The sequence below is a fragment of the Bos mutus genome, chromosome 3 (assembly GCF_027580195.1).
Source record: "Bos mutus isolate GX-2022 chromosome 3, NWIPB_WYAK_1.1, whole genome shotgun sequence".
NCBI classification, from domain to species: Eukaryota; Metazoa; Chordata; class Mammalia; order Artiodactyla; family Bovidae; genus Bos; species Bos mutus.
This window is the reverse complement of record NC_091619.1, coordinates 4,071,141-4,359,498: the sequence shown is the minus strand read 5'-3', so window position 1 is coordinate 4,359,498 and position 288,358 is coordinate 4,071,141. Positions and strand designations below refer to the sequence as shown.

Here is a 288,358-nt window from a genome sequence, read left to right as displayed (position 1 = left end):
GTGAAGATAGAATCCTGTGCTGCTGCCGCTGTTGACCTTCAACACTCCCTGAGGGAGTTCAGGGTGGAGAATAAGAGGCACTTTGCGCTCCAGGGAAACTGGTGGAACAGGTCTTTAGATAGACGTTTTCAGGAAATGATTTCATGATCTCAGTCCTTGCATCTCATTTCTAGAAAAGCACTAAATCCCTTCATGATGACATCAGCTCCTTGTGACTAGTAGAAAACCTTTTGTAAGATAAGTGCTTGATTGCTTTGAATGCCCCCTTCCCCTAAATCATATATATATTGACTTTCCTTCACTATCTCTTTGGAGCCGGTTCTCAGCTATCCGAAGTGCTGTCTCCTGAGTTGCAGTCCTTATTTTATCCCAAATCAAAATCAACTTGTAACTCATGTTGTGCATGTTTTTTTAGTTGACATTGTCAGTATCATAATAAAACTATATATACATTTAAAATATGACCTGGCCAACATGTTACCAAACAAAACTTGTCTGCTCACCTGCCATGCAGCAAAGCCAGTCTACTGATAACACAGTGTGGAGAAGGAAAGGACAGCATTTATTGATGTTTCAGGAATCTTTTTTGGGGGGCCATATCAAGTGGCTTGCAGGATTCTAATTCCCCAACCAAGGAATCTAACTTGTGCCCTGTGCAGTGGAAGTGCAGAGCCCTAACCGCTGAACCGCTAGAAAATTCCTGACGTTTCAGGAATCTTAATCATCAGCCTTCCGGTTCCAACCAGTCTGGGGTCTATGGACTTGTGGTCAGCATGAAGTCATAGCTCTCCACCTGGGTAGGGGTCTTAGTTTCTGCAAAACAACTCAAATATATGCATCAGATTATTTATTACCTGTGTTCCACGAGGAGAAACTAGAACTCTGTTTTATGGCTGAAATACTGTTAAGCCATCATTACTTTCCTTGCTTGACTGCTTTTCCTGTTTTTGTGCATGCCCTCAGTTCCCTAATTAGTAACTGCTTGAGTCTGCTCTTTGGAACTCAGAGAAGGCTTAGGAGACTAAAACTTTTTTCTCCAAATAAGAAGCACGGGACATGGAGCAGCTTTTGTACCAGGGAAGTCCTTGCAGGTTCCTGCTCATTTTTAATCCCTCTCCCCTTTTCTTTGATAGTTCTCAATTCTGACAGAACAAAGATGGGACAAGAAAGTGAAGGTGACAGGGGTGACAGTTGGACCCCTGGTAGAGGAAGTAAGATCATGCTTGCTGCTCATCACAACCAAAAAGTCTGGGGAAAAAAAGGTTCAATAAGCTATGGTATATTCACACAATGAAACGCTATGCAAATGTCAACTGAAAAACACACAATGTAGAAGTTGTGAGTTGGGCTTTCCTGGTGGTACAGTAGCTGGGAATCTGCCTGCCGATTGCAGGGGACACGGGTTGGATCCCTGCTCCAGGAAGGTTCCACATGCTTTGGGGCAGCTAAGTCCCTGCGCCACAGTTGCTGGAGCCCACGTGCTCTAGAACCCTCGAGCCCGAGTGCTGCAACTACACAAACCTGTGTGCCCAGAGTCTGGGCTCTGCAACTAGAGAAACCACTGCAGTAAGAAGCCTGCACACCGCAACGAAGAGAAAGCTCGCATGGAGCAATGAAAATCTGGTGCAGAAAATAAATGCATACATAAATAAGTAATTAAAAAAAGAAATTGGGAGTTAAGTTTTATTTGGGAACCTTTTATAGCACAAGAGAACATCTCAGATAGCGCTGAAGAACTTCTCTAAAGAGGTAAGGGAGGAACTGGGATACATTTGAACTTTTTCTAGGAAGAACATGTAGTCAAACATCAAAATATTACTGCTAATCGCAAAGAACAGACATCTCAAGTTAAAGGTTTTAGTGCTTTTGTGTTGATGAGAAGATGCAAGAATCTGGAGTCCTTTGAAAATTTTCCTTTGATATGGGTCCTAGCTATCTAGTGCCAAAGTGCAGACCGTTTCCTGCTTTTTTTCCACCCTTAATATCTGAACATCCTTTCAGTGGAAGACGGCAGTGGCTAATGGCTTGATCCTTGTGGAACTGGAATGGCAGGCAACATTTTTTTCTTTACACAATCATTAAAAAAAGAGAAAGATTTCTATAAATCAGTTTGAATACATAGTTTTATATATTTAACATATATGATATATCTAAAATATCTATACATTTTAATAAAATTCTTCAAAGACTGAATTTTTAAAAATTTGAAAGTTGTTATTTTTTTACTTTGGCCACACTAGGACTTTGCTGTGGTGTGTAGGCTCTCCAGTTGGGGTTCACAGGCCCAGTTGCCCCATGACTTGTGGGTTCTTAGTTCCCTGCCCAAAGACTGAATCCATGTCCCCTGCATTGGATGGAGAAGGCGATGGCACCGCACTCCAGTACTCTTGCCTGGAAAATCCCATGAACGGAGGAGCCTGGAAGGCTGCAGTCCATGGGGTCGCTAAGAGTCGGACACGACTGAGTGACTTCCCTTTCACTTTTCACTTTCATGCATTGGAGAAGGAAATGGCAACCCACTCCAGTGTTCTTGCCTGGAGAATCCCAGGGACGGGGGAGCCTGTTGGGCTGCCCTCTGTGGGGTCGCACAGAGTCGGACACGACTGAAGCGACTTAGCAGCAGCAGCAGCCCCTGCATTGGAAGGTGCATTCTTAACCCCTGAACCACCAGGGAAGTCCCCGGGATATGTTTTTTAAATGAAGAAAAAGCAAAATTCCTATTTGGTAAAAAGTGATGAGAAATAAGACAGCATATTATATTTATTTTTGCAGAAACAAACACAGAAAGAAAAATAGTTAATGAAATTGTTTATCATTAAAACAATTGGTGGATAAGATAAAGGTGAAAGAGAAAGATGATGGAGTGTGGCTCTGAGCATACCACTTTCTATTGTTTTGAATTTTGAAATTATAATTATGTTTTGCATATTTAAAAAAAGTCAACAAGAAAAAAGCTTGAATTTCATGGGAGAACTTGCCGAAGAGACTGCCATAACACTACAAAGGAATTGGGAGTTGATTATGCTTGAGCTATAACAGTATTGAAAGTGCTAAACAGACACATAGAAAAGACAGCATGTCAGGGTTGGAGAAGATGCTTACATGGCCTGTCGAATGTGCTGGGTGAGAAGCAAACTTAAAAACCACTAGGTGCATGATTCCATGATGTCTGGCTCTAGGTGAGTGATCGTGGTTATCTGGGTCATGAAGGTCTTTTTTGTACAGTTCTTCTGTGTATTCTTGCCACCCCTTCTTAATATCTTCTGCTTCTGTTAGGTCCATACCATTTCTGTCCTTTATCGAGCCCATCTATGCATGACATGTTCCCTTGGTATCTCTAATTTTCTTGAAGAGATCTCTAGTCTTTCCCATTCTATTGTTTTCCTCTATTTCTTTGCATTGATCACTGAGGAAGGCTTTCTTATCTCTTCTTGCTATTCTTTGGAACTCTGCATTCAGATGCTTATATCTTTCCTTTTCTCCTTTCCCTTTTGCTTCTCTTCTTTTCTCAGCTTTTGTAAGGCCTTCTCAGTCAACCATTTTGCCTTTTTGCATTTCTTTTTCTTGGGGATGGTCTTGATCACCGCTTCCTATACAATGTCATGAACCTCCATCCATAGTTCTTCAGGCACTCTGTCTATCAGATCTAATCCCTTGAATCTGTTTGTCACTTCTACTGTATAATCATAAGGGATTTGATTTAGGTCACACCTGAATGGTCTAGTGGTTTTCCCTACTTTCTTCAATTTAAGTCTGAATTTTGCAATAACAAGCTCATGATCTGAGCCACAGTCAGCTCCCAGCCTTGTTTTTGCTGACTGTAAAGAGCTTCTCCATCTTTGGTTGCAAAGAATATAATCAGTCTGATTTTAGTATTGGCCATCTGCTGATGTCCATGTGTAGAGTCTTCTCTTGTGTTGTTGGAAGAAGGTGTTTGCTACCACCAGCGTGTTCTCTTGGCAAAACTCTGTTAGCCTTTGTCCTGTTTCATTTTGTACTCCAAGGCCAAATTTGTCTGTTACTCCAGGTGTTTCTTGACTTCCTACTTTTGCATTCCAGTCCCCTATAATGAAAAGGACATCTTTTTTGGGTGTTAGTTCTAGAAGGTCTTGTAGGTCTTCATAGAACCATTCAACTTCAGCTTCTTCAGGTGGGCCTTAGGAAGCATCACTATGAACAAAGCTAGTGGATGTGGTGGAATTCCAGTCGAGCTATTTCAAATCCTGAAAGATGATTCTGTGAAACTGCTGCACTCAGTATGCCAGCAAATTTGGAAAACTCAGCAGTGGCCACAGGACTGGAAAGGGTCAGTTTTCATCCCAATCGCAAAGAAGGGCAATGCCAAAGAATGTTCAAACTACCGCACAACTGCACTCATCTCACACGCTAGTAAAGTAATCCTCAAAATTCTCCAAGTCAGGCTTCAACAGTACGTGAACTGAGAAATTCCAGATGTTCAAGCTGGATTTAGAAAAGGCAGAGGAACCAGAGATCAAATTGCCAACATCTGCTGGATCATGGAAAAAGCAAGAGAGTTCCAGAAAATCATCTACTTTTGCTTTATCAACTATGCCAAAGCCTTTGACTGTGTGGATCAACAAACTGTGGAAAATTCTTCAAGAGATGGGAATACCAGACCACCTGACCTGCCTCCTGAGAAGTCTGTATGCAGGTCAAGAGGCAGCAGTTAAAACTGGGCAAGGAACAACAGACTGGTTCCAAATCGTGAAAGGAGAACGTCAAGGCTGTATACTGTCACCCTGCTTATTTAACTTATATGCAGAGTACATCATGAGAAATGCCGGGCTGGATGAAGCACAAGCTGAAATCAAGATTACTGGGAGAAATATCAATTATCTCAGATATGCAGATGACACCACCCTTATGACAGCAAAGAAGAACTAAAGAGCCTCTTGATGAAAGTAAAAGAGGAGAGTGAAAAAGTTGGCTTAAAACTCAACATTCAGAAAACTGAGATCATGGCATCTGGTCCCATCATCTCATGGCAAATAAATGGGGAAACAAAGGAAACAGTGAGAGACTTTAATTTTTTGGGCTCCAAAATCACCACAGATGATGACTGCAGCCATGAAATTAAAAGACGCTCTCTTCTTGGAAGAAAAGTTATGACCAACTTAGACAGCGTATTAAAAAGCAGAGACATTACTTTGCCAACAAAGGTCCATCTAATCAAAGCTATGGTCTTTCCAGTAGTCATGTATGGATGTGAGAGTTGGACTATAAGGAAAGCTGAGCACGGAAGAATTGATGCTTTTGAACTGTGGTGTTGAAGACTCTTGAGAGTCCCTTGGACTGCAAGGAGATCCAACCAGTCCATCCTAAAGGAAATCAGTCCTGAATATTCATTGGAAGGACTGATGCTGAAGCTGAAACTCCAATACTTTGGCCACCTGATGTGAAGAACTGACTCATTGGAAAAGACCCTGATGCTGGGAAAGATTGAAGGCATGAGGAGAAGGGGACGACAGAGGATGAGATGGTTGGATGGCATCACCGACTTGATGGACAGGAGTTTGAGTAAGGTCTGAGGGTTGGTGATGGACAGGGAAGCCTGATGTGCTGCAGTCCATGGGGTTGCAAAGAGTTGGACATGACTGAGTGACTGAACTGAACTGAGGTGATTGACTAAAAGAAAAAGCCTTACCAAGACTGTGCTCCAGAATCATATCCCTGCCTCTCCTGCCAATGGAGACCAATTACTCTTGTCTAAGTTTCAGGAGGAAGCTTCAAAGAGTAAAAAGCAAAGACTGTTTCGAGCCAACTAGGCCCAAAATGGCAGAAGATTTGACTTCATAGATCTTGAGCTTCATCATATGCTCACTGTAATACATTAGTCTTTGCTAAAAGACACACCCACCAGTGCCATGATAGTTGACAGTTTGCAATGACAACAACTGAGCAAGACCAGACAAGAACAAAAAGGAGAGCTGCATCAATTCCCGTTCCAAACCACACTCCTGTTCTTGGATGACTCGTGAATATTTCTCTCACTTTTTCCAATTGCCTCCCTTTTAGCTAGACCCTCTCTTAAATATGAGGTCTCTGCTCTAACAGGGTTGAGAAGTTGATTTATGAGCTAAGTTCCTGCTTTTCCATTCTTTGGCCATTGAATACAGACTGTGCAGTTCCGGTCTCAGCATGGGTTTTTGTTCCCTTATTGGCTTAGAGAATCCAAGCAGGAGCAAGGACCTCTCTAGCTGAGACAATAGGTTTTGGCAAGGGGTCTCAATTTGGTAATATCTGAACACAGAGAACTAGAAAGTAAGGAATATCAACCGAAAAAACAGTACAATATCATAATAAATTTGCTGTGCTTTATTCAAGGGAAACTGATTCATGGATAGGGGGAGTACAGTGCTTCACACTAGGCTCTGGCCAAGGAGAGAGTCTTTGTCACCTGGCACTTCCGGGCAGTGCTGTCTCAATCTTCTAGAACAAGTATGTGGTGGGTGGACAGTGATAGTGACTCATGGTCCCAATTCATAACTTGCATCAGCAATCAGCCAAAATCAAACACTGTTCTAGATACCTTGGGGGAAATTTCCACAAATTGTCAGTCACCTTGATGCAGGGTGACAGGCTTAGGGGGAGGCTCAAGGAAACAACACTCTTACGAGGAAACAAACAGCATGTTTGTTACAAACAACACCTTAATGCTGCCTGGATCCCTGCTGCTAATTAAGGAGAAATTGTGAAAGACTTTGAAATGGACAAACACAGAGCCTCCCTTCAGTGGAGTACCAAGATTTGTCTAAACCAGAGGACCCTCCTTGGGATTTTCTGGTTCTATAGGGGTTTGCACCCTTTATCATCTTTGACTATTTTGCAACTATGGAGGGAAAAGTTGGGCTTCCCTGGTGACTGAGATGGTAAAGAATATCCACCTGCAATGTGGGAGACCTGGGTTTGATCCCTGGGTTGGGAAGATCTCCTGGAGGAGGGCATGGCAACCCACTCCAGTATTCTTGCCTGGAGAATCCCCATGCAGAGGAGCCTGACAGGCTACAGTCCATGCGGTCACAAAGAGTCAGACACAACTGAGTGACTAAGCACACCGGGAAAAGTTAATTCATGGAAGCCTGATGGTGATGCAAATAATCCCTGTTCAGAGAAATGCAAATGGATTTTGTTTGGTAGGGACTGATTTCCACTCTAGAAAGTAAGCAGATGATTCCAGAAATTGCATTTTTTGCTTCACAGAATTAATTAATGAGCTAATTAATTGTTAACATGTGTTCATTTTGAATTTCCTATGGGAGCTATGACTTTACCTTAATAAAATTTCAACCGCTTAATGGGAGCTGGCAGTTTATGGTAGTGGATATAAGTTTGGTGGGACTGAAGTTTATGCAATCTGGAGGTCTCTTTAAGAAAATAATACATTGGAAGAAGACCTGAAGCTCAGATTTCTTTATTTCTTTAACATTACAGTGAATATACCTCTAACCGTTGTTAAAAGATAATTTTTGCAAGGAGGTAAAACCATGAATCTCATACAGATATAATAATGCTGTTAGGTAAAAGATTTATTTTACTCATATGGTAGAATTAGGCAAATATTATAACCAATTCAAACGAGAATAGAAAAAACACAAATGCTGAAATAAACTGCAAGTGGAGACAAAGTTGATTTTTTGGGAGAGGAAGGAAAATTATAAAATTCACATAAATTACAGAATTTACACTTCCACTTGTTAGGTAGCTAGTCAGACATGAGTGGGTCCCACCTCATTCTAGAAGGGTCATATTTCTCTCCCCTATGTGGACCCTGGTAATCAGAGCACACTCAGAGATCCTTGCTCTAAGTTTCAAACAAGATAAAACTCCAGCACAGGTTGGCATAGGGGCACCAAGACCTAAAAGGTGACTCACAGTGACCTTGGGTTCATTATGCCATATTTGCAATAAATTAGGATTTTGGTTCCCCCTTTCCATGGGTTTCACTCGGGGGCTCATGGGTAAGTGCCTGTGCACTAGGACAAAAGTTATATAACCTAAGGCTGTCAATCAGCTTGTCAGGCAAATTGAAACAGGAGGAAGGGGGACAGGGCACAACCTTTGCAAGAATGGCATAACCTGAGGACACAACATAAACGGATTAGAATCAATGGGTCCAAGATGGCAGACACGTCAGCTTGACCTTGATGCTCAGTATATATTCATTATAACACATCAGCACGCTAAATGACACACTCAGAGGCACCATGACAGTTCCAAGACCCACCGTCAAAGATCAAAAAGTGGGTGGTGGCCCAGTTCCTGGAAATCTCCACCCCTTTCCCAAAATAGTTGAAAAAACCCTCCCATTCATTAGCCTATACAATTACTGAGTTCATAAAAGCTAAGAGTGAAAGTCGCTCAGTTGCGTCCGACTCTTTGTGACCCCATGCACTATACAGTCCATGGAATTCTCCAGGCCAGAATACTGGAGTGGGTAGCCTTTGCCTTCTCCAGGGAATCTTCCCAACCCAGGGATCGAACCCAGGTCTCCCACATTGCAGGCGGACTCTTTCCCAGCTGAGCCAAGCCATAAAAGGTAACCACACCACATTTTGAGGCTGCCCTCACCCTCTAGAACAGCCCATACTCTTGTCTGTGGAGTGTGCTTCTCCCTAAATAAATCCACTTCTTACCTATCACTTTGTCTCTCAGTAAATTCTTTCTGCGGTGAGACATCAAGAACCTGAGCCTCGTTAGGTCCTGAAACTAGGTGTGTGACCTCAGTTGAAAGACCATGGGTTTTGGCTGTGTTCAAATACCGATCTGGGTATTGGCTGAGTCCAGCACATGGGTTCAAGTCCCAGTCTGAGGTGAATGGTTTCAGTTAGTGACTACAAAGGGACAGTGATAAGGCAGAAAGGTTTAAAATTAAGTCTTGGTCCTTAAGAGGCATGTAGGATTCCACAACCCCACAGAGGGACGAAGCTCTGCTGATGTCATTGGTGGGTTCAAGTCTGTACGCTTATGTGCATCCAACAGTGGGTCCGGGACAGAATCGTTAATCTCTATAGTCTTTGACTGAGGTTTTTCTCCTATATTCTTGCATTCTTGTTCATTCCCTCTTTCTTTCTTTCTTCTGATAACCCTAGAAGACTTATGTGACCACCAAATTGTACTTTTTATTGCTTTTACTATACCTCTCTCTGACTCTTACAAGTGCTGATCCTTTATTCCCAATTTATAGCTAGACCAACTCCAGCTCATCAATACCACTGGGATGTCTGCTGTGTTACTTCTCCGCAACAACTTTTTGGGCACTTACACAGTGGTCATGTATGGATGTGAGAGTTGGACTGTGAAGAAAGCTGAGCGCCAAAGAATTGATGCTTTTGAACTGTGGTGTTGGAGAAGACTCTTGAGAGTCCCTTGGACTGCAAGGAGATCCAACCAGTCCATTCTGAAGGAGATCAGCCCTGGGATTTCTTTGGAAGGAATGATGCTAAAGCTGAAACTTCAGTGCTTTGGCCACCTCATGCGAAGAGTTGACTCATTGGGAAAGACTCTGATGTTGGGAGGGATTGGGGGCAGGAGGAGAAGGGGACGACAGAGAATGAGATGGCTGGATGGCATCACTGACTTGATGGACATGAGTCTGAGTGAACTCCGGGAGTTGGTGATGGACAGGGAGGCCTGGCGTGCTGCGATTCATGGGGTCGCAAAGAGTTGGACACGACTGAGCGACTGAACTGAACTGAAAACCTGGTTGGGAGACTATTTCGGAAAAGATAGCATTTAATATCATAAGTGCAAATCTTGACCAAATTGCACAGTGGATATTGATTTAATTGGATAGAATGGGAGTTAGAGACATCATCTCAGGTTTGGGTCTGAAATGGGTCAAGTTGCATCAGTCTCAACCAATACCCTTCTGGGCCATATCCTCAGGGATTGGGAAAGATTAAGACTACAGGGATTAAAAAGAAAAAAAAAATTATTAGGTTATGTAATCATGTTTGGCCATGATACAAATTGGGAAGCCAAGGAAAGTGGCTACTAAAGGAGGAAGCCCCTTCCCCCCCCAAAAAAAGTGGCCACATATGTTTCCCTTAGTTATGATACTATATTGCAGTTAAATTTATATTGTAGAGAGAAATTTGAATGGAGTGAGCTTCCACACTTCAAATTTTCATGGCCTTGTATTTAAATTTAAATGAGACCCCAAAGGGATTTAAGGTGTATGTAGCTCAGAGGGATACCCACAGGCAGGAGCTCCTTCTCTGGCTATTGCCTGAGGGGAAACACAGCTAGGGATGAAGAAAAAGGCCCACCCATATTCAGGAACCTCTTTGTACCCTGGGTTACCCAAGGGGCCCATCCTTAGCCCATCTAGCCCTCGCAGTTGGTGTAAGTTACCAACAAACTGCCCTTACAGTTTTGCCTGGATGAAAATCAAAGGACAATAACAGTCCATGTACCTTTTTCAATGCCTGATCTAAGTATGGCAGAGGACAAGTTGGGAAGTTTTTCTGAGGATCCTGCTTTTTTACAAAGGGATTTACCCAACTAGTGAGATCTTTTAATCTCATCTGAGGGGACTTACAGATCTTATTGATTACTATCCCACTGCTGCACCCCTGAAGAAAAGCAGTGTATAATACTGGCGGCCAGAGCCCATGTGGACTAACTGGCAGCCCAAGCCCAACAGGACTATGCCGTGCTCTGAGTGGGGAATGATGTCCTTGAGGCAAACCTGCAGTGGAATTACCAGCTTAATTCAATTGATGGAGACAGATGAGACCTTATGATTAACTGTTTAATAGAGGGTATGAAGAAACTTACAGTAAAATCTGTTAATTATGATAAGGTGAAAGAGGTTGAACAGGAACAGGATGAAAATCCTATAGTGTTCTAAAAGAGATTAGTGGAGGCTTTTAGGAAATATACAAACAGAGATCCCTTCTGCCCTGAGGGACAGCTCAGTCTGCCCCAGATATCAGGCACAAAATTCAGAAAGCAACTACTGGTCCTCAGATTCCAATGAGCAATTTGCTCCAACTGACTTATTTGGTTTTCAATAATAGGGATATGGCCAAAAAGGCTGAATGTACCCTGAGAAATATGCAAAAGGCCCAAATGATTGCAATGGCTTTGTCTGCTTAGAGACCGCTAACTGAGAGTCTGGTTTTTCTGGGGCAATCTGACTCTGGCAGACCACAAGGTCCGTGGGTATCCATACAACCTCAGTGTACCTTGTGTGGACAAAAGGGGCACTGGGGGAAGGATTACAGTTGATGTGGCCTTTGCAAATAGCCAGGGCATTGGCATAAGGAATGCTCCAGATGCCAGAGAGCAATGGAGGTCCCTCAGCCACTGATGGTTTTGCAATCAGAAGACCTATGAAGCCTGAGACTGAAAGTGACTACCCAGAGATACCATCTATATAACTAATGCTGAGCCTTGGGTGGTCATTTGATGCAGTGGGCCACTTGATAGAATTTCTTATAGACACTGATGCAAACTTCTCCGTCGAAACCCAAAGAATTGGAGACCTTAGCAATCATGAGGGATATGTAATGGGGTTGTCAGGGAAGAAACAGGGGCACAGTTTCTTGGAGACCCTTTCGTGCAACATCAATGGTCAGCTGTTTTTACACTCCTTTCTGTTTGTGCCTGGTTGTCTTATCCCTTTAACAGGGAGTGATTTATTAACTAAAGTTAGGGGTTTCTCTGTTTCTTGAGGGACAAAGGAACCACGCTTATTGCCAAATGGTTCTAACAGAAAGTAGGAAGGAACAGATTGAAGCTGAGATAGAAGCCTTTATAGACTCTGGTGTGTAGAATATAGAGGGTCCAGGCTTGGCCAAAGATATCCAAACAGTGGTTATTAAGTAAAGACCTGGGTGGGAATTTCTCTGCAAAAAGCAGAACCCTCTAAAATCAGAGGCACAGAGAGGAATCTCTCCCTCAGTGAAAAAATACCTTTTGCATGGTTTATTGGTACCTCAGTCTCTGCACAATATGCTGATATTACCCATTCTTACACCCACTGGAGGATATCGATTTACATAAGATCTAAAGGCTATTAATGAAGCAGGGAAACCATCTAGCCTATTGTGCCTAAGCCTTATACTATTCTGACTCAGATCCCAGAGGAAGCCAACTGGCTTACTGTATCAGACTCAAAGGATACCTTTTTCTACATTCCATGGGCCAAAGAATCTCAGTTTCTTATGCCCTCTAGTGGACAGATTCAGATACAAAAGAAACTGGACAATATAGTTAGACTTGACTTTCCCAAGGATTTAGGGATAGCCCACATATTTGGGGGACTGCCTTGGCATAAGAACTGGGAATTCTTGTCCCATGACTGAGGATTAAAGGGAAGAAATGGAGTTATTCTGCAATATGTAGATGATATTTTAATAGGAAGTTTTCCCTAAGAAGGCATCAGATGAGAATACTGTTAAGATCCTAACTCATTTATGAAAAAAGGGTAATAGGGTGTCCAAAGTTAAGGTGCAAATTTCTAAACAAGTTTTGTTATCTAGGATGCATGCTTACCCCAGGGAAGAGGTCTATATCTGCTGATAGAATAGTGTTAATTCAAAGATTAAAGTCTCCAAAAACAGTAAAACAGTTTAGGACCTTCTTGGGAGTAATTGAATATTGCTGGGTTGGATTCCTGGTTATGGGCTAGATGCAAAACCATTATATGAGCTCCTAAAACAAAATGCAGAAACTGGACCATTAAATTGGGGGGATACAGAACAGGTCTCCCAAATTCTAAAAAGAAAATTATTAGACCCCCTTGCTCTGAGGTCACCTAATTTAGAAAAAACATTTTTTCTCTTTGGTACTGAAGGAGGAGGTATGACCCTTGGTGTGTTAACTCAATGTTTAGGACCTACATACCAGCCTGTTGCACATCTATTTAAGAATTTGGACCTCTAATGGGGAAAGCTATCCTACAAAATAGAATGGCCTTGGACATTATCACAGCTTCATGGCGGGGTGGGGGAGCGGGGCAGGTAATCTGTGCTATCATTAAGACAGAATATTATGTTTTTATTCCAGATAATTCTGTTGGTGTATCTCAATTACTGAGTCACATGCACAAACAGATAGAAGCTCTAAATGACCCTCTCCTAGGTTTGGAAAGTATTTTGGGAAAATGGTTTGGGTCTAAGATGATGGCTGAAATTTTGGACAGGCTTCTGTGTGTCCAAATGTGTGTTCATGTGTGTCTATAAGTGTTATAGATGATGGTATTGCCAAAAATTACTTCATAAAAAAGCCATATTTAACTGACTTAAAGGAAATTAAGCACTTACATGATACTCAGAAATACAAAATAATCTGGCCAGAATGAATTTCAGGTTCATGTTAGCTGGAAAATATTGAGAAGAAAACTAATATCTGGTATTGAAGGTGGCTTAAGCTTGTTGGTTTGATTAATATAGACATTCTAAAGATTATATAAAGTTTCTAAAATTGGAATATGTCCTGGTATAATGTGATAGTTCTAGTTATCTTAAAATATTGTGTGTCACAATGTTGCAGGGAGGGGGACCCCTTTCAGGGCCCGAAACTGGGCTCTTGTCTAACACTCAGAAATGAGATCCTTATCAGGATCTCCTGTTATAAAACAACTCAGGCAAATGGTTACTATGGTGCCTGGCCAGGGTGGGCGGTTTCAATCAGTGTGCTTCCCCTAACAACAACAGCAATGAGGATTGTTTATCAATTATACTTTAATCAGATGTTTAACTCTGTGTTTTAAGTCTTTTGTCATTTATAGTTATTCTTATACTCTGGTGCTTAGAAAAAGTGCTTCATTATCAAGGAGATTCATAAAGAAAGCTGTGAAGCATTTACAACAGTTCCCTATCAAGATGATGGTTATGGGGAGTGTTCCAGCTCATACTGACTTAAAACAACAAGCTGTCTTGTCCCTGAGGCTGTGAGATCAGGCATCCAGAAATATTTACTACCTGACAGGCAGGGTCAATGCCCCTACTCAGCCTCGAAGCAGTTACAGAAGATGGACCACTGCCTTTTACCTTCCCATAAGAATATGGGACAAAAATCTGAGCAAGAAATGATGCAAGGAGGGAGGGACACAGGTACTACATTTGAAAGAATGGCTTCACCTGAAGACACAACATAAATGGATAAATCTTCCCGACCCAGGGATCAAACCCCTGTCTCCTACATCTCCTGCATTGGGAGACACATTCTTTACTATTGAACCACCTGAGAAGCCTTCATTATAACATGTCAGCAAGCTAAATGACACACCCAGAGGAACCATGATAGTTCCAAGGTCAACTATCACAGACCAAAGAGTGGGTGGTGACCCAATTCCTGGAGATTGCACCCTGTCCCCAAAATAGTTGAAATAATCCTCCCACTCATTAGCCTGTGGAATTTTTGTTGCTGTTCAGTCACTAAGCTGTGTCTGACTCCTTGTTACCCCATGGACTGTAGCACACAGGTTCCTCTGTTCTCCACCATCCCCCAGAGTTTGCCCAGATTCATGTCCAGTGAGATGGTGTTGCTATCTAACCATCTCATTCTCTGCCTCCCCCTTTTCCTTTTGCCGTCAATCTTTCCCAACATTAAGGTCTTTTCCAATGAGCTGGCTCTTCACATTGAAACCATTCACCTCAGATTGAGACTTGAATCCATGTGTCAGGACTTGAACCCAGGCAAAAACCTGCTTGGGACTTGAACCTATGTGGTTGGGCCTCAAACCTGGCTCAAATCCATAATCTTCCAACTGAGATCACACACCTGGTTTTAGGACCTAGTGTGACTCAGGTTCTTGATGTCTCATTGCAGAAAGAATTGAGTGAGAAACAAAGTGATAGGTAAGAAGTGTTTTGTTTCTATCTTTTTTTTTTTTTTTTAAGAGAGAAACACACTCTACAGAGTGTGGGCCATCTCAGAAGGCAAGGGCAGCCTTGGTAGATACACACTCCATAGACAAGTGTGTGAGCCATCACAGAAGGTGAGTGCAGCCTCAAAATGTGTGGTTAGCTTTTATAGGCTGGGTAATTTCATTCATTGAAAGGACTCTTGCTGAAGCTAAAGCTCCGACACTTTGGCCACATGATGCTGAAACAGGAGAGAAGGGGGCGGGACACAATCTTAGAAAGAATGACATAGCCTGAGGATACAACATAAACTGGTTAGAATCAAATGGGTCCAAGATGGCAGAGAAGTCAACTTCAACTAGACCTTGATCCTCAGTGTATGTTCATTGTAACACATCAACAAGCTAAATGACACATCCAGAGGCACCATGACAGTTCCAAGGTCCACCATCAAAGACCAGACAGTGGGTGGTGGCCCAGTTCCTAAAAATCTCCACCCCTTTTCCAAAATGGTTGAAATAATCGTTCCACTCATTAGCCTATGAAATTACCCAGCCCATAAATTTAACCACTCCACATTTTGAGGCCACATTCACTCTCTGGGACAGCCCACATTCTTGTCTGTGGAGCGTGTTTCTAAGTAAATTAACTTCTTACCTATCACTTTGTCTCTCACTGAATTCTTCCTGCAATGAGACATCAAGAACAAGAGCTTCTTTAGGTCCTAAAACCAGGTTTGTGGTCTCATTTGGAAGAGAGTGGGTTTCGGCTGGGATCGAGTCCTGGCCATGTGGGTTTGAGTCCAAGCCCAATTTTGGCCAGGTTTGAGTCCTGGACATGTTGGTTTGAGTCCCAGCCATGTTAGTTTGAGTCCCAACCTGGGTTTTGGCTGAGTCCTGGCACATGGGTTCAAGTCTCAATCTGGGTGAATGGTTTCAAAATGATGCAGGACACAGGGAACAGCAACAACTCTAAAAAACCTAACACTACCTCCTTGCAGGGCTGCTACTGGCTTCCTTATAGCCCACTCTCATCCTTTCTTGGGAGTGTATTTTTGCTGTGTTTGGTAAAACTCTTGCTACTTAAAACTTCTCTATGATGCTCCACTAAATTCTTTCCCTTGAGAGGGCAAGAATCAAGGAAATCACCATTCTGCCAGAATCAAGGAAATCACCATATTAATTGGGCTTCCCTGGTGGTTCAGCTGGTTAAAGAATCCACCTGCAATGTGGGAGACCTGGGTTTGATCCCTGGCTTGGGAAGATCCCCTGGAGAAAGGAAAGGCTACTCATTCCAGTATTCTGGCCTAGAGAATTCCATGAACTATAACAGTGTCAAAGAGTCAGACACGACTGAACATATTAATTACCTCCAGCTTAAAATTCCTTTAAGGTACCCTCTGTACCTTAAAAAGTGTACAGAGGGTACCATTACTGAACACAAGTTCATGTGTCTGATGCACAGTGAGATCAAACAAACCAAAAGGTTGGAGTTAGCAGCAGAGGAAGGTTCATTGTGGGGCCATGCAAGGAGAATGGTGGCTCGTGCTCAAAAACCCCAAACTCCTTTAGGATTTCCAGGGAAAAGTTTTTATAGGCAAAATTTGGGGTGAGAGCTGCAGGGTGTGTGGCTTTCTTCTGATTGGTTGGTGGTGGGGTAACAAGGTGGTACTCCAGGAATCTTGTGCTTCAGCAATGAGATTACCATCCTCTACTTGAGTGGGGCCCTTACTTTCTGCAGAAGAACTTAAAGACATTGCTCTGCTTGTCCCCTGAGGAGGACCTGGAACTTTGCCCCAGGGCTACATGATTATTCCTTGACTGTTCCTGAAACCCAGTCCTATGGGGCTCCCAAGGATGGAGACTTTCTATCCCCCATTTCTTGTAGGCAAGACTCCAGCCTCTGTGACCTTCCCTGAGTTCCAAATGGTGGCTTGGAATGGTTTCTAATCAAGGGAGGATCAGCAAAGAAACCACTTGAGGCAAAGATGAAAGTGTTAGGGGAAGCACACTGATTGAGACCGCCCACCCTGCCCAGGCACCATAGTAACCATTTGCATGAGTTGTTTTATGACAGGAGATCCTGATAAGGAATATGGAACTAATAAGCCACCACCAACTGGAAGAGTTCGGGAAAGGTCGAAAGGAGACACCGTGTGTCCGTTCACTTCCCGGAATCCCTCTCGCTAGCATCCATCTTGGCCGAGCGATGCGTGTGCCATCAGGAAAGACTCTGAGTTAGAATGATTGGCCAAAGACCACCCGGAAACTAATCCCATCACCATAAAACCCGACATTGTGAGCCAGAACAGTTCTCCTGGATTCCCTTACCCTACTGCTCTCCACCCGGGTGCCCTTCCAATAAAATCTCTTGCTTGGTCAGCACGTGTCTCCTCAGACAATTCTTTTCTGAGTGTTAGACAAGAGCCCGCTCTTGGGGCCCTGTAAGGGTCCCCCCCCCCCAACCCTGCCCTTCCTACAACAAAAGGAACCAGAGAAGCTCACCACCTGACCACCTGAGACTAAAGGATTAAAGGAGGGCAAACCCTGCACCCACCCTAATCTTGACGGAGCCTACCTTTGACCCTGCCTGGTGTACAAACACTCAAGTTCTCTGGAGTTGAGACACATAGGTTTTCAAGGCAGAAGCCTGGTGTGTCTCCCTTTGCCTGGCAAAGCAAGAAAGCTGTTCATTTCTACTTCTGTCTCAGGATATGATTCAGCACTGGAGTATAGAGAAGTCGAGTTTTGGTAACATTCCTTTTTGTTTCTGTATTCTCTCTCTTTCCTGATTACCAACCATTTGAATCAGCCCTTTGGGACTCAGGGAAGGTCTAGGAGGCTGAATGAAGCCTGATTCCTACAAACATGAAATGGGAGACACAGAAAGGATATGTACTCAGAAGAGCCCCCTGGGATTCTGTTCCCTTCACTAGGATCTGATAACCTGGAAAGATGCAGACAACACAAAGTCTTTTAGTTTGATGCCCACTCCCTGCTACGGGAACCTGGGAGTGATGCAGGCCTAAGTTGATCCCCCAAAGATAAGTATCTGCATGTGGAGTCCCTGAGGGTGGATTCAGGGAATTCTTCAGACTCCTCCAGGGCCACCTCTTGTGGAGCCAGTCGAGGGCTCACAACTTGTCCCTTAACTTGTGTCAGCTTAAAAAAATGCACAACTTGAGCACTGTGAGTTAAGTTTTATTTGGGGCAAAACGAGGACTGCAGCCCAGGAGTCAGCACTTCACTTCAGATAGCTCTGAGAAACTGGTTCAAAGAAGCAGGGGGGAAGGTCATTATATATGTAATTTTGGTGAAGGGGGAATACATGCAATCAAGCACACCTTCTCCAGAAGGTTTCTGCTGGTCTCCTGAAGCGTTCGCTAGTCATGAGGAACAGTCATCACCATAAAGAACTTTAGTGATTTTCTAGATATGAGGAGATACAAGAATTGGGCACATAAAACCAGATCCTAAAAATATCTAGATATATGAAGACCTCTCCTGCCAGTTCCCCCACTCCCCCCCTCCCCCCAGCAAAAAGGGCTCATTTCTGCTCTCTGCCTTAAACTCCTTTCAGTGGCCACTGAAAGTCAGCAGCTGCAGCAGCACATGATTTAATCCTTGTAGAGGGAGATGGCAGGTGCCGATTTGTAGTTAACACTTGCTTCCAAAGAGGAAGCCAGTCACCTAATCCCCAGGTGGAGACAAATGAATGTCAAACTTTGGGAGGTAGTTGAGCCCTGCATTGCTGTCGATAAGGCAGAGGGGGCCATCTAGTGGCTGCCTATCCCTTTGTTTTGTTATTCTTGGGGTGCCAATGACAGTCATCTTGGAGGAAACTATTGAGCAGGTCGTGTGGATCCTAGGTAAGTTCCTGACTTTGAGGGAATAGAGAAATCTGGCCCCCAGGTGTTTTCAAATGAGGACAGGACCTGTGCACTGGCTGTAGGAAGGGGCTGCAGGGGCAGTGGGCCACACACTGGGGCATCCAGCATCTCTATGGGGCTCCCAGAAAAGATACAGGTGGGGGCTGAGTGCAAGCGCATGACTGTTACTCACTCCACCAGTAACCTCCAAGGAGTTGCAAAAGAGTGGGACAGGACTTAGAGACTAAACAACAAAACCAGTCATCTAGCTTTCCAACAAGATGTAACTTGATTTCCTCCAGTATTTGACACTTGACCCCACCCTCAGCCCCACTTCCCATTTGTGGAGAGCAAATCCCAGTCAGACTGGTTTTGAACTTTTGTGATGGGGTTGAGCTGGAATGTCAGGGAGAGGCAAGGATAAGGCTTTAACGGCAGAGTTTACTAAATTTGCATTACAAAGAGTCAGGGTCCCTAAGCAGACCTGGGAACTATGGGTGCAAAGCAGTATTCTGTCGGTTGTGAGTGGAATGGGAGAAAGGGAATTGCGAAAAGAGTTGTTGTTGTTCAGTTGCTCAGTCATGTCCAACTCTTTGCAACCCCATGGGCTGCTGCACGCCAGGCTTCCTTGTCCTTCACAATCTCCCAGAGCTTGCTCAAACTCATGTCCATTGAGTTGATGATGCCATCTAACGGTCTTGTCCTCTGTTGTCCCCTTCTCTTCTTGCTTTCTACCTTTCCCAGCATCAGGTCTTTTCCAGGGTCTTTTCTGTGAAAAGTTACTAAGTGAGATCAAGGATTTAGCCCTTTTCAGTGTCTTTTGAGGGGCCATGTAAATTATTTTGTATTGAAGGGGAACAGAATTTCTCACCTCAAAATATGCCTCTTCGGCCTGAGGGTTATTTCAAGGTAAAGGTAATCAAATCTAACAGGAAAGCTCTTTACCTCTCCCTTAACTGCTTAAATTTACATTGGAAAGGGGGCCTGTACCAGGAAGAGAGCTATTACCTGAGACACCTAAAGAAATTTATTCACCTTTTGTTTTCCAAACACCTCTGCCTTCCTGTGCATAGTTTTCTTCCCCTTTGTCTACTTAAAGAAAAACCACACGAGGTGAAATTGCGAATTTAAATTTTGTTTGTTGCTGAATGCAAATTTGTGAGCCCAATGCACAGTGAGGTTGACCTTGGGTGGCCTCAGCCTGCTATGGCTTGGAGCTTGGGTTCCCAGCCAGAAACTGAGGCTGTGCTGCAGTAGCGTGAGCACCAAATCCTAACCACTAGACCACTGGTCAGTGACAAGGGCCTGGCTCTTTGGGTTTGCAGAAAAGAATTCCCACAAAGATAGAAAATAGGGAGACAAATAAAATATTCATTCAGAGGAAAAAAAGAGTACAACGTGTGTGGATAGACAAATGGGCGAACTCAGAGACAGTGTCTGAATTGCTGAGTTGCAGCCTTCTGTAGTTTGAATTACTTTTATGGGGCATTTCTTCTGAGTTTCCTTTGGCCAATCATTTTGATTTGCCTGGTTCACTATTCATATTTGGTATATCTCAGGATCTCTCATGTGTGCATACACATCTCTTAGCCAAATTGGATTTTAGCCAAGATGAATAGGTGTATGGGTAGAGAATATCCTTTGACATAACTCCCTCTTTGACCTCAAAGGAGTCTTTTCTGCACATGTGTGGTTGGGGAGGTCCCTTGACTTCAAGAACGAGAAATATATGTCCTGGATAGGGCCCAGCCTCCTCCCTTAATTGTCCTGCTGCTTTTGTTTTGGAGTTTCAGTCCATAGGGAATGAATCTCCAATTGCTCTACTGTGTTGGGGGTGCATCTACCTCCTGCATCACACCCTCTGAGAAACATAAACCCCCAAAAATCTTTATTGGGCAGATGACAGGCAAAGGTCTGTTTTCTGTAGCTTTTTCAGGCTGACAGAGCCTCATAGACCCTACCTAGTTGGAGTCATGGAGCTCTCACCGTGTCTCATTAAAGAGGTCCCATGGTGACTTCAGTTGCTTTTGCAGGATCTGCTGTGGGGAGTGGCTGGAGTCCCTGCATCACCATTGTCTTGAAGACCAGTGGTCAGTGACAAGGTCCTAGCCTTTTGGCTTTGCAGACGGGAATTCCCAAGGAGGTGGTGTTTATTAGGAGGATAAAGAGTATAGTGCCTGTGGATGGATACACGGGCAGGCTCAGAGTTTGAATCACTTTTAGTTTGAATCGCTTTTATGGGGCATTTCTTTCCAGTTTACTTTGACCAATCATCTTGCTTTGTCTGGTAAAGAGGCCATATTTGGCTTAGCTCAGGGTCATCCCGTGTGTGTGCACATCTTTTCACCCAGATGCATTCTAGTAAAGAGGCTTATGGGTAGTTGACATCACTTTCTTTGAGGTTATCCCCCCTCCCTTTACAACCTCCAAGGAGCCTTTCGGCGCATGTGTAGTCGGGGACGTCTCCTTAACTTTAGAATGAGGAATATGTGGTCTTTCATCTCTTATCTGTACAGGGCCCAGCCTCCTCCATCATCCTGTTTTTATAGAGTTTCTGCTATTATGAAATTTCTGTCCACAGGGGAGAAACTGTTGAGCCTGGCCCCATGTATCTCCTACCTCTACGGCAAATAAACAAAAATGAGTTTAGAGCACGGAAAGGTTTATTGGAGGTGTCAGCTTAAGAAAAAGCACAATATGAGAGTCGTGAGTCAAGTTTTATTTGGGGCAGCCTGGGAGATGGCATCTCAGATACTGTTGTAGCCACGCGTTCTGGGAAACAAACTCACTCAGAAGGACAATGCAGATAGTGGAGTGCAGTTTATTACACCGGCGGGCCCAAGGCAGAGTTTCCTCTTAGCCAAGGACCCTGACCAGCATTTGTGAAAACCTTTTATACCCTATGTGTACGTGTCTGAACCCACCACTCCCAATTCCTTGAGACTTACATAAACCAAGGAAAATACAATCCCAATAACCCCATCATTCACATGCTGTGTGCTCATGGGCTCAAACAGTCAAACAGTTAGCCAATAATCAATAAATCCGAGGTTACACTCCGATAGATAAAGAAAAATTTATGGCCTGTCTGGAGGAAGGGGGTGATTAGTGTATGTTTCTCTGAGGCGATGAGTAACCTAGATATGATCTTCAAGGTTCCCCTGTCTGAAGGGGGTCTTATCCTTCTGTTGTTGTTTTCATAGGCACTAAACAGAGAGTTCAGAGTCCATTGGAAAGGTGGCCGAGCATGATCAGCATGAACAGGCTTAAGATGGAGTCTAGGCCCTATGAATTCCTTCTTCAATATCTCTGAGAAACTACTCCCAAGATGTAGGAGGGAAAAATAGTATATATGTAATTTTGGTAAAGGGGAAATCAATCAAGCACATATTTCCCAGAAGGTTTCTGCTTGTCTTGTGAAGCTTTTGCTAGTCATCAGGAAGAGTTGTCAGCATGGACTTTAATACTTTTCCAGAGAGGAGACACAAGAATTAGGCTCAAAAAAATGGACTCCTGGGGCTTCCCTGGTGGCTCAGTGGTAGAGTCCACCCGCCAGTGCAGGAGACATGGGTTTGATCCCTCGTCTGGGAAGATCCTGCATACCTCGGAGCAACTAAGTCTGTGCACCGTAACCACTGAGCCTGTGCTCTGGAGTCTGGGACCTGCAGCTACTGAAGCCCAAGAGCCCTGGAGTCCGTGCTCTGCAACAAGAGAGGCCGCTACCGAGAGAAGCTATCACACCACAGCTAGAGTGTAGCCCACTCGCTGCAACTAGAGAAAAACCTGTGTATCAACCAGCACAACAACAACAACAACAAAATTGGCTCCTGAAAATATCTAACTATCTGAAGCCCTGTCTTATTAGTTCTCACCCCTCCTCCCCCCGAGCACAGAGGGCCTCACTTTGTTACCGAATCCAAGCTCACTCTGCTCGCCACATGACAGACCACTTAGCTGAGAGATGAGATGTTGAGGCAAGAAATACGACTTTCTTCACAAAGCCAGCTGACTGGGAAGATGACAGACTAATGTCTAGAAATAACCATCTTATCATGGTCTGGATGCCATTTTCTTTTATAAAACGAGAGAGAGATGGGATGAGGAAGTAAAATAAAAAGGGCCATCAGTCTTGCAAATCATCTCTGGGAATGGCCAGTATTGGGGAAGGGATGTGTTAATACCTTCTTTCTTGCAGCCATTAACAGGTGGGCAGAGTCAGGTTATATTTCTGTGTGCTGAGCAAAGGTACTTTAGTTTAACAGTCCAGCAGAGGGGTGGGGTCCTTTTAGGAAGGCCGTTATGTATGATTATAATAACAAAAACAAAATAAAACAAAAAAATAAAGGTTAAAGTCAAAGAAAGAGATCCAGCATGGAGTCAAGGCTCTTACCTGCGACAATTTCTGCTGTCTACCCTGAACTCCTTTCAGAGGATGTTGAAAATCAACAGGTGTAGCAGCACATGATTTAATCCTTGTAGAGGTAGATGGCAAGCACCCAATCAACTGCCAGTTTGTAGTTGACAGAGGGCTGAGCAAGAACAAGGGGCTTGTGTTCAAAAACTCCACACTCCCTGAAGGGTTTCAGCAAAGCATTTTTAAAGGCAAGGGAAGGAAGAGGTGTCCAAGGGTGTGTGATCAGCTCCTGCACAATTCTCTGATTGGTTGATGGTGATCAATCCTTGGGCACTAGAAGCAAGCTACTGTTCATGATCATCAAGTATTAATAGCTAATTTCATCCATTTGGTGGCAGTTTTGTCAGTTGAAGAATTGATGCTTTTGAACTGTGGTGTTGGAGAAGACTCTTGAGAGTCCCTTGGACTGCAAGGAGATCCAACCAGTCCATTCTGAAGGAGATCAGCCCTGAGATTTCTTTGGAAGGAATGATGCTAAAGCTGAAACTCCAGTACTTTGGCCAACTCATGCGAAGAGTTGACTCACTGGAAAAGACTGATGCTGGGAGGGATTGGGGGCAGGAGGAGAAGGGGATGACAGAGGATGAGATGGCTGGATGGCATCACTGACTGGATGGATGTGAGTCTGAGTGAACTCTGGGAATTGGTGATAGACAGGGAGGCCTGGTGTGCTGCGATTCATGGGGTCGAAAAGAGTCAGACACGGCTGAGCGACTGATCTGAACTGAACTTGTCAGTTGAAAAACTTGGGAAAGATGCATTAGACACCACTATCTAGGTAGTTCAGAGAGGAGAAAAAACAGAATTATGGGGGAACTGAGAAGGTCTCATATGGTCCGGCTTGGTTACATAATCAGGAGCTTACTTAGGACTTTTGAAACTGTACAACTCAGATTAAGACTTCAACCCACTGTCTTTTAATTGAGACCACACACCTGGTCTCAGGATTCATAGAGCTCAGGTCCTTTATGTCTTGTTGCAGAAAAAAGTCTAATGAGAGATAAAGTGATAGGTAAAGAGTGGATTTATTTAGAGAGATACATGTTCCATAGATAGGATGAGGTATATCTCAAAAAGTAAGAACAACTTTGGTAGAAACACACTTCACTGACATACTGTGGGCTATCTCAGAAGGTAAGTTCGGTTCAGTCGCTCAGTCGTGTCCGACTCTTTGCAACCCCATGAATCGCAGCACGGCAGGCCTCCCTGTCCATCACCATCTCCCGGAGTTCACTCAGACTCACGTCCATCCAGTCAGTGATGCCATCCAGCCATCTCATCCTCTGTCGTCCCCTTCTCCTCCTGCCCCCAATCCCTCCCAGCATCAGAGTTTTTCCAATGAGTCAACTCTTCGCATGAGGTGGCCAAAGTACTGGAGTTTCAGCTTTAGCATCATTCCTTCCAAAGAAATTCCAGGGCTGATCTCCTTCAGAATGGACTGGTTGGATCTCCTTGCAGTCCAAGGGACTCTCAAGAGTCTTCTCCAACACCACAGTTCAAAAGCATCAATTCTTTGGCGCTCAGCTTTCTTCACAGTCCAACTCTCACATCCATACATGACTACAGGAAAAACCATAGCCTTGACTAGATGGTAAGAGGCCCCCAGATATGGAAAGGTTAGTTTTTATAGGTCGGGTAATTTCATAGACGAATGAATGGGAGGATTATTTCAACTATTTTAGAGAATGGTGGAGATTTCTAGGAATTAGGCCACTGCTCACTGTTTGATTTCTGATGGTTGGCCTTGAAACTGTCATGGTACTGGTGGGTGTATCACTTAGTTTGCTGATGTGTTAAGATGAGCATACTCTGAGGCTGAAGGTCTAGTGGAAGTTGATGCATCTTCCACCTTGACCTATTTTGTTCTAATCAGTTTACGTCTTGTCCTTGGGCTATGTCATTCTTTTAAAGACTCTACCCTGACCCCTTTCCTCCTGTTTCAGAAAGGTAATTTGGATAGAGGATTGATAGACTGAGTATTGGTAAAGGAGGAGACAGGCAAGTAGTAGCTAAATTGTACAACTCATTTTGGGACTTGAACACACAGTCTTTTGTTGAGATCATACACCTCATCTCAGGACTTAATGAAGCTCAGAACTTAGAAGTGGTAGAGGAGGAACCAGTATACATACAAATTTTTTTTTTTTTTGGTCTAGGGAATACATGCAGTCAACCATGCATACATCTTTCATCTGTTGGTGTTTTTATTTCTATAAAGAGCATAAACATATTATTATGTGTATTCCTTGAGGCGGAACCTGCCCCTGACCCAAGGCTAAACTGTTGACTCTTGGCTGTTCCTCCCTTGTCTCTACATTCTCTCCTTCCCAGATTAACAACTGTTTGAGTCTGTCCTTTGGAACTCAGGGAAGCTCATTGAGGCTGGAGTCTGTTCCTCACAAAGAATAGGGGACACGGAAAGGCTTCCAAGGCCAGGAGCCCTACAGGGTCTTGCTCAGTTTCACAAAGAGCTGTTAGGACAAAGCACAGAGAGCCTCACTCTGTTCTTCACCTGTTGGTGAGCAGCTGTAGAGGGTTATGACAATGCAGAACTGGGTGGTGAACAATGCTTTTTTTGTCCTTCCTCATTCACACTTTTGTAACTCTAGATCTCCACCCCTTTTTTTTAGCTCAGGATATTATATACGCTTCAGTTACCTGGCTGCCTTTGATTCTTTATATTTCCACATGCTCCTGGAGGTATGTAATTTTGTTTGTTTTTCCTCTGTTAATCTGTTTCATATAGTTTAATTATTAGACCAGTCAAAGAACATAGAACTGAGATCGGAAGGGGGCAGGGCACAACCCTTAAAAGAATGACATAGCCTGAGAACACACACGACTTCAACTGATTAGAACCAACTAGGTGTAAGATGGCAGATGAGTCATCTACTAGATCTTGAGTCTCAGAATACGCTTATTGTAGCACATCAACATGCTAAATGACACGTCCACAGGTGCCATGAAGGTCAAAGAGTGGGCGGCGGCTCAATTCCTGAAAATCCCCACCCCTACCCAAAAGCGTTGGAATACTCTTCCCGCTCATTAGCCTGTGAAATTACCCACCCTTATAAAAACTGGCAATCCCATATTCAGGACTATTGAAACCATACAACTCATATTAGGACTTGAACTCAGGTTAGGATTAGGTTCGGAGAAGGCAATGGCACCCCACTCCAGTACTCTTGCCTGGAAAATCTCATGGACAGAGGAGCCTGGTAGGCTGTAGTCGATGGGGTCGCGAAGAGGCAGATATGACTAAGCGACTTCACTTTCACTTTTCACTTTCATGCATTGGAGAAGGAAATGGCAACCCACTCCATTGTTCTTGCCTGGAGAATCCAAGGGACGGGGGAGCCTGATGGGCTGCCGTCTATGGGGTCGCACAGAATCGGATACGACTGAAGCGACTTAGCAGCTGCAGCAGCAGCAGCAGTAGGATAGGTTAGCATACCCTGGTGCCTTTTCTGCCTCTCTTGCCTTCTGAGATGGCCCACACTCTGTCAACGAAGTGTTTCCTCCCTAAGTAAACCTTTGTCACTTTACTATTTCTCACTCTTGAATTCTTTGTTTCATGAAACCAAGAACACACACTTGGTGGCTGTCGCAGGAACTGGGATGTGACCATCCTCCTGTGCCCTACTCTCCTGCAATAGACGGGAGGCTGGGAAATTTTTTCTGCCCTTACATTGCTTATTTGAATTGTGATTTTTTTTTTTTTTTAAGCACCATTCTTCTAGGGGCTTTAACTTTAAGTTTTGAAACTTTTATTTCTGCAAATTGTAACAAATATTGCTAACACTACCATTATAGGCAGAACTGTGTTTGCCTGCTCTTACCTGCCCATCCAATTTATAAACTGAAGTTCTAACCCAGTTTAGAACTTGACATCTAAGTTGTCAATCAAACATAAACATGGTTTATGTTTATATTTGCACATAAGGCCTTTAAAGAAGTGATTACAAAGCTGAGCAGGACCCCATTGGAACCTCCCCTGGTACAAATCTTTTCCGTGTCCCCAGTTTCTTGTATGTAGGAAAGAAGCTTCAGCCTCCTAGACCTTCCCTGATTTATCAAAGGGTAAATTCAAACAGTTCTTAATCAAAATAGTGAGGCAATGGGGAATGAAAAGAGGAACTGATCTTTGGTAGCCTCAACCTGAAGCAGCTTGAAGTGGGCCTTTGGTTTCCTGGCCAGAGACTGAGGTGGGTTATAGCAGTGAAAACACGAAATCCTACCCACTAGACCAGTGGTCAGTGACAAAGCCCTGGCTCTTTGGCTTTGCAGAAAAGAATTCCCATAAAGGCAGAAAGTAGTGAAGCAAGTAAAGTATTTACTAGGTGGAAAAAGAGTTCATGTGTGTGGATAGACACAAAGGTGAGCTCAGAGAGAAAGTCCCCGAGTCTTGCCCTTGTAGTAGTTTAAATAACTTTTGTGGAGCATCACTCTGGTTTTTCTTAGGCCTATCATTTTGATTTGCCTGGGTCAGAGTCCATATTTGGTATATCTCAGGATTCTCCCATATGTGTACATGCGTCTCTTAGCCAAGATGGATTCTACTGCCAGAGGCCTATGGGTAGCCTTGCATCAGTTGTCATCACTTCCCTTTTGACCTCCAAGGACATGCATGGTCATGGAGATCTCCTGACTTTGAGAATGAGAAATATGTGGTCTGGGCAAGGCCTAGCCTCTTCTCTGAAATGCCCTGCTATTCTCATCTTGGAGTTTCAGTCCATAGAGAATGAATCTCCTATCACCTTACCCAGGGATGGACCTATCTATCTCCTGCCTCAGAATGGTCAAGGAACTATAGTGCAGTGATAAAACAGGGACCTGGTTTCCACTCAGGTGATATATACAACAATATCTTCGAGTTCTTCTGCAGGAACTAAAGTCCCCACCCAGGTGGAAGATGATAACTTCAGACTGAGTACAAGATTCCTGGAACACTGCCTTGCTACCTTCCTACCAACCAATCAGGAGAAAGTCTGCACACAGTGGAAGATAGCAAAGACTCTGACCCCCCTTTCCAAATGATTAACTGAGATAAGCTTCCCCTCTCTTCCTTTAAAAACTTTCCTGATTGAACAGAATCTCTGAGTTGGTTCTTGGATAGGAGTCCACCTTCTCCCTAGGTTGCTGACCTCCTGAATAAAGCAAACTTTCCTTTCTAACCAGCACTTGTCTCTCAAATATTGGCTTTCAAGTGGTGAGCCATTGAACCTGAGTTCAGTAACAATTATGATTAAATGAAGTCACTAGTTCAGTTCAGTTCAGCTCATTTCAATTGCTCAGTAGTGTCTGACTCTTTGTGACCCCATGGACTGCAGCACACCAAGCTTCCCTGTCCATCACCAATTCCCTGAGCTTACTCAAACTCATGTCCATCAAGTTGGTGATGCCATTTAACCATCTCATCCTCTGTCATCCCCTTCTCCTCCTTCCTTCAATCTTTCCCAGCATCAAGGTCTTTTCCAATGATTCCGCTCTTTGCATCAGGTGGCCAAAATATTGGAGCTTCAGCTTCAGCATCAGTCCTTCCAACGAATATTCAGGACTGATTTCCTTTAGGATTGACTGGTTGAATCTCCTTGCAGTCCAAGGGACTCTCAAGTCCTCTCCAGCACCGCAGTTCAAAAGCATCAGTTCTTTGGCACTCAGCTTTCTTGATAGGCCAACTCTCACATCCATACATGACTACTGGAAAAACCATAGCTTGACTAGACGGACCTTTTTTGGCAAAGTAATATCTCTGCTTTTTCATATGCTGTCTAGGTTGATCATAGATTTTTTCCAGGAACAAGTGTCTTTTAATCTCATGGCTGCAGTCACATCTGCAGTGATTTTGGAGCCCCAGAAAATAAAGTCTGCCACTGTTTCCATTGTTTCCCCATCTATTTGCCATGAAGTGATGGGACAGGATGCCATGGTCTTTGTTTTTTGAATGTTGAGTTTTAAGCCAGCTTTTTCACTCTCCTCTTTCACTTTCATCAAAAGGCTCTTTCTGCCATAAAGGTGGTGTCATCTTCATATCTGAGGTTACTGATATTTCTTCCAGCAATCTTCTTTTTTTTTTGGCTATCATCATCATCATCATTTTCACCCTCAAGTTCATCCAGGATAACTCCTGTTCATCCTTCAAAACCCCATTTGATTTCACCATCTGTCTTGCCCAGAATGAACTCTCAATGATTTTTGTGACCATTTGACAAGTTCCTAGACTGAGGCCCAGAGCAGCCAGGTCACTCCTGAGGTTTTTCAGCATCCAGCTCCTTCTTTCTCTGTCTGCCCAGTTCCAGGGCATGGGTCTCAGGCCTGGCCAGTCCGGCTTAGAAGCATGTAGACACAGGCGGTATCAATTCAAATCTATCACCAGCCGGCCCTGGGCATCAGTGGTTGATGCCCACATGTAGGACTGCTTGGCCTTACACTCAGACACCAGTGCCTCCGGCCCACATTCCAGCAGCCTCCTTCACCCTCACCAGGGCCATCTTCCTCAGTACTGGCAGCCTTGCAGTGGGTTTCAAAGAAGTACCGGCGCAGGGGACTGCCGCCAGCCGCAGGCACCTCCTCCAGCATCTCTACCTCACACCCACGCAGGCGCACAGCAGTCCGGGGGTTTGTCCCCAGCCGCGGATGGCATCACACAGGCCAGCTCTCCACAGCAACCACAGTGCTGTCTTGCTCACCCCTCGCAGATTGCGGTCAGCTGGGCTCCGGGTGGGCTCCCCAAAGGCCTCGCCTCGGACTCCAGCACAAAGAGCAGAGGGAGCCCCATGAGGGTACCCCTGGACAGGGATATGCGGCGGGGACAAGAAGTCGCACTCAGGTGCTGGAAGTGGGGTCAAGGGTGGGGGTGGGGTGTGGGGCCCACTGGGACACTGGGGAGGAGGAAAAATAGGAGGATGGGAAGGGAGCCTGAGGGGTGGGGGAACATCTCGCTGAGCACCTGTCAGCACCTCCTTACCTCTGAGCTCCAGGGCTTGGGACCCCCGGTTCCAGGGGGCCCCTGTTGGGGACACGGGTGGCCCCCTCCTTCCTGACATCTCAGGAGAGGGAGGGGGCAACCATGTAGGGAGACCTCCTCAGCTCCCCCCGGCTGTCTCTGGCATGTCGGCTCCTCCTCCTGCTTGCTGGCAGCACGGTTGGGGGCTCTTTGGGCAATCTTGATTCCAGCTTGCCCTTCATCCAGCCTGGCATTTTGCATGATGTACTCTGCATATAAGCTAAATAAGCAAGGTGACAATATACAGCTTTGATGTACTCCTTTCCAATTTTGGAACCAGTCCATTGATCCATGTCAGGTTCTAACTGTTGCTTCTTAACCTGCATACAGATTTCTCAGGAGGCAGGTCAGGTGGTCTGGTATTCCCATCTCCTGAAGAATTTTCCACAGTTTGTTGTGATCCACAGAGTCAAAGGCTTTGGTGTAGTCAATAAAGCAGAAGTGGATGTTTTTCTGGAACTCTCTTGCTTTTTTGATCATCCAATGGATGTTGGCAATTTGATCTCTGCTTTCTCTGGCTTTTCTTAATCCAGCTTGAACATCTGGAAGTTTGAGGTTCATGTACTGTTGAAGCCTGGCTTGCAGAATTTTGAGCATTACTTTGCTAGCATGTGAAATGAATGCAGTTGTGTGGTAGTTTGAACACACTTTGGCATTGCCTTTCTTTTGTATTGGAATGAAAACTGACCCTTTCCAATCCTGTGGCTACTGATGAGTTTTCCAAATTTGCTGGCATATTGAATGCAGCACTTTCACAGTATCATCTTTTATGATTTGCAATAGCTCTGCTAGAATTCCATCACATCCACTAGCTTTGTTCATAGTGATGCTTCCCAAGGTCCAGTTGACTTCTCACTCCAGGATATCTGGCTCTAGGTGAGTGATAAAACCATCATGTTATCTGGGTCATTAAGATTTTTTTGTACAGTTTTTCTGTGTATTCTTGCCACCTCTTCTTAATATCTTCTGTTTCTGTTAGGTCCATACTGTTTCTGTCCTTTATTGTGCCCATCTTTGCGTGAAATGTTCCCTTGGTATCTCTAATTTTCTTGAAGATATCTCTAGTCTCTCCCATTCTATTGTTTTACTCTATTTCTTTGCACTGATCATTAAGATGGCTTTCTTATCTCTCCTTGCTGTTCTTTGGAACTCTGTATTCAAATGGGTATATCTTTCTTTTTCTACTTTGCCTTTAGCTTGTTCAGTTCATACAGAGATAATCTGATGGTGCCCACCTGTGAATGGATGGGAAAAAGAAGAGATTAACACACTCCTTCCAAAGGCTGGCCCTTCCCAGAGATGTTTTGCAAGACTGAAGACCCTTTCTACTTTACTGCTTCATTGCCTCTCCCTCTCTATTCTGCCTTTCAATTTTTCAATATTTATTTATTTGGCTGCACCAGGTCTTAGTTGTGGCATACATACAAACTCTTATTTGCAGCATGTGGGATCCAGTTCCCTGACCAGGGACCAAACCTAGGCCCCTGGCATTGGGAGCAGAGAGTTTTAGCCACTAGACCACCAGGGAAGTCCCTATTCTGCCTTTTGACATTAGTTCCTCATTGCTTCTCTCCCTCTGGCTCTATAAAAGAACCTGGCATCCAGACCCTGAGAAGATGGTTGCTATGCTATGCTAAGTCACTTCAGTCGTGTCCGACTCTGTGCGACCCCACAGATGGCAGCTCAACAGGCTCCCCCGTCCCTGGGATTCTCCAGGCAAGAACACTGGAGTGGGTTGCCATTTCCTTCTCCAATGCATGAAAGTGAAAAGTGAAAGTGAGGTCGCTCAGTCGTGTCTGACCCTCAGCGACCCCATTGACTGCAGCCCTCCAGGCTCCTCTGTCAATGGGATTTTCCAGGCAAGAGTACTGGAGTGGGGTGCCATTGCCTTCTCCGAGAAGATGGTTACTTTGAAACCATTAGTCTACCATCTTCTTGCAGTCAGCCAGCTTTCTGAATAAAGTTGTATTCCTTGCCCCAACACCTCATCTCTTGTATTCACTGGCCTGTCATGGGTCGAGCAGAGTGTGGTTACACTTGGTAACACATTCAGCTGGCTTCACACAGCTGAGGGCTATGTGGTAGGTATCCTTTAAGAATCATTCTCAGGTTAGGTGTCCCCAGAATGCCAGTTTTCCTTTTGATCAAAAAAGAAAGAAAACAGGAAATTATGAGAAGCATTTAAATTGAGGACTTGTTTTGCATCTATCAAGTCATAGTAAAAACAAAATAAACAAGAAACCTCAAAATACATTCTTTCACCAAGACTGGGAACTTTTGGAAAACTAAAAAGTTAATGGACTGTTGATGGTGGTAGAAATGGTTACAGAGTTTTCTGGATGCATTACAGCAGCATATTTCAGTGGCTATAAAATTGTTCACACCCTGAAGTTCAATAATCCCTTTCATGGGAATCTGCCCTAAGGAAGCAATTAAACAGAAGCAAAAGCCTGTATAAATATATATACATATATGTGAAAGATATCCATTGTAAGCATGATTTATAAGAGTAAAAACCTGGAAAGAAACCAAATTCTCAACAATAAACAAATTGTTGAGTTAAAACACAAAGGCCAATGAAATAGTATGCAGCTATTAAAAATGATAATTACAAAGCACATGTATAAACATGAAAATGGTTATGATTTTTGCATATACACATAACTGAAAATACAAGATAGCATCCATCATAATTACATCTATGTGGAAAAATGTCATATAGGCCACGCTGGTAGATGATTTGGATGAATCAAAATAATTTTCTTAAGTAGCAAGGTTGTAAAGTGTTTTTCCTTTTAGAAATTTTATTTGAATGATATAGTAGATTATAGTTTTTTCTATTAAAGAAGTGATGTGTCATGTAGAGCCTTGCCAGTGGGCTCTGCCAAAGTGTAATTTAAAAAAAGTTCAAAATGTGATTCATATGACTGTAAAGTGAACATGTGTCAGATGTTTATTTAACTCATTAATGAGGAATCTAGTGGATAGTAAAGCTGATTCAAAGAGAATTTGTGGAATAGAGATTTATATAGTAGTCAGGAGGAGCCTTCTGGAATAAGTCAACCAAGAAACAAACTAGACAACAAACCTTTGGGGTAGTCTTCAATCATTTATGCTTTTATCAGGCAAAAATTGACAAATTAATATGTAGCTTCAGTTTAAGCCCTAATTAATTTTAAATAGTAAATTAAAGATATAGACCTTAGAGCAGCACTGTCCAACAGAAGCATAATGCAAGTTGCATATGCAATTTAAATTTTTCTATTAACTCTGTAAAAAAGTAAGAAGAGAAAGTGAAATTAATTTTAACATGTGTGTAGCCAAAATATTATCATTTCAATATGTAATCAATGTAAAAAATTTATTCTCTTGCTTAGTCTTCAAAATCTACTGTGTATCTAATACTCACATAAAGCTCCACTCAATTTGTATGCTACATATTCATTAGAATTGTTGATGTTGCATTTAGGTTTCATAAAATTTACAGTCAAAAGAGTTGTTCCAAGTCTAGTTAAAAACGTACTGGGAATTCCCTGGTGACCCAATGGTTAGGACTTGACATTTTCACTGTTTGAGGAACTAAGATCCTGCAAGGCTAGGACTTGCCTGGTGGTCCAGTGGTTTATACTCCTTGCTTCCAAAGCAGCGGGAGTGGATTCAGTCTCTAGTCGGGGAACTAAGTTTCCACATGCTGCACAGCAAGGCCAAATAGTAAAAAGTAAGTAAAAAATAACAAATGGAAACACAGATGTCGAGAATGGACTTACGGACACAGTGGGGAAAGGAGAGAGTGGAAAGAATGGAGAAAGTGGCATTGACGTATACACACTAGTATGTGTGAAACAGACAGTTGGTGAGATGACGATGCTGATGTTCAGTTGTTCAGTCGTGTCTGACTGTTTGTGAGCCCATGGACTGTAGCAGGCCAGGCTACTCTGTCCTTCATCATCTCCCAGAGCTTGCTCAAACTCATGTCCATTGAATCGGTGATGCCATCCAACCCTCTCGTCCTCTGCCGTCCCCTTCTCCTCCTGCCCTCAATCTTTTCCAGCATCAGGGTCTTTTGCTGGGAGTCGTCTTTCCATCAGGTGGCCAAAATAATGGAGCTTCAGCTTCAGCCCCAATCCTTCCAGTGAATATTCATGGTTGATTTCCTTTAGGATTGACTAGTTTGATCTCCTTGCAGTCCAAGGGACTCTCAAGAGTCTTCTCCAACACCACAGTTCAAAAGCGTCAATTCTTCAGTGTTCAGCCTTCTTTATGGTCCAACTCTCAAATCCATTCATGACTTCTGGAAAAACCATAGCTTTGACTACACGGACCTTTGTTGGCAAAGTGATGTCTCTGCTTTTTAATACACTGTCTAGGTTTGTCATAGATTTTCTTCCAAGGACAAGCATCTTTTAATTTCATGGCTGCAGTCACCATCTGCAGTGATTTTGGAGCCCCAAAAAGTAAAGTTTCTCACTGTTTCCACTGTTTCCCCATCTATTTGCATGAAGTGATGGGACCTGATGCCATGATCTTAATTTTTTGAATGTTGAGTTTTAAGCCAGTTTTTTCACTCTCCTCTTTCACCTTCATCAAGACGCTCTTTGATTCCTCTTCACTTTCTGCTACAAGGGTGGTGTCATTTGCTTATCTGAGGTTATTGATATTTCTCTGGCAATCTTGATTCTAGCTTATCATTCATCCAGCCTAGCATTTCTCATGACATACTCTGCATTTAAGTTAAATTAGCAGGGTGACAATATATAGTCTTGATATACTCCTTTCCCAATTTGGAACCAGTCCATTGTTCCTTGTCCGCTTCTAACTGTTGCTTCTTGACCTGCTTATGGGTTTCGCAGGAGGCAGATAAGTTGGTCTGATATTCCCATCTCTTGAAGAATTTCCCAGTTTGTTGTATTCCTCGAAGTCAAAGGCTTTAGCATAGTCAATGAAGCGGAAGTAGATGTTTTTCTGGAATTCTCTTGTTTTTTCTATGATCCAAAGAATGTTGGCAATTTGATCTCTGGTTCCTCTGCCTTTTCTAAACTCAGCTTGAACATTTGGGAGTTCTCGGTTCACGTTCTGTTGAAGCCTTGCTTGAAGAATTTTGAGTATACTTTGCTAGCATGTGAAATGAGTGCAATTGTATGGTAGTTGGAGCATTGTTTGGCATATATAGCTGGTGAGAAGTTGCTATATTAACACGAGGAACACAGCCTGGCACTCTGTGATGACATAGAAGGGTATGGTGGTGGTGGTGGGGAGGGCAGGGAAGCTCAAGAAAGAGAGAATATATGTATAATTATAGTTGATTCACGTTGTTGTATGGCAGAAACCAACACATTATCAAGCAATTTTTCTCCAATTAAAAGATAAAAAAAAATAACAATAAGATGCTACAAGGTGTGTGGCTCAGCCAAAACCAAACAACTTCCCCAAACCTTACCTATGATACAAATAAAGACAAAGACCTCTGTTATAAAAAAAGTATATATATATATTATATGTATTTAAAAGTTTCCCAATAACTCTAGCTTTAACATTTAAATTAATTAAAATTAAACATTGGGTTGTGCTTGCTACATATTAGGTAGTCAGCAGACACCTGTGGCTGTGGTTGGAGTATTGGACAGCCTAGAAAGAAGGGTGAGATAATTCTTGGGGAGGCCTCTTGGGCCATGCTTGTATATGACCTTGAAACCACAAGCAGTCTTCCTTTTACCTTATTTGTGAGTTTTGGACAATTTTTATCAAGAGTTCTGAGGGTATATAAATTATCTTGATTTTTAAAAGCAGCTTTCTTGAAATATAATCCACATACCATAAATGTATAGTTAAATATACAGTTTAACCATACATAAATGTATAGTTGAATGTTTTTTTTAGTATATTCACAGAATTGTGTCATCATCATCACAATCAAATTTAGGACATTTTTATCACCCCCAAAGAAACCCCATACCTGTTGCAGACACACCCCATTTCCCCAAACCCCCTCAGCCCTACGTAGCCACTAATTCTTTCTATGGATTTGACTATTCTTAATATTTCATATAAATGGTATAATATGTGTGTAATTGATGAGTAGGGAATGTATGTGGGTTACATCTTTGGATTCTAGCTACCACTCCTGCATTTATCAGTCATTTTAAAATTAGGTGGGGCCATCTGACTTGTGGACAATGGGCTGTTGGCAAAAATGACATATTTCATTTCCAGGCTAAAGCAAAGAAAAACCTGCAAGATACTTCAGATGTATTATTTCTTCTGCAACTAAGAAGGCCTCATGGTGTAATTACTGTGACTTGCTCCACAGATGATAATTATTTTGCATTTCCCCAGACCTGCAACTGACTTTGCATTAGCAAGCAATAAACCTGTGTTGTGATAAGCCACTTAATTTGGAGGCTGTTTGCTAGGGAAACATAATGGACCTCATTCTGATGAAAACCTATTACTTATGTCCTTACTTCACCTCTAAACCCAATACTGCTGCTGTTGCTGCAGCTTTGACTTCTCGTTGCCTGCCTCATCTACTGAGCCTACCTTCATGCTGTTGCTTATGACTTCTATGGATAAACTTGTTTAATATAGCTTGGCTCTGGGATCTCCCATCCTTAGTGGCTGGTGTACCTGGCTTATTGGTCTTGGACTTCCCTTTTAGACCTGTTGTAGGGTCAGGTCATAGAGAACAGAGGGATCTGCCTCAGAGTTAAAAATTGAAGGTCCTCATGGCCTCAGTGAGGCTTAACTGCAAAAAACTGTAGGCAAAGGGCAGCTGACTAGAAATTTTTAATTTGAGGAGTGATTTGGGGAAAGAGACTAGAAGAATGATTTGATCATAAGAGCAGGGTATATGGCTCTGATTTTGTGATTGATAATAAAAAAAAAATACATATATTTGGTCTTCATCTCCATTTCTGGCACAGAGCTCTAAGACCTTAGGAGTTTCTTGAGTGATGAGAAGGATAAGGTATCTTCTGTTATGCAAATGAGGTGAAATTTGAGCCCCACCTAGGGATGGGGCCTGGTTGCCGGCAGAACCAACCATGTGATTAGGGGGTTGGAACTTTCACTCCCACCTCTCTTGACACTTAGGGAGGGGAGAGGGATTGGAGGTTGAATCAACCAGTGATCAATGATTTAGTCAATAAAGCCTGTGTAATGAAGCCTCCAAAACCCCCCAAAGGACAGGGTCCAGAGCTTCTGGGTTGGTGAATATGTGGAGATTTGAGACTAGCATTCTCAGAGAGGGTGTAGAAGTTCTGAGCCTTTCCCCCATACGTTGCTCTGTGTATTTCTTCTATGTGGCTCTTCTTGAGTTATATCCTTTCATAATAAACTGATCATCTAGTAAGTAAAATGTTTCTCTGGGTTCTGTAAGCTGTTCTAGCAAATTAATTGAACCCAAGGAAGGAGTCAGTGGAACCTCTCATCTATAGCCGGTAGGTCAGAAGCACAGATGACACTCTGGACTTGCAACTGATGTCTGAAGTGGGCAGAGGGGGAAGTCTTTTGAGACCGAGTCCTTAACCTTTTGCTAGATAGCATCAGAATTGTGTTTAATTGTAGGACACCCAGCTAGTGGTGCTTGGCAGTGTGGGGAAACCCTCTTCCCCTACTAGAATAGGGTGCAGAATTCTTTTTTTTTTTGGTGCAGAATTCTTAATGGCAGAGGAGTGAGGCTGAAGAAAGGGAGATCAGTTAGGGAAATAGTAGTGTAACTGTTACTGCCAAAGTCGGTAACTAAATTTACATTATATAATGTTTTATAGCTGAACTTAGATCATGTATTATTAATCATCATAATTCTATAAAATAGTCATTGTTCTCTTTTTAGCTGGAATACCAAGGTTTAGGCATGCTGGTGATTTGCAGTTACTAATAGACAAAGCCAGTACATTCATCAGTTCATTCATACAATCTTATTTAATTCAAATCCCTTTTCAGAATCCTTCTAGGTGGGTCAGTGCTCCCAAAACTACATCCTGGCACACACAACAAGGATGATATTTTACATGGCATTACTGAGGGAGGTGTTCCTTAGTATTGCCAATAGAGGACATTCTAGTGGTGGGCATTATACCTAAAGTCTTTTGCTAAGATAATAACTGAAAATAGGAAAACCATATAAATAATATTCAAATATAATTTTAATTTAAGTGAACATTTAAGTGGTTGTGAAATATGGTTTTGGCTTTTGTATCACCATAAAAAATTTACAGCCATCAAGATCTCTTGGGACACCTGTAACCTGTTTACACTCTACAAAGGCACTAAGTTACAGGAGCTGGGAAACTCTGGGCAATGCACCACCCTGTAAGCTGAGAACACAGGGAGGAAGGAGACAGAATGATTACCCACAAGAATTATGTCTAATAGGCAGAACCCAACAAAACGACTTTACGATGTAGTTTAATAAATCTGATGACAGAAGTGTATCTAGGGTGCAACCTAACTCAGGCTAAGGGAGTGCAGGTATACTAACCATTTCTTTTCTTTCATTTTGTTTTTCTTTTTTCACAGAAGGAGGTGTTGGGACTCAGGGCAGGCTGCCCCCAGATATGCCAAAATGGTATATTGATTATTTTGAATGGGAGATACTTAAGGAAAGGCCAATGCAAGAGGAATGCCCTGGCCTTCCTCTCTGTCTCCTTGAAAGTGAAAGGTTGTTGTTGAATCACGCAAATATACCGGGATTCTTGGCCCCCGGAGGAGAAGAATTCAATCCGGGGCCAGAGACGAGGCTTGATCGCTCAGAGCTTTTGTGGAATAAAGGTTTATTAAAGTATAAAGGAGATAGAGAAAGCTTCTGACATAGGCATCAGAAGGGGGCAGAAAGAGTACCCCCTGCTAGTCTTCAGCTGGATGTTATATAGTCACTAGCAGTCTGTTAATGAAAGAAAGGAATGTCTTAAAATTCAGAATGGCACCAGGCCCCTCACCCATAAGATGCATTTTGGGATAATCTTGGCACCAAATGGTTTATCCTGGGCCATAAAATGATTAACTTGAATCTTGAAGAAGGGCAGATCACCATACAAATAGTTTCATTTACATAGATTAGGGGAACAATATCTGAGTATAACATACTGGTTTGTCAAGTAGGTTCTGGGCCAAGAGGCGGAACCGACTTGGAGACAGAGTTTGGGGTAAAGACATAGTACATTAGCATAGCTTAAGACAAACATTTCCATAAGAAAAAGGCATTGGTTATCTCTAGGCTCAAGAATAGCTAACTTCAGGTGAAACCAGGTGTCATTATGGCAACACAGTATTTTAAGTGAAACCTCCCTTTAAATTTGTATAGAGAAGGAAAAAATATTGCTAGTTTGTTTCCTCCTGCCGCTTAAGAGAGATAAAAATGTCTGACACTTGCAGGCTATTTCCTCCATTTGGAGACCCCTGGCCTTCCTGCCTGTTACCCTCTCATTTTCATCGACTCCAGTCCCCAGGTCCTGGTCTACAAAGACTGTGAAAAGTTTGTCCTTTCTTCCTCCTTGAGAATTCCAGACCCCTCTCTCCTTGGGGACCCCTAGATTTCCTATCAACCTGCCTAGGAAATGACTCTCTCAAAAGTAGAAAATAAATTTCCTATGTGAAAGGTACCCTCTCTGCACCTGGAGATATAAGGATACCCTTATCAACAGGGTTAGTGATATTGGGGCCAAGATGTGTATATAAACAAACTTTGCTACTTGAGTAAATTCTGTAGATTCTTCATTAGCTAAGCACCCAAAGCCTATGTTTGTCTTATCAATTCCTCACAAATTTATTGTTTGTCTAAAAAGTCTAAAAAACTGCTTCATTCCTGGGATCTCTGCGCACACAAATTTGTTTTTTTCCCCTCTTGTTGATTTGTCTTGTGTGAATTTAATTACTAGACCAGCCAGAATAACTTGAGAAGGGTGAGGGAAAGTTTCTCCCTCCCCAACAGTAGCATTTATTTGAGGCTTAACATGAAATTTTACAAATAAAATTTGTATAAACACAAATCCACATTCAGTCATAAGGCAGATAACAAATGACAAGTAAAAACAAAGAAAATCAATTGGTGACTATGAAACTGTGTAACTGAAATTGGGACTTGAACCAACGAGGCTGGGACTCAAATCCAGCCAAAACTCACAGTCTTCCTACTGAGATCATATACCTAGCTTCAGCATTTAATTAAGCCCAGTTCTTTAATATCTCATTACAGAAAGAATTCAGTGAGAAACAAAGTGACAGGCAAGAAGTAGTTTTATTTAGATAGAAACATACTCAACAGAGTTGTGCTATCTCAGAAGGTAGAGAGGCCTCGAAATATGGCATGGTTAGTTTTATGGGCTGAGTAGTTTCATAAGCTAATGAGTGGGAGAGTTATTTCAACTCTTTTGAGGAAGGGGTAGGGATTTCCAGGAACTGGGCCACCACCCACCTTTTGACCTTTGATGGTTGACCTCAGTATGGTCATGGCACTGGTCAGTCAGTTCAATTGCTCAGTCATGCCTGACCCTTTGGAACCCCATGGACTGCAGTACACCAGGCTTCCCTGCCCATCACCAACTCACATAGCTTGCTCAAACTCACATTGATAGAGTGGGTGATGCCATCCAACCATCTCACTCTCTGTCGTCCCCTTCTCCTCATGCCTTCAATCTTTCCCAGCATCAGGATCTTTTCCAATGAGTCAATTCTTCACATCAGGTGGCCAAAGTATTGGAGCTTCAGCTTCAGCATCAGTCCTTCCAATGAATATTCAGGACTGATTTCCTTTAGGATTGACTGGTTTGATCTCCTTGCAGTCCAAGGGACTCTCAAGTCTTCTCCAGCACCACAGTTCAAAAGCATCAGTTCTTTGGCACTCAGCTTTCACCAACTCTCACATCCATACATGACTACTGGAAAAACCATAGCTTTGACTAGACAGACCTTTGTCAGCAAAGTAATATCTCTGCTTTTTAATATGCTGTCTAGGTTGGTCATAGCTTTTCTTCCAAAGAGCAAGCAGCTTTTAATTTTATGGCTACAGTCACCATCTGCATTGATTTTGGAGTTCCCCCAAATCAAACCTCTCACTGTTTCTTTTGTTTCCCCATCTATATACCATGAAGTGATGGGACCAGATGCCATGATCTTCATTTTTTGAATGTTGAGTTTTAAGCCAACTTTTTCACTCTCCTCTTTCACTTTTATCAAGAGACTCTTTAGTTTCTCTTCACTTTCTGACATAATGGTGGTATCATCTGTATATCTGCAGTTATTGATATTTCTCCCGGCCATCTTGATTCCAGCTTGTGCTTCATCCAGCCTGGCATTTTGGGTGATGTACTCTGAATATAAGTTAAATAAGTGGGGTGACAATATACAGCCTTGATGTACTCCTTATCCAATCTGGAACTAGACTGTTGTTCCATGCCCAGTTCTAACTGTTGCTTCCTGATATGCATACAGATTTCTCAAGAGGCAGGTCAGGTGGTCTGGTATTCGCATCTCTTGAAGAATTTTCCACAGTTTGTTGTGATCCACACAAAGGCCTTTGTGTAGTCAGTAAAGCAGATGTTTTTCTGGAACTTTCTTGCTTTTTTGATCATCCAATGGATGTTGGCAATTTGATCTCTGGTTCCTCTGCCTTTTCTAAATCCAGCTTGTACATCTGGAAGTTCACGGTTCATGTACTGTTGAAGCCTGGCTTGCAGAATTTTGAGCATTACTTTGCTAGCATATGAGGTGAGTGCAATTGTGCGGTAGTTTGAACATATTTTGGCATTGCCTTTCTTTTGTATTGGAATGAAAACTGACCTTTTCCAGGCCTGTGGCCACTGCTGACTTTTCCAAATTTGCTGGCACATTGAGTGCAGCACTTTCACAGCATTATCTTTTAGGATTTGAAATAGCTCAGCTAGAATTCCATCACCTCCACTAACTTTGTGATGCTTCCCAAGGTCCATTTGACTTCTCAATCCAGGCATGTTTGGCTGTCTGTGAATGATCAAACCATCATGGTTATCTGGGTCATTAAGATCTTTTTTGTACAGTTCTTTTGTGTATTCTTGCTACCTCTTCTTAATATCTTCTGCTTCTGTTAGGTCCATATTGTTTCTGTCCTTTATTGTGTCCATCTTTGCATGAAATGTTCCCTTGGTATCTCTAATTTTCTTGAAGAGATCTCTAGTCTTTCCCATTCTATTGTTTTCCTCTATTTCTTTGCATTGATCACTGAAGAAGGCTTTTTTATCTCTTCTTGCTATTCTTTGGAACTCTGCATTCAGATGGGTATATCTTTCCTTTTGTCCTTTGCTTTTGATTTCTCTTCTTTTTCAACTGTTTGTAAGGCCTCCTCAGACAAACATTTTGCCTTCTTGCATTTCTTTTTCTTGGGGATGGTTTTGATCACCGCCTCGTGTAAAGTGCTATGAACCTCCATCCATAGTTCTTCAGGCACTCTATCAGATCTATTCCCTTGAATCTATTTGCCACTTCCACTGTATAATTATAAGGGATTTGATTTAGGTCATACCTGAATGGTCTAGTGGTTTTCCCTGGTAGGTATGTCATTTAGCTTGCTGATCTGTTACAATGAACATATACTGAAGGCTCAAGGCCTAGTGGAAGTCAGTTTGTCTTCCATCTTGGACCTGTTTGGTTCTAATCACCTTATGTCATGTCCTCAGGCTATGTCACTCTTTTAAAGAATGTGCTTTGCCCCCTTCCCTCCTGTTTCAATTATAAACAGTGGGACATAGTTTTGTCTTGTAGGGTAGAAAATCTTTTACAAAATAATCATTTTAAATCAATAGAAGGCCAATCATTAATAGCTTAGCACTACTCTTGTTTTTTCTGATGCCCCCACTAGTATGGCTGGAAATCATTTTGGTGATTGTCTCCTGCTTGAGATGCATTGCCATACGCGCTCTGTTTGCCAATATCTGCGTATTCTAGTCCATATCCAGATTTCCCATAGTTCTACGCAGTATCTTCATGCCACCCATAGCCACTATAGTTTTGATCACCACTGTAGGCACTAAGCAAGGTTCTGAGACTCATTCCTGTGTGTGTGTGTCTAGGCTTCCCCATACCAACAAGCAATATTTGGATGCCACAGAGTGTCTGAGCATTTGACTCAATTTTGACACTACCTGCCCGGAGATAGAATCAGATTCCACAGGTAAAGTGCTCAGTCCCACAAGCTGTAGTTGTTTGGTCTCTAAGTCTTATCTGACTCTGTGACCCCATGGACTGCAGCAAGCCAGGCTTCCCTGTCCTTCACTATTTCCCAGAGTTTGCTAAGATTCATGTCCTTTGAGTAGGTGATGCTATCTAACCATCTTACCCTCTGCCGCCCTCTTCTCCTTTTGCATTCAGTCTTTCCCAGCATCAGGGTGGGGGGCCATAAAGGGCAGAAACCAGGGTCAATCAGGAGGCAGAGACATTGAGGGAAAATCGTATGCAAGAGCTCTTATTGTGGTTTCCACAGGAAGAGGTAAAGCAGGATAAGCAGATTTCAGGTTGGCTAGTTTGAATAATTTCAGCGGGCTCTGGGGCACAGGGGCTATCTCTAGTTGTCTGGTTCCTGATCCTTGGTGACTGGGGCAGGTTGATAGTGTCCTGGAATGTGAGACCCTAACAGACAGAAGGCTGAGGGTACAAGCTCTGTATTGGTTGGTTTGCACATGACAGGAAAGTTCACAGGTGAGTTGTTTGCTACCCTTAGAAATTAGCTAACCCTGGCAGGGATAGTTCCTCCAGGGGAAGTAAGGCCCCAAGAAGTCAGAATATTAAAAAATTCAAGGAATGGGCCCTTCTGCCATCATTTTAAATTCAGGTCGATAAAATGCACCATCATCACCGCTACCTGGACTCAGGCTGAGCTGGTGCTGCACCCCCACCATGCAGCATGTAAGCAAGTATGATGACCCAGAAGCATTTGCAGAGGGCTACAAGATCAACATCAGTAAGGATCAGCAGGATGATAGTATAATGTTTATTGGAGCCTTGAGTTGGTATATAAGCAAGAAAGACCTGACTGAATACTTATCTCACTTGATAAGCTGTAGACTGCATAATCAAAACAGAGCCAATTACTCGAAGATCAAGAGGACCTGGATTTGTGCTTTTCAAAGATGCTGCTAGTGTTAATAAGACTTTGGAAGACAAAGAACACTAACTAGATGGCAAATTGATAGACCCACCAAAAGTTAATACTTTAAGAGTATTAACTTAAGAGGCAAAAAATCTCCTAAAAAGATTTTTGTGGGTAGGTTGAGCCCAGATACTTCTGAAGAACAAATTAAAGAATACTTTGGAGATTTAGGAGGGGTTGAAATATTGAACTCCTCATGGATTCAAAAATAAATGAAAAAATGAGGATTTGTTTTATCACATATACAGATGAAGAGCCAGTAAAGAAATTGTTAGAAAGCACATATCATCAAATTGGTTCTGTGACACGTAAATTAAAATAAAAAAGCACAACCCAAAGAGATGTACAAGCATCAATAGCAATGGGAGGAAGGGGAGCTGCAGCTGGTGGACCAGGTGGAACTAGGATCATGGTGGACATCAGGGTCAAACCCCAAACCAAATATTAAGATGAAAGATATGGAAGTTACAAGAGTGCCTATGATATTGTGGTTTATTAAAAAATATATCTGATCATTCAGGTGATAATCAGAATATATGAGAAATATATATTTGGTCTTCATCCATAGTTCCTGTCTTACAGTTTCCTAAACCCTTGGAGTTCATTGAGTGATAAGAGCACTGAGATAACGTTTGGTCTCTTGTCCTCAGTTCCTGAAAATGCTTCAGGGAAAGCCAAAACAATCTTGAGGAAGGAAAAACAGAGCTAGAGGAATCAGGCTCCCTGATTTCAGACTATCCTACAAAGCTATAGTCATCAAAACAGTGTGGTACTATCACAAAAATAGAAATATAGATCAATGGAACAAGATCAAGAGCCCAGAAATAAACCCATGCACCCATGGTCAATTAATCTATGATGAAGGAGGCATGACTATGCAATTTTGAAAAGACAGTCTCTTCAACAAATGGTGGTGGGAAAACTGGACTGAAACATGGGAAAAAAATCAAATTAGATCATTCTTTATACCATACAAAAAATAAGCTCACAATGGATTAAAGACCTAAAGTTGAGACTGAACACTAAAACTCTTAGAGGAAAACATAGGCAGAGCACTCCTAACATAGATGGCAGCAGTATCCTTTTTGATCTACTTTCTAGAATAATGGAAACAAGAAACAAGAATAAATAAGTGGGACTTAATTAAGCCTAAAAGCTTTGGCACAGTAAAGAAAACCAGAAACAAAACAAAAGACAACCCACAGACTTGGAGTAAATATTTTCAAATGATGTGATTGATGAGGGGTTAGTCTCCAAAATCTACTAACAGCCCATGAAGCTTAATATCATCAAAACAAACAATCCAATCAAAAAATGGGCAGAAACCCAAAATAGACATTTCTCCAAAGAATACATACAGACGGCCAAGAGACACACGAAAAGAGGTTCAACATTGCTAGTTATTCAGTTCAGTCATTCAGTTGTGTCCGACTCTTTGCGACTCCACGAATTGCAGCACACCAGGCCTCCCTGTCCATCACCAACTCCTGGAGTTGACTCAAACTCACGTCCATCGAGTCGGTGATGCCATCCAGCCATCTCATCCTCTGTCATCCCCTTCTCCTCCTGCCCCAATCCCTCCCAGCATGAGAGTCTTTTCCAATGAGTCAACTCTTCACATGAGGTGGCCAAAGTACTGGAGTTTCAACTTATCATCATTCTTTCCAAAGAACACCCAGGGCTGATCTCCTTCAGAATGGACTGGTTGGATCTCCTTGCAGTCCAAGGGACTCTCAAGAGTCTTCTCCAACACCACAGTTCAAAAGCATCAATTCTTCGGTGCTCAGCTTTCTTCACAATCCAACTCTCACATCCATACATGACCATTGGAAAAACCATAGCCTTGACTAGATGGACTTTAGTTGGCAAAGTAATGCCTCTGCTTTTGAATATGCTATCTAGGTTGGCCATAACTTTCCTTCCAAGGAGTAAGTGTCTTTTAATTTCCTGGCTGCAATCACCATCTGCAGTGATTTTGGAGCCCCCCAAAAATAACGTCTGACACTGTTTCCACTGTTTCCCCATCTATTTCCCATGAAGTAATGGGACTGGATGCCATGATCTTAGTTTTCTGAATGTTGAGCTTTAAGCCAACTTTTTCACTCTCCTCTTTCATTTTCATCAAGAGGCTTTTTACTTCCTCTTCACTTTCTGCTAGTTATTAGAGAAATGCAAATCAAAACTACAATGAGATATCAACTCACACCAGTAAAATGGCTATCATCAAAAAATTCACAAACATTAAGTGCTGAAGAGGGTGTGGAGAGAAGAGAACCCTCCTGCACTGTTGGTGGGAATGTAAATTGGTATAGCTACTATGGAGAATAGTATGGAGGTTCCTTAAAAAAGCTAAAAAAGCTAGAGTTACCACATGACTCTGCAACCCCACTCCTGGGTATACATCTGGAGGAAAACATGGTCTGGAAGGATACATGCACCCCAGTGTTTATTGCAATATGTTTACAGTAGCCAAGGCATGGAAGAAACCTAAATTCCCATTGATAAAGGAATGGATAAGGAAGAAGTGGTACATGTATACAGTGGAATATTACCCAGCCATTAAAAAGAATGAAGTAATGCCATTTGCAACAACATGGATGTACCTAGAGATTGTGATATTGAGTGACAGAGAAGTAAGTCAGACAGAGAAAAAAAAGTATGATATCCCATATCCCTTATACGTAGAATCTAAAAAGAAATGATACAAATACACTTATATACAAAAATAGAAATAGACTCACAGACTTAAAGAACAAATTTATGGTTACCAGGGGGGAAGGGTGGAGGGAAGGGATAGTTAGGGAGGTTTGGAGATCAGTATGTATAACAATGACCCAGCTGGCTGTTTACATTAAAATGAAGTCAGTCTCCATCTTCAGCTTCAACATGTTGTACTTTGTTAATAGCAGTCAGATTGGTTATGCTCTATACAAGAGCATTTACTGTATATATTCTATGAACCAGAAGATACAAACCCACATCTTCTGTGTCTCCTACATTGGCAGGTGGATTCTTTACCACTGAGCCACCATGAAAGCTCTTATTCATTTTATATCCTGGCATCTATTAGGACAACTGGTTCATAGAATATATACAGTAAATGCTCTTGTATAGAGCATGGCCTAGAGGGAGAGATATAAATTCCTGGGTTAGAAAAAACATCTAATCAGGCCACTTTGCTTGCAAAAACTCAGCCTAGACAGGAGATGGTGCAGCAAAGAAGAGGTAGGCTTCCCTGTATAAGACAACATTGGGAAGTTAGTGATTGATGTCGGAGGTTAGCGAGAGGCCGTTATAGCTCTGGGAGCCAGAGGCAGGGTCACTCTTCTGAGGGGGAAATTCAGCAGTAGGAGGTTCCTTGTTTCAGGGATGCTGAGGAACATGAGAACAGAGATGTCTAATATCTCATTTTTATTTATTTTTGGGGCTGGCAGTAGTAATTCCTCTCTATTATCCAAAAACCTTCGGTAGCAATCTCAACAACTGCCTTGGATTGGTGATGTTTTGCAGATAAAAGGGGAGGCTTCATACTTGGTCCTATATATAGTGTAAGGATGAGAACTGTGTGGGAGGAGAGACGTGAGAGAATTCAGCAAGAACAAGAAGTCAGAGCCAGAGGTAGCCTTGAGGGGCCCCTGGGAATCCCTTGAACTCTCAGAGAGGGCATGGGGTTTTTCCAGAGTATGTAGTGCAGGAAATTGAGTCAGCAGATTTTTTTTTTTTTTTTTGGTCCAATGAAAGTTGGAAGATTTGGACTTGGGGACATTCTGGCTAAAATGTGTTACATATTCATTTGTTAAAGCATACATTTAATAGTTTTTATTGAACACTTACTGCATGGCACACACAGAGAATAGAATAGTGAGTAAAAACAGGTGTGGTCCCAGGTACCTTAGTGTGTTCTTCAACTGATGACTATATAGAGATGTCAAAGGGATCTATCCAATGAGACTGTCTGAAATATCACCCTTGAGAGAAAACCATGGTTTGAGATTATTTATAGACAATGAGTCATTAAGGATGTGTTTGTAAACTGACCTAAGCCAAATTGATTGTTCACAGTTGTCGAGTTCTTTTTGGTAGGTGTAAGTGATCTTGATGATTTGATGTAGTGAAGGCTATGGGTCTCCTTTTCCACAGCCTCCCCTGCTGAACTGATATATTACAAGGAAAGCAAATCTCAAACTGAAATTTACCATACTATGCATTATGGAAGAGGTGCAAAGCAAACACAACTTGTTCTTTGGAGTTCAGTGAAGTAACAGCACTCTGCATTTAGGCACTTCAGGTTCACTAGAGCCAGATGTGACAATATTCTCTTGCAGGACTAAGCGTTCCTTTTAACTGGATGAGGATCGGACTCCTCTTTTAAACGGCAGAATGTGAGAGTCTCAGGCTGAAGGCATGCTGCCAATCACTGGGCCTGTAGGTTGTACACAGGCCTGTACAGCATTTCTAGCCCTTCCTCTAAGAGGAACATCACTCACGACCATTTCTTTTTTTCTTTTTCCCAAACTTTAAACTTTGTATTTTATATTGGGGTATAGCTGATTAACCGTGTTGTGATAGTTCCAGGTGAACAGTGAAGGGACTCAGCCATACATATACATGTATCTGTTCTTCCCCAAACCCCTCTCCCATCCAGGCTGGCAGAGAAGCTTGAGTAGAGTTGCATGTGCTACACAATAGGTTCTTATTGGTTATCCATTTTGAATATAGCAATGTGTACGTGTCCTTCCCAAACTCCCTGACTATCTCTTTAGCTGTCAGCAACCATAAGTTCGTTTCCTAAGTCTGATTCATCACCATTTCTTTGGTTAGGAACATCACCAAAGAAAAAAATGTTTATCATCTCTTATGGTTGTCACCCTGCTTATTTAACTTATATGCAGAGTACATCATGAGAAACACTGGGCTGGAAGAAGCACAAGCTGGAATCAAGATTGCAGGGAGAAATATCAATAACCTCAGATATGCAGATGACACCATCCTTATGGCAGAAAGTGAAGAGGAACTAAAGAGCTTCTTGGTGAAAGTGAAAGAGGAGAGTGAAAAAGTTGGCTTAAAGCTCAACATTCAGAAAACTAAGGTCATGGCATCGAGTCCCATCACTTCATGGCAAATAGATGGGGAAACAGTGCAAACAGTGTCAGACTTTATTTTTTTGTGCTCCAAAATCACTGCAGATGGTGACTGCAGCCATGAAATTAAAAGACGCTTACTCCTTGGAAGAAAAGTTATGACCAACTTAGATAGCATATTGAAAAGCAGAGACATTACTTTGCCAACAAAGGTCCGTCTAGTCAAGGCTATGGTTTTTCCAGTGGTCATGTATGGATGTGAGAGTTGGACTGTGAAGAAAGCTGAGTGCCAAAGAATTGATGCTTTTGAACTGTAGTGTTGGAGAAGACTCTTGAGAATCCCTTAGACTGCAAGGAGATCCAACCAGTCCATCCTAAAGGAGATCAGTCCTGGGTGTTCATTGAAAGGACTGATGTTGAAGCTGAAACTCCAATACTTTGGCCACCTCATGCGAAGGGTTGACTCATTGGAAAAGACCCTGATGCTGGGAGGGATTGGGGGCAGGAGGAGAAGGGGACAACAGAGGATGAGATGGCTGGATGTCATTACCGACTCGATGGACATGAGTTTGGGTAAACTCCAGGAGTTGGTGATGGACAGGGAGGCCTGGTGTGCTGCGATTCATGGGGTCGCAAAGAGTTGAACACGACTGAGTGACTGAACTGAACTGAGGGTTAGTTCTCTGATAGTCTAGGGTCTTGGAGTCAGTACTCCCACTCCAAAGTCTCAGGGCTGGATCTTGGTCAGGAATGATGTTCTGCAAGTGGTTTGTTATGGCATTAAGTGAGATTAAAACAAATATCCAAAAACGAGAAACCAAAGGTGAACCCCAGACAAATGGCAGTTACAAAATCAGACAAGTAATAATTAAAATAATGGAATATACACATATACATATACGCCCATGAGCAACGTCAAAACAGTCCAACAAAAAAAGAAGTACAGTAGATTGACCTGGCAAACAAAGGAAATCAAAAATCATATTTACCAGTTAGGAAGAAAAACTAACTGAAGCACAACCTGGAAAATAAAATTAAAGCAAGGTGCCACGTGGGGAAAAAAACAATGAAGACAAAATCAACAAATATGTTGAGAGGAAAGGAAAGAAAGGAAATAAAGAAAGAATAGATATGCAAAGTTAAATAGAGGCAGATGAAGATTTATATACATTAAAGATTAACTGCAAGGGGAAAAGAACTGTAGGAAAGGAAAACAAAGAATAAATGTAGAAAAAGTTTAATAGGTTTAAAAATTATAAATTAAAATGATAAAAAACGAAATAAAAAAAGGAAGAAGAAAGAAAAAGGAAAAAAAAAAAAGGAAAACTTCACAGAAGTGCAAAAGCCCAACGTAGAGGCAGAAGTTTATAACAACAATAAAAAGTGTGACTGAATACACATATATACATATACAGCCATAAGCAAAATCAAAACAGTCCAACAAAAGTACAATAGATTGACCTGGATAACAAAGGAAACCAAAAAATATATCTATCAGAAAAAAACTAACTAAAGCACAAACTGGAAAATCAAACTAAAGCAAGATGTCAATTGGGGAGTAAAGCAATGAAAATAAAACTGACAAATATGTTGAGAAGAAAGGAAAGAAAGAAAGAATGGATATACAATGTCAAATAGAAGTAGATAAAGAAGATTTATATACATTAAAGATTAACTGCAAGGGGAAAAGAACAGGAGGAAAAGTAAACAAAGGAATAACTGTAGAAAAAATAATAGGTTTGAAAACTTAAAATTAAAAAAAAGAGAGAAAAAAAGGGAAACTCCACAGAACTGCAAAAGCCCAATGTAGAGGCAGAGGTTTATAACAATGATAAAAAATGTGACTGAGGAAAAAAAAAAAGCTCAAATCTTAATTAGATTTCATAATGCCAATAAAACCAACAACTACAACAGAGGGGGAAAAAGCAGGGGGAAAAAATCCAAAAGAATCTACAAAACAAGTCAAAACATAAGAATAATAAATGCTTTTCTTGAGTCACTGCTGTCAGAGCCGTTTCCCTCTCTGGGAGTCACAGTCCACTTCACCTCCCTAGGATGCCTTCCAACACTGTGCGGATCTCTGGACCTGCCGTGAGGGCAGCTCATATTGTAATCTGGTTCTACTCCTGTATTCTTGCCTCCAATGTCCATAGCTATCAGAACTAGCGCTATCAGAACTTCTTTTGTGGGAGCTTTCAATGACCTTTTATATATTCCATAGACACAGAGTCTGCCTAGTTGATCGTGTGGATTTAATCTGCAGCTTGTACAGCTGGTGGGAAGGTTTTGGGTCTTCTTCCTTAGCCACACTACTCCTGAGTTTCAATTGTGGTTTTACTTCTACCTCTACATGTGGGTCGTCCACTGGAGTTTCCTCCTGAGGCTGCCCTGGAGGGCTTGGGTTTGCTCCTGTGAGGGCCAAGTGAGGAGGTGGTGCAGCTGCTTGGGTCACAGGGGTTCTCGCATCACCAGGTACTTTGGGGGGTTGGTGGCTAGGGCAGCAGGGAATACAGTGCTCTGGAAGGGTATGGCAACCAGTAATGGCCAATACCCTCCAGTAATCTTGCCTGGAGAACACCCCTCCCTGAAAGAGAAGCCTGGCGGGCCACAGTCCACAGGGTCACAGAGCTGGACATGACCCAAGCAACCCTGTGTGCATAGAAGCAAGACGTTTTTTTGCCTGTGGCAGCTCTGCCCTAGTGAGAGTTGAGCATGAAGGTGGTGCAGCTGCTTGGCTTGCGGGGACCCTGGCGGCGCCAAGTGTGCAGGGACATGGACTGCCTCTGCCGCAGGAGTTATGGCCCTATCATGGTCTTTTTTCGAGCCTTTTGTAGCTGGCGATCAGAAGGCCTCTTTGGCCAGTCTTTCTCCATAGCTCTGCCTGTTCAGGCACTCAGAGGGCTCCCTTGCCTGGGGTCCCTCTCTGTTGTTTGGTGCATCAGGCACATAAAGGGCCCCCCGCCGTCTGGGGTCCTACTCTGTAGATCGGCACATCAGTCACTTAAAGGAGCACCCTGGGTGGTGTCCTACTCTGTGGTTCAGTGCATCAGGCATTTGATGGGCCAGCCTCTCTACTGTTCAGCTGCTGATGGCGGATGTGGGGAGATAGAGGCTATGGTGATGGCCCCATCCCCTATGCATGACTCAGCAGTATTTTTTCAGGAAGGCAGACCCCTTCCAAGGCCCGAAACTGGGCTCTTGTCTAACACTCAGAAATGAATTGTCCGAGGAGACACATGTGCTGACAAAGCAAGAGATTTTATTGGGAAAGGGCACCCGGGTGGAAAGCAGTAGGGTAAAGGAACCCAGGAGAACTGCTCTGCCGTGTGGCTCGAAGTCTCAGGTTTTATGGTGATGAGATTAGTTTCTGGGTGGTCTTTGGCCAATCATTCTAATTCAGGGTCTTTCCTGGTGACACACGCATCAGCCAAGATGGATGCTAGTGAGAGGGATTCTGGGAGGTGGACGGACACGTGGTGTCTCCTTTCGACCTTTCCGGAACTCTCCCAGTTGGTGGTGGCTTATTAGTTCCGTATTCCTTATCAGGATCTCCTGTCATAAAACAACTCATGCAAATGGTTACTGTGGTGCCTGGGCAGGGTGGGCGGTCTCAATCAGTGTGCTTCCCCTAACAACTCCCCTCTGAGAGACTTCATACTCAAGATACTTCTTGGGAACTGGGGCGGAGGTCACTTTCTTCTGTAACTTCTTCCTGCTGTGCATGGGCATAGGCCTGCCTAGCAGAGCAGAAGTCTCTCTCCCTATATCCAACACTTGAGTTTTCGGAGTCATGTCAGGCTTGGATGCCACCATTCTCAAAACAATGTCTGCTGGAAGCTAGTAACTGGCAACCTGACTTTTTATAAAACTAGGCAACTGGCTACCTGGCTACAAGTCTCCCTGAAGTGCCAGGTCCAGACTGGGTTTCAGGCCTATTCTTCTAAAAAGAAATGAGATTTATTTTGTCTACTAAATTCCAGTTATCACTCCTCCAACTACTTCTAATTGGGTCTGTTACACCAAAACGGCAGACCAAGAGATTGAGATTTTAATCATACAAGACTCAGATCTAGAACTTGGAACTCAGAAACACTTCCAATTCAGTGTCTGCACTCCAAGCTGAGGCAGTCCTATGCCCCATTTTGACAGGAAGTTATCACAGTCATAGTTGCCTAGTTCCCTAAATTAAAACTGAGTAGAACTCTGTGGGGCTCTGGAGTAGAGATCAGTTCTGTGTTCTCCATTGCTTGTCTGTAGGATATAGGCTTCATTCAGCCTCCTTCACCTTCCCTGAGTTCCAAAGGGTAGATTCAAACAATTACTAATCGGGGAAGCGAGGGGATACAGAAACAGGAGAAATAGTCAAAGGTTGGTACGGCCTCCGGAGAGAGTCCTGGTTTCTACTCAAAGAAATATGCATAGCAGTGTCTTTGAGCCCCCACCCAGGTGGAGGATGGTAACTTCAGACTGAGCACAAGATTCCTGGAACACAGCTGTTGCCTCACCACCAACCAATCAAAAAGGGCCACAAACCCTGCAACCCTCACCCCAAATGTTGCCTTCTGTTTCCGGGGACCAGAGATGACCATCCTGTTAGGTCTCTTGTTTGGCCCTTGTCTATTTCATCTCTGAGAGGGGCCAACAGTTTCAAACTAAATTGCTGTTACTTCAAGGGTGGAAGCTGGTTTCAGATGTGGAACACCCTTACTTAGATCAGGTAGAGAGAAACTTCTGCTCTGCTAGGCAGGCCTATGCCCATGCACAGCAGGAAGAAGTTACAGAAGAAAGAGACCTCTGCCCCAATTCCCAAGAAGTTATCTTGAGTCTCTCAGGGGGAAGTTGTTAGGAGAAGCAGATTGATTAAGACCGCCCACCCTGGCCAGGCACCATAGTAACCACTTGCATGAGTTGTTTTATGACAGGAGATCCTGATAAGGAATACGGAACTAATAAGCCACCACCAACTGGGAGAGTTCCGGAAAGGTCGAAAGGAGACACCGCATGTCCGTCCACTTCCCAGAATCCCTCTCACTAGCATCCATCTTGGCTGATGCGTGTGTCACCAGGAAAGACCCTGAATTAGAATGATTGGCCAAAGACCACCCAGAAACTAATCTCATCACCATAAAACCTGAGACTTCGAGCCACGCAGCAGAGCAGTTCTCCTGGGTTCCTTTACCCTACTGCTTTCCACCCGGGTGCTCTTTCCCAATAAAATCTCTTGCTTTGTCAGCACATGTGTCTCCTCGGACAATTCATTTCTGAGTGTTAGACAAGAGCCCAGTTTCGGGCCCTGGAAGGGGTCCCCCTTCCTGCAACAATTTGATAATAATATACTGAGATTTTTACCCAGACCAAGTCATGTGATAAATTCCAGAAGAAGGCAGGTAGATTTGAAAACAGAGGGGAATAACACTAATGCTTTATTCTTGTCAAGATCAGGGGTTTACAAACCATTGCCCATGACCTGTTTTTTATGGCCAGTGAGCTGAGCATGGGTTTACATATTTAAAGGTTGGAAATTCTCTGTGGTCCAGTGGTTAGGACTTCAAGTTTTCACTGTCAAGGGCCCGGGTTGGAGAACTAAGATCCTGCAAGCTATGTGGCATGGCCAGGGAGGCAGAAGTGATTACCATTATTTCTAAATTATTTTCTACGTTTAGTAAAACCAAGATCAATATTCCACAAAATCACCATTGTTGCACTTCATTAATAATCAAAGAAATGTAGATGACAAGTTTGCATTTTTTAAAATATTGAAATTGACAAAAACTGATAAATTGATAAATCTGATAAAATTGATAAATCATAGTTTCTAGTAGTGAACACAGCGCATCATTCCAATCCCAGTTTTCCCCCTTTCTTCTAATGTCAGTACAAAATATTAAAATTCTCAGACTCCTTAGTATCTAGAGTTGCCATTGTACAAGTGCTAGTGAGTAGAAGTCTAAATGTTCTTTGTTCATCTTTTATTTTTCTTTATCCCTGGAAACAGATAGGATGATTGGAGAGACAGTAGCCATTCTGTGATCAGGAGGCTGAAAAAAAATTATGTGCAATAGAAGGTGAAGTAGGAATATCAAAGAAGTCAAGTACCCTCTTAAAGTAGTTGAGTCTCACACTAGTCCTTCGTTGCCTACCCCTAGAATTTTTATTTTGTGATAAATAAATCCACTGAATTATTTAAGCTGCTGTGATAGGTTTTTCTATTATTTGCAGCTAAATATAATCCTTGACAAGAGGTTCCCGAAATGGACTCTTAGGAATGCCCTGGTGGTCTAGTGGTTAGGACATCATGCTTCCACTGCAGGGGGCATGGGTTCTATCCCTGGGGTTCTATCCCTGGTTAAGGAACTAAGATCCCTCAAGCCACACAGTGAGGTAAAAAAGAAAACAAACAAACAAACAACGGACTCTTTTAGGACAGATTGGTAGTTGCCAGAGGAGGAGTGGGGTGGGAGAGTGAAACAGATGAAGGGGTTAAGATGTAAATTTATAACTTTTTACAGTTATAAAAAAATAGGAGTTCCTCAGCCAGGTCTCTCACCACCACCACGAGGACAGCATGGCAGGCACTGAGTTGCGGGTGGTGCTGGAGCAGCGGCTTACCTCGAATAGCCAAAGCCATCTTGAGAAAGAAGAATGGAACTGGAGGAATCAACCTGCCTGACTTCAGGCTCTACTACAAAGCCACAGTCATCAAGACAGTATGGTACTGGCACAAAGACAGAAGTATAGATCAATGGAACAAAATAGAAAGCCCAGAGATAAATCCATGCACCCGTGGACACCTTATCTTTGACAAAGGAGTCAAAAACATACAATGGAGAAAAGACAATCTCTTTAACAAGTGGTGCTGGGAAAACTGGTCAACCACTTGTAAAAGAATGAAACTAGAACACTTTCTAACACCATACACAAAAATAAACTCAAAATGGATTAAATATCTAAACATAAGACCAGAAACTATAAAACTCTTAGAGGAGAACATAGGCAAAACACTCTCCAACATACATCACAGCAGGATCCTCTATGACCCACCTCCCAGAATATTGGAAATAAAAGCAAAAATAAACAAATGGGATCTAATTAAAATTAAAAGCTTCTGCACAACAAAAGAAACTATAAGCAAGGTGAAAAGACAGCCTTCAGAATGGGAGAAAATAATAGCAAATGAAGCAACTGACAAAGAACTAATCTCAAGAATATACAAGCAACTCCTACAGCTCAATTCCAGAAAAATAAATGACCCAATCAAAAAATGGGCCAAAGAACTAAACAGACATTTCTCCAAAGAAGACATACAGATGGCTAACAAACACATGAAAAGATGCTCAACATCACTCATTATTAGAGAAATGCAAATCAAAACCACAATGAGGTACCATCTCATGCCAGTCAGAATGGCTGCGATCCAAAAGTCTACAAGCAATAAATGCTGGAGAGGATGTGGAGAAAAGGGAACCCTCTTACACTGTTGGTGGGAATGCAAACTAGTACAGCCACTATGGAGAACAGTGTGGAGATTCCTTAAAAAACTGGAAATAGAACTGCCATACGACCCAGCAATCCCACTGCTGGGCATACACACTGAGGAAACCAGAATTGAAAGAGACCCATGTACCCCAATGTTCATCGCAGCACTGTTTATAATAACCAGGACATGGAAGCAACCTAGATGTCGATCAGCAGACGAATGGATAAGAAAGCTGTGGTACATATACACAATGGAGTATTACTCAGCCATTAAAAAGAATGCATTTGAATCAGTTCTAATGAGGTGGATGAAACTGGAGCCTATTATACAGAGTGAAGTAAGCCAGAAAGAAAAACACCAATACAGTATACTAACGCATATATATGGAATTTAGAAAGATGGTAACGACAACCCTGTATGCGAGACAGCAAAAGAGACACAGATGTATAGAACAGTATTTTGGACTCTGTGGAGGTGGGGGGATGATTTGGGAGAATGGCATTAAAACATGTATAATATCATATAAGAAACAAATCGCCAGTCCAGGTTCGATACAGGATACAGGAGGCTTGGGGCTTGTGCACTGGGATGACCCGGAGGGATGGTATGGGGAGGGAGGTGGGAGGGGGGTTCAGGATGGGAACATGTGTACACCCGTGGTGGATGCATGTTGGTGTATGGCAAAACAAATATAATATTGTAAAGTAAAAAAAAAAAAAAAAAAAACTAGAGAATTTTCAACACTCTCTACAATAAAAGCAAATACCACATAAAAACCAATGTGGAAGAGAAAAAAAAAAGTAAGTAATGGGAATATAATGTACTTAGTCATTAATTAATGTAGGGTATTAAGAAGACATGGCAAGAATACACAGAGGAACTGTACAAAAAAGATCTTCACAACCCAGATAATCACGATGGTGTGATCACTGACCTAGAGCCAGACATCCTGGAATGTGAAGTCAAGTGGGCCCTAGAAAGCATCACTATGAACAAAGCTAGTGGAGGTGATGGAATGCCAGTGGAGCTATTCCAAATCCTGAAAGATGATGCTGTGAAAGTGCTGCACTCAATATGCCAGCAAATTTGGAAAACTCAGCAGTGGCCACAGGACTGGAAAAGGTCAGTTTTCATTCCAATCCCAAAGAAAGGCAATGCCAAAGAATGCTCAAACTACCGCACAATTTCACTCATCTCACACACTAGTAAAGTAATGCTCAAAATTCTCCAAGCCAGGCTTCAGCAATATGTGAACCGTGAACTTCCTGATGTTCAAGCTGGTTTTGGAAAAGGCAGAGGAACCAGAGATCCAATTGCCAACATCCACTGGCTCATGGAAAAAGCAAGAGAGTTCCAGAAAAGCATCTATTTCTGCTTTATTGACTATGCCAAAGCCTTTGACTGTGTGGATCACAATTAACTGTGGAAAATTCTGAAAGAGATGGGAATACCAGACCACCTGATCTGCCTCTCGAGAAATTTGTATGCAGGTCAGGAAGCAACAGTTAGAACTGGACGTGGAACAACAGACTGGTTCCAAATAGGAAAAGGAGTTCGTCAAGGCTATATACTGTCACCCTGTTTATTTAACTTATATGCAGAGTACATCATGAGAAACACTGGGCTGGAAGAAGCACAAGGTGGAATCAAGACTGCCAGGAGAAATCTCAATAACCTCAGATATGCAGATGACACCATCCTTATGGCAGAAAGTGAAGAGAAACTAAAAAGCCTCTTGATGAAAGTGAAAGTGGAGATTGAAAAAGTTGGCTTAAAGCTCAACATTCAGAAAACGAAGGTCATGGCATCCGGTCCCACCACTTCATGGGAAATAGATGGGGAAACAGTGGAAACAGTGTCAGACTTTATTTTTCTGGGCTCCAAAATCACTGCAGATGGTGACTGCAGCCATGAAATTAAAAGACGCTTACTCCTTGGAAGGAAAGTTATGACCAACCTAGATAGCATATTCAAAAGCAAAGACATTACTTTGCCAACAAAGGTTCGTCTAGTCAAGGCTATGGTTTTTCCTGTGGTCATGTATGGATGTGAGAGTTGGACTGTGAAGAAGGCTGAGCACCGGAAGAATTGATGCTTTTGAAGTGTGGTGTTGGAGAAGACTCTTGAGAGTCCCTTGGACTGCAAGGAGATCCAACCAGTCCATTCTGAAGGAGATCAGCCCTGAGATTTCTTTGGAAGGAATGATGCTAAAGCTGAAACTCCAGTACTTTGGCCACCTCATGGGAAGAGTTGACTCATTGGAAAAGACTCTGATGCTGAGAGGGATTGGGGGCAGGAGGAGAAGGGGACGACAGAGGATGAGATGGCTGGATGGCATCACTGACTCGATGGACGTGAGTTTGAGTGAACTCCGGAAGTTGGTGATGGACAGGGTGGCCTGGCGTGCTGCAATTCATGGGGTCGCAAAGAGTCGGACATGACTGAGCGACTGATCTGATCTGATCTGATTTGTTAACTTTGTAAGGTAACAGATGGTAACTAAACTTACTGTGGTAACTATATTGCAGTTGATATTGCAGACCATAATTGTTGAATTGCTATGTTGTATACCTAAAACTAATATAGCATGTCAATTATGCCTATTAAAAAAAGAGAAATAAATGGATTCTCTACAGGTAGAAACAAAAACTGGCAGAAAGTTCCAGGTGGACAATACATTAAAAAATGTTCATAAGTGTATTTAGTCCAAATCATGGTTCCTGAAATTTACCTGGCCCTTAGAAATTTATTAATATATCAGAGTCTTAGTTTTTTTTAACTGAATACAGATCATACAGACATTAATAAAATACAGATAATAATAGTAAAGTCCTCAGTTGTTGTTTTTTATAAATATTAAATGAAATAGCATTACAGTCCTTAAAAGAGTGCCTGGATTGTGATAACTGCTTGATACTTGTTAACTATTATTATATTTTTAAGAGTTTTGAAGGAAATCAGCCCTGGGATTTCTTTGGAAGGAATGATGCTAAAGCTGAAACTCCAGTACTTTGGCCACCTCATGGGAAGAGTTGACTCATTGGAAAAGACTCTGATGATGGGAGGGACTGGGGGCAGGAAGAGAGAGGGACGACAGAGGATGAGATGGCTGGATGGCATCACTTACTGGATGGACGTGAGTCTGAGTGAACTCTGGGAGTTGGTGATGGACAGGGAGGCCTGGTGTGCTGTGATTCATGGGGTTGCAAAGAGTCAGACACTACTGAGCGACGGAACTGAACTGAACTGAACTGAAGAGTTTTGAAAAATCTACTTCAATTCTGTTTTACTCAATTATTAAAAAGAGATTTTGGGACACTTTTGCTGAATAATCACTATACTATGCTGCTGCTAAGTCACTTCAGTCTTGTCCGACTCTCTGCAACCCCATAGATGGCAGCCCACCAGGCTCCCCCATCCCTGGGGTTCTCCAGGCAAGAACACTGGAGTGGGTTGCCATTTCCTTCTCCAATGAATGAAAGTGAAAAGTGAAAGTGAAATTGCTCAGTCGTGTCTGGCTCTTAGCGACCCCATGGACTGGGGCCTACCAGGCTCCTCCATCCATGGGATTTTCCAGGCAAGAGTACTGGAGTGGGGTGCCGTTGCCTTCTCCCACTATACTGTGAATTGTGGTAAACTCTGAAACAGATGAAAACAATATGTTCATTGAGTTGTAGAGTACAGTGGGATGGAGGGTGAAGTCAAGGGAATGGCAGGGAGAGACATACCTGTAAGTAAATTATCCAAACACTATGAGTACACTTTTTCTACACAATATAAGAGATTAATGCATTAAAAACATTATTAGTTTAAGTTTTAGGACACACCATGTATAAAGATGTAATTTTGTGACATCAGCAACAGAAAGGGTTGGGGGCAGAGCTATAAAGAAAGAGTTGTATAATACTGAAGTTAAGCTGTTAAAAATCAAATATGGCATTATAACTTTAGCAGGTTACATGTGATCCTCATGTTGAGCACAAATTAAATAGTATAGAATATACACAAAAGAAAATGAGAAAAGAATTTAAATGTTTCCCTACAAAAAAATTACCAACTGAACACAAAAAGAAGACAGTAATGCAGGTGATGAGAAAGGAAAAATTTTTTTTTCTTTTTAGTTGGAGGAGATTTGCTTTACAATGTTGTGTTGGTTTCTGCTGTACAACAATGGAGAAATGAAAACCTGTAAGGTATATAGAAAACAGAAAAAAATGAAAGAAATAAATCCCCTCTTGTCAGCAATTACTGTAAATATTAATGAATTAAATTTTCGAGTAAAACGACAGAGATGGCAGAATGAATTAAAAAACCATGATCAGGACTTCCCTGGTGGTCTAGTGGTTAAGAATCTGCCTGCCGATGCAGGGGACATAGATTCGATCCCTGGTACAGGAAGATACCACATTCCATGGAGCAACTAAGCCTGTGTGCCACACCCGCTGAAGCCCACACACCTAGTGCCTGCGCTCCACAAGAGAAGCCACCACAGTGAGAAGCCCGTACCCGACACGTAGAAAGTAGCCCTTGCTCGCCGCAGCTAGAGAAAGCCTGTATGCAGCAGCAAAGACCCAGTACAGCCGAACGTTAAAAAAAAGTCATGATCCAACTCTATGATATCTCCGAGAGACTCATTTTAGATCTGAAGATGCAAATAGATTGAAAGTGAAGAAAAGTGAAAGGCAGGAAAAAGATATTCCATGCAAATATTAATACTAATATCAGACAAAATAGATTTAAAAAAAGTAGCAAGAGACAAAGGACATTATACATTTATAAGGTTCAGTACAGCAAAATGATACAGGAATGATAAACATTTATGCAACTAGTAACATACCATTATAATATATAAAGCAAAGATGGACATAACTGAGAGATAGTTCTACAATAGGCATGCAGCCCCAAAGGGAAAGAGGTGGGAAAATTAATAACAACCAAAACAGCCCCTGAATTCTCCTTCCAAAGAGCAAAGGAACTTTCCTTTATCTCTCCCTATTCCCTGTTAAGCTGGGATCCTTTCCTTGTTTTATAAAGTCCCTGGGGATTGCTGCTGGGTCTTTTAGGAGGAAAACCCAGGGGTGCCTCTGATCACATATTTTGCCCCATGGAGATGAAGACAGGTTTCTCAAGACTAGACCAGGCTCAACACAGAATCATAACTTAGGACTTGTCATAAAGTTTATTTACTTCTATGGGAAACAAGAAAAAGTTGTTACAAAATTTAAAAAAAATTTCCCATTAAAAATTAGAAGCAAAAATAGAATATATGTTATCAGTGTTATTTTACATGAAAGGTATTTCAACAACACCAAAATAGCAAGGCCACAGTCACAGAGTAAATGTAATTTTTTAGCTTGAATATATCTAGTTACATAGAAAACCTATATTTTTGTTCTTATATTTTTTATGTTGTATGCCTAACACTGTCATGACCTGCCCCAATCTTCAGATGGTGATTTGTGAATCTTTGGTTTAGTACAAACGCCTCTCATGATCAAAAAGTGTGACATTATTCAAACTCTGGAGACAGCGAGCTCTTCAAGAACAAATTTTTATCTCCCTTTTCCAGTGACAAACTCAACTACTTCCTTGTATATAATTTCATGATAAGCTTTTATTATGTACTTGATTTCATTGCATTTCAAATATTTATTTATCTTGTATGCAATTCTTAAGAAAAAGTTGGTTGTTTCTCTTGTTTGCTAAGCTAACATTTTCTGTTTTGAGGACGTGAAGGAAATGAATTACTCAACAAGTCCGGGTGAACTAACATAAAAAAAGAGTTCTCAGACGTATAGGAGTAAGAATTAAAAGAGTTGTAAGGATAGACCATAACTAGGCCTAAAACCTGGGTCTGCCACTAGAATGTAGTAACTAAAAAACAAGCTTTCAGTACCCCAGCACACTGTTATATTCCGTAAGACTGAAATGCTAGTGTAGGGTAAAACCAAGATGGGGTTTTAAGTGAGCAATGGGTATGGTGACAGTTTTTTCAAGGAGTGTAGTTTTAATTTGAAATTTTAATGCAAATTGTTCCTTTGGATATATAAATTAAGATGTCAAAAATCAGATTTCATATTCTTGAAAAACACTAAGATATGTTATTATACCCCAAATATTGGTATTTTGGAACTTGAGAGAACAGTAATTCAGAAACATACTCAGTCTAAACGCAATTAAAAAGGTATTGCTTTATTCTCCCAAATTTTACTAGTAAAATTTTAGAAGTTTGATATGTAGTGCAGGAATACTATTTCTCAGCTCCCTCAGTTGCTAGGTTGTGTTTTTGCCACTACTTACTATATTGTGCATGAGATACTAAATAGTATATACTTGTTCTTGACTAAAGCGGACAGAGACAAAGATTTGGGGAGTGGTATGTATCTGTATCCATCTATCTGGGGGAGGAAATGGCAACCAACTCCAGTATTCTTACCTGGAAAATTCCATGGACAGAGGAGCCCCCCAGGCTATAGTCTATGAGTCACAAAGGGTCGGAATCGACTGGTCGGACACACATATAGGGCTTCTATGTGTGTGTGTCCTGATAGAAGATGATTTATCAAGGAAATTTTACCATACCGTTTGCCTGTTGAAGACCCAGAATTAGTTATTCCTTTCACTCCTGCTTGCAAAACGACCACCTTTTCTCCCAGACCCTCCCCTCTGTGATACAGAACCAAGGCAGCTGACACGCAGCGCTGACGTTGTTTCCCTGAGGTCTTCCTTCAACGCCCCGGTGCAGTCTGTACATCTCACGCCTCCTGAGACACCACAGGCACCACATGTAGCATTTCCCCTAAAACAGAGCACAGAACACCATCCTTCCCAACTCAAAGATTAGTTGCCTCATCAGACATAAACATACCACCAAGCCAGGGCCCCGTATTTGCGTTATTTCCTGAGGCTGGAAAAAGGATGATGTGGACGTGTGCCCTGCCTGGTAAAGGCTTCAGCATGAAAGTGACCCTTTGTGCTTACGTTATTTGGCTAGGACAAGTCCCATGGCCCACTTAACTTCACAGAGAAGTGGCATAGTCTTTCTTGTGCCTCCAGAAAGAAGAGAATTAATCACAGTGAACAACACAAATGACTACCTGAGAAATTGCCTGATTAAGTGGTATTAGTGGTCATTTCCCTATGGCTGTAGCAAACAGCAGAGATGTATGGGAGACAGATCAGTCCTCTCTCCATCTCTCTCTCCAACCCTGTCCTCTCTGAAAATAAATTCAGATGGTTGTGATGTAGTAGAGTGCACGGGTAAGTGTAAGTTATTAATAACATTCCAGGCCTTGGATTAGATAGTGGTTTGTATGTGTGTAAGGCATTTGCCTTCCTCTGCACTGAACAAGCATGATGGCTCCTGTATCTTGGACAGCAAAAAGATATGCTGCTGGAGGCCCAGGAAGGACAGGAAATAATATCCTGAGCACCAGCAACTGATCCCCCAAAGCAGCCCCAGCAGCAGAGGTGGCGGAAATGAGGTATCACAGGGTCAGTGGTCAGCCAGAGTGTGGGCAGTGGACAGTGCTGAGAGGAGTTGGGCTGGCATGGGTGTGCAATGGAGATGTAGAACATTGTAAGCAGGTGTACCCTGGGGATTATGGGCTTCAAATGTGGACAAGAAATCTCCTAATAATGGGAGGAATGAAAGCCAGAGAAATTTCAGTTTACTATGGATGCTAGTTGAGCTGAGTGGAACTCCCAGGCTGGTGGACCCTAGAAAGTTACACTGCTACACTGAAAAGAGTTAATGATAATTGCACTGTGGTTATATATGAGATATCTCTATTAATAAAATACAAACTTATCTATGGGAAAGAGCCTTCATGTATGTAAAATGAAGTAGCTCAGTTGTGTCCGACTTCTTTGCGACCCCATGGACTGTAGCCTACTAGGCTCTTCAGTCCATGGAATTTCCAAGCAAGAGTCCTGGAGTGGGTTGCCATTTCCTTCTCCAGGGGATCTTCCCAACTCTGGGATCGAACCTGGGTCTCCTGCACTGCAGGCAGACGCTTTACCGTCTGAGCTACCACAGGATGGTGGCTTATGTATGTAACTTACCCTCAATTTGCCCAGAAAAAGTGTTGTGTAAGTTTGTGTGTGAATATAGAGAGAGGGTATACATGATAAAGTAAATAGGGTGAAACACAAACAGCAGGTGGATCTAGGTAAAGGCTATATTTGTGTTTATGAACTGTTTTTATTTTTATAATATTCTTTGCATTTTCAATTATTTATAACCCCAAATAAATAAAAGAATGACATGACAGTGTGACATCACATAATTCTGTTCAGTTCAGTTCAGTCGCTCAGTCATGTCTGACTCTTTGCGACCCCTTGAATCGCAGCACGCCAGGCCTCCCTGTCCATCACCAACTCCCGGAGTTCACTCAGACTCACGTCCATCCAGTCAGTGATGCCATCCAGCCATCTCACCCTCTGTCGTCCCCTTCTCCTCCTGCCCCTAATCCCTCCCAGCATCAGAGTCTTTTCCAGTGAGTCAATTCTTCGCATGAGGTGGCCAAAGTACTGGAGTTTTAGCTTTAGCATCATTCCTTCCAAAGAAATCTCAGGGCTGGTCTCCTTCAGAATGGATGGACTGGTCAAGGGACTGGATGGGGACTCCTGTGTAGGTTCAATATATGCAAAATCAATCAATATTGTTTAAAAACAAAACAAAACAACACCACACAGTTCAAAAGCATCAATTCTTCGGTGCTCAGCCTTCTTCACAGTCCAACTCTCACATTCATACATGACCACAGGAAAAACCATAGCCTTGACTAGACAGACCTTAGTTGGCAAAGTAATGTCTCTGCTTTTTAATATGCTATCTAGGTTACTCATAACTTTTCTTCCAAGGAGTAAGCATCTTTTAATTTCCTGGCTGCAGTCACCACCTGCAGTGATTTTGGAGCCCAGAAAAATAACGTCTGACACTGTTTTCACTGTTTCCCCATCTATTTCCCATGAAGTGATGGGACCAGATGCCACGATCCTCATTTTCTGAATGTTGAGCAACTTTTTTTAAGCCAACTTTTTCACTCTCCACTTTCACTTTCATCAAGAAGCTTTTTAGTTCCTCTTCACTTTCTGCCATAAGGGTGATGTCATCTGCATATCTGAGGTTATTGATATTTCTCCTGACAATCTTGATTCCAGCTTGTGTTTCTTCCAGTCCAGCATTTCTCATGATGTACTCTGCATATAAGTTAAATAAGCAGGGTGACAATATACAGCCTTGACGTACTCCTTTTCCTATTTGGAACCAGTCTGTTGTTCATGTCCAGTTCTAACTGTTGCTTCCTGATCTGCATATAGGTTTCTCAAGAGGCAGGTCAGGTGGTCTGGTATTCCCATCTCTTGAAGAATTTTCCATAGTTTATTGTGATCCACACAGTCAAAGTCTTTGGCATAGTCAATAAAGCAGAAATAGATGTTTTTCTGGAACTCTCGTGCTTTTTCCATGATCCAGCGGATGTTGGCAATTTAATCTTTGGTTCCTCTGCCTTTTCTAAAACCAGCTTGGACATCTGGAAGTTCACGGTTCACATATTGCTGAAGCCTGGCTTGGAGAATTTTGAGCATTCCTTTACTAGCATGTGAGATGAGTGCAATTGTGCGGAAGTTTGAGCATTCTTTGGCATTGCCTTTCTTTGGGACTGGAATGAAGACTGACCTTTTCCAGTCCTGTGGCCACTGCTGAGTTTTCCAAATTTGCTGGCGTATTGAGTGCAGCATTTTCACAGCATCATCTTTCAGGATTTGGTATAGCTCAACTGGAATTCCATCACCTCTACTAGCTTTGTTCGTGGTGATGCTTTCTAGGGCCCACTTGACTTCACATTCCAGGATGTCTGGCTCTAGGTGAGTGATCACACCATAGTAATTATCTGGGTTGTGAAGATTTTTTTGTACACTTCTTCTGTGTATTCTTGCCATCTCTTCTTAATATCTTCTGTTTCTGTTAGGTCCATACCATTTCTGTCCTTTATTGAGTCCATCTTTGCATGAAATGTTCCCTTGGTATCTCTAATTTTCTTGAAGAGATCTCTAGTCTTTCCCATTCTGTTGTTTTCCTCTATTTCTTTGCATTGATCACTGAGGAAGGCTTTCTTATTTCTTCTTGCTATTCTTTGGAACTCTGCATTCAGACGCTTTTATCTTTCCTTTTCTCCTTTGCTTTTCGCTTCTCTTCTTTTCACAGCTATTTGTAAGGCCTCCCCAGACAGCCATTTTGCTTTTTTGCATTTCTTTTCCATGGGGATGGTCTTGATCCCTGTCTCCTGTACAATGTCATGAACCTCAGCCTATAATTCATCAGGCACTCTATCTATCAGATCTAATCCCTTAAATCTATTTCTCAATTCTGCTGTATAATCATAAGGGATTTGATTTAGGTCATACCTGAATGGTCTAGTGGTTTTCCTTACTTTCTTCAATTTAAGTCTGAAGTTGGTAATAAGGAGTTCATGATCTGAGCCACAGTCAGCTCCTGGTCTTGTTTTTGTTGACTGTATAGAGCATATCCATCTTTGTCTGCAAAGAATATAATCAATCTGATTTTTGTGTTGACCATCTGGTGATGTCCATGTGTAGAGTTTTCTCTTGTGTTGTTGGAAGAGGGTGTTTGTTATGACCAGTGCATTTTCTTGGCAAAACTCTTTGCCCTGCTTCATTCTGTTGTCCAAGGCCAAATTTGCCTGTTACTGCAGGTGTTTCTTGACTTCCTACTTTTGCATTCCAGTCCCCTATAATGAAAAGGACATCTTTTTTGGGTGTTAGTTCTAAAAAATCTTGTATGTCTTCATAGAACTGTTCAACTTGAGCTTCTTCAGCGTTACTGGTTGGGGCATAGACTTGGATTACTGTGATATTGAATGGTTTGCCTTGGAAACGATCAGAGATCATTCTGTTCTTTCCTGAAGGAAATCAACCCTGAATGTTCATTGGAAGGACTGATGCTGAAGCTGAAGCTCCAATCCTTTGGCCACGTGATGCAAACTGACTCCTTGGAAAAGACCCTGATGCTGGGAAAGATTGATGGTTGGAGGAGAAGGGGACGACAGAGGATGAGATGGTTGGATGGCATCACTGACTTGATGGACATGAGTTTGAGTAAACCTGGGAGTTGGTGATGGACAGGGAGGCATGGCATGCTGCAGTCCATGGGGTCGCAAAGTGTTGGGCATGACTGAGAGACTGAACTGAACTGAACTGATGATGGTAGCTTTAGGTTTGTCATGCTGCTGCTGCTAAGTCGCTTCAGTCGTGTCCGACTCTGTGCAAATGAACTGGCTCCCCTGTCCCTGGATGGCAAGAACATTGGAGTGGATTTGTCATGTCCAACTCTTAGTGACCCCATGGACTGCAGCCTACCAGGCTCCTCCATCCATGGGATTTTCCAGGCAAGCGTGCTGGAGTGGGTGCCAGGTTTGTCATATAAGGCCTTTATTATGTTGAGCTGTGTACCCTCTAGGCCCACTTTCTGGAGTTTTTTTTTTTTTTTTTTTATCATAAATGGGTGCTGAGTTTTGTCGACAGCCTTTTCTGCATCTATTGAGATGATCATGTGGTATTATTCAAATTGTTGATATGGTGTATCACATTGACTGATTTGTGGTTGTTGAAAGTTCCTTGCATCCCTGGGATCAATCCCACTTGATCATGGTGTATGATCTTTTTAATGTATTGTTGGATACAGATTGCTAGTATTTTGTTGAGGATTTTTACATCTATCTTCATCAGTGATATTAGCCTGTAATTTTCTTTTTTTTGTGGTATCTTTGTCTGGTTTTGGTATAAGGGTGATGGTGGCCTCATGAAATGAATTGGGAAGTTTTCCTTTCTCTGCAACTTTTTGGAACAGTTTCAGAGGGATAAAGGTTTGATAACTCTTCCCTAAATGTTTGGTAAAATTCACCCATGAAGCCATCAGGTCCTAGACTTTTGTTTGTTGGGAAGTTTTCAATCATGGTTTCAATTTCAGTGCTTGGTCTGTTCATATATTTTCTGTTTCTTACTGGTTCAGTCTTGGGAGACTGTACCCTTCTAAGAGCTTGTCCATTTCTTCCAGGTTGTCCATTTTATTGGCATACAGTTGTTCACAGTAGTCTGTTATTCTTGGTATTTCTATGGAGTCAGTTGTAACTTAACCATTTTCATTTCTAATTTTACTGATCTGAGTCCTCTCCTTTTTTTCTTGATGAGTCTGGCTAAAGGTTTATCAGTCTGGTTTATCTTTTCAGAGAACCAGCTTTTAGTTTCGTTGATCTTTGCAATTGTTTTCTTTGTCTCTATTTCATTTATTTCTACTCTGATATTTATGATTTCCTTCCTTCTACTAATTTTAGGTTTTGTTTGTTCTTCTTTCTCTAGTTGTTTTAGGTGTGAGGTTAAGTTGTTTATTTCAAATGTTTCTTGAGGTAAGATTGTATTGCTATAAACTTCCTTCTTTGAACTGCTTTTCCTGCATCCCGTAAGTTTTCGACCATTTAGCTTTTGTTTTAATTTGTCTCTAGGCATTTTTTTATTCCTTTAGTGATCCAGTGGTTGTTTAGTAGCATGTTGTTTAGCCACCACAAGTTTGTATTTCTCAGAGTTTTTTTTCTTGTGGTTTATTTCTAATCTCATAGTGCTGTCATCAGAAAAGATGCTTGAGATGATTTTGATTCTTTTAAATTTACCAAGGCTCACCTTGTGGCTCTATAAATATCAATTAAGTTCAACTTAGGAACCAGAGATTAAATAGCTAACATCTGTTGGATCATAGAAAAAGCAAGAGAATTACAGAAAACATGTACTTCTGCTTAATTGACTGTGCTAAAGCCTTTGCTGTGTGGATGAAACAAACTTTGGAAAATTCTTAAAGAGATGGGAATACCAGCCCACCTTACCTGCCTCCTGAGAAATCTGTTTGCAGGTTAAGATGCAACTGTTAGAACCAGACAAGGAACAATGGACTTGTTTAAAATTGGGAAAGGTGTACATCACAGCTGTATATTGTTATCCTGCTTATTTAACTTATATGCAGAGTACATCATGCGAAATGCCGGGCTGGATGAAGTGCAAGCTGGTATCAAGACTGCTGGAAGAAATATCAATAACCTCAGATATACAGATGACATCACTCTTATGGCAGAAAGCAAAGAGAAACTAAAGAGCCTCTTGATGAAAGTAAAAGAGGAGAGTGAAAAAGCTGGCTTTAAGCTCAACATTCTAAAAACAAAGATCATGGCATCCATTCCATCACTTCTTGGCAAATAGATGGGGAAACAAAGGAAACCGTGACAGACTTTATTTTTTCTTGGGCTCCAAAATCATTGCAGATGGTGACTGCAGCCATGAAATTAAAAGATGCTTGCACCTTAGAAAAAAAGCTATAACCAACCTAGACAGCATATTAAAAAGCAGAGACATTACTTTGCAGACAAAGGTCCATCTAGTCAAGGCTATTGTTTTTCCAGTAGTCATGTATGGATGTGAGAGTTGGACCATAAAGAAAGCTGAGTACTTAAGAATTGATGCTTTTGAACTGTAGTGTTGGAGAAGACTCTTGGGAGTCCCTTGGACTGCAAGGGGATCCAACCAGTCCATCCTAAAGGAAATCAATCCTGAATATTCATTGAAAGGACTGATGCTGAAGCTGAAGTTCCTATACTTTGGCCACCTGATGCAAAGAACTGACTCATTGGAAAAGACCCCGATGCTGGGAAAGATTGAAGGCAGGAGGAGAAGGGAAGCGACAGAGGGCAAGATGTTTGCATGTCATCACTGACTCAATGGACATGAGTTTGAGCAATCTCTGGGAAATGGTGAAGGACAGGGAAGCCTGGCTTGCTGCAGTCCATGGGGTCTTGTTGGACAGGACTGAGTGACTGAACAACAACAATGAAAATGACAATAAAAAGAGAGCAGGGATGGTATAGTATTATCAGATAAATTAGACTTAAAAATTTGTAAGAGGCAAAGTACATTATATATTAACAATGGTTCAACATGGCAAGAAGATACAGCAATTATAAACATTTATGCAACTAACAACAGACCTTCAAAATATATAAAGCAAAGATGGACATCACTGAAAGAAGAGATAGTGTATAATAAGCATGTAACCCCAAAGGGAAAGGGGTGGGAGACTTTTCGCAAAACTGTAACAGCCCCTGAATTCTCCTTCTAAGGAGTGAAGGAGCTTTCCCCTATCTTTCTCTCCTTCCATGAGCTTGTTGGAATGAAGTGTTCCCTGCCATGTTGAGAACTTTGGCTTGTTTTGTAAATTCCCTAGGGTTGCTTCTGTGTCTTTTAGGAGGACAGCTTAGTTGTGCTCCTGCCCAAATACTTGCTCAATAGAGATGAAGACTTTGGTTTTCTCAGGGCTAGATTAGGCTCAGCACAACATCATAAACTTACCACTTACATAAAATTCATTGACTTCATGGGAAACAATATAAAGTTACTGAATTTGTCAGTTAAAGACTAAGAAGCTAAAATTGAACATCTATGATCCATATCATTTTACATGAAAGACATTAAAAAATTATATTGGAGTGTAGTTGATCTACACTGTTGTGTTAGTTTAGGTGTACAGCAAAGTGGAAGAATTTTAACACTAACAAAATAAAAAGGCCAAAACCACAGAATAAATATACTTCTTTAGCTTCCATATATCTAGTTCTAGGGAAAAGAATTTTGTATGTTGTATGTCAACCAATTGAAATATCATTACCTGCCACAATCTTTAGATGACATTTTGTGAATATTTGATTCAGTTTAAATTCCCCTTATAATCTAAATATTTGATATTGTTCATACACTGGAGTCAATGATTTCTTTGAGAAAAAAGATTTATCTCCCTTTCCCATGACAGAATCAACCACTTCCTCCAATATATTTTCATAATTTTGAAGCAAGCCTTTATTATATAATTGATAACATTGCAATCAAATATTTATTTTTCTCTTATAGCAATTCCCAGGAAAGGGTTGATGGCTTCCAATGTCTATAAGCTAATATTTTATATTTTGAGAATGTCAAGGAAATGAATTACTCAATAGATCCAGATTAATTACGAAAAGAAAGACTGAGGCATCTGGGAGTAAGAGTATTTAGCAACTGCAAGAATAGACTACATGCAGGTCTAAAACCTGGGTCAGCCACCAGGATGTTGTGACTACAAAACAAGCTTTCACTACCCCATTGTGGCTGTTGTTCAGTCATTAAGTCGTGTCTGACTCTTGCAACCCCGTGGACAACAGCAAGCCATGCTTCCCTGTCCCTCACTGTCTCCCAGAATTTGGTCAAACTCATGTCCATTGGGTTGGGGATGCTATTAAAACATCTCATCCTCTGCTGCCCTCTTCTTCTGCCTGTATCTTTCCCAGCATCAGGGTCTTTTCCAATGAGTCCACTGTTCCCATCAAGTGGCCAAGGTACTGGACCTGCACCTTCAGCATCAGCCCTTCCAATGAACATTCAGGGTTGATTTCCTTCAGGATTGACTGGTGATCTCCGTGCTGTCCTAGGGACTCTCAAAAGTCTTTTCTAGCACCACAATTCAAAAGCGTCAATTCTTTGGCTCTCAGCCTTCTTTACAAAACAAGCTTTCAGTATCCCAGTACACTGTGATATTGTGTAAGGTTGAAATGCTAGTGTACTTACTGGGATAAAATCAGGATGGGCTTTTAAGTGAGAATGGATATGGTGACATTTTTTTAAAGGAGTGTAGAATTATTCAGTTTGAAAAATTAATGCAAAGTGATCCTCAAGATATATACTGTTACATAAATTCAGATTTCATAGTTTTTCTCAAAGACTGTTAATGCATAAATTTCTGTATACATGATTTTGCTGCATGATTTTTCAAGCCTTCTTTAGACCCCAAGTAGCCCATACATGTGATATTCTGGATTCTCCAATGCTAACACTGGAGTACTGGGATAAAATCAATGCATAAAGTGAAAATAGAAAGGGTGACATTTTTTAAATGTATTATTCAGTTTGACCCCAATGGACTGCAGCCTAAGATTATCTGTCCATAAATTTTCAGATTTCAGAGTTTTTAATGTCATCATGCATACATGTACAAACCCCAAATATTAGGATTTTGGATATCAGGCACACTTTATTTCAGAATGTCAGTTACAGACACAACCCTTCCTTCCCTGGCTGAGGTTTTCGGACTTTCTAAGGTGTCATCTAGTAGTTACATATCCTTTTGGTAGAGGTCACTGAATATGCCTTTGGCCACATATTCTCAATTGTCTCATGTTAGAAACAGTATTCAGTGGAGGATGATGCCATGTGTTGATGGCCAAAGAATGAACATCTGGAAGGTGACTCAATCCAAATGTATTGCTTTATTCCCTCAAATTTTACTAGTCAAATTTTAGAAGTTTGATATCATGCAGCAGCAATGTTTCTCAGCTGTTAGGTTGGGTCTGTGTAACTAGTCAGCTTATTTTACTTGGAATATGCTGTGCTTAGTCAGTCAGTCGTGTCTGACTCTTTGTGACACCGTGAACTGTAGGTGTCACAGACTTCTCTGTCCAAGGGGATTCTCCAGGCAAGAATACTGGAGTGGGTTGCCAAACCCTCCTCCAGGGGATCTTTCCAACTCAGGGATCGAACCCAGGTCTCCCACATAGCAGACAGATTCTTTACTGTCTGAGCCACCAGGGAAGCCCTGCACATGGATGCCAAATAGCAAAATCCTTGCTCTTTACTGAGGTGCAGATGGGAAAATGTTTGGGAGCTATTATGTGTGTGCATGTGTGTGTGCCCTTGTTGAAGATGATTTATGAAGGAAAATTTCCACACTGTTTGCCTGCTGAAGACCCAGAATCTGTTATTCCTTTCATTTCTCCGTGCAAAACAGACCAGTTTTTCTCCCAGACCCTCTCCCTTGTGATACAGAACCAAGACAGCTGACACGCAGCGCTGACGTTGTTTCCCTGAGGTCTTCCTTCAACGCCCTGGTGCAGTCTGTACATCTCACGCCTCCTGAGACACCACAGGCAGCACATGTAGCATTTCCCCTAAAACAGAGCACAGAACACCATCCTTCCAACCTCGAAGATTAGTTTCCTCATCAGACATAAACATACCACCAAGCCAGGGCCCCGTATTTTATGGGGTCATTTCCTGAGGCTGGAAAAAGGATGGTGTGGACTTGTGCCCTGCCTGGTAAAGGCTTCAGCCTGAAACTGACCCTTTCTGCTCACATTTCTTGACTAGGACAAGTCCCATGGCCCACTTAACTTCACAGAGGAGAGGGGCAGTCTTTCCTGGGCCTCCAAAAAGAAGCGAGTTAATCACAGTGAACAACCCAAATGACTACCTGAGAAATCGCCTGATTAAGTGGTATTAGTGGTCATTTCCCTATGGCTGTAGCAAACAGCAGAGATGTATGGGAGACAAGTCAATCCTCTCTCCATCTCTCTCTCTGTCCTCTCTGAAAACAAATGCAGATGGTTGTGATGTAGTAGAGTGCACGGGTAAGTGTAAGTTATTAATAACATTCCAGGCCTTGGATTAGATAGTGGTTTGTATGTGTGTAAGGCATTTGCCTTCCTCTGTACTGAACAAGCATGATGGCTCTTGTATCTTGGACAGCAAAGAGATATGCTGCTGGAGGCCCAGGAAGGACAGGAAGTAATGTCCTGAGCACCAGCAACTGATTCCCCAGAGCAGCCCCAGCAGCAGGGGTGGCGGAAATGAGGTATCGCAGGGTCAGTGGTCAGCCAGAGTGTGGGCAGTGGACAGTGCTGAGAGGACTTGGGCTGGCATGGGTGTGCAATGGAGATGTAGAACATTGTAAGCAGGTGTACCCTGGGGATTATGGGCTTCAAATGTGGACAAGAAATCTCCTACTGATGGGAGGAAATATGGTCAAATGTCCATTTCAGTTTACTTTTGGATGCCAGTTGAGCTGAGTGGAACTCCCAGGCTGGTGGACCCCAGCAAGTTACACTGCTACACTGAAAAGAGTTAATGATAATTGCACTGTGGTTATATATGAGATATCTCTATTAATAAAATCAACCTACAAACTTAGCTAATGGGAAAGAGCCTTCAATGTATGTAACATGATACCTGGCAATTTGCTCAAAGAAAAAGTGATTGTGGGAAGTTTGTGTGTGAATATAGAGAGGGGGATACATGATAAAGTATGGCATTTCCGTTTCAAACACAAACAGTTGGTGGATCTAGGTAAAGGCTATATTTGTGTTTATGAACTGTTTTTATTTTTACAATATTCTGTAAATTTTCAATTATTTCTAACCCCAAATAAATACAAGAATGACATGACAGTGTGACATCACATAATTAGGGGTTGGAAAAAAGCCATAGCAGGACAGGAGAGTATCCATCAGCTTCTCCAGGGGGTGGGGGTGTCAGGGAAGGCTTCATGGAAAAGATTCAGGAGAGACTGGAAGGATGATGACTTGACAGAGGTGTGTGAGGCCCTGGGGCATCTGACTGAGGTGGGAGCAGGACAGGTTGCAGGGGAGAACCGTGAGGTCCCGTCCATCCCCAGAGTCTGTTATGGAAGGGAGCCCTGTGTGAGTGTCACCTGTGTGCCCAGGAGTGCTGCCTCCTGCCCCTCCAGCCAGCCACACATAAAACAGAATTGCCTGGGCCTGAGGCTCTGCTGCAAAGCCAAGTAGGCTGGGGTCATGTCCGACTCTGCGACCCTAGAGATGACAGCCCACCAGGCTCCCCGTCCCTGGGACTCTCCAGGCAAGAACACTGGAGTGGGTGTGCCATTTCCTTCTCAATGCATGAAAGTGAAGAGGCTGCAGTGAAGAACGCTGAGTCCCGTGTCCCGAGACTCTGTAGGGAGACCACATGGACTGCAGCCCACCAGGCTCCTCTGTCCATGGGTTTTCCAGGCAAGAGTACTGGAGTGGGGTGCCATCGCCTTCCCCAGGGCCTGAGGTTCAGGAAGCTTCAAAGGAAGAATGCTCGAGGGTGCGGCCTGCAGCCCAAAGTAGGCTGGAATGGGTGGGGCCCGTATGCTCAGCGCTTTAAGTACCTCAGACCTCCCTGCAGAGGCAGTAGCTCTGAGACTCCTCCTGGTTGGGCGCTCTCAGCTCCTGGCATCTGTGAGGAAGGAAGCAGAGAGCTAGCTCCCTGTGCTGAGTCTGAGACAGGATCCCAGTGTGTGGGGAGCCACAATGCCAGCTCAGGTCTGGTCTTGGCCTTAAGGATGGGGAGTTTCAGAGAAAGGACACTGTGGCCCCTTAAGGATTTGTAGGGTTGAATGGGGTGGGGTCTGTTCCAGGAGGTTCAGACTGCCAGAATCCCATCACTTTCCATTTGAGTTTTCCTTACTCAGAGAGTTCAAAGAGAAAGGATGGAAGGGAGAGAAAGGATGAACCAGCCAATGACGGTGTGCATGTCCTTTCTACTTAGGGGACAGGAGTCAGGTTTTACTTCCTGCTGTTCCTCTCTGTGGCCACCAGAGGGCAGAGTGCAGGTAAGTCACTCAGGAGCAGCAGTTTCATCAGCTCAGATGTGCAGTGGAGCAGAGAGAGTAGAACCAGGTTGGATGCTGAAGTCCTGGACTAGAGGGGAGTCATGGAGATGCAGAGAAGCCACACTTTGCAGCCAAATTGAGCTGTGGCCAGAGTGTTGATTGCTGGTGTCTCTGGATGTTTGGTCTGAAGCTAAGGCCTGTCCTGGGGCCCCATCTGTGCCTCTGTGTGGCTGAGGGGCTCAGGGGAGCCATGGTGGTGAAGACTGGGCTTCCTTCTAGCTGCTCCTGCTCCTATGGCCTTGGCCTTGGGGTTCCCAGAGGGTGCTTGGTGGTCAGGGCTGTGTCCAGGGAACATCCTTCCCTAGTCTTCATCCTCACGATTCCATTTATCACAGTAGGCATAATGAGAGTTTTTGTGTTTAATTGGTTGTGGAGAAGAATGCAAGTGTTGAGTATGTACTAGATTGTGGTCAGCTAGTCTTAGCAGAGAGAATCCTGACCTCTGGGGCCTCACAGCCTAGTGATGAGCCTGTGAAGTGGGAAGGGGCTAGGAGCCAATGGCCAGGAAGGCTGGTGTGAGCGGCATGAGACTGAGAATTATCCTCACATCCTCTAGCAGGGACACTTGCTGTTGAGAAGTTTTGGGAGGAGGAAACCTGTGCTCCTTACCTGTCTTTCCTTCCAAGAACCTGCAAGGAAATCAAAGAAAGTTGCCATAAAGCAGCTGGTGAGTAATAAACCAACTCAGCATCCTTTCCTTTTAACCACTTTTTAGCTAAACAGATCTTGGTCATGGAGATCAAGAGGGTGTGTGTCTACCACTCCTGTCTGCTCTGACTCCAGCTTCCAGCCTAGGATATCTCTATTGGGAATTTTGAGGCTTTTGGGTCCAGCCTAGTTGTAGGAGACATGATTTTCTGAACACAGAGAGAATGTGGTGTTTCTGGTGAGTCTTAGTATGATGGCTGTAGCTCCAGTGAGTGTAAGATTTTTCTCTGCTTGTAAAGAAGTTAGTTCTGCCCTAGTATCATAGATTCTGGTAGAAAACATGAGCCTCCAGAGGCAGAGACATAGAGCTTTATTCCTCACAATCACAGAAGTAGCCAGAGCATCAGCCTTTTCCTGTGCTGGTGTTCTGGGTCCCCTCCCATCCAGTGATGTGAAAGGGCCAGGAGATATCTGCCCATGTAGTTTGTTTGCCAAATGGCTCATAAATTGGGTTCGTCAAGCAAATGTAAGCCTTTTCGGATAAGACAGTTTATTTTCTCTGGGGCTGAGTACAAGGAAGAACTGTGCAGTTAGGGAATCTGAATCTCATATAATGGGCAGTGACCATGCCTGCCCTTACCTCTGAGTTGCAGAGGCTACACCCTGATGTAGACTTGAGATGTGGTCAGGTGTGATTTCTGGCCTCTTCTGGCCAGAAGAAGGCTCTATCCCGAGGGAGATACCATCTCTGTCTCCTAGGATGTTCGCTCTACAAAGTCTTTGAAAAGGTAGCGTGGAACAAAGGCAGTCAGTGTCCACAGAGAATTGTCCTCAACAAGCAGATATGTGTGGGAGCCTTCAGGATACATTTCTGACTTCCCAGAGTCTTTCTGGTTGTGAGTCTGAGATGGACCTTGTGCTCTCAGACAGGGGGTCTCTGACTGGTTCCTTCTGTAGATGGCCTGTATCACCTCCGCACTGAGAATGGTGTTGTCTACCAGACCTTCTGTGACATGACCTCTGGGGGTGGCGGCTGGACCCTGGTGGCCAGCGTCCATGAGAACAACATGCGTGGGAAATGCACGGTGGGCGATCGCTGGTCCAGTCAGCAGGGCAACAAGGCTGACTACCCAGAGGGCGACGGCAACTGGGCCAACTACAACACGTTTGGGTCTGCAGAGGCCGCCACCAGCGATGACTACAAGGTACTGAGCACCCAGGTGGGAAAGGGTGGGAGCTGCTTGTGGCTGGAGCAGAGCATGTGGAAGGAGGGTGGGAGATGGGGATGTGGCGGTGGGGCTGGAGAAGAAGAAAGACGGAAGTCCATGTCTTGAATGACAAATTCCTCTCACCAAGGTTGTTTGTGTGGTGGGGTCTCGTCGTCTGCTGGAGGGAGGTGGGGGTCTGGGCACTGCTGGGCACCTGTTCCCTGGAGACCTGAGCTCTCAGCTGCACTGAGGACTGCGTGTATGGGTCTTTGGCTGGTGGCACCTTCCTGACTGGTCAGGCTGAGTGTGTGTCCCTCTGCAGAACCCTGGCTACTATGACATCCAGGCCCAGGACCTGGGCATCTGGCACGTGCCCAACAAGTCCCCCCTGCAGCACTGGAGGAACAGCTCCCTGCTGAGGTACCACACCAACACTGGCTTCTTCCAGAGTGGGGCACAATCTGTTTGGACTCTACCAGGTACCTGGCGCTGCTGGCTGGGGGTCGGGGCACTACTTTTGTTGAGCAGAGAGTCAGGTGTTTGGGATGGGGAGTAAGTCTGCTCTGTCCATATCACTAAGGGCCTCTGCTTGGCTTTCTACTACCTCTGGGTCTCTATGAACTAGTGTGCCGCCTCTTTCAGAGGAACTGTGAGCCAGGCAGGGGAAGAAGCCTGGGGAGAGGATTGGGGCGGGTAGAGAGTGAAATAGATAAGGGTCTTGAGGCTGGTTAGGGTCTGAGCTATGGGTAGGGATGGGGAAAGAATCACCAGTATTATTCATACTGATTCTGAATAATGCCACATGAGGGTATTAAAGCCTTTACTGCCCAGAATGGCAGTATCTCTGTTGTCTTCCACAATCTGTATTTTGGGTCCCTGCAGAAATACCCAGTGAAATATGGAGCAGGGAAGTGCTGGACTGACAATGGCCCAGCCATTCCTGTGGACTATGACTTTGGTGATGCTGAGAAAACTGCATCTTATTACTCACCAAATGGTCAGCGTGAGTATCTGCTTCCAAAGCCCAGCCATCAATCCTTCTCTGCACTCTTGGGGAAAGGGTAAATAAGAACAATTAATGATTGCCAGCATTTATGGAACACATATCAATACAAGACACCAAACTGTTTTCTAGAAACTTGTCATGGTTTTGTGTCATTTAATCATCCTGAGAAATCTATCCTCCTGCCCCCAGTTAGAGCATCAGAATATTTTCCAATGAGTCAACTTCTTAATCAATATACTGTGTGATGTAATAGCATCATTCCTTCCAAAGAACACCCAGAGGATCTTTCAATAGCATTTATTAATGTTTTTCAGGTGAGAACTGGACTTTGTTAGGTAGTGAGAAAAAACTTGTTTTTAACTATGATGGATAGCTTTTATTTGAAATTTATTTTTAAGACATTTGTTTATTTATTTAAAACAGGAGACATGGGTTTGATACCTCAGTAGGGAACATGTCCCTGGAGAAGGAAATGTCCCCTCCTCTTGAACCTCCCACCCCAGTGTTCTTGCTGGGAAAATGTCACAGAGGAACCTGGTTTGGTTTCTGAAGTCTATAAGAATCACAAAGTTAAGAGCTAATTAATGTGCAGAGACTAACACTACTAAAGTTATGAGAAAAATTTGGGAAATGATGGACCATCAGTTTTTACATTTACTATTTCAGGGAGATAAAGCAGGTAACTTGTCTTTGGTGGGAAAATAAGAGTCATTTTACTTTAAAGTCATGGTAATTGGATGAGAAGTGTGCCAGCAGAGACCGATGGCTGCTTCTGATCATTGCTTATTCCTGCTGAACCTCTGGAGGTCTTCTTGCTGATCTGTCAGTGGATCTAATTTTTCCTATGAGCCCTAGGCAGACAAGTGACTCTTGTGAACATGAGCCTTGGTCTTGTTACCCCAGATGGAAGGAGGGTCCCTTCCAGCCAAATTCAGAGCCAGGATGTAGCGGCCGATGTCTACAGAAGTGCTGGGTTTCATCCCCTAAGCTTGGAGTGCTGGCTGTAACCTGACCTGTTGATTTAGGGAATCCCTGGGCTGGTCAAAGGGAAATTGTTTCCAGTTCATCTTTTGAATACTTAGGCTTTTCTCTGCCTCTTCTTTTCCAGGAGAATTTGTTGCAGGATTTGTCCAGTTCAGGGTGTTTAACAATGAGGGGGCAGCCAATGCCCTGTGTGCTGGGATGAGAGTCACTGGCTGTAACACTGAGTTTGTGAGTTTAGGGATGATCCCTGGCGTGTGTGTGTGTGTGTGTGTGTCTATGTGTGTGTGGGAAAACTTGATTGGGATGTTTGAATGTAAATCTCCTTGCCTTGCATTTTATTCCTTTGCAGGTATTTTGTGGACATACTTTTAAAATTGTTACTATTGCTTTTAAATTGAGATTCAATGGACATAAAACATTTTATTAGCTTCAAGTATATAACATAAAGATTCTATATTTTTATGTATTTTGAAATGATCATCACAGTAACTCTAGTCAACACCCACCACCACAAATAGTTTCAAATTCTTTTGTCTTGTGATAAAAATTTTAATATCTACTCTCTTCGTAACTTTTCGGTGTACAAATCAGTATTATTAACTACAGTCACTAGTCTATACTTTACATCCCAGGACTTAGTTTATAACTGAAAGTGTACCTTTGTCCAGTGGATATAATTTCCTGTATTGAAGTCCAATTTATCTGTATTCTCATATATGATTAGTACTTTGAAGCTGTGTTTAAGAAGTATTTTCCTATGTCGAGATCATGATGATATTCTACATTCAATGGAGAAACTTTATTCTTTTATTTTTTCCCAGTATTGAGAAGCGAGCACTGTAGTTGTGGTTAGTGGAGACTGTCTCTGAAGGACATTTATGGCTGGGGGGCAGGAGGAAGAGAGAGTCAGAGCGCTAAGAGCAAGAGTATTCATTCACTACCTTTTCCTTCCACACCTGTCAGTCTGGGAAACGTGACCCTGAAGTCAAGGACATCTTCACTTCCCTGTTCAGTTACCAGCTGTCCATTTCTCAGTCGAGGTGTAATAGCTGTGTCTTCATGGAAGGGTCCCTAGATGATTTGGAGGGTGATGCAGGTGTGGGCTCTGGGAGTAGGGTGGGATGTGTTCCCCCTACACTGGCTTGCAAGGAACCTTATCTTGCTCATTAATGCTCATTTGCATGTACCCTTGCAAGCACTGATTCCTTAAAAATACATGCTAGGGAACCTACAAAGTGCAGCTATTAGAGATGCAGAGCTGACAGAGTCATCTTAAGGAACTCAGACTGAGTGGGAGAGAGATATAAATGCAAGACTGCAATCTCATGTGGTATTGCCTGTGATAGCAACATAAAAAGGGGCTCTGGGAACACAATCCAGAAGCTTCTACCTGTACTATCGGCACACAGTTGATTCTGCAGGAAGGTGACATCTTTGCTGAATGTCGAAAGATGCGTGTAGAGTTCAATAGGCAGCAAGGGGCAGAGTAGTGTCCTTGAGCATGAGTAACTGACATGTTCAAAATCACTGGGATTTAATAGACTATGGTGTGTTGAGGGGGCAGTGAGCTGTTGTGTAAATTGTATCATGGTATGCACATGGTGTAGAATTAAGAGCTGATGCTGGAAATACTTGCAAGAATTAGGGCAAAGAGGGGCTTTTGCATTATGTCCAGGACACAGAGTTTATGTTATAGGTGATGGGACACCTATAATCTGATGTTATGGGACACATCAGAGGAGTTTGACCAGATTAGTGACTTGATCACTTTGGTTTAGCAAGGAGGGGGACATGGATTCAAGAGCAGGGAAATAAGAGTCAATGAGACCATGAGGCAGGTGTAAAGGTACAGATGTGAAATAGTGAGGACCTGAGCCAGGGTGGCCTTGATAAATTTGAAAGAGCAAGCATGGATGCATAAACAGTGAAATCAGCAGTTCTTGAAGATTAAATGGACGTGGGGGATGGGAAGTGAAAGAGGCAACAGACTTCAGGGTTTTGTTTTGGGTGATTGGCTATCAGTTAAGATGGGTGACAAGAAGATAAATAGACTCACGGGCAGCAAGAGAGTGAATTAGTTTTGTTTTGCTTAAGTGGAGTTTTAGATCTAGTGATATGTAGGTGGAGACATTCACAGGGCAGCTGGATAGGGGGTTTCAAGCCCAGAAAATACCTGGCTGGTCATTCAGATTTAGGAGTATATCTTGGCAATATATGATTATGCTGGTTCTAGCAAAAGTCATGGGTGAAGACAGACCATCATTGTGAGAGTGAGGTGTGGACAGAACTGTGAGCAATAAATAGCCTTTGGGGGATCCATTGAGGAAAAAGGGTGGTTGAGGGGTCTGAGAATAAGCATGAAGGAAGGTAGAAAGGAATTCAGGAAAGCATGGTTTCAGAGTCCACTGGAGGGAAAGGTTTTTTCAGGGGAGGGGTCAAGGCAAGTAGGAAGAAGACCAAACTTACAGGGGATTCGGCCATTAAGAGCTCACTGGTGTGTTTACAGCCAACTCCTCACTGTGTTTTCTCCTGCCCCCCAGCACTGCATCGGTGGAGGAGGATTCTTCCCAGAGGGCAATCCAGTGCAGTGTGGGGATTTCTCCTCCTTTGACTGGAACGGATACGGAGCTCACCAGGGTTACAGCTCCAGCCGGGAGATCACTGAGGCAGCTGTGCTCCTGTTCTACCGCTGAGAGCTGTGTGGTGTGAGACACGGAACCCAGCTCCTAAGCCCAGACCCTCAGAGGTGGAAAAATGGAACGCTAACAAGGAGGGGAAGGGAATAAATTACATCACTTTGTGCACTTTGTGACTCTCACTGTCTTTTAATTCCTTTTACAAATTGAAACCTGGAGTGATGTTTTACAATGATGCCTCGTAAGCTGGTGATTTCCACTTTAGACTTCCGGAGTTTGGAACTTCTAGTCTCAGGTATCCCAGACACATATTTGCTTCTCTTTCTAGGGAACCCCTATGGGAGACTGAGGAGCAGGGAAAAATCATTCTTAATTTTACTACCATTCTATTATTGGTTAGCCAAATCAAGCTCTCTGCATGAGTATCTTAAAGAGGAAAAGCTGATTATTATTTAGTTTCAGTAGGAGAAAAAGAAACTGAGGTCACAGCTGTCCATTTCCTTTATTCCTCCAGTTTTGACAGTTGGGACAGTGTCTCTAAAATGATTGGGTACTATTTGCAACATCTCTGTTTTGGGGAGGATTCTCACAATACCAAGGAATTCACTGACAGCTAGTAGGGTGTCCTACAACTCAACTCCATTCTGACCCAGTCTACCAGGAGACAGCGTCAGATCCCCATGTGAAGGGCTCAGTCCTACCAGTCTGCCCCTGAATCCCCTACTCCAGACACCGGTTGCAAGTCCAGATTGTCACCGGTGCTTTGACTGACTGGCTGTAGATGGGAGGTTCCAGTGAATCCCTCCTTGGGTTCAATTAAATGGCTAGAGTGGCTCAGAGAACTCAATGAAAGAGTTTATCTACTAGATGATGAGTTTATTAGAAAAGGGTGTAACTCAGGAACAGCCAGATGGAAGAGACAGCTGGAGCCAGTACAGGTGAAGAGCCCAGAGCTTCCTTGCCCTCTCTGAGTGCAGCATTTTTCCCTAGTCTCCACATATTCACCAACCCTGAAGCTCTCTAAACCATATCCTTTTGGGGTTTTACACAGACAGGTTTGATTAAATCATTGACTAGGGAAATTGATTCAACCTTCCAACCCTCTTCTCTTCAGGAGAGTCAGGGTGAATGGGCTTGAAAGTTTCAACCCTCTCATTTCAAGGCAGATTCTAACTTCACTAACATGACTGAAGATCTCTGAGGCAGAGTCTGAAAGTAGCCCATTCCAACTGAACTAGAATTGTTGGTTTTTGCAGAAACAGAAGCAGTGGGTTCCGAATGATATTATCTGCGAAGTTCAAATAAGTCCAGCTGGTACCTAGTGCCCAAGCAAGATTCACCCAAGTGTCAAGATAAATTTCTTTTGGATAAATTGATCCTCCAAATTCTGTCCACAGAATCACACCAGAGCTTGTAGCTGGATGTCCCCAGTCTGTAATGCATTGTAAAGTTATCCCTTGTCAGCTTGGATTTGGCACTGTCCCAGGTCATGGGCTGGAATCCAAAAGCCAGACCTCACAGTCAAAGACAGTTGAATCATGGATTGCAGGTTCATCAAAATTCTGGTCAACATCACAAACACACTCTCTTGTAAGAAGACTTGATTTTACCATTTTTCTTTACCATGTTAGTGTGAGAAGGTAGTACCAAACTCAGATTCAAGCTTCGACGAATCTGGTTCTCATTTGTAATTGAATTCTGCATTGTTCTGTGATTGATCATACGGTGTGTGTCTTTGGTCTGCAAGCTGCCAGGATCATGACCCATGTATTAGATGATTTGAGTGCTGAGCATGCCTTGTCAGTGCGTCATTTTGCTTTCACATCGTGACAACACCAAACCAAATCCTTCATTGAGAATATCTCTGGCAGATTTGCCAAGGTCAGCGTATGTAGATGAATGCACATTGCTCACACACAGAGTTCTGTGTATAGGTCTGATGGCAAGACTGTGAGAAGAGGTGGTCCGGTGTCTCCTCGGTGAGTTCTGCAGCCACAGCTGAGGCCATGGGGTTTGCTCTGGGTTGAGCAGCAGCTATCCTGGTTGGAAGGTGAAGTGAAAGCCATGTGGTTGTTCTTGGCTAAACCTGATTTGCATAGTAGTTGGTCAACGATGGTTAATGCACAGTTGACCCTAGAACAATGTGTGGGTTGTGGTCACCAATCCTCCAAACAGTCTAAAATCCACATATAACTTATGGCTGATCATTTGTACCCATAGTTTCTTCATATCTGCAGTTCCTCTGGGTCTGTGTTCCACATCTGCAGATTCAACAAGTCATGAATTGTGTGCTGTGCTGTGCTTAGTATCTCAGTCATGTCTGACTCTTTGTGACCCCATGGACTGTAGCCCGTCAGGCACCTCTGTCCATGGGAATTCTCCATGCAAGAATACTGGAGTGGGTAGCCTATCCCTTCTCCAGGGGATCTTCATGAATTGTGTAGTACTATATGATTTAATATTGAAAAAAGCCAACATATAAGTGGACGAGCACAGTTCAAACCAGCTTTGCTCATGGGTCAGCTGTGTTTGCTTTTTTCCAGTATCTTCTCTTTTTCTCATCTCCCTAATAAATCTTTCCCCCTTACTAGCTCATTCCAGATTTCCATCCTTCTCCTTTATCCCTTCTTTCTTACTCCTTTTTGTTACCTCTTGCCTTATTTCTCTCTCTTTATGTCAGATTGCTACAAATCCCAGCTTGAATCTGCTAGATGTGTAAAGCCAATCTACTGATGCAGGATTGTGGTGAAGGAAAGTGCAGCATTTACTGCAGACTCTAAGCAAGGAGTTTGGGTAGCTAATGCTCAAATCCTAGACCATGAACTCCCAACTGGCTTTCAGAAAAAAGTGTTTAAAGGCAAGATAGGTAAGAGGGTTGCTGTATGCAAGATCAACAGGTGGACACTCTTCTGATTGGTTGTTGGTGGGGTAATTGGGACTCAACATCATCAACCTTCTCCAACTGATCTGGAGCCCACCTACTTGTGGTCAGCCCCCAGTTACCTTCTTCCATATGTTGTGGGTTTCATTATCTGCAAATCATCTTGAAGGATATGGCTCAGAAGAGATTTGTCATCTGGAAGGAATATGTTTGGAGTCCTGGCAAACTTCTGTTTCTTTTCTCTTGAAAACTCAACAGTCAGTTTTACGGGTCTCAGGCTAGGAATCCCTGGGTCTTGAGGACCTCTGTGAATTTGTCAGTTTTCTTCTCTATGTTCTTTTCAGTTTGCTTCTGTAGCCTCATGAGCTGCTCCCCCCTCCCTCTCTCCACTAATGGATGTTGCTCTTCTTTCTCTTCTCCTCCAGGGTGGCTGCTACTGCCTCATACTTCCAATCAGCCTCGTGAGCTAGGTGCCCTAGGCAGGAAAACTTGAACATAGGTGTCAGATGCACATGGATGTCAAGATGTCACCTTGAGGATGGCAGGCATCACTGTCCACTTTTTCATGTCATAGGGTGGTGGGATCCCATCAAGTACCTTGAGGTGGTCCAGAGTGGCCTGGCCTTGCCCGGTCTTGGGGGTACCATGTCTCACACTGTCAGCCAGAAGATGCAGTTGAGGGTTTGGATTTGGGAGAGGTTGGTGTTCATCTGCTTGCGGAGGAAGGCCAGGCACTTCAACTTGTTTCTGTAGAAACTGCCAGGAAATATTGATTCCCCAGCAGTGCAGAAATACCACCTTCTGGCCCAGAAGCACCTTCTTGGCCAGGGTGGCTGCCAGGTAGGCCAGGAGATGGCCTCAGCTATCAAACACCAGGACCTGCCCTTCTGCCGTCTTTGGCAGTTGTGTGGGAAAGAAACTTTTGTTACTTAAACAGGATACTGCGTCTATAGCTGTTTACTTTTGTAATTCATTAAACTGTCTATTTATGCTTCCAATCCTTTTCTGTAAGTGTATTAATTTTTTATAATAAAGTATTTTTTTAAACAATAAATCCTAAATAGTTCACAGGGAGAAGCTGGACTGGATGCAAGTTTGGAATGGGGCAGCTTTAAGTCACACTATTCTCTCTCCACACAGACACAGACTGACAATTTTTTTTCCTAAAGTAGATTTTGAATTATGCTGTTGTGGACTGGTGATTGGTGATGAATCTAAATTTACAAAAAACAATACTCTCTCATAATCAAATATTTATTTACTCTTTTACATTGACTGAGGTTCACAACAAACTGTGGACAATTCTTCAAGAGATGGGAATACCAGACCACCTGACCTGCCTCTTGAGAAATCTGTATGCAGGTCAGGAAGCAACAGTTAGAACTGGACATAGAACAACAGACTGGTTCCAAATAGGGAAAGGAGTCCATCAAGGCCGTATATTGTCACCCTGCTTATTTAACTTATATGAAGAATACGCCATGAGAAATGCTGGACTGGATGAAGCACAAGCTAGAATCAAGATTGCCAGGGAAATATCAATAATATGCAGATAACACCACATTTAGGGCAGAAAGCAAAGAAGAACTGAAGAGCCTCTTGATGAAAGTGAAAGAGAGTGAAAAAGTTGGCTTAAAACTCAACATTCAGAAAACCAAAATCATGGCATCTGGTCCCATCACTACATGGCAGATAAATGCAGAAACAATGGAAACAACGAGGGACTTTATTTTTGGGCTCCAAAATCACTGCAGATGGTGACTGCAGCCATGGAATTAAAAGTCGCTTGCTCCTTGGAAGAAAAGTTATGAAAAACCTAGACAGTATATTAAAAAGTAGAGACATTACTTTGCTGACAAAGTCTATCTAGTCATAGCTATGGTTTTTCCAGTAGTCATGTATGGACGTGAGAGTTGGACTATAAAGAAAGCTGAGAGCTGAAGAAGTGATGCTTTTGAAGTGTGGTGTTGGAGAAGACTCTTGAGAGTCCCTTGGACTGCAAGGAGATCCAACCAGTCCATCCTAAAGGAAATCAATCCTGAATATTCATTGGAAGGACTGATGCTGAAGCTGAAACTCCAATACTTTGGCCACCTGGTGCAAAGAACTGACTCATTGGAAAAGACCTTGATGCTGGGAAAGATTGAAGGCGGGAGGAGAAGGGGATGACAGAGGATGAGATGGTTGGATGGCATCACTGACACAATGCACATGAGTTTGAGTGAACTCCAGGAGCTGGTGATGGACATGGAGGCCTGGCGTGCTGCAGTTCATGAGGTCAAAAAGAGTTGGACACGACTGAGCGACTGAACTGAACTGAGCCTTCCTCCACACTGTAAAGATTTCCAGCATGTTCCCCACACAGTCCAGCCACAAACCCTTCCACGTCTCCCCAGCTGAGCCTGTCCTGTACTGGAAGATCTGTTGGCTGCAATCCCCACCTCCTAGCATCTCCCTCGCTTTCCCCAGCTCCTCTTCACGGCCAGTGCTTTAATGTTCCTTGCTGCTTCTACAGTTTCCTTCCTAGCTTCTCTCCCTGATTCCTAACTTCTGGTGCACGGGAAGTTCAGAGATGAGAGAAATTGATCTACAGGGCACAAGGGCACAAAATGGGGAAGAGAAAAGTGGAGAGGGCAAGTGCCAGGCGTTCTCATAATCCCACTGACCAGCGGCAGTGGGTTGCTCTTCCTTTCAGGTATGTGAGAAATGTGATGCTAAAGCCCATCCTGACAGCCTGTTTCCAGCACCACTTCTGATGCTTTTTATCTTAGCCTGTGTCTTCCACACATGGAAACCTGAGGCAAAGATGAAAGTGCCAACACACGAGTTGCTATATGCCAATTCAGAAAGATAAGGACCAGGAAAAAAAGAACGCAATGAAGAAAAGCCTCAGGAACTCTGTGATGTATGATCACTCTGCCTGTCTTTCTCTCTTTCTTTGGCAAATTAGAATTCTTTTTATACATATATGCTAAAATACCCACGTGGTTCTGCTATGTTATTTGCCCTAAAAAGGCGGGGTGAGGCAGAGTGAAGAATCCCAGTGCATCTGAGGGGGGCTTTCCACAAAGTAGAGAATGGTAACCCTGTCCCCAGGCTACTGTCCCTCTTGCTGTTCCCAGTCCCCAATTCCTGCAGCAGGAAACCCCTGTGGTCTGGCCCTGGCACTGGGAGAGTAGAAGGTACCTGAAGGGCCGGGTGAGTGAATGAGGACGTATGACCTTTGAAACAAAAACACTGCAGTGTTGGGAGCGGGCTCTCTGTGGCTCGGGCAGCTGACTGGGCCTCCTGCTCTGTGGCACAGGTTGGTGGGTGTGGGATGGCCACTCCTCCAGGAGCAAGGAAGGCTCTGTCTCAACAGAATAGTTTCTCAAAATTGCTTCTGGTACAAAATGAATGTACCGGAGATGTGAGGTGTGGAGCTGCAGAGGCCAGGCCAGCCACCCTCCCCAGACCTCAGGTCATGGCGGCACAGGTGAGGCGGGTGGGGGTGCTGCTGCTCTGGGAGGACTCGCAGGCGCATCTAGAAGGAAGCACAGTGAGTTTGTGAGTTTGTGTGTGCATTTAGAGAGAGGGAATACATGATAAAGCAAACGGGGTGAAATACGAAAAAATATAATTCACATTCTTACTAACCCTCCTCCACCCTGTAAGCATTTCCTGTGAATATTTATTTTTCAAAACAAAGATGAATTTAGGTAGAAACTATACGGATTTTTTAAAGTAATATTGTTATTTTGGCAATGTTCTGTAAATTTTCAATTATTTCTAACCCAAAAGTAAATAAAAGAAATACATGACAGTGTGGCATGCCACAATTGGGGGTTGGAGAAAGTCCAGTAGTAGGACAGTGAAGCATCCATCAGCCTTGCCTGGGGTGGGGGTGTCAGGGCAGGCTTCATGGAGAAGTTTCGGGAGAGACTGGAAGGATGACGACCTGACAGAGGTGTGTGAGGCCCTGGGGCACCTGACTCAGGTGGGAGCAGGACAGGCTGCAGGGGAGAACCGTGAGGTCCCGTCCATCCTGAGAGTCTGTTAGGAAGGGAGCACTGTGTGTGCTCTGATCCCGCAGGGCTCGCCCTCCTCATGGTGAGTGTCACATTTGTGCCCAGGAGTGCTGCCTCCTGCCCCTCCAGACAGTCACTCATTCCTTCTCATTGCCAGGGCCGAGCCTCAGGAACCTTCAAGGGAAGACAGCTCGACGGTGGGGTCTGTGGCCCGATGTGGGCTGGGATGGGCAGGGCCCACACTTTGCTCTCCCCAAAGGCTCAGCATTTCACCCACCTCAGACTCTCTGCAGAGGCGGTACTCTAAGTCTCCACCTGGCAGGGAACTCTCTGCTCCTGTCATCTGCGAGGATGGAAGGAGGGAGCTCTCTGTGAAGTGACGAATCTGTTCTGAGTCTGAGACAAGATCCGGGTGTGTGAGGAACCACAATTCCAGCTCCCTGGTCTTAGTCTCAGGGATGAAGAGATTCAGAGAAAGAAATGCATGGCCCCTTAAGGCTTCGTAGGGTTGGATGGCGTGGGGACTATTTCAGGAGGTTCCAGAATGCCTAGAAAGCCATCACTTTCTGTTGAGTTTTCCTTACTAGGAAGTTGACGGAACAAGATGAGGGCAAGAGAATGAATGGAATCACCGTTTGCATGTCCTTGAGAGGACACGGCCCAGATTCTGCCTCCTGCTGTTCCTCTCTGTGGCCACCAGAGGTCCCAGTGCAGGTAAGTCACTCAGGAGCTGCTGCTTCTTCAGCTCACGCAGGTGTGCACCCAGGTAGAGCAGAGGGAGCAGAGCTGGGTAGGAGGCTGATGTTCTGGCCCAGAGAGGGAGTCGTGCAGATGCAGAGAAGTCACATTTTGCAGCTGACAGAACTGTGGTCTGCGTGCTGATTGCCTGGCCTCTCTGGATCTGATCTGAAGCTAATGCATGTCTTGGGGCCCCACTCTATGCCTCTGGGTGGCTGAGGGAGCTCAGGGAGCTCAGGGGAGCTATGGAGAAGACAGCGCTTCCTTCCAGTTGCTCCTGCTCCTATTGCCTTGGCCTCGGGGTTCCCAGAAGGAGCTGGTGAGGGTTGTGGCAACAAGCAACCTTGTCTAGTTTTCCATCCTCTCAAGTCCAAAGGTCACAGTAGAAGTAATGATACTTTTTATTTTTAATTAGCTGGGCAGAAGAATGCAAGTGTCAAGCATGTACTAGATCATGGTCAGCTAGTCTTACCCGAGAGCATCCTGACCTTTGTGGCTTCACAGTCCAGTGATGAACTGGTAAAGTGGGCAGGGACTGGGAGGTGATGGCCTGGAAGGCTGGTGTGAGCAGCTTCAGACTGTTAGAGAATTATACTTGCATCCTTTAGCAGCATCCCGTTCTCCTGAGACATTTTGCAAGAGCAGAACCTGTGCCCCTTTCCAATCTTTCCTGCCTCGAAGCAGCAAGGAAACCTAAGAAAGTTGTGGTGAAGCAGGTAGTAAGTAATAAACCAATCCAGGATCCTCTCATTGTACGCACTTTTAAGCTGAACAGATCCCCGTAATGGAGATAAAGAACAGTGCGCCCATCTCTTCTGTTTATCCTGGTGACTCTTGAGCAGTGATGAGTGTAAGATTTTCCCCTTTTTCTAAGCTAAAGAATTAGCCACTCACAGTTTCATAGATGCTGGCAGAAAACAGGAATCTCTTGGCAGTGTGGCAAGGAAATTCATTATTCATAGCAGTCGCCAGAGTATCAGAATTTTCTTGTGCTGGTTTTCTGAGCCTCAATCCCAACAGGAGAATGGCAAGAGGGCCAGGAGGCAGCTGCACAGGAAGTTTGTTTGCCAAGCAGGCTGACAAATTTGGCTTGTCAAGAAACAGCAAGAGTTTTTCCTACCAGAGAATTTATTCTCTGAAGGATTGGGTCCAGGAGAGGAACTCTGCACTTAGAGAATCTGAATCTCATATAATGTGCAGTGACCACGAGAGAGCAGCCAATGCCCTTGTGCTGGAATGAAAGTCACGGGCTGCAACAATGAGCAAGTGAGTTGTTGGACAACACAGACAACAACCTGTCTGTGTGTGTGCATGAGTGGGCACCCACCCCATGGAGTACGATGCTATGCTTCTCTGTGGCTTGTAGTTTTACTCTTTTGCTGATATTTTGTGAACATAATTTTTAAAGTGTTACTATCACTTTTTAATTGAAATTCGATTGACATTTAACATTATATTAATTTCAAGTATATGCCATAATAATTCTATATTTTTATACACTGCATATGATCGGTATAATAAGTCTAGTCCACGCCCACAAGCATATGTAGTTACAATTTTTTTTCTTGTGATGAGAAATTATCTATTCTCTCACAACTTGTCAATGTACAATATAGTGTTAGTTACCATTCTGTACAATACATCCCCAGGACCTATTTCATAATTGAAAGTTTTTCTCTTTTGACCGCTGGACATAATTTCCTGTACTGAAGTCTAATTTGTTTGTATTCTCATGTATGATTAGTACTTTTATATTGTTTAAGAAGTATTTCCATATGTTGAGGTCATGAAGTTATTCTCCAATATTCATATTAACTTGTAGAAGCTTTACATTTTTGTTGTTTTTCTAGTCTTGTAGAAGAGAGCACCATAGTTGTGGTGACTGGACACTGTCTTTGAGGGTCATGTCTTGGCTGAGGGGGAGGAGAAAGAGGGAGTCAGAGCTCTAAGAATAATAAAGTTCACTTAGCACATTTTCCTCCCACACCTGTCACTCTGAGAAACATGACCCTGAAGTCAAGGACATCTTCACTTCCCCCTGCAATTATTAGTTTGTCCACGTATCAGTCAAGAGGCAGCAGCTGCGGCCTTGTGGAAGGGCCTCTCGCTTATATTCAGAGGATAATACAGACGTGGGCTTTGGGAGGTAGGGTGTTTTCCCCCACTCTGGCTTCCATAGAGCCCTATCCCGTGCATCCGTGCCCATTTGCATGTGCTGTGAGCTGCGCGTGTGTGCTCAGTCATGTCCAGCTCTCTGCAACCCCATGGACTGTAGCCAGACAGGCTCCTCTGTCCTTGGAATTTTTCAGGCGGAAGTACCGGGGTGGGTTGCCATTTCCTACTACAGTGGATCTTCCCGACCCAGGGATCCCACTCCTGTCTCTGGCGTCTCCTGCATTGGTAGGCAGATTCTTTACCACTGGGACACCTGAAAGCCCCATTTGCATGTACCCCTGCAAAAACTGATCTTTCAAAATGCATGACAGGTACTTACAAAGCAACAGATACTAGACATGCATAGCTGACAGACTCTTTAAGGAAATCAGATGAAGCGGGACAGAGATATAAATGCATGATGGCAATCTTCATGAGGTACCACCTGTGGCAGCAACACAAACAAGGGGCCCTGGTTTATGAAGATGAGCCATCATCCAGATAGTGAGGTGTGGACAGAGCCCTGAGGAAAAGCATTTATGGGGAAAGGTAGGCTAGCAGCCCTGAGGGTTAATATGAGGGAAGTTGGAAAGGAATTCAGAGAAGTACATGGTTTCAGAGTCTACTGGAGGAGTGGGTTTTATGGACGGGGGAACAAAGCAAAGTAGGAACAGACTAAAGATTCCAGGAACAGACTAAAGATTCTGATTCGAAGATTCAGAGCTTGTTGGTGTCCACAGCCAACCCCTCACTGTGTCTTCTCCCTGCCCCTCAGCACTGCCTCGGTGGAGGAGGATGCTTTTCGGACAGCAGTCCCTTGCAGTGTGGGGATTTCTCCTCCTTTGACTGGAACGGATACGGAGCTCACCAGGGTTACAGCTCCAGCCGGGAGATCACTGAGGCAGCTGTGCTCCTGTTCTACCGCCGAGAGCTGTGTGGTGTGAGACGCGGAACCCAGCTCCTAAGCCCAGATACTCAGAGATGGAAAAATGGAATGCTAACAAGGAAGGGAAGGGAATAAATTACATCACTTTGTGGTTCTGAGTTTCTCTGAATTCATTTTGCAAATTGACTGAGACCTAAACGGAGGTTTTACAATAATGCCTTCTTTGGGTTGATTTCCATTTTAGATGTTCTGAGTTTGGAACTTCAAGTCTTGGGTCCCAGACACAAGTGTGCTCCTCTTTCTTTGGACTCCCTGAGGGAGATAAAGAACAGGGGATGCCATTCCTTAATTTTCCTACTCTACCGTTATTGGTCAGTCAAATTAAGCCCTCAACATAAACATCTTAGAGCAGAAAAGATAACTATTATTTAGATTCTGTAGGAAAAAAAGATTGAGGTCACACCTGCCGTGTCCTTTATTCCTTAGGGCAGTGTCCCTAAAATGATTTTAGCACTAATTGCAACATCTGTGTGTTGGGGTAGGTTCTCACAACATCAAGCAATTCACTGACAACTAGCTGAGTGTCCTCCACCTCGACTCAAATTTGACCTGATCTACCAGGTCTAGTCAAGGCTATGGGTTTTCCAGTGGTCATGTATGGATGCAAGAGTTGGACTATAAAGAAAGCTGAGCACCAAAGAATTGATGCTTTTGAACTGTGGTGTTGAGAAGACTCTTGAGAGTCCCTTGGACGGCAAGGAGATCCAACCAGTCCATCCTAAAGGAGATCAGTTGTGGCTGTTCATTGGAAGGACTGATGTTGAAGCTGAAACTCCAATAGTTTGGCCATCTGATGTGAAGAACTGACTCATTTGAAAAGACCCTGATGCTGGGAAAGATTGAGGGCGGGATGAGAAGGGGACGACAGAGGATGAGGTGGTTGGGTGACATCACTGACTCAATGGACATGGGTTTGGGTGAACTCCGGGAGTTGGTGATGGACAGGGAGGCCTGGTGTGCTGCGGTTCATGGGGTCTCAGAGAGTCGGACACGACTGAACGACTGAACTGAACTGAAGCGAACCAGGAGCAATCCTCAGATCCCCGTGTGAAGGCTGCCTCTCGACGCATCCACTGCAGACGCCAGTTGATATGGGGTGACACGAGCACTACTGGGTGGAGGCCAGCCCCTGCTGTGAAACACCGGACGTAGTACAGGACGCCTTCCCAAATGCAGAGTGATCTAGAACGTCAACAGTGCTGTGGCTGAGCAACCCTGGATAGAGGGTTTTGTCTTTACTTTTTTAAAAACAATTTTCACAAAGGTCAGTTTCATTTTGGTGGTTAGTACATTTAACAGTTAGTACATATTTAACAGTTAAACAGATTTAAAAATGCAAGGTGAATGCATTTAAAAATGTTCCATGAATGCAACATTGATAGCTAGATAGATAACCAATTTTACAAGAGACCAGGTAATATGAAATTGTCTAAACATTTAAAATATGGTTCTTGTGTAGATCATCCTTTGTTTTGATCACTGGCCTTCAGGGGTGTGTGCGTTCATGCTAAGTCGCTTCAGTCGAGTCCAACTCTTTGGTTCCCCATGGACTGTAGTCTGCCAGTCTCCTCTGTCCATGAGATTCTCCAGGCAAGAATGCTAGAGTGGGTAGCCATGCCCTCCTTTAGGGGATCTTCCTGAGCCAGGGATCGCACCTGCATCTCTTATGCCTCCTGCATTGGCAAGTGGGTTCTTTACCGCTAGTACCACCTGGAAGCCCAGGAGGGGTAGTTAATCCTACTGGTCACAGGGCAATTGTGTTAAGACCCAATCTTCTGATATCCCTTTCCGGAGGTTTCTACAGCTGGATGAACTTCCAACCCCAGAGAAATGTCAAGTTCGTGGCCTCCAGGCAGTATGCTCTTCCTGTTTACCAGGACAGTGTTAGGTTCACACCAGGCACAGAGGCTATGTCCTCCTCCAACTAAACTAGAGTTGTTGGTTTTTTTCAGAAACAGAAGCAGTGAGATCCAAGTGATATTTAATTATAATGCCCAAATGAGTGCAGCTGGTACCTAATGTCTGAGCAACATTCACCCAAATGTCAAGATGAATTTCTTTCTGATACACTGATGCTTCAAATTCTGTCCCCAGAATCAGTGACATTGTGTTTAGCTGGAAGTCCCCAGTCCTGTAGTGCCCTGCAAAGTTGTTCTTTGTTAGCTTTGATTTGGCACTGTCCCAGGTCATGGAACCCAGCAAGCCAGCCCTCACAGTCAAAGACAGCTGAAGCATGGATTGCAGGTCCAGCAAAATCCGCAACATCACAACCAAGGTGTATAGACTCCCTCTTGTAAGAAGACTTGATGTTTCCTATTCTTTACCGTGGTAGTGTGAGAAGGCAGCATCGAGTCTCAGACTCAAGCCTTGTCTAATCCGGTCCTCACTGGCAATTCGGTTCTGCCCCCAGAGCTCTGTCAGGTTGTGCTGCTCTGTGACAGGTCACACTGTGTACGTGTCTGCTTTCCAAGTTCCCAGGGGCTTGTGATAGTCGCTCAGTCATGTCTGACTCTTTGAGGCCCCATGGACTATGGACTGCCAGGCACCTCTGCCCCTGGGGTTCTAGGCAAGAGTACTGGAGTGGGTAACCATTCCCTTCTCCAGTCCCGGGAACTTGACTGGTGTCTGTATTAGATAATCCAGATGTCGAAAACTTTGTGTCCGTGCATGACATTGTTTTCTCATCCAGATGACCCGAAACCAGTCCTTCCTTGAAAATATCTCTGGCAGATTTGCCAAGGTCAGCCCGTGAGAGAGGAACACACATTGTTTGCCCACAGCTCAGTGTGTTGGTTTCAGGACTATGAGAAGGGGTAGTCTGGTGTCTCCTGAAGGTACAGAGTGCAGCCACAGCTGAGGCCATGGGCTTGCTATGGCTTGAGAGGAAGATGGCCTGGAGAAGGGTGAACTGAAAACCTCATGGGTGTTCCTGGCTAAACCTGACTTGTGTGGTGGTTGGTAAGCTACTGTTAATGTACAGTTGACCCTTGAACAACATGTGGGTTGTGGGCACCATTCTTCCTCAGAATCTAAAATCCACATGTAAGTTATAGTTGATCATCTGTACCCCTAATTCCTCCACATCTGAGGTTCCTCTGTGTTTGTGGTCCACATGTGCAGATTCAATGTCATGAATTGTGTAGTCTATATTATTTACTATTGGAAAATAAAACCCACGTGTAGGTAGACCAGTACAGTTCAAAGTTGCTTTGCTCCAGGGTTAACTGCGTTTGTTTTGTTTTTCTGGTGTCTTCTATTTTTAACCTCCTTATTAAATCTTTGTTCTTACTCAGTTCAGTTCAGTTGCTCAGTCATGTCCAACTGTTTGTGACCCCATGGACTGTAGCACGCCAGGCTTCCCTGTCCATCACCAACTCCCGGAGCTTCATGTCCATTGTGTTGGTGGTGCCATCCAACCATCTCATCCTCTATTGTCGCCTTCTCCTCCTGCCTTCAATCTTTCCCAGCATCAAGGTCTTTTCCAATAAATTAGTTCTTCACATCAGGTGGCCAAAATTATGGAGCTTCAGCTTCAGCATCAGTCCTTCCAATGAATATTCAGGACGGATTTCCTTTAGGATCAACTGGTTTGATCTCCTTGCAGTCCAAGGGACTCTCAAGAGTCTTTCCAACACCACAGTTCAAAAGCACCAATTCTTCAGCACTCAGCTTTCTTTATGGTTGAACTCTCATCCATACATGACTCTTGGAAAAATCACAGCTTTGACTAGATGGACCTTTGTCGGCAAAGTAATATCTCTGCTTTTTAATATGCTGTCTAGGTTGGTCATAGCTTTTCTTCCAAGAAGCTAGTGTCTTTTAATATCATGGCTGCAGTCAAAATCATCTGCAGTGATTTTGGAGCCCAATAAAAGAAAATAAAAGTAGGGAAAAAAGAAAATTTGTTCCTTACTAGCTCATTCCTGATTTTCCTTCCTGCTAATTTATTTTTTCTTCCTCTGTTTATTTTAGTTACCTCTTGCCTTATTTCTGTCTTCTCATGTCAAGGGGTTACTGGACCAAATTTGAGTCTGCTGGCCTGTGTGCAAAAAAGCCAATCTACTGACACAGGATGATGGTGAAGGAAAGTGCAGCATTTACTTCAGGCGACAGCAAGAAGTTTGGGTAGCTAACGTCACCCTCCTCCCCCGACCCATGGCTCTGATCTCCCACTGGTTTTCAGGGAAAGGGTTTTAAAGACAGGGTGAGGAAGAATGTTGTGTGGTGCAGGATCGGCTAGAGGACGTTCTTCTGATTGGTTGCTATTGAGGTAGTTGAGGGTCAATGTCATCAATCTTCTGATTTCAGTGATCCGGACTCTACCTGCTTGTATCAGCATATGGTTAACTTTTTCTACCGATTGGAGGTTTTTGTACCTGCAAATGATTTTGAAGGATATGTATCAAAAGGGATTTGTCATCTGGAAGGAACAAGTTTGGAGTCCTGACAAAATTTTATTTCTTATGGAGGTTAGTGAATCCGTAGCATTTGCTTTTAAAAACCCGTTAAATGGTATATTTTTGTTTTATATCCTTCTCTGTATGTGTTAATTTTTACAATGAAGTTTTCTTTTTAGCATAAGACATAAAAAGTCACTTGGAGAAGCTGGGCTGGATGTGAGGTGAGGAAGGGGGAAACATTTCATTTTCTCTCTATGCACACACATACTGTCAATTTTCTTTTTTAGCCTAAAGTACATTTTAAGTTCTGTTGACAAGGACTCCTCTTTGGTGATGCATCTGAATTAAAAAAAGCAGTAGTCTCTCAGAATCAATTATTTATTCCTTCTTTTGATTCTTCCAAACCTCCTCCACCATCTAACAATTTCCAACCTGTCATTACACACAATCCAGCCTCAAATTCCACCCTGTCTCCCCATTTTAGGCTGTCCTGTATTGGGATGATCCCTTGGCTGCAGTCACTACCTCCTAATATTTCCCTCACTTTCCCCTGCTTCTCTTCATGGTCAGCACTCTAACAGCTTCTTGCTTATTTTTCTACAGTTTCCTTCTTAACTTTTCTCCCTGTTTCCTATTTTCTGGTGCACAGGGATGTTCAGTGTAAGAGAAATTGATCTACAGGGCACAAAGGCACAAAATGGGGAAGAGAAAGGTGGAGAGGGCAAGCACCCTGTGTTCATACAATCCCACTGGCCAGCAGCTACGGGTCACTCTTCCTTTCAGATATGTGAGCACTTTGATTCTAAAGTCCATCCTCACAGCCTGTCTTCAGAAGCATTTCTTTGGTGTTTATCTTAGCCTGGGTCCTCCACACGTGGAAACCTGAGGCAAAGATGAAAGTGTTAACTCTTGACTATGGACCTGCCAGTGCAGGGAGATGAGGAGTAGGGAAAAATGGGAGCAATGAAACATATTAGAAGCTGTGTGATTTGTGATCATTCTGCCTGTCTCTTTATAGTGATTCTGGAAGAGACACGGATGAGGCAGAGGACGGACCCGAAATCTGTCCCAAGTCCCATGGTGCAGTGTCTAGAATGGGATAGTGAGTGGGTGATGACAGCTAATTCCACATGAAAAGCAAGGACAAGCGTGAGAGAAAGAGGAAGGAGAAAAGGCAGGAGGGGTCAGGGGATTGAAAAAAGCAAAGAGAGAGAGAGAATCTAGGGAGAGTCAGGAAAGAGACGGTAAAATTGAGGTCTTGGGAAGGAAGGTCACTGAGGGAAGAGAGGAGAGAGAAGGTCTTCAAATGTCCCAGCGACACCACATGCAGTAGGAACAAGCCGTCCCCACTGAGCTCTGCTCAAACTACAGACTCATGAGCAACAGAAGTGATTGTTCTTTGTTTCACCAGTGTGTTTGGAGTGGCTTATTTTAACTGATCCAACCTCCATGGTGTGGAGTCTGAGCCTAGTGCTCTAGCTGAAGATGTGGGTATTTTGTTGGGACTGTGGATTTGATTCTGCTTTACAAGACCCTTGCTGGCAGCAGTGTGGGGAAGGTGTTGCAGTGGCCAACACCGGACACAGAAGACTAGGAAAGGGCAGGAGGCCACTTCAGGGATGGAGGCTTCAGCTGGATCTTGACCTATGGTCACCAGCATCATCCCGGAGGATTAATGTGAAGCAATAAAGGTTGTTTCACTCCTGGCCAAAGGCTGATTCAGGAGTGGTCATGTGTCCTGTCTCTGGCCAATGAGAAATGAGGAAAAGTGTACTGGGGCCTCTGGGAAAACCTTCATTTCTTCTCAAAAATAGCCAGAGGAAGAGAATCTCCTTTTCTCTCTGGATGTGTTTTAGTCTTGTAGATTATTATAGGTTGTACTTTATTCTCCCGAAATTCATACCAGAACCCTAACCCTAAGTACCTCAAAACATGACTGCATTTGAGGGTCAGGTCTTTAAAGAGATTATGCACTTAAAATGAGCCCATTAGTGTGGGTCTAATCCACTCCTTTATATCCTTATAAGTGCAAGCACTTCGACAACACACGTCGCTAGGGATGCATGCAGAAAGGAAAGGCCATGTGAGGATTCAGTGAGAAGCTGGCCATTTGCACATCAAGAGGAGGCCCCTGAAGGAACTTGACCTGCCAACACTTGCTCTTGGAATTCTACTTTCCAGAACTGTGAGAGAAAAAAAATCTGTTGCTTAAGTTCCCTCCTCCTTATGAGTCTGTGGTACTGTGTTATGGCAAACCTGGAAAGTGAAATTATTAGTCATGTCCGACTCTGGAGTGTAGCCCACCAGGCTCCTCTGTCCATGGGGATTCTTTGCTGTGTGAGGTGGGTCAGATGGTAAAGAATCCACCTGCAAGGTAGGAGACCCAGATTCAATCCCTGAGTTGGGAAGAGCCCTTAGAGAAGCGCTCAGCAACCCACTCCAGTATTCTTGCCTGGAGAATCCCCACGGACAGAGATGCCTGGCAGGCTAATGTCCATAAGGGCTGCAAAGAACTGGACACAACTGAGCGAGCAAGCACAGACCTAGAAAAGTATTGCACATCAGCAGACATTTTAGCCTCAGCCAGAGGATTAGCCAGGTAGAGAGGCTGAGAGTGCCCAGGTCCTTGAAGACACTGAGCTGGTGCCTAGTCAATCAAGCCTGAAACTGCCTTGCCTCTGAATTTCCTGTTTCATGAGGTCATGTATATGCTTTTTGTTCAAGTCGCTTTGAGATAGGTTTTGTATTAGTTCTAGTTAAAAGCCTTATAACTGACCTGAAAGTGAAAGTTGTTCAGTTCAGTTCAGTCGCTCAGTCTTGTCCGACTCTTTGCGACCCCATGAATCGCAGCACGCCAGGCTTCCCTGTCCATCACCAACTCCCGGAGTTCACTCAGATTCACATCCATCAAGTCAGTGATGCCATCCAGCCATCTCATCCTCTGTTGTCCCCTTCTCCTGCCCCCAATCCCTCCCAGCATCAGAGGCTTTTCCAATGAGTCAACTTTTCACATGAGGTGGCCAAAGTACTGGAGTTTCAGCTTTAGCATCATTCCTTTCAAAGAAATCCCAGGGCTGATCTCCTTCAGAATGGACTGGATGGATCTCCTTGCAGTCCAAGGGACTCTCAAGAGTCTTCTCCAACACCACAGTTCAAAAGCATCAATTCTTCGGCACTCAGCTTTCTTCACAGTCCAACTCTCACATCCATACATGGCCACTGGAAAAACCATAGCCTTGACTAGACAGACCTTTGTTGGCAAAGTAATGTCTCTGCTTTTCAATATGCTATCTAGATTGGTCATAACTTTCCTTCCAAGGAATAAGCGTCTTTTAATTTCATAGCTGCAGTCACCATCTGTAGTGATTCGTGTCCAACTCTCTGCAATCCCATGGACTATACAGTTCATGGAATTCTCCAGGCCAGAATACTGGAGTGGGTAGCCTTTCCCTTCTCCAGGGGATCTTCCCAACCCAGGAATCAAACCCAAGTCTCCTGCATTGCAGGCAGATTCTTTACCAGCTGAGCCACAAGGGAAGCCCTGCAACTGATCTAGACCTGAACTAATCAAATGTCAGGGGCAGTAAGGCTTAAGGGCAGTGGTGTGGGAAACAGATTAAAGAGGAAGTAGGAGGTAGAATGAATGGGACACAGTCACTGGCTGTGACTGGATGAAAGTAGTTAGAAGGTGTGATGTCCCTAACGTTACGTGTACCATTTCCCTAGATGCCGTCAACTGTAGTTTGCTCCTTAACTTCATGCTACATAGGATGAAATGCAGAACTAAATGGAAGATGTCAAAATATGAAAAGTTATGTCTTAGAAGTAATAAAAGAACATACTACAAGCATAAGTTTTCTTTGGAGTTTTCTTCTTGGGCAGTGTTTTCTTTCCTTTATCAATCTGTCTCGTATTTTGTGTAAATCAGTGCTTTGAACCTACAAAGACGGGAAATGTTGGCTTAACAACAACAATAACAAGAGGTTCAGTCTTTTCCCAAGGCTATGTATTAGGTATGTGATATCACTGTGGAGGAATGGATCAATTCTATTATAGCTAAAGGAAGAATCTGAGAACAGAGGAATGCCACTGGAATAGAAATGAAGAGGAAGCTTGAAGCATCAGGGTGGTTTGTACTGACTTACCCTCTGTAGTGTCTGCATTTGTTCATCTGTAGTAAATGTTCACTAGTTTGTGTGAGAAAATGAGAAATTCAAAGGTAATGTAGTGTCACTGTGAAAACAATTTATTTCAACTGAAGATTTTTATGTATTCTGAGATGATCATTTCCAATTTTGTTTTTAAAATGTGTTTTTTTCTAGGAAATGGTAATGATGGTCGATGTTCAATTAAAAACATTTTTGTGTGTGTATTTTTCCAGAAAGAAAGATACAAAGAAAAAGCCAAAACCATCACCACTCTTATTAGCCTTGGACTCATATGTTTTCACTCGGAAAATACAGAGGTCCACGAAATTCTCAGATCTGACACTATGCTGAGGTGACCTTTAACATGTGTCTTTTAGAGCCTGTGGTGTATCAAGAGAGAAAGCTCTCAGTGTCCACCTGGATGTCGGCTCTCAGCTCCTGGCCCCAGGGTGAAGAGAAAAGAGGGCATCTCTGGCTGGAAGCAAGTGCTACTGAGACTCAGACAAAGTGTGTGAGTGCAGGAGCCCGGATTCCAGGTCAGAGATGTGTGGAGGACAAGGGATCCTTAGCCTTTGCGTCTCTGTGGGACTGGACAGGAATTAGGGGGAGAGACTGAGAGGTCATCAGGAAGGCAAACCTCTGTTTTGTTTTTTCTTAGATTACGAGGATCCCACCCAGCTTCTTGCTATTTCTCATATTGGCCACTAGAGGGTGCGGTGCAGGAGACTGTCTCCTAGAACAGCACTTCTCCCCTCTCAAGTGTCAATAACAAAACTGGGCTGGGCGGGTCCAGCATCCTGGTGCCTCTGGGGCAGAGGGGATGTCTTTGAGCTGCTCAGAAGCCACTTTGTGCTCAGACTTGAGATGTCTGTAGGCCGAGTGCTGATTTCTGTTGGCCAGTGGGACCTAACATGGAGACGTAATGTGCTTGGTGAGGAATGCTGTGGGTTCCACCTTTGTGCCTCTGAGTGGCCCTCAGGGGCCTGTGTTAAGAACTGTGTTCCCTCCCAGTCTCTCCCCACTCCAGTGAGCTTGGTCTTGCGATCTCCAGAGGGAGTTGAATGATCTGTTTTGTGCCTGGGACTGCTCCCTTCCCGTTTTCCTCCCCACAACAAAAATAACAATGGCATTTAGAAATATGTGTTCCTCTTCATTTTCATTTATGCTTTTTATAAAAAAGTAAAGTATGTTTCTTAATATCATGTCATCTGATCTTTAGTAAATTCTGATTACTGTTTACTAGCTTCATTTTTGGTATAAGGAAATAGGCTCAGAAATGCTAAATATAATTGTAAGTCCCTTGACTGTTGTGAATAATGTTGCAATGAACACTGGTGTATAAGCATCTGAGTCTTTGTTTCCTTTCTTTCATCTTTTAAAAGTTGACTCACATTTTTATTTTGGTTGCATTGAGGTGGAATCTTATTTTCTATTTCCATGACCAGGGATTTGAACCCATTCCCCCTCAAGTGGAAGCATGGAATCTTAACCACTGGACCATCAGGGAAGCCTGAGACAAGGGTCTTTATCTGTGGCAGGTGACTCTCAAGGTTTATCTCTTCTTCCTCCTCAGCCTTCAGCCTGTCCCTCTCCCAGTCAGGATGAGGCAGCTTCCCTGTCAGGGAGAACCTCAGGTCTGATGGGGGAGTGTGGGGAGCGAGCTCCGCCCGTGGCAAAGGTCATGAGGAAGGAGGCTTGACATACGCAAAGGCGGGATCAGGCCTCAGGAGTCTCCCTGGAAATTCTCGAGCAATCTACCCCCAAAACCAGAGTCTGCCTACTTTCTGCTTTGTGCTTTCACCTACACCTCTGACTTTACGGGGGGCTGTGCCCCACTACCTCTCTCTGAAAAAAGAGTTAGCTTACAGCTCCAGTTAATAATTCCTGGGTGTGACAGTGTTTCAACCTACAAACTCCTTTGGAAGTCCTCTAGCCTGCCTGAATAGGTTTTTTCCGGCAACATGTGATTGTTCAGAGCCTCCCAACTGTGAGAGGCAGGAGATGTTCTAAACTGTCTAAACACAGATTCCTTTGAGTAGTTAAAAGATTGATTAGAAATTGTATTGGTGAAGGGTTTTTCACTTGTTGGGCCAATGTTTGCTGCTAAGTCTCCATATCCCTTACCTACTGTGTCCTTGGCGGTGTATTGATTGATATAATGGGTGTATAGAAATGTAAGCAGTTGCCTCAATGTTTGTAATCTTGGACCCTTGAGTTAATTCTTTTCTTGATTGAGCCCACCTCACCTTTGCCCTATAGGAATGCAACTTTCTCCAATGCTTTTTGGAGGCTGGCGCCTGACTTTAGAATAATCACCTTTAGAGAAAAATGTTTCTTAAAATGTTAACAGGCTTCCTGGCCAGAAGATGATGTAAATCACCTAAACTTTTGCATATGATAAGTTTGAAAGCCTGACTTCGATAAGGATCAGGAACTGCTGTCTTTGCATGCCTCTACCCCTTCCCCCATTATCCTCTATGCACAACTTAAGGTATAAAACTGCTTTGGAAAATAAAGTATGTCCTTTTGTTCACCGGAATTTGGTCTCCCCATGTCATTCTTTCTTTCACCTTCTAGCTGAACTTTTCCTCTGAGGCAGGGAAGCTCGTCAAGCCTACTAATTTTGCCTGGGCTTCTAAGATCTGACCTGGGAGGCCTTAGTGTTTCCTCTCCTTCGGGAGAACGGGAGGACGCCTGCGGCCTTCGTAGGTGACATAAATTCCCTGCTTTGGAATTTTATTCAGCCTCTTTTCTTCACTGAATTTCTTCGCTGAGCTATCCTTATTTCACCACTCTTTATATCCTTAATAAACGTTTAATTAAGCAGTTGTTTCCTGATCCTCGCCAACGCCGTCCCCGCTTTGAATTCCCTGGATCAGCCGGGGCTGGTCCCCGGCAGGGGAGTGATGAGTGTGGGGGCACAAAAGGGACAGTTTTGTGCATTCCTCCTCCTTGTGCCAGTCTGGTCCCCATGGTTGCCTCCAGTCATGATCCAAAGCAGGTGTGAGGTTGTGTACACATGTGCCTGCATGCACCTTAGCAAGTGTGCAGGGGGCAGCTACCCTCTGCTGTTGTGGGAGAGAAAAGCACAAGAATGGCATGTGACTTGCTCAGTGTTTGGCAGGACAGACATCCATACAAACACATAATTATCGTCTGAAGCATATTAATATAACAAAAATATTACTGAGTGGTTACCATGACACTCTAACTCTTCTGGAGTGTAGAGTGGTGATGACTCATGAAAGGTAAATTCTGAGTGTGTCTTGGAAGATGTACAGGAGTCTATGGGAAATCAGGGCAATTTAGGTTGAGTGAATAGTCTATTTAGAATCATGACTATTTTAGAGAGATCATGTTATGGCAGCAACTTGGTTTTCAATTTTGGAGCATGGAATGTTTGTTGGGCAGATGCAGGAGGTGATGCTGGAAATATTAACAGAACCCAGGTGATGGGGGAACTTTTTACATGATGCCAATGATTTTGGGTTCATGCTGTATGTGATGGGAGCATTAAAGAATTTTAAAGGAAAGATTGACCTGGTCATCTTTGTTTTACAAAGATCATGTTGGTATCACAAAGGTGACAGTTCCCAGGGAAAGAGACTAGGAACAAGGAGGTCAGTAATGAATACGTTCAATAAGCCACATGAAGGCTTGAGTAGGACAATGCCCATGGAGAGGAACGGTGGGATTTGATGAAGTCAAAGATTTTTACATTTATGACCAGTGGCACAGGGGGAAGATGGGAAGGGAAGAAGTTTAGAATCACCACTTGGTTGTCATTTGGGTGACTGAGAGTTAGGATGTCTAGACAATGGACTGGTATGAGATCAGTGAGGGATAGAACTGACTGTTTTGGTCACATGTGGAACTAAGCTGCCTTGAAGATATCTAGGTGGAAGTTGAATTTCTAGGTTTAGCCCAAGAAACCTCTGTATCAGAGACAGCAGTTTGGGGGCCATCGGCGAAATTTTTTGAAGCCAGGGGTTCATGCAGTCTATAAAGGAAGGAATATGTGTCATTTCTTGGGGAACAGTACTTGAGGAACTCATGAAGGAAGAGTCTAGCCAAGTAACCTGAGAATAAATGTTCAGAAATGTTGAAAGGATGTCAGGAGAACCCCAGGAACAGTATGAAAAGGCAAAAAGATAGGACACTGAAAGATGAACTCCCCAGATAGGTAGGTGCCCAATATGCTACTGGAAAAGAGCAAACAAATAGCTCCAGAAGGAATGAAAATCCTGAACCAAAGCAGAAACAATGCCCAGTTGTTTGGAGGTGAAAGCAAAGTTTGGAGGTGAAAGCAAAGTCCAATGCTATAAAGAACAATATTGCATAAGAACCTGGAATGTTAGGCCCATGAATCAAAGTAGATTAGAAGTGGTCAAAGAGGAGATGCACGGGTGAACATAGACATTTTAGAAATCAGTGAACTAATATGGATGGAAATGGGTGAATTTAATTCAGATGACCATAATATCTACTACTGTGGACAAGAATCCCTTAGAAGTAAAGGAGTAGCCTTGATTGTCAACAAAAGGGTCGGAAATGCACTGCTGCTGCTGCTAAGTCACTTCAGTTGTGTCTGACTCTTCGCGACCCCATGGACAGTAGCCCACCAGGCCCCTGCGTCCATGGGATTTTCCAGGCAAGAGTACTGGAGTGGGTTGCCATTTCCTCTCCACTGAAATGCACTGCTTGGACACAGTCCCCAAAATTGCAGAATGATCTTGGTTCATTTCCAAGGCAAATCATTCTATAGCAAAGTAATGCAAGTCTATGTCCCAACCACTAATTCCGAAGAAGTTGAAGTTGAATGGTTCTATGAAGGCCTATGAGATCTTCTGAAACTAACACCAGAATGTTGTCCTTTTCCTCATAGGGACTGGAATGCAAAAGTAGGAAGCCAAGAGATATCTGGAATAACAGGCAAGTTTGGCCGTGGAGTACAAAATGAAGCAGGACAAAGGCTAACAGAGTTTTGCCAAGAGAATTCACTGGCCATAGCAAACACCCTCTGCCAACAACACAAGAGAGACCTGTAAACATGGACATCACCAGATGGTCAATACTGATATCAGATTGATTATATTTTTTGCAGTGGAAGATGGAGAAGCTCTATACAGGCAGGAAAAAGAAGACCGGGAGCTGACTGTGGCTCAGATCATGAACTCTTTATTGTAAAATTCAGACTTAAATTGAAAAAGTTAGGGAAAACCATTAGCCATTTAGGTATAACCTAAATCAAATCCCTTATAACTGTTCAGTGCAGGTGATGAATAGATTCAAGGATTCGATCTGATAGAGTGCCTGAAGAATTATGGATGGAAGTTTGTAACATTGTACATAAGGTGGTGATCACAACCATCCCCAAGAAAAAGAAATGCCAAATGGTTTCCTGAGGAGGCCTTACAAATTGCTGAGAAAAGAAAAAAAGTGAAAGGCAAAGAAGAAAAGGAAAGATATACAAGAATAGCAAGGTAAGATAAGAAAGCCTTCTTAAGTGAACAAGGCAAAGAAATAGAGGAAAACAATAGAGTGGGAAAGACTAGAGATCTCTTCAAGAAAATTAGCGATATCAAGGGAACATGTCATGCAAAGATGGGCACAATAAAGGACAGAAATGGTACGGACCTAACAGAAGCAGAAGATATTAAGAAGAGGTGGCAAGAATACACAGAGAACTATACAAAATAGATTTTAATGATGCGGATAACCATGATGGTGTGATTACTCACCTAGAGCCAGATATCCTGGAGTGCAAAGTCAAGTGGGCCTTAGGTAACATCTCTATGAACAAAGCTAGTGGAGTTGATAGAATTACTGCTGAGCTATTTCAAATCCTAAAAGATGATGTTGTGAAAATGCTGCACTCAGTATGCCAGCAAATTTGGAAAACTCAGCAGTGGCCACAGGACTAGAAAAAGTCAGTTTTCATTCCAATCCTAAAGAAAGGCAATGCCAAAGAATGTTTAAACTACCACACAATTGCACTCAATTCACATGCAAGCAAGGTCATGCTCATAATCCTCCAAGCTAGAATTCAACAGTACATGAACCAAGAGCTTCCAGAGGTACAAGCTGGATTTAAAAAAGGCAGAGATCAAATTGCCAACATCCATTGCATCATAGAAAAAAGCAAGAGAGTTCCAGAAAACATCTGCTTCACTGACTTTGCTAAAGTGTTTGACTGTGTGGATCACAACCAATTGTGGAAAATTTTTAAAGAGATGGGAATATCAGACCATGTTACCTGCCTCCTGAGAAACCTGTATGCAGGTTAAAAAGCAACAGTTAAAACTGGACATGGAACAGCAGACTGGTTCAAAATTGGTACAGGAATAAGTCAAGGCTGTATATATCACCCCTGTTTATTTAACTTCTATGCAGAGTACATCATGCAAAATGCTGGGCTGGATGAAGCACAAGCTGGAATCAAGATTGTCAGAGAAATATCAATAACCTCAGATATGCAGATGATACCACCTTTATGGCAGAAAGCACAGAGGAACTAAAGAGCCTCTTGATGAGGGTGAAAGGGGAGAGTGAAAAAGCTGGCTTAAAACTCAACATTCAAAAAACGAAGATCATGGCATCTGGTCCCATCACTTCATGGCAAATAGATGGGGAAATAATGGAAACAGTGACACACTTTATTTTCTCGGACTCCAAATCACTGCAAATGGTAACTGTAGGCGTGAAATTAAAGGATGCTTGCTCCTTGGAAGAAAGCTATGACAAATGTAGACAGTGTATTAAAAAGCAGAGACTTCACTTTGCTGACAAAGGTCCATATAGTCAAAGCTTTTGTTTTTCCAGTAGTCATGTATGGATGTGAGAGTTGGATCATAAAGAAGGCTGAGCACCAAAAAATGGATGCTTTTGAACTGTGGTGTTGGAGAAGACTCTTGAGAGTCCCTTGGACAGCAAGGAGTCAAACCAGTTAGTCTTGAAGGAAATAAATCCTGAATATTCATTGGAAGAACTGGTGCTGAAGCTGAAGCTCCTAAACTTTGGCCACCTTTTTCGAAGAACTGACTTATTGGAAAAGACCCTGATGCTGGAAAAGATGGAAGGCAGGAGGAGATGGAGACAACTGATATTAGATGGTTGGATGGCATCACCAATTCAATGGATCTAGGTTTGAGCAAATTCCAGGAGAGAGTGAAGGAGAGGGAAGCCTGGTGTGCTGCAGTCCATGAGTTCACAAAGAGTTGGACATAACTTAGGGACTGAACAACAAGAAGGTGAAGAACTCACATAAGGAATAATGAGGGCCAAAATGTCCACTCGATTTGGCCACTAAGATGTCATTGGCCACAGCAGCAGATGTCTCATTGTCATATCTTCCTCTCCTTGTTTTTAAGCACTAGATCAGTGCAGGAGTAATCTTCCCAGAGTCTAACCCCTTGCAGAGTGGGGGTTTCTCTGGTTTTGGTTGGCATGGATGTGCAACTCAAACTAATTTCAGCAACACCTTGGGGATAACTGAGGCAGCTATGCTTGTTTCTATTGTTGAGAGCCTTGTGATAAGAGATCCAGAGCTCTCCTCCCGATTATGGGATTCCAGGATGGAGAACAACCCACCTACTAACTAGAATATTATTGGTTGAGGAGACAAGAGTCATGCCATGCATTCAAGGCTTGGTGTTTCTGAGACGGCTTTTCCTTAGAGGCAGGAACACTGTAGGGCATTTCCAAAGAATGTGCATTGTTTGGGTTGATTCTCCTTTAATGACGCTTATGCTTGGATGTTAGGGCCCAGGAATCCTGACTGAGGAATATGCTGCTCCTCCATTCTCCTTTCAGATTGCCTTTAAAATAACCAAAATATTAAGGCTGGAGGAGAAGCATTTTATTCTAACCTTTCCTAACTCACCCACATGAATTGATCAAATTTATGTCCATCACCTGAAGACCCTAACGAAAAGAAAGTGTTTAATTTGAGGGGACACTAATGCAAATGGGGTATATTGTAGCTGTGGTTGCTGGGGCTTTCTCCTTAAGGATAGATGGGGTTGGCGGGCCTGTCATGATGGTTACCCTTCTTGGAAAGTGGGTTGACAGCGTCTTGTGTTCCCTCTTCAGGGACTTATTGAGAAGGAGCCAAGTGGCCAAATCACCCTTAATGTGTTATCAGTACAGACAGGATGCAGACAACTTCAGTCCTGACCCAAGACTAAATCTTAGGCATCTTACGGTGTTTTCTTCTTGGATGCAAATCTCTTGATAACACACCCTCCCAATTTTCTCCCCTTTCAGGTGTCAGTTATTTCTACTGGCTAGAACATGAAGCGCCAAGTCCTTAGGCCTTGGGGAAATTAGGAGATGAGGAGGAAGGAGAGGAAGAGGAAGGACAAAACAGAGAGGAAAGGGGAGGGAAAGAGAGAAGTTTCCTGGGATGTTTATCTCTCTTTAAACTAGATTTATTTGGCCCTGAGTCGGGAAGCGTTGGTATTCCCTCTGCAGGCTGTCTTCCTCTGTTTCTTCGCCTTTCCTCGAGCACTTATTGTCTGTTCCCTGTTCCTTCCTGCCTTGTCTCTTCTCCCCATTCTCTTCACCTTCCTTGCCTCTTCTCGCCATTCTCTATCTCCAAACATAGATGTCTCTGCCCCTCATTGCTCTCAGCTGCCCTTCCTTTGCCTGCAGAGGATGACAGGGAACGTGAATCTGTTTTGCCTGTTGTTGGTGCTTCCCCGTGTGTGACTCACCTCTGTGCCAGGGTGTGCAGAAAGAGGTGGAGAGATAAGGATAGTTTTTCTGTTCCTGCCTTCCCTGAATCCATTCCAGCAATATCTACTGAACATCGTGCTAGTTCTTGGGCTACGTGTGGGGGTGCAGTGGTAGAGAAAACAGATGCGCTCCATTCTAGAAATGTTGTGTTGGAGCCCACAGGCTATTTCTTTGCAAGGTGATAAGTGCTCAGATGAGGACAGGCAAAGGAGCTGTGGGAGAACAGAGCACTCACAAGTCCAGAAAAGAATGCTAGGGAGTACGTCTCTGAGAAGGTGACGTGACTTTGTGATCCCTTCCACCCTAGAGGGACCAGAGAACTCTGAGGTGGGAAAGTTTTCACTTGTCATTGTTTTTATTGTGCCCCATACCTGTCATCTGAATGTTTTAAAGTCCAAGCTCTGGAACTAAATGTATTTAGTCCAAATATTTGCTGTTGTTGTTCTGTCACTGTCATGTCCGACTCTTTGTCACTGGATGGACTGCAGCACGCCAGGCTTCCCTGTCTTCTCAATCTCCCGAAGTTTGCTCAAACTCATGTGCACTGAGTCAGTGATACCATCCAACCATCTCATCCTCTGCTACCCTCTTCTCCTATTACCTTCAGTCTTTCCCAGAATCAGGGTCTTTTCCAGTGAGTCAGCTCTTTGCAACAGGTGCCCAAAGTATTGGAGTTTCAGCATCAGTCCTTCCAATGAATATTCAGGGTTGATTTCCTTTAGGACGGACTGGTTTGATCTTGCAGTCCAAGGAACTCTCAAGAGTCTTCTCCAGCACTGTAGTTCAAAAGTATCAGTACTTCTGTGCTCAGCCTCTTTATGGTCCACCTCTTATTCCATATATGGCTCCTGGAAAAACCATAGCTTTGACAGTATGCACACTTGTTGGTGACAGAGGACAATAGAAGATGAGATGGTTGAATGGCATCCCATACTTAATGGACCTGAGTTTGAGCAAACCCTGGGAGATGGTGAAGGACAGGGAAGACTGGCTTGCTGCAGTCCATGGGATTGCAAAGAGTCAGACAGGACTGAGCAATTGAACAACAACAGCTCTTGTTGGCAAAGTGACATCTCTGCTTTTAAATAAGATGTCAAGGTTTTTCCTAGCTTTCCTTCCAAGGAGCAAGTGTCTTTTAATTTCACACCTGCAGTCACCACTGCAGTGATTTTGGAGCCCAAGAAAATACATTCTCTCACTGTTTCCACTTCTTCATCTTCTAATTCCCATGAAGTAATGGGACAGGATGCCATGATCTTAATTTTTTGAATGCTGAGTTTTAAGCCAGCTTTTTAACTCTCCTCCTTCATCCTCATCAAGAGGCTCTTTAGTTCTTCTTTACTTTTTGCCATTAGAGTGATATCATCTGCATATCTGAGGTTGCTGATATTTCTCTTCTAATTTCGATTCCAGCTTATGTTTCATCCTCTCTGGCATTTACAATGATATATTCTGATTGAAGTTAAAGAAGCAGAGTGATGATATACAGTCTTGTCCTACACCTTTCCTAATTTTCAACCAGTCAGTTTTTCCATGTCTAGTTCTAACTGTTGCTTCTTGATCTGCATGCAGGTTTCTCAGGAGTCAGGTAAGATGGTCAGGTATTCACATCTCTTTAAGAATTTTCCACAGTTTGTTGTGATACACACATTCAAAGGCTTTTGAATAGTCAATGAAGCAGAAATCGATGCTTTTCTGGAACTCTCTTGCTTTTTCTATGATCCACCAGGTGTTCGCAATTTGATCTCTGGCTCCTTTCCCTTTTCTTCCTGATCTTCCAGGTTGTATACCTGGAAGTTCTTGGTTCACGTACTGCTGAATCCTGCTGCTGCTGCTGCTGCTAAGTCGCTTCAGTCGTGTCTGACTCTTTGCAACCCCATAGACGGCAGCCCACCAGGCTCCCCCATCCCTGGGATTCTCCAGGCAAGAACCCTGGAGTGGGTTGCCATTTCCTTCTCCAATGCATGAAAGTGAAAAGTGAAAGTGAAGTCGCTAAGTCGTGCCTGACTCTTAGCGACACCATGGACTGCAGCCTACCAGGCTCCTCTGTCCAGGGAATCCTAGCTTGAAGCATTTACAGCATAACTTTGCTAGCATGTGAAATGGGCACAATTGTATGATGGACTGAACATTCTTTGGCATTGCCCTTTTATACGATGAAGCCTATACTGTCTCCAAACATCTCACTTTAGATCTGAAGATGTAAATAAATTCATCTGAAGATGAATAAAAGTGAGGAGAGGGGAAAAAGATAACCTATGAAAATGACAATAAAAAGAAAGCAGGGAGGTATACTAATATCAACAAAAAGAATGGAAATTTGCAAGAGACAAAGGACACTATATATTAACAATGGTTCAAAATAATAAGAAAGATCCAGCATTTGCAAACATTTGTGCAACTAACAACAGACCATTAAAATATATAAAGCAAGGATGGACATAATTGAAAGAAGAGATGGTTCTACAATAAGCCTGTAACCCCAAAGGGAAAGGAGTGGGAGACTTAGTTGCCAAAATAGAACAGCCCCTGCATTCTCCTTCTAAAGGGTGAAGGAGCTTTCCCTTATCTTTCTCTCCTTCTATGAGCTTCTTGGAATGAAGAGTTCCCTGCCAAGTTGGGATCTTTTCTTGTTTTGTAAATTCTCTAGGGTTGCTTCTGTGTCCTTTAGGAGGAAAGCTTAGTGGTGCCTCTGCCCAAATACTTTGTCCAATAGAGATAAGGACTTTGGTTTTCTCAGGGCTAGATTAGGCTCAGCACAGAGTCATAAACTTACCACTTACATAAAAGTCATTTACTTCCATGGGAAACAATGTAAAGTTACCAAATTTAAAAAATTCCCAGTTAAAGACTAAGAAGCTGAAATCGAACATCTGTTATCCATAAAATTTTACATGAAAGACATTAACATTTTTTTTTATTGGTGTATAGTTGATTTACAATATTGTGTTAGTTTCAGGTATATAGCAAAGTGGAAAGATATATTTTAACAATAACAAAATAGAAAGGCCTTAACCACAGAATAAATATTGTTCTTTAGCATGAATATATCTAGTTCCTGGGAAAAGAATTTTGTATTATGTATGCCAACCACTGGAAGTATCATTACCTGCCACAATCTTTACATGACGATCTGTGAATATTTGATTCAGTACAACCCCCTCCCACTCTTAATCTAAATATTTGATATTATTCATATTATTCATCTCACACGCTAGTAAAGTAATGCTCAAAATTCTCCAAGCCAGGCTTCAGCAATACGTGAACTGTGAACTTCCATATGTTCAAGCTGGTTTTAGAAAAGGCAGAGGAACCAGAGATCAAATTGCCAACATCTGCTGGATCATGGAAAAAACAAGAGAGTTCCAGAAAAACATCTATTTCTGCTTTATTGACTATGCCAAAGCCTTTGACTGTGTGGATTACAATAAACTGGAAAATTCTGAAAGAGATGAGAATACCAGACCACCTGATCTGCCTCTTGAGAAACCTGTATGCAGATCAGGAAGCAACAGTTAGAACTGGACATGCAACAACAGACTGGTTCCAAATAGGAAAAGGAGTACGTCAAGGCTGTATATTGTCACCCTGCTTATTTAACTTATATGCAGAGTACATCAGGGGAAACGCTGGGCTGGAAGAAGCACAAGCTGGAATCAAGATTGCAGGGAGAAATATCAATAACCTCAGATATACAGATGACACCACCCTTATGGCAGAAAGTGAAGAGGAACTAAAAAGCTTCTTGATGAAGGTGAAAGAGGAGAGTGAAAAAGTTGCCTTAAAACTCAACATTCAGAAAACGAAGATCATAGCATCTGGTCCCATCACTTCATGGGAAATAGATGGGGAAACAGTGGAAACAGTGTCAGGCTTTATTTTCTTGGGCTCCAAAATCACTGCAAATGGTGACTGCAGCCATGAAATTAAAAGACGCTTACTCCTTGGAAGAAAAGTTATGACCAACCTAGATAGCATATTGAAAAGCAGAGACATTACTTTGCCAACAAAGATCCGTCTAGTCAAGGCTATGGTTTTTCCAGTGGCCATGTATGGATGTGAGAGTTGGACTGTAAAGAAAGCTGAGCGCTGAAGAATTGATGCTTTTGAACTGTGGTGTTGGAGAAGACTCTTGAGAGTCCCTTGGACTGTGGGGAGATCCAACCAGTCCATTCTGAAGGAGATCAGCCCTGGGATTCCTTTGGAAGGAATGATGCTAAAGCTGAAACTCCAATACTTTGGCCACCTCATGCGAAGAGTTGACTCATTGGAAAAGACTCTGATGCTGGGAGGGATTGGGGGCAGGAGGAGAAAGGGACGACAGAGGATGAGATGGCTGGATGGCATCACTGACTCGATGGACGTGTCTGATTGAACTCCGGGAGTTGGTGATGGACAGGGAGGCCTGGCGTGCTGCGATTCATGGGGTCGCAAAGAGTCGGACACGGCTGAGCAATTGAACTGAACTGAACTGAACTGATACACTGGATTCAATGATTTCTTTCAGAAAAAAGATTTACCTCACTTTCCTAGTGACAGAATCAACCACTTCCTCCAATGTATTTTCATAATTTTGAGGCAAGTCTTTATTATACAATTGATAACATTGCATTCAAATATTTATTTTTCTCTTATAGGATTTCTCAGTAAAAGTTGATAGTTTCCCATGTCTGATAACCTAATATTTTCTATTTTGAGAATGTCAAGGATGAATTACTCAATATATCCAGATTAATTACCTAAGAAAAGACATCCTCTGATGTCTGGAAGTAAGAATATTTAACAACTGCAATAATAGACTACAGGCAGCTCTAAAACCTGAGTCTGCAACCAGGATGTTGTGACTATGAAGCAAATTTTCAGTACCCCATTGTTGTTGTTTTTCAGTTGCTAAGTCGTGTCTGACTCTGTGACCCCATGGACTGCTGCAAGCCAAGCTTCCCTGTCCCTCACTATCTCCTGGAATTTGCTCAAACTCATGTCCATTGGGTTGGTGATGCTATCCAGCCATCTTTTCCTCTGCTGCCCTCTTCTCCTTTTGCCCTCAATCTTTCCCAGCAGCAGAGTCTTTTCCAATGTGTTGACTGTTCTCATCAGGTGGCCAAAATATTGGAGCTTCAGCTTCAGCATCAGTCCTCCCAATGAATATTCCGGGTTGATATTCTTTAGGACTGACTGGTTTGACCTCCTTGCTGTCCAAGCGACTCTCAAGAGTCTTCTATGGCATGACAATTTGAAAGCATCAATTCTTTGGCTCTCAGCCTTCTTTACATACAAACTTTCAGTATTCCAGTACACTGTGATATTCTGTAAATTGAAATGGTAGTGTACTTACTGGGATAAAATCAGGATGGGCTTTTAAATGAGGAACAGATATGGTGACTTTTTAAAAAAGGAATGTAGTTTTATTCACTTTGAAATTTTAATGCAAAGTGTTCCTCGAGATATATATTGATATATAAATTCAGATTTCACATTTTTTAAAGATACGAATACAGGTTATTTTACCCCAAATATTAGCATTTTGGTTATTAAGCACACTTTATTTCAGAACGTCAGCACATGCCCAACCTGTACTGCAGTCAGAACCCCTCCTCCCCAGGCTGAGCTTAACGGGCTGCTGAAGATCTCATCCAGTAGTCATGAACCCTTTTGGTAGAGATCCCTGCATATACATTTGGCCACTTATTCTAAATACTCCCATGTTAGAAACAGTATTCAGCAGAGGATAATACCATGTGTTGATGCCCAAAGATTGAACATCTGGAAGATGACTTATCCAAATGTATTGCTTTATTTTCCCAAATTTTGCTAGTCAAATTGTAGAAGTTTGATGTATCATGTAGGAACAATATATATTCCTCCCAAAATACATCATGCTTGCATGTGTGTGCGTGCGCCTTGATTGAAGATGATTTCTGAAGAAAAATTTCCACACCATTTGCCTATTGAAGACCCAGAATTTGTTATTGCTTTCATTTCTGCTTGCAAAACAGACCAGTTTTTCCCCCAGACCCCCTCCCTTGTGATACAGAACCAAGACAGCCGACACGCAGCGCTGACGTTGTTTCCCTGAGGTCTTCCTTCAACGCCCCAGTGCAGTCTCACCTCCTGAGACACCACAGGCAGCACATGTAGCATTTCCCCTAAAACAGAGTACAGACCACCATCCTTCCAACCTCAAAGATTAGTTTCCTCATCAGACATAAACAGACCACCAAGCCAGGGCCCCGTATTTTATGGGGTCATTTCCTGAGGCTGGAAAAAGGATGGTGTGGACTTGTGCCCTGCCTGGTAAAGGCTTCAGCCTGAAACTGACCCTTTCTGCTCACATTTCTTGGCTAGGACAAGTCTCATGGCCCACTTAACTTCATAGAGGAGAGGGGCAGTCTTTCCTGGGCCTCCAAAAAGAAGGGAGTTAATCACAGTGAACAACCCAAATGACTACCTGAGAAATTGCCTGATTAAGTGGTATTAGTGGTCATTTCCCTATGGCTGTAGCAAACAGCAGAGATGTATGGGAGACAGGTCAGTCCTCTCTCCATCTCTCCCTCCAACCCTGTCCTCTCCAAAAACAAATTCAGATGGTTGTGATGTAGTAGAGTGCATGGGTAAGTGTAAGTTATTAATAACATTCCAGGCCTTGGATTAGATAGTGGTTTATATGTGTGTAAGGCATTTGCCTTCCTCTGCACTGAACAAGCATGATGGCTCCTACACCTTGGACATCAAAGAGATGTGGGGCTGGAGGCCCAGGAGTGAGAGGAAGCGGTTCCCTGAACATCAGCATCTGACCCCGAGAGCAGCCCCAGCAGCAGAGGTGATGGAAATGAGGTGTCACAGGGTCAGTTGTCAGTGCTCTGAATCCTTGACATTGATTCTTTCAAGGAATTGGGCTGGCTTGGGTGTGGAATGGGGAAATTCAGTTGTCAGCCAGTGTAAAACATCCCCTAGGGATTATGGGCTTCAGTGTGGACAGAAATCTCCTAATAATGGGAAGAAATGAAAGCCAGAGAAATTTTAGTCTGATGAATGCCAGCTGAGCTGAGTAGAACTCCCAGGTTAGTGGACCCTAGAAAAACACCTGTTACATAAAAAGAGTTAACGATACATAATTGATAATTTCACTATGATTATATGTGAGAAATCCCTACTAGGAAAACACATATTTATCTAGAGAAAGGGTCTTCATATATGTAACTTACTCTCAATTTGTTTTTACAGAAGCAGCCTGTGTGAGTTTGTGTATGCGCATAGAGAGAAGGCACACGTACTAAGGCAAATTGGGTAAAACACAAACTATAGCTGAATCTAGGTAGAAGCTATCTGTGCCTTTGCACTATTTTTGCAATATTCTGTAAATTTTCAATTATTTTAGCGTCAAAATTACAACAGAATGACATGACAGTGTGGCACATGTCATAATTAGAGTGACAAAGTCCCTATTAGGCCAGGGGAGTATCCATCAGCTTTGCCTGGGGTGGGGGTGTCAGGGCAGGCTTCATGGAGAAGTTTCGGGAGAGACTGGAAGGATGACCACCTGAGGGAGGTGTGTGAGGTCCTCGGGCATCTGACTGATGTGGGAGCAGGACAGGCTGCAGGGGAGAACCGTGAGGTCCCGTGCATCCCGAGTCTGTTACGGAAGGGAGCACTGTGTGTGCTCTGACCCCGCAGGGCTCGCCCTCCTCATGGTGAGTGTCACCTGTGTGCCCAAGAGTGCTGCGTCCTACCCCTCTAGTTACACAATCCTTCTCATTGCCGGGGCCGAGCCTCAGGAACCTTCAAGGGTAGAAAGCTTGAGGGCGGGGCTTGCAGCCCAAAGTGGGCTGGGCCCACATGCTTTATTCTCTCCACAGGCTCAGCACTTCACTCATGTCAGGACTCTCTGCAGAGGCAGTAGCTCTGAGATTCCACCTGGCAGGGAACTCGCGGTTTCTGGGATCTGTGAGGAAGGAAGGAGGAAGCTCTCCGTGCTGTGGGGAAGCTTTCTGTGCTGACTCTGAGATAAGATCCGAGTGTATGGGGCGCCACAATGCCAGCTCAGGTCTGGTCTTGGTCTCAGGAATGGGGAGTTTCAGAGAAAGGAGCCTGTGGTCCCTTAAGGATTTAAGGGTTATTCCAGTAGGTTTGAGAATGCCCAGGAGGCCATCACTTCCCATTTGAGGTTTCCTTACTCATAAAGTTCAGGCAGCAAGGATGGGGAGATGAAAAATGATGGATCGGCCAATGATGTTGTACATCATTTTCTTCTTAGGGGCCAGGGGCCAGATTCTGCCTCCTGCTGTTCCTCTCTCTGGCCGCCAGAGGGCGGGGTGCAGGTAGGTCACTCAGGAGCAGCCGTTTCATCAGCTCACCCAGGTGCACAGTGGAGCAGAGGGAATAGAGCTGGGCTGGATGCTGAGGTCCTGGCCCAGAGCGGGAGTCGTGGAGATGCAGAGAAGCCACACTTTGCAGCCAAATTGAGCTGTGGCCTGAGTGTTGATTGCTGGTCTCTCTGGATGTTTGGTCTGAAGCTAAGGCCTGTCCTGGGGCTCCATCTGTGCCTCTGCATTTGGCTGAGGGGGCTAAGGGGAGCCATGGTGGTGAAGATTGTGGTTCCTTCTAGTGGCTCCTGCTCCTATGGCCTTGGCCTTGGGGTTTCCAGAAGGAGATGGTATTCAGGGCTGTGTCCAGGGAACAACTTAGTCTAGTCTTCATCCTCCCAATTCCCTTCCTTGTAGCAGGCACTATGATAGTTTTCATTTTTAAACAGTTGAGCAAAAGAATGCAAGTGTTAAGCCTGTAGTAGATTGTGGTCAGGTATTCTTAGCTATGAGAATCCTGACCTCTGGGGCCTCACAGTCCAGTGATAAAATGGTAAAGTAAGAAGGGGCTGAGAGTTGATGGCCTGGAAAGCTAGTGTGAGTAGCGTGTGAGTAGCATTTGAATATTAATGAGAATTATTCTCCCATCCTCTAGCAATGATCCCTTCTGTTGAGAAGTTCTGGGAGGATGAAAAATGTGCTCCTTACCTGTCTTTCCTTCCCAGAAGCTGCAAGGAAATCAAAGAAAGTTGTAGTGAGGCAGATGGTGAGTAATAAACCAACCCAGTACCCTCTCCTTTCAGTTACTTTTTAGCTAAGCAGATCCTAGTTATGGAGATCAGGAGGGCTGTGCTCACCACTCCTGTCTGATCTGACTCCAGCGTCCAGCCAAGGAGATTTCCAATGGGAATTTTGAGGGTTTGGATCATGTTACGGGAGACATCTGTACATGTAGTGGGTTTCCAAGGAGGTTGACAGATAGGGTTGGTAAAGAAACTACAAAATTCGTATCAGAGAGTTTATTCTCCTTTAGGGCTAGGTCTAGGAAAGGAACTCTACACTTAAGGAATCTGAATCTCATAAAATTGGCAGTGACCATGCCTCTCCTTTGCTCTGAGTTGCAGAGGCCACATCCTGATGTAGACTTGAGATGTGGTTGGGCACTATTATCAGGCCTTGAGTGGTCAGAAGGAGGCTCTATCCAGAGGGAGATACCATCTCTGTCTTCTTGGATATTTGCTCTACAAAATCTTTGAAAAGGTGCCTTTGAACAAAGGCAGTCAGTGTTTCTGCTCTTAGATGACCCATAGAGAATTGTCCTCTAATAAGCAGGTATGTGTGAGAGCCTTCAGGATACATTTCTGACTTCCCAGAGCCTTTCTGATTGTGAGGCCTAAGATGGACCCTGTGGTCTCAGAAAGGGGGTCTCTAGGCTCGTTCCCTCTGCAGATGGCCTGTATCACTTCCGCACTGAGAATGGTGTCATCTACCAGACCTTCTGTGACATGACCTCTGGGGGTGGCGGCTGGACCCTGGTGGCCAGTGTCCATGAGAACCGCATGCTTGGGAAATGCACGTTGGGCGATCGCTGGTCCAGTCAGCAGAGCAACAGGGCTGACTACCCAGAGGGTGACGGCAACTGGGCCAACTACAACACATTTGGGTCTGCAGAGGCTGCCACCAGCGATGACTACAAGGTGGGTGGCACTGAATTTCCAGGTGGGAAAGGGTGGTAGCGGGGTGTGGCTGGAGCAGAGCATGTGGAAGGGAGGGTGGGAGATGGGGATGTGGAGGTGGGGCTGGAGAAGGAAAAAGACAGAAGTCCATGTCTTGAATCACAGCTTCTTCCCACCAAGGCTGTTTGGGTGGTGGGGCCTCATCATCTTCTGGAAGGGTGGGGGTCTGAGCATGCTGAGCACCTGGCCTCCTGGAGCCCTGAGCTCTCAGCTCAAGTGAGGGCTGTGTGTGTGGGTCTTTGGCTGGTGGCACCTCCTGGGCTGGTCACACTGAGTGTGTGTCCCTCTGCAGAACCCTGGTTACTACGACATCCAGGCCCAGGACCTGGGCATCTGGCATGTGCCCAACAAGTCCCCCCTGCAGCACTGGAGGAACAGCTCCCTGCTGAGGTACCACACTAAGACTGGCTTCCTCTGGAGACTGGGGTACAATCTGTTTGGATTCTACCAGGTACATGGTGCTGCTGGCTGGGGGTGGGGGCACTTCTTTTGGTGAGCTGAGAGCCAGGAGTTTTTGGTGAGAATAAATCTGGTCTGGGTCCCATATCCCTAGCAGGTGCTTGTTCTTGGCTCTTTATTCCAGCTCTGGGTCAAGTGAACTCACGGTCTATCTCTCTTGGGAGTTCTGAGCCAAGCAAGGGAAGAAGCATATGGCGGAAGAGAGAGGGACTCGAGGTTGTTGGACACAGTTATCATGGTGGGCGGGTGGGGAGGAATTAGTATTTTAAGGCTGATCTGAAAATGACACCTGAGGGCATTACATCTCCTGCTTGTCCTCACACAATCTGTATTTTGGTCTCTGTAGAAATACCCAGTGAAATACGGAGCAGAGACGTGCTGGACTGACAATGGCCCAGCCATTCCGTTGACTATGACTTTGGTGATGCTGAGAAAACTGCATCTTATTACTCACCAGATGGTCAGCGTGAGTACTTCTTTCCCAAGCCCAGTCATCAGCTCTTCCCTGCTCTCTTAGGGTAAGTGTAACTAGCAACAGTTAATGATTGCTAGCATGTATTGAACACATACAGTGTACCATGGTGTAATATAGGAACTTAACATGATTTTGTGTTATTTTATCATCATGAGAAAAGAATGAAGTTAGTATTACTCTTCTCCATTGCAGAGGATACAAGCTCAGTCTTCTTAACCAATACCCTTTATGACTCTTATAATAGTTAAGGAAAGAGGTAAGTTAAAGTTCAGAGGCAAAAACAAATAGCAAAGTGGTGTGAAAAATTTGTTTTTGTAATGATGAATAGAATAGAGAAGCTGAAGTTGACCAGTTCCATGAAGACCTACAAGACCTTCTAGAACTAACACCAAAAAAGATGTACTTTTCATCATGGGCATTGGAATGCAACAGTAGGAAGTCAAGAGATAACTGGAGTAACAGGCAAGTTTGGCCTTGGAGTACAGAATGAAGCAGGGAAAAAGCTAACAGAGTTTTGCCAAAAGAACACACTGGTCATAGCAAACACCCTCTTCCAATGACACAGAACACAACTCTGCACATGGGTATCACCAGCTTATCAATACCAAAATCAGATTATGTTCTCTGCAGCCAAAGATGGAGAAGCTCTATACAGTCAGCAAAAAGAAGACCTAGAGCTGACAGTGGGTCAGATCATGATCTCCTTATTGTAAACTTAAGGCTTAAATTGAAGAAAGTAGGGAAAAAACATCAAGACATTCAGGAATGATTTAAATAAAATTCCTTATGATTATACAGTGGAAGTTACAAATAGATTCAAGGGATTAGATCTGGTAGACAGAGTGCCTAAAGAACTATGGACAGATGCTCATAACATTGTACCAAAGGTGGTGACCAAAATCATCTCAAAGAAAAAAAAATGCAAGAAGGCAAAATGGTTGTTTGAGGAGGCCTTTTCTAAATCCTTGTACATCTGGAAGTTCTCGGTTCATGTACTGATGAAGCCTAGCTTGAAGGATGTTAAGCATTACCTTGCTAGCATGTGAAATGAGTACAATTGTGCAGTAATTTGAATATTTTTGTTTAGAAAATAGAGTTTAGAAAATAGCTGAGAAACAAAGAGAAGCGAAAGGCAAAGGAGAAAGGGAACAATATACCCAACTGAATGCAGAGGAACAAAGAATAGTAAGAAGAGATAAGAAAGCCTTCTTAAGGGAACAATGCAAAGAAATAGAAAAAACCAATAGAATGGAAAAGATTAGAGGTCTCTTCAAGGAAACATTTCATGCAAAGATGGGCACAATAAAGGATGGAAACAACAAGGACCTAATAAAAAGAGAAGAGATTAAGAAGGGGTGGCAAGAATACATAGAAAAACTATATTAAAAAGGTCTAAGTGATCTGGAAAACCATGATGGTGTCATCACTCACCTGGAGGCAGAAATCATAGAGTACAAAGTTAAGTAGGTCTTAGGAAGCATTACTATATAGAAAGCTAGTGGAGGTGCTAGAATTCCAGCTGAGCTGTTTGAAATCTTAAAAGATGATGCTGTTAAAGTGCTGCACTCAATATGCCAGCAAATTTGAATATCTCAACATTGGCCATGGGACTGGAAATGGTCAATTTTCATTCCAATCCCAAAGAAAGGCAATGCCAAAAATATTCAAGTTACTGCCCAATTGTGCTCATTTCACACGCTAACAAGGTAATGCTCAAAATCCTTCAAGCTAGGCTTCAATAGTACTTGAACCAAGAACTTCCAGGTATACAAACTAGATTTGGAAAAGGCAGAGGAACCAGAGATCAAACTGCCAACAGCCACTGCATCATAAAAAAAGTAATGCAATTCCAGAAAAACATCTACTTCTGCTTCATCGACTATGCTAAAGCCTTTTTGTGGATCACAGAAACCCGTGGAAAATATTTACAAAGATGGGAACACCAAATCACCTTACCTGTCTTCTGAGAAATCCGTATGTAGATCAAGAGGCGACAGTTAGAACCAGACATGGAACAACAGCCTGGTTCAAAATTGGGAAAGGAGTAGGTCAAGGCTATATATTGTCACCCTGCTTATTTAACTTTTATGTAGGGTGCATCATGTGAAATGCCAAGCTGGATGAATCAACAAGCTGAAATCAAGATTACCTGGAGAATTATCAACAACCTCAGTTATGTCGATGATAGCACTTTAATGGCATAAAGTGAAGAGGAACTAAAGAACCTTTTGATGAAGGTGAAAGAGGAGAGTAAAAAAGCTGGCTTAAAGCTCAGCATTCAAAAAACTAAGATTATGGCATTCTGTCCTATTACTTCATGGGAAATAGAAGGAGAAAAAGTGGAAAGAGTGACAGACTTTATTTTCTTGGGCTCCCGTATCACTGCAGACAGTGACTGCAGCCATGAAATTAAAAGACGCTTGCTCCTTGGAAGAAGGAAAACTATGACAAACCTAGACAGTGTATTAAAAAGCAGAGACATCACTTTTCAGACAAAGATCTGTACAAGCAAAGCTCTAGTTTTCCCAGTAGTCATGTATGGTTGTGAGAGTTGGACCATAAAGAAGACTGAGTGCTAAAGAATTGATGCTTTTGCACTGTGGTGTTGGAGAAGACTCTTGAAAGTCCCTTGGGCAGCAAGGAGATCAAACCAATGAATCCTAAAGGAAATTGGCCCTGAATGTTCATTGGAAAGGCTGATGCTGAAGCTGAAGTTCCAACAATTTGGTCATTTGATGGGAAGAGCTGACTCATTGGAAAAAACTCTGATCTGGGGAAGGATTGAGAGCAAGAAGAGAAGGGGATGACAGAGGATGAGATGGTTGGATGGCACCATCTACTCAATGGATACGAGTTTGAGCAAACTCCGGGAGATGGCGAAGGACAGGGAAGCTTGGTGTGCTGCAGCCTATTGGGTTGCAAAGAGTCCAACGTGATTTAGTGACTGAACAACAAATGATGGATAGCTATTATTTTAAAGAAGCCACAGACTTAAGTTTTTGGTGGGAAAATGAGTCATTTTATGTTAACGTCATGGTAATTGGATGAGAAGTGTGCTAGCAGAAACATATGGCCACTTCTTATAATTGCTTATTCCTGCTGGACCTCTGAAGGTCTTCTTGCTGAACTCTCAGTGGATTATTAATTTCACTTATGAGCTTTAGGCAGACAAGTGACTCTTGTGAACACGAGCCTTGGTCCTGTTACTCCAGATGGAGGGAAGGTCTCTTCCAGTGAAGTTCAGAGCCAGGGTGCACTGGGTTTCATCCCTGTAGCTTGGAGTGCTAGGCTATAACCTGACCTGTTGATTTATGGAATCCTTGGGCTGGTCAAAAGGAAGCTGTTTTCAGTTCATCCTTTGAATCCTTGACCTTTTCTCTGCCTCTTCTTTTCCAGGAGAATTTGTTGCAGGATTTATCCAGTTCAGGGTGTTTAACAATGAGAGAGCAGCCCATGCCCTGTGTACTGGGATGAGAGTTACTGGCTGTAACACTGAGCACGTGAGTTTTGGGAAGAATCATGGCTTGTGTGTGTGCTTGTGTGCACTACCCCTTATGGGGTATATTGGTGTATGTCTCTGTAGCTTGCATTTTTCTTCTTTTGCTGGTATTTTGTGGACATAATTTTAAAATTGTTACTATTATTTCTACTTGAAATGTAATCAATATGTAATATCATGTTAGTTTCAGGTGTGTACCATAATGATTTTATATTTTTATGTATTGTGAAATGATCATCAGAATAAGTCTAGTCAACATCTACTACCACACATAGCTACAAATTCTTTTTTCTTCTGAGGAAAACTTTTAACATCTACCCTTTTATAATTTTTCAATGTACACCATAATATTATGACTATAGGAAGCATACTGTATATTACATCCCCAGGAACTTAATTTATAAGTGATAGTTTGTTCCTTTAACCATTAGACATAATTTACTTCATCAAAGTACAATTTATCTATATTCTCATGTATTATTAGTACTTTTATGCTGTGTTTAAGTAGTATTTTCATATATTGAGATATTATCTAGTATTCTTATTAACTTCGAGAATCTTTATGTTTTTGTTGTATCTTCCGTCTTGTAGAAGTGAGCAGCAGAGGTGTGCCAGCTGGAGAGTGTCTCTGAGGGACGTTTTGTGACTGGAGGGGCAGGAGGAAAAGGGAGTCAGAGCTCTAAGGACGAGCATGCTCACTCACAATGTTTCCTTCCACACCTGTCAGGCTGAGAAATGCGACCCTGAAGTTAAGGACATCTTCACTTCCTGCTGCAATGATCAGTTTGTCCATGTGTCAGTCAAAAAGAGGCAGCTGTACCCTCACGACATGGCCCCTAGATTCTGATCTGGAGGATCATGTGTGTGTCGGTCCTGGGAGTGGTGTTGGGTGTGTCCCCCGCTACTGTGGATTCCGTGAATCCTTATTCTGTTCATAAGTTCCCATTTGCATTTACCCCTGTATGTACTGACTCAAAAATACATGGGAGGGTACCTACAAAGTGCTGGGTATTAGAACTGTAAGCTGACAGAGTCATCTTAAGGAACTCAAGTGGTTAGGATTTGTAAACGCACGATTGCAATCTCATGTGGTATCGCCTGAGATAGCAACATAAACAAAGGGCCCTGGGGACACAATACAGGAGCTTCTACCTCTACTAATGACACATAGTTGATTCTGCAGGAAGGTGACATTTTTGGTGAATATCAGAAGATGTGTGTAGAGTTCAACAGGCAACAAGGGGCAAATAGTGTCCTTTGAGGATGAATGACTGACATGTTCAAAATCACTGGGATTTGATACCATGGTGTGTTGAGGGGGCAGTGAGCTGTTGTGTAAATTGTATCATGGTATGCACATGGTATAGAATCAAGAGCTGAAAATACTTGCAGGAAGTAGGGCAAGGAGGGGCTTTTGCATTATGTTCAGGACATAGAGTTTATGTTATAGGTGACGGGACACATCAGAGGAGTTTGACCAGATTAGTGACCTGATCACTTTGGTTTAGCAAGGAGGGGGAGACATGGATTCAAGAACAGGGAAATAAGAGTCAATGAGTCCATGAGGCAGGTGTAAAGGTGCAGATGTGAGACACCAAGGACTTGAGCTAGGGTGTTGTTGATAAAGCTGAAAGAGTAAGGATGGGTGGATAGATGGTAGAATCAAGAGTTCTTGATGATTAAACGAATATGGGAGATGGCAAGTGATGAAGACCAAACAGACTTCAGGGTTTTGTTTTGGGTGACTGGATGCTATCAGTTAAGATGTGTGATGAGAGAGGAATAGATTCAAGGACAGCAAGAGATAATTATTTTGTTTTGCTCAAGTGGAGTTTTAGATCTAAAGATATGTGGGTGGAGACATCCATGTGACAGTTGGATATGGGGTTTCAAATGCAGAAAATAACTGGCTGCCCTCTGAAATTTAGGAGCATCATGACAATGTATGATTATGCTGGTGTTAGCAAAAGTCAGGGGAGAAGATGAGCCTCATTGGGAGAGTGAGAAGTGGACAGAGCTGTGAGGAATAGCATTGGGGGAATGATTAAGGAAAAGAGGTGAGCTGAGGGGCCTGAGAATAAATGGGAAAGAAGGTAAAAAGGAATTCAGGAGAACTTGATTTCAGAGTCCACTGGAGAGTTAGTTCTGTGCAGGGGAAGAGTCAAGGCCAAGTAGGAGAAGGACCAAAATTACAGGGGATTCGACCATTAAGAGCTCACTGATGTGTCCACAGGCAACCCCTCACTGTGTCTACTCCTGCCCCCAGCACTGCGTCGGTGGAGGAGGATTCTTCCCAGAGAGCAGTCCCTTGCAGTGTGGGGATTTCTCCTCCTTTGACTGGAATGGATATGGAGCTCACTGGGGTTACAGCTCCAGCCGGGAGATCACTGAGGCAGCAGTGCTCCTGTTCTACTGCTGAGAGCTGTGTGGTGTGAGACACAGAAGCCAGCTCCTAAGCCCAGACCCTCAGAGATGGAAAAATAGAATGTTAACAAGGAGGGGAGGGGAATAAATTATATCACTTTGTGCATTTTGTGGTTTTGAATTTCTTTGACTCTATTTACAAATTGGCCGGGACCTGAAGACCTGAAGGGATGTTTTGAAACAATACCTCTCATTCTGGTGAATACCTCTTTGAACATTCTGAGTTTGGAACTTCAAGTCACAACTCCAAGTTCTTGAACACAAGTTTGCCCATTTCTGGAGACCCTAGTATGAGGCTGATGGGCAGAGGAAAATGATTCTTATGAATTTTTTGTAACATACTGTTATTAGCTAATCAAGTAAAGTCCTCAATATAAACATCTTAAAGAATAATAGATTACTTAGATTCAGTAATAAAAGAGAGATTAAGGTCACAGCTATCCATTTCCTTTATTCCTCCAGCTTTGACACTCAGGACAGTGTCCCTACAATGATTCTAGTATGTGTTGCAGTGTTTGTGTGTTGGGGAGGGTTCTCACAATACCAAGACATTCACTGAAAAGTAGCTGGGAGTCCTCCAAGTCAACTCAATTTTGACCCAATCTACTGGGAGACAGTGCCAGATCCCCGTATGAAAGGCTGAGTCCTACAAGTCTGCCCCTTGAATCCTTCTGAGGGGACAACTGCAGCCACAGCTGAGTTTTTGGGGCTTTTTTTGGTTTGGGCAGCAGCTGTCCTGGCTGGAGGGTGAAGTGAAAGCCCTGTGGTTGTTCTTGCCTAAACTTGGCTTGTATGATACTAGGTCATCTACTGTTAATATATAGTTAACCCTTGAACAACCCGTGGGCACCAACCCCCTGCACAGTTGGTTAGCTCATACTTGGCCCTCTGTACCATGGTTCCTCCATATCTGCGGTTTCTGAGTTTGTGGTCAGCAGCTGCAGATTCAGTGAGTCATGGATGGTGTAGTATTGTGTCAAGGAAACCTGCATATAAGTTGACCAACACAAATCAAATCTGTATTGTTCAAGAGTCACCTGTATTTGCTTTTTTTCTAGTATCTTCTTTTGCTTTCACTTCCTTAGTAAATCTTTGTCCCTTACTAGCACATTCCTGACTTCACATTTTGCTCCTTTATTCTTTTTTTTCCTACTCATTTTTTGTCACCTCTTGCCTTTTTTCTCTCTCCTCATGTCAGGGTGTTATAAAACCAAACTTGAGTCTGCTGGCCTACGTGCAGGGAAGCCAATCCGCTGACATGGAGCTGTGGTGAAGGAAAGTACAACATTTACTGCACGTGCTCAGCAAGGAGTTTAGGTAGCTAATGCCCACAAAATGCCCGAGTTCCCCAGTGGCTTTCAGGGAAAAGTTTTTAAAGACAGGGTGAGGAAAGGAGTTGCAGGGTGCAGGATCAGTGGGTGGACTTTCATCTAATTGGTTGATGGTGAAGTTACTGGGAATCAACATCATCCACCTTCTGGTTCCACCTGGTCTGGGGTCAATATGCTTGTGGTTGGCATACAGTTAAATTCTTCCACCTGGTGGAGTTTCAGTATCTGCAAAACAGCTCCAAGGTATGACTTAGAAAGGGTTTGTTATCTGGAAGTACTATTTTTGGAGCTCTGGAAACCTTTTTTTTCTTAAGCAGGATGGTAGTTTCATAAGTCTTTGCTTTTTTTGTAATTCACTAAACTGTATATTTATGCCTTATATCCTTTCCTGTATTTGTGCTAATTTTTACATTCTTTTTGTTATTTTTTTTAACAATAAAGCATAAACAATTCACTTAGAGAAGTTGGGCTGGAAAGGGTGACAGGGGTCAGGGCTTTTATCCCCACTATTCTCTTTGTAAACACATCTGTTTTCTTTTGCCTAAGGTACATTTTGAATTATCTTTCTATGGACTGGTGATTGATGGTGAATTTAAATTCACAAAAAGTAATAATATATCAGAATCAATTTTTATCCTTCTTTTACATTCTTACTAACTCTTCTGTACATTTCAACACTTCCAGCTTGCTGCCAGACACAATCCAGTCTCAAACTTTTCCTTGTCTCCCCAGTTTAGGATGTCCGGTAGTGGAAAGATCAGGGGCTACAATCACCACCTCCTAACACATCCCTCACTTTGTCTATCCCTTCTTCATGGCCAGTGTTCTAATGTTCCCTGCTGGGTCTACGTTTCTCTCTTAACTTCTCTCCCGATTCCTATCTTCTGGTTCACAGGGAAGTTCAGTGTGAGAGAAATTGATCTAAAACTCATAAAATGCACAAAATGAGGAAGAGAAAGGTACAGAGGGCAAGTACCAAACATTCACAGAATCCCAGAGACCAGCAGCAATCGGTCAGTCTTTCTATCAGATCTGTGAGCCACTTGACTCTAAAGCCCATCCTGACAGCCTGTTTCCAGAACCAGTTCTAGTGCTATTTATCTTAGCCTGGGTCCTCCATACAGGAAAGCCTGAGGCAAAAATGAAAGTGCTAACTAAGACTTGAGTTAGGAGCTGCCAATTCAGGAAGATAAAGATTAGGGAAAAAATTGAAGAGATTGAGAGAAAAAACAGACCTAGAAGCTGTGTGATTTGTGATCACTCTACCTGTCTCTTTATAATAATTCTGGAAGAGATATGGAGGAGGCAGAGGCCTGATCTGAAATCTATCCCAGGTCCCATGGTGCACTGTCCAGGGTGGGACGCTGAATGATTGATGACAACTGATTGCTTATGAGAAATGGGGACAAGGGGGGCCAGAGAAAGAGGAAAGGGAAAAGGTAGAAGGGGTCACGAAAGCAAGGAGGAGAAGAGGAAGGGAGAGTAGGAAAAGAGAAGGCACAGTTGAGGTGCTGGGGGAAGAAGGGCACTGAGGGAAGAGAGAAGGAGTGAGAAGGCCTTCAAATGTCCCAGTGACACCATGTGTGGCAGAAACAAGCTGTCCCCACTGAGCTCTGCTCGAACTGTAGACTCAGGAGCAAAAGAAAGGGTCCTCACTGTGTTAAGCCCCTGGGTTTAGAGTGGCTTTTTGTGCCACAGTTGATAACTGATCCAACTCCATGGCGTGGAGGTTGAGCCTGGTGCTCCAGCTGATGCCATGCGTATTCTTAGTAGGACTGTGGAGGAGCTTGTGGTTTACAAGGACCCTTACTGGCAGCAATGTGGGGAAGGGGTTGGAAGGGGCCAACACTGAACACAGTGAGGATTAGGAAGGGGCAGGAGGCCATTTCAGGAATGGAGACCTCAGCAGGACTTTGTTCTACAGTGCCATCCAATGTCCAGATGATTTGTTTGAGGCAGTCAAAGTAGTTCCAGCCTTCTGGCCAGAGACTGGCTCAGGAGCAGGCGTGTGTCCTGTCTCTGCCCAATGAGACCTGATGAAAAGTGTGCTGGGGCCTCTGGGAAAAACTTCATTTCTTCTGCAAAAGAGCCAGAGGAAGTGATCCCTGTTTTTTCTCTGGATATTCCTTAGTCTTATAGTTTATTACGGGTTGTCCGATAGAAAAATGGACAGAAGATCTTAATAGACATTTTTCCAAAGAAGACATGCAGATGGCCAGGTGGTATATGGAGAGATGCTCAATATCACGAATTATTAGAAAAATGCAACTTAAACTACAGTGAGGTACCACCTCACACCAGTCATCATTAAAAAGTCTACAAACAACAAATCCTGGAGACTGTGTGGAGAAAAAGGAACCCTCTTAAACTGTTGATGGAAATATTAGTTCAGCCATGATGGAAAACAGTGTGAAGGTTTCTCAAAAAACTAGAAATAGAATTACCATATGATCCAAGAAGCCCACTCCTGGGTATATCCCTGGACAAAACTACAGTTCAAAAGGATACATGCATCCCTGGGGACTTCTCTGGTGGTCCAGGGGTTAAGAATCCACCTTGCAATGAACTGGATGTGGGCTTGATCCCTGGTCAGGAAGCTAAGATTCTCACATGCTACAGAACAACTAGGCCTGCATGCCACGACTAGAGAGCCCGCATGCCACAACTTCTGACCCTGTGTGCCACAATGAAAGATCCCTCATAATGCAATGAAGATTCTGCTTGCTGCGCCCAAGATCTGAGGAAGCTAAATAATAAGTAAGTAATCAAAAAATGTATCCAAAACTGATTTGAAAAAAAAAATGCACCCTTGTGCTCACAGCAGCACTATTCACAATAGCCAGATCATGGAAGCAGCTTAAATGTCCATGGACAGGTGAATAGATAAAGAAGATGAGGTACATATGCACCATGGAATACTACTCAGCCACAAAAAGAACGAAATGCTGTCATTTGCAGCAACATGGATGCATCTAGAGATGATTATACTAAGTGAAGTAAGTCAGAGAAAGACAAATACTATATGACACCACTTACATATGGAGTCTAAAATATGGCACCAGTTCAGTTCAGTTCAGTCGCTCAGTCATGTCCGACTCTTTGCAACCCCATGAACCGCAGCACGCCAGGCCTTCCTGTCCATCACCAACTCCTGGAGTTCACTCAAACTCATGTCCATCGAGTCGGTGATGCCATCCAGCCATCTCATCCTCTGTCGTCCCCTTCTCCTCCTGCCCCCAATCCTTCACAGCATCAGAGTCTTTTCCAATGAGTCAACACTTCGCATGAGGTGGCCAAAGTATTGGAGTTTCAGCTTTAGCATCAGTCCTTCCAATGAACACCCAGGACTGATCTCCTTTAGAATGGACTGGTTGCATCTCCTTGCAGTCCAAGGGACTCTCAAGAGTCTTCTCCAATACCACAGTTCAAAAGCAAAATATGGCATAAATGAACATATTTACAAAACAGAAACAGACTCACAGACATAGAGAACAGATCTGTGTTTGCCAAAGGGGAGAGGTGTGGGGAGGGAAGGGCTGGGAATTGGGGATTAGCATTTTTAAACTGTTATGTATAGGATGGATAAAAAAAAGGCACTACATAGGAAACTATATTCAATATCCTGTGATAAACCACAATGGAAAAGAGTATTTAAAACATCGCCTCTATGTGTATAACTAAGTCAATTTGCTGCACAACAGAGAGTGGCACATCATTGTAAATCAACTATACTTCAAAAAAAATTATAAAAATAATATAGATTATTATGGGTTGAACTGTGTTCTCCCCAAATTCATGCCAGAGCCCTAACTATGAGTACCTCAGAACATGACTGCATTTGGGGATCAGGCCTTTAAAGAGGTTATGAAGTTAAAGTGAGGATCCAATCCACTCTCATTCATATCCTTGTAAGAGGAAGCATTTTGATGACACACAGATCACTAGGGATTCATGCACAGATGAAAGATCCTGTGAGGACACAGAGAGAAGGTGGCCATCTGCAAGCCAAGAAAGAGGCCTCTGAAGAAATTAGCGCTGTCAACATTTGACCTTGAATTTGTACCTTCTAGAACTGAGAAAATACACTGCTGTTTAGGCTCCCTGTCCCCACCTGTCTGTGGTATTCTGTTATGGTAGACCCATAAAACTATTGCACACGTGCTGCTTAGAACACCAGAGGACATTTTATCCTCAGCCAGAGGATGAGCCAAGTCAGAGAGGCTGAAAGTGCCCAGGTCCTTGAAGACACTGAGCTGGTGCTGAGTCAATCAAGCCAGAAACTGCCTTGCCTCTAAATTTCCTGTTTCATGAGGTGATGTATTTACTCTTTGCTTAAGCCAGTTTGAGGTGGGTTTAGTATTAGTCTCAGTTGAAAGCCTCATAGCTGATCTAGACCTGACCTAATTAAGTGTCAGGGGCAGTAAGACTTGAGGGTAGTGATGTGGGATACAGATTTCAGAGGAAGTAGGAGGTAGGTCACTGGCTGTGACTGGATGAAGGTGGTTAGAAGGGGTGATGTCCCTAAAGTTACTAGTACCATTTCCCCAGATGTTTATGTGCTATCGACTGTAGGTTATTCGTAAATTTCATACCACATATGATGAGATGCACAGTGAAATTAAATATGTTAAAATATGAAAAAATATGTCTTAGAAGAAATAAAAGAATGTATTACAAGAAGCATAACTTTTCTTTGGAGGTTTTCTTCTTGGACAGTGTTTTATTTTCCTTTATCTATCTAGTATTTTGTATTGTACTTTGAACCTACAAAGGCAGAAAATGTTAGCTTAATGACAATGACAACAACAACAAAAAGCTCATTTTCACTTATGGCTTGAGATGTGATCAGCAGTATAATAAAGTTGTTATGTACTAGGTATGTGGTATCACTGTGGAGGAACTGATCAACTCTATTATAGCTGAAGGAAGAATCTGAGAACAGAAGAGTGCCGCTGGGAGAGAAATGATAGAATAAGCTTAAATCATCAGATTGGTTTGTACTGACTTATCCTCACATGTAGCCCTTTTTTTAAAAAGAAAATAAATTTATTTATTTTAATTGGAGGCTAATTACTTTACAATATTGTATTGGTTTTGCCATACATCGACATGAATCCACCACAGGTGTACACGTGTTCCCCATCCTGAACCCCCCTCCCACCTCCCTCCCCATAACATCCCTCTGGGTCATCCCAGTGCACCAGCCCCGAGCATCCTGTATCATGCATTGAACCTGGACTGGCGATTCGTTTCACATATGATATTATACATGTTTCAATGGCACTCTCCCAAATCATCCCACTCTTGCCCTCTCCCACAGAGTTCAAAAGACTGTTCTATACATCTGTGTCTCTTTTGCTTTCTCACATACAGGGTTATCGTTACCATCTTTCTAAATTCCATATATATGCGTTAGTATACTGTATTGATTTTTTTTTTCTGGCTTACTTCACTCCATATAATAGGTTCTGGTTTCATCCACCTCATTAGAACTGATTCAAATGTATTCTTTTTAATGGCTGAGTAATACTCCATTGTGTGTATGTACCACAGCTTTCTTGTCCATTCATCTGCTGATGGACATCCAGGTTGCTTCCATGTCCTGGCTATTATAAACAGTGCTGCGATGAACATTGGGGTACATGTGTCTCTTTCAATTCTGGTTTCCTCGGTGTGTATGCCCAACAATGGGATTGCTGGGTCGTATGGCAGTTCTATTTCCAGTTTTTTAAGGAATCTCCACACTGTTCTCCATAGTGGCTGTACTAGTTTGCATTCCCACCAACAGTGTAAGAGGGTTCCCTTTTCTCCACACCCTCTCCAGCATTGATTGCTTATAGACTTTTGGACTACAGCCATTCTGACTGGCATGAAATGGTACCTCATAGTGGTTTTGATTTGCATTTCTCTGATAATGAGTGATGTTGAGCATCTTTTCATGTGTTTGTTAGCCATCTGTATGTCTTCTTTGGAGAACTGTCTATTTAGTTCTTTGGCCCATTTTTTGATTGGGTCATTTATTTTTCTGGAATTGAGCTGCAGGAGTTGCTTGTATATTTTTGAGATTAGTTGTTTGTCGGTTGCTTCATTTGCTATTATTTTCTCCCATTCTGAAGGCTGTCTTTTCACCTTGCTTATAGTTTCCTTTGTTGTGCAGAAGCTTTTAAGGTTAATTAGGTCCCATTTGTTTATCTTTGCTTTTATTTCCAATATTCTGGGAGGTGGGTCATAGAGGATCCTGCTGTGATGTATGTCAGAGTGTTTTGCCTATGTTCTCCTCTAGGAGTTTTATAGTATCTGGTCTTATATTTAGATCTTTAATCCATTTTGAGTTTATTTTTGTGTATGGTGTTAGAAAGTGCTCTAGTGTCATTCTTTTACAAGTGGTTGACCAGTTTTCCCAGCACCACTTGTTAAAGGGATTGTCTTTAATCCATTGTATATTCTTGCCTCCTTTGTTAAAGATAAGGTGTCCATATGTGCTTGGATTTATCTCTGGGCTTTCTATTTTGTTCCATTGATCTATATTTCTGTCTTTGTGCCAGTACCATACTGTCTTGATGACTGTGGCTTTGTAGTAGAGCCTGAAGTCAGGCAGGTTGATTCTTCCAGTTCCATTCTTCTTTCTCAAGATAGCTTTGGCTATTTGAGGATTTTTGTATTTCCATACAAATTGTGAAATTATTTGTTCTAGCTCTGTGAAAAATACTGTTGGTAGCTTGATAGGGATTGCATTGAATCTATAAATTGCTTTGGGTAGTATACCCATCTTCACTGTATTGATTCTTCCAATCCATGAACATGGTATATTTCTCCATCTATTAGTGTCCTCTTTGATTTCTTTCACCAGTGTTTTATAGTTTTCTATATATAGGTCTTTAGTTTCTTTAGGTAGATATATTCCTAAGTATTTTATTCTTTTTGTTGCAATGGTGAATGGAATTGATTCCTTAATTTCTTTTTCTATTTTCTCATTATTAGTGTATAGGAATGCAAGGGATTTCTGTGTGTTGATTTTATATCCTGCAACTTTACTATATTCATTGATTAATTCTAGTAATTTTCTGGTGGAGTCTTTAGGGTTTTCTATGTAGAGGATCATGTCATCTGCAAACAGTGAGAGTTTTACTTCTTTTCCAGTTTGGATTCCTTTTATTTCTTTTTCTGCTCTGATTGCTGTGGCCAAAACTTCCAAAACTATGTTGAATAGTAATGGTGAAAGTGGGCACCCTTGTCTTGTTCCTGACTTTAGAGGAAATGCTTTCAATTTTTCACCATTGAGGATAATGTTTGCTGTGGGTTTGTCATATATAGCTTTTATTATGTTGAGGTATGTTCCTTCTATTCCTGCTTTCTGGAGAGTTTTTATCATAAATGGGTGTTGAATTTTGTCAAAGGCTTTCTCTGCATCTATTGAGATAATCATATGGTTTTTATTTTTCAATCTGTTAATGTGGTGTATTACATTGATTGATTTGTAGATATTTAAGAATCCTTGAATCCCTGGGATAAAGCCGACTTGGTCATGGTGTATGATCTTTTTAATGTGTTGTTGGATTCTGATTGCTAGAATTTTGTTAAGGATTTTTGCATCTATGTTCATCAGTGATATTGGCCTGTAGTTTTCTTTTTTTGTGGCATCTTTGTCAGGTTTTGGTATTAGGGTGATGGTGGCCTCATAGAATGAGTTTGGAAGTTTACCTTCCTCTGCAATTTTCTGGAAGAGTTTGAGTAGGATAGGTGTCAGCTCTTCTCTAAATTTTTGGTAGAATTCAGCTGTGAAGCCGTCTAAACCTGGGCTTTTGTTTTCCGGAAGATTTCTGATTACAGTTTCAATTTACATGCCTGTGATGGGTCTATTAAGATTTTCTATTTCTTCCTGGTCCAGTTTTGGAAAGTTGTACTTTTCTAAGAATTTGTCCATTTCTTCCACGCTGCCCATTTTATTGCATATAATTGCTGATAGTAGTCTCTTATGATCCTTTGTATTTCTGTGTTGTCTGTTGTGATCTCTCCATTTTCATTTCTAATTTTATTGATTTGATTTTTCTCCCTTTGTTTCTTGATGAGTCTGGCTAATGGTTTGTCAATTTTATTTATCCTTTCAAAGAACCAGCTTTTGGCTTTGTTGATTTTTGCTATGGTCTCTTTTGTTTCTTTTGCATTTATTTCTGCCCTAATTTTTAAGATTTCTTTCCTTCTACTAACCCTGGTGTTCTTAATTTCTTCCTTTTCTAGTTGCTTTAGGTGTAGAGTTAGGTTATTTATTTGACTTTTTTCTTGTTTTTTGAGGTATGCCTGTATTGCTATGAACTTTCCCCTTAGGACTGCTTTTACTGTGTCCCACAGGTTTTGGGTTGTTGTGTTTTCATTTTCATTTGTTTCTATGCAAATTTTTATTTCTTTTTTTATTTCCTCTGTGATTTGTTGGTTATTCAGCAGCGTGTTGTTCAGCCTCCATATGTTGGAATTTTTAATAGTTTTGCTCCTGTAATTGAGATCTAATCTTACTGCATTGTGGTCAGAGAAGATGCTTGGAATGATTTCAATTTTTTTGAATTTACCAAGGTTAGATTTATGGCCCAGGATATGATCTATCCTGGAGAAGGTTCCGTGTGCGCTTGAGAAAAAGGTGAAATTCATTGTTTTGGGATGAAATGTCCTATAGATATCAATTAGGTATAACTGGTATATTGTATCATTTAAAGTTTGTGTTTCCTTGTTAATTTTCTGTTTAGTTGATCTATCCATAGGTGTGAGTGGGGTATTAAAGTATCCCACTATTATTGTGTTATTGTTAATTTCCCCTTTCATACTTGTTAGCATTTGTCTTACATATTGTGGTGCTCCTATGTTGGGTGCATATATATTTATAATTGTTATATCTTCTTCTTGGATTGATCCTTTGATCATTATGTAGTGTCCTTCTTTGTCTCTTTTCACAGCCTTTGTTTTAAAGTCTATTTTACCTGATATGAGTATTGCTACTCCTGTTTTATTTTGGTCTTTATTTGAGTGGTATATCTTTTTCCAGCCCTTCACCTTCAGTCTCTATGTGTCCCTTGTTTTGAGGTGGGTCTCTTGTAGACAACATATATAGGGTCTTGTTTTTGTATCCATTCAGCCAGTCTTTGTGTTTTGGTTGGGGCATTCAACCCATTTACGTTTAAGGTAATTATTGATAACTATGATTCCGTTGCCATTTCCTTTATTGTTTTGGGTTCAAGTTTATACACCCTTTCTGTGTTTCCTGTCTAGAGAAGATTCTTAAGCATTTGTTGGAGAGCTGGTTTGGTAGTGCTGAATTCTCTCAGCTTTTGCTTGTCTGTAAAGCTTTTGATTTCTCCTTCATATTTGAATGAGATCCTTGCTGGGTACAGTAATCTGGGCTGTAGGTTATTTTCTTTCATCACTTTAAGTATGTCTTGCCATTCCCTCCTGGCCTGAAGACTTTCTATTGAAAGATCAGCTGTTATCTTTATGGGAATCCCCTTGTGTGTTATTTGTTGTTTTTCCCTTGCTGCTTTTAATATTTGTTCTTTGTGTTTGATCTTTGTTAATTTGATTGATATGTGTCTTGGGGTGTTTTGCCTTGGGTTTATCCTATTTGGGACTTTCTGGGTTTCTGGGACTTGGGTGATTATTCCTTCCCCATTTTAGGGAAGTTTTCAACTATTATCTCCTCAAGTATTTTCTCATGGTCTTTCTTTTTGTCTTCTTCTTCTGGGACTCCTATGATTCAAATGTTGGGGCATTTAACATTGTCCCAGAGGTCTCTGAAATTGTCCTCATTTCTTTTAATTCATTTTTCTTTTTTCCTCTCTGATTCATTTATTTCTACCATTCTATCTTCTACTTCACTAATCCTATCTTCTGCCTCCATTAATCTACTATTTGTTCCCTCCAGAGTGTTTCTGATATCATTTACTGCTTTATTTATTATATATTGACTCTTTTTTTTTTTATTTCTTCTAGGTCCTCGTTAAACCCAAGAAAGGTTTATTTCTTGCATCTTCTCAATCCTTGTCTCCAGGCTATTTAACTGTGATTCCATTTTTTTTTTTTCAAGATTTTGGATCATTTTCACTATCATTATTTGGAATTCTTTATCAGGTAGATTCCCTATCTCTTCCTCTTTAGTTTGGTTTGGTGGGCATTTATCCCATTCCTTTACCTGCTGGGTATTCTTCTATCTCTTCATCTTGTTTATATTGCTGTCTTTGGAGTGGCCTTTCTGTATTCTGGCAGTCGTGGAGTTCTCTTTATTGTGGCGTTTCCTCACTGTGGTTGGGGTTGGATGGGTGGCTTGTCAAGTTTCCTGGTTAGGGAGGCTTGTGTCGGTGTTCTGCTGGGTGGAGCTGGATTTCTTCTCTCTGGAGTGCAATCAAGTGTCCAGTAATGAGTTATGAGATGTCAGTGGGTTTGGAGTGACTTTGGGCAGCCTGTATATTGAAGCTCAGGGCTATGTTCCTGTGTTGCTGGAGAATTTGCATGGTATGTCTTGCTCTGGAACTTGTTGGCCCTTGGGTGGTGCTTGGTTTCAGTGTAGGTATGGAGGGGTTTGATGAGCTTCTATCGATTAATGTTCCCTGGAGTCAGGAGGTCTCTGGTGTTCTCAGGATTTGGACTTAAGCCTCCTGCTTCTGGTTTTCAATCTTATTTTTACAGTAGCCTCAAGACTTCTCCATCTATACAGCACCATTGATAAAACATCTAGGTTAAAGATGAAAAGTTTCTCCACAGTGAGGGACACCCAGAGTGGTTCACAGAGTTACATGGAGAGGGAGGAAGGGAGAAAGAGGTGACCAGGATGAGATGAGGTGGAATCAAAAGAGGAGAGAGCAAGCTAGCCAGTAATCACTTCCTTATGTGAGCTCCACAGTCTGGACTGCTCAGAGATGTTCATGGAGTTATACAAAGAAGAGAAGAGGGAGGAAGGAGACAGAGGTGGCCAGGAGGATAAAAGGGGGGAATGAAAAGGAGAGAGACAGATCCAGCTAGTAATCAGTTCCCTAAGTGTTCTTCACCATCTGGAACACACAGAAAATCACAGAGTTGGGTAGAGCAGAGAGGGGTTAGGGAGGAGACACAGGCAACCAGGTGGAGAAAAAGGAGAGTCCAAAGGGGGAGAGTGCAGTCAAGCCACTAATCTCGCTCCCAAGTAAAAATGGGTACTGAAGATTGGATTCTTAAAGGTACAAAATTGATAACAAATACCAAAAAGCAAAGATTAAAAATCTACAGTAGAGGTTGGATTTTCAAAAATACTATATTAAAGAAAAAAAAAAGTCACAAAATTATTTTATATATATATATATATATATATATATATATATATATATGAAGTTTGCTTTAAAAAAATAGGGTCTCTCGCTTTTTTTTTTTTTTTTTTTTTTTTGCAAAGTAATAGTAGGTTATAAAGATGAAAATTAAGGGAGTAATAGAGGACTTAAAAATAAAAAAAAATTAAAAATTAAAGAATGATAGTAAAAATAGTAAAAACTATATCTAGGACCTTCTCTGGTGATATTGTGGGTAGTGTGGGTCAGTTCTTTTTTGGATAGTTCCTTGATCCAGCTTATATTTCTCAAGATCTATAGGCCCCTTTCTATGTAGTTGGTACTAACTACAGGGTTTTAATCTATTGCACCTGTCACTTCCAAGGAGGTTCCCTCTGTTTTAGCTTCTTCTGTTTGCTGGTCTCTTCAGTGTCTAATTTTTGCTTCCCTGGTGGCTCAGAGGTTAAAGCGTCTGCCTCCAATGTGGGAGACCCACGTTTGATCCCTGGGTTGGGAAGATCCCCTGGAGAAGGAAATGGTAACCCACTCCAGTATTCTTGCCTGGAGAATCCCATGGACGGAGAAACCTGGTAGGCTACAGTCCATGGGGTCGCAAAGAGTCGGACATGACTGAGTGACTTCACTTTCACTTCCAGTGTCTAATTTCCACCCTGACACAAGGGGGCAGTGGTGGACACTTTTTTTAGGCTGCATTGTTCAGTCGTGCTGTGGGGAGGGAGGGACGCTGCAAAAAAATAACACTGGCATGTGCTCGCAGTGTCTTGGCCACACTGGGTTTGACCCTGCTCACGGGGTGTGTGCTTTCCCTGTCTACACTGCTCAGGCTCTAGGTTCCTCTGCCGGGAACTGTCTGAAGCTGGCCCTGGGTTGTATGCACTTCCCGGGTCTAAGCCGCTCAGGTTCAGGCACTCAGGTACTCCTCAGAGGCACAGAATGGGTTGATATGCCCTTCCCAGGTCCATGCAGCTCAGATGACCAGGTGTTTGGCGAGCACCGTCGCTGCGACTTATCTCCTCTCCTGTCCCTGTAGCTCGGTTTTCTGGGTGTACAACTGGCACACCTTCTCAGGCGGATGTCTACCATCCCGAATCCCAAGAAGTCTTAGCAACAAAGCCTGCTTGCGGTTTGGTAGATAATGCCTCTCTGGGGCCGAGATTGCCCGCTTCCGGGTCTGGCTCCCTGTCACTGGAGGGGGATGGTCTGCAGCTGGCTAGCTGTGTTCAGTCCTTCGTTCTGTGAGCGGGCCTGACGGTGTCTTAGGTTAGGGCTTTGCACGTGGTAGCTATCCCGCAGTCTGGTTTGCTAGCCCAAGTTAGTTTGCTCAGATTGCCCTCAGGCATTCAGGCCCAGTCCTTACTCTAAGCAATGCAGCCCGCTCCTCCCTGCCCAGCCCCCGCTTGCTAGTGGTGGGTGCAGGCGTCTGTGCTGCTTCTCCGCTGGGGGAGTTACCATTGGGCAAGTAATCTGTGGGTTTTAATTATTTATTTATTTTTCCTCCCAGTTATGTTGCCCTCTGTGGTTCCAAGGATCACCACAGACTCGGCAGTGAGAGTGTTTGGAAACTTCTGTCTTTTTTAAGACTCCCTTCCCAGGACAGAGCTCCATCCCTACCTCTTTTGTCTCTCTTTTTGTTTTTTATATTTTTTCCTACCTGCTTTTGAAGACAATGGGCTGCTTTTCTGGGGGCCTGATGTCCTCTGCCGGCATTCAGAAGTTGTTTTGTGGAATTTACTCAGCGTTCAAATGTTATTTTGATGAATTTGTGGGGGAGAAAGTGGTCTCCCCGTCCTATTCCTCTGCCATCTTAGGACCACCCCCCAATGTTTAATTTTAAATAATTTTTTTATGTGTGTGTTTTGCCAGAAAGAGAGACATAAGCAAAAAATCAAAATGTTCACCACTCTTATTAGTCTTGTTCTCATGTATTTTCATTTGGAAGATACACAGGTCCATGAAATCCCCAGATCTGAACACTGTGCTAAGAAGTGACCTTTAACGTGTGTCTTTGAGAGCCTGTGGAGCTTCTACAGAGAAAGCTCCCAGTGTCCACCTGGCAGTACAGTGCTCAGCTCCTGGCCCCAGTGTGGAGAGAAAGAGGGGGTCTCTGTGCTAGAAGCGAGTGCTGCTGAGACTCAGACAAGGTCTGTGAATGCAGGAGTCTGGATTCCAGCTCAGAGACAAGTGGAGAACAAGGGATCCTTAGTCTTTGAGTCTTTATAGGACGGTAGGAATTGGGCATAGAGACTGAGAGAAAAATGATGATCAGGAAGGTAGCTTGCATCTTGTCTTCCTTAGAGTGTGTGTGTGTGTTAGTCATTTAATCGTGTCTGACTCTTTGCGACCCTATGGAGTGTAGCCTGCCGACGCTCCTCTGTCCATGGGATTCTCCAGGCAAATATACTGGAGTGGATTGCCAGTCTCTTCTCCACGTCCCTAGATTACAGGGATCCAGCCCAGCTTCCTGCTATTTATCACATTGGCCACTAGAGGGTGCGGTGCAGGAGATTGTCTCCTGGAGCAACACTTCCTCCCGTCTCCTCTAAGTGTCAATAACGGAACTGGGTGGGGGCTGCGGCGGCGGGGGGCGGGGCGGAGAATCGGAAAGCTGAGGCTAGCCTCGGGGGCGGGCGCTCAGAAGCGGCGGGTTCGGCAGGTCCATTAGCTGCTGTCTGCTCTGCCCGCCCGAAGCGCTGAGGAGCCTAGCGGGCACACCCCGTCCTACTCCTACATGAGGCCTGAGTGAGCGCCGCGTCGAGAGCTTCTTTCCCGAGCGCAGCAGCAGCGGCCCCCGCAGGAGGAGGAGGAGCATGTCGGACGGTTTCGACCCGGCCCCAGGTGCTGGTCTGGGCCGGAGCCGGGGCCTGGGCCGCGGAGGGGGCGGGCCTGAGGGCTCTGGTTTCCTGAAAGGAGCGGGGCCTGCTGAGCTGCCGTGCCACCAGCCGCCGCCGCCGCCTCAACCCAAAGCTCCGGACTTCCTGCAGCCGCCACCGCTGTGCCAGACCAGGACTGCCCCGCCGCCAGGGGCCGAGTGCGAGGTCCCCGCCGGCCCCCAGCGGCCTGCCCGGCCCGGGGCGCTCCCGGAACAAACGAGGCCCCTGAGAGGTCCATCTACTTCGCCGGATAACATCACACAGCAGAATTCGGAGTCAGCAATGGCTAAACCCCAGGTGGTTGTAGCTCCTGTATTAATGTCTAAGCTGTCTGTAAACGCCCCTGAATTCTACCCATCAAGTTATTCTTCTAATTATACAGAGTCCTATGAGGACGGCTTTGAGGATTATCCTACTTTATCAGAATTTGTTCAGGATTTTTTGAATCATCTTACAGAACAGCCTGGCAGTTTTGAAACTGAAATTGGACAGTTTGCAGAGACCCTGAATAGCTGGGTTACAACAGATGATGCTTTGCAACAACTTGTGGAACTCATCTATCAACAGGCCACATCTATCCCCAATTTCTCTTACATGGGAGCGCGCCTCTGTAACTACCTGTGTCATCATCTGACAATTAACCCACAGAGTGGCAACTTCCGCCAACTGCTACTTCAAAGATGTCGGACTGAATATGAAGTTAAAGATCAAGCTGCAAAAGGGGATGAAGTGACTCGAAAACGATTCCATGCATTTGTACTCTTTCTGGGAGAACTCTATCTTAACCTGGAGATTAAAGGGACAAATGGACAGGTTGCAAGGGCAGACATTCTTCAGACCGGTCTTCGGGAGTTGCTGAATGCCCTCTTCTCTAATCCTATGGATGACAACTTAATTTGTGCAGTAAAATTACTGAAGTTGACAGGGTCAGTTTTAGAAGATGGCTGGAAGGAAAAAGGAAAGACTGACATGAAAGAAATTATTCAGAGAATTGAAAATGTTGTCCTAGATGCAAATTGCAGCAGAGATGTAAAACAGATGCTTTTGAAGCTTGTAGAACTCTGGTCAAGTAACTGGGGTAGAGTCCATGCAGCTTCAACATAGAGGGAAGCAACACCTGAAAATGATCCTAATTATTTTATGAATGAGCCAATATTTTATACATCTGATGGTGTTCCTTTCACTGCAGCTGATCCAGATTACCAAGAGAAATATCAAGAGTTACTTGAAAGAGAAGACTTTTTTCCCAGATTATGAAGAAAATGGAACAGATTTATCAGGGGGTGGTGATCCGTCCTTGGATGATATTGATGATGAGATGGACCCAGAGATAGAAGAAGCTTATGAAAAGTTTTGTTTGGAATCAGAGCGTAAGCGAAAACAGTAAAGTTAAATTTTCAGCATATCCGTTTTATAAAGCAGTTCATGTTATGGTGATTTAGCAGAACACAGGAAAGCAAAAAAATGTGTCACACTTATACCAAATTAAGGATGTTGAGTTATGTTACTAATGTTTGCAACTTTAATTTTGTTTAACGTTTTCTGCCAAAATAAACTTTATTCCCTATAACTTAAAAAAAAAAAAAAATAACGAAACTGGGCTGTGCGGCCCCAGGGTCCTCGTGTCTCTGAGGCAGAGGGGATGTCTTTGAGCAGCAGAGAGGCCACTTCATGCTGCAGACTTGAGATGTCGTGAGCTGATGTCTGATTTCTGGTGTCTGGTGGGATCTAACCTGTAGCAGTAGGGTGATGGTTGAGGCATGTCCTGGGTCCCAGCTATGTGCCTCTGTGTGAACCTCAGAGTGGCCTTCAGAGGCCTGTGTTAAGAACCGTGTCCCCTCCCAATCTCTTCCCAGTTCAGTAGGCTTGGTCTTGCAATTTTCAGAGGAAGTTGAATGGTTTGTTTTTGTGCCCAGGACTCCTGTCTTCACAGTCTTCCTCCCCACAACAAGCATAATAATGGCATTAAGAAATTTGTCTTCTTCTTCATTGTCATTTATGCATTTTTAGAAAGAAGCAAAACATGTCCCTAAATATCATCTCATTTGATTTTCACCAAATCACTTTTTACTAGCTTCATTTTAGTTATGAGCAAACAGGCTCAGATATATTAGGTATAATCACAAGGACTCTCAACTCTAAGTGTTGAGCTACTTATAATTGAATGCCTCTGACCTCAAAAGCTTGGAATGATCTTCTCAGGTGACTCAGTGGTAAAGAACTGCCTGTCAATGCAGGAGACATGGGTTCGATCCCTAATCCAGGAAGATCCTGTATGCCTCGGAGCAACTAAGCCTGTGTGCCATAACTACTGAGCCTGTGCTATGGAGTCCAGGAGCTGTGAGTACTGAGCCCATGTGTTGCAATTACTGAAGCCCGTGCACCCTAGAGCCCATACTCCACAACAAGAGAGGCCGCCACAGTGAGAAGCCCGAGCGCTGCAACTAGAGAGTAGCCCCTGCTCACAGCTACTAGAGAAAAGCCTAAGCAGCAATGAAGACCAGCCCTCTCTTTGTCGAAGAGAAAAACAAACAAAAAACTTGGAATGTTTTGTCCTCCCATTCTTTTAGAATTGTCTGCAATTTCTTTAAAATTTAGGCTAGCACAGAAAGTTCTTCATTTAATACCTCTATTAGCCTGTTGGCCTGCTCTCACCACTTCCTACCTTATACCTCCTGTTTCAGCCACATTAAACTACTGACACTTCCTGACAGGTAGCTGAACGCCACAGGGCCTTACATCCCAGGCGGTGAGGCTTTGCTCCAGTGGAGGAATGGGGTTGGGGTGGGAGCAAGGAGAGCCTGGGCTTTGTGTCAAACCAGTAGTAAGAATAAAACTCTGTGTATTATCTAGCTGCGGTCAATGCTTTGGTTATGACATGGAAAGAGAAATGGACCTGTCATTTTTCTCTCCATCTCTACCCAGAAGCTACAAGAAAATGAGAGCGAGGTGCTACAGTGCGTGTGGTGGGTGATAAAGTGTTGACACTGAGCCCAGAAGGACAGTAAGGTCTATGTCCACTGAGAGGTTTTTTTTTTTTTTTTTAATTTTGCTTATTTATTTATTTTTGGGTCTTTGTTGCTGAGTGAGGGCTTTCTCTAGTTGCAGTGAGTAGGGGCTCCTCTCTAGTTGTGGAGCACCAGTTTCCCATTGCAGTGGCTCCTCTTGTTGTGAAGCGTGAGCTCTAGGGCATGGGGGCTTCAGTAGTTGTGGCACATGAGCTTAGTTGCCCCGTGGCATGTAAAATCTTCCTGAACCAGGGACTGAACCCGTGTCCCCTGCATTGGTAGGTGGATTCTTAACCACTGGGCCACCAGGGGAGTCCCACTAGGAGATTTTTAAAAATTGTGATAAAGTTTAGATAGCTTAACAATTGCTATTTTATCACTTTAAATATACAGTTAAGTAGCATCGTCTACACAGTGTTGTGCAGCTATCATCATGATTTCCCATACTCTTTCATCACCTCAGACAGAAACTCTGTACTCATCCACAATAACTTCATATTCCTCTCCTCCCCCAGTCCTTGGTAAATTCTATTCTACTTTATGTCTCGATGACTCTTCTAAGTATCTCATATATATGGAATAATGCAATATTTGGAGAAGGAAATGGCAACCCACTCCAGTATTCTTGCCTGGAGAATTCCATGGACAGAAGAACCTGGCAGGCTATGTAGTCCATGGGGTCACAAAGAATTGGACATGACTGAATGATTAATACTTGCTTTTAATGTCTCAGTTTACTTGATGTTTTCAAGGCTTATCCATGTAGCAGTGTCAGAACCTCATTCCTTTTTAAAAATAATTTATTTATTTACTTTTGATTGCACTAGGGTCTCTGTTGCTGCACAGGTTTTCTCTAGTTGTGGCAAGTGGGCCTACTCTTCACTGCAGTGGCTTCTTTTGTTGTGGAGCACAGGCTCTGGGTGTATGGGCTTCAGTAGTTGTGGTGCATGGGCCTAGTTGCTCTGTGGTATGTGGAATCTTGATGCTTTTGAACTGTGGGGTTGGAGAAGACTCTTGAGAGTCCCTTGGACAGCAAGAAGATCCAACCAGTCAATCCCAAAGAAAATCAACCCTGACTATTCATTGGAAAGACTTATACTGAAGCTGAAGCTCCAATACTTTGGCCACCTGATGCGAAGAGCTGACTCACTGGAAAAGACCCTGATGCTGGGAAAGATTGAGGGCAGGAGAAGAAGCGGGCAACAGAGGATGAGATGGTTAGATGGCATCATCAGCTTAATGGACATGAGTCTGAGCAAACTGTGGGAGATAGTGAAGGACAGGAAAGCCTGGTGTGCTGCAGTCCATGGGATCACAAAGAGTCAGACAAAACTTAGTGACTGAACAACAACAACAACAACATATGGAATCTTCCCAGACCAGGGATTGAACCTGTGTCCCCTATATTGGCAGGTGGATTCTTATCCAAAGTACTACCAGGGAAGTCCTCCTTCTTATCCATTGTATGTATATACCACAGCTTGTTTATCCACTCATCTGTTGGTGGGTTCTTGGGTTGTTACCTTGTTTTAGCTGTTGTGAATAATGCTGCAGTGAACACTGGTGTACAAGCATGTAAGTTTCTATTTTCAATTGCCTTGGGTATATATCTAGGAGTGGAATTGCTGGGTTTCAATGTTTAAATTGTTGAGGAATATCATTGGAAGTTTTGATAGTTCTGTGCTCTGCCTCAGTCATGGGGCATGGTCTTCTGAACTCAGGGAAACTCTTGTGCCAGTAGGGACACTCAGTGATAAGACTCAGTAAAGGAACCCTTTGGCCATGTTTCTGGTTCGCTGGATCATTTTGATTGTGGGCCTGAGATGGACCCTGTGCTCTCAGACAGGGGGTCTCTGACTGGTTCCCTCTGCAGATGGCCTGTATCACCACTGCACTGAGAATGGTGTCGTCTACCAGACTTTCTGTGACATGACCTCTGGGGGTGGTGGCTGCACCCTGGTGGCCAGTATGCATGAGAACCTCATGCTTGGGAAATGCATGTTGGGCAATCGCTGGTCCAGTCAGCAGGGCAACAGGGCTGACTACCCAGAGAGTGATGGCAACTGGGCCAATTACAACACGTTTGGGTCTGCAGAGGTGGCCACTAGCGATGACTACAAGGTGGGTGGCACTGAGCACCCAGGTGGAAAGGATGGGGAGAGGGGTGTGGCTGGAGCAGAGCATGTGGAAGGGAGGGTGGGAAATGGGGATGTGGAGGTGGGGCTGGAGAAGATAGACAGAAGTCCATGTCTTGAACCACAACTTCTTCCCACCAAGGCTGTTTGGGTGGTGGGGTCTCATTATCTACTGGAGGAGGGTGGGTATCTGTGACTGCTGCCACCTGCTTCCCTGGAGCCCTGAGCTCTCAGCTCAAGTGAGGGCTGTGTGTGTGGGTCTTTGGCTGGTGGCACCACCTGGGCTGGTCAGGCTGAATGTGTGTCCCAGAACCCTGGTTACTACAGCATTCAAGCTCAGGACCTGGGCATCTGGCATGTGCCCAACAAGTCTCCCCTGCAACACTGGAGGAACAGCTCCCTGCTGAGGTACCACACCAACACTGGCTTCTTCCAGAGACTAGGGCATAATCTGGACTCTACCAGGCACATGGCGCTGCTGGATGGGGGTGGTTTCCTGAGTGTAGAGACTGAGGAAGTGACTAAGGCTGGGCATGTGGTCCTATGGTCCGTGTTCCCCTGACCTAGATTCTCTGATGGCTCCTGTCCTGCTTCTCTCTGAAGTTCTGAGCCAGGCAAGGGAAGAGACCTATGAGAGAGGAGCATTTAGTGGAGGCTGGGGGTTAGGGAGAGAGAGAGTACTCTGAGGATGAGTAAGAGCATATATGGTGCCCTAGGCTGTTGGGCAATGGCAGCCCACTCCAGTACTCTTGCCTGGAGACTCCCATGGACAGAGAGGCTTAGGCTGCAGTCCATGGGGTCTCAAAGAGTCAGACACGACTGAGCGACTTCACTTTCACTTTTCACTTTCATGCATTGGAGAAGGAAATGGCAGCCCACTCCAGCGTTCTTGCCTGGAGAATCCCAGGGACAGAGGAGCCTAGTAGGCTGCCGTCTATGGGGTCGCACAGAGTCGGACACGACTGAAGTGACTTAGCAGCAGCAATAGCAGCAGGCTGTTGGTAATGCAGAGCTACTGACTGAATCCAGGAAAATGGAAAGATCTTACTTTGACTGGTCTTGAAATGGTATCAGTTACTGAACAAGCACTGTTTCCCCTTTTCCCTCAAAGAATGGCAGAATGTATCGGATAATGAAAGCTAGGGTCCTCATGTAATGACTTACTGGTACCTCGTAAAAACTCCCTGTGAAATGTGGGGGGAAATGTACTGATAACAGCCTGGCAATACCTGTGGTCTGATTTTGTGATGCCCAGAAAGCTGCATCTTTTTACTTACCCCTTGGCTATCGCGAGTCATTTTGCCCTTCTGACATAATGGAAAAGGCATAAAATTCAGTTATGTTAGGTAAACTTTATTTTACTACAGCCTGATTCTCAGCTATGGATATTATGTGTATTGTCTCATTTAATCTACTCTTGACCCCTGAGCTTTTACCAGATCCATTTTATAGATGAGGAAGCTGAAGCACTGTGAGGTTCAGGAACGTGCCCCACATCCCAGGGTATACATGGAGGAGTTGTGGTTTGGAATGAAGAAATTTGGCTCCAGACTCCTTATTCCTCACCTTCAGCCCCTTGGTAACTTGTTAAGACCAGCCTGGAGTCATGAGCACCGAGAATAACCAGCCCAATGGAGAGGCAGGTTTATTTCTATTGTAATGGGTAATAGTTAATTTCAGTGAACCAGAAGGTGGCAGCATAATATCCTTCGTGGGGGCTGAGCCTTTGATATAAAATGCAAAGCAGTCATAATTTATTGTTGAGAATCTGAGGCTTTAAAGGAGAATAAGAAAAGTGTGGACAGGGTCAGAGTGAGTCACGGTGCCTTCGTGGGTGTTTGGGGATATTCTTCCTGTACACGTGAGTTTTTCCTTTCAAGCCTCTGGCAGACCAGGGGCCCTCTTTGAGGACTGGCTCTTGGTCTCAGGGTGGGGAAAAGTCCAAGTCTGAGGCCAGATGCACCACCACTGTCCACAGAGCGAATGGGTTCCAAGTCAGGCTGGAGTACTGGGCACAGAGAATCTCCAAGGTGACCTAAACAGGCTGTTTCTAGCACATTTCTTAATACTGTTTTCTGCCTCTTGTTTTCAGAGGAATTCACTGTGGATTTGTCTAGTGCATGTATTTAATAATGAGAGAGTAGTCAGAGCCTTGTGTGCTGGAGGCAGAGTCACCAGGTGTAATGTGGATCATGTGAATCCTTGCGGGGCTCACTGGGTGCTTAGGGATTGTCTGTCCATGTGTGTGAGTATGGTATGACCATGATGTGAATGTGTGTGGGAATGTGATCTTTCTTTACTCCTTTCTGGGTCTCCGGGGCCAGGGCTAAAGGATCCTCTGTCCAGGCACTGACATCGTGTACCTTTGAGGACTGAACTGGAAGGGTTGGGGCTTCAGAAGCACCACTGTTTTTGCTCAGCCTTGGGATAAGCTGGTCAGTTACCTGAGCTGGGTGAGGCTTGTGTGCAGGAGCATTCTGTGGAAAACTTTTGGAGCCGAGATTGCTTGAGAAACGCAAGATGTTGTCATTTTTGATCTGAGGTTTAGCTTTTCAGAGCAAAACTTGACCTCTTTGCTCCTGACCAGTGTCTGCACAGATTCTCACTGAGTCGGGGGCTTACTGGAAGAATCCTGGACAGCCCTGGGGCCACCCTCCTCCCAACTGTGTACTCTCTCTCTGGTCATCAGTCACAATGTGCCCTAATGTCAAGGGCAGGTGGACTCAGCTCTCACCTGTGGCAGCCTCCGTGTCCGCCCAGGCCAGAGATCATTCAACTCCTGTTTTTCTTAGTCGCTGTGGGATGCCTCATGGCCAGAGGCAGGATAAGCAGGGAGCCCTTGGGCTGCTCAGGGTCTGAGTTGTCAAGAGTAAGCGAGTTTACTTAGGACCCATCCCTTCACAAGTGTACAGTCTGAGACAAGTGTCCTTAGCTGCTGGCATGTGATGCTGAGATCCTGTCTCTTCTTCCTCCTCAGCTTGTCTCTCTCCCAGGCAAGATGATGCAGCTCACCTATCAAGGAGAATCTCAGGTCTGATGGGGCAGTGATGTGTGTGTGGCACCCCCCATGAAGGATATTATGCTGCCAACTTCTGGTTCACTGAAATAAACTATCATCCATTACAATAGAAATAAACCTGTCTCTCCATTGGGCTGGTTATTCTGCTCTGTGCACATGACTCCAGGCTGGTCTTAACAAGTCACCAAGGGGCTGAGGTGGGGAATAAAGAGCCTAGAGCCAAATGCGTGTGCATTCCTCCTCCCTGTGACAGCCTGGTCCCTATGGCTCCTTCCAGCCACGGTCCAAAGCAGATGTGAAGTTGTGTGCACATGTGCCTCCATGCACTTTAACGAGCATGCAGGGAGCCACTACACTCTGCTGGTGTGGGAGACACAAAGATTGCACGTGCTTTGTTCAGTGTCTGGCAGGACAGACATTCACACAAAAACAGAAGGATGAGATGAAGGATCTTAGGTATAACAGAAATATTAGTGAGGGGCTACATGACACCTAATTCTGCTGGAGTATAAGGGCTGGTGACCACAGCACTTCTGAGCTGAGTGCTGAGAGATGTATACTAGTTTATAGGGCAAAAGCTTCACAATGTTGAATTTGGCAATGATTTGTTGGATATAATACTAAAGGAACAGGCAAAAAAAGTAGACAAATTGCACTTCATGAAAATTTACAAAATTATATAAGACTGTTAACAGAGCAAAAAAAGGCAGAATGGGAAAAATATTTGCAAATCTTATATTTGATATGAGATTGATGTCCAATATACATAGAGAACTCCTAAATAACAGCAACAACAATAACAAACTCAATTCAAAGATGGGCATAAGACTTGAATAGACATTTCTCTAAAGAAGATATGAAAATCCGATCAAGCAAAGAAAAGATGTCCTACACAACTAATCACTAGGAAAATGCTAATCAAAACTATAATGAGATAATCACCTCATATCCTTAGGATGATCTTTATTAAAAAAGAAGAAAATAAAAATAAATAAAAAAGAAGAAAATAATAAATGATGAAAAGAATGTGAAGAAATTGAACCCTTGTGCACTGTTGGTGAGGATGTTAAATGGTATGGCCACTATGGAACAAAATATGGCAGTCCCTCAAAAAAATATTGGTAGAATTACCATATGATACAGCAATTCCACTTTTGGGTATATACCCCAAGGAATTGAAAGCAGGGTCTTGAAGACATATGTACATCTTGTCCACAGAAGCATTCTGCATGGTAGCCAAAACAGGAACACAACCAAATGTCCACTGTTAGATAAATGAATAAGCAAGAATGTGGTAAATACAGATAATGGAATTACTCAACCTTTAAACGGAAGGAAATTCTGAAATGCTGTAGCATAGATGAACCTTGGGGACATCATGTGAAGTAATGTAAGCCAGTGATGAAAAGAAAAGATTCTGTACAGTTTTGCTTAGGTACTGAAATGTATTTAAATCATAGAGACAGAAAATAGAATGGCAGTTCCTGGGGACTGGAAGGAGGATGAAAATGGAGAGTTGTTATTTAATACAGATAGAATTTCAGTGTTGCAAGACAAACAGTGCTGACTGTTGAGCTGACTGTTGTACAGCAGTAAGAATGTAATTAATACCACTGAAACACACTCTTAAAATGGTTAAGGTGGTAAATTTTGTTATGTGTATTCCAATAGTTTCAAATTCCCATTTTTCAGAGTCCTTCCACTCTCCAGGAATGTGGAATTTTTCCAGAGCTGTGGTTCTCAAACTGTAGTGCATCAGAATAATCTAGAAGGTGCCTTAGAATACCCCCAGGGTTGCTGATTCAGCAGATATAGAGGAAGACCCAGGAATTTGCTTTTGTAGCAAGTTCCAGGTGATTCTGATGCTGCTGGTCTTGGAACCACACTTTGAGAACAATTTCTTTTCTCTAGTTAGGATTCTGTATCAGATTGTTGGGGCTGCTGTAGAAAAACACCACAAACTGGGGGCTCAGATAGCAGACAGTGGCTGAGATGGTAAAGAATTTGCCTGCAATGCAGGAGACCTGGGTTAGATCCCTGGGTCAGGAAGATCCCCTGGAAAAGGAAATGGCAACCCCCACCAGTATTCTTGCCTGGATAATTTCATGGATGGGAGCCTGGTGGGCTCTTTGGGAGGTTTCAAAGAGTTGAACACGACTGAGGACTAGTGTGTATGTGTTGTTTCGTAGTTCTGGAATCTGAAAGTCTGAGATCAAGATTTCAGAAGAGCTAGTTCCTTCTGAAGGGTGTGAGGGAAAATCTGTCCCATGCCTCTCCCCTAACTTTTGGTTGTTTGCCACCAAACTTTGGCATCCCTTAACTTGTAGATGCATCACTGAGGTTTCACCTTCAACTTCACAAGATGTACCTGTCTCTGTGTCCAAATTTTCCATTGTCATAAGGACATCAGTCATATTGGATTTGGGCTTACCCTAAAGACATATCTTAATGTGATTTTCTCCAAAGACTCTGCTTCTGAATAAGGTCCTATCCTGAGGTACTAGGGATTGGTACTTCAGCATCTTTTGGAGGGGACAAAATTCAACCCATAATAGGTCTCATATATTTTAGTCTCCACATGGCTGAGCATTTCACTCAGCAGCACATTAAGCCTTTTCACAGGCAATTTTGTTCTTTCCTTTTCTGCAATCCTGTCCTGGACTCAGCCATTTTTTAACTGTAAGATGCCTTTGTCTTCCTTCATATGTTAGGCTTGCAACAGAGTTGGGTTTCTGGTTCTGCTTTCTTGGAATCTTAGAGAAAGAATACTCTCTTCTTTGTATATTATTTCTATGCCTTTAGAATCAAGAAAAAACTGCAACCCATCACAGTGGGGCCATGAGACAAAACTGTATGTATGGAAATCAATAACTCTCCCTTTTATTTAAATAACAAGTTAAAAAACATAATGGAAGAAAAGATTCCATTTATGATAACAATAAAAAATAAGATTTGGGGATAAATTTAACTAGCAATATGTGAGATCTAGATGACAAAACTATGAACACTGAGATATTTTAAGGAGAAAAGTGGTTCAGTCTTGGAATAACTGGGTGAAGGTGCCAACAAAGCATACTGACAGATGTTATATGGAGCCAGCCTGTTGTGGCAGTCTCTGCAGTTAAAATAGCCAAGCCTTCTGAAATTGTTTCTATTGATAATCCAGAGAACAAAAGAAGTAAGGAACAGAAAAGAACAACAAAAACAACCCCAAAACAATGAACACAATGACAATGAGTACATCAGTTCAGTTCAGTTTAGTTCAGTCGCTCAGTTGTGTCTGACTCTTTGGGACCCCATGGACTGCAGCACGACAGGCCTCCCTGTCCTTCATGAACTCCCTCAAAGTCATGTCCATTGAGTTGATGATGCCATCCAACCATCTCATCCTCTGCTGTCCCCTTCTCCTCCCACCTTCAATCTTTCCCAGCATCAGGGTCTTTTCCAAGATCAGTTCTTCACATCAGGTGGCCAAAGTATTGGAGTTTCAGCTTCAGCATCAGTCCTTCCAATGAACATTCAGAACTGATTTGTTTAGGATGGACTGGTTTGATCTCCTTGCTGTCCAAGGGGCTCTCAAGAGTCTTCTCCAACACCACAGTTCAAAAGCATCAGTTATTCAGCTTTCTTTATAGTCCAACTCTCACATCCAAACATGACTCCTGGAAAAATCATAGCTTTGACTATATAGACCTTTCTTGGCAAAGTAATGTCCCTGCTTTTTAATAAGCTGTCTAGGTTGGTCATAATGTTTCCTTTGAGGAGCAAGCATCTTTTAATTTCCTGGCTGCAGTCACCATCTGCAGTGATTTAGGAGCCCCCAAAAATAAAGTCTGCCACTGTTTCCCCTGTTTCCCCATCTATTTGCCATCAAGTGATCAGACTGAATGCCATGATCTTAGTTTTCTGAATGTTGAGTTTTAAGCCAACTTTTTCACTCTCCTTTTTTATTTTCATCAAGAGGCTCTTTAGTTCCTCTTCACTTTCTGCCATAAAGGTGGTGTCATCTGCATATCTGAGGTTATTGATATTTCTCCCTGCAATCTTGATTGCAGCTTGTGCTTCTTCCAGCCCAGCGTTTCTCATGATGTACTCTGCATAGAACTTAAATAAGCAGGGTGACAATATATAGCCTTGACATACTCCTTTTCCTATTTGGAACCAGTCTGTTGTTCCATGTCCAGTTCTAACTGTTGCTTCTTGACCTGCATACAGATTTCTCAGGAGGCAGGTCAGGTGGTCTGGTATTCCCATCTCTTGAAGAATTTTCCACAGTTTGTTGTGATCCACACAGTCAAAGACTTTGGTGTAGTTAATAAAGCAGAAGTAGATGTTTTTCTGGAACTCTCTTGCTTTATCAATGATCCAACAGATGTTGACAATTTGATCTCTGGTTCTTCTACCTTTTCTAAATCCAGCTTGAACATCTTGAAGTTCACAGTTCATGTACTATTGAAGCCTGGCTTGGATAATTTTGAGCATTACTTTGCTAGCTTGTGAGATGAGTACAATTGTCCAGTAGTTTGAGCATTCTTTGGCATTGCCTTTCTTTGGGATTGGAATGAAAACTGACCTTTTCCATCCTGTGGCCACTGCTGAGTTTTCAAAATTTGCTGGCATATTGAGTGCGGCACTTTCACAGCATCATCTTTTAGGATTTGAAATAGCTCAACTGCAATTCCAATACCTCCACTAGCTTTGTTTGTAGTGATGCTTCCTAAGGCCCACCAGACTTCACATTCTAGGATGTCTGGCTCTAGGTGAGTGATCACACCATAGTAATTATCTGGGTTGTGAAGATCTTTTTTGTGTATTTCTTCTGTGTATTCTTGCCACCTCTTCTTAATATCTTCTGCTTTTGTTAGGTCCATACCATTTCTGTCATTTATTGTGCCCATCTTCCATGAAATGTTCCCTTGGTACTTCTAGTTTTCTTGAAGAGATCTCTAGCCTTTTCTGTTCTATTGTTTTCCTCTATTTCTTTGCATTATTCACTTAAGAAAGCTTTCTTATCTGTCTTTGCTATTCTTTGGAACTCTGCATTCAAATGGGTATATCTTTCCTCTTCTCCTTTGCCTTTTGCTTCTCTTCTTTTCATTACTGTTTGTAAGGCCTCCTCAGACAACCATTTTGTCTTTTTGCATTTCTTTTTCTTGGGGATGGTCTTGATTGCTGCCTCCTGTATAATTCATGAACCTTTGTCCATAGTTCTTCAGGCACTCTGTCTGTCAGATCTAACCCTTGAATCTATTTGTCACTTCCACTGTATAATCATAAGGGATTTGATTTAGGTCGTACCTGAATGGTCTAGTGTTTTTTCCCTACTTTCTTCAATTTCAGTCTGAATTTGGCAATAAGGAGTTCATGATCTGAGCCACAGTCAGCTCCAGTCTTGTTTTTGCTGACTGTATAGAGCTTCTCCATCTTTGGCTGCAAAGAATATAATCAATCTGATTTTGGTATTGACCATCTGGTGATGTCCATGTATAGAGTCTTCTGTTGTTTTATTGGAAGAGGGTGTTTGCTATGACTGGTGTGTTCTTTTGGCAAAACTCTGTTAGCCTTTGCCCTGCTTCATTCTGTATTCCAAGGCCAAATTTGTCCATTACTCCAAGTGTTTCTTGACTTCCTACTTTTGCATTCCAGTCCCCTATAATGAAAAGGACATCTCTTTCATTTGTTAGTTCTAGAAGGTCTTGTAGGTCTCCATAGAACCATTCAACTTCAGCTTCTTCAGCATTACTGGTTGGGGCATAGATTTGGGTTACTGTGATATTGAATGGTTTGCCTTGGAAACGAACAGGGATCATTCTGTCTTTCTTGAGATTGCATCCAAGTACTGCATTTCAGACTCTTTTGTTGACCATGGTGGCTACTCCATTTCTTCTAAGGGATTCTTGCCCACAGTAGTAGACATAGTGGTCATCTGAGTTAAATTCACCCATTCCAGTCCATTTTAGTTTGCCGATTCCTAAAATGTTGACGTTCACTCTTGCCATCTCTTGTTCGACCACTTCCAATTTGCCTTGACTCATGGACCTAACATTGTAGGTTCCTATGCGATATTGCTCTTTACAGCATCAGACTTTACTTCCATCACCAGTCACATCTATAACTGGGTGTTGTTTTTGCTTTAGCTCCATCTCTTCACTCTTTCCGGAGTTCATTTTCCCTTGATATCCAGTAGCATATTGGGCACCTATCGACCTGGGGAGTTCATCTTTCAGTGTCCTATATTTTTGCCTTTTCATACTGTTCATGGGGTTCTCAAGGCAAGAATACTGAAGTGGTTTGCCATTCTCTTCTCCAGTGGACCACGTTTTGTCAGGACTCTCCATCATGACTTGTCCATCTTGGGTGGCCCTACATACCTATCAATAATTACTTTAAATGTTTAAATGGTCTAAATGGTCCAATTAAAAGACATAGAATGGCTGAAAGGATACAAAAACAAGGCTCATGTGTATGCTGTCTACAAAAGAATCACTTCTGATCTAAAGGCACACCCAGACTGAAAGTGAGTGGATGGGGAAATGTATTCCATGCAAATGGAAATCAAAAGAAAACTGGGGTAGCAATACTTATGTCTAAGTAGATTTTAAAACAAAGACTGTAACCAGAGACAAACCATTACCTAATGATAAAAGGATCAATCCAAGAAGATGTAACACCTGTAAATATATACACACCCAACATAGGAGCACCAAAATACGTAAAACAAATATTAACAGATAAAGGGCGAATTTGACAGTCTTATTTTGTTGAGTAAATTACTCTTAACAATCACACTCACATGCTGACAATCATGACAGTGAAAGCCTCTCAGTCACCTTTCTGAGACCTCGTGGACTATATAGTCCATGGGATTCTCCAGGCCAGGCTACTGAGGTGGGTAGCCTTTCCCTTCCCTAGGGATCTTCCCAACCCAGGGATCGAGCCCTGGTCTCCACATTGCAAGCAGATTCTTTACCAGCTGAGCTGCAAGGGAAGCCCAAGAATACTGGAGTGGGTAGCCTATCCCTTCTGCAGCAGATCTTCCTGACCCAGGAATCAAACTGGGGCCTCCTGCATTGCAGGTGGATTCTTTAGCAAATCATGCCTAAATGACACAGTGTTTAATTTCTGTTTTCAGCCTGTATAAAATCATATCATATGTTGTCTTTTGGGAGCATACTTTTTTCCTAAGTTATATTGCTATGATTCCTCTATGTTGTTGTACAGTTGTTCACTTATTTGTAATGTTATTGATGTTCCATTGTATGGATATGCATATGTGCTTAGTCACTCAGTTGTGTCTGGCTCTTTGTGACCCCATGGACAGTAGCCCACCAGGATCCTCTGTCCCTGGGATTCTCCAGGCAAGAATACTGGTGTGGGTTGCCATTCCCTTCTCCAGGGGATGTTCCCAACTCAGGGATTAAACTTGGGTCTTCTGCATTGCAGGTGAATTCTTTACCATCTGAGCCACCAGGGAAGCCCTTATATGCATATGCCACAATTTATATTTCTACTGTCTCATTATTGAGCATTTGTTTTTCTGATTAAGAACAATGCTGCCAAGAACATTGTTGTATGTGTCTCTGCGTACATATGTGCTAAAGGTCTCTTGAGGATATGACTAGAATTCAAATTTCTGGGTCATCAGAATTTGTGAATATTCAACTTTACAAGATAATAGTCTTCACCCTCCCAAGTGTACCAATTTATATTTCCATCAGCATATATAACAATTTCAATCAGTACATAACTTCTTGAATACTTGGTATTATCAGACTTTATTTTTTATGAATTAAATATTCATAATTTGAATTTTCTCATTCCTAGTGAGGTTGAATAAGTCTTCATGTGTTTATTGGCTATATGTATCTCTTTTTCTGTGAAATCCTTGTTCATATATTTTGCAAAATTCCTATTAGATTGTTTATCCTTTTATTAATTGATTGATTAATAAAATTTCTTTATATAATAGTATTAACTAATACTACTGCAGCCATGAAATTAAAAGACGCTTACTCCTTGGAAGAAAAGTTATGACCAACCTAGATAGCATATTCAAAAGCAGAGACATTACTTTGCCAACAAAGGTCCGTCTAGTCAAGGCTATGGTTTTTCCAGTGGTCATGTATGGATATGAGAGTTGGACTGTGAAGAAAGCTGAGCGCTGAAGAATTGATGCTTTTGAACTGTGGTGTTAGAGAAGACTCTTGAGAGTCCCTTGGACTGCAAGGAGATCCAACCAGTCCATTCTGAAGATCAGCCCTGGGTGTTCTTTGGAAGGAATGATGCTAAAGCTGAAACTCCAGTACTTTGGCCACCTCATGTGAAGAGTTGACTCATTGGCAAAGACTCTGATGCTGGGAGGGATTGGGGGCAAGAGGAGAAGGGGACGACAGAGGATGAGATTGCTGGATGGCATCACTGACTCGATGGACGTGAGTCTGAGTGAACTCCGGGAATTGGTAATGGACAGGGAGGCCTGGCGTGCTGCGATTCATGGGACTGCAAAGAGTCGGACACGACTGAGCGACTGAACTGAACTGAACAGAACCTTTTGTTGGTTATACATGTTGCAAATATGTTCTTTCAATGTGTATCATGTATTTTTACTTTAGTTATAGTATATTTTAAGGAACAGAAGTTTTCAGTGTCAAAGATTTTCAATCCATCCTTTTATGATGAGCATAGAATTAGGAAATAAGAAAGGTGTTATAGTTTGTATTAATTGCTGTTATTTCCTATGCTCAGGATCTTTTGCTGGTCCCATGAAGAATTTAGTATGATCTTTACTATGAAAAATTCTGATTGTCAGAATAGTTCATTCCACATTTCTCAAGATTTTGATGATTCAGAGGAAAAGAGATTGGGTAAATCTGTTGGTAATTGATATACCAAGTTCACTTAAAGAAAGCTTGACGTCTTCTTGGGATCATAGGGAAGGTGAGAAAGAAAATGAAAGGATGAGAGTGTCTCTTTTACATTGTTTTGAAAGTTCAAGGAAGTGATTAACCATAGAATCCTATAGCAAATTCCATAGACAATGGGAAAAAACAACTCATCAAGATTGTACTTCCCTGATTCTCTTACATGACTTCTCTGAGCTACTCCCTCCGGGCAGAACCCCACAGCTTTCATTTTTCGTGAGGTAAATATACAACTAAATTGGAAAGCTACTAATGGTTGAAATGGTAGAAAAAGAGGAAATTTTATTGTCTTTCTTTAAGCATTACCTGTAGATAATGTTATTTCATTGGTAATATCTAAAGATTCAGACTGGTGGAATTCTAACTTGTTTTTCCCACAAGTGGGGTGGAAGTTTTAATTAATCAAAATGGGCTAGATGTGAAAAATAAAATGGTATTTTTTCAGACTTGAGGAAGTGAATAGGAGTAAAATTTATGGGGTCTAAGACCCAAAAGTTATCCTTTGATATAGGCTGGAAAGAACTACTAAAATTAAGACACAGGACAGCAAAAGTCTCCACTTAAAGGTTTGTAAATCTGAAATGATACTTTATTTTTTTAAATCTATGTAAAGTTTTTAATCTAAAAAAAAAAAAAAGATTTCTGAACCAATACAACATTGTAAAGCAACAGTTCTCTAATTAAAAACAAATTTAAAAAATGGCGTTCTGGAGAGATACTTTAAAACCATCAGTTGGAATGAGACTGATGTGCTTTTAGACACTTAATGATGTGTCTAACTGCCTGAGCTTGTGCGGGATTGCCCTGACTGGGGTAGGAGATGGAAACAAAGTACTAGATAAGAGATTGGGGCAAGGGGAGGCCCCAGCACATAATCCCCAAGACTCTATCCTCACAAGAAGAAAGCACATAGGCGTGCTAAGGAATACCAGCAGAGACAGCTAGAACAGTCTGCCAGAAAGACTGAGAGAACTCGTGAGAGTTATGTAGGGAGGTGGTATTGGGGGGGAAGGTAGAGAAAAGGGGAACTCCCAGGGATCGGGAAATCCCATCTAGGTGCTTCATTTTTTGTGGTCTAGTGAGTGGGTCTGTGGGCACGTGAAACCCATGTGGTAGATACAACTGCACAAAGAATCAGGGAATCTGTCAACATTGATATGGATTATACATGACAGACAAACAACAACGTGAAGAAAAGAAAATATTCCAGAACAGGGTTTATCAAATCAAGAAAATTTCATTTATGGTTAATTGGTTAATGAATGCTCATGTCATTAAAATGACAAGATAACTTGGCTATAAGCTTCGAACTGCAAGTTGAAAATTTGATCACATGCATTTGTTTTCAGAAGTGACAGTATGGCGATCCATTCAGCGTCACAGAAATCCAAGTCTGTACCCCAACTACTAATGCTGAAGAAGGTGAAGATCTTCTAAAAGATGTACCAAACCTTCTAGAACTAACACCAAAAAAAGATATCCTTTTCATCCTAGGGGACTGGAATGCAAAAGTAGGAGTCAAGAGATACTGGAGTAATAGGCAAATTTGACCTTGGAGTACAAAATGAAGCCAGTCAAAGGCTAACACAGTTTTGCCAAGAGAACACGCTGGTTGTAGCAAACACCCTCTTCCAACAACACAAGGGATGACACTACACATGGACATCACCAGATGCTCAACACTGAAATCAGATTGATTATATTCTTTGCAGCCGAAGATAGAGAAGCTCTATACAGTCAGCAAAAACAAGACTGGAAGCTGACTGTGACTCAGATCATGAACTCCTTATTTCAAAATTCAGGCTTAAATTGAAGAAAGTAGGGAAAAAACACTAGACCATTCAAGTATGACCTAAATCAAATCCTTTATAATTATACAGTGGAAGTGACAAATAGATTCAAGGATTAGATCTGATAGACAGAATGCCTGAAGAACTATGGATGGAGGTTTATAACATTGTACAGAAGGTGGTGACCAAAACCATCCCCCCTGCCAAAAGAAATGCAACAGTGCAAAATAGTTGTCTGAAGAGGCTTTCAAATAGCTGAGAAAAGAAGAGAAGTGAAAGGCAAAGGAGAAAAGGGGACATATAGCCATCTGAATGTAGAGTTACAAAGAATAGTAAGGAGACATAAGAAAGCCTTCTTAAGTGAACATGCAAAGAAATAGAGGAAAACAATAGTATGGGAAAGACTAGAGATCTCTTCAAGAAAAGTAGAGATACCATGGGAATATTTCATGCAAAGATGGGCTCAATAAAGGACAGAAATGGTATGGACCTACCAGAAGCAGAAGATACTAAGAAGAAGTGGCATGAATACAAAGAAGAATTGTACAAAAAGATCTTAATAACTCAGATAACCACAATGGTGTGATCACTCACTTGGAGCCAGACATCCTGGAGTGTGAAGTCAAGTGGGCCTTAGGAAGCATCACTACAAACAAAGCTAGTGGAGGTATTGGAATTGCAGTTGAGCTATTTCAAATCCTAAAAGATGATGCTGTGAAAGTACTGCACTCAATATGCCAGCAATTTTGGACAAGTCAGCAGTAGCCACAGGACTGAAAAAGAAGCTTTCATTCCAATCCCAAAGAAAGGCAATGCCAAAGGATTGTAGTTCAAACTACTGCACAATTGGGCTTAATTCACTTGCTAGTAAGGTAATGTTCAAAATCCTTCAAGCTAGACTTCAACAGTACATAAACAGAGAACTTCAAGATGTACAAGCTGGATTTAGAAAAGGCAGAGGAACCAGAGTTCAAATTGCCAATGTTCGCTGGATCATCAAAAAAGCAAGAGAGTTTCAGAAAAACATCTACTTCTGTTCACTGACTACATGAAAGCCTTTGACTGTGTGGATCACAACAAACTGTGAAAAATTCTTCAAGAGATGGAAATACAGACCACCTTACCTGCCTCCTGAGAAACTTGTATGCAGGTTAAGAAGCAACAGTTAGAATTGGACATGGAAGAATGGACTGGTTCAAACCGAGAAAGGAGTAGATCAGTGGTGTATAATGTCACACTTTTAAATTCTATGCAGAGTACATCATGCAAATTTCTGGGCTGCAGAAATCACAGGCTGAAATCAAGATTTCCAGCTGAAGTATCAACAACCTCAGATATGCAGACAACACTGTTTCACAGAAAGATGACACTGCTTCACAGAAAGCAAAGAGCAACTAAAGAGCCTCTTGATGAAGGTGAAAGGGGAGAGTGAAAAAGCTGACTTAAAACTCAACATCAAAAAACTAAGATCACAGCATGCAGTCCCATCACTTCATGGCAAGATGGGGGAACGATGGAAACAGTGACAGACTTTATTTTCTTGGACTCCAAAATCACTGCAGATTGTGACTGCAGCCATGACATTAGTAGATGCTTGCTCCTTAAAAGAAAAGCTATGACAAACCTAGACAGAGTGTTAAAAAGCAGAGCCATCACTTTGCTGACAAAGGTCTGTGTAGTGAAAGCTATGGTTTTTCTAGTAGTTGTACGAATGTGAGAGTGGAATCATAAATAATGCTGAGAACTGAGGAATTCATGCTTTCAAACTATGGTGCTAGGAATGACTCTTGAGTCTCTAGACAGTAAGAAGTTCAAATCAGTCAATCCTAAAGGAAATCAACCCTGGATATTCATTGGAAGTACTGATGCTGAAGTTGAAACACCAATAATTTGGCCACCTAATGTGAAGAGTTGATTCATTGGAAAAAACCCTGATGCTGGGAGAATGAAGGCAAATGGAGAAGGGGACAACGGAGGATGAGATGATTGTATGGCATCACCGACTCAGTGCACATGAATCTGAGCAAACTCTGGGAGATAGTGAAGGACGGGAGGCCTGGTGTGCTGCAGTCCATGGGGTCACAAAGAGTCGGACATGACTGAGTGACTGAACAACAAGTGAGCACAGTTTTAATAAGTAAAAGGGAACACTGGCTTGCACAAATTGCCTTACATTCAATTTTGATCTTCTAAATTTATAATTCACAAAATAGATGTAATTCACAAACTGGTGGCAGGGGACCTAGAGTCATATTTTCTTTCCATTTTTGTAAAACACTCTGATATATTATTGTCAAATGTAACAATTTAAGTATATAATTTATGCTAAATCAGATTTTGCTTTCTATACAGATGATCCTTGAAAAATGAACAATGTTGGGGTGAATGGTGCTGATTCTGCCCCCATCAGTCTAAAATCTGAGTGTAACTTTATAGTTGGCTCTCCATTCAGGCGGTTCTACATTCGTAGATTCAACCAGACACAGATCATGTGGTACCGCAGTACCTTTTTAATGGGGCAGGGGCGGGGGGAAGGTTTACTCTCCCCCGAGTAAAAGAAAATTATCCTGCCTAAGGACCTTCACACTGAGTCATTAGCTCGGCAGATTTTGGATTTGTCAGTCTCCGTACCTGGTTGAATCAGTTCTCTTTATCTCTTTCCATCTCTATCTGCCTATGTCTATATATCTTGTCTTGGTTCTGCTTCTCTGGAAAGTTCCATAAATACATTGATCTTATGTAATGTAGGTGAAAATCTAGAAACCTGGGGAACTGATATATTATACACATATTTTTCACATTCTTTTTTGTTTTGACCACAACTCAAGGCATGTGGTATCTTAGTTCCCCCACCAGCCATGGAGCTCTTGTGGAGTCTAAACCACTAGAGCACCCAGGGCAGTCTGAGAGCTGATATTTTAAATCATTGCACATGTAATATAGTCATTGTAAAAAGTTCTGAACAGGAAGCATATGTGGAATAAAAAGTAAAACTCACTCTCTTACTTACATCTACTCAAAATTCTATTTCTTTATCTAAAGGTTATCATCATGAATATTTTTTTCCCCAGGCATGTTTCCCTACATTTACAACCATTCAGAGCACATAAATATACACACATTCGTTTTGTCCACCTAAACAGAATTATATTATGCAGAAGGTTTTGTGAATGCCTTAGAGCTCTTTTCATATGAGTATGCAGACATTTATTTTACTCTTTCATTTTTTTTGTTTTTAATTGAAGGATAATTGCTTTACAGTATTGTGTTCGTTTCTGCCAAACATCAACACGAATCAGCCATAGGCATATATATGTCCCTTCCCCCTTGAACCTCCCTGCCACCTCCTTCCACACCCTACCTCTTTAGGTTGTTACAGAGTTTACTCTTTTAAAAGGCTTCTTAATATACTATAATATAGAATGAGTATACCATATTTATAAAATTGTTCCCTATGATTAACATATAGATTATTTCTGATTTTTTACTTAACAATGCTATAAGGAAGAACCTTTGAGCCATGTGAAAATACTTTCATGCATTAATGGCAGTATTTCTGTGGATAAACTCAGAGTGGGTATTGCTAGTTGAAAGGGCCTGTTTTTCTTTTTTGGCTGTGTTTGTTGCAGTGCACAAGCTTTTCATTGCTGTGCACAGATTTTCTCTAGTCTTGGTGAGCAGGGGCTATGCTCTAGTTGCAGTGCATGGGCTTCTCGTTGAGTTTGGGTCTCTTCTCATGGAGCACAGGCTCTAGGGCTTCAGCAGTTGTAGCATGCAGGCTCTAGAATATGGGCTCAATACTTGTGGTGCCCTGGCTTAATTGCCCCATGGCATGTGAGATCTTAGAGACTGAATCTGTGTCCCCTGCATTGGCAGGCAGACTCCCAACTACTGAACCACCAGGGAAGTCCCAGAGCATATATATTTAACACAGTAATGATTTCTATTAAATTGTCTTCTAGTAAATTACCAAAATTGAAGGTAGTCCTAGGGATCCCAAATTTACAATTAGTCTCAGAACTGGGACTATTCTATCTTTCATGGGAGGAAATTTATCCTTCCTACTGTATCATGCCTTGAGCACCATCTCAAGGTCAGGGGCACGGCCAGATCAACACTGAGGAAACTTCCCGGGGCTAAAGGGCTGCCTCTTGGGAGGGGAAAAAAGAAAGAAGAGATGATAACCATTAGATCAACGGGAAAAATCTGTGTAGGGTCTGCATTTAAAAAAATAAACAAAATTTTATTGTTCATATTTTTTAATATTAATACTCTCAGGTACAGTTTTTAATTTGATTCTTTTTTAAAAATACATTTGTTTGTGTAATATGCATATACATATTAAAATAACTTGTTAACCTGCTTGTTTTTCTTTACTTCAATTAATGGAGATTATACATCTAATTTGATTCTGAAAACTACCTTATGAGGGATGGGAGCCAAGTGTTGTTGGCCCCACAGGCTCAGAAAATAATTTGGTCAGGATCGCACAGGCTGTGAGTTGCTGAACTGGAGCTCAAGTCTACATGCGTGTGTGTGCCAAGTCGCTTCAGTCGTGTCCAACTCTGTGTGACCCTATGGACTGTAGCCTGCCAGGCTCCTCTGTCCATGGGATTCTCCAGGGAAGAATATTGACCTCCTCCAGGGGATCTTCCCTACCCATGGATCAAACTTGTGTCTCTTAGGTCTCCTGCATTGGCAGGTGGAATCTTTACCACTAGTGCCACCTGGGAAACCTACATTCTTGACTGCAAATCCAGTGTTCGACCCAGAAAATCATTGCTGCCTTTTTTTTTTGGCAGGCAAGTCTTGCATTCTGCCTCCCCTCAGTCCAACTTCAGACACAGTGACTGGAAATGGATCAACAGATGAAAAAGGAGAAGGGCTGAACTGAAGGGAACTGAAAGTATTTTCTGCTGAGGGGAAAGCAGAAGAAAAAGGGCATAGAACTCTGGGTGCGGCCTCAAAGCCATTGAGTTCTGGGGAAAGTGGGATGCCTCCACCCCTCCATGGCGGTGTGAAGAGTCAAATGCCGTCTGGCCTTTCTGGAGGGTGGGATCAAAGTGTGTGTTGGGGGGCAGCAAAAATGGGTCTACATGCTGTCTGGGTGAGAGAAGGTGAGAAGAAAGAACTATTATGGGAAAGTAGAAAAAGAGTAAGGGAAGGAATTTAAAAGTACAGATCAGAAACTAGGCAAAAGGATATTATTATGGAAACATTTTAATTTGGATGTGCTTAAGGTTGAAACTTTGGTATCAACCTTCAGAAAATCCCCAGGCCTGCCTGATTTTTCTAGTGCCTTTACTTGTCTCCTTCAACATTTCACCTATTTGTCTAGCGATCCACTTTTCAATCTACACCCTTCCCAAACCCTCTCTCTTTCGCCTTCACAATGTCTGCTGGGATTGGACAGGCTTACATAATGGCTGTTTGGTCCCCATATACTTTTCTCTATATTGCCAGTAGGGTGCAGAAGATTGAAAACTTTCTTGGGCATCTGTCCTTTAAATAAAGCAGCTGGGCTGGGGCAGAGCTCAGGACAAGATTAATAAGTTGGTTTTGTGAGTCACAGTGTATGCTGAGCATCCGCCCACTTGAGGCGAACTTCGCAAGTTTAGCTTGTGGGAACTATCAGACCAGGTCCAGGGACTGGGGCTTCCTCAACAACCCTGCTAGCGTTCAGCTGATGAGAACATCCTCAAGCTGAGGAAACTGTGGCTGAAGCCCGACAGAGTTCTGCTCCCTGTCACCCTTCTGCTGATGGGTGGCTGCTGAGCTTGTGCAAGGCAGAGTATCTGGTGGGAGAGGAGCTGGCTTGACCCCTCTGTCAGCGTCTCACATCTGTTCTGTGGGCATGCTGGGGCAAGTGCTTGCCCTCACACTCCTCCTGCTCATCAAGGGACATCAGGGCCAAGGTAAGGAGGCCCAGCCTGGTAGGGGTGGGCTGGCATGGACCAGGAGCTGTGGCCTTCAGGGAAATCAGGATGTGAGCCTCTGGATTGTGCTGCTTACATGGTCACCTGGACCTGTGACTCGGAGCAGCTCCCTGCAGCTCTGGGCAGGCTGGGTCAGACAGCACAGGCTGGCAGTGGGTTGGGAGGTCCTTGAGAAGTGTGCATCTGGCCATGCCATCAGCAATCCAGGCCACCTTGGCAAGGTGAGTCCTTCCCACCGGCTTCAGTTTTCCTTTCTGTCTAGGGGGGAGAAAGTGTCCTCCCTGCTGTCTGTAAGAATGAAATATCCTCTCGTTTGGTGCAGTTGCCAAAAGAGACAAGAAGCGGCCATGAACTTGGGTTTCTCAAAGGAAGTCGGGTGGTTCTGGAGCTCAGAGACCGACAGATTATTCGCTGAGGCAGGAAAGTTGAGCCCTGGCAAGCAATAGGCGGTGTGGAGTGGGGGGAGGGGGATAGGAGGCGTGAGACAAAGGCCCGAACAGAGGCTTTACTTGCAAGGGCTGGTCCCTCCATCAACTCTGTCAGCAGCCCAGAGGCCAAGGGAGCCTGAGAATTATTAGGGAAATGTTGGCTGGGGGCTTCCCTAGTGGCTCAGTTGGTAAAGAATCTGTCCACAATGAGGGAGACTGGGGTTTGATTTCTGGGTTGGGAAGATCCTCAAGAGAAGAGAATGGCTACCTGCTCCAGTATTCTTGCCTGCAGAGTTTTATGCACAGAGGAGCCTGGCAGGTAGAAGTCCATGGGATCACCAAGAGTTGAACACGACTGAGTGACCTACACTTTCACTTTGGCTGGGGGCAGGGGGCGGAGAAGGGAAGAGAAGGAGACATACTAGGAAGTTCCATAGCAAACTGAAAACTCTCAGCTGGGCCCTGAGCCAACAAATGAGGGGGCAGGGAATCTCAGTGAGGGGTGCTCCCCCTTTCTCTCCAACCTTGTCTAGGATGCTCTGAAACTTGGAGCCTGCATTTTAAATCAGTAACTCTTTGCGGGGCATGGTGAATGGAGGTGGAATGAGAGGAAGGCACACTTGGTTGCAAAGGGAGGAAATTGAGGTACAGGGAAATGTTTGTTTAGGGCCTGCTACAGGCTGTCCCTGGGTACCCAGTTCAATCACTGAGCCCCTGGCACTCAGATATCCTTCAAGAAGATACATTCTAGGCTCTGGCATTTGTATGAGTACAGGTGGAGTAGGGCAGGGTGTGATGAGGAACAGGGAGCAGAGAGAGAAGTCTGGAGCCTGGGGCTCATGTGTGTGGGCTAGGGGCATCCAAAGATACAGGATCCCAGGTAAGAAAGCTAGATTAGAAACTTGAAAGCCAAGGTAGGGCCCACAGGGTTTGATGCCTGGCTTTGGGGGTGCAGGAACAGAAGGTCGGGGCTGACTCTGAGATCATGAGCCTATGTGTTGCTCCCTCCATCCTTGTGGCACTGTCTCTGGGCATGGCCATGCTAAATCCATTGCAGGGGGAAGCCAGGTAGAGATTCTTTGAGCACTGGAAGGGATGGACTTCGGCCTTACGGAACTTTTCTCTCATCTTGCTATACACTGTGTCTGTGGGGCTGGCCTTGTGTAAGTTGACTGAAACTGCTATAATTATTTGTTTCAATTTTTAAACTTCTTAGTTTAAAATAATTTTGACATTTCAGGGAAGTTGCAAGAATAGTACAAAGAATTCTTGTATTTCCTTCATCTAGATTCACCAGTTGTTAACATTTTATCACATTTGCTTTATTTCTCTTTCTCTCCAAATATATGCATGTGTGAATAGCTGTATAATAATAATTATTTTTGTGGAATATTCAAGGGTAAATTGCAGACATCACCCCTTTTTACTCTTAACTATTTTAGCACACATCTTCGAAAAACAAGAATGTCCCCATATCATGATATCAGCACAGTTATAAAATGTAGTACATTTAACATCAATGCAATCAAATATATAATACATATTTAAATATTACCAAATGTTCCCCCAGTGCTGTGTGCGTGCTTGCTAAGTCACTTAAGTCGTGTCCTACTCTGTGTGACATAGACCATTGGGCTCTTCTGTCCATGAGATTCTCCAGGCAAGAATACTGGGGTGGGTTGCCATGCCCTCCTTCAGGGGATCTTCCCAACCTAGGGATCGAACCCACGTTTCCTAGTCTCCTGTGTTGGCAGGCGGGTTCTTTACTATTAGAACCACCTGGGAAGCCCCAGGTGTGCTATATAACATCTCTTTTCCCATCCAGAATCCAACCAGGATCATGTATTGCCTTCAGTTATTATATCTGTTTTTTAAGTTATTTATTTATTTGGCTGTATTGGGTCTTACTTGTGGTGCAAAGATCTTCTTCGCTTCATGTGGATCTTTCATTGCAGTGCATGAACTAAACTTTCTACTAGCAATTGCGTCTCTCGGGCTTCAGCACCTGAGACATGCAGGCTTAGTTGCTCCAAGGTACGTGGTAAATTAGTTCCTCAACCAAGGATCACATCTGCATCACCTGCATTGCAAGGCAGATTCTTAACCACTGGACCAGGGAAGTTCCAGTTGCTGTGTCTTTTTGGTCATCTTTAATCTACAGTCATTCCCTAAACTTTCTGCATATTTTATAACATCAACATTTTTGGAGTACAAGTCAGTTGTTTTCTAGAGAGTTCTACAATCTGAGTTTGTCTGATGTTTGGTCATAAGATTCAGGTCATGCCTTTTTGGCAGGAATACCACAAAAGTGACAGCATGTCTTCTTCAGTGCATCCAATCTGGAGACACAATGAGAGTGGAACCTTTTTTTCTAAAACTTGGTTTACTGAAGAATTCAGTATGCCTCACATATGTGTAAGAAGTTCCTACTATGCTTTGCAAAAGTCTTCCAAAGCTCTCTCACTTCTCAGAGAGTAAAAGCCATACATTTCACAATGGTGCGTGGGATCCAGCCTCCCTGACCATTGCCTCTTCTTCTCTGCCCCTCTCACTGCATTTCAGTCTTGCTGACCTGATGACCCCCACACTTGTTTCACTGGGGCTTTGCACTGTTTTCTATGTGGAATGCTGCTTCCTCCTCATTTTCTGTGAGGTTTGAGTCCTTATTCTGCTCAGGCACTACCTCCGCAATGATATCTTTTCCACTAAAAACAGCCCCTCCATCTTGCAACTCCTTGTCTCCCTGTTGGCTTATTTTTCTCTGTATGCTCGTCTCCATTTTACATACTATATGTTTATTTTTGTTGTATTTTCTGTCTCCCAGTTTCCACTTCACCTTATTAGAGTGTAAGATCCATGAAGGCAGGGCTTTTGTTTTGTTCACTCCTGTATCTCCAGCATCTTGAGCCGTATCTGGCACAAGTATATCCTCAATAAATATTTATTGAATGAGTGAATACTTTATTTATTTATTTTTGAATGAGTGAATACTTTAAATAATCCATAGAATAAAGTGAGTTTATTGGCCTACCAGAGTTTCATTGGGAAAACTGTTTTAAATTTTATTTTTTAATTTATTTTTAAAATTTAATTTATTTTTTTAACTTTACAATATTGTATTGGTTTGGTAAATTTTATTTATTTATTTTTAATTATTTATTTATTTTTTCTTAATTAAGACCAAATAGTTTATTTAGTATTCAAACTTTCATTATTCTCTCATAGTTTAAAAAATGTGTTATTTTATGATATTTTTTCTTTCTTTCTTTTTTTTTTTTATTTTAAAGCATGTATCATCTCTGTGGCCTTGAGGAAGTTAACCAACCTCTTGTTTCTCAATTTTTCATTCAAAACATGAAATTAACACTGGTGCCTGCTTCTGAGGAGATGTGTGAGGATTAGATGAGAGATAGTATATAAAGTGCTTAGAGAAATGTTGAGTTATTACAAGAACTCCAAACTGCAAGTTTATGTTATTCAGCTCTTTGGAAGCAGGGCATGTATTTCACTTAGTTTTGTAGTCAGAGTGAAGAAGAGAGAGATTATTTGGTAATCCTTTGTTGAACTCTCATTAATGGAATAGAAAGTGAGTTAGAGCATGCCAAGATAAGATGATAAAGTTTTAAGTGTGACCCTTTTCTCAGGGTTTCTCATTGTCATAACCAAGATCTTAGGGAGACTTCAACATTTTTTCTTTTACTATTGGTATATGAAAATATTTTTGACATAAAGATCTTTGAATGAGATGAATAGATTGATATTGCACAGTCTTAAAAGAACTTTTATGTTTTCTTAAAATAAGACAATATCAAAGTTTTCAGAATGCATTAACTCTTTCTGTCATGAGTGGTTTTTCTGGAGTATATAATACAATTTGATAGCATCTTGGAGCAGAACTTTTTTCAAATTTGAAGTCAATTCTATCAAAGTCAGCTGCTACTGTCTTCTACATGGCTTCTCAGGTTGCACCATCTTTGGTGTCATTTCAATAATCTTCAGAGCATCTTCTTCATGAGTAGATTTAATCTCAATAGATAGCCAGTGGGGATTTTCTGTTGACTCAGGGAATGGGGTAGGAGGTGGGAGGGAGGTTCCAAAGGAAGAGGACATATGTATACCTGTGGCTGATTCACATTAATGTATGGGAGAAACCAACACAATGTTGTAAATCAATTATTCTTCAATGAAAAAAAAAAGAATTTTTTAAAAACTGAAAAAAAAACCCAAGTATTTATTAAAGCTTATTTTGAGTTTTCACTGAAAAAACACACAGATAAGCAGTGCACAGGCATTTGTTATTCAAAAAATGACTAACACATTTATTTCTCATAGAGTCCTGTGTATGTAATTTCATATGCAGGTATGCTCTGTAAATTTGTGTTTTTATTCTCTTAAAGTTTCTGACAATTTATCAAATATGCCTTCTAGATGGCTACCATGTTAAATATTTTTGGAAAATGTTTTAGCAGTTTGTGTCACTTGCTTCTCTTTTTGCTTTTATTTTTTCAATTGGAGGATAGTTTCTTTACAATGTGTTAGTTTCTGCTGTACAACAGCTTGAATCAGTTATAAGTACACATACATAGACGTCAACATTTTTAACTTAAGGCAACATGTATTCAAGACATTGAAGCACGTGATTATACTGTATTGTAAAATAGTCTGTTTTCACAACAGCATCTCCCTCTCTATTCCCATTCCTTCCCTGGATATGCTTTGAGTAGCTCTGCACCAGGTGCTGGGCTAGAAACTGAGGATTCAGATGTGAATAAGCACACAACTCGTTCGTTCATAGAGCCTACACCATTTACACCAATTAACATACAGTTACAGTTGTGGTTAGCGCACAACAAAGTGCCTAACACAGCAAGTGCTCAAACCACGTTAGTTGAGAAAATAAATGAATTATTTTCAGACATCTTAGAGGAAGATTGGGATGATTTTTTGGGTCAGTTGTGTTGGGGAGCAAGGAACTTCAAATCACTGCTCATAAGAGTGGACTTGAGCCCTAAAGTTCACTTTGAATCCTAAATTCAGATTTTGGCTACGCATTCAGAGGAAACTCCAAAGGACACACCAGAGACTGTCAATGCCCAGGAGCTGCAGGGTTTGGGGTGAGATGTGCTGGACAAAAAAATAAATAAATAAGGTCAGGGACAGCATCTTACAGACAGCTCTGAAGGCTGCAGACTGTTCCTGAAGTTTGTGTTGAAACTTTCACTTCTCAGGTGGGAGTCACTGATTGCAAATGCTTTGGCTGGGATCCAGGTAAGTTCTAAGAAGACTGGATTCGTTTTTGTCCATCTTTTCCTCTTTATACTTCCCCTTAAACAAAGCATGAACAGTGAAGTTCCTGTGTATAGGAGAGAGATGAGGACTCAGGAAACTCAGGGCTGCAGCACTACCAGAGGGAACCAGTTCTGTAGAAATATCTCCAGAGGTAGCTGGACCATTGTCTTCATGAGATGTGTGCAGAGATGTGCACAAAACTATAAACATACATGGTAATGAGTTATTGTTAAGTGAATACACCCATGTATCTACCACATGCTCTCTCCCTTTGTTATCTCCTCTGTCTTCCACAAATATAACTACTCTTTTGACTTCTAACGTCATAGTTAGTTTTGCCTGTATATAAATGGAATCATAATTATGTACTCTTGCATTTGGCTTCTTTTGCTCAACAGCTGATGAGATTTATCTCTGTTTTCACTTGTAGCTGGTTGTTTTTATGGCTGTATTCTACAGTATGACTGTACAATAGTTTATGCATGTATTCTACTATTGATGAACCTTTGGGTTGTTCCCAAAGTTTTTCCCTATTATAATCACACTGCTATCAGCCATTTTTCTTTCTTCTTTCTTTGGCTGTGCTGTGTGGAACTCAGGATCTTAGTTCTTGACCAGGGATCAAACTTGCACCTTCTGCAGTGGAAGTACAAAATCTAAACCACTGGACAGCCAGGGAAGTCCCCTATGAGGCTTTTGGTGCACACATGCCTATTGGGTGTATCTCTGGGGGTAGAATCCCTGTATGTATATATACATCTAGCAGATGCTGCCAAACTCTTTTGCCAAGTGGCTGAACCAAGTAGTGTGTGAGAGTTCCAAGTAGCTTCAGGGTCACCAGCTTTGTGTTCTCAGACCTGCAAATGGGAAATGAAAGCACAGGGCTGTGACGCCTGAAAGGTGAAAGTCAAAGCCAGGGGAACCACATATCTGTGGCTTCCCTGGTATTCTGCACGAAATTCCTACAAAGAGTCATTTCTGGGAACTGAATTTAATTAATTATTTAATCAACTGAACATTTCATTAAACCCTTCCTATGTTCCAAGAACTATGTAAGATTTTGTAGAGGAAACAAAGATGAAACATTAAGAATCTTTCAGACAGAGGAAAATAGGCCTGTATAATATCAACTCTAAGGGAGGACAGAAAATGCTACGTGTCACTGACAGGCAGATTAATCTCAAGCACAAAGGGTGCAAAGAAGATGGAAATTCCTTCTAGGTAGGGACACTGGGGAAGTGGCCTTGAAGGATAAGCAAGAGTTCAGGATGAGACTTCTCTGGTGGTCCTGTGGTTAAGAGTTTGCCTTGCAATGCAAGAGACACAAGTTCAATTCCTGGTCCCGGAAGATCCCACATGACACAGAGCAACCAAGGTCCTGTGCCACAACTACTGAAGCCCGAGCACCTAGAGCCCATGATCTGCAATAGGAGCAGCCACTGCAATGAGAAGCCTGGATACCACAACTAGAGAGTGGCCCACACTCAACACAGCTAGAGAAAGCCTGAGCATAGGAACAAAGACCCAGCACAGCCCCAAATAAATAAATAGATAATAATAAGAAGAAGAGTTCAGGAGAGAGGAGTAAGGTAGAAGGACAAGATAAGCAGAGGAAGAGCCAAAACAGAAGAAGGGAAAACACAGATTTGAATAAGGAAACATGAGAAGCAAATACACATTTATCTTGGAGAAAGACAGTATTACAAATGGGATGATTCAGTTAACTGATACAAAGAGTGGGACCTAAGCTAGGTAAATTTGACATGGGGTGGTGGGCGTGGGGGTGGGTTGGGGAGGAGAAGTTGCTTTATCTGAGAGGAGCAGTCAGCAGGAAGCTCCCAAGGGTGGGGCTAGGCTGAGAAGAGAGGTGATAAAGTGGGTTGTGGAACTGGAGGATATTTTATGTACTTCATAATTTTGCCTTGACTAGAGCCAGACCTGCCCCAGCACTTTGGGGAACTCACTGAGCTTTTTCCACTCAGTCCACATCAGGAACCCCTTCTGTTGCCTCACCCCCAGCCTGGTGTCATAACCCAGAACTGAGAAAACCTCAACATCCTTTGCTGGCTAGGGGAAGTTAGACTTTTCTGAAAGTTGTATGTTCTCTCTCCTGCCCCCTCTCCCGGGGCTCAGGCCACACCCTTCCTCCCACCTCCCTTTCCTCCCACCTCCCCTTCCTCAGATCAGTACGTCCACATCAGAGGAAGCTGGGCTGATGTGGACACTGCGTGGTTCTGCAGGCAGCAGCTCTGTCCTCCCTTTGCAGAGTTGTTTTACCCCATTCTTTCTTAACCACCGGAAAAGGGGCCTCGAAATTGCTGAGTGCTAACAGCGGGGGGCGGCAGCAACCCCGGGGGCCTCCTCTGGCCACCGGAACCTGCTGCGGCCTCTCCCCTGCCACTTGTTGCGGCCACCTCTACCTCTCACTAAGCATGTGAGAACTTCTGTTGAGTTACCTTTCCACACTGGCATTTATTGTCTCTCTCTTTGGCACGCATGGCCCTCAGGGACAGGGACCAGGTCTTTCTGCATCAGTTACACGCCCACTCACCTTTTTGCTGTATCCCTCCCACGGCAACCTCACCCTATCTGCCTCCCTGTCCAGCCCTGCCTCACCCTGAAATATCTTCCTTTCGCCCACACTGGGCTGTTGAGGGCTGCAGAAGAATATTCAACAAGAAAGAGCAACTACAGACTGAGAGTCTTCAATTTCAGCTGGGTCCACAGGTGTCCTGGGAATCCTTGTTTCTGATCTACAGCTTTCCCCATTCTCCAAAGGGGTGATTCCAAACCTTCACTGTCTCTTCAAGATCCTTTTCCATCATCACAGCCTCTGTTGGCCTACACTCTCCTTCTCCAAGGAAATGGAGATCCCGGTTAGGAATTCTGCCAACCCCATCAACAATCCCTTAATGTCAGCTGACCTCACCTTATCTCCCTTAAGCAACCACACTCGCCTCTCCTCCTGTCCTTGGTCAGTCCTTGTGCTCTGGACAGCATGGCTTCTTCTAGGAGGCCATCCAGGACATGCCCAGTCCATGATACCTCTGATCTTTCTTCAGCTGTTCCTTTTCTGTTGGTTCTCTGCTCTTAGTTCATTATCCTGCCATTTAAAAATCTATGTTGGAATACCACCCAGCTTTCCTCTGCTGTGTTTTTCTTTCCCAAGTGTCTCTTTTACTACTCATACAGAACACTTTCCTTCTGGTACCTCTGGTCACTGAATGTGTATGTGATTTTTTCCCCACACCAACAAATCTTCTGTGACACCAGCTGGGTGTCCTACAATTTGGCTCGGTTCTGACACCATCTGCCTAGAGACAGAGTTAGAGCTCACAGGTTAAGGGCTCTGTTCCCACAAGATTGCCTCCCCCTGATATTTGAGACACTAGTCTCAAGCCCGGGTTGTAGATCGGAGATTCCAGTGACCTCATCTTCTGGTTCAATTAATTTGCTAGAGCAGTTCATAGAACTCAAGGAAACACATTTCCAAGTTTATTAAATAATATGAAAAAAAGGTACAGATGAACAGCCAGATGAAGAGATACATAGGGAAAGGTCTGAAAGGGAGCTTCTGTTTTCTTGGAGTTGGGGTTCACCAAGCTGGAAGCTCCACTAAACTCATGCTATTGGGATTTTGTGAGGGCTTCTTCACTTAGATGTGATCAGTTATTAACTATTAGCTCCTATTAACTCCATTTCCATTCTCTGTCCCTCCTCTGAAGGATGGGGAATGTGGCTGAAAATTTCAAGCTTTTAATCATGGCTTGGCCTTTTGTTTTTTTTTGCCCAACCCCTCCCACCTGAGTCCACCTTGAGTCACCTTTTAAAATTTTTTTAAAATATTATTTAACTTTTTGGCTGCACTGGGTCTTCACTGCTACCTGCAGGCTTTTCTCTAGTTGTGGAGCGTGGAGGCTGCTCTCCAGTTGCAGTGCGAGGCTTCTCATTGCAGTGCCTTCTCTTGTTGCAGAGCATGGCCTCTAGAGTGTTGGGCCTCGGGAGTTGCTGTGCATGGTCTTAGTTGTCCTGCAGCATGTGAGATCTCACCCGAGTAGGGGTTGATCTGTGTCCCCTGCATTGGCAGGTGGATTCTTAACCACTGGACCACCAGGGAAGTCCCCAGAGTCATTTTAATAAAATAAAGGATGGTCCTGGTGCTCTTCTTACTAAGGAATTTACAAAGGTTTTAGGAGCCCTGTGTCAGGGATGGGGATCAAAGACTAAATACTAAAGCAAAAGATGCCTTTATCACTGGGAAATTACAAGTATCAGAAACTCTGTGCCAGGAACAGGGGGTGGAGAGAGACTTTTATGTATATAAAAATGACATATATATGTGTATATAAATATACATAATGTGCATATGTGTATATTTCCATTACCTCACAAAAACCAAACCAACAAAGCAAAATAACACCTGATGTTCTTCCTCTGGTAGTTTCTTTCCTAGCCCCTTTTTATTTGGAGACAGACCCTTTGTAAGTGTACAAACTGATACAATTCACATGAAAGTAAAAGAAAATAGAACAGTGTAATTTAAAAATGACTACAAAGGCAGCATAGCATCAGAAGTGTAGATCACACATTTGATTCCTTAAGTATTTAGTAGTCTAGTCTATAGCTTAATCACTCCTTGTGTACTTTCTATTCAATTTTGTCACAGTGAAGGAGAACTAGGATGAAGGCTCTAGTTCCTTAATTTATTTTATTTTTTGACTTGCATACACTGTCAAATACATTTATTTTAAATTCATTTTATTTTTTCATTTTTGGCTGCGCTGGGTCTTCTTTGCTGCTTGTGGGCTTTCTCTAGCTGTGCAGGGTGGGGGCTATTCTCTAGTTTCGGTATGCGGGCTTCCCATTGTAGTGGCTTCTCTTGTTGCAGAGCACAGGCTTCAGTAGTTGCAGAACACCGGCTCAGTAGCTGCGACTTGCTGTTCTAGGGCGTGTGGGCTTCAGGAGTTGTGGCACAGGGTCTCAGCTGTGGCTCACGGACCCTAGAGCCTGCAAGCTTCAGTAGCTGTGGTGCACCGGCTTGGTTGCTCCTCATCATGCGGGATCTTCCAGGATCTGGGATCAGACCTGTGTCCCCTGCATTGGCAGGTGAACTCTTATCCCAGTGTGCAACCAGGGAAGTCCTGAAGACTCTATGTTTTGATCTGGTGGTGGTTATATAGGAATTTATAATTATTCATTATATTATGTTTATATCTTAGGTACACTTTAATGTTTGTGCGACCTCTCAATTTTAAAAAAAGGTAAAAGTAAAATAAAACCATCACAACCCTCTAAAATTAAACTCATGTTCTATCATTCCACTCTCCAAACCTGTTGGAGAGAGCTTTCGACCCATCCTTAGCAGACCTGTAAGTCAGAGACATGGGTATCCACACATATGCGGCTGCTCTGTCTCTGATGCCCTATTCCATACACCTTTCGCTATCTCCCTGGCCGGTGTGGGTGCCCCAAGCAACAGCTAGGTCACCTCCTCTGGGAAGCCATTCTTAATGCCCCAGGGAAAAGTAATGCACGCTTTCCTTATTCTTGTGTCACACCTTGGCATACCCTCATAGCACAGCTCACATCAAGTTTTTGGCTCTTTTCCTCTAGACGGTATGCATAGTAAAACAGAGACTGTAACTTTTTTTTATGTCTTTGCCCAGTGCCCTTAACAATCCTATTCTCTAAAATAGGAGTGATATTGCAAATACCTACTTGCAGATATGATATGAGCAGCAGTAATCGTAACAGCTCTGAGCAACCTGGAGAGCTTTCTTTGGTGTATTGGCTGAACTTCTTCCCCGCCTTTGGGCCAGTAAGATGCCTCCGTGCATGCACTAGTAACTGTGGCTCTTCACAGCTTCCACATTATCCTTACATGCTTCTGTTTTGATCCTGTTCTCTTCTTATTATTTGGCTTTCATTCCTTATTTAAAATCATGCCCTGCCCTATAAATTTTGGTTTTGTATTAAGGACTTCTGGCACCCATGCTTGAGAGCCCTTAAACTTGTTTTTTTCTTTTTTGGCTGCATTGGGTCTCAGTTGAGGTATGTGAGATCCTTCTTTGTGGCTCCTGGGCTTCTCTACTTGTGGCCCATGGGCTTAGTTGCCCCACGGTGTGTGCTATCTTAGTTCCCTGACCAGGGATCAAACCCACATTCCCTGCACTGGACGGTGAACTCTTAACCACTGGACCACCAGGAAAGTCCCAAACTTGGCTTTTATTATTGCTCTTGGAGTTACCACCATGGAATACTCAGGAGCCATCTGCAGCCTGAGTTCTTTACTGCCTTGCGTGTGTGCTCAGTTGCTACAGTCATGTCTGACCCTTTGCGACTCTCTGGACTGGAGCCTGCCAGTTTCTTCTGTCCATGGGACTCTCCAGACAAGAATACTGGAGTGGGTTGCCATGCCCTCCTCCAGGGGATCTTCCTCACCCAGGGATCAAACCTGTGTCTCTTCTGTCTCCTGCATTGGCAGATGGATTCTTTACCTCTAGTGCCAGCTGGGAAGCCCTTTACTGCCTTAGGTGGGGTGGAAATTTGGATACCCATTACTTAGCCCAGTGCCTGGCCAATGAAATGTGTCTCCATTGATGTGGTTCCCTCCCCACTGGGTCTTACCCTTTGCCCTTCATTTGACTGATACTGCTATTGTCAGTTAAGCAGTCTTGGGAGTTCTATATCTTCCTTTGTGCGTGTGTCCCTGTGTACTCAGTCATGTCTGATTCTTTGCAACCTCATGGACTGTGGCCTGCCAGGCTCCTCTGTCCATGGGATTTGTTTAGGCAAGAATACTGGAGTGGGTTGCCATTTCCTCCTCCAGAAGATCTTCCTGACCCAGGGATTGAACTCACATCTCCTGCATTGGCAGGAGGATTCTTTACCACTGAGCCACCCGGGAAGCCCTTCCTTTAGCATCTGCTTGTGATATACTGGGGGCATTTCCATCTTTCCCTGTACCATTCTATTCACAATTCTCCCCAACTCTACTTGCCTGGGCTAATCTCTTGGATGTAATTTTTTAAAAAAATTGTGTCCTGTTTCCATAGTCTGTGAACGTGATGTCCTGTTTCTGGAAAATTAAGACTTACGATATATATGTATTTCCATCTCTCTTAATTCTCTCTCTAATATTCTGCCTAAGGGCTGCATCTTCTGCTTGATTCCCTGTCCCCAGAGGGCCCTTGAAGCTGTGGTTCCCCCTACTTGGAATGCTTTTTCTATAGCTCCCCTCCTGATTGAATTCTGCATATCTTTCATTTCTTAGCTCAAACGTCACCTTCTCTGGTCATGAATCTACCAATCACTCTGTTATATTATCTTTTAAAACTACTTTCATGGCACTTATGCTTCTCTGAAAGGATCTTGTTTCATTTTTCTCTTATTTATGGTGTGTAACTGAAGTTTAAACTTCACAAGTGCAGGGATCTTATCTTTCTTGCTCACTTTTCTAGTTCAATGCCCCTGAACAGTGGGTCTCAATTTTGCCCCCCAAGGGACAATTGGAAATGTCTAAAACATTTTTTTTGTTGTTGTTATGACTGGGGCAGGGGTGCTGGCATCTAGTGGGCAGAGGCCAGGGATGATATCACATACCCTTATGAGTCACAGGCCATCTCCCCTGTCCCCTGCAACAGGGAATTAACAGGCCCCAAAGATCAAGTGTTGAGATTAACATATCTTCCCTAGAACAATGTCTGACACATAGAGATTATTCAGTAGATACTTGTTGAGTACAGGAGTGAATAGTCTTCTCATTGTCTCAAAGGAGCTCACTGATTCTTATAGATGTACCATGGGTTTAGGAAATCTTCATCAACCTGTAAATTTACCTAGCCTACTTTCTAGTGGAAATCTTCATCAACCTGTAAATTTACCTAGCCTACTTTCTAGTTGGTTTTACTTGTGAAAGTTTCCAATCCACTGATTTCTGGTTGTCATTTGAGTTAAGTATCAGGAAGACTTTTCTAATAATTAGCTTGCTAGTAATTCCACTCTTGCTCTGGTAGTGTTTCCACAAGTGGCAATACCACACTTTGCTCTTATCAAAGTACATATTACTTAGTTAAATGATCAAAACAGCTCTCTGAAGGGTAGTAATTACTCCTTTTTCATATTTTATCAAAATATAAGATATAGTAATATACAAAAAGTTTACATAAACAGCTTGAACTGAAAAAAATTTATATTACGTTATATTATTTTCTGCTGTGCAGCAAGGTGAATCAGCCATAAGGATATATTTATCCCCCCCTTTTTTAAATTTCCTTCCCATTTGGTCACCACAGAGCACTGAGTAGCGTTCGCTGTGCTATACAGTGGGCTCCCATTAGTTATCTGTTTTATACATAACATCAGCAGTGTCTTTATGTCAACCCTAATCTCCCAATTCATTCCTCTCTCCCTTTCCCTGCTTAGTGTCCATACATTTGTTCTCTATGTCTGTGTCTCTTTATGCTTTGCAAATAGGTTCCTCTGTGTAATTTTCTAGATTTCACATATATGTGGAACGTGTTAGTATGTGTGTTAGTATATGATATTTGTTTTTTTCTTTCTGACTCACTTCACTCTGTATGACAGTCTCTAGGTCCATCCACATCTGTGCCGTCTGTCCAAATGGCACAATTTCATGCCTTTTTATGGCTGAGTAATACGGCATTGTATATACATGCCTCATCCTCTTTATCCATTCCTCTACTGATGGACATTTAGTTTGCTTCCATATCCTGACTATTGGAAATAGTGCTTCAATAAACATTGGGTGCATGTATCTTTTGGAATTATGGTTTACTCAGGTATATGCACAGGAGTGGGATTGCTGGGCCACGTGGCAGCTGTATTAAGAACCTCCATACCATTCTTCATAGTGGCTACGCCAAACCACATTCCCACCAACAGTGTAAGAGGATTCCCTCTTCTCCACATCCTCTCCAGCATTTATTGTTTATAGATATTTTAATGATGGCCATTCTGATCAGTGTGAGGTGGTAACTCATTATAGTTTTGATTTGTGTTTCTCTAATAATTAATGATGTTGAGCATCTTTTCATGTGTTTATTGTCCATCTGTATGTTTTCTTTGGAGAAATGTCTATTTAAATCTTCCAGTCATTATTGATTGTTGATTGGATTTTTTTTAATATTAAACAATGATTTTATGTTTTGGAGATTAATCCCTTGCTTCATTTGCAAATATTTTCTCCCATCCTGAGGATTTTCATTTGTCTTATTTATGGTTTCTTTTGTTGTGCAAAAGCTTTTAAGTTTGGTTGGGTCTCATTTGTTTATTTTTATTTTATGTATTCATTACTTTAGGTGGTGGGTGAAAAAAGATCTTGTGTGATTTATGTCAGAGAGTGTTCTGCCTATATTATCCTCTGAGTTTTATAGTGTCTGGCCTTACATTTAGGTCTTTAATCCATTTTGAGTTTATTCTTATGTATGGTGTTAGGGAGTATTCTAATTTCATTCTTGTACATGTAGATGAACTTTTACATATATATGTACATGTAACCACCACCCATCTCAAGAAGTAAAACATTTCTTTATTAATAACCATGTTGATAAGATCCATCCACATTTTTGCTTGTAGAGTAGTTTATTCTTTTTCATTGATGTTTAATTTTCCATTATATGAATATAACATGATTTATTTACTCAGCTAATGATGACTGGTATTTGGGATTTCCCCGCCTTCTTGAATTATTATGAATAAAGCCATTATGAGCTTTCTTGCATACATTTTCTTGAGTATTCACAAGAAATACTCTTGTGGGCCATAGGGCATATGTAACTTTAGTTTTCAAGCTGGTTTTAGAAAAGGCAGAGGAACCAGAGATCAAATTGCCAACATCCACTGGATCATCAAAAAAGCAAGAGAGTTCCAGAAAAACATCTATTTCTGCTTTATTGACTATGCCAAAATCTTTGACTGTGTGGATCACAATCAACTGTGGGAAATTCTGAAAGAGATGGGAATACCAGACCACCTGATCTGCCTCTTGAGAAATTTGTATGCAGGTCAGGAAGCAATAGTTAGAACTGGACATGGAACAACAGACTGGTTCCAAATAGGAAAAGGAGTTTGTCAAGGCTGTATATTGTCACCCTGTTTATTTAACTTATATGCAGAGTACATCATGAGAAATGCTGGACTGGAAGAAACACAAGCTGGAATCAAGATTGCCGGGAGAAATATCAATAACCTCAGATATGCAGATGACACCACCCTTATGGCAGAAAGTGAAGAGGAACTCAAAAGCCTCCTGATGAAGGTGAAAGTGGATAAAGCTCAACATTCAGAAAACGAAGATCATGGCATCCGGTCCCACCACTTCATGGGAAATAGATGGGGTAACAGTGGAAACAGTGTCAGACTTTATTTTTCTGGGCTCCAAAATCACTGTGGATGGTGACTGCAGCCATGAAATTAGAAGACGATTACTCCTTGGAAGGAAAGTTATGACCAACCTAGATAGCATATTCAAAAGCAGAGACACGACTTTGCCAACAAAGGTTCATCTAGTCAAGGCTATGGTTTTTCCTGTGGTCATGTATGGATGTGAGAGTTGGACTGTGAAGAAGGCTGAGTGCCGAAGAATTGATGCTTTTGAACTGTGGTGTTGGAGAAGACTCTTGAGAGTCCCTTGGACTGCAAGGAGATCCAACCAGTCCATTGTGAAGGAGATCAGCCCTGGGATTTCTTTGGAAGGAATGATGCTAAAGCTGAAACTCCAGTACTTTGGCAACCTCATGCGAAGAGTTGACTCATTGGCAAAGACTCTGATGCTGGGAGGGATTGGGGGCAGGAGGAGAAGGGGACGACAGAGGATGAGATGGCTGGATGGCATCCCTGACTCGATGGACATGAGTCTGAGTGAACTCCGGGAGTTGGTGTTGGACAGGGAGGCCTGGCGTGCTGCGATTCATGGGGTCACAAAGAGTCCGACATGACTGAGCAACTGATCTGATCTGATCTGATCTGAACTTTAGTTTTAAAAGATATTGTCAGTTTTCCAAAGTAACTGTGCCAATTAGGACTCTCCCTAGCAATGAATGAGAGCCTCAATTGAATCTCATCCCTGCCAACACTTGGAATTTTCAGTCTTTTAGCCATTTTGGTGCAGATATAGTATTCTCATTATTTTCTGATAACCAACAATGTTGGGGACCTTTTTGCTGCTTGTTTGCCAATTGGGTATCAGGTTTTTATCAAGTGCCTGCCTGCCGGTCTTCTGCCATTTTTTGTTGGGTTGTCAGTTATAAATAGGCATACCTTGTTTTATTGAACTTCATGTTATTGTAGGTTTATATCAACCCTGTGTCATAGAAGTCTGTTAGCTCTGTTTTCCCAACAGCAGCATTTGCTCACTTTGTGTCTCCTTGTCACATTTGGGTTATTCCCTCAATATTTCAGATGTTTTCATTATTATTATATTTGTAATGATGATCTGTGATCAGTGACCTTTGATGTCATTATTGCAATTGTTTTGGGTTGCCACAAACTGCACTCATAAGAGATGGTGAACACAATCAATTGTTAAAACGACAGCAAAGGATTCAGAATATTACATAAATTTAGTTGATAAAGAAGCAGCAGGGTTTGAATGGATTGACTTCAATTTTGGAAGAAGTTCTACTGTGGTTAAAATGCTATAAAACAGCCTTGCCTGCTACAGAGAAATCATTTGTTAAAGGAAGAGTCAATCCAAGTGGCAGAGCCTGACTCCCATTCTCTAACCCACTAACCCGCATCTGAGTGGAGACTACTCTGATGTGCATGATGGTGTGAGGGTGTGTTCTAACTTCATTGATTTGTATTCAACTATCAAATTTCCCAGTACCACTTACAGAAGAAGCTATTTTTTTCCCATTCTATATTCTTGCCTTCTTTGTTGAAGATTAATTGACTGAAGATATGTAGGTTTATTTCTGGGCTTTCTAGTCTGTTCCATTGATCCATATGTCTGTTTTTGTGCCAGTACCACACAGTTCTGATTACTGTAGCTTTGTAGTGTTTATCCGAAGCATGGGAGGGTTATGCCTCTTGCTTTGTTCTTTTTCTTGAGTATTGCTTTGGCTATTCTGGGTCTATTATGATTCCATAAAATAATTTTAAGATTATTTGTTCTAGTTTGGTGAAAAGTGTCATGAATAATTTGGTAGAGTTGTATTAAATCTGTAGATTGCTTTGGGTAATATGGGCAGTTTAACAATAATTAATATTTTTAATTAATCCAAGGGTATGAGATATCTTTCCATTTCTTTGAATCATCTTTAATTTCCTTTATTAATGTTTTATAGTTCTCAGCATATAAGTCTTTTACCTCTTTGGTCAGGTTTATTCCTAAGAATTTTTGTGTGTGTGTGTGTGTGTGTGGGGGGGTGATTTTAAAAGGTATTGTTTTTTCTTTTTTACATTCCCTTTCTGATATTTCATTGTTAGTGTAAAGAAATGTAACTGATTTCTCTGTATTAATCTTACATTCTGTTACCTTGCTGAATTCAGATATTAGTTCTAATTGTTTTTGTGTGGAGTCTTTAGGGTTTTCTATATATAGTATTTTGTCATCTGCTAACAATTTTACATCTTTCTTTCCAATTTGGATACCTTTTATTTGTTTTTCTTGTTGGATTGCTGTGTCTAGGACTTCCAATACTATATTGAATAGAAGTGGGGAAAATCGGAATTCTTTTTTATTCCAAATTTTAGCGGAAAGACTTTCAGCTTTTCACCATTGAGTATTATGTTGACTATGGCTTTGTCATAAATGACTTTTATTATGTTGAGATATGTTCCCTCTATAACCAGTGTGGTAAGAGTTTTTTTTTTTTTTAATATCATGAGTGGATGTTGAATTTTGTCAAGTGCATTTCCTGTGTCTATTGAGATAATCATGTTTTATCTTTCCTTGTATGAATGTGATGTATCACACTGATTGATTTATGTATGTTGAACCATCCTCATGACGCTGGAATGAAAGCAACTTGGTCATAGTGTATGATCCCTTTTTATGTAATGTTGGATTCAGTTTGCTAATATTTTATTAAGGATTTTTGCACCTATATTCATTAAAGATATTGGCCTGTAATTTTCTTTTGTTGTGTCTTTGTCTGGTTTTGGTATCACGATTATGGTGGCTTTGTAGAATAAATTTGGGACTGTTTCCTCCTCTTAAATTTTTTGGAATAGTTTGAGAAGGATAGGTAGAAATTCTTTTTGGTATGTTCGGTAGAATTCCTTAGTAAAGCTGTCCAGTCTTGGATTTTGTTTGCAGGGAGTTTTGTTAAATTATAGATTCTATTTCACTTGTAGTGATCAGTGTGTTTGAATGGTCTGTTTCTTCTTGACTCAGTTTTAGCTGGCTATATGTTTCTAGAAACTTGTTAATTTCTTCCAGGTTGTCCAACTTGCTTACATATAAACTATTCACTGTGTTCTCAGTTTTTTAAAAAATGTTTTTTTGTGGTTTCAGTGGTTAAAATGTCTTCTCTTACATTTCTTATTTTGTTTATTTGGGTCCTCTCTCTTTTCTTCTTGGTGAGCCTGGCTAGAGATTTGTTGATTTTGTTCACCTTTTCAAAAAATTAACTCTTGGACTTACTGATCTTTTCTTTTTTAAAATTTATTTATTTTAATTAGAGGCTAATTACTTTACAATATTATATTGGTTTTGCCATACGTCAACATGAATCCACCACAGGTGTACACGTGTTCCCCATCCTGAACCCCCCTCCCACCTCCCTCCCCATAACATCCCTCTGGGTCATCCCAGTGCACCAGCCCCAAGCATCCTGTATCCTGCATCGAACCTGGACTGGTGATTCATTTCACATATGATATTATACATGTTTCAATGCCATTCTCCCAAATCATCCCCCCCTCCCTCTCCCACAGAGTCCAAAAGACTGTTCTGTACATCTGTGTCTCTTTTGCCATCTCCCATACAGGGTTGTCATTACCATCTTTCTAAATTCCATATATATGCATTAGTATACTGTATTGGTGTTTTTCTTTATGGCTTACTTCACTCTGTATAATAGGCTCCAGTTTCATCTACCTCATTAGAACTGATTCAAATATATTCTTTTTAATGGCTGAGTAATACTCCATTCTGTATATGTACCACAGCTTTCTTATCCATTCATCTGCTGATGGACATCTAGGTTGCTTCCATGTCCTGGCTATTATAAACAGTGCTGCGATGAACTTTGGGGTACACGTGTCTCTTTCACTTCTGGTTTCCTCATTGTGTCTGCCCAGCAGTGGGATTGCTGGATCATATGGCAGTTCTATTTCCAGTTTTTAAAGGAATCTCCACACTGTTCTCCATAGTGGCTGTACTAGTTTGCATTCCCACCAACAGTGTAAGAGGGTTCCCTTTTCTCCACACCCTCTCCAGCATTTATTGCTTGTAGACTTTTGGATCACAGCCATTCTGACTGGCGTGAAATGGTCCCTCATTGTGGTTTTGATTTGCATTTCTCTGATAATGAGTGATGTTGAGCATTTTTTCATGTGTTTGTTAGCCATCTATATGTCTTCTTTGGAGAAATGTCTGTTTAGTTCTTTGGCCCATTTTTTGATTGGGTCATTTATTTTTCTGGAATTGAGCTGTAGGAGTTGCTTGTATATTTTTGAGATTAGTTGTTTGTCAGTTGCTTCATTTGCTATTATTTTCTCCCATTCTGAAGGCTGTCTTTTCACCTTGCTTATAGTTTCTTTTGTTGTGCAGAAGCTTTTAATTTTAATTAGATCCCATTTGTCTATTTTTGCCTTTATTTCCAATATTCTGGGAGGTGGGTCATAGAGGATCCTGCTGTGATTTATGTTGGAGACTGTTTTGCCTATGTTCTCCTCCAAGAGTTTTATAGTTTCTGGTCTTATGTTTAGATCTTTAATCCATTTTGAGTTTATTTTTGTGTATGGTGTTAGAAAGTGTTCTAGTTTCATTCTTTTACAAGTGGTTGACCAGTTTTCCCAGCACCACTTGTTAAAGAGATTGTCTTTTCTCCATTGTATGTTCTTGCCTCCTTTGTCAAAGATAAGGTGTCCATAGGTGCGTGGGTTTATCTCTGGGCTTTCTATTTTGTTCCATTGGTCTATATTTCTGTCCTTGTGCCAGTACCATACTGTCTTGATGACTGCGGCTTTGTAGTAGAGCCTGAAGTCATGCAGGTTGATGCCTCCAGTTCCATTCTTCTTTCTCAAGATTGCTTTGGCTATTCGAGGTTTTTTGTAGTTCCATACAAATTGTGAAATTATTTGTTCTAGCTCTGTGAAACATACCATTGGTAGCTTGATAGGGATTGCATTGAATCTATAGATTGCTCTGGGTAGTATACTCATTTTCACTATATTGATTCTACCGATCCATGAACATGGTATATTTCTCCATCTACTTGTGTCCTCTTTGATTTCTTTCCGGAGAAGGCAATGGCGCCCCACTCCAGTACTCTTGCCTGGAAAACCCCATGGATGAAGGAGCCTGGTAGGCTGCAGTCCATGGGATCGCTGAGGGTCGGACATGAATGAGCGACTTCACTTTTACTTTTCACTTTCATGCATTGGAGAAGGAAATGGCAACCCACTCCAGTGTTCTTGCCTGGAGAATCCCAGGGATGGGGGAGTCTGGTGTGCTGCCGTCTATGGGGTTGCACATAGTCGGACATGACTGAAGTGACTTAGCAGTTAGCAGGTGATTTCTTTCACCAGTGTTTTATAGTTTTCTATATATAGGTCTTTAGTTTCTTAGATATATTCCTAAGTATTTTATTCTTTTCATTGCAATGGTGAATGGAATTGTTTCCTTAATTTCTCTTTCTATTTTCTTATTATTAGTGTATAGGAATGCAAGGGATTTCTGTGTGTTGATTTTATATCCTGCAACTTTACTATATTCATTGATTAGCTCTAGTAATTTTCTGGTGGAGTCTTTAGGGTTTTCTATGTAGAGGATCATGTCATGTGCAAACAGTGAGAGTTTTACTTCTTCTTTTCCAATCTGGATTCCTTTTATTTCTTTTTCTGCTCTGATTTCTGTGGCCAAAACTTCCAAAACTATGTTGAATAGTAGTGGTGAAAGTGGGCACCCTTGTCTTGTTCCTGACTTTAGGGAAATGCTTTCCATTTTTCACCATTGAGGATAATGTTTGCTGTGGGTTTGTCATATATAGCTACTGATCTTTTCTATTGTTTTTTGATCTCTATTTTCTCTCTGATCTTCATTATTTTCTTCCGTATGCTGACTTTGGGTTTTGTTTGTTCTTCTTTTTCTAATTCTTTTAGGCTATAGGTAGCTTTTTTGAGATTTTTCTTATTTTTTTGAGGTGGGCCTATATTGCTATGAACTTCCCTCTTAGAACTGCTTTTGCTGCATCTCATAAGGTTATGTTTGTTAACTCATAAGGTTATGACATCATTATCTTTGATAACTCTAAAGGTTATCTCATGAGGTTATAATCTTTGTTGTAAAACATAATCTAAGACTATGTTTTCATTTTAATTTATCTACAGGCTTTTTCTGATTTCTTTTTTGATTTCATTGTTGACCCATTGGCTTTTTAGGAGCACGTTGTTTAGTCTCCATATGTTTGTTCTTTTCTCATTTTTCTTTCTGTGAAAAAAGAAACAGTTTTAATACTGTTGTAATCATAAAAGTTCTCAATTGAGTTAACTTTTCAGTTATTTTATGTTTTATTTCTACAATTTTCATTTTTGCTGTTGTTCAATCACTCAGTCACGCCCAACTCTTTGTAACCCCATGGACTGCTGCAAATCCAGGCTTCCCTGTCCTTCACCATCTCCCAAAGCTGCTCAAACTCATGTCCATTGAGTCAGTGATGCCATCCAACTATCTCATCCTCTGACGTCCCCTTCTCCTCCTGCCTTCAATACTTCCAAGCATCAGGGTTTTTTCTAATGAGTTGGCTCGTTTTCATTTGGCTCTCAGATCTTAGGGTTAGAACTAACAGAACCTAAAAAATTTCATTTTTTCAGGTAATTATTGCTGTACAATGAAGCACCTCCAATCTTATTAGTTTAAAACAACCACCACTTATTTAGTCAATGATTCCACTAGTTGGCAACTTGGGCAGAGGTCAACTGAGTTACTCTTTTCATTTCAGCTTGCACCATTTATGCAAATATGATGAGCTGCCAGATTGGCTGGTGATGGTGGATCCAAGACGGCCTTAGCTTGCCCCGTGTGAGCTCTCATCCCCCAGAAGGCTATCCGAGTCTTGTTTATATGTCAGCTAGACAGGTTTCAAGAGAACATGTAAAGGCACATTCCAAGAGGCATGTGCAATGCCCCTGTAGATTTAGGCTTAGAACTAACAGAACCTAATTTTTGCTGAATTCTCTTCAAAAGGCCAGCCTGGTTACAGAGATGGGAAAGGGAACTATCTCTTGATGATGGAAAGAGCTACAAAGTCACATTGCAGAGAGCATGGCCACTTTTGCTTTCTATCACACTTGTTCTTTGCTATAATTCTCAAGCATATTTTATTTCCTTAAACATGTTAAACAAAATTACTTTAAAGCTTATGATTGATAACATTATTATTTAAATGTCCCTTGGGCCTAGTTCTCTTGGTTTATGGACATGTTTCTTCTTCTTACGTCTGTTTATCCTTTATTTCATTTTGGACATTGTTGTATGAAAAATTTTAGAAACATGTAATGTGCTGGCTTTTGTTATTTTCCTACAGGAATAATTTATATTTGTCTCTAATAGGCAGCTAGATTAGAAATACTGGAGATTTTTTATAATGTTAATCCAATCCAGGGTTGAGATTATTCAAAATTTGGCTTTAATCTCTATGAGAGCTGGCCTATTCCTTATTCACCCTTACTTTTACTGTGTACCTCCTTGTGGTACCAACCCCAAATATGATGAATTTAGGTGTACCCACTTCCTATCAAGATGTTCCTGAACTCCATGTTCTTTTAGATCCTCGAGTTTACTGTAAACTCTGCTCAGCTTCTCAGCTTTTCAGCTGCTTTTTATGGACTCAGAAGATGCCTCTAAGGAGCAGGAGTCAAAAATGCTGGTCTCACTTCTCTGAATTTCCTTCCTACAGATCTTGGACCTATAACTTTATATGACTTTATTAGCTCTCTGATGCTGTTAACAACATATGTTTATACTTTGCCCATTTTTCTAGTTATTTTCAGTGGAAGCATTGGCTGCATGTCTTATCTAGTCTTCCATTAGTGGAACTAGAATTGCTTAGATGATTATTTATCTCAATGTTGACGTGTATGCTGCAGAATGAAAACATGTTCTATTTCCAGATCATAAATTCTCTGGCATCAAGAATCATATCTTATTCATGAAGAGGCTCTACCTTTTTAGGGGCCTGGGTACAGTAGGGATTCAGTAAAGGCTACATAATTGGTGAGTACAGTGCATGTCCTTTTTGTAGGTTTAGTAATTATTTTATTGTTCACCCTTGTTCTCAAGATCTTTAGATAGTGGCAGGATCTCAAGAGACAGTCACGGAGGTGTATAGCATAGTCTCTGCTTTTGGTCTGGTAATGAGCAGAGCCAGTTCAAGTCATAGGAATATGAATAGGATCTCCATGTGTTTTACTTTTAGGAGTGTCAAATCAGAGAATCATATTATATTCACCAAATAGTAATTATAAGTCTTTTAATTGTTTACTTAGTCTCTTGAGAAAATGCCAGTGTGAATGTATGGTTAGGAGTGAATGTTTATAATGCATGTGGACATCTAGAAATCTCTCTCCAATGCTCTATTCTCAATGTTCTCCATTTGAAAAAATATGTTTGTATAACTACCTCCATCTTCTGTTCTCTCCTGCAGATTCTCCCTGACCCTTTTCAACCCACTCAGACAGGCATCCACCTGTCCCTGCATCCACTGGGCCATGCTGCATAGCTTCCCTGACAAAAATGGCCACAGGAATTTCCACTTGTTTACGTTGATTGCAGTGGGGTGCTCTAGCATAGGCAATGACAAGCAGCTCTATGTCGCACTCCCATGGTCATTAGTCCCCTTCTTTGTCCTTTGGGAGGGATGTACTGGGATATGCTTTGGTAGTATAGTTTTATTTTTCTCTCTTGATTTGTTTTCTATGGAACAATCCTGTGGATAATTTCTGGTAACTAAAAATTTGACAAACCTTAATGAATAATGATCACAGTCCTAAAACGAACACTTTAAGTGCTAAAAGAAAGGATTATGAATCTAGTTCTAGTTCTATGGGAGGACAGATGATGGAGCTATGAGTTCAGCTTGAGCAGTTAACCTTACTGGGTCTGGTCATTTGAAACCATAATTGAAAAGACACATGTACACATATTCACTGCAGCACTGTTTACAATAGCTAGGACATGGGAGCAACATAGATGTCCATCAACAGATAAATGGGCAAAGAAGTTGTGGTGCATATATACAATGGAATATTACACAGCCATAAAAAAGAACACATCTGAGTCAATGCTAATGAACGTAGAGCCTATTTATACAGAGTTAAGTAGGCCAGAAAGAGAAAAACACATATTAACACATGTATGTGAAATCTAGAAAGATGAAACTGATGAACCTATTTGCAGAGCATTAATGGAGATGCAGATATAGAGAACAGACTTATGGACACAGTGGGGGAAGGAGCGGGAGATGAATGGAAAGAGTAACATTAAAACATGTATGTTACTGTATGTAAAATAGATTGTGGGAATTTGCTGTATGATGCAAGGAGCTCAACCCGGGTGCTCTATAACAACTTAGAGAGGTGAGATGGGGTGGGAGATGGGAGGGAGGTTCAAGGGGAAGGGGACATGTATGTATATCTATGACTGATACATGCTGATACATGGCAGAAACCAACACAGTACTGTAAAGCAATTATCCTCCAATTAAAACTGAAAATTAAAAATAAAAAGAATTCCCAGTAGTCACTGCTGGCCACTGTTGCTTACCTCAGCCCTACAGGGAAAGAGAGACTTCATATACGATATTTAAAACATACTGGTTAAGGATTTGTCCTCTAAAGCCAAGTTGACTGGATTTTGGATTCATCTTTCTCTGTGTAACTTGGTCCAATTACTTTTAAGTTCTTTCTAACTCAGTTTCCTCATCTCTAAAATGGGGCTAAGACCCTTTTTGAGTCATTGTAAAGTGAAAAAGTAAAAATATGTACAGTGTTTAAAATCTTCCTGTCCCATAATAAGCAGTCAAGAAATTGTCACTGTTGTTACTTGTTTGTGGGCTCTTCAGACGAGGGCACAGAGCGTGGGGTAGGGGAGGCAGATAAGGGAGATAGACTTTCAGGTTTTCTTAGACTCTGGGCTCTTCATATGCATTTCCATCCTCTTGGTTTAAGGGAGGTCACATCCAATAATCCACATTGCTCAGGCTTGATACCCTTTCTTCCAGCTCCAGCATAGGTTCTCTTTCCTGTAATTCCTAGGTTCTACTGATCATGTGGTTGGAATCTCAGGAGAGCCTGTCTGGTTACGCCCCCGCAGCTTACAAACAAATATATACTCTGTTAAATGGAAGATTCAACCATACTCAAATTCAAGTAATTGTTTTACATGGTCTTGGAGCAATTATTCTGGCCGGATCGAAGTAAGGAGAACTTTGGGTCAGAATCCAAACTGTTTCAACAAAAGCTTCAATTTTACAAGCAAAGACTTCACTCTTCTCATCGAGGCAGCTCAGCCACAGGACAGTGGCCTCTACATCCTGGAGGTCACCAGTCACGCTGGGAATGTTTGGAAACACCAGTTCAATGTTTCTATATTTGGTGAGTCCTCAGGACAGCTCATCTTGCCCCTGTAACTCTTGCAGGGCTTGTATTTCCAGCATCTTTCTGATCAGAATCTCTGCTTCTAGATCGTGTTGAGAAGCCCCATCTGGTGGAGAAGTGGAAGGTCCTGGATGGGGGCATTTGTCAAGTGACTCTGTCCTGCTCAGTCGCCAGAGGTGGTGATGTGAGCTATGCTTGGTATAAAGGGAGTAATTTGATCCAGATACCTGGGAACATCACAGAACTGGTGGAGAACATTGATGTCAATGCTTCACACGTATATACCTGCAATGTCAGCAATCCAGTCAGTTGGGCAAACCACAGCCTCCAACTAACTCAGGGCTGTCAGAGTGACCACCAAGGTAAGTGGAGCACTTTGGGCAATAAGAGGGGCTGAAGGTGTGGAGCCCCACAGCCAGGCTCATTGCAAAGGAGACTTGATATGAGATCCCCTGACTGGCTCCCACAGAGCTTTGCAGCCCTTCCCAAGGTAAGCCTTGACCTCTAGGCATACAGTCCCCGTAAAACCAGGGCTGTCTTGGTTGAGGAAGAATTTTATCCCCATAAAGAACTTCCTTCTGGGAGATGTGAATTTCTCCTTCATGTAGGGAATGCTTAGTTGTTTGATGAGTCACTGCCCTGATGTGGGTGCTGATCATTACATTCTTTTTCTGAGAGACTGATGGAGACCTCCTTCCTCCTCCTGAGTGATAACTCCCCCAAGCCATATAGTTTCCCAAGAGGTAACTATGCTCTGCACTGTACTCTGGGTCACGTGGTCATCAGGATCATCTTGGGGGTACTTAGAAGAGTTCGTGTTTTTTCTTTTTTTGCTTATGCTCATTCTAAGAGTTATCCTGAGTTAAGTTTTTTTTTTTTCTTTTTTTTCTGAGTTAAGTTTACACCACTTTTCATTATATAAACAAAGACTTAATGTGCCATTAGCATAGGTATCAGCATAGGGGACACAGGAAAAAACCTGCTGTCCCCATCCTCAAGGAACTTCTACCCAAATACAGCAACAAACTAAACATTCGTGAGCAAAAAAGAAACAAGCTGAAGGAATATGGCGTGACAAGGACACTGGAGTTTTGTTCATGCCAACCATGGCTTCATCATTCACTAGCTCTCTGATCTCAAGCTGATTCATTACATCTCTGCACCTCAGTTTTTCTTTTGAGTAAACTAGGGATGATCAGAGAAGGCAATGGCACCCCACTCCAGCACTCTTGCCTAGAAAATCCCATGGACAAAGGAGCCTGGTAGGCTGCAGTCCATGGGGTCGTAAAGAGTCAGACACGACTGAGTGACTTCACTTTCACTTTTCACTTTCATGCATTGGAGAAGGAAATGGCAGCCCACTTCAGTGTTCTTGCCTGGAGAATCCCAGGGATGGGGGAGCCTGGTGGGCTGCTGTCTCTGGGGTCGCACAGAGTCGGACACGACTGAAGCGACTTAGCAGCAGCAGCAGGGATGATAATAATAAGTATCTCACAGGAGTGCTTCTAAGATTATGATTATGTTTGTAAGGAGCCTAGTCAGCTGGCACCTGGAACATCAGCTCATTTCCCTTCTCCCCATGTTGGTTGGGTTATGTATCAGGCTACATTTGTGACACAAATGTTTAAGTTTGAATGAAGAAGAGCAGTGAAGGCAGGAATAACAGAAGGTGATATGGAAGATTGCCTGGCACATAGTAGGTGCCCAACAAATGTTTGTTGAGTTAAAAACAAAAGAATGAATGGATGTAACCTTTGCTGTGCCAGATGTTTTACATATATTAAAAAGTCATAATTAACCCCCATGTGTAGATAACATTATCTCCTTTCTCTAAGTGAGAAAACAGGCTCAGAGAGGTTAAGGACATTATCCAAGAGCATGGAGTCTATAGAATTAGAATCGAGCCAGGTCTGTGAGATACTAATACCCATGATCTTAGCATCACTCAAGGGAGGTTGCCCAGATGAGCAGGGAGGTGACTTTGATGGTGAATTCACAGGGTGGGAGGAGACCAGCCACCTGAGAGGGGAGTGTGGTTCTGAAACAGATTCCGCAGCAGATGGAGGGAAGGGAGAAGAGAGAGGGCTTAGCACTCAAGGCTCATGTCTTTCATATCCCTCAGATTTCACCTTTCTGATCATTTTGGTGAGCATCGTGATTCTCCTCATGGCACTGTTCCTGAGCACCCTCACCTACATCTGTGTGTGGAGGAGGAAGAGGAAGCAGTCACGTAAGTGCAGAATCCCTAGATGTGTCGCCTGATTTGACATCGCCAGTGGCATGTGCCTGGGCTCCCAGTAAATTGAGCAGTGTGTGTGTGTGTGTGTGTGTGTGTGTGTGTGTGTGTATGGTTGGTGGAGGGGTGGCAGTGGCTGCTGGGCCCTCTTTCTGTTCTTGCCCTCTGGGGTAGCTGCTGAATGCCTACAGCCTGTTCCCCAGTGTGCAAATGTGCCTGCAGTGTCTGGCCTGATAGAATAGGTATGTCAGGCGAGGTTGCTGCCACTGTGCTTTTCAGGTATCCTGGAAAAACAGTAACCTGCCTCCTTTCTAGAACTTTCCTCAAGGTCTAAGTCATATGGGATGGAGATGGGACTGCCAGAAGTGGAAGCCTGGATGGAACATCTTCTGGAGATCTCTGCAGCTCTTTTCTTTGCTTCCCTCCTCTAACAGGGACAAGCCCCAAAGTTCTGACAATCTATGAAGATGTCAACAACCTGCGAACCAGGAGTAATCAAGTACGATATGCTAGGGGCTGGGATTTCTCTCAGTTAGTCTGAGAGATATTCTTTGGAGGATGGCCATTCTGGGCAGGGGGAGAGTGAGGACCAGAAAATTGTCCTCAGTCCTCCCCATATATCTTTTCTCCGTTAGCCTCTTAGCTCTGGCCATGGAGAAGAAGAGGAAAATAAGGGGGCAGAGAAGACAAAGGAAGCAGAAGGGGATCTTGGTGCTGAATTGTACCTACTGGGAAAGGATGCTGCCCTGGTATCCTCATTTCTGCCTGGTCTCACCAGCCAGGATAAGCTCCAGGAAGAGTCCAACCTGCTTGCATTTTGTGTCTGACCACAAATTCTTAGGTCCTTGCAAATCCAAGTTTATTTTTGTGGGTTTCTTAATCATTGCCCAGGCTGGGTAGGATGCCAGTCTGACTAGACAAAGCGCAGCAGTTTCATAGCTGGCTCTGTGACCTATGCTCACAGTATTTTTGGAAGAAGATGCCTGAGTCTGGCTGAGGTGCTAAAGAGTAACCAGGTTGGGGCAAAGGTTAGCTCCTCTGGGAACGTCTCTGGCCAGTCAGTATCTGCAGGCTGTGGCCGACTCCGCCTATTGTCCAGGGGGTGTCAGAGAGGAGGAAACCGCAGGGGGCTGTGCTGCCCCTGAGCAGGGCAGGATGTGGGGACAGGCCTTGGGGAAAGGCAGTGCCCAGCTGAAATGCCAGGAGGGAAGGGTGATGGGTGTAGGGAGGAAGGGCCCTCTTCCCACTCCCATTCCTGATACTTCACTTCAGGAGGAAGTCACAGCAGTGGAGCTCCTCTTGGTGACCAGTGTGAGGCCCTGTGAGGCCTCACAGAACAGAGAAGCAGCTTCCTAAAGGTCTAGGCTTTGGAATTAGGGAATTTAGAATTAGAGCAGCTCCCCTGGCCTCTTTCCTTGGAATAATGGGGCATGAAAAACTGCAGGAGACTTTGTTTCTCCCATCACTACTGGATGCTGGTACAGTTCCCGGGAGCAAGTGCATCTTCCAACAGTCACTGATGCCCAAATACTCAGTAAAAATAGGCTTTCCTCTCCAGCAGAATAAAGATGACTTTAAATTAGGTAAAAGGAGAACGCAGGGGAAACTATTTAGAGTGAAAGAGACCTGTTGGGGACTGAAGCCTGTTACTCTGCTTCTGACTCAGGTCTTCCTCCTTTGTGGCCCCATCTCTCCACGGCCTGTCGCTAGTGTCCCCAGGGTTCTGCTTGAAGGCTTATATCTCAAGCTTCACGTGGTCCTGGCTTTGACCTTTCTGGAGATACTTTAGTCAGGTCTGGGCAGAAGAGAAAAGCATAAACTTCTGTTTCTTGCCAGGTGCCTTGAGTCTAGCCTCCGAGGATGGCTGATGCTTCCCTGCTTCTCTCAGTGCCGTCCTGCTTCCGGGGAGCTCAGCTTGTCCCTTGTCTAATGGACTGTAATGGGCTCCATGGGCTCTCCCCGAGCCAGAGCTGGCAGTGTGTACTCAGGGCATCATGAAATGCCACTTCCCCAGTCTCCTGTGGGGCAGGGCTGAAGAGGGGAGCAGGGAGGGAGTGTGCTCCCTGCCCTGGGCCTTGGCCAGGGCTCCACTCAGCACTACAGCTGCATGGGGCTGGATTGAAGCCAAGGGCAAGCTGGCCACGAAAGCTGGGTCTAGAAAGGAGGATTTGGAGCAATTAGGGTCCCCAAATTTGTGTCCTTTGGAGTGGGTTACCATTTTCTTCTCTAGGGGATCTTCCTGACCCAGGGATTGAACCTGGGTCTTCTGCATTGTAGGCAGATTCTTTATTGTCTGAGACACCAGGGAAGCCCCTTCTTAATAGGTAAGGCTCAGATTAGAGCCCCACCCAAAGCTCAGCCCATTGTCAATAATTACACTGCAAATTTAATCAGAAAGTCAGCAAAGGCAAGTTTCTAAGTTACCAAAGTAAAGCAAGTTACAGGAGACTCCGTTGTGCAGGGTAATTTGATGCAATTCTTTCACATTTGGGTGGTTTCTCACTCATGACACTAACTGCTCCATGGTGAGTATCTGTCCCCATCCTGAGATGTGCAAGGACCACCTCCTTCCCATGCTCCCCGGAGCCCCTTTTCTTATCCTGTTTCTCCCCAGTCAATTCAAGTCCAGACAGACACAGCTGTCTGCTCATGTCACCATATGTCCCTTTACTATCTTTTGTGCAGGAGCAGAAACCCCTTGGAGAAGGGAATACCATCTACTCCACGATCCAGGCCCAGGTACCACTCTGGTTTTTAGAATCCATCCCATGCCTGCCCATGGGGGTTTCCTAATGCCACCCTAGAAACTCACACCCTTGAATGGCAGAGTAAGACCTTGGTGCTCCTGGAGTCTGGAAGACAGCTTGGCCTCAGTTGCGTTACGTTGTTTGTATAGATGAATGCAGTTCTGGAATGTCTTGACAGCTGAACAGGGCTGGAAAGTCGGACACAGACATTCTTTTCTCTTCCATGCTCGGTAGCAAGGGTGGTCCCGTGGGAGGAGGAAACTTGTCAGGGGACTCAACTTCTGTTTTCTCTTCCTGATGCTCCCTGTACTTGGGACTTTGTACTTTTCATTCTTGCCCTTAACTATACCTGTTTTCAGGAGAAAATGCATCTGTGTTGTTCTTTATCTAATTATGACCTAATAATAACATTTCCTAAGCACATAACATGCCGTTTTCTTATTGAATCTCACAAAACAACCTCACGAAATAGGTCTAATAGAAACCTCATTTCGTAGATGAGGAAACAGACTGTCTAACTAAACGTGCTCAAGGCCGCATAGCTCTGCTGTGACAAAGCTGAGCCAAATGATTTTCGAGTCTTCTCTCTACCTCTACCTACTTCATCTTTAACATTTTGGGGTTGTAGGACTTCGTCCATAGACTAGAGAAGCAACCTCTAATAGTGACTGCTAAAGTGACTGTTGATAATCCAGGGTGGGGCATCTTTTTCAAAAGAAATGCTGCCTCCTGGCGGCCAGTGATGAAAATTCCTGATAAAAATGACTTTTTTTTTTTTTTTTTTACACTAAGACTTCAAGCAACAAACTCGTTAGCTTTGTGGCTAGGTTGCAGGGCAAAGAAAACTCCTAGGGGATGATGATAAGCTTCAGAGGAAGATCAAGAAAAGAAGAAAGAGAAGAAAGGGAAGGGGAAGAGGACAAGGAGAGGCAATGCAGGGAGAGGAAGAGAGGAGAGAAATGGAAGAGAAAGAGGAAAGGAGGGAGGGAGGCACCCAACCACTCAGAGCCACTCTGGAATTCCCAAGCTGGGTGTTGCTTTCTCTTGTTCCCCTGAAGATGATGTTATTTGCTGATAATGGGTCAGAGTGTGTCAAAGAGAGATGTAAGGACAATTTCTGGCTTCAGCCACTCTGAATTATAACAAGAGGAATTTAAATAAATGCAAGGGAAGAGCTCCTCTCAGACTGAGATGCTGGTGAGAATGAGATTTCTCCTCTGAGCAAAAAGAGGATGGTTACCTGCCTTTGAGAACACCTGGTTCAGGTCCAAAGAGGGAAGGTGTGATGTCAAAGGGAGCTATTGAGGTGTTGAAGAGAGAATCTTGGAGAGTCTGAGGTTTAAATCCTGCTTCTATTGTGAGCACACTGTCTGACTTGGGCTATTTACCCTTTTGGAATATCATCTGTAGAATGGGGCAAATTATGATCATTCTTATTTTGTAGGAGTGTTATAAGGGTTAGGGGAGGATGCATATACAGAGTAAGCACTCAGCAACTAGCAGCTATCTTTAATGGCAAAGCAGGACTAGCATTCAGGTTGTCTGACCTCCCAACTAGTCTGGGGTTCTTTTCACTAACATCTCGAGCTTCCATCTGGGGAAGATTGAGGGTGAGGAATGGAAGAGATAGGTGCCTGCCTCCCTAGGACTGTGCTGGATGTGTGCTTCTGAAATGGCTTTGTTTCTGTTTTCTTTAGGCTTCTGCTTCCACATCACAAGATAATGCAAATACACTGTATTCATTGGTACAGGCTTCCTGGAAGGTAAGTCTTCTCCATGGGCTGCTGTTTATACAGATATGTATTTTGTCCATGCATATGCAGGTATGTGTTTGCAGAGGGTGTGTTGTGTGTCTGCGTGGGTGTACTTCCAAGTGAGTTGTCTTCCACTGTGTGTATTTGAGTAGCTTGTGTGAAATGACTGTTTAAATGTTAATGGGTCAACTAGAAATGCCTTTCTGGTTCTGTTTGGGAAAAAGAACAGCTCTGAGATTAGGAGGAGAGTTGGTTTCTCTGTGAGTTTTTGTGAGAGGCAGTAGACCATCAAAGACAGAAAGGAGATGCTTTAGACCTCCTTTCTGCTTTAGTCCTCATTAGACCAGCTGAGGCTATGCTGAGAGGTCCTGGAGAGGTTTTCAAGGCAGGGGCATATAATCTACAGCTGGAGGAGTAGACTGGGCCAAGAGAGACACAGTGTTGACTTTTAGATGAAGGTTCTGGCCAGTCACCTGCTGCTGGTGGTCTCTAGACTGAGGTAACCCATCACAGGCCCCTTGAAACCTGCTCCAAGCTGAGCTCATGGCTGTTACCTGTGCCTGGGACCATAAAGGAGGGCATCTTAATGCCCCTGGCCATATTTCTACCTTGGAAGAAAGAGGGTGGGAAGAAGGTTAATTCCAAGGCTGGAGTCACTGTATGAAGCCAAAACCTTGCCACTGTAGTGTGGAAGCTGGGAATCTGCCAAACTGTGGGAGTGTTGCACTCATATGGGCCAAGGCTCCTGTGTTTGTGTCAAATGGAGGAGAGGGTTTGGGAAGATCTTTAGATTTTTCTTTCACTCCCCTTCTAATAAGTCATTAAGTCAACTTGGATTCTACCATGCATGTGTACTAAGTTGTTTCAGGCCTGTCTGATTCTGCGATCCTATGGACCACAGGGTCCTCTGACCATTGGATTCTCCAGGCAAGAATACTGGAGTGGGTTGCCATGCCCTCCTTCAGGGGATCTTCTTGACCCAGGGATTGAACCTGCATCTCTAATGTTTCCTGTATTGGGAGGCAGGTTCTCTACCACTAGTGGCACCCAGGAAGTCCAGATTCCATGAGAGATATTTATATTTAAATTATGTTGTTGTTGTTTGGTTGTTAAATCATGTCTGACTCTTTTGTGACCCCAAGAACTGTAGCCCACCAGGCTCATCTGTCCATGGGATTTACCAGGCAAGAATACTGGAGTGGGTTGCCATTTCCTTCTCCAGGGGATCTTCCCAATCCAGGGATCAAATCCTCATCTCCTGCATTGGCAAGCAGGTTCTTCACTGCTGAGCCATGAGAGAAGCCCATATTTAAATTATACACTGTAGTTTATGAACATATAGTCACAGACACGTGATCATATGCTTTGGTATTAGGTTTTGAAAGCTCCGTATACTACTGAGAAAGCTTCTGAGTTCCCACGTCTCCAGTGTTTCTCCGTGTTCAGGGTATGGGCTAGGACTGGTACTTAAGTGTGTGGCAGAACTGTTTACACGAACCGTGCGTATGTATGCTATGTGTTGAAAAGATACACAGTTTGAGGCAGTGTTTGAATTAGATTTGTCTGAAGGGTGTGTGTCTGTGTGGGTGCTGGGAATACGTGTATGTGTGAATTTCAGGGGTGTGTGAGTGTGGTTGACTTTGGTTCAGAAATATCATATCATAGGCAAGTGTGTATTGTGCCTTCTTTGGAAACCATGGGCACCATTGTTTACTCCCGGGGTAGAAAATTCTAGACCATTCTGGGTGAGAAAACTTCAGGGACTTTCCGGGTTCTGAGTCTCCTTTGGGACCTCTCACATCAGTTAAAAGTAAGACACTTCTTAACTTGAAGTTAAGCATTCTTTCCCCTCTGAAATTCCAGACTGGATCCAAGAAGATGAAACAAAGCCCATCCTTCGATAAAACTATCTACGAAGAGGTAAGATTCTGGAATTCTTTCTGAATGGGTTTAGTGCTTACAGCATAGCCCTGAAATCACACGTGAGAAAAGTCATCCATAGCATCTCAGAGTTGGAGGGATTTCAGGGATCTTCTAATGTGAATCTTCATTTTAGAGATGAGGAAGCAGAGGTTCAAGAAGAGCTATGGTCTAACCCGAGATCTTATCATATTTTGGGGATTTGATTCCTTTTGGGGAGATCTTTCCCCAATATTCATTTATTTATTTGGCTGCTCCAGGTCTTATTTATGGCATGTGGGATCTTCAGTCTTCGCTGCTGCATGCGATATCTTTAGTTGCAGCATATGAACTCTTAGTTGTGGCATGCGGGATCTAGTTCCCTGACCAAGATTCAAACTCCAGCCTGCTGCATTGGGAGTGTGGAGTCTGAGCCACTGGACCACCAGGGAAGTCCCCAAGACCGGGTTTTAAACTAGGGATGTCCCCAGACTGGTTTCCCAGCTGTGGGCCACACATTGGATCTCTCTCTCTCTTCCATGGATATGTGTGTGTTGGGAAGTGGGGAGCACAGAAGGGAGGATAAGTGAATCTTAATGATTTCCCCAAGTTAGCAAGTAATCGGGCATCACTCCAGGACACATATAATCTTCAGCTGCTGCTGGGATGGACACTGCACAATGGTGACCATTGAGCCTGGCGGCTGGATTGATTCTCATCAAGCCTTTTAGGGAATGGAAAGTAGGCACTCAATGTTTATTGGAGGTTTATTGTGTATATATATGAGTGGTAGCCTGCCAGTGACTTCACGTGCACTATCTCATCTAATCTTCACAGAATGCTACGAGGTAGTATAATTACACTTCCTATTTATACCCAGAGAATTTAAGGCATGGAGAGCACCCCGCGCTTCAGCCTCATATAACACCTGAGCTTCCACCTGTGGCCTGATAAAGATGTTGCCACGGGTCACAAGGGAGAGTGTGGATGGGTGCCTGCTGGAATTTCTGGCATTGGGCTGCGGCCCCACATTTAAGTCAGCTGGACAGTCAAGGTGTGTAGAGGGCACTGTGTGGGCCAAGGCAAAGTGGGTCGTGAAGAAGCATGGTGTCCTTAAAAAGCACTAGAAACGGAGCCAGAACTGGATTCAAGCCTCTTACTTCTTACTAGTTGTTGACCTTGAGTTATTTCCCTTACCTAGCTGAGCTTCCTTTTGTTATGAATGAGGAATGCAGATAATAATTTATAGCCCACAGGGCTGTTATAAGGATCTCTTAGTGGGACAGTCTGAAGTTCTTCTTTTCTTCTGCAGGTTGGAAAAAGACCTTCCAAAGCTGAGAACCCTGCTCGACTGAGTCGCAGGGAGCTGGAGAACTTCTGCGTATATTCCTAGTTGCCATGGCTGTTCTCACCACTCTTACAGCCCAACTTCTGCTTTGGGAATCAGCACAATGGATGATGCTTCATGATTCTCTGCAGAGTGGTTCCTCGTCTGGAGATGATATGAGTTTGTGCATGGTCTATATTTGTTTTGAAAATGATTTCTTTTTTTTTTAACATTACTTTTATTTTTGTAAAATATAAATTTATTTATTTGAAAGTGATTTCTAACAGCTGCTTTAAGAACAAGGCTGTTAAATAACATCTCAACTTACAGACAAGACAAGAACAGAGAGATGTTGGGTAGTTTCCAAAAGACGACACAGCATGTCCAAGTGCTGGTCATCTTCAAGTGCTGTGTAAATATGTGATGCTATTACTATCACATTAAGATTCTGTTTGCCTGGTTTTCCCCTGGTGACTCATCTTCACTCCTCCCTGATCAATGATGACCACATTTCTAGACCCTTTCTTTGTCCAGATCCATCTTCCAAAGAGGAAGGAAAGATAGTGGGGGCTCAGAGGAGAAAAAAGAGGTCTCTCTGTGAAGGTATACTGGCAAGTTCTCCAAGGAGGCCAGGCCTGGGCTATATAAATACAGAGGAAAAACTTCCCCACTACATATTAAACTTTACCTCTAGCCATCTGGTCACAAAGGGGTGTGGGCAGGAGCAAGAGTAGATGATGCAGATCAAGCCCACCGCTGAGTGGAAAAATCACCCAGAGTCCATGCCATCCTAATAATCGGGCAGTGGAAACAGCTTTGCCTACAGAATGATGTTTGATTTACAAAAACACCTTATTAGACATCTATTTTGGCTTCTTTACACATTCCTCACTATTAGAAACAGTATCATTTAAACTCTGAGTCCTGATGCGCCCCATGGCAAACACTGGAGGGAGGGCTCAGGCAGCTGAGCACTTAGGAACCAGGCACCTTGCTGGGCTCCCCTGAGCCTTCAAGCCAGACCCTTCCACAAGACTGTGGGGAGCAGGCTGAAAGTCTGGCTGAGCCCAGGAAAGGGGGAACTGGAAGAGGGCCTGGTCAGAGACCCCAACAGGTAACATTGCACAGAGCCTGATTCTTCAATTGCCCCAGTCTGTGTTTAAGGTATGAATTTAATATAGAACTGTGCTATTACTTAAAGGCAGTTTAAATTTCTTCTCTGAAATTTAGGAAATAAAATGTAAATGGGTCTCTGCCCTACTCTGTACTTTTCCTCTTCCAGCCAAAGGAGAGGCCATCAATTGTGGGCCATCAATAAATACACGCTGTTTAACTCCTGCTGGAGAGGAGTCTGGACTCCTGGGGAGCTGTCAGTTGTCTCCTAGCCCTGTTCACACTGGAAGAGCAGATTCTAGGAATCCCAGATCCCAGGGGCCACTTAGTTTTGGGGGATAGCCACTTGCTCATGCCCCTCAGATCCTTCTCCCCTGTGGGTGTGTGATTGGTCAAGCTAGCTTCTTCCTGGAGACGAGTTGATAGACCACATCTGGGAGAAAGTGTTGGGGTACAAATTGGAGGATATATGCAAAAGGATGGGAAGAGGATCCAAGGCAACTGTGGGCAGCTGAGCAGCTGAGTCAGGAGTTTTGTGAGAAGAAGGAGTAGCAAATTATAGGGGTCACAGCAATTCAGATGAACAGCAGAGATACTAACCATTGCCTACTGCTGGCCTTTTACATGTCCTGAGTTGCACAGATATTGAATTGGGCAGATTTATTTAAGGAGCACATGAGATCCTATGGGTCCAGGGACTTCTGGGATGCTCTATTCTGGAGTATAATAATGATTATCATTATCATCTTATATGTCTTTGTTGAACTCTGTGATAATGTCTTAAAAAGATAATTATCGGAGAAGGAAATGGCAACCCATTCCAATATTCTTGCCTGGGAAACCCATGGACAGAGGAGCCTGGTGGGCAAAAAAGACACGACTGAGCAACTAAACAACAACCAGCAATGGAGGAGCCCAGCCTGTGCCTGAAGGAGAGGAAAATCCTCCTTCCCCCTTCTCCCCCCTTATTGTGCCCAGTGTGGAAGCAGGGTTGTTGCAAAAAAAAAAAAACAAAAAACAAAAACCAAGAAAAGCTTCATTGATCTACATTAGTTATCACTGATCTACAAACGTCATGAGATGCGTGGGAGAAAGAAGACTGGGGGCAGGATGGGTGCCTGAGGAGGAAGAGGGAAAAGTTGGAGCAGAAAGGGAAGGAGTTTGGAGTGACTACAGAACTTTAAAGATGAGCGATAGCCACAGAAGTGGTAGGAAATCTGAATGTATTTGTAACTGCACCCTCCACCTCTTCTGTACCCTCATTAACAAAAACAGAATGAAAACATCAGTTACTACTCCTCAGTGCTTAGTGGAGTTGGATTTATGTTCTTTTCTGTGTATGGTGCTGGGCTGACATGGGTTTTGAGTTGGAAGCAAGAAAGCTTCATGTTTGAGGGGGTTGAATTATTCAAATTGAGACTTATTTCAACTTATTGAAACAAATGGAAACTTATTGAATTATTCAAGTTGAAAATGAACCCAGGACACTTTTCAGTATATTTGATGTCTGAGGCACTTGACACCAGCATTTACTTACCAATGGTCATCAGAGGCTTTACAGACCTCTGAGTTGCCAGATTTTTGTTCTTTATTTTATGAAAGGGGCCACATGGCCATGGTCTTCTATAGTGGGGTCAACTCATACTCAGGGAGTGAAGCTGCAAAATGCATGTGGAAAGCAAAAGTGAAGTATAGTCAAAATTTCCATTTAAAATACTGGAATTCAGGACTTCCCTGACTGTCCAGTAGTTAAGAACCCATCTTGCAATGCAGAATACCCAGATTCAACCCCGGTCCAGGAACTAAGATCCCACATGCCGCTGGAAATGAAGCCCATGCACCACAACAAAAGATCCCACATGCCACAACTAAGACTCAATGCAGCCAAATAAAAAAACAAATAAATAATTATCCATGCAATGGCCAGCCAATAAACAAAGCAGTAATTAAGCTCCTGCTGTGTATGAAGCACTGCCTGGCTCCCCGGGAGTACCCACGGCAGGCCACAGAGGACATTCTGATTCCACAGACTGTGTGCTGGGGCAGATGACAGTGGAAGCACAGTATTAAAAAACACAAATGGGCCGCAAAACACATGTAACACAAGTGCACACAAGAGTATCATGAATGTAAGTCAAGAGCGGTGTAACTTATAGGCAGGGAGACGGGATGGAGGCGACTATTTGGGGGAGAAGAGAGATATGGCTTGTATACATCTGGACATGAAAAAAAGGAGGAAAATTCCTTTGGGGTAAATACAGGAATCTTATACAGAAGGGGCATTTTAAGCGCTTCAGTTCAGTTCAGTCGCTCAGTCGTGTCCAACTCTTTGCGACCCCATGAACTGCAACATGCCAGGCCTCCCTGTCCATCACCAACACCCAGAGTCCACCCAAACCCATGTCCATTGTGTCAGTGATGCCATCCAACCATCTCATCCTCTGTTGTCCCCTTCTCCTCCTGCCCTCAATCTTTCCCAGCTTCAGGGTCTTTTCCAATGAGTCAGCTCTCCATATCAGGTGGCCAAAGTATTGGAGTTTCAGCTTCAACATCAGTCCTTCCAATGAACACCCAGGACTGATGTTGGACTGATCATCAGTCCATGTGATGATTGATCTCCAACCAGGATGGACTGGTTGGATCTCCCCACAGTCCAAGGGACTCTTAAGAGTCTTCTCCAACACCACAGTTCAAAAGCATCAATTTTTCTGTGCTCAGCTTTCTTTATGGTCCAACTCTCACATCCATACATGACCACTGGAAAAACCATAGCCTTGACTAGATGGATCTTTGTTGGCAAAGTAATGTCTCTGCTTTTTAATATGCTGTTTAGGTTGGTCATAACTTTCCTTCCAAGGAGTAAGCATCTTTTAATTTCATGGCTGCTGTTACCATCTGCAGTGATTTTGGAGCCCAGAAAAATAAAGTCAGCCACTGTTTCCGCATCTATTTGCCATGAAGAGATGGGACCAGATGCCATGATCTTCGTTTTCTGAATGTTGAGCTTTAAGCCAACTTTTTCACTCTCCTCTTTCACTTTCATCAAGAGGCTTTTTAGTTCTTCTTCACTTTCTGCCATAAGGGTGGTGTCATCTGCATATCTGAAGTTATTGCTATTTCTCCCGGCAATCTTGATTCCAGCTTGTGCTTCCTCCAGCCCAGCGTTTCTCATGATGTACTCTGCATATAAGCTAAATAAGCAGAGTGACAATATACAGACTTGACGTACTCCTTTTCCTATTTGGAACCAGCCTGTTGTTCCATGTCCAGTTCTAACTGTTGCTTCCTGACCTGTATACAGGTTTCTCAAGAGGCAGGTGAAGTGGTCTGGTATTCCCATCTCTTTCAGAATTTTCCACAGTTTATTGTGATCCACACAGTCAAGGGTTTTGGCATAGTCAATAAAGCAGAAATAGATGTTTTTCTGGAACTCTCTTGCTTTTTTGATGATCCAATGGATGTTGGCAATTTGATCTCTGGTTCCTCTGCCTTTTCTAAAACCAGCTTAAATATCTGGAAGTTCATAGTTCACATTTGCTGAAGCCTGGCTTGAAGAATTTTGAGCACTACTTTACTAGCATGTGAGATGAGTGCAATTGTACGGTAGTTTGAGCATTCTTTGGCATTGTCTTTCTTTGGGATTGGAATGAAAACTGACTGTTTCCAGCCTTGTGGCCACTGCTGAGTTTTCTGAATTTGCTGACGTATTGAGTACAGCACTTTCACAGCTCATTTTTAGGATTTGAAATAGCTCAACTGGAATTCCATCACCTTTAAATGCTTAAAAATATATAAAAAGAGTAATGTGAAAGTGAAAGTCTCTCAGTCTTGTCCGACTCTTTGCGACCCCATGGACTTCTCCAGACCAGAATACTGGAGTGGGTAGCCTTTCCCCTCTCCATACAATCTCCCCAACCCAGGGATCGAACCCAGGTCTCCTGCTTTGCAGGCAGATTCTTTACCAGCTGAGCCACAAAGGATTAACCTAAGAATACTGTTAAAAAGAGTAATACACACAAATGGTTTAAAAAATCCAGCCGTACAAAATATATGCAGTAAAAAAATCCCCAAACCAGCCCAGCTTCCTCCCAGAGGCAGCCACTGATAATTTTTTTGTATTTCCTTTCAGAATTTTTCTTTTTGTAAACATACAGCTATCTATTTCTTTTTTATTCAACTGGTGACATATGATACACCAGGACTTTGTTCTGTCCATCAAATGACGTATCTTATTACGTCTCCTTCTATATTAGCGCATATTAATCTCTACTTTCCTTCTTTAAAAAAGTGGCAGGCTTTGCCATTGCATGGGTACACTTTCATGCATTTAATCAGATTCCTACTAAATGCACACTTAGGTTATTTCTAGTCTTTTATTTGAAAAATACTACAGTGGTCATGATTTCACCTAGATCTATGTGTTCATAAGTGAGACTATCTGTTGGATTTATTTTAGCAGCTGTTTATAGGACCACATGAAGATCCTGGTCCCCTTCGACGATATGACAAGCCTTGGCAGAATCTTCAGGCATGCATCTGAGCTGAGAGGTTGTACAGTATGAGCACAGAAGGAGACAAACGGAGCCCAGAGGCTGTCTGATCTGTTAATGGATTTGGGAAGTCACGAGGTGTGAGAAAAAGAGGAGGCCCAAATCCAGGCATATCTGAGACAATGAAGGAAATTCTGAAGTTCTTCTGTCTTCAGGGGCCTGGGCCTTATTAGGTCTAGCAGCCTCTCCAACCTCACTGAGGGAGGTAGCTGCTTTTCTTTTCAGGGGACATTTTCATAGGTAGGTATTTCAGGAGACTTAAGGTCATTCTGTTGCGATGGTGGCACAACCTGTGAGCCAAAAGACACACAAGGATATGGTTAATAAAGCCTAGAAGGTACCAGTTTTCTCAGCCTTGTGCTGGCAGGAGAGAGGAAGGTGAGGCCAGGCTGTGATTGGTCCATCCTGTGAAGTAAGGTCATATGGATTGGCCTAGGGATGGAGCAATCATTCAAGCTGATGATAAGCATTTATGGAAAGTCTCCTAATGGTAAGCGCCATGTGCCACGCTCTCTGGAAGGGAGAGTTAGGACAGTTTTGTGCAACAAGTTGAAGGGGTTCATAAATAAATAAAAGGCCTTGCTCTCAAGAAGCTATAGTTTGGGATCCCAGTCTTCACCCTAGCGAGAGAAACATTTATATAAAGATGATTCAAGTTTTAGAGGTTGAGTTCCATAGTAATAGTCCAAACCATCAGACCTTCATGTTCCAAGGGTTCTGGGAATCCCCTGTATGAGTGTTCAGGAAAGGCTCAAAAGAGCAGATGAGACATAAGCTGATGCAGAAGGAAGATCTGTTGTTCTTTAGTCGCTAAGTCATGTCCATTCTTTTGCCACCCCATGGGCTGTAGCCCGCCTGGCTCCTTTGTTCATGGGATTTTCCAGGCAAGAATATTGGAGTGGGTTGCCATTTCCTCCTCCAGGGAATCTTCCCAATCAAGGGATCATACCTGAGTCTCCTGCATTGTAGGTGAATTCTTTATCACTGAGCCACCTGAGAAGCCGAGAGAGGAGGTTAGCTACCAGCAATAGCTTGGGAATAGCACAACCTTCTTTGAGATATCATGCAGATACAAGTGTCAGAAAATAATAATTAAGGAAGACTTGAGGATTTCCTGATCAAGTGGGAAATAGTGGCTTTAGGAAACCCAGAACTAGGATTCCTTAAAATTCTGAAGGTAAAGAATAAGTTCTATCTGGAGGTTGGCTCAGGAAATGCATTGATTTTTCACTTATATTGTGGGTGAGGGTGGTTTTAGGGATCTTAAGTTCCTAGAGTGGTGTAGGAGTCATTCAGGACTGATCAGACAAAGGAGGTCTCATGACCTGTCTGAAACTCAGAGCAGGGACTGATGTCCATGGCTTTGAGATTGACTAGAATTGACCGAAACACGAAGGGCCAGTCCCAAGCAGCTTTGGGAATGTAGTGAATAATACAGATTAGGCTTCAAGGCCAAAGATAAAGTTCTTAGCTGGTTAAGCATTAGGCCATGCTCTAGAAATCAGGACATGAGGCAGGAGATGGTTGAATCAAACTATATAGTTGCACAAGTGTTTACCAAGCAGATTCTATCAGTCTTTTAAGGTCTAGTCCAAACTATTTTTTCCATGAAGCCTTTCCTGTCTACCTCTGAAGTCGTTCCTATCTACCATTTCCAATGTATGAAAAACCCTTGGAAACTGCGTACATAATATGTAGTCATGAAGAGTATTTTCTCTCCCCATCCAAGTTACTAAATCACTCCAACTCTCCTAGATCAAAGATAGATAATATAACAAGTCTTAAAAGTCAAGGTTAGTGCCTTAAACATATCTGAATCCCCAGAGCACTCAGCCCAGTTCTGGGCAAACAAAAGGTATTCAATAAATATCTACTGTTTGATTCATCAACTATAGAGAAGGAGCATAACTGAAAAACTTTGAGAGCTAAAAAAAAATCTTATTTGAACATTTTACAGGGAGGGAATTCTGGGGGAGACTTGAAAGCTAAAGTATGAATGGGCCCAATATTTTCAGGAAAATGAAAGTGGAGCAGACAGCCAGATTCAGATCAGAGTTAATTGTTTAAGAGTTTTCAGGGTTAATTAAAAACTCTGGTTTCCTAACCACTAGCTCTGTGTACTTAGGCAAACTTAGTATCTTCAATTTCAGCTTCTCTGGCTATAAAATTTGCATGATAGCACACTTACAGAGGTATTATAAGGATCAGATGAGACTATGTTTGTCAATGTTTTATAAACTATAAAAGTTTATATGAACTTATTATTAACGGGAATTTCTATGGTTAGTGCTCAGTCACTCAGTCGTGTCTGACTCTGTGCGACCCCAAGGACAGTAGCCCACCAGGCTCCTCTGTCCATGGGATTCTCCAGACAAGAATGCTGGAGTGGGTTGCCATTTCCTTCTCCATTTCTATGCTTAAGGGATCTTTTAACACTATAATGAGACCAATGTGCTATAATTAATAGCACATTTTCCAAAAAATCTTGACATTATACTGTTGGTTATATTCCAATTGTTTTGGAAGGTTTCCATTTTGGTGGATGAGAGAGAGATTTAGAAACATATATGGACAATGTAGTGTTTGTGTTTGCAGACTCTCTTTCTCGTCAGCGTTAAGACCAAGCGATATAAGATATTATTAAATTAATTAGAAATGTTCAGCTTTTGGCTGCACAGATGTAAATCAGGAATAATTGTTTCAATATCTCTATGGACCAAGGAGTGTGTCAGGGAGTGCACAGTGGGTGGAGCTTAAGTTCCTCTGCTTTCGGATAAAATGGTCTGGCTCTCACTTTATGGACCTCAGGATGCAGAGAAAATTGTTCTCACCTTCTGAGGTTTCTGTATAGAGCAGTAGACTGTGGCTGAATTCTCTTTCTTCTGAGGAACTGGAGTCTTTCCCTGTAACAGATCAACACCAGACTGTCCATAATCACCCAAAAAGAGTTTTCCAGAGATTTGCCCTCAGTCCTTGAGGTGAAGGAACACCTCTCCAGGTCCTGATTTCACACAGAGGGTGGCACTGCCTTAGTGCAGTGGAGACAGCACCTCTGTTTTCCCAGCACCTCCCTTATTTATGGCAGAAGATTGGGAGCTGAGGGATGGGTTCCTTTGCTTTGAGGGCCCCTGAGGTTGGTAAACATGGATAGAATCACAATTCTCTACCCACGCATCACTGTGTCTGTCCCCCAGTTTGGAGGGATTAGCCTTCCAGGATATTGGATGGTCCTCGAAGGGAAGGGCAAGGGAAGGTGTACTGATGAAAAGAGCTCACCTGCAAGTCAAGGAACACTTGAGTGTACACTGTTTCCCCTTCAACCGCAAGTGCTGGTGCCATGTTATCTGGAGTGACTTGATCGTACTCTGGTTGGCCCTCAGAGTCCGAGTCAAGTCCGGCGTCCTCCCGAGTGACTGAGTCACACACCTGGTCTCTTCCATTGACGGGCTGGTGCATCCCTGTCCTCTCCTCATCCTCCTCAGTCGTTCCATTGCTGTCAGAGCTGCTGTCGGAGGTGTGCCTGGCAGTCTTAGGGAAAGTGTCCAGCTTCTCATACCCTTGGGAAAGCATGGAGTATAGTGTGTGGCCAGCAGTGGGCTCTGGAACACATTGTTCAGGGTTGGTAAAGGATGTACCAGTACCCTCCTCTCTCTTGCTTTGTGTAAGGATTCAAGCTGCTCTGACTCCTACCCCAGATGAGGCCTAGAGAACTGGAGGAGAAGGAAGATGTTTTCCTGTCTTCCCTCATGGGGCTCCATTCCCCTCCCCCTTCCGCCTTTCTTTCAAGCACTCATTTATTCATTCATTTGATAAGCATTCATCGAGTGTGACATGTGATGGACTTAGCATCTCTCAGTGAACAAAACTGGCCGTGTTGAATAAAGTTAACTAGGTATTCTGGGCAAACATAAAGGTGAATTAGACCTGGTGTTGAAGGAGTACACTGTCTAGCTGGGAGTCAGATACATACATAAATCAAATTATGTCAGGCCAGCTCTGACAGTGTCATAGGAAAACTAGGAGAAAAGTGTGTGAGTGGACATAGTCTCCAGTTCAGGAGCAGAGAAGAGCTTATGAAAGGACGGAATTAAGGTGGGCCTTCACACTGGGACTTCGATGAGTGAAAGTGGATTCTTGGTGGAAAGAACAGCATAATTAAAGGCAGATATGAAACTTGAGGCACCCTCTCTTTTGGGAAAGGATGATATTTAAAATATTTAGCAACCACCTGGTTTGGGCATAGGACAATCAGAATGGGTGGCTGCTTTAAACAACTGGGTGGACCTCTACTGCCTTTAAGGCATATCAATCGATCCATTTGACCTACATGTAGAATAATAATGGCTTACACTTTTTAGGTGCCAACTGTGTGTCAGGCAGTGTTCTAAAAACAATGCTTTTCATGAACAAATTCATTCAACCTGCATAAAACCCCATTAAGCATAGATAATAACTATCCTTATTTATGTTTCACAGGTTAAGAAACGGAGCACATTAAGGTTGAATATTTGCCCAAGTTTAAGTGGGAGGGCCAGGATTTGAATGCAGGTAGTCTGGTCCCTGATGTTCTTACCTGCTACTCAATACTTCCCCCTAGGAGTTTTACATAGAAAAAAAGTAGACTAAAGGTGACCTGGCCCAATATTGAGTGATAATAGTACTTATCTACCTGGGAAGCCAGGTAGTGCTAGTGGTAAAGAACGTGTCTGCCAGTGCAGGAGACACAAGACATGCAGGTTCGATCCCTGGGTCAGGAAGATCCCCTGGAGAAGGAAATGGCAAGCCACTCCAGTATTCTTGCCTGGAGAATCCCATGGACAGAGGAAGCCCCAGCTTCTGCGTCCATGGGGTCTCAAAGAGTCAGACATGTCTGAGCCTCCCTACCCCGACACACAGAGTTATCTCCTAGTGACTGCATACTGTGGACTCCCTGTTGTCCCTTGCAGTCCTCACAGCAACGCTGAGAGGTTGGTGCCCTCATTTTGCAAAGTAAGGAAACTAAGGTTTAGAGACTGAAATGCCCAAGATCACTAAAAAGGAGGAGAGCTAAGATTGAAACACAGCATTATCTGACCTCAGATCTTATACACCTGGGAATTCCCTGGTGGTCCAGTGGTTAAGAATCTGTCTTCCAACTGGGGGATGCAGGTTGGATCCCTGGTTGGGAAACTAAGATCCCACAGGTCACAGGGCAACTAAGCCTGTGCACCACAACTCCTGAACCCATGCTCCCCACAACTAGAGAGCCTGCATACCACAAACTGCAGAGCCCACATGCTCTGGAGCCTGCGCCACAGCTAGAGAGAAGCCTGTGTGCCATGACGAAGATCCAGCATCTGCAACTAAGACCTAACGCAGCCAAAAATAAATACATAAATAAATATTAAAGAATTTACACACATGACCACTAGGTTACCTTGTCTTTTGAATAACAGACAAAGACCACAAGGAGCCATTGATGGTTATAGAACAGTTATAACTAGGCTTTGCAAAGTGAGATCAGAAGGGCTAAAAAGGAGAAAATCTGAAGAGGGAATGGCTAGTTAGGAAACTATCATAATATTTTAGAGAAGAAGTTACAAGGAATGGGAATGTCTGTTAATAAAGACTTGTTAAGGTGTATCTGTAGAATGGAATAAATGAGAGTCAGTCTTAATTTACAATTAAGTTAAAAAAGCAGACTCAGAAAAATGTGATAGATTACTCTCACATATGCGATCAAAGGAAAAATATACAGCTTGTAAATGCATGAAAATGCTCTCAAAGGATGTAAACATATATATATCTTACCAAAGGGGTCTTTTCAGGGAAATACCCGGGCATTGGGATTTAGAAGGAGGGGATTATTTATATATATATTTTTTTAATTTTATTTTTTAACTTTACAATATTGTATTGGTTTTGCCTTAAAGCAACATGAATCTGCCACAGGTATACACGTGTTCCCCATCCTGAACCCTCCTCCCTCCCTGTACCATCCCTCTGGGTCGTCCCAGTGCACTAGCCCCAAGCATCCAGTATCGTGCATCGAACCTAGACTGGTGACTCGTTTCATATATGGAGACAGCAAAAGAGACACTGATGTTTAGAACAATCTTTTGGACTCTGTGGAGGAGGGGATTATTTTTAATTTATACCATGTGAATATTTGACTTTTCAATTAAAAAAAAAAGAACCTATTCAATAAAACAAAAAATTGGTGACAGCATGAACTCAGGCAGTGGCAGAGTCTTTAGAGAAAAGGCAGCTGAAGTGATAATGGAGGAATGAAAGAAACAGGACTTGGGCACTGAGGAGAGGTGCTGGGGGAGGCAGGAGGGCCACGGATGACAGTGGTGTCCCTAGTACTTTTTCACTCTTCCTCTTGTGCCCAGGATGCCAAGGAAGGAGACTTCAGGCTAGCGGAGACCAAGATTTTTTTTAAAAGAAGGGTTTGACTGAGTGGCCAGGGTTTGGGGATTCCTTAGAACTCCAGAACTCCAGAGTTCAAGGTGGCAATTTAGAACACTGAGATTCCAGGGTGGGAGAGTAGGGTACAGGCATCTCAGCTCTCCATCCCAAAGCTTAGCAGAACAGCTCCACTTTTACATGCATTGTACTTTTGGGATGTTGCCTAATATTTTGTTTGAAGAAAGCATTCCTTAGCTTTTTCAAAAACCAAAAAACCACTGCCTCAGTAATACTCTTGGGTAATAGGTAACTAGAAAGTCTTATGAATTTTAATTTCAATGAAGTGTTAATTTTGCTTCTGTCACAGATTTACTATTGCATCTGGTCTTTGTTTCTCCATTCTTGGAGTGGAGCCAATAACTTCATCCTCATCATGGGGCACACTGCAGTAATGACAGTCAATGCCTGAGGAATCCTAGAGATGCCAGAGGACAGACAACTTTCCTTAGCTCTGTTTACCATCTTTCAGGAGTCCAGCCTCCTTGTGTCTTTTGTTCCCCAAATCACCTTCCTTTAGCACGTTGCTTCTCAAACTTTAACAGTTTTGTGATTCACCTACAGATCTTGTTAAAATACAGATTCATGTTCAGTGTTATGGGGTGATGCCCAAGATTTGCATTTCTAACGAGCTCCTGGGGATACTCATGTTGCTGGTCACACATGCAGATCACATTCTAAGTAGCCATGCTCTGGAGCTTCCATGTGGCCTGAGGCCCCAGTCTGTGTCATTGGTGACATATTACCTGGTGTGTCAACTGAGGTCTCAGCTTGACTGGAACTGAAAGCTGGGGCTGACCCTGGGAAACCAAGTTAGAGAAGGAGTGTCAACAGGGCTGTGAGAGGAGAGAGTCTCTGATTTTGTGAGAGTCAGAGGAGAGGGAGAGAGATTTCTGAAGATGTAGACAGGGAAAAGGCTTTTGGGAGGAAGGTGAACCCTGATGTGAGTACAAGCCCACAGGAAGGGATGGCCAGAGTCTAGGGTCATTTTCAGCTGAGGAGACTGCTCTGCAGCCTCCTGCCATCTCTCTGGAAGGGAGAGCTATAATCCCTCTGTGGTAGCCACTTATCAGTTTGGTTTGCTGACTCACAGTAATTCTTCCAGGGACCCTGTGTTCTAACCAATCTATTCTTCCTGGAAACTACTCCATCTCCCTTCAATATTCCAGAAAGATCTGCCAATCACAAAAGTTCATCTTATTGCCCACAGTGATTAGTCCAAGCAATTGTCACATGACTTCAGTGGAGCCAATCAGGTTTCTAAGGTTCTTCAAATTTGAGTTGGTGGGGAAACATCTTTCTCCCCGTCCTGGTGTCAGAACTACTAGTACATGTGAGTCTGGAGCTACTAGCTGCTCTGTTTTGGTACATTTTACCCACCATGCCCTTCAGTTGGCTGAAGAAAGAGAGCTAAGCTGGCTCAAAGGGAAAAATAGGGATGAAAGATGGAGCGCTCTAGTGACTTTTGAGTCTCTGGTGATGTTTGTCTCTAGGCCAGCTCTTCCCTTCCTTCCCCAAAGATTGACCATATAAGCCCTCATATAACAACTCACTCCCCTTGTGCTTCTCCTCACCCTTTTTTGTCTAAGCTAGTTTGAGTTGGGTTTCAATTATTTGCAACTAAAGAGCCCCCACTGACACCCCTCCCTGATCACTCTGAGAAGAAATAAGGTCTTGAGAGAGAAGGGGATTATAAGAGGACAAGGATGTCTCCAAAGGTCCCAAGGAAATGGCCTAGTGCTGGCAGATGTCACTGATCTCAGAAACTCACATCGTCTTTGTTGCTTCCAAAAGCACCAGCCAGAGATCGCAAGGCTCAGAAGGATGAAAAGAACCACCAGGGAGAGCCCGATCCAAAACTCTGTGCTTCTCTCAGGTCCTGTGAAGAGGAATTGGGGGATATTAGTATAAGTAATAACAAGAGAATTAGGGCAAACTGTGGACAGAACAGAATGGCCATCCTACCTGTCTCTTAAAATCCCACACTATTGCAGAAAATATTCCTTTTCATTCATTCATTCTACAACTGTGTATTGAGCAGTCATCCTCTAAGCAAGAAATTATAGCAGTAAGGCAGGCGCCACCCCTGATGGAGAGGTTTATCTTGCCCAGCATCACAGAGAACCTGAGCTGGGACTTGAATGTGGGCTGCCAGACTCTAAAACACCCTTATCCATCACACCACTGCCCTTCTCTAAAAACAGCATAAGAAGAGTTCTAGGTAGTGAGTCCAGATTACTATTGATCAGAGCTCTAACCCCATTTGCCAGTCACAGCCTGACTCAGCATTTTCACACCCTGGGTAAATTTCCTTTTTTTCCCCTTCTGCTTCTCCTTAGCGAAGAGCAGAGCACAGAATGTTGAATCTCAATTCTGCTTTTGCTGTGTGATCTTGGTTAGTATGACTGAGGAATTAAACTATTTAATTTAAATTAATTAAAATTTAAATTTAAAAACAGTTACTCAATTCCTAATTGAAAAACTGTTAAGTATATTTGGAACAAGTTGGATATAAATATATTTTTTCAATGGCAAATTTTATGAAATCTGAATCCAGATCAAGTACTTCCTATGAGAATTTAGCATCTTCATTGAGATGTGCCATAAGGGTAAAGTACATCCTGGATTTCAAAGGCTTCATACAAACTGAAATGCAAATTATGTTATGAATAATTCTTTGTATTGATTACATGTTGAAGGATGATATTTTGGATATGTTGGGTAAAATAATATATGTGATTAAAATTAATTTTACCTTTGCTTTTGCCTTTTCCATATGACTTAAAAATTTAAATTACCTATGTGACTTTTATATAGAGAAGGCAATGGCACCCCATTCCAGTACTCTTGCCTGGAAAATCCCATGGATGGAGGAGCCTGGTGGGCTGCAGTCCATGGGGTTGCTAGGAGTCAGACACGACTGAGCGACTTCACTTCACTCACTATGTGACTTTTGTTATATTTCTATTGGCATGTGCTGCTTTAAAGACTCTCACTCTGCTTGCTGCACTTCATAAAGAACCACTCGGAAGGAAAACTCTTGGGTCCAAGGACCCCTCTGAGGTTTGGCTGAACAAAGATGGGGAGCAACCTGGACAGAGGTCCCTAGAAAGAAACTGCTGGGAGCTGTTGCTGACAGGGTTGCTGGCTGTGCAGGTGAAGTTGGGGTGTTTTTCTCCACTTCTCCAGGACATGCTGAGGTGAGCGCCCCCTTGGGAAATGACAGCTCCTTTAGGCAGAGGGGTCCATCCATATGTCACATTGTGTCCACTGTCCTCCACTGAGCATGTCAGGCTGACCTTGCAGATGCCGTCCTTTGTGAGCCTGAGGCTCCTCATGACATTTGGCTTCTTCAGCCTCTCTGTGTGAGGAGAAAGGCAGACCAGATGTGGAGTCAGGCCTGCCTACTGGGAAGAGACCATTCAAAATATATTCATGAAGTTATGTGTTGACACTGCCTTAGGGCTGGGAAGGTTCACCTGGCCTTTCCTTTGGTTGCTATGAAATCTCAGCTTATCACTTGATGCTCAGATATGTGAAATAGAGGAGTTAATGAAAGGTGAAAAAACATACCGCATCATTCTATATGGTATACCGCAAAGAACAAGCAAACCAATCAGCGCAGATAAGCACAATGCTTCCACCTGCCCTGAGACCCTCCAAGGCTTACATTCTGAGGTCCCATCATCGAATTTGTTTACTTACACAAGATAAGGAATACAGAAAGGAGAGCAGAGCACTGTCACAGAGTAAGTACTTAATAAATACTAGCAATTTTAAAAGCAACATATGGCTGGCACCCTTTGTTCCCAGTTTCTTATTCCTTTTACTAGGTTTTCTTCCTGCTTCTTTGATATTTGAGTCACAGTAGGCAACAATAGATGTGAACTAGCTGACTTACGTATTTTAACAGCATCATGGATTGTGACTCCTTTCCCAAGTACTGAGACACCAAGATGCCCACGCATGAAATAGGTTGACCATGTCTGAATGGTACAGGTGAAGGAGCTGGCAAATACAAATTACACAAACTGTCCAGCCAAGCTCCAGTGAAGCCCAAGGTGGAGGAGGGAGACTGTGAGTTCTGTCCCTCACACTTAGGGAAGGTGAGTACCCTTCCAAGCTCTTGGAGCTCACAGGAAGACTTTCTCCACAGTCTTCTATGATTTTATCCCAGCCAGCTTTGCCTTTATACAAAATTGCAATGTTCTATAAAAATACAGGTTGGAGAGTTCCTGGTCCCACCATCAATGCAGGACAGGGCAAGTACTGAAAGTTGCTTGGTTGAGGGTTAACTGGAACTCTCTTCTAGGCTATATATACCATATAGCTTAGAAGAAGAGGGCTCCGAGCAGGGAGATTTTGCCTATCTGCTGGTTGTATTGTCCTCCCGTGAACTGACTGGTGTGAACTGAGTAGTCGTCCTAGTGGTCTGAGGCATTTTGTAGGAGGAGGGAGGTGGGATAGGAAGCAAAGAGAGAAATCTTTCAGGAAAGGAATCTAATGATGGGTGTTCAACTCAGAAACTCACGGTAAATGCGCAGATTGATGTGCTTCACACTGGCAACTCTGGCATTTGAGCACAAGTAAGCTTGGTAGAGGCCAGCGTGCTCCATCTTCAGCTGGACAATCTTTAGAGAGTAGTCTTGGCTCGAGACCCACACTGTGTTCTGATCTGGATCCTTGAACTCAATGAGCTGATTGGCTGTTGCTTCTTCTCTCCACTCTTTGCTGATAATAGACGTGTTAAATATCCAGACAACATTGTCTATGTGCTGACTGTCCCGGAGTGCCAGGGACAGGGTGATGGACTCCCCCAGGACCCCCAGAACCGTCTTCCCCATTGGTCCTCCTCGGGAGGCTCCTAGATCTGTAGTCAGAGATGAGATATTGCAAATTCAGCCACTGGTCCTGACCCTTTGACCCTCAGCCTGCCTGAAGGGACTTAAGTCCCAGAGACCCTCCTGCCCAGGATCCCTTCCCCTGCTTTTCTGATGAGGCATCCCTGCTGCTTTCACATGGCCACTTGTCATGCACAAGTAAGCACCTTGCTCTGCCCAGGGCATACCCAGGCCTCTCCTGCCTCTCTGCCCTTTTGAGGACACCTAGGAGACACCCCTACCCCAGCAAAGAGCAATCTAGATTTCTGCATCTATACTTTCTTTCCCTCTCTCTGCAGACTCTTAGGGTTTCACAGTGCCCTGGGAGTGCCTAAGTCCCCTGTCAGTCTCTCTTAGCCTCTTGAGGGTAGAGAAAAAGGAATCTGCAAATCTGTTCTCTTACCTTGCTACTTCATCTGTGTCCTGCCAGAATCCTGGGGTTTAGACTCTATAGCTGCTTAGACTATTTCTGGGCCTTAGTGGAGCCAGTTACCTGTACAGAACTGCGAGACATGGACAGGGTGGGAGCTGCTCTGGCTGACCGGGTTCTTGGCTGTGCAGGTGTATGGTAGGTCTGCATCACAGGGCAACCAGGAGATGGTGAGAGTAGGGTGCCCCCAGGATTCAGAAGCATGAGGATCCCTCGAAGTCCATTTGTACTGAATATCTCCCCCTGCCCCCTCCACAGAGCATACCAGGGTGATGGTACAGGAGGCGTTCTCAGACACGTTCACAGACTGTATGGTGACTTGGGGCTCCTGCAGCTGTTCTGCAAGGACAATGGCAATGAAAATACTCTGACTGCTTCCCCAGCAGGAAAGGGCTAAAGAGAAAAGATGGGGATGGTAGAGCAGCAGAGGGAGGAAGGGAGAGGCCAGCACTGTCTGTTCCTGTGGGAAGTTTTTCTTTCTTTTTTACTTAGTTTCCCACAAAGGTTGAGTGCCTTTCCTCTGTGCTTACCTAGTACCCTCTACAGGGGTTATCACTGTGACTCAACATGATGATAGTCTGAATACTCTCTCTCCCCCACCAGTCTGTGAATTCCTCAAAGACAGAGCCAGAATCCATACCTGAACATCCAGCACCTGCCTGACCCATGAAAGGCACTCATGAATCTGGTAAATATTAATAAATGAATGAATTGAGCTAGCCTCAGACTCTAGGGAATTGGAAGCTCTGCGTCTATAATTTGAGTTGCCCTTGCTTTTGGTCTAAATTTGGAACCCATTTTGGTTTCGAACTTTTTTCCTGGTCCTCTCCTTCCCTTTTGTGCCACCTCCTCTGTTCACAGTGTGTGTGTGTGTGCGTGTGTGTGTGTGTAAGTTCACTTTCTTTTTTTTTTTGAATAGGCAATATATAAAATTGAAATTGCAAAGATACAAAAGGTATACATACACACACACAAAGAAACAAGCTCTCTTGCCCCTAGCCACCTAATTTTTCTCCTTACGAATTATTGTTCCTGGAGGGAATTAATGCTATGAATTTCTTGTTGATCTTTCCAGAGATATTCTAGTTATAGATACATGTATGATAGCATATTATACATATAGTCCTGAAGCTTTAAAAATTTTTAATAATATATTTTGGAAATTGTTGTATATTAGTATATATTAAGTTGGTTCTTTCTGTTTCTCTTAACTGCATAGAATTCAATTTGCTTAATATACACAGAGCTCCCTACAAATCAGTAAAAAAGGTCAAATGATATGATAGAAAAATTAAGCCATAGGCTTAATTTTGTGCCCCCTCCAAATGCATATGTTGAAGTCTTAACCCCCAGTACCTTGGACTGTGATTGAATATAGAACTGTATTTGGAAACAAAGATAATTAATTTAAAATCAAGTCATTAGGATGGTCCCTAGTCCAACATAACTGATGTCCTTAAAAAAAAAAGTTGCAGGATATAAAATTAACACACAGAAATCCCTTGCCTTCCTATACACTAACAATGAGAAAATAGAAAGAGAAATTAAGGAAACAATTCCATTCACCATCGCAATGAAAAGAATAAAACACTTAGGAATATATCTACCTAAAGAAACAAAAGACATATATATATATAGAAAACTATAAAACACTGATGAAAGAAATCAAAGAGGACACAAATAGATGGAGAAATATACCATGTTCATGGACCAGAAGAATAAATATAGTGAAAATGAGTATACTACCCAAAGCAATCTATAGATTTAATGAAATCCCTATCAAGCTACCAATGGTATTTTTCAGAAAACTAGAGCAAATAATTTCACAATTTGTATGGAAATACAAAAAACCTTGAATAGCCAAAGCAATCTTGAGAAAGAAGAATGGAACTGGAGGAATCAACCTGCCTGACTTCAGGCTCTACTACAAAGCCACAGTCATCAAGACAGTATGGTTCTGGCACAAAGACAGAATTATAGACAATGGAACAAAATAGAAAGCCCAGAGATAAATGCACGCACCTATGGACACCTTATCTTTGACAAAGGAGGCAAGAATATACAATGAGGAAAAGACAAACTCTTTAACAAGTGGTGCTGGGAAAACTGGTCAACTGCTTGTAAAAGAATGAAACTAGAACACTTTCTAATACCATACACAAAAATAAAGTAAAAATGGATTAAAGATCTAAATGTAAGACCAGAAACTATAAGACTCCTAGAGGAAAACATAGGCAAAACATTCTCTGACATAAATCACAGCAGGATCTTCTATGACCCACCTCCCAGAATGGAAATAAAAGCAAAAATAAACAAATGGGACCTAATTAAACTTAAAAGCTTTTGCACAATGAAGGAAACTATAAGCAAGATTTAAAGACAGCCTTCAGAATGGGATAAAATGATAGCAAACAAAGTAACTGACAAAGAATTAATCTCAAAATGTACAAGCAGCTCCTGCAGCTCAATTCAAGAAAAAAAATGATCCAGTCAAAAAATGGGCCAAAGAACTAAACAGACATTTCTTCAAAGAAGACATACAGAAATGGGCCAAAGAACTAAACAGACATTTCTCCAAAGAAGACATACAAAAGGCTAACAAATACATGAAAAGATGCTCAACAACACTCATTATCAGAGAATTGCAAATCTAAACCACAATGAAGTACCATCTCACGCCAGTCAGAATGGCTGCTATCAAAAGTCTAAAAAACAATAAATGCTGGAGAGGATGCAGAGAAAAAGGAACCCTCTTACACTGTTGGTGGGAATACAAACTAGTACAGCCACTATGGAGAACAATGTGGAGATTCCTTAAAAAACTGGAAATAGAACTGCCATACGACCCAGCAACCCCACTGCTGGGCACACACACCAAGGAAACCAGAATTGAAAGAGACCCGTGTACCCCAATGTTCATCACAGGACTGTTTACAATAGCCAGGACATGGAAGCAACCTAGATGTCCATTGGCAGAAGAATGGATAAGAAAGCTGTGGTATATATACACAATGGAATATTACTCAGCCATTAAAAGAGTGCATTTGAATCAGTTCAAATGAGGTGGATGAAACTGGAGCCTATTATACAGAGTGAAGTAAGTCAGAAAGAAAAACACCAATACAGTATACTAAAGCGTATATATGGAATTTAGAAAGATGGTAATGATGACCCTATATGTGAGACAGCAAAAGAGACACAGATGTAAAGAACAGTCTTTTGGACTCTGTGGGAGAAGGTGAGGGTGGGATGATTTGAGAGGGTAGCGTTGAAACGTGTATATTATCATATGTGAAGTGGACCACTGGTCCAGGTTCAATGCATGAGACGGTGCTCAGGGCTGGTGCACTGGGATGACCCAGAGGGATGGGATGGGGATAGAGGTGGGAGGGGGGTTCTGGATGGGGAACACATGTGGGCCTGTGGCTAATTCATGTCGATGTTTGGCAAAAACCACTACAATATTGTAAAGTAATTAGCCTCCAATTAAATAAATAAATTAATTAAAATTAAAAAGAACTAAAAAGGAGACTGAGATAAAGACAATACAGCCAGAGACAACCATCTGAGGACATAGGGAAAGAAGGTGGCTGTATGCAAGCCAAGGAAAGAGGCCTCAGAAGAAACCAAACCTGCTGACATCTTAACCAACCTTCTGACTTGTGAAAAAAAATAAATCTTTCTTGTTTAAGTCACTCGGTCTGTGCTGTTTTGTTATGACAGCCCTAGCAAACCAATACAGACTTTTGCACCAGACCTGGGGTGCTATATGACAAATTCCCAAAAATGTTGAGGTGACTTTGGGATTGATTAATGGATAGAAGCTGGAAGAGTTTTAAGATGCATGTGAGAAAAAGCCTAGACTGTCTTCAAGAGACTGTTCATAAAAATAGGGATGTTAGGGTTAGGTGATTCTGGTAAGAGCTTAAAAGGAAAGAAGACAGCTGTAGAGAAAGCCTCTATTATCTGAGAGATAGACATATATTATAATCAACATAACAATGGTAGAAATATAAACATTAACGGTATTCCCGGTAAGGTATTAGTTGAAAATGAAGAACATGTTATTGGAGGAAAAGTGATACTTACTATAAAGCAGCAAAGAACTTAGACAAATTGTGTTCTACTTTTGAACATTTAAGTGATGAACTTATTGTTCAGTTAAGGAGATCTCCAAGCAAAGTGCTGAGGGCACTACTTGTTTTCTCCTTTTGTGCTGTGCTTAGTCGCTCAGTTGAGCCCGATTCTTTGCAACACCATGGACCATAGGCTGCTAGGCTCCTCTGTTTGTGGAATTCTTCAGGCAAGAATACTGGAGTGGGTTGCCATGCCCTCCTCCAGGGGATCTTCCCAACCCAGGGATTGAACCCAGGCCTCCTGCATTGCAGGTGTATTCTTTACCAATTGAACTACCCCAGAAGCCTGTATTCTCCTTTTTCTCATAGTAAAATGTCAGAAAGGAAAGATAAATTGAGGAAGGAATTGTTAAGCAAGAGAAACCAGAATTTGAAGATTTGGAAAAGTCTCAACCTAGCTATTTTGCAAAAAAAAAAAAAAATGAGAATTTGTGTCTGGAGAAAACACTGAGAGTATGGATAGACAATGGTGTGATTCATGGATCCAATTAACTATCCAAGTAGAAATTCTGCCAGCTTGGACTAAACAGACACAGATGGCGCTAAATGAAGGAAGGCTATCAGATTTGGGGGGTTTTCAAGAATGAGCCAGTAGAGATATCTAGCTGATATCATCCCTTATCCTTGAGGAAAAGAGGAGAATGACCCCATGGGAAGTTCAGAGGTTAATGGGTCTGCCACTGGCATCATGGGCCTAAAGGATGTAGGCCCGGGGAGTGTTGGTGGGGGTGGTTCTTGAACCTTAAAAAGATGTGGTACTCAGTCATAAAAAAAAGAAAGAAATAATTCCATTTATAGCAACATGAATGGGCCTAGAGATTGTCACACTGAGTGAAATAAGTCAAACAGAGAAAGACATCATATGATATTGCTTATACATGGAATCTTAACAATGAACTTATCTGTAAAACAGAAATAGAGTTACAGATGTAAAAAATAAACTTCTGGTTACCAGAGAGGGTGAAGGATAAATTAGGAGATTGGTATTGACATATACACAGTATTACATATAAAATAGATTAACGAATAGGGACCTACTGTATAGCACAGGGACTCTACTCAATATTCTGTAAAGGCCTATATGGGAAAATAATCTAAGAAAGAGTGGATATACATACATGTGCAACAGATTTACTATGCTGTACATCTGAAACTAACACTACATTGTAAATCAACTATACCCCAATAAAATTTTTAAAAATCTAATGGAATTTGCCTTAATAGGGTTAGACTTGCTTGGGACCTGTGACCCCTTTCTTCTTTCCAATTTCTCCCTTTTGGAATGTAAATGTCTATCATGTCCCTGTGCCAACATGAAAGCAGGTAACTTGTCTGGTTTCACAGGTCTATAATTGGAGGGGAATTTTGCCTCAAATCTCACTTACATATGATTTAGATGATATCTAGATAAGATTTTGAATTTGATGATGGAATGAGTTAAGACTTTGGGGGCTGTTGAGATGAGGCAAATGTACTTTGTGACAAAGACAAGAGTTTTGGGGACCAGAGACCACAGTGCTATTTTTATTTTTATTCAGTGGGATGAATAAAAATTCCTATGTTGAAGTCATAATCCCTAGTGCCTCAGAATGTGGCTGTATTTGGAGACAGAGCCTTTAAAGAGATAATTAAGTTAAAGTGGGGTTGTAATGTGGGCCTTAATCCAGTACGATTGGTGTCCTTGTAAAAAGAGGCGAGTAAGACACAGACCGTGCAGACAGAGGGACACCATGTGAAGACACGCCAAAATGGTGGCCATCTGCAAGCCAAGGAGTGAGGCTCAGAAGAAATCAAGCTCACTGACACCTTGATCTCAGGCTTCAACCCTCCAGAATTGTGATAAAACGAATTTCAGTTGTTTAAATGACCCAGTCTGTGATATTTCGTTATGGCAACTCTAACAAGCTAATACAGATGGATAAAGGATATTAACAGAGAGAAAAATCCAAATGGCTCTTAACCATATTTTGGTTGTTTTTCACTCTTGACATCTGTATTTATGGAATTGGGTGAAAATGGCCAATATCATTGCTCTCTTCATCTTAGATAAATTCCTGAAGAGGAAAAAAGACTGCTTTTAAAAATAAAAGGTCAAAGCTCACACTCGCTCTTTAGAACTCACCATAGATATATAAGATGAATCTCTCATTGATGTCTTCAGATCCCTTTTGGTTTATCCGGGCTTTGTATGAACCAGCATCTTTCAGAGTCAGCTTGTTAATAGACAAAGAGTTGTTTTTTGGGATGTTTATTCGCCCTTTGTAGCTTTTGTCTAAAAACAAAATCTCTCCACTTGGGAATGCTAAAACCAAAGCGTCTTTGGGACCACTCCAGGTGATTTGCTCAATTTCTGCATCCACTGAAATGTTGAGGGAGAGAATCACTGAACCCCCTACAATGGCTTTCACCACTGTTGAGGCTGAGTCTTTTTCAGAGGCTCCTTGCCCTGCAGAGACAAAAGAGGGACTTGGAGAAGCAGCTGGGATTCTCTAGCCAGCATTCATTCATTTGTTTGTTTATTCATGCATGCATGCACACAGTCATTCATTCATTATAAAAACACATGCTGATAATGCTAGATGTTGAGAAATGAGATGATATTTTGGCCGCCTTCCCTCTAGATCCATTGCTTAGCAAAGTTATTCATTCACTCACCTGACGTTCTCTCTCATGAATGTAGCTACAATAATCAGTACAAAAGACTTTATAGGCTTCTAGTCCACAAAGAAATGAGAATAGTGACTTTGGATGAATTTCTGAATTTCCCTGAGAATTAGTTTACTCATCTATAAGCTAGAAATGTCCCACCTGTACCATCTTCCTCCAGAAATGTGTTAGAGATGAAATAAAATCAGGTTGCTGTAAATCATAAAGGACTAATGAAGTAAAAAAGCAGCACCTTAAAAAAAAAAAAAAAACCAAGATGTATTGATGGATGACTAAACTGGTGGATAAATGAATAGGTGTGTGATATAGCAAGAAAAGTAAAACCCCAATGGGAGAACTGAGATGGGAGGTATCTGAGTGTTCACTGCAAAATACTTTCCAGTTTTCTGTATGTTTGAGAGTTTTCATAATAAAATATTGGGAACAAAAAAAGCATCTTTCACCTCTATTATCACCTTACCTTTTCCTCAATGTCCAGGGAATCTCTAACTTAACTTTGGCATGGCCAGGAAAATCTGGTCTATCCTTAGAAAAAAGACTTGGGGTTGGGAATAGTAGGTAGCATTGATTAAGCACCTGATTTCCTCTTCTCAGGAAAGACTCAGATCCCTGATAACCATTATTTCCAAGGCTTCCAGAGGCCTGACATTTGGCTACAGCAGCTTATTTCCTTGGAGAGGCCTTGCGTGTTCTGCTGAGTGACTCCAGCTTGGATTCCCAGATTCCAGGCTTCTAAGGCTCTCAAGAGTGCTCTGTAAACCCTAGACTAAGTCAGATGGGTTCAGGACTCAGACTATTCCCACCAGGAATTTTGGGTCAAAAAATATGTAGAGAGGGGTGGTCCTTAGATAGCGGAGTAATAGGACAGGGAGACCACTTTCTCCCCAACAAATTCATCAAAAGAACATTTGAACGCTGAGTAAATTCCACAAAACAACTTCTGAATGCCAGCAGAGGACATCAGGCGCCCAGAAAAGCAGCCCATTGACTTTGTAAGGAGGTAGGAAAAAATATAAAAGATAAAAAGAGAGACAAAAGAGGTAGGGACCGAGCTCCATCCCTGGAAGGGAGTCTTAAAAAAGAGAAACATTTCCAAACACCAGGAAACACTCTCACTGCCGAGCCTGTGGTGAGCCTTGAAACCACAGAGGGCAACATAACTGGGAGGAAAAATAAATAAATAATTAAAACCCACAGATTACGTGCCAAATGGTAACTCCCCCAGCAGAGAAGCAGCGCAGACGCCTGCATCTGCCACTAGCAAGCGGGGGCTGGGCAGGGAGGAGTGGGCTACATTGCTTAGAGTAAGGACAGGGCCTGAATGCTCTGAGGGCAATCTGAGGGAACTAAATTGGGCTAGCAAACCAGACTGTGGGATAGCTACCACGTGAAAAGCCCTAACATAAGACACTGCCAGGCCCGCTCACAGAACAAAGGACTGAACGGAGCTAGCTGGCTGCAGATCATCCCCCTCCTGTGACAGGAAGCCAGAGCCAGAAGGGGGCAATCACGGCCCCAGAGAGGCATTATCTACCAAGCTGCAAGCATGCTTCATTGTTAACCAAGACTTCTTGGGATTCTGGACAGTCAACATCCGCCTGAGAAGGTGCGCCGGATGTACACCCAGAAAACCAAGCAGCAGGGACAGGGAAGGCGATAAGTTGCAGCAACCAGGCTCGCCAAACACCTGGTCATCTGAGCTGCTCTGAGCTGGGAAGGGCACAAAATGCAGGCCCAACTGAGTCTGCGCCTCTGAGGAGTACCCGAGTGCCTGAACCTGAGTGGCTTAGACCTGGGAGGTGCATGCAGCCCAGGGCCAGCCTTAGACAGTTCCCAGCAGAGCAACCTAGAGCCTAAGCCTAAGCTGTGAGAGGTGGCAAACCTAGTGTGGCTGAAATACTGCAAGCACACACCAGTGTTATTTGTTTGCAGCGTCCCTCCCTCCCCACAGCAAGACTGAACAAGTGAGCCTAAGAAAAGTGTCCACCACCGCCCCCTTGTGTCAGGGTGGAAATTAGACACTGAAGAGACCAGCAAACAGAAGAAGCTAAAACAGAGGGAACCTCCTTGGAAGTGACAGAGGCAATAGATTAAAACCCTGTAGTTAGTACCCACTACATAGGAAGGGGCCTATAGATCTTGAGAAATATAAGCCAGATCAAGAAACTATCCAAAAATAAACTGACCCCACACTGCCCACAACAACACCAGACAAAGTCCTAGATATATTTTTACTATCATTCTTTAATTTTTAAATTTTTAAAATTTTAAGTCCTCTATTATTCCTTTAATTTTCATTTTTATAACCTACTATTGCTTTGCAAAAAAAAAGAGAGACCCTATTTTTTTAAAGCAAATTCATATATATATATTTTATAATTTTTGTGACTTTTTTTCTTTAATATTGTATTTTTGAAAATCCAACCTCTACGCTAGATTTTTAATCTTTGCTTTTTGGTATTTGTTATCAATTTTGTACCTTTAAGAACCCAATCTTCAGTACCCATTTTTACTTGGGAGTGAGATTACTGGCTTGACTGCTCTCTCCCTCTTTGGACTCTCTTTTTTCTCTACCAGGTCACCTCTATCTCCTCCCTCCCCCTTCTCTTCTCTACCCAACTCTGTGAATCTCTTTGCGTGTTCTGGGCTGTGGAGAACACTTAGGGAACTGGTTACTAGCTGGATCTGTCTCTCTTCTTTTGATTCTTCCCTTTATCCTCCTGGCCACCTCTGTCTCCTTCCTCCCTCTTCTCTTCTCTGTGTAACTTCGTGAATATCTCTGAGTGGTCCAGACTGTGGAGCTCACATAAGGAAGTGATTACTGGCTAGCTTGCTCTCTCCTCTTTTGATTCCACTTCATCTCATCCTGGTCACCTCTATCTCCCTCCTCCCTATTCTCTTCTCCATGTAACTCTGTGAACCTCTCTGGGTGTCCCTCACTGTGGAGAAACTTTTCATCTTTAACCTAGATGTTTTATCAATGGTGCTGTATAGATGGAGAAGTCTTGAGGCTACAGTAAAAGTGAAACTGAAAACCAGAAGCAGGAGGCTTAAGTCCAAATTCTGAGAACACCAGAAAACTCCTGACTCCAGGGAGACTTCAACATAATAAAAGCTATATATGACAAACCCACAGCAAACATTATCCTCAATGGTGAAAAATTGAAAGCATTTCCTCTAAAGTCAGGAACAAGACAAGGGTGCCGACTCTCACCACTACTATTCAACATAGTTTTGGAAGTTTTGGCCACAGCAATCAGAGCAGAAAAATAAATAAAAGGAATCCACATTGGAAAAGAAGAAGTAAATCTCTCACTGTTTGCAGATGACATGATCCTCTACATAGAAAACCCTAAAGACTCCACCAGAAAATTACTAGAGCTAATCAATGAATCTAGTGAAATTGCAGGATATAAAACCAACACACAGAAATCCCTTGCATTTCTATACACTAATAATGAGAAAATAGGAAGAGAAATTAAGGAAACAATTCAATTCACCATTGCAACGAAAAGAATAAAATACTTGGGAATACATCTACCTAAAGAAACAAAAGACCTATATATAGAAAGAAATCAAAGAGGACACTAATACATGGAGAAATATACCTTTTTCATGGATTGGAAGAATCAATATAGTGAAATTGAGTGTGCTACCAAAAGCAATCTATAGATTTAATGCAGTCCCTATCAAGCTACCAATGGTATTTTTCACAGAACTAGAACAAATAATTTCACAATTTGTATGGAACTACAAAAAACCTCGAATAGCCAAAGCAATCTTGAGAAAGAAGAATGGAACTGGAGGCATCAACCTGCATGACTTCAGGCTCTACTACAAAGCCACAGTCATCAAGACAGTATGGTACTGGCACAAAGACAGAAATATAGATCAATGGAACAAAATAGAAAGCCCAGAGATAAACCCACACACCTATGGACACCTTATCTTTGACAAAGGAGGCAAGAATATACAATGGGGAAAAGACAAACTCTTTAACAAGTGGTGCTGGGAAATCTGGTCAACCACTTGTAAAAGAATGACTAGAACACTTTCTAACACCATACACAAAAATAAACTCAAAATGGATTAAAGATCTAACTGTAAAACCAGAAACTATAAAACTCTTGGAGGAGAACATAGGCAAAATAGTCTCTGACATAAATCACAGCAGGATCCTCTATGACCCACCTCCCAGAACATTGGAAATCAAAGCAAAAATAGACAAATGTGACCTAATTAAAATTAAAAGCTTCTGCACAACAAAGGAAACAATAAGCAAGGTGAAAAGACAGCCTTCAGAATGGGAGAAAATAATAGCAAATGAAGTAACTGACAAAGAATTAATCTCAAAAATATACAAGCAACTCCTGCAGCTCGACTCCAGAAAAATAAAAGACCCAATCAAAAAATGGGCCAAAGACCTAAACAGACATTTCTCCAAAGAAGACATACAGATGGCTAACAAACACATGAAAAGATGATCAATATCACTCATTATCAGAGATATGCAAATGAAAACCACAATGAGGTACCATTTTATGCCAGTCAGAATGGCTGCAATCCAAAAGTCTACAAGCAATAAATGCTGGAGAGGGTGTGGAGAAAAGGGAACCCTCTTACACTGTTGGTGGGAATGCAAACTAGTACAGCCACTATGGAGAACAGTGTGGAGATTCCTTCAGTTCAGTTCAGTTCAGTCGCTCAGTCGTGTCCGACTCTTTGTGACCCCATGAACCGCAGCACTCTAGGCCTCCCTGTCCATCACCATCTCCCGGAGGTCACTCAAACTCATGTCCATGAGTCGGTGATGCCATCCAGCCATCTCATCCTCTGTCATCCCCTTCTCCTCCTGCCCCTAATCCCTCTCAGCATCAGAGTCTTTTCCAATGATTCAACTCTTTGCATGAGGTGGCCAAAGTACTGGAGTTTCAGCTTTAGCATCATTCCTTCCAAAGAACACCCAGGGCTGATCTCCTTTAGAATGGGCTGATTGGATCTCCTTACAGTCCAAGGGACTCTCAAGAGTCTTCTCCAACACCACAGTTCAAAAGCATCAATTCTTTGGTGCTCAGCTTTCTTCACAGTCCAACTCTCGCATCCATACATGACCACTGGAGATTCCTTAAAAAACTGGAAATAGAACTGCCATTCGACCCAGCAATCCCACTGCTGGCATACACACTGAGGAAACCAGAATTGAAAGAGAAACGTATACCCCAATGTCCATCGCAGCACGATTCTAATAGCCAGGACATGGAAGCAGCCTAGATATCCATCAGCAGACGAATGGATAAGAAAGCTGTGGTGACATATACACAATGGAGTATTACTCAGCCATTAAAAAGAATATATTTGAATCAGTTCTAATGAGGTGGATGAAACTGGAGCCTATTATACAGAGTGAAGTAAGCCAGAAGGAAAAACACCAATACAGTATACTAACGCATATATATGGAATTTAAAAGATGGTAACAATAACCCAGTGTACGAGACAGCAAAAGAGACACTGATGTATAGAACAGTCTTATGGACTCTGTGGGAGAGGGAGAGGGTGGGAAGATTTGGGAGAATGGCATTGAAACATGTAAAATACCATATAAGAAACGAGTTGCCAGTCCAGGTTCGATGCACGATACTGGATGCTTGGGGCTAGTGCACTGGGATGACCCAGAGGGATGGTATGGGGAGGGAGGAGGGAGGAGGGAGGAGGGTTCAGGATGGGGAACACATGTATACCTGTGATGGATTCATTTTGATATTTGGCAAAACTAATACAATTATGTAAAGTTTAAAAATAAAATAAAATTAAAAAAAATTAAAAAAAAAAAGAATATATTTGAATCAGTTCTAATGAGGTGGATGAAACTGGAGCCTATTATACAGAGTGAAGTAAGCCAGAAAGAAAAACACCAATACAGTATACTAACGCATATGGAATTTAGAAAGATGGTAACAATAACCCTGTATGCAAGACAGCAAAAGAGACACAGATGTATAGAACAGTCTTTTGAACTCTGTGGGAGAGGGCAAGGGTGGGATGATTTGGGAAAATGGCATTGAAAGATGTATAATATCATATGTGAAACGAATCGCCAGTCCAGGTTTGATGCATGATACAGGATGCTCAGGGCTGGTGCACTGGGATGACCCTGAGGGATAGTATGGGGAAGGAGGTAGAAGGGGGGTTCAGGAAGGGGAACGCGTGTACACCTGTGGTGGATGCATGTAGATGTATGGCAAAACCAATACAATATTGTAAAGTAATTAGCTTCCAATTAAAATAAATAAATTTATATTAAAAGAAAGAAAGAAAGAAAGAAAAATATGTAGAGAATGTTGGAGAGAGTGGAGAGGCCAAAGAATAGCTGGGAAGGATGGGAAAATTTGAAGTATGTTCTTAAAGCTTAAAGGTCACAGAAAACATAGACGCAGAGTAGAGCCTGGTGCAGGCCAGGGGAGTGGTTTCTGTTCAGACCCCCATCAGCTGAGCACTTGGACCTTCTGGAGAGGCTGCCAGGTAGGACACAGGACTAGACACCCTGGATGTGAAGGGGTCTGTTCAGGTAGACTCTGGGGCAGATTCAGAAGACAGAAGCTCAGCTCAGCTGATGTTATGGTGATTTGGTTGCCTAAAAGAGAGCTCTTGTCATCCAGAACACCCTGCTTATGATTGCTACGTGTGTATTAGGCACTTTGTAGAAATCATTCATTTGAATTCTCAAAATTAATCTCATAAGAAGCCCTTTTTTTTCTGATAAGGAGCTGAAATTTAGAGTTTAAGCCACTTGCCTGAGATTACAGGGTTGATCAGTGGCAGAACCCAGATTCTGGGTAGATGATACCCTGGGGTATAGAGGCTGGAAGCACTGACTACCCCATCCTGGGAGCCCAGAAGGTGGTAGATCTTGGCTGGGAGCATATGAATATGTCTTGACCTTGTCTGTCCTCACAGCAATGGTAAACAAAAACTCACACATGTCAGTGGGAGGAGGAGCAAGATGTGGTTCCTACAGGTCAGATCTTATTGCAGCAAGCAGTGCTACATAGGTCCCATAGAGGAGTTGCAGGTATCATCCATCTTATCTTAAACTACATTGTTTGACAAGTTATTAAAGGGAAGGTTTAAAGATTTTGATAACTGAATTTGACTTGCCCATCCTTTAATATTTATTGAATAATGTACTTATAACAGTGATTATTATAATAACAAACACAGCTTCCACCAGCTGTATGCCAAGCACTTACACATACATCCTTAATCTATAAAACAGTCTTGCATAGTACATTTTATTGTTTGTATTCTACACTTAAGAAATAGAGGCTCACACACCTGATAAATGATGGAACAAGGACTTAATTTTGAATATTCCTTATATTAAACCTGGGGGCAGGGGGTTGGACTTGTTCACACTACTGCCTCCTAAGTTCCTGAAATCACTCCTTGGAAACACAGAAGAATCAAGAAAACTGCCTTCTAGACCAAAACAGTGAGGCTTGAGGTCGCCCTAACTGGTGGTGTCAGGCAGAGGGAGATGCCCTGAACTGTTTGAAATTCACTGTGTTGACCATCTGGATGCCGTTGAATGTGGCTAATTCCAGGTTTATCCAACACAACCAGGAAGCACCCCAAGAGTTGAGTGTGAATATAAATAGCTTTGCTGCTACCTGTGTTCTTATGGTGAACAAAGATGAAATAGAAAGTGAAGACAGGTTGGACTGAAATCCAGCCTGAGGTCTAGGGTCCCTCTACCCCTACACATGCATCTGAGAGTTTTCTAGAATTCTCCTCACTGCTCGGCCACTAACTTCATCCTTACTGCTGTCAGGCCCTTAGTGCTCCTGCATTATCCTCTCTAAATCCCTGATGAGGAAGCAGAATTCCAGAGGGACAGTAGCTACCACTGTGTCAGTGGTTGAGACCCTTTCTGGGTACTGGGTCAGCTCTGCCCACTGGAGAGAGGTGGCTCAGGCCATGCTCCTGAGAAAAGTTCCCAGAAACTAGCAGAAATTGGGCCTTCATGGGGAGGTAGAATGTTGGGGAGAAAGGATATTCAGATAGAAGCCAACTAGCTGAGGGCCACCAGACCATCTTGAGATCCCCGGTGAAGCCTCCAAACATGTGATAAACAAGGCAGGATATAAAAAGAAGCTCCAGCAGTCCTATCTGGAGAAGGCAATGGCACCCCACTCCAGTACTCTTGCCTGGAAAATCCCATGGACAGAGGAGCCTGGTAGGCTGTAGTCCATGGGGTCGCGAAGAGTCGGGCACAACTGAGCGACTTCACTTTCACTTTTCACTTTCATGCATTGGAGAAGGAAATGGCAACCCACTCCAGTGTTCTTGCCTGGAAAAATCCCAGGGATGGGGGAGCCTGGTGGGCTGCCATCTATGGGGTTGCACAGAATCGGACACGACTGAAGCGACTTAGCAGCAGCAGCAGTCCTATCCCTCCCATGGAAACTGGTAGGTGATTTGTTATCAGGACAAGTTTCTGGTATCCCTCTGCAGGTCTTACCCACATTGCATAGGGAACAAACTCATTGTGCAGCATTTCTTATCCTGAAAATGTAAGAGCAAGAGGAATAGAGTCTGAACCTGGGGTTATTTGAGTCTGGGGCTAGAAATTCACCTACTCATGGTGTGTAACTATGTATATTCACACACACACACACACACAGCTCACAGTAAGGTGGAACCCGCAGAAAAATTACCAAAAGGAGACAGTTTCCTGGTTTTAACAACTAGTGCTGTGTGCCATGCTCAGTTGCTCAGTCATGTCTGAATCTTTGTGACCCCAAGGACAATAGTCCACCAGGTTCCTCTGTCCACAGAATTTTTCAGGCAAGAATGCTGGAATGGGATGCCATTTCCTCCTGTAGGAGCTCTTTCCAGCCCTGGGATGGAACCCACAGCTCCTGCGGCTCCTGCATTGGCAGGCAGATTCTTTACCACTGTGCCACCTGGGAAGCCCTTAAATAACTAGAATCCCCAGAAAAAATGTGACCAGCTTCACTGGAATACCAGTGGCCACAGTGTGGACTTACCCAAGAGCAAGAAGAGGAGAAGGGTCCATAGATAGGGAGAGAATATGTGTGGTTGACTCTTCGGTGGCTTATTGGAGAAAGGTTGCGGAGCCCAGTCATCTGTATGTCTCCTTGGGCTCGCCATGATGATCTACTTTCAGATCATGCGCTGAAGGAGGAAGCACTTACCACAGCTTCCGCAAACTGTGTGTGTGTGCGTGTCCCAGCGAGGGCTGTTTATACCGAGCGCCACAGACTCCTCCCATATGCTCAGGCTGGGGTAGAGCTCCAAAGTCTATTATAAACCTTCACAGTACTTGCAAACCTATAACGGGCATAACTTGCTTCAGTCTCAGGAGACTTAGGTTCTAAACTTGGCTCTGAAGATGCCCCTTAAAGATCTCTACCTCCAGGCAGAGATAACTAATACATGCCCTGGTGTAATCAACTCTTCTTGAGTATGAGATGGATTTAGTGACTTGCTTCTAGTGAGTAGAATATGGCAGAAGGGATGGGATGTGGCTTCCATTTTGGGCTGACCCTCTCTACCCTCCCTTCACACCCCCATCCTTCCCTGACCTCATGCAAGGAGATAGGTATTATGTTGTAAGGATGGCCTCCAGCCAGCAAGGAACTAATGTCAATAGTTGATGAGACCTTGAGGCTTTCCCAGAGCCATGGAGGTGAAACTGGAAGTGAATCCTCCCCCGGGAGGGCCTTGAAATGACTATAGTCCTGGCCGACACCTTTACTGTATCTTAGTGAGGGACTATGAGCCACAGGTGCCCAGCTAAGCTGTGCCTAGATTCTTGATCCATAGAAACTGTGAGATAATAAATGTTTACTGTTTTAAGCTGCCGAGTTTCATAATTGGTTACCTAGCAGTGGATAAATAATACAATGATCCAACAAATTCCCTACTTTGTTTAAGCCAGTTTGTGTTGAATTCCTGGCAATGCAACTGAAAGACTTTTAACTAATCTGGAAAAAGCATCAGGGAAACTGCCCTGAGGATGGATATTGTAAGTGACAGTTGTATAATCTAGTTGAGAAGGTAGGTTGTCAGTTCAGTCACTCAGTCGTGTCTGAATTTTTGTGACCCCGTAAACAGCAGCACCCCAGGCTTCCCTGTCCATCACCAACTCCCAGAGCTTGCTCAAACTCATGTCCATCGAGTCGGTGATGCCATCCAACTATCTCATCCTTTGTTGTCCCCTTCTCCTGCCTTCAATCTTTCCCAGCATCAGGGTCTTTTTCAATGCTGTCAGTGATGTCAGTTCTTCGCATCAGGTGGCCAAAGTATTGGAGCTTCAGCTTCAACATCAGTCCTTCCAATGAACATTCAGGACTGATTTCCTTTAGGATTGACTGGTTTGATCTCCTTGCAGTCCAAAGGACTCTCAAGAGTCTTCTCCAACACCACAGTTCAAAAGCATCAATTCTTCGGTACTCAGCTTTCTTTATGGTCCAACTCTCACATCCATCCAAACATGACTACTGGAAAAGCCATAGCTTTGACTAGACAGACCTCTGTCAGAAAAGTGATGTCTCTGCTTTTTAATATGATGTCTAGGTTGGTCATCGCTTTTCTTCCAAGGTGCTAACATCTTTTAATTTCATGGCTGCAGTCACCATCTGCAGTGCTTTTGGAGCCCAAGAAAATAAAGTCTGTCACTGTTTCCATTATTTCCACATCTATTTGCCATGAAGTGATGGGACCAGATGCCATGATCTTAGTTTTTTGACTGTTGAGTTTTTTTTTTTTTTAACTTTACAATATTGTATTGGTTTTGCCATATATCGAAATGAATCTGCCACAGGTATATACGTGTTCCCCATCCTGAACCCTTCTCCCTCCAAATGTTGAGTTTTAAGTCAGCTTTTTCACTCCTCTTTCACTTTATACAGGAGGCTTCTTAGTTCCTCTTTGCTTTCTGCCACAAGGGTGGTGTCATCTGCATATCTGATATTATTGATATTCCTTCTGGCAGTCTTGATTCCAGCTTGTGCTTCATCCAGTCCAGCATTTCTCATGATGGACTCTGCAAGATGGACTTATATAAGTTAAATAAGCAGGGTGACAATATACAGCCTTGACATACTCCTTTCCCGATTTGGAACCAGTCTGTTGTTCCATGTCCAGTGCTAACTGTTGTTTCTTGACCTGGATACAGATTTCTCAGGAGGCAGGTCAGGTGGTCTGGTATTCCCATCTCTTGAAGAATTGTCCACAGTTTGTTGTGATCCACACGGTCAAAGGCTTTGGCATAGTCAATAAAGCAGAAGTAGATTTTTTCTGGAGCTCTCAGCTTTTTTTTTTTTTTTAAGATTCAACGGATGTTGACAATATGATCTCTGGTTCCTCTGCCTTTTCTAAATCCAACTTGAACATCTGGATGTTCTCAGTTCATGTACTGTTGAAGCCTGGCTTGGAGAATTTTGAGTATTACTTTGCTAGGGTGTGAGATGAGTGCAATTGTGTGGTAGTTTGAACATCCTTTGGCATTGACTTTCTTTGGGATTGGAATGAAAACTGACCTTTTCCAGTCCTGTGGCCACTTCTGAATTTTCCAAATTTGCTGGCATATTGAGTATAGCACTGAAGGAGGAAACCGTAGGGCCTGGACTCCATCGTAGGCCTGTTCAGTGCTGGCCAAGCTTGGCCACCTTTTCCGTGGACTCTGAACTCTGTGCTCAGTGCCTATGGAAACGACATACCAACAGAAGGATAAGACCCCCTCCGGACAAAGGAACCTTGAGAGTCGTATCTAGGTTACTCATCACCTAAGAGAAAACATATACTAATCACCCCTGTCTCCGGACAGGTCATAAATTTTTTTTCTGTACTTATCAGAGTATAACCTTGGCTTATTGATTAATGACCAATTGTTTAACTGTTTAAGCACATGACACATGAGTGATGGGGCTATTGTGATCGTATCTACCTTTCTTTGTTTATGCAGGTTTCAAGGAATTTGGGGAGATGGGTTTGAGCACCTACACATAGGGTATAAAAGGTTTTCACAGAAGCTGATCAGGGTCCTTGGCTAAGAGGAGATTACCTTGGGCCCACCAGTGTAATAAACTGCTCTTCACTATCTGCATCATCCTTCTGAGTGAGTTTGTTTCCCGGAAGGCGTGGCTACAACAGCACTTTATAGCATCATCTTTCAGGATTTGAAAGAGCTCAACCGGAATTCCATCACCTCCACTATCTTTGTTTGTAGTGATGTTTCCTAAGGCCCAGTTGACTTTGTGTTCCAGGATGTCTGGCTACAGGTGAGTGATCACACCATCATGGTTATCTGAGTCATTAGGACTTTTTTTTTTGGTATAGTTCTTCTGTGTATTCTTGCCACCTCTTCTTAATATTTTCTGCTTCTATTAGGTCCATACCATTTTTGTCCTTTATTGTGCCCATCTTTGCATGAAATGTTCCTTTGGTATCTCTAACTTTCTTGAAGAGATCTCTAGTCTTCCATTCCATTATTTCCCTCTATTTCTTTGCATTGATCACTTTAGGAGGCTTTCTTATCTCTCCTTGCTATTCTTTGGAACTCTATATTCAGATGGGTATATCTTTTCTTTTTTGCCTTCGCCTTTAGCTTCCCTTCTTTTCTCAACTATTTGTAAGGCCTCCTCAGGCAACCATTTTGCCTTTTGCATTTCTTTTTCTTGGGGATGATCTTGATCACTTTGTTGACTATGTACAGTTGCCTCCTGTACAATGTCACAAACCTCCAGCCATAGTTCTTCAGGTACTCTGTCTGTCAGATCTAATCCCTTGAATTCATTTCTCACTTCCATTGTGTAATTGTAAAGGGATTTGATTTAGGTCATACCTGGATGGTCTAGAGGTTATCCCTATTTTCTTCAATTTAAGTCTGAATTTTGCAGTAAGGAGTTCATGATCTGAGCCACAGTCAGCCCCTGGTCTTGTTTTTGTTGACTGTATGGAGATTCTCCATTTTCAGTTGCAAAGAATATAATCAATCTGATTTCAGTATTGACCATCTTATGATGTCCATGTGTAGAGTAATTTCTTGTGTTGTTGGAAGAGGGTATTTGCTATGACCAGTGCATTCTCTTGGCAAAACTCTGTTAGCCTTTGTGCTGCTTCACTTTGTACTCCAAGGCCAAACGTGCCTGTTACTCCAGGTATCTTACTACTTTTGCATTCCAGGCCCCTATGATGAAAAGGACATCTTTTTTTTGGTGTTAGTTCTAGAAGGTCTTGTAGGTCTTCATAGAACCATCCAGCTTCAGCTTCTTCAGCATTAGTGGTTGGGGCATAGAGTTGGATTACTGTGATATTGAATGGTTTACAATGGAAACGAACAGAGGTCATTTTGCCATTTTTGAGATTGCACCCAAGTACTGCATTTCAGACTCTTGCTGACTGTGAGGGCTACTCCATTTTTTTCTAAGGGATTCTTGCCCACAGTAGTATACATAATGGTCATCTGAATTACATTTGCCCATTCCAGTCCATTTTAGTTCACTGATTCCTAAAATGTCGATGTTCACTCTTGCCATTTCCTATTTGACCACTTCCAATTAACCTCAATTCATGGACCTAACATTCCAGATGGCTCTGCATCATCTTCCTTTACAGTATCAGACTTTACTTTCATTACCAGTCACATCCACAACTGGGCTTTATTTTAACTTTGGCTCTGTCTCTTCATTCTTTCTGGAGTTATTTCTCCACTGCTCTGCAGTAGAATATCGGGCACCTATCGACCTGGGGAGTTCATCTTTCAGTGTCATATCTTTTTGTCTTTTCATACTGTTCATGGGGTTCTCAAGGCAAGAATACTGAGGTGGCTTGCTATTCCCTTCTCCAGTGGATCACATTTTGTCAGAAGTCTCTGCCATGACCTGTTCATCTTGGGTGATCCTACACAGCATGGCTCATAGTTTCATTGAGTTAGACAAGGCTGTGATCCATGTGATCAGTTTGGTTAGTTTTCTGTGATTGTGATTTTCATTCTGTCTGCCCTCTGATGAAGGATAAGAGGCTTATGGAAGCTTCCTGATGGGAGAGACTGACTGTAGGGGAATCTGGGTCTTATTCTAATGCACGGGGCAATGTTCAGTAAACCTTTAGTCCAATTTGCTGTTGATGGGTTGGGCTGTGTTCCCTCCCTGTTGTTTAGCCTGAGACCAAACTATGGTAGGAGTAATGACGACCTCTTTCAAAAGGACTTACTCCTGCACTGTTGTATTCAGTGCCCCTAATCTCACAGCAGGCCACTGTCAACCCATGCCTTCGCTAGAGACTCCTGGACACTCACAGGCAAGTCTGGCCCAGTCTCTTATAAGGACACTGCCTCTTTCTCCTGGCTCCTGGTACACACAAGGTTTTGCTTGTGCTCTCCAAGAGTCTGTTTCTCCATTCCTGTGGGAGTTCTGTAATCAAATCTCACTGGCCTCCAAGGTCAAATTCCCTGGGATTTCTCAGTCCCTTTACCAGATTTCCAGGTTGGGAATCTGTTGTGGGTTCTTAAGAACTTTCTTAACAGTGCAAGAATTTCTTTGGTATAATTGTTCTGCAGTTTGTGCATTGTCTGCTCAGCAGCTTTATGGTGGGGCTAATGGTGACTTCCTCCAAGAGGGCTTATGCCACATGCTTCATGTCCCAGGTCTGCTGCAGCCAGACCCCCTGTCCCTGTGGCAGGCCACTGCTGATCTGTGCCTCTGTAGGAAACACTCAAAAACTCAAAGTCAGGTCTGGCTCAGTATCTGTCGAGTCACTGGGTCCTGGTGGTTAGGGGTGAAATAATTCCTTTCATCTTGCCTTGGGAAGCTGGCTTCTTTTTAATTGACAGTGTAATAGCTGCAACTTCTTGTATCTTGAGATTCATATATTTACTTAGGCTGTAACATTAGGGGACTTGAAAACTTCAGGATGGTGGAGTGTGTAGTTTTAGTTAACATTCAATGAGTGCTTCTTGGGTGCTAAGTTCTCTTCTAATATTTGACATGTATTAATTCATTAGTCCTCACAACAGCTTTATGAGATGGATATTTTAAAAAATCATTTCTACTCTATGGACAGAATGGACACTCTATGTCCTGTGGTCAGAGAAGCCTGGTGGGCTACAGTCCATAGGGTAGCAAAGAGTCACACAACTGAAGTGACTTAGCTTGAGTAGAAGAGGAAACTGAAGTACAAAGAGATTAAGTAGCTCGCTCTGAGTTTTGTAGTCAATGAGAATTTTAACCCAGGAAGTCTAAGAGGAAGGAGAGGAAGGGGAGGACAATTAGAATAGCACCTCTGCCCATAGAGAGCTTCTCCAGAGGCTGTTCATGCTGATGATGTGCAATCCAGAGAGACAGAATGTCTCCTTAAATTTGTGTCTCCTTAAATTTGGGGATCAGTGGTCCTCAATCTTTTTGGTACCAGGACCGTTTTTGTGAAAGACAATTTTTCCACAGAGCGGGGGTTGGGGGATGGTTTTGGGGTGATTCAAGTGCAGTAGGGTTTGTGCTCCTTTGAGAATCTAATGCCACTGCTGACCTGACCAGAGGTGGAGCTCAGGTGTTAATGCGAGCGATGGAGAGCTGCTGAAAATACGGATGAAACTTTGCTTACTTGCCCACTGCTCACCTCCTGCTGTATGGCCCAGTTCCTAACAGGCCATGGACTGGTACTGGTCCATGGCCCAGGGGTGGGGAACCCCTGCTCTAGGTGCCTCTCTCACTTCACTCTATTACTGGACCTGTGGCTAGAACATAGCTGTCTAGAGAGGAGCTGCAGGATGTGGGGCCAAGAATGGTTGCCAAGTCCAGATAAAAGGTCTTACAACCTAGGAGCCAGGGACTGAATATGTCTCCCCAACATTTACATGTTGAAATCTAACTCCAAATATGATGGTATTAGGAAGTGGGAGATGATGAGGTCAGGAGACTGGAGCCCTCAAGAATGGAATTAGTGTCCGTATACAGGAGATCCCAGAGTTTGTGCCATGTGAGGACACAATGAGAAGATGATTGTCTATGAATCAGGAAGTAGACTCTCACCAGACACCATATCTGCTGGTGACTTAAACCTTGACTTCTAGCTTCCAGAACTGTGAGAAGTAAATTTCTTATTTATAAGGAACCCAGTCTATGATATTTTTGTTTTAATGGCCCAAATGGACTAAGACAACAGACAAAAGGCAGTGGTGATCCAGCAGGTGTTTTTAAAAAATAATTTTATTTATTTTTGGCTGTGCTGGGTCTTCATTGTTCCTTGGACGTTTTGTCTAAGTGTGGCAAGTGGAGGCTACTCTAGTTGAGGTGCACATACTTCTTATTGCATTGGCTTCTCTTGTTGTGGAGCACAGGCTCTACGGTGCTTGGTCTTTAGTAGTTGTGGCATGTGGGTTCAGTAGTTGTGGTGCATGGGCTTAGTTGCTCCGCAGCACATGGCATCTTCCTGGATCAGAGATCAAACCCATGTCTCCTGCATTGGCAGATGGATTCCTTACCACTGAGTCAGCAGAGAACGCTTTAACATGTGTTTTTAAACAGAGGCATGGCATGATTCAAGGACTTGTAGAAAGCTTACTCCAACAGCAGTAGTGAAAGGTGGATGGAAGGAATGAGACTGCAGTATAAGAAGACAGGTAAGGGGCTTTTAGGGAGCCCAGGTAAGAGCATAAAAGTAGGGACAGCCTGCGTGGGAGGAGAGAACAAAGGTATTGATAATAATAAAAATAATCACTAAGGTAAGGCTTTGTACTTGGAGCTTTTTCTCCTTTTCTCTTTTTGTCTTTAATTTCTTTCAAAATTTTAATATGTTTTCTCTTTTAATTCTCAAATCAACCCTACTTCACTGATGCCCCTGTTATCCCCATTTTAGAGATGAGGAAAAGTGTAAGTGAAGCCGCTCAGTTGTGTCCGACTCTTTGCAATCCTATGGGCCATAACCTACAGGGCTCCTCCATCCATGGAATTTCCCAGGCAAGAAAACTGGAGTGGGTCGCCATTTCCTTCTCCAGGGGATCTTCCTGACCCAGGGATCAAACCTTGGTCTCCCGTATTGCAGCCAGATGCTTTACCGTCTGAGCCATCAGGGAAGCCAACTGAGGCTTATTGAGGGAAATGTCATTGGAAGGGCCTTCTTTGAAGTTGTGAACATAGATGAGTCTTGTGATACATAGACTCCAAATGAAGCATCATTTAAGTATAGTAATTAAGTACAGTAAAAATCTAAAGTAATGTGAATTTTGATATAATGTAGTCAGCAAATGGGGTCTTGTATTATCCTAGCCCTTGTGCTCATACAGGGAAGGCTAATGTTCTCATTGGGCTGTGGATGCAAAGGCACCTAGTGCTGGGAAGCAGAGAGGAGGGAGGTTGGTCCCAGCATCTCCAGTTTCTCTGTGTCCTTGAACCAAACCAGCAAAGGGTACAAATGCCTGGAAAATGTCTCCAATCCCAGCTGCTGTCCTGAATCCAGCCAGTCATAGGCTTTTATCTACTGGGCATTGCCCTCAGATAGCATCAAACGCCAGCCTGGGCTATGATTTGGTTCCTGAAGCCACAGTGCTAAATTTAGTTGCATAGACTCAACATGAACCCCTAGTCAGTTCATCATGAACTCTGCAATTAAGGTGACCCTGCATTTTACACAACTGCACTTTTTTGGGACTTTACTTTTAACGTTGTGTGGGGTTTTAATATGAATAAACTCCTAAAGATTGGAATAATATGAGAAGAGTATAGAATTTTGACAAGTTCAAAACTCTTTACACCTAAATGGAAAGGGAGTTAAATATCTTAAGAACAAAAGAAATGCAAAAGAAAAATCAAGTTCTGTAGCTGTAGGTAGGGGAAGAATTAGGTAATACCACAGCGAGCAAGTTGAATCTAGAGGACACAAGCCATGAGACCAGCATTTTAGAGGGCATCAGCAAAGCAAGTAAATAGAACCTCAGCTAACATCTCAGTGATGCCTGGTCATTAAGCAACTGTCTTTGGCTGAGAGGACTTCCTTGATAGCTCAGTAGTAAAAGAATTTGCCTGCAATGTAGGAGATGCAGGTGTGATCCCTGGGTCAGGAAGATCCCCTGGAGAATGAAATGGCAACCTACTCCAGTATTCTTGCCTGGAGAATCCCAAGGACAGAGAAGCCTGGTAGGCTACAGTCCCACTCCAAAGAGTGGGACGTGACTAAGTGACTAAACCACTTGGCTGAGAAGGTTCCCCAAGGAATAACTGGTCTTGAGACTATTATTTCCTTTGTAGTTATGAATCTTTCAGTCCTGGAAAGACAAAGGATTCAGAATAGACATGTTCAAGACATTAATTAATACACTTGTTTAAGCATATGTATTGTTTGAGAAATTTAGCTTATTAAAGTAATAATTAACTTTGTGGTTCTGATTTGAACTATGTAGTTGAGTAATTGATTTACATTTAGGATTTTAGTTGGAATTATATATGAGGTGTTGAGTATTTTAAAGCAAATTAAGAATTATCATAATTAAAACTTTAATGGGTTAGATTTATAAGCCTTCTTTAAGTATTTGGGAGGGCTTATTTGTTGATCAGAACTTTAAAAGGAAATTAAATATATAATACTTGATAGTGAGATGTGAAGTTCTTGTTGTTCAATTGCCTGGTCTTGTCCAACTCTTTGCTACCCCATGGACTGTAGCACACCAGACCTCCCTGTCCTTCACCTTCTCCTGGAGTTTGCCCAACTTCATGTCTATTGCATCAGAGATGCCATCGAGCCATCTCATCCTCTGACTCCCTCTTCTTCTTCTGCCCTCAAGCCTTCCCAGCATCAGGGTCTTTTCCAATGAGTCAGCTGTTCACATCAGGTGACCAAAATATTAGAACTTCAGCCTCAGCATCAATCCTTTCAATGAGAATTCAGGGTTGATTTCCTTTAAGATTGACTGATTTGATCTCTTTGCTCTCCAAGGAACTCTCAAGAGTCTTCTCCAGCACCACAGTTCAAAGGCATCAATTCTTTGGTGCTCTGCCTTCTTTACAGTCCAGCTCTCACGACCATACGTGACCACTGAAGAGACGATAGCCTTGACTATACAGACCTTTGTTGGCAAACCGATGTCTTTGCTTTTCAATATACTGTCTAGGTTTGTCATAGCTTTCCTGCCAAGAAACAACCATCTTCTGATTTCATGGCTGCAGTCACCATCCACAGTGCTTTTAGAGCCCAAGAAGAGGAAATCTGTCACTACTTCTACATTTTCCCCTTCTATTTGCCATGATATGATGGAGCAGGATGCCATGATCTTAGTTTTTTTAATATTTAATTTTAAACTGGCTTTTTCACTCTCCTTCACCCTCATCAAGAGGTTTAGTTCCTCTTTGTTTTCTTCCATTTAGTTCAGTTCAGTCATTCAGTCATGTCTGACTCTTTGCAACCCCAAGGACTGCAGCACACCAGGCCTCCCTGTCCATGACCAACTCGCAGAGCTTACTCAAACTCATATCCATTGAGTCAGCGATGCCATCCAATCATGTCATCCTCTGTTGACCCCTTCTCCTCCAGCCCTCAATCATTAGAGGGGTATCATTTGCATATACAAGGTTGCTGATGTTTCTCCAGTCTATCTTGATTCCAGCTTGTAACTCATCCAGCCCAGCATTTCTCATGATGTGCTCAGCGTGTAAGTTTAATAAACAGGGTGACCAAAAAAAAAAGCCTTGTACTCCTTTCTCAATCCTGAACCAGTCAGTTTTTCCATAAAGGGTTCTAACTTACTTCTTGACCTGCATACAGGTTTCTCAGGATACAGGTAAGATGGTCTGGTATTCCCATCTCTTTAAGAGGGTTCTATAGTTTGTTATGAGCCACACAGTCAAAGGCTTTAGTGTAGTTGATGAAACAGAGGTAGATGTTTTTCTGGAATTCCCTTGTTTTCTCTATGATCTAGCAAATGTTGGCAATTTTTTCTCTAATTCTTCTCTCTTTTTTAAACCCAGCTTAGACATCTGGAGAAGGAAATGGAAACCCACTCCAATACTCTTGCCTGGAGAATCCCATAGAGGGAGGAGTCTGGTAGGCTACAGTCCATGGGGTCGCAAACAGTCGGACACGACTGAGAGACTTCACTTTAGACATCTGGAAGTTCTTGGTTCATGTAATCCTGAAGCCTAGCTTGTAAGATTTTGAGCATGACCTTACCAGCATGGGAAATGAGTGCAATTGTCCCATGATTTGAATATTATTTAGTGCTGCCCTTCTTGGGAAATGGAATGAGGACTGACTTTTTCCAGTCCTGTGGCCATTGCTGGGTCTTCCAGATTTGCTGACATATTAAGTGCAGCATTTTGATAGCATTGTCTTTTAGGGTTTTAAATAACTTTAAAGCAATTCCATTAGCTTTATTGACAGCAGTGCTTCCTAAGGCCTGCTTGACTTCATGCACTAGAATGACTGTCTCTGGGTGACTGACCACACTGTCATGCTTACTGGGGTCATTGAGATATTTTTTGTACAGGTCTTTTGTGTATTCTTTCTGTCTCTTCTTGATCTCTTCTGCTTCTTCTAGGTCTCTACCATTACTGTCCTTTATTGTGCCCATCTTTGGGTGAAATGTTCCCTTGACATATATATAGTTTTATTGAGGAAAACTCTAGTCTTTCCCCTTCTGTTGTTTTCCTCCATTTCTTTGCATTGTTCATTGAAGAAGGCCTTCTTGTCTCTCCTTGCCATTCTCTGGAACCCCGTGTTTAGTTGGGTGTGCCTTTCCCTTTCTCCCTTGCTTTTTGTTTCTCTTCTTTCCTCAGCTATTTGTAAAGCCTCCTCAGATAACCACTTTGCCTTCTTGCATTTCTTCTTCTTTGCGATGACTTTGGTCACTGTCTTCTGTACAATATTATAGATCTCCATCCATAGTTCTTCAGGCACATTTGTTACTGGATCTAGTTCCTTGAATCTATCCTTCATCTCCACTGCATCTTCATAGGGGATTTGATTTAGGTTTTACCTGGCTAGCCTAGTGGTTTTCAGCACTTTGTTTAAACCTGAATTTTTCTATGAGAAGCTGATGGTCTGAGCCACAGTCAGTTCTGGGTCTTATTTTTGCTGACTATATACAGCTTCTCCATCTTTGGCTACAAATAATGTAATCAGTTCGATGATGTCCATATATAAAGTCATCTCTTGTGTTGTTGAAAAAGGGTGTTTGCTATGACCAGTGCATTCTCTTGGCACAATTTTGTTAGCTTTTGCCCTGCTTCCTTTTGTACTCCAACGTCAAACTTGCCTGCTACTCCAGGTATCTCTTGACTTCCTACTTTTGCATTCCAATCCCCAATTATGAATAGAACATCTTTATTTTATGTTAGTTCTAGGTGGTCTTCTAGGTCTTCATAGATCCGATCAACTTTAGCTTCTTCAGCATTGGTGGTAAGGGCATAGACTTGAATTACTGTGATGTTGAATGGCTTGCCTTGGAAAGGAACTGAGATCATTCTTTTTTTTTTTTTTTTTTTTTTTTGAGGTTGCACCCAAGTACTGCATTTCAGATTCATTTGTTGATTATGAGGGCTACTCCATTTTTTCTTTGTGATTCTTATTCCAATAGTAAATATAATGGTCATCTGAATTAAATTAGCCCATTCCTGTCCATTTTAGTTCACTGATTCCTAAGATGTTGATGTTTATTCTTATCATCTCCTGTTTGACCACATCCAATTTACCTTGATTCATGAACCTAGCATTCCAGGTTCCTATGCAATACTGTTCTTTGCAACATTGGATTTTACTTTCATCATCAGATACATCCACAATTGAGCATTATTTCTGCTTTGGCCCAGCCACTTCATTCTTCCTGGGGCTTAGTAGCTGTCCTCTGCTCTTCCCCTTTAGCATATCGGACACCTTCAGACCTGGGAGACTCATCTTTTGCTGTCATATCCTTTTGTCTTTTTATACAGTTCATGAAGTTCTCATGGCAAGTATAGTGGAGTGGTTGGCCATTCCCTCCTCCAGTGGATCATGTTTTGTGAGAATTCTCCACTATGACATGTCCATCTAGGGTGGCCCTGCATGGCATGGCTCATAGCTTCATTGAGTTATGCAAGCCCCTTTGCCATGACAAGGCAGTGGTCTGTGAATAGGTTGAAGTCCTTAAGAGAATCAATTTATACATTTGTAAAATCAGTCAAATATTATCAAAAGTCCCTAAAAAGGTTTGTTAAAAGTTTCTTGATTAGTAACTAGACCAACATGATTTGTAAGCTGAACTGGCCTTAAGGCTGACCAAGGTTTTTAATTTATTTTTAATAAACTGAATATGAATTCTTAAAAATATAGCCTATGAATGATTTTCTATGCACTAAAACCATCTTTAGGGAAATAAATGGTAATGGGGGAGTCTTATTGATTGGAAAGTAGTTTGCTAAGATCACAGGGCTAGGAAGCAGCAGAGGCAGGATTCAGATCAAAAAGTTTCCCACCTATCCCACTGCACCCAATCCCCAGGCTAAGTCATCCACATCGCTTTATTTTTCTATTGATGTGACTTTCTTTCCCACTAGCCTATGAGCAACATGCTTGCAGAGACTTCTTTTCATCTTTGAATCAGCAGTCTCAGCGCAATGTCTTGAATAAATGAGTGAGGAGAACCCAGGGAGAATAGCATCCTAGAGCACCCTCAAGAGAAGGTTTCAAGCAGGGAGGGTTGCAATATCAAATTCCACCAAGCAGTCACATAAGATAAAAGCCAAAGGGTCCATGTGACCAATGGGAGACCACTTGTGACCTTTTAAAAGCAGCATGGATTCTCTTCAACTCTTGTCAGGACATATAGCCACCATACACTGATGACTAGGGAGATGCTTTTCAAAATTTGAGAAGTAAAGGAGCCAATGGGGGACACTAGTCAAATCACATCGTCATGGAGATGTCAGTGGAGTTTGCATAGCCTCGCAAAGCCATCGGGACTCTTAGGTGTGGAGAAGAAGGGAGGGATCTCTATACCTGCCCCAGCTCTACCTTTTCCCTCCATCCACCCATGGATCAGGAATCAGGCCAAGAGAGCAAAATAATATCTGGTAGTCCTCGTGGTTGGAGGTAGATGTGGGCCCAACAGTCTTTTCTCCTGGATCCTTCCAGCCTTGTTTCTGTGCTAAAGAAGGTACAGTATGTAGGAACTAAATTCATATTATATGCTGATACTGAGCTAGTCACTAGGAACTAAAAGATGAAAAAGGTAGACCCTACCATCAAGGAGCTGAGAGTATGCTGGGGAAAGAGTATGTGAGTAAGCAGACTTTTATAGTAAACAAGGTGAGTGGGAGGAAACCGAGAGGCCCAGAAGAGGGCACCTGCTCTAGCCTGGGGTTTCAGGGAAGTCTTTCCCAAGGTGGTCACAACTTTAATGAGAGAATGGGAGGGTGGTAGAGAAAGGTGAACTAGGTGGCAGGGACTAGGGTAGTCCAGTAAACCAAGTTGCAGCAACCATTTCCAGCAGTAAGAAATCGTGTGTGGGGAGTCCTAGACGGGAGACTTGGTGACAGAACATGAGACCAAGCTCAAGACGGGAAGCCAGCAGAGACTAAAGGATTTTGTCCTCCAGGACTGTGACCTTAGTTAGACTTTAGCTTATAAGGGGTGGGGGACCTTGGAAGGCTTTAAAGCAAGGCCGAGACATTGTCAGCTTTGGCTTTTAAATAGCTTACTCTGCTGCTTCTCATGCTTCTTTCTTTCATGTTCATTTTTACATCCTGTGACTCAAAAGCTACATGTGATTAAATTGAGCTCTAAAAATGGGAAATGAAAGTCTGTGGGCTGACATTTACACGCATACAGTCCATTGGCCGTCCTGAGGCGGGCCAGTCTGCTGTATAGAATGGGTTTTTCTTTCCTGTGGTCCTTGCTCCTCCTTGGTCTTCTCATTGGTGAGTCTGTCCCTGCCACTACCTCCCAGGCACCTCTACCTCCTTACACATTAGGTTTCTCTAGCAATAGGTCATTTTCACTGAAGATTTTGCTTCCCTGGGAGCCAGGCTGTGTGTAAGTGCTGGTATATGTGTGTGAGGCGGGGAGGGAAGTAGTGTGTGTGAGGTGTGTGTACTATCATCTCAGATCATGAAAACCCTGATTGTGTCTTGTCACTCTCACACTGCTAGTGAGTCACAAGGAGCCTGGACGTCCCCAGAGAGACTGAAGCTGGGGACTTGAGATAGAGGATCTGCCATAGTCAGTTCCTGGACCTCATCTGCATCTGCCATCTCAAGCATAATCTCTTCCCTTCTGCCCCTGTGAGTCACCTTTATTGTGAATTGGGCTTTCCTGTCCCACAAATGACATCTTTAGGTGATCTCGAACCTAGCACCTTGTGACAGGTCCTGTCCCTCTGAGTTCTTACTGCTCCTTCCCCTGTCCCCAAGGACCTGAGTGGTGGCAGAAGACAGGCTTGGGAACTGGAGGCCAGGGGAACAGAGCTCCTGAGAAACCCACGGTGAGGGACCAGGTTCTGCTCTTAGTCATCCGAGTTTCAGTCTTTCTTTCGTCCTCCTTTGGGAGGAATGCAGCTTGTATTAGTTATCAGGGTCACCTGACTTCAGGGTGGCCCCCACCCTAGCCTTTAGGATGTGCCCTAAGCCTGCCATAGAATCCCTTGCTGCTGCTGCTGCTAAGTCACTTCAGTCGTGTCCAACTCTGTGCGACCCCATAGATGGCAGTCCACCAGATTCCCCCATCCCTGGGATTCTCCAGGCAAGAACACTGGAGTGGGTTGCCATTTCCTTCTCCATTGCATGAAAGTGAAAAGTGAAAGTGAAATCGCTCAGTCGTGTCCGACTCTTAGCAACCCCATGGACTGCAGCCTACCTAGAGGTGTTTAAAACTTGGCAGTTTATAAAGAACTTTTACTCAAATTTAAAATAGTCTGATTCCCCCAACAATCTTGTGGTATAGGCAGAAAGTATTAAGCCCACTTTACAGAAGATGAACTAAGACATGAGGCGACACCTTCTGGCACACAGCTGGTGACCTGTGAGAATGGAAGTCAGTGCAGCTGTTGGAATGCAGAAGCAACAAGGAAACTCAGACCATACTGTCTCCAGCCACATTCACAGAACTGAAAACTCAGAGAACGGATTCCTGTCAGGTTCCCCTTGCCGCCACTTTCCTGTCCTCCCACAGAGTAAATGAATCAATGAGCTTCGCTTCCTCTGTGGTGTCCAGGTCAGGCCCTTGGAGATCATTGTCCATGGGGGCTTCCTTTGGGCACATGAAGAAATGGGTGAGACAGATCTTGCCTTAAAAAAAAGTTCATATTTCTTGGGTTCAGTTCCAGAACTATCTATTGAGGCCTCTCGTGTGCTGGTGCTGGGCTGTGTGTGATGGGGTAGAGGTGAGTGGTACGCAGGGAGGAATGAGGTGGGGTGCAGTCCTGCTGTTGGCAGCACAGGGTAGTCGACAGAGCATCAGCTTTGCAGGCAGGCGAACTTGGGTTTCATGTGGACTCTGCTGCTTCCAATAGACAGTGACTCTGGGCAAGTAGGCTTTTTAAGCTCTTTGAGTCTCATGGTCTTCATCTGTGAAGTGGGAATAAGATATTGACCTTACTAGATTGCTGTGAAGGTTAAATTAAATAATGTGCTTAATGCACTTGGCAGAGTGTCTGGCACCAATGATTCATGTCCTGAGCTGATCCTTTTCTGTCTCTTTCTCCCACTTGAATCCAGAAACAGGATTCAGAAAAGGAAGCTCTGCACACATCCCACTGCACCTAGCCACTTGGCTAAACCATCAGCCTTACTCAACTTTATTGCTCGGATAACAATTCCCTTCTACCTTCTTCTCTCCTTGGGGAACTCATGAGCTATGGGGAAAGACAAACAACACAGCTATTTGTATGAAGCAGAATGAAGTAAGCCAACAAACAAGCCAACAAAAAGCACAGTTTAGTTCAGTTCAGTCGCTCAGTTGTGTCTGACTCTTTGTGACCCCATGGACGGCAGCATGCCAGGCTTCCCTTTCCATCACCAACTTCCGGAGCCTACTCAAGCTCATGTCCATTGAGTCGTGATGCCATCCAACCATCTCATCCTCTGTTGTCCCCTTCTCCTCCCACCTTCAATCTTTCCCAGCATTAGGATCTTTTCCAATGAGTCAGCTCTTCACATCAGGTGGCCTAAGTATTGGTGCTTCAGCTTCAGCATCAGTGCTTCCAGTGAATATTCAGGACTGATCTGCTTTAGGATGGACTGGTTTGATCTCCTTGCAGTCCAAAGGACTCTCAAGAGTCTTCTTCAACACCACAGTTCAAAAGCATCAATTCTTTAGAGCTCAGCTTTCTTTATAGTCCAACTCTCACATCCATACACGTCTACTGAAAAAAACCATAGCTTTGACTAGATGGACTTCTGTCGGCAAAGTAATATCTATGCTTTTTCATATGCTGTCTAGGTTTGTCATAGCTTTTCTTCCAAGGAGCAAGCGTCTTTTAATTTCATGGCTGCAGTCACCATCTGCAGTGCTTTTGGAGCCCAAGAAAATAAACTCTGTCACTGTTTCCATTTTCCCCCCATCTATTAGTAACAGGCAAATTTGGCCTTGGAATACGGAATGAAGCAGGGCAAAGACTAATAGAGTTTTGCCAAGAAAATGCACTGGTCATAACAAACACCCTCTTCCAACAACACAAGAGAAGACTCTATACATGGACATCACCAGATGGTCAACACCGAAATCAGATTGATTATATTCTTTGCAGCCAAAGATGGAGAAGCTCTATACGGTCAGCAAAAACAAGACCAGGAGCTGACTGTGGCTCAGATCATGAACTCCTTATTGCCAAATTCAGACTTAAATTGATGAAAGTAGGGAAAACCACTAGACCATTCAGGTATGACCTAAATCAAATCCCTTATGATTATACAGTGGAAGTGAGAAATAGATTTAAGGGCCTAGATCTGATAGATAGAGTGCCTGATGAACTATGGAATGAGGTTCGTGACATTGTACAGGAGACAGGGATCAAGACCATTCCCATAGAAAAGAAATGCAAAAAAGCAAAATGGCTGTCTGGGGAGGCCTTACAAATAGCTGTGAAAAGAAGAGAAGCGAAAAGCAAAGGAGAAAAGGAAAGATATAAACATCTGAATACAGAGTTCCAAAGAATAGCAAGAAGAGATAAGAAAGCCTTCTTCAGTGATCAATGCAAAGAAATAGAGGAAAACAACAGAATGGGAAAGACTAGAGATCTCTTCAAGAAAATCAGAGATACCAAAGGAACATTTCATGCAAAGATGAGCTCGATAAAGGACAGAAATGGTATGGACCTAACAGAAGCAGAAGATATTAAGAAGAGATGGCAAGAATACACAGAAGAACTGTACAAAAAAGATCTTCACGACCCAGATAATCACGATGGTGTGATCACTGACCTAGAGCCAGACATCCTGGAATGTGAAGTCAAGTGGGCCTTAGAAAGCATCACTATGAACAAAGCTAGTGGAGGTGATGGAATTCCAGTTGAGCTATTCCAAATCCTGAAAGATGATGCTGTGAAAGTGCTGCACTCAATATGCCAGCAAATTTGGAAAACTCAGCAGTGGCCACAGGACTGGAAAAGGTCAGTTTTCATTCCAATCCCAAAGAAAGGCAATGGCAAAGAATGCTCAAACTACCACACAATTGCACTCATCTCACACACTAGTAAAGTAATGCTCAAAATTCTCCAAGCCAGGCTTCAACAATACGTGAACCGTGAACTTCCAGATGTTCAAGCTGGTTTTAGAAAAGGCAGAGGAACCAGAGATCAAATTGCCAACATCCGCTAGATCATAGAAAAAGCAAAAGAGTTCCATAAAAACATCTATTTCTGCTTTATTGACTATGCCAAAGCCTTTGACTGTGTGGATCACAATAAACTGTGGAAAATTCTGAAAGAGATGGGAATACCAGACCACCTGATCTGCCTCTTGAGAAATCTGTATGCAGGTCGGGAAGCAACAGTTAGAACTGGACATGAAACAACAGACTGGTTCCAAATAGGAAAAGGAGTTCATCAAGGCTGTATATTGTCACCTTGTTTATTTAACTTACATGCAGAGTACATCATGAGAAACGCTGGACTCGAAGAAACACAAACTGGAATCAAGATTGCAGGGAGAAATATCAATAACCTCAGATATGCAGATGACACCACCCTTATGGCAGAAAGTGAAGAGGAACTCAAAAGCCTCTTGATGAAAGTGAAAGTGGAGAGTGAAAAAGTTGGCTTAAATCTCAACATTCAGAAAACGAAGGTCATGGCATCTGGTCCCATCACTTCATGGGAAATAGATGGGGAAACAGTGGAAACAGTGTCAGACTTTATTTTTCTGGGCTCCAAAATCACTACAGATGGTGACTGCAGCCATGAAATTAAAAGACGCTTATTCCTTGGAAGGAAAGTTATGACCAACCTAGATAGCATATTCAAAAGCAGAGACATTACTTTGCCAACAAAGGTTCGTCTAGTCAAGGCTATGGTTTTTCCTGTGGTCATGTATGGATGTGAGAGTTGGACTGTGAAGAAGGCTGAGTGCCGAAGAATTGATGCTTTTGAACTGTGGTGTTGGAGAAGACTCTTGAGAGTCCCTTGGACTGCAAGGAGATCCAACCAGTCCATTCTGAAGGAGATCAGCCCTGGGATTTCTTTGGGAGGAATGATGCTAAAGCTGAAACTCCAGTACTTTGGCCACCTCATGTGAAGAGTTGACTCATTGGAAAAGACTCTGATGCTGGGAGGGATCGGGGGCAGGAGGAGAAGGGGACGACAGAGGATGAGATGGCTGGATGGCATCACTGAGTTGATGGATGTGAGTCTGAGTGAACTCCGGGAGTTGGTGATGGACAGGGAGGCCTGGCGTGCTGCGATTCATGGGGTCGCAAAGAGTCGGACATGACTGAGCGACTGATCTGATCTGATCTGATCTGATGAGACTGGACGCTGTGATCTTAATTTTTTGAATGTTGAGTTTTTAGCCAGTTTTTCCACTCTCCTTTTCACTTTCAACAAGAGGCTCTTTAGTTCTTTGCTTTCTGCCATAAGAGTGGTGTCATCTGCGTGTCCATGGTTATTGATATTTCTCCTGGCAATCTTGATTCCAGCTTGTGCTTCATCCAGCCTGGCATTTCACATGATGTACTCTGCTGCTGCTGCTAAGTCATTTCAGTAGTGTCCAACTCTGTGCGACCCCATAGATGGCAGCCCACCAGGCTCCTCCATCCCTGGGATTCTCCAGGCAAGAACACTGGAGTTGGTTACCATTTCCTTCTCCAATGCATGAAAGTGAAAAGTGAGAGTGAAGTTGCTCAGTTGTGTCTGACTCTTAGCCACCCCATGGACTGCAGCCTACCAGGCTCCTCCGTCCTTGGGATTTTCCAGGCAAGAGTACTGGAGTGGGTTGCCATTGCCTTCTCCGATGTACTCTGCATATAACTTAAATAAGCAGGGTGACAATATACAGCCTTGATGTACTCCTTTCCCAGTTTGGAACCAGTCTGTTGTTCCATGTCCCGTTCTAACTGTTACTTCTTAACCTGCATACAGATTTCTCAGGCGGCAAATCAGGTGGTCTGGTATTCTCATCTCCTGAAGAATTTTCCACAGTTTGTTGTGATCCACACAGTCAAAGGCTTTGGTGTAGTTAATAAAGCAGAAGTAGTTATTTTCCTAAACTCACTAGTTTTTTCGATCATCCAACAGATGTTGGCAATTTGATCTCTGGTTCCTCTGCCTTTTCTAAATCCAGCTTGAACATCTGGAAGTTCTCGGTTCATGTACTATTGAAGCCTGGCTTGGAGAAATTTGAGCATTACTTTGCTAACATGTGAAATGAGTGCAATTGTGTGGTAGCTTGAACATTCTTTGGCATTGCCTTTCTTTGGGATTGGAATGAAAACTGACCTTTCCCAGTCCTGTGGTCACTGCTGAGTTTCCCAAATTTGCTGGCATATTGAGTGAAGCATTTTAACAGCATCATCTTTTAGGATTTGAAATAGCTCAGCTGGAATTCCATAACCTCCACTAGCTTTGTTCCTAGTGATGCTTCCATAGGCTGAAGGAAACTGGGAGGTAGGCATGGCTGGACCAGAAGTATGGAGCTCAGCTAAGGCCCCAGAAAGGAAGCAGCTCTTGAACTAAGCTTAAGGAATCACTGTACTCAAGGGTGAGCATAGCTCCTTGATCAAGGGTGGAATTCTTCCAAGCTGGACTGAAGGTTCTGGGCCAACTTGGGACAGGAAGATCCATCTGGTGTCAGCACTGCCTTGGCATGCTTCCAGTCAACTTGCACATTCCTCCAAGTGGAGCCAGAAGAGCTGCATGGGAAGAAGGAACAGCAGGTCATAGGGTGGATTCTATGGTGGGCACATGGGACACTGCATGTCCCCCAGTGTGGAGTGCCCACCCACAGCATAGCAAGCTCTCTCCTACTCCTCGTCACCACAGCTACTATCACAGGACTTCTCAGTTCAACTTTCAGCAGAAAAGCCTGCACCAACTAACTTCAGTGACATTGAAAGAGTGAGTGAGTGTTAGTCGCTCAGTCGTGTCTGACTCTTTTCAACCCCATGGACTATAGACAGCCGGGTTCCTCTGCCCAGGGAACTCTCTAGGCAAGAATCCTGGAGTGGGTTGCCATTCCTTTCTCCAGGCGATCTTCCCAACCCAGAGATTGAACTCAGGTCTCCTGCATTGCAGGCAGATTCTTTACCATCTGAGGCACCAGGGAAACCCTCAGTGACAGTAAGTATCTTGAATAATACCATAGTGAGGTATTTACGTGATTGTCTCATTTAACACAAAATCCTGCAAGATGACAATCCTGTTTCACAGGTTAGAAAACTTGGACTCAGAGAGGTTAAGTAACCTGCCCAAGATCACACAGCTAGCACTTGGTAGAGCAAGGGCTTGAACTCGGGCAGTCTGGCTAGTGCTCTGGAGTTACACTCTTCTCTCAAGTGCATTATAGGCTGGTATCCAAATGCTTGTCCCTCTCACCATGCTTAACGTGGCCTGGCCAGCACAACACTAGTCCTCCTGCTCTAGAAAGATATGTTCCCAGATTCTGGCTGCACCTTAGAGGAGCTGGCTTTTGTCTCACAAGTGGCCAAATAAGCAATTATGGGGGATACTGCAAGGCAATTCTTGCATGGATGCGACTGGGCTGGATGATTTCTGTTCCTTTTCCCCGAATTGGCAAGAGATGGACTCACAGAAACAGTAGAGATTACCCAGCTCCCTCCCCCCACACCAGAGCCCCTCCCAAGGATTTTGCTTACTCTCCAGGACATTTAGTACCTGCAACCTTTAGGACAGCCTTCATTGATTATTTCCTTATATGTTAATTAATTAATATAAATGTGGAAGGAAACCATTGTGGTGTGGAGGTTGTTGTTTTTCAGTCACTGTCATGTCCGACTCTTTGCGATCCCAAGGACTGCAGCACACCAGGCTTCCCTATCTTCTACTACCTCCCAGAATTTGCTCAAACTCATGTCCATTGAGTCGGTGATGGACTCTTTCATCCTCTTACATCCCCTTCACCTTTTGCCCTCAATCTTTCCCACCATCAGGGTCTTTTCCAATGAGCTGGCTCTTTGCATCAGATGGCCAAAGTATTGGAGCTTCAGCTTCTGCATCAATCCCTCTTGAGTTCTAGTTCTGTCTATAACTAGCAATGTTGTCTTGAGCAAGGCACCTATATTCTGTGGGTCTCTATTTTCTCACCTATAAAATAGGAATACTAATCATGGCCCTGACTCTCCTTCAGGCCTGCTGTGAGCCTTCAATGTAACAGGCTGTTCTCTGTCTGCAGGACCAGGGGCTTCCAGAGCCCCCATGGTGGTAACTGGGATCCTGGGGGGCTCTGTCACTCTGCCCCTGCAGCTGCAGGATGGACAGCAGGTGGAGAGCATCTCCTGGGTAAGTCGCTCAGTCCCTGGGGCAATAGCCACAGTAACCTTGGTAGAAGCTGGAGGACCAGACACCTTTCACCAGGAAGAATCACGGTACTGGGGTCGTCTGAGTGTGGTGGGCCCAGACCGCTCCCTGCAGATCAGCCACCTGAACTGGGCAGACGCGGGGTCCTACCGAGCCCACGTTAATCTTCGGAGCTCCCGCCTCACCCACACCAGGGAGTACAGCCTGCATGTCTATGGTGAGTGTCCGGGGTATGGCAACAGGTGGGTGTGTGCGTAGCCTGTCTTTCAGTCACTTTTATAGCCTTTCCCACTTCCCTTTTAGAAACAATTATAGTTTTCTTTCTAATTATGAGACTAACATGTGCTTAACTGAGAAAAACATAGAAAGTAGAGTTGCCTGGGAGAATATCCTAAAAAATGTTGATGGCTGGGATGTGTCCCAGACCAATTGCAGTTAAATCCCTGCGTTTGGGCAGAGAATGGGATTCTGGGCCCTGAGAACCAGCTTCTGCCACAACCGACTCATGAGGTCTTGAGCCTCCTCCTTGCTAAAATAGAATATTACCTTTCGTGAGAATAAAATTCACGGGAAAAACGCTTTGTAAAGCTCTGCACAGATGCAGGAGAACACTACTATCATATTCCTCAAGGAAATGTCAGTGATTGTTTTAGCAGGGGAAACTACAAAGAATACAGTGGGGCGGGGGTGCCAGGCACACACAGCAGCAATGTTGGCCAGTGAAGACACAGTCAGGTACTTTTAGATTTAGCCTGCTTATTACTTATGTAGAAAGGGAGAGGGGCCAAAGGGCTCAGATCCCTGGGTCCTCATCCCACAGCCCAGAAAGGATGACCCTGAGGCTAAAGGGGCCAGATGACCGTAATGGGAGTTGCTGAGAAACCAGTTCTAGACTGCAGAGAAGTTTCATAGTCAGCAGCTCTGTTCTGTGGGGATGGAGCAGGAAGCCTGGGACCTCAAGACAAAAACAGTCTCATGACAGCCTCCCAGGAGGGACCAGTGCGAGGCCTGTGGGAGATGGCTTCAAAGAAATGCCTCACAGGCCACGCACTTCTCATGTTCTGGGAGGATCACAAGGCCTTTGCAAGACTTGGATTAGATGTGATTCCAGTCTTTGCCTGAGGAACAAGGTTGCTGTGGATGGTAAGTTCACCAGGCAAGGTCACCAGGATGCTGTGGCTGGAAGGTACCAATGAATCATGAGGATGAACACAGGAAGATGAGTGATTGCAGGAAAGTGGAGAACCTTCTCATATAACTTCCTGGGTTATGGAACAGGGAATATTCCTATTATTAATAGATGAAGGTTTTTTTTTTTTTTTTTTAACTTGGGTTGACAAAATTGCCCTGGTCAGGTTCACACAGTTGGGGTGAAAGCATTTCTGTCATAAATTGGCTTGGAATGACTATGGCCCATTCCTCAGACAGAGCAAGGGAACACTGGGTGGTGGGCTGTTGGGACCTGGGGTAGGGCTGTTCACCCAGAGATGGTGGGAGAGCCCCTCTCACTGTGCTGATGGCTGTTTTGGTAGGACAAGCTCAGTGTGGATTCTGAACAGGATATAAGGCTGTGCTAACTGATCAGAGTTGGGGTCTTCCAGAGATGGTTTCTGGGGCAACAGTTATGATAAAAGTCCAGATTTTAATGCTTCAAGGGCATTTCCCAAGTCACGGTTGTCCCATGACAGCTTTGCTGGCAGGTAGGAAAGTGCCAGTCACTCAGTGGTGTCCAACTGTTTATGACTCCATGGGCTATACAGTACATGGAATTCTCCAGGCCAGAATACTGGAGTGGGTAGCCTTTCCCTTCTCCAGGGGATCCTCCCAACCCAGGGATTGAAGCCAGGTCTCCGCATTACAGGCAGATTTTTTACCAGCTGAGCCACAAGGGAAGCCCAGGTAGGAAAAAGGGTTTTTATTTCTAGGCTAAAGAGATAGATAGCATATTAAAAAGCAGAGACGTTACTTTGCCGACAAAAGCCCATCTAGTCAAAGCTATAGTTTTTACAGTAGTCAGGTATGGATGTGAGAGTTGGACCATAAAAGAAAGCTGAACGCCAAAGAATTGATGCTTCTGAACTGTGGTGTTGAAGACCCTTGAGGGTCCCTTGGGCTGTAAGGAGATCAAACCTATCAATGAAGCTACTACTTCATACTATTGTTCTGAGAATCAGAGGAGATATTAAGTGACACGTCTTATAAAGTCCAAAGCTCTAGAATAGATGTGGGCGGATTCTACCTCTGTTGCTTGTTATGTGTATTCAAGGTGGTGCAGGGTCTTGGTGGCAGCACTTCCTACTTCTGCCCCATGAAGGGAAGGCCCAGAGCAGTTTCCCAGTCCTCAGCTGGTTCTTTTTCTGACACACAGAGCCGCTGGCCCAGCCCCGTGTCACAGTGAGCACCAGGATTAGTGGGAATGGACACTGCCTCATCATCCTGACATGCGTGGCAGAAAGCAGAGGAGGCACTGTGACCTACAGCTGGGCGCCCCTGGGACCCCAGACCGCTGTGTCCCATGGAGGGTCTGTCCTGAGTGTCAGCTTGCGGCCTGGGGATAGCGCGCTGAACTTCACCTGCATGGTCAAGAACCCAGTCAGTAACAGTAGCTCCCTTCCCATTTTGGTGCCGCCTTCATGCACAGGTACCTGGAATCCGAGCATGTACCCTACTTGACAACTCTGAAATGGAAGGTGGAGGAAGGAGTCCTGTCCCCTTCAGGCCCCGAGGAGAAAGGCAAACACTCAAGAGAGAGTGGGTGGGCCAGAGTGTGTCTCAGTGGTTGGGGAGAGGGAGACCCACTGGAGTCGAGGGGGAGGCTGGAGGGGTCTGGGCAGGAGGGGCTGGCTAGGATCTGTGGCTGCCCTGAACAGGCAGGGAGGCCCTGACGCAGAAGCTGTGGTTTTCTCTCTCCATCTGCAGGGCCAGGAGTCCAGGGTGGTGAGGAATCAGTAGGGGAGACAGTGATCGGCATCCTTGGGAAGTCAGGCACTCTGCCCCTGGAGGTCCCAGTGGGGCAGGAGGTAGAAAATGTTACCTGGAGCTCTCGAGGCCTTGTTGCTATTTTGCGACCAGGACCGGCAGGGGAGCCAATCCTGGTTGCTGGGACTCAGGGACCCTACAGCTAGTGACTGAGCACCCCCTGCCACAACTACTCTCTTCAGATCAGCTCCCTGAGACTGCAGGACTCTGGCCCCTATAGAGCCTGGATAACTCTGCATAGTCCCCCAGTCAACATCACCAAGGATTTCATCCTGCATGTCTATGGTGAGGGGGTTAGAGAGCTTACGTTTGAACTTGATCTTCCCTCTCCTCTGCTTGGCCAGCCTGGAGCCTTCTCATAGCTTGAACTTTCCTTTCTTGGCACAGAGAGACCGCAGGAGCCCAAAATCACAGCCAGCTCTCAGATCATGAAGGATGGGACCTGCTTCATCACTCTGGCCTGTTTGCTGGACCAGGCTGGAGAGGATGTTCAGTACAGCTGGGACCCCCAAGGCCAGGGGGCGGTTGTGTCACATGGGGGAACCACTCTCAGCATCTCCTGGAGATCTGGGGTCAGCGATAGCTATCACTGTACAGTCAAGAACCCCGTCAGCCAGAGCTCCAGCTCCATCTCCGTCAAGCCCCTCTGCTCAGGTAACCGCTTCCTTCTGAGAACCCTTCTTTCCCAGTCCAGATTCTCAGCATGCCTGCCTGCCTTCCTTGGGGTTCTGGGAATGATTGAAGAAAAGGAGGGCTGGGTTAGTTTGCAACAGGGAGCATCTCTGGGGTGGCCGGAGATGAGAACCTGGGAGCTCTGCTCACCTTCTGTCAGCCCTGTGCCTAGATGTGCAGCAGGCTCAGCTGGGTAATGGCTCGTTCCTGGGGCTCCCTGAGGAAAGCTGCTTCATTCACCCCATTCAGTGCTGCAGAGCCCCTGGAGGAGGGGCCCCAGACCTCCTCGCCTGTGAAGCTTCTGCCCTTCTCCTTGCCTGTAGCGTCTCTGAGAGGGCATTGGGACTCTGTTCCTCTGGTGGGCAAGGGTGGCTTCTCCTGGCTTTCACAGGCCACGGCAGGAAACCAGCTCAGTCCCAACACACCTGTCCCTCTTGTCTTCTCTGCTGACTTCTGAAGAGGTTGTCTCTGCTTCCTGTCTCTTGTTCCTCACTAACCATCCACTCTTCAACCCCTTGTGGCTGGTTTGTTCCAGGGGCATCCTGATGGCTGAGCTCATGGGTTACTCCTCAATTGTTATCCTTGACCTGCTTTCCTCAGCCACCTGGGCAGCTCTCTCCTGGACTTTTTCTTTCCAGCCATCATCCTTTTCAGGACTGATGCTGTCCTTTGCCCAGGCCTCTCCCTGCACCTCTTCTTTTCTTCCTGTTGCCAAAGGCAGAAAGTCAGACGTTATTTAGAACACTTATCTTCCCCATGCTACCTGCCCTTACTCACACCTTTCTTGCTTCACATATTCTTCACCTGGTCTCCTAACTTCTCTCCCCTCCCAATCACCCTCCTGATGGTGCTGCTAGGGGACTTCTAAGTGAAAGAAATGCTTGTGTTTCTTTTCTGCTTCAAACACTTTGGTGTCTGCCCAGTATCTAAAGTACAAATATTTTAGCACCTCTTTGTTCATAAGCAACACACATTTACAGAGCATTTTTAAGGCCTGTGTTGTTCTAGTCATTGAAGATACGGTGAAGAAGAGGTCTGGATAAATTCCCACCCCTTGGGGAACTCACAATCGTCACCACCTTCAGCTAACTCTAGTAAATGACTTTAGAACATGGAGCATGCTGTAAAATGGCCTTTGTGCATGCGTGTCTCCTCAACTGAATCATGACAAAGCCCACGCTTACCTTTCTCTGCACCTCCAATTCCCAGCTTGTAATAGATGTTTAAACTGTGATCCTAACCTGTGATCATTGTTAATTCAGGTTCCTTCCTACCCTGCTGCCTGAGGAAAGAGTTTCTTCTCTTTTTGATCCTGGGAGCTTTGCAGATTAAACAGATTTGAACTTGACATGTGGAAAAGCCAAGAGCAGGAATGTGAAAAGAAGGTCACTCTGTGAAATACAGATAAGAAAGTCTACACAGAGAAAGAAAGAGGAATGTGGCCTGATACCCAAATCTGCAGGTGTGAGAAAGAAACACTTGTATTGCTTAAAGCAGGAAACCAATTTTGTTTGCAAACTGAGTTCAAAACAATGAAGAAACAGCTATGTATTTTCTGTTTAAAACCATCTGCTTATGTTTTGTTTAATTGTGTTTTAACATGTTCAGAAAGAAAAGAGGCTTATTCAATTTAAGAAAAATTGAATGGTTTGAAATATAATGATAATAAAATTGTTAAATATTGTGCATAGATATTATTTTTTGTTAAAATTTATGTAAATGGGCTCAGAGGGCCCAGATTCAACTTAAATTTTGTCTCCTTGGAGCATTCTTTCACCACCTGATTTAAGCAAATCTTCCTGGGTCATTGTACCCAGTTGGTTTTGTCAAATTATCACAATTTGTAAGTATATATTAATTTGTTAGTTTACTTGTTTTTTGTCTATCTCCCCCACAAGACATTCAGCCATTGAGGGTTCTTGGCTCATGGTAGATATTTCAATATATATATATTTTTAACACATGAATGACTAGGTGGATCAGAGTTGAGAAAATTCTTTTTAAGATTTGAGGACTATTAGGAAGATTCATAAAAATTGGAGTCCTATATGATTGTGTTTTTTTTTCCTTCCTGCTTTTGATAAAAGGAAGAAGAAAATGGAATCTTTAACCTAAAATTTCCTTGAGTGTTCAATAGCTAGCAAAAGAAAGAAGTTGGAGGTTTTGACAGCAAGCTGCTTTGAAGTGCTAAATAGATTGCTCTAGAATTAGAACCATGTGCAAACAATGGAGCCAAAAGTATAATTTAGGTGAGAGAATGACCTTGAACATCTCTTTTTTTCACTCTCAACTGATTACTTTAGTTCCTACTTCACTTACAATGAGGATTGACACTCCATCCAGTACAAAGATTCTAGTAAAGTACTTGGTGATATATCCTGAAATATAAATAGGCAGCCAAGATCGCAAGATATTTGAGGAAAACTGTGAATGAGAGTCTCCAGACAAACAGAATCAATTAAAAAAAGAAAAAAGAAAAAAACTTGAAAGAGAGAGCATGCAGGGAGCAAGAGAAAAAAAAATAACTCCCCCCAAATCTGTATTTAATATTCTTAGAAACATGAGAAGATATTACATTTTTAAAAAGGAATAGAATGGAGTATGATGGAGTAGGAAGACCCTGAACTCTCTTCCTCCCATGAAGAAAGAAGGAAAGTGAAGTCATTCAGTCGTGTCTGACTCTTTGCTACCCCGTGGACTGTAGCCCACCAGGCTCCTCCATCCATGGGAGTCTCCAGGCAAGAATACTGGAGTGGGTTGCCATTTCCTTCTCTAGGGGATCTTCCTGACCCAGGGATTGACCCCAGGTCTCCTGCATTGCAGGCAGTCACTTTAACCTCTGAGCCACCATGGAAGCCCATGGGCACACAAATTATAACTATTTACAGAGAACTATCAATCAATGAGAAAAGCTGGAAGACTAGCAGAAAAGATTTTCTACAACTAAAGAGGCAAGGAAGTAACCATAGTGAGACACGGTATAGTCAAGACCAGTATCCTCAGGTAGACAATCCACAGATGAGAGGACAATGGCAATTACAAACGTTCTCCCCAGGGAGTGAGTGGTCTGAGCCCCATGTCGAGATCCCCAGAGCAGAAGTCCTGCGCTGGGGGGAGATGAGGCCCCAGAATGTTTGGCTTTGAAGATCACTGGGGCTTACTTGTGGGAGAGCTGGAGAGCTGTGGGGAATAGAGACTCCACTCTTTAAAAATTTTTAAATATTACTTATTAATTTTTATTGAAGTATAGTCAGTTACAATATTGTGTTAGTTTCAGGCATACAGCAAAGTGATTTATCACCCCCTCCACCTTCTCCTTTGGTAACCGAAAGTTTGTTTTCTATGTCTGTGAATCTGCTTCTGTTTTGTAAATAAGATTTGTGGTTATCGGAAGCAGTAAGGTAGGAGGAGGGAGAATTGGATGAACCGGAGTTTAGAAAGTACAAACTTCCAGTTATAAGATAAATAAATATAGGGATGTAATATACAGCATGATAAACATAATCAACATTGATGTATGTTACATGTAAAAGTAGTTAAGAGGATAAATCCTAAAGTGACATTTTTTGAGGTCACATATTATGAAGCCCTACTGGCAGGATTCAGAGTTCTGAAGGCACAGGAAAAGTGGAGTTGCTAGATTACTTGATGCCTGTGTTTGACCACATTAAGCTAAGTTTTACCAGTGGAAATGATTGGCTCGAGGAAAAACCAAGAGCTGTTAGAAAGGAAATGGAGTCATAATGCTCTATGTGACTCACATGCAAGAATATATTATCTTAAATATTGAATATTAGTTTAACAAAAAGGTATGTCACCACTCTCCTGGTAGACTTTGTGGAAAGTTTTTTTGTGTTGTTAAGGGCTATAGGGAGGATGTGGGGTGGCAGTGGGCAAGGTGAAGAAGCGTAGGGTATAAGACAGCCAAATACCCATTCCCGTAGCATGAAGTCAATAAATAGTGCCTGAACTCAAGAAATAGCAGAACCAGATATATTATTTCTATATATCAAGGGAATACGAGAAACAAAGAATTGATGATAGTTACCTATGTGAGAGAGAAGTTCTGTCCTGTGGCAGAGGTTGACTATTTTTTGTTATGTTTTATGTTACTAAGTTGAACTTTAAAGGCCATATGTGTGTATATATGTAATATTTTAAAAAATTAAAATACTAAAAAACATAAAGAGATAAGGAACAACAACAAGACAATTGAAAGTTCTAGGAAATTGGGGATGGGAAGACTTAGATCGGAGATGGGAGTTCCTCAGAACAGTTTAAACAAAGATGCAGGGATAACCAGTGGAGCTTTAGTTGAAACAAATAAACTTAATCACTGTTGGATATCTTTTCAGTAAATCCAGCTTCAATTATGCGTTCAGCATAATTCAACATTATTAACGAGTTAATATTTATGCTTATTATAAAGATAATGAAATGTCCTAACTGAGGAAGTCATTCTGGGGTGGCCAGTGATCTTGTGTACTGCTCCACACCGCTGTCTATCAGGCACCCCACACAGCATGCTCTGTGACTGGACATCCAGTGATTGACGGCACAGACTTAGAATGTGAACCTGTGTCACAACGCACTGTTCACTCTCTGCATCTGAAGAGAACCAGCACCCTTCACTCATGGGCTGTAGGCTGGCACTGGAATATGGAGGAGAAGGCAGAATTTGTTCAGGGTCTGTTTTAGAGATCTTGCAGAAGTCACCAGTGTTTGTGGGAGTGGAGTACTTCATCACTAACCTCAGCTGGGTAGCAACATGGGAGGCTTATTCCTGATAGAAACGATCCTGAGGGACTCCCCTTGTGGGGCAGTGGATGGGAATCAGCCTGCCTGTGAGTGCACATATGCTGCAGAACATGCACCACAACTACTGAAGCCCAGGTGCTGGACCCACAAGCCACAATTACTGAGCCTGTATGTTGCAACTACTGAAGCTCTTGCACCTAGAGCCTGTGCTCTGCAATGAGAGAAGCCACAGCAGAGAAACTTGCACACCACAATGAAGAGTAATCCCCACTCGCTGCAACTAGACAAAGCCTGCGAGCGGCAACAGAAGACTCAGCACAGATCGTGTGTATATATATATATCCTGAGTTATTGTAGCCCTCAGAAATCTAGATGAGAAAAGGCTCAAACTCTGGTCTTTACCCACAAAAAGCTGAGGAAAGTGGGTGTTTATTACACTCTATTTTATGTGTGAAGTGTGACCTGAGTGTTGTCTGAGTGTTAGGTACAGCCAGAAGCACTTCCTGTGTTGCAAAAAGAGGTGAGAACATGAAGGAATGACTGACCCTCAGAAGTAAATTAGTTACAGTTGTATTATTGTTCTTGTTCAATTGCCCAGTTGGGTCTGACTCTTTGTTACCCCATGGACTGCAGCACGGCAGGCTTCCCTGTCCATTACCAACTTCTGGAGCTTGCTCAAACTCATGTCCATCGAGTTGGTGATGCCATCCAACCATCTCATCCTCTGTTGTCCTCTTCTCCTCCTGCCTTCAATCTTTCCCAGCATCAAGGTCTTTTCCAATGAGTTGGCTCTTTGCATCAGGTGGCCAAAGTATTGGAGCTTCAGCTCCAATTCAGTATCAGTCCTTCCAATGAATATTCAGGATTGATTTCCTTTAGGATTGACTGATTTGATCTCCTTGCTGTCCAAGGGACTTTCAAGAGTCTTCTACAACACCACAGTTCAAAAGCACCAATTCTTTGGTGCTCAGCTATCTTTATGGTCCAACTCTCACACTCATATGTGACTACTGGAAAAATCATAGCTTTGACTATATGGACCTTTGTAGGCAAAGTGATCTCTCTGCTTTTTAATACACTGTCTAGTTTGGTCATAGCTTTTCTTCCAAGGAGCAAGTGTCTTTTAATTTCATGACTGCAGTCACCATTTGCATTGATTTTGGAACCCAAGAAAATAAAGCCTGTCATTGTTTCCATTCCCCCGCCCCCCCGCCCCCATCTATGTGCTACGAAGTGATGGGACCAGATGCCATGATCTTAGTTTTTATGAATGTTGAGTTTTAGGCTAACTTTTTCACTCTCCTCATTCATCTTCCTCAAGAAGCTCTTTAGTTCCTCTTCACTTTCTGCTATAATGGTGATGTCATCTGCATATCTGAGGTTATTGATATTTCTCCCAGCAATCTTGATTCCAGCTTGTGTTTCATCCAGCCTGGCATTTCTCATGATACACTCTGCATATAAGTTAAATAAGCAAGGTGACGATATACAGCTTTGACATAATCCTTTCCCATTTTTGGACTGGTCCATTGTTCCATGATTGGTATGAAAAAGTAAATTGACAGTCTAGACTATGGAGCAACAAATTGTTGGGAAAGCCTCCTTAGTTTTTCTCCATTGAAAAGTAAACAGATTTCCACAATGTGGCTTCTGCACAGCTTTCCCCACCTGTTCTGTCTCTGCACTCCAAAGTACAGCCATTAATGCCCCGTGGCTGCTATGGTGCCTCTGTGCTATCATACCTGCTTCTCCCTTTGCCCAGAAGGCTGGTTGCCCTTGCTCCATCTGGCTGGCTTCTCTCTTTTCTGTTCCCTTAATTCTTCATCCAAACTCAAATCTGTCTAGCTGCTTCTTGACTCATTTGCTTTTCTCATCAGATCAGAGCTCTTAGAGGTTAGGAGTCACGCCTTATTTATCTGTTTCTTGACTATAGCACACAGCACCATTGTTGTTCTTTCGTTGTTAAGTCATGTCCGACCCTTTTGTGATCCCATAGGCTGTAGCCCAGCAGGCTTTTCTGTGCATGTGATTTCCTACTCAAGAATATTGGAGTGGGTTGCTATTTCCATCTCCAGGGGATCTTCCCAACCCAGGGATTGAACCCACGTCTGTTACATTGACAGGCAGATTCTTTACCACTGAGCCACCAGGGAAGCCCATAGAACACAATAGGTGGTCATTAAATGCTTCTTGAGTGAGTGAATTAAAAAAATGAATGAGTGGATTATTAATAAAATCTCTGTGGAAGAAGGAGCACAATCATTTCTGTTTGTCTACACTGCAGCAGGTAGAGTCTAGTTGGGCAGTATCCACAACTGTACAGAAGTTTATCTTAAATTTTGAAGCAATAAGAAAGTTCAGAAATAGACATGAAATTCCAGAGTATCTAAATCCTCTATCCCACAGTTCTTATCAGTCTTATATGGCAATTATGTGTCTTCTAGAACAATTACATTCTGCCTTCTTTTCTCTGTGTTCTTTTTAGACTTCTTTCCTGATTATGTTACCTCAATATTCTTCCCTCAGAAGGATTAAGTAGATACAATTTGGCAGCTTTACTCCATGAAAACACTGTATGTTTTTTCCCAGTTCTCATGAAGCTTAATGTACAGATATTTTTCATATGCTTTTATATTTCATTAAATGAGCAAATATAAAAACAAGTGACTATAATAAGAATCTATGATCAGCAGTCTATTAAAATGTTCGTAGTTCAGATAAATACAATCCTCAGTTCAATTCAGTTCAGTTCAGCCGCTCAGTCGTGTCCGACTGTTTGTGACCCCATGAACCGCAACACGCCAAGCCTCCCTGTCCATCACCAACTGCTGGAGTCTACCCAAACCCATGTCCATTGAGTCGGTGATGGCATCCAACCATCTCATCCTCTGTCGTCCCCTTCTCCTGCCCTCAATCTTTCCCAGCATCAGGGTCTTTTCAAATGACTCAGCTCTTTGCATCAGGTGGCCAAAGTATTGGAGTTTCAGCTTCAACATGAGTCCTTCCAATGAACACCCAGGACTGATCTCCCTTAGGATGAACTGGTTGGATTTCCTGCAGTCCAAGGCATGCTCAAGAGTCTTCTCCAACACCACAGTTCAAAAGCATCAATTCTTTGGTGCTCAGCTTTCTTTACGGTCCAACTCTCACATCCACATAGGACCACTGGAAAAACCATAGCCTTCACTAGATGGACCTTTGTTGGCAAAGTAATGTCTTTCCTTTTTAATATACTGTTTAGGTTGGTCATAACTTTCCTTCTAAGGAGTAACCTTCTTTTAATTTCATGGCTGCAATCACCATCTGCAGTGATTTTGGACCCCCAAAAGTAAAGTCAGCCACTGTTTCCACTGTTTCTCCATCTATTTCCCATGAAGTGATGGGACTGGATGCCATGATCTTAGTTTTCTGAATGTTGAGCTTATAATCCTAGTATCTAAATATTTCAATTTCTTTTTATTGTGTTTTTAAATAAGAGATGGGGCTTTCCATGTGGTGCAATGGTAAAGAATTCGCCTGCTAGTATAGGAGACACAAGAGAGCTGGGATTGATCCCTGGGTGAGGAAGATTCTCTGGAGCAGGAACTGGCAACCCACTCCAGTATTCTTGCCTGGGAAATTCCATAGACAGATGAGCCTGGTGGGATAGAGTCTATGGGGTTGCAAAGAGTCCAACATGTCTGAGAGACTGAGCACTCAGTAAGAGACTTTTCCTAAATAGAATTTTTATTTATTTTTTTAAATTAAATTTAATTTTTTAACTTTACAATATTGTATTGGTTTCGCCATATATCAAAATGAATCCACCACAGGTGTACATGTGTTCCCCATCCTGAACCCTCCTCCCTCCCCATACCACCCCTCTGGGTCGTCCCAGTGCACTAGCCCCAAGCATCCAGTATCGTGCATTGAACCTGGACTGGCGACTCATTTCATATATGATATTATACATGTTTCACATACACATGAGAAGATGCTCAACATTGCTCACTATTAGAGAAACACAAATCAAAACCACAGTGAGGTATCATCTCACACCAGTCAGATTGGTCATTATCAAAAAATCTACAAACAATAAATGCTGGAGAGAGTGTGGAGAAAAGGGAAACTTCTTACACTGTTGGTGGGAATGCAAATTGATACAACCACTATGGAAAACAGTATGGATATTAAAAAACTGGAATAAAACTACCATATGACCCAGCAATTCCACAACTGGGGATATACCCTGAGGAAATCAGAACTGAAAAAGACACATGTACCCCAATATTCATTGAAGCACTATTTACAATAGCTCAGACATGGAAGCAACCTAGATGTCCATCAGCAGATGAATGGATAAGGAAATTGTGGTACATATACACAGTGGAATATTGCTCACTGTAAAAAGGAATGCATTTGAATCAGTTCTAATGAGATGGATGAACGTAAAGCCTATTATACAGAGTGAAGTAAGTCAAAAAGAGAAAGACAAATACCATACTTCAACGCATGTATATGGAATCTAGAAAGATGGTACCAACAATGCTACGTGCAGGGCAGCAAAAGAGACACAGATGTAAAGAATAGACTTTTGGACTCAGGAGAAGGAGAGGGTGGGATGATTTGAGAGAATAGCATTGAAGCATAATACATTACCATATGTAAAATAGATAACCAGTGAGTGAGTGATGAATGATGCAGGCACCCAAAGCCGGTGCTCTGTGATGACCTGGAGGGATAGGGTGAGGAAGGAGGTGGGAGGGATGTTCAGGATGGAGGGGACCCATGCATACTTATTGCCGATTGATATTGATGTATGGCAAAATCATCACAATATTGTAAAGTAATTATCCTACAATTAAAATAAATAAATAAAAAATTTTAAGAAAAGAATCATATACCATGATCAAGTGGGATTTATCCCAGGGATGCAATGATTTTTCAGTATTTGCCAATCAATCAGTGTAATATACCATATCTACAAATTGAAGCATGAAAACCGTATGATCATCTCAATAGATTCAGGAAAAGCTTTCAACAAAATTCAGCACCCAGTTATAAAAAAAACTCTCCAGAAAGCAGGCATAGGGGAAACACTGTTGTTGTTAGTTGCTAAGTCATGTCCTACTCTTCGATGACCCTATGGACCCTGGCCCACCAGGCTCCTCTGTCCATGGGATTTCCTAGACAATATTACTAGAGTGGGTTGCAATTTCCTTCCCCAAGGGATCTTCCTGACTCAGGGATTCAAACCATGGCTCCTACATTGCAAACAGATTCTTTATTACTGAGCCACCAGGGAAGCCCCAGGTTTGTCATATATGGTCTTTATTACATTGAGGTATGTGTCCTCTGGCTTTCCTGGTGGCTCAGCAGTGATGAATCTGCCTGCAATGCAGGTGATGCGGGTTTAATCTCTAGGTCAGGAAGATCCCCTGGAGAAGAGATTGGCAACTCACTCTGATATTCTTGTCCATGGAGAATCCCATGGACAGAGGAACCTGGGGGGCTACAGGCTTTGGGGTCACAGAGAGTCAGACAGGACTGAAGTGACTGAACACACACACACACTGGGACCCACGACCTGGAGCCAGTTCCTCTGGGAGAGCATACAACTGGCTTTAGGCTGTAACATCTGGCATGTCTTTGCCACCCCAGGCACTCCCTGGTACATCCCGATTGTGGCTGCCATACCCACCCCTCTCCCCAGCCTGAAGGAACAAATTCTTAAAAATTTGCCAAGGCTTGATTTAGTATCCAAGATGTGATTTCCCCTGAAGAATGAAAGTTCCACGTGCACTTGAGAAAATGTGAAATCTGCTGTTTTTGGATGAAATGCCCTATAGATAAAATATTTGGACCAACTGGTCAAATGTATATTATTTAAAGCTTGTGTTTCCTTATTAATTTCTCTGTGGATGATCTGTCCATTGGTATTAATGGGGTATTAAAATCTCCCACTGAGGAGGAGCTAAGATGGCGGCGGAATAGGATGGGGAGAACACTTTCTCCCCCACAAATTCATCAAAAGAACATTTAAACGCCGAGTAAATTCCGCAAAACAACTTCTGAATGCTGGCAGAGGACATCAGGCACCCAGAAAAGCAACCCATTGTCTTCAAAAGGAGGTAGGAAAAAATATAAAAGACAAAAAAAGAGACAAAAGAGGGAGGGACAGAGCTCCGTCCAGGGAAGGGAGTCTTAAAAAGGGAGAAGTTTCCAAACACCAGGAAACATTCTCATTGCCGAGTCTGTGCCGAGCCTTGGAAGCACAGAGGGCAACATAACAGGGAGGAAAAATAAATAAACAATTAAAACCCATAGATTACGAGCCCTACGGTAACTCCCCCAGCGGAGAAGCAGCGCAGATGCCTGCATCCGCCATTAGCAAGCAAGGGCTGGGCAGGGAGGCGTGGCACAGGCTGAATCGCTTAGAGTAAGGATCTGGCCTGAATATCCTGAGCGCTATCTGAGCGAAATAATTTGGGCTAGCAAACCAGACTGTGGGATATCTACCACACGAAAAGCCAGCCCTAACCTAAGACACCGCCAGGCCCGCGCACAGAGCAAAGGACTGTACAGAGATAGCTGGCTGCAGACCGTCCCCCTCCGGTGACAGGCAGCCAGAGCCGGAAGGGGGCAATCTCAGCCCCAGAGAGACAATATCTACAAAACTGTAAGCAGGCTTCTTTGCTAACTAAAACTTCTTGGGGTTCTGGACAGTCAACATCCGCCTGAGAAGGTGCACCGGTTGTACACCCAGATAACCGAGCAGCGGGGAGGTGATAAGTCGCAGCAACTGCGCTCGCCAAACACCTCATCACCTGAGCTGCTCGGACCTGGAAAGGGCACAAAACGCAGGCCCAATCGAGTCTGTGCCTCTGAGGACTACCCGAGTGCCTGAACCTGAGCGGCTTAGACCTGGGAGGTGCAAGCAGCCCAGGGCTGGCCGAGGATGGTTTCCGGCAGAGCAACCTATAGCCTGAGCAATGTGGGCAGGGAGGCTACATGAGCCCTGAGCAGGGGCAGACCCAGTGTGGCTGAGGCACTGCGAGCACACACCAGTCTTATTTATTTGCAGCGTCCCTCCCTCCCCACAGCACGACTGAACAAGTGAGCCTTAAAAAAAAAAAAAAAAAAAAGGTGTCCACCACCACCCCCTTTGTATCAGGGTGGAAACCAGACACTGAAGAGACCAGCAAACAGAAGAAGCTGTAACAGAGGGAACCACCTTGGAAGCGACAGGCAATAGATTAAAACCCCGTGGTTAGTACCGACTACATAGGAAGGGGCCTATAGATCTTGAGAAATACAAGCCGGAACAAGGAACTAGCCAAAAATGAACTGAACCCACAATACCCACAACAACATCAGAGAAAGTCCTATATATATTTTTATGATCATTCTTTTTTTTTAATTAAAAAAAATTTTAAGTCCTCTATTACTCCTTTAATTTTCACTTTTGTAACCTACTATTACTTTGCAAAAAAAAAAAGGACCCCCTTTTTTTTTTTTTTTTAAAAAAAAAACAAACTTCATATATATATTTTTTATAACTTTTGTGACCTTGTTTTTCTTTTTTTCTTTCTTTTTTTCCCCTTCTTTTCTTTAACACTGTATTTTTGAAATTCCAAACTCTGCTCTAGATTTTTAATTTTAGCTTTTTGGTATTTGTTATCAATTTTGTACCTTTATTTTTTTTTTTAATAACTTTTGTGACTTTTTTTCTCTCTTTCTTTCTCTTCATCTTTTCTTTAACATTGTATTCCTGAAATTCCAAACTCTACTCTACATTTTTAATTTATGCTTTTTGGTATTTGTTATCAATTTTGTACCTATATCTTCTTTATAATTTTTGTGACTTTGTTTTTGTTTTTTTCTCTTTCTTTTTCTTCTTCTTTTCTTTAACATTGTATTTTTGAAATTTGAAACTCTACTCTAGATTTTTAACTTTTGCTTTTTGGTATTTGTTATCAATTTTGTACCTATATTTTCTTTATAATTTTTGTGACTTTGTTTTTTTTCTTTCTTTCTTTTTATTTTTCTCTCTTTCTTTTCCTTCTTCTTTTCTTTAACATTGTATTTTTGAAATTCCAAACTCTACTCTAGATTTTTAATTTTTGCTTTTAGGTATTTGTTACCAATTTTGTACCTTTAAGAACCCAATCTTCAGTACCCATTTTTTACTAGGGAGCGAGATTACTGGCTTGACTGCTTTCTCCCCCTTTGGAATCTCCTTTTTTTCCACCAGGTCGCCTGTGTCTCCTCCCTAACCCCTCTCTACTCTACCCAACTCTGTAAATTTCTGTGTGTTCCAGCGGTGGAGAACACTTAGGGAACTGATTACTGGCTGGATCTGTCTCTCTCCTTTTCATTTCCTCCTTTTATCCTCCTGGCCACCTCTGTCTCCTTCCTCCCTCTTCTCTGTATAACTTCGTGAACATTTCTGAGTGGTCCAGTTGTGGAGTGCACATAAGGAAGTGATTACGGGTTAGCCTGCTCTCTCCTCTATTGATTCCATCTCATCGCATTCGGGTCACCTCTAACTCCCTCCTCCCTCTTCTCTTCTCCATGTAACACTGTGAACCTCTCTGGGTGACACTCATGGTGAAGAAACTTTTCATCTTTAACCTAGATGTTTTATCAATGGTGCTGTATAGAAGGAGAAGTTTTGAGACTACTGTAAAAATAAGACTGATAACTGGAAGCAGGAGGCTTAAGTCCAAACTTGACTCCAGGGAACATTAATTGACAGGAGCTCATCAAATGCCTCCATACCTACACTGAAACCAAGCACCACACAAGGGCCAACAAGTTCCAGGGCAAGACATACCAAGCAAATTCTCCAACAACACAGGAACACAGCCCTGAGCTCCAATATACAGGCTGCCCAAAGTCACCCCAAAACGATAGACATCTCATAACTCATTACTGGACACTTCATTGCACTCCAGAGAGAAGAAATACAGCTCCACCCACCAGAACACCGACATAAGCTTCCCTAACCAAGAAACCTTGACAAGCCACCTGTACAAACCCACACACAGTGAGGAAATGCCACAATAAAGAGAACTCCACAAACTGCCAGAATACAGAAAGGACACCCCAAACTCAGCAATTTAAACAAGACGAAGAGACAGAGGAATACTCAGCAGGTAAAGGAACAGGATAAATGCCCACCAAACCAAACAAAAGAGGAAGAGATAGGGAATCTACCTGATAAAGAATTCTGAATACTGATAGTGAAATTGATCCAAAATCTTGAAATCAAAATGGAATCACAGATAAATAGCCTGGAGACAAGGATTGAGAAGATGCAAGAAAGGTTTAACAAGGACCTAGAAGAAATAAAAAAGAGTCAATATATAATGAATAATGCAATAAATGAGATAAAAAACACTCTGGAGGCAACAGATAGTAGAATAACAGAGGCAGAAGATAGGATTAGTGAATTAGAAGATAGAATGCTAGAAATAAATGAATCAGAGAGGAAAAAAGAAAAACGAATTGAAAGAAAAGAGGACAATCTCAGAGACCTCCAGGACAATATTAAATGCTACAACATTCGAATCATAGGGGTCCCAGAAGAAGAAGACAAAAAGAAAGACCATGAGAAAATACTTGAGGAGATAATAGTTGAAAACTTCCCTAAAATGGGGAAGGAAATAATCACTCAAGTCCAAGAAACCCAGAGAGTGCCAAACAGGATAAACCCAAGGCAAAACACCCCAAGACACATATTAATCAAATTAACAAAGATCAAACACAAAGAACAAATATTAAAAGCAGCAAGGGAAAAACAACAAATAACACACAAGGGAATTCCCATAAGGATAACAGCTGATCTTTCAATAGAAACTCTCCAAGCAAGGAGGGAATGGCAAGACATACTTAAAGTGATGAAAGAAAATAATCTACAGCCCAGATTACCATACCCAGCAAGGATCTCATTCAAATATGAAGGAGAAATAAAAAGCTTTACAGACAAGCAAAAGCTGAGAGAATTCTGCACCACCAAACCAGCTCTCCAACAAATACTAAAGGATATTCTTTAGACAAGAAACACAAAAAGGGTGTATAAATTCGAACCCCAAACAATAAAGTAAATGGCAACGGCATCATACTTATCAATAATTACCTTAAACGTAAATGGGTTGAATGCCCCAACCAAAAGACAAAGACTGGCTGAATGGATACAAAAACAAGACCCCTACATATGTTGTCTACAAGAGACCCACCTCAAAACAGGGGACACATACAGACTGAAAGTGAAGGGCTGGAAAAAGATTTTCCATGCAAATAGGGACCAAAAGAAAGCAGGAGTAGCAATACTCATATCAGATAGAATAGACTTTAAAACAAAGGCTGTGAAAAGAGACAAAGAAGGTCATTATATAATGATCAAAGGATCAATCCAAGAAGAAGATATAACAATTATAAATATATATGCACCCAACATAGGAGCACCGCAATATGTAAGACAAATGCTAACAAGTATGAAAGGAGAAATTAACAATAACACAATAATAGTGGGAGACTTTAATACCCCACTCACACCTATGGATAGAGCAACTAAACAGAAAATTAACAAGGAAACACAAACTTTAAATGATACAATAGACCAGTTAAACCTAATTGATATCTATAGGACATTTCATCCCAAAATAATGAATTTCACTTTTTCCTCAAGCACACACGGAACCTTCTCAGGGTAGATCATATCCTGGGCCATAAATCTAGCCTTGGTGAATTCAGAAAAATTGAAATCATTCCAAGCATCGTTTCTGCCCACAATGCAGTAAGATTAGGTCTCAATTACAGGAGAAAAACTATTAAAAATTCCAACATATGGAGGCTGAACAACACGCTGTTGAATAACCAACAAATCACAGAAGAAATAAAAAAAGAAATCAAAATTTCCATAGAATCGAATGAAAATGAAAACACAACAACCCAAAACCTGTGGGACACTGTAAAAGCAGTCCTAAGGGGAAAGTTCATAGCAATACAGGCATACCTCAAGAAACAAGAAAAAAGTCAAATAAATAATCTAACTCTACACCTAAAGCAACTAGAAAAGGAAGAAATGAAGAACCCCAGGGTTAGTAGAAGGAAAGAAATCTTAAAAATTAGGGCAGAAATAAATGCAAAAGAAACAAAAGAGACCATAGCAAAAATCAACAAAGCCAAAAGCTGGTTCTTTGAAAGGATAAATAAAATGGACAAACCATTAGCCAGACTCATCAAGAAACAAAGGGAGAAAAATCAAATCAATAAAATTAGAAATGAAAATGGAGAGATCACAACAGACAACACAGAAATACAAAGGATCATAAGAGACTACTATCAGTAATTATATGGCAATAAAATGGACAACATGGAAGAAATGGACAAATTCTTAGAAAAGTACAACTTTCCAAAACTGGACCAGGAAGAAATAGAAAATCTCAACAGACCCATCACAAGCACGGAAATTGAAACTGTAATCAGAAATCTTCCAGCAAACAAAAGCCCAGGTCCAGACGGCTTCAGAGCTGAATTCTACCAAAAATGTAGAGAAGAGCTAACACCTATGCTACTCAAACTCTTCCAGAAAATTTCAGAGGAAGGTAAACTTCCAAACTCATTCTATGAGGCCACCATCACCCTAATACCAAAACCTGACAAAGACCCCGCAAAAAAAGAAAACTACAGGCCAATATCACTGATGAACATAGACACAAAAATCCTTAACAAAATTCTAGCAATCAGAATCCAACAACACATTAAAAAGATCATACACCATGACCAAGTGGGCTTTACCCCAGGGATGCAAGGATTCTTCAATATCTGCAAATTAATCAATGTAATACACCACATTAACAAATCGAAAAATAAAAACCATATGATTAACTCAATAGATGCAGAGAAAGCCTTTGACAAAATTTAACATCCATTTATGATAAAAATTCTCCAGAGAGCAGGAATAGAAGGAACATACCTCAACATAATAAAAGCTATATATGACAAACCCACAGCAAACATTATCCTCAATGATGAAAAATTGAAAGCATTTCCTCTAAAGTCAGGAACAAGACAAGGGTGCCCACTTTCACCATTACTATTCAACATAGTTTTGGAAGTTTTGGCCACAGCAGTCAGAGCAGAAAAAGAAATAAAAGGAATCCAAACTGAAAAGGAAGAAGTAAAACTCTCACTGTTTGCAAATGACATGATCGTCTACATAGAAAACTCTAAAGACTCCACCAGAAAATTACTAGAATTAATCAATGACTATAGTAAAGTTGCAGGATATAAAATCAACACACAGAAATCCCTTGCATTCCTATACCCTAATAATGAGAAAACAGAAAGAGAAATTAAGGGAACAATTCAATTCACCATTGCAAGGAAAAGAATAAAATACTTAGGAATATATCTACCTAAAGAAACTAAAGACCTATATATAGAAAACTATAAAACACTGGTGAAAGAAATCAAAGAGGACACTAATAGATGTAGAAATATACCATGTTCATGGATTGGAAGAATCAATATAGTGAAAATGAGTATACTACCCAAAGCAATTTATAGATTCAATGCAATCCTTATCAAGCTACCAACGGTATTCTTCACAGAGCTAGAACAAATAATTTCACAATTTGTATGGAACTACAAAAAACCTCGAATAGCCAAAGCAATCTTGAGAAAGAAGAATAGAACTGGAGGCATCAACCTGCCTGACTTCAGGCTCTACTACAAAGCCACAGTCATCAAGACAGTATGGTGCTGGCACAAAGACAGAAATATAGAGCAATGGAACAACATAGAAAGCCCAGAGATAAATGCACACACATATGGACACCTTATCTTTGACAAAGAAGGCAAGAATATACAATGGATTAAAGACAATCTCTTTAACAAGTGGTGCTGGGAAAACTGGTCAACCACTTGTAAAAGAATGAAACTAGAACACTTTCTAACACCATACACAAAAATAAACTCAAAATGGATTAAAGATCTAAACATAAGACCAAAACTATAAAACTCTTAGAGGAGAACATAGGCAAAACACTCTCCGACATACATCACAGCAGGATCCTCTATGACCCACCTCCCAGAATATTGGAAATAAAAGCAAAAATAAACAAATGGGACCTAATTACACTTAAAAGCTTCTACACAACAAAGGAAACTATAAGCAAGGTGAAAAGACGGCCTTCAGAATGGGAGAAAATAATAGCAAATGAAGCAACTGACAAGCAACTAATCTCAAAAATATACAAGCAACTCCTACAACTCAATTCCAGAAAAATAAATGACCCAATCAAATAATGGGCCAAAGGACTAAATAGACATTTCTCCAAAGAAGACATACAGATGGCTAACAAACACATGAAAAGATGCTCAACATCACTCATTATCAGAGAAATGCAAATCAAAACCACAATGAGGGACCATTTCACACCAGTCAGAATGGCTGCAATCCAAAAGTCTATAAGCAATCAATGCTGGAGAGGGTGTGGAGAAAAGGGAACCCTCTTACACTGTTGGTGGGAATGCAAACTAGTACAGCCACTATGGAGAACAGTGTGGAGATTCCTTAAAAAACTGGGAATAGAACTGCCTTATGATCCAGCAATCCCACTGTTGGGCATACACACTGAGGAAACCAGAATTGAGAGAGACATGTGTACCCCAATGTTCATTGCAACATTGTTTATAATAGCCAGGACATGGAAGCAGCCTATATGTCCATCAGCAGATGAATGGATAAGGAAGCTGTGGTACATATACACAATGGAGTATTACTCAACCATTAAAAAGAATACATTTGAATCAGTTCTAATGAGGTGGATGAAACTGGAGCCTATTATACAGAGTGAAATAAGCCAGAAAGAAAAACAGCAATACAGTATACTAATGCATATATGTGGAATTTAGAAAGATGGTAACAATAACCCTATGTATGAGACAGCAAAAGACACACTGATGTATAGAACAATCTTATGGACTCTGTGGGAGAGGGAGAGGGTGGGAAGATTTGGGAGAATGGCATTGAAACATGTATAATATCATGTATGAAACGAGTAGCCAGTCCAGGTTCGATGCGCGATACTGGATGCTTGGGGCTGGTGCACTGGGACGACCCAGAAGGAGGGTATGGGGAAGGAGGAGGGAGGAGGGTTCAGGATGGGGGACACATATATACCTGTGGTGGATTCATTTCGATATTTGGCAAAGCTAATACAATATTATAAAGTTTAAAAATAAAATAAAAACAAATAAAAACAAAAAAACAAAACAAAAAAAACCTTGAAATAAAAAAAAAAAAAAAAGAAAGCAGTGGTCATATACACAATGGAGTATTACTCAGCCATTAAAAAGAATACATATGAATCAGTTCTAATGAGATGGATGAAATATTACACAAAGTGAAGTAAGCCAGAAAGAAAAACACCAATACAGTATACTAACGCATATATATGGAATTTAGAAAGATGGTAACAATAACCCTGTATACGAGACAGCAAAAGAGACACTGATGTATAGAACAGTCTTTTGGACTCTGTGGGAGAGGGAGAGGGTAGGATGATTTGGGAGAATGGCATTGAAACATGTATAATATCATATATGAAACAAGTCACCAGTCCAGGTTCGATGCACGATACTGGATGCTTGGGGCTGGTGCACTGGGACGACCCAGAGGGATGGTATGGGGAGGGAGGAGGGAGGAGGGTTCAGGATGGGGAACACATGTATACCTGTGGCAGATTCATTTTGATATATTGCAAAACCAATACAATGTTGTAAATTTAAATAAAATAAAATTAATAAAAATAAAAAGTCTCCCACTATTATTGTGTTACTGCTAGTGCCCTTGTCCCCATGGTGAGTCCCTGCCACCCCATGCCTCTGCAGGGTACCTTCCAATACTAGTATGCAGGTTGGTTCAGTCTTCTATGGAGTCACTGCTGTTTTCCCCTGGGTCTCAGTGTGCACAAGATTTTGTGTGTGCCCTCCAAGGGTCTCTTTTTTCCCCTCCCTTGTAGAAGTCTTGCAATAAATCTTGCTGGTCTTCAAAGTCAGATTCCCTATGGACTACTACTCCCATTGCTGGCCTTTCTTGGGGCTCAGAATCTTCATAACAGTGGGAGAACCTCTGTGGTATAATTGTTCTGAGTTTGTGGGTCAAATATAGAACAGGTATGGGATTTGATTTTATTGTGATTGTGTCTCTCTTACCATTGAGATCTCAACTGAATCCTCACTGCAATGGAGAAGCCTTCCTAGACCCTTGCAAAATCCCCCTTTATAAGGTTGTCATAGTACCATGCACCTTTCTTTCATAGTAGTCATCACTGCTACAATGTTATTTGAGGAATAATTTGATTGTTGGCCTCTAAAAAGTGAAGTCCGTTTTCTCTCTCTGTTGCACCAGTGAAAGGGAAACTTCTCTATTTCCTTTTATGGACAACCAATACACCTAACACCAAATGTGTGGCCTTTTTTCCCCCACACCAAAAAATTGGCTTAAAGTTCAACATTCAGAGAACTAAGATCATGCCATCCGGTCTCATCACTGGCAAATAGATGGGTAAACAGGGGAAACAGTGGCTGACTTTATTTTTGGGGGCTCCAAAATCACTGCAGATGGTGACCACAGCCATGAAATTAAAAGGCACTTACTCCTTGGAAGAAAGTTATGACTGCATATTAAAAAGCAGAGACATTACTTTGCCAACAAAAGTCTGTCTAGTCAAGGCTATGGTTTTTCTAGTAGTCATGTATGGATATGACCATTGGCCCATAAAGAAAGCTGAGTGCTGAAGAATTTATGCTTTTGAACTGTGGTGTTGGAGAAGACTCTTGAGAGTCCCTTGGACTGCAAGGAGATCCAACCAGTCCATTCTAAAGGATGCATGTTGATGTATTGCAAAACCAATACAATATTGTAAAGTAAAAAAAATAATAATAAAATTAAAAAAAAAATAAAGGAGATCAAAGGAGGCTGTTCTTTGGAAAGAATGATGCTAAAGCTGAAACTCCAGTACTTTGGCCACCTGATGTGAAGAGTTGACTCATTGGAAAAGACTCTGATGCTGGGAGGGATTGGGGGCAGGAGAAGGGGACGACGGAGGATGAGATGGCTGGATGGCATCACTGACTCGATGGACGTGAGTTTGAGTGAACTCCGGGAGATGGTGATGGACAGGGAGGCCTGGCGTGCTGCGATTCATGGGGTCACAAAGAGTCGGACACGACTGAGCAACTGAACTGAACTGATAATCTATACACATAAGATGGATGCATCTCCAAAGACATCTGCATAGACAAGGTGCTGCTGCTGCTGCTAAGTCGCTTCAGTCGTGTCCGATTCTGTGCGACCCCATAGACGGCAGCCCACCAGGTTCCCCCGTCCCTGGGATTCTCCAGGCAAGAACACTGGAGTGGGTTGCCATTTCCTTCTCCAATGCATGAAAGTGAAAAGTGAAAGTGAAGTCGCTCAGTCGTGTCCGACTCTTAGCAACCCCATGGACTGCAGCCTACCAGGCACCTCTGTCCATGGGATTTTCCAGGCAAGAGTACTGGAGTGGGGTGCCATTGCCTTCAGTAGTGAATTATTGTGACTCCTTACACTTTGACTTTTCACTCTCATGCATTGGGGAAGGAAATGGCAACCCACTCCAGTGTTATTGCCTGGAGAATCCCAGGGGTGGCCGAGCCTGGTGGGCTGCCGTCTAGAGGATCACACAGAGTCAGACACGACTGAAGCGACTTAGCAGCAGCAGCAGTAACAGGATTTAGAAAGGAATATTATCTTCTAAGGAGTGATATGGCTGGTCCCAGAAAGAGAAAATTTTATCCTTATGGTTGATCTCAGCCATTGGTTAGATCTGGTTAACACATAATGCAGCAGCAGGACGCACACTAGAGGCGGGGGGCGGACTGTGAGGGGATGAGAAGTTCAAAGGACAGAGGAAAAAGTATATGCTTAGTTTTCTTCTTGTCTTGCCTTAAAATGTGAATTTTTATTTCATCACTGGTTTATTATAAAAGATACATTTCAGGAACAAACAAATGGAAGAGATGGACAGAGCAAAGTATGTAAGAAGGAGTGTGAAGCTTCCATGTCCTCTCCAGGCTCACCACCCTCCCAGAACCTCCATGTGTTCACCAGCCGGGAAGCTCTCTGTACCCTCTTGGTTGGCAATTTTTTTTAAAAATAGAAGCTTCATCATGTAGGCATGATTGATTAAATTGTTGAACACTGGTGACAGAATTCTGTCTCTAGCCCCTCTCCCATCCCTGGAGATTGGAGGTGGGTGGGTAGGAGAACTGGGGGATGATAGGCCTGAAATTCCAACCCTCTAACCATGTGGTTGGTTACCCTGGTGACTAGCTAAAGTCCTGAGACTATCCAGGAACTTCAGTCATATGATTATAATAAGATCAGTCATCTTATTACACACACACACACACACACACACACACAGCCTATCACTTTGAAGATTTCAAGGGTTTTTGGAGCTGTGTATAAGGAAGTGGGAGAACAACATATATTTTTTATTATATCACAATATCACAGCTTCTCACATTAGAATATAAGCACTCTGATGGCAGAGACCTCTGCTTTGGGCTCACTGCTTTATTTTGTGTTCAGCACAGTTCCTGGCACTGTGTGATGCTCAATAAGTCCTGCTGAATGAGTAAATAACGAAGGCATGTGTGAATGAATAAATATCTGCCTGAAATGGTATAGATGCATTTCTCGTATTTCTATTTCCACTTGAGCACCTGTGATCTACAGCTCACAAGCCCTAAACTACACAGCTTTGGGGGCTGCAAGTGTTGGACCTTGATGTAAAAGGTGATTTCCTGTCCTTATCAGCTGGTGATTTCCTTTGCCTGCCGGTTGAACTCTTGAGGTGAGGTGTCTTTCTGCATCTGGCCTTGGGAAAGATCTTGCATGTTGGGATTCCAGATCTATTGGCATCCCTGGGCCCAATTTCAGCTCTGGTGGGAAAGAAAAAGAAGAAGTAGGGAGGGTAATTCTAACTGTTTCAGCACGTGAACTGGCTTAGAGGAGAGAGAGTGTGGGGGAACGGATGCAGTTACTATTCTCCCCCTGCTAATCGTCACCCCTTCTGAAGCTCCTCCAACCTCAAGCCGCCCTCTCATAACCTTTTCCTCTGATGAGTGTGGAGGGGCTTCTTCCCACCCATCCTCCTTCTGAGAAGGCACTTTCCATCTTCCGCCATCTCATCCCCAATAGGTGGGTCTCAGACTTTCCCTTGCCCCTCACAGTGGGTAACACTTCTGTTTTTCCTCACTGAATGTTTATTTAAAATTTCTTCCACTCCATTATGTAATATGTGCCTTCTCATTAAAGAACATTTGAACAATGAAGACAAGCAGAAGAAAATGATGCTACCTACCACCCCTCCCCTCAAAAGACTGTTAATATTTTGATGGTTTTTTTCTGATGAAACAAATTCATATTTTATGGCAAGAAAAAAAAATTACTTAAACATAAAATTTTTCTTTGCCCACTTGGGGCTTCTCCTTTCCCCTTACTGTGTATTATGCATCTGCAAAACCAGACCTCCTAAGGAATAACGCTTCTTTTTAATATTATAAAGCATCATAACTCCTTAGGAGATAGTCTTCCTTCTTAATCTTTTAAGGGGTCAGGACCTATGACTCACTTACTTGCTTTGTATGCATAGATCTGGATTGAGTAAACTGTCAATAAGCCATCATTTGACTATAACCGTTTATCTCAAAATCATATGTAACTGTGGTTTGACTTCTACAAGGGATGAACAGTCCTCAGAACTTTCTTAAAGAGCATCTCCTGGGTTATAATTCTCAGTTGGCATGAATAAAATTTTCTATTTCTTAGGTCAACTATTGATTAATTTTTTCATTGACACAATTTTTTTGCATAGGCGGCCTTTTAAAATGCAATTGTAATCATACAACATATTAAAATTTGCATTCTACTTTTTATACTTGTGATGTTGTAAGGGAGGAAACCCAATCTTCTACTCTCTCTCTTTCTAGGTTCTGTGACTGAGACCCTCCCCTTAATCAAAGATTAACAAGAGAAAAATAGAAGTGTAATAACAAGTATACCTCTATATACATGTGAGATACCTAGGAAAACTAAGTAACACCCCCTGCCCCCAACATGGCCCCTTCCATCTCCACCTCTAGCTAAAGAGAAAAGATAATGTGAAGGGCAGTCATGGGAGGTTTGGGCAAAGCACAGTAATGCATGGTTGTTATGCAGTTTCAGATCACTGCC

At 42.8% G+C, this 288,358-nt stretch overlaps 5 protein-coding genes and 4 pseudogenes across 12 annotated transcripts; 5 read left to right on the top strand and 4 right to left on the bottom strand.

The window, feature by feature from the left end:
• Positions 1 to 29,428: 29,428 nt before the first annotated feature.
• LOC106701513 (neurotrophin-4-like) lies at positions 29,429 to 30,056 on the bottom strand (annotated as a pseudogene).
• A 45,808-nt stretch (positions 30,057 to 75,864) lies between these two features.
• Positions 75,865 to 82,989, top strand: ITLN2 (intelectin 2). The gene is given in 9 exon segments (XM_070363028.1): positions 75,865 to 75,989; positions 76,216 to 76,279; positions 76,896 to 77,006; positions 77,945 to 78,192; positions 78,518 to 78,645; positions 78,647 to 78,674; positions 79,078 to 79,198; positions 80,310 to 80,413; positions 82,726 to 82,989. Coding segments are annotated over 9 exon segments (969 nt in total). The 5' UTR covers positions 75,865 to 75,977; the 3' UTR covers positions 82,879 to 82,989.
• A 2,986-nt stretch (positions 82,990 to 85,975) lies between these two features.
• LOC102280152 (large ribosomal subunit protein uL13 pseudogene) lies at positions 85,976 to 91,079 on the bottom strand (annotated as a pseudogene).
• Positions 91,080 to 95,307: 4,228 nt separating this feature from the next.
• Positions 95,308 to 110,681, bottom strand: LOC102279867 (voltage-dependent anion-selective channel protein 2 pseudogene; annotated as a pseudogene).
• An 8,182-nt stretch (positions 110,682 to 118,863) lies between these two features.
• LOC102279590 (intelectin-1-like) lies at positions 118,864 to 127,722 on the top strand. Its single transcript, XM_014480842.2, is given in 9 exon segments — positions 118,864 to 118,875; positions 119,086 to 119,149; positions 119,790 to 119,900; positions 120,584 to 120,831; positions 121,163 to 121,321; positions 121,676 to 121,733; positions 121,736 to 121,795; positions 125,201 to 125,304; positions 127,570 to 127,722. Coding segments are annotated over 9 exon segments (969 nt in total).
• Positions 127,723 to 143,001: 15,279 nt separating this feature from the next.
• On the top strand, positions 143,002 to 148,311 carry LOC138986429 (polyadenylate-binding protein-interacting protein 1 pseudogene; annotated as a pseudogene).
• A 19,362-nt stretch (positions 148,312 to 167,673) lies between these two features.
• Positions 167,674 to 204,781, top strand: CD244 (CD244 molecule). 2 transcript variants are annotated; one of them, XM_070366152.1, is made up of 9 exons: positions 167,679 to 168,016; positions 194,200 to 194,538; positions 194,628 to 194,903; positions 196,664 to 196,771; positions 197,212 to 197,276; positions 199,463 to 199,516; positions 201,222 to 201,287; positions 203,142 to 203,198; positions 204,490 to 204,781. In XM_070366152.1, the coding sequence occupies exons 1-9, from the start codon at positions 167,956 to 167,958 to the stop codon at positions 204,568 to 204,570; spliced, it is 1,107 nt and encodes a 368-aa protein (XP_070222253.1). In that variant the 5' UTR covers positions 167,679 to 167,955; the 3' UTR covers positions 204,571 to 204,781. The 2 variants fall into 2 exon arrangements, with proteins under 2 accessions (XP_070222255.1, XP_070222253.1); XM_070366154.1 differs by lacking the exons at positions 199,463 to 199,516; positions 201,222 to 201,287; positions 203,142 to 203,198; positions 204,490 to 204,781 and adding an exon at positions 197,413 to 199,455 and having other exon boundaries at positions 167,674 to 168,016.
• A 1,858-nt stretch (positions 204,782 to 206,639) lies between these two features.
• Positions 206,640 to 237,948, bottom strand: LY9 (lymphocyte antigen 9). 7 transcript variants are annotated; one of them, XM_070366119.1, is made up of 11 exons: positions 237,776 to 237,948; positions 228,183 to 228,506; positions 221,988 to 222,263; positions 221,146 to 221,484; positions 219,706 to 219,975; positions 218,386 to 218,493; positions 217,361 to 217,414; positions 213,444 to 213,766; positions 212,999 to 213,070; positions 211,117 to 211,160; positions 206,640 to 210,457 (listed from the first exon to the last, which is right to left on the bottom strand). In XM_070366119.1, exons 1-10 carry the CDS (start codon positions 237,897 to 237,899, stop codon positions 211,149 to 211,151), a joined length of 1,902 nt encoding a protein of 633 aa, XP_070222220.1. In that variant the 5' UTR covers positions 237,900 to 237,948; the 3' UTR covers positions 206,640 to 210,457; positions 211,117 to 211,148. The 7 variants fall into 7 exon arrangements, with proteins under 7 accessions (XP_070222220.1, XP_014336332.2, XP_070222234.1 ...); XM_014480846.2 differs by lacking the exon at positions 211,117 to 211,160; XM_070366133.1 differs by lacking the exon at positions 211,117 to 211,160 and having other exon boundaries at positions 213,594 to 213,766.
• A 14,579-nt stretch (positions 237,949 to 252,527) lies between these two features.
• LOC102278736 (SLAM family member 9) lies at positions 252,528 to 266,006 on the top strand. The gene is made up of 5 exons (XM_070363018.1): positions 252,528 to 252,631; positions 260,552 to 260,893; positions 263,045 to 263,317; positions 264,043 to 264,309; positions 265,590 to 266,006. Exons 1-5 carry the CDS (start codon positions 252,583 to 252,585, stop codon positions 265,667 to 265,669), a joined length of 1,011 nt encoding a protein of 336 aa, XP_070219119.1. The 5' UTR covers positions 252,528 to 252,582; the 3' UTR covers positions 265,670 to 266,006.
• Positions 266,007 to 288,358: the final 22,352 nt, after the last annotated feature.

Bases quoted from the DNA above. Each gene is read 5' to 3' on its own strand.
- LY9 (XM_014480846.2), bottom strand. From the start codon at position 237,899: ATGGCGAGCCCAAGGAGACATACAGATGACTGGGCTCCGCAACCTTTC. The intron at 218,494-219,705 runs GTTGCTCCCCAT...TCCTCTTCACAG, and splicing joins TTCTAGGGACCTCTGTCCAG to GACCTGAGAGAAGCACAGAG. The intron at 213,767-217,360 runs GTAATATGTCAC...AATGTGTTCCAG, and splicing joins GACCTCAGTTGACACACCAG to AGCCCACTGCTGGCCACACA.
- LOC102278736 (XM_070363018.1), top strand. From the start codon at position 252,583: ATGGGTTTTTCTTTCCTGTGGTCCTTGCTCCTCCTTGGTCTTCTCATT. The intron at 260,894-263,044 runs GTGAGTGTCCGG...TCTGACACACAG, and splicing joins GTACAGCCTGCATGTCTATG to AGCCGCTGGCCCAGCCCCGT. The intron at 263,318-264,042 runs GTACCTGGAATC...TTCTTGGCACAG, and splicing joins GGTGCCGCCTTCATGCACAG to AGAGACCGCAGGAGCCCAAA.
- CD244 (XM_070366152.1), top strand. From the start codon at position 167,956: ATGCTGGGGCAAGTGCTTGCCCTCACACTCCTCCTGCTCATCAAGGGA. The intron at 194,539-194,627 runs GTGAGTCCTCAG...CTCTGCTTCTAG, and splicing joins GTTCAATGTTTCTATATTTG to ATCGTGTTGAGAAGCCCCAT. The intron at 199,517-201,221 runs GTACCACTCTGG...TGTTTTCTTTAG, and splicing joins ACTCCACGATCCAGGCCCAG to GCTTCTGCTTCCACATCACA.